Source organism: Rousettus aegyptiacus, unplaced genomic scaffold (genome assembly GCF_014176215.1).
Source record: "Rousettus aegyptiacus isolate mRouAeg1 unplaced genomic scaffold, mRouAeg1.p scaffold_m13_p_8, whole genome shotgun sequence".
Taxonomy (NCBI): Eukaryota; Metazoa; Chordata; class Mammalia; order Chiroptera; family Pteropodidae; genus Rousettus; species Rousettus aegyptiacus.
In genome coordinates this window covers 95,698,274-95,986,631 of record NW_023416311.1, presented here as the reverse complement: position 1 = coordinate 95,986,631, position 288,358 = coordinate 95,698,274, and the positions used below count along the sequence as shown (strand labels likewise).

The 288,358-nt window shown below is 33.7% G+C and overlaps 5 pseudogenes; all 5 read left to right on the top strand.

Moving 5' to 3' along the window:
- Positions 1 to 25,136: 25,136 nt before the first annotated feature.
- LOC118607383 lies at positions 25,137 to 25,255 on the top strand (annotated as a pseudogene).
- A 23,110-nt stretch (positions 25,256 to 48,365) lies between these two features.
- On the top strand, positions 48,366 to 48,484 carry LOC118607558 (annotated as a pseudogene).
- A 37,192-nt stretch (positions 48,485 to 85,676) lies between these two features.
- On the top strand, positions 85,677 to 91,363 carry LOC107507247 (annotated as a pseudogene).
- Positions 91,363 to 202,747, top strand: LOC107507246 (annotated as a pseudogene).
- Positions 202,748 to 215,072: 12,325 nt separating this feature from the next.
- On the top strand, positions 215,073 to 215,191 carry LOC118607023 (annotated as a pseudogene).
- The last annotated feature ends 73,167 nt before the right edge of the window (positions 215,192 to 288,358 follow it).

The following is a 288,358-nucleotide window of genomic DNA, read 5'->3' as shown; positions in this document are numbered from 1 at the left end:
TCCTAGCCAGATGCAGACATAAAACTATACACTAAAGGCCTATTTACCTCAGTTCCCTTTCCCAGCACAATATGTCTGGCATGCAAGAAAAATTACGAGAAATACTAAAAGACAAGAAAAACCACAGCCTGAAGAGACAAACCAGGTAACAGAATCAAACTCAGAATAGGCAGACATATTGAAGTTATCGAACTGGAAATTTAAAATAACTATGATCAATAGGGTTCTAATTAAAAAAAAAAATTGTACAAGATGCAACAACAAATAGATAATGTAAGCAGAGAGAAGGGAACTTAAGCAAGAATCAAAAGGAAAAGCAGAAATCAAAATCACTGTAACAGAAAAGAATGCCTTTCACGAGCTCATCAGTACACTTGATACAACTGAAGAAAGAATTGCTAAGCATAAAGATATGTTAACAGAAACTCCAATCTGAGATGCATGGAGAAAAAAATGTGATAAAGACTGAACAAAATAGCTAAGAACTATGGGACAGTTACCGAACATGTTGTGTATGTCTTTGTTGGGAATATCAGTAGAAGAAAGAAAAGAAGCAGAAATAAGGTGAAGTGAAAATGGCTAAGAATCTTTCCAAAATAATGACAGACACCAACCATAGACCAAGGACCCGGAGAATTCTAAGTGGAATAAATAAAAAGAAGTTACCTCAGCATATCATGTTCAAACTTTTGAAAATCAAAAACAAAGAGAAATTCTTGAAACATACACAGAAAAACACCTTATGTATGAAGTTAGAAGTACAAGATTTATAGTAGAGTTGTCATCATAAACAATGCAAGCAAAAAGAGAAGGGAGTAAAAAAAAAAATCAAATGTTGAAAGAAAGAAATAACCAGCCTAGAATTCTGTATCGAGGGAAATTATTCTTCAAAAGTAAAGGAGAAATAAATTTTCTCAAACTAATAACAACTGAGGAAATTTATCACCAGTAAACATGACTTTCAAAAAAAATTTAAAGAAAGAAAATTATGTAGCTCAAGAATTGAGATCTACATAAAAAAAGGGCTTAGAGAAGGAATAAATGAAGGTAAAATAAAATCTTTTTTTTATTCATAGTTGATTTAACAGATAACTGTTCAAACTAATAATAGCAACAATATATTGGGTGATCACTGCTTCGTAATAAATGAAATGAATGGCAGCAATGTTATAAAAGAGGAATGAATTTGAAATCTTCTATTATAAGACACATACACTACCCATATAATGTTACAGTCTCATTTGAAAGTGGACTTGAAATAGTTCTAAATGCATGTTGCAAGCTTTAGGGAAAGCACTAAAATTATTTTTGAAAAGAAGTATAACTGATTTGGTAAGAAATCATATAAAATGCCTATTAAACCAAAGAAGGCAGAAAAAGAGAGAAAGATTTAAAAAAGGGTAAAAAGAACAAAGAAATCAGTACAGAAAGGAAAGGGATTAATCCAACTACATAAATAATAACTTTAAATGTGAATAGATTAAATGCAACCATTAAAAAAAAGAGAAAATAACAGAGTGGACAAAAAATGCACAAGAACTGATTATATGTTGCTTACAAAAAGCTGATTTTAATTGGGAAGACACAGAAGATTATAAGTAAAGAAAGAAAAATATACCATACTAACAATAATGAAGAGAAACTTGGAGTAACTATTAATTTCAAGGAAAGCTGACTTCAGTCAAAGAAATTAATCAGGGATAAAGAGGAGCATTACATAACGATAAACGGGTCAATTTTCTAAGAAGACTTAACAATCCTTAACGTGTACATGCCTAAGCACCAAAATATGTGAGGCAAAAAGTGATAGAGTAGCAAGATGAAAAAAACACCTCTATTACTATAATTGAGGACTTCAACAGACTTCTCTCAGTAACTGACAGATCCTGCTGACTGAAAACCAGGAAGGATATAGTTGAACTGAAGCACCACCAAACAACTGGATCTACTCGACATTTATAGAATACTCGTCAAACAACAGAATATATGTTCTTCTTAAGCTCACCTGGAACATTCACCAAGATAGATCACATTCAGGGACATGAAACACACCTCAACATATTTAAAATAACTGAAATCGTCCCAAATATTCTCTCATAACGTAATGGAACTAAACCAGGGATCAATAACAGAAAGCGACTGGAAAGTTCCAATTCTGGAAATTAAACAACACAACTGTAAAAATCAAATGGATGAAAGAAGAAATGCCTAGAGACATTAAAAAAAATAACTTAATGAAAATGAAAATATAACTTATCAAAACTGTGAGATGCAGAGTAGCATGGAATTTATAGCATGGAATGCATGTATTAAAGAAGAAGAAAGATCTAAAGGCAGAAATGTGAGTTTTAACCTTAGGATACTGGATAAAGAAGAGCAATATAAACCTAAATAAAGAAAAGAACAACTTCAAGCAGAACAATAAAATTTAAAATAAGAAATAGAGAAAAATCAATAAAGAAAATGAGAAAAATCAATAAAACCAAAAGGGTAGTTCTTTGAAAACAGGAATATAATTGATAAATTTCTAGTCAGGCTAAGAATAAAAAGAGAGAAGTTACCAATATTAGAAATGACAAAGAGACTATCATTTAAGAAGGTAACAGAATAATATGTGCAACTTTTTGATCACGAAATTGATAATTTGAATGAAATAGACTAATACTTGAAAGACAAAACCTACCAAAAGTCTGAATAGGCCTGTATCTATTATAGAAATTCAAAACATAATTGTTCTTCTAGAAGAGAAAGTACTAGGTCCACATTTTTTCATGGTGAACTCTACCAAACATTTAAGAAAACCGATCTCAAATCTTTTTAATCTCCTCCAGAAAATAGAAACTCATATTAAAGGAAATATTTGGTTATCTGTCTTTATGCTAGAATGAAATTCTATGAGGGCAAGAAGTCAGTTTTATTCAGAGATTTATTTCTAAATCCTAGAAAAGTGTGTGGCATGTAGATGCAATGTTAAAAATTGCCAAACATTTCTGGGAAAATAGAAAATTAACATACGTTCATTTTTTAAATGTAATGCTACCAGCTTTTGTTGTTTGTTTATATGAACAAAAACCATGGCAACAAAATATTGCCTTCATAGGGCTCAAATTACAGTAACTCATAATTATTCCTTCTCATTTCTGAAGATCCTTTCAACTTTATCATTTTTAATATTTTAATAGAATAAGTTGATCTCAATAAAGTACAGTCTTATTACGTTGAGCTCTTAAGAATATGATGGATACTCCATTTTGTAGTTGTGAACATTTTCATTAAAATAAATACTTATTTAACCGACATTTTAATGTCTGTTGGAATAAATTGAAAATGTGATACAAAACCACTTACAAAGCTGTTTTAGGAACTAAAAATCTGTTTTCATTTTGGTTTTATTCATCCAGAAAAGTTAATTTTCTGTTCTGATTGAAGTGGTGTGTGAAACAGTGATTATAAATAAACTGAATTTCATAAGCCAAATGGACCTGCAATTCTTGTTCAAGTTAAGTATATTTGTGGTACGTACTATACGCGCATGCGCGCGCGCGCACACACACACACACACACACACACACACACACACACAAAATAGTGAAATAGTGCAGGGCACAGAGTATAGGTTCTTTATCAAAATGGAAAAGTTGCAAATACATATATGTACATGTTTATATATATTTACAGAAAATAGCAATGAAAAGGTAGAGTGTGGTTATACACTGAATTATGATTCCCCCTCTCCAAATCCATATGTTGAAGTCCTAAATCCCCAATGTGACTGTATTGGGAAAAAGGGCTTTTAAGGAAGCAATTAAGTTTAACTGAGGTTACAAGGGCAGGGCCCTCACTCAATAGCAAGCCAAGGACAGAGATGTGATGGAGAAACCAAACCTGTTGACATTTTGACTGGGGACTTCCAGCCTCCAGAACTGTAGAAAAACAAATTTCTATTGTTTAAGTCACCCAGTCTGTGGTACTTTGTTGTGTGATTTTTGTTATTTAGTTATGGCAGTCCTAGCTGAATTATTTAATTGTCTAACCCGAAAAGCACAAGAAAGAAATCCTGTACACAGAACTTGTTGAATAACAGCATATGTAAAAAGTTTTTTCAAATACTTAGTAGTTTTAGGGTTCGTGCACGTGTGCATTCTTAAAAGTACAGCTCATGCAATACTACATCTATATATTTATACTGAGTAACTTAAAATCAGAAGTATGTATGTTTTTTTTTCTGTTTTGTATAGTTAAAAATGAATAGAAATTGATTTATAGGTGTTACATAAACGAGACAAAGATGGCCCCTGTACATTGTGGCCCCTATATTATTTACTCCTTCACAAGTGTAGACTGTTAGCTCAAAAGCCTGCCTGTGCTAAACTCAAATTCTCACATAACAAACTGCTTTAAAAATAGCTCAAATAAACATATTCTTAGGCATTGAAAGATCAGCCTGCTGTGCATACCCCATGAAACTGCCTCCAGTATCTGCTAACCATCAATAAGATAAACCGGGGGGCCATAAGAGATCCCAAACTACTGCTGGCTTTGAGGTCTCAGAGCCAGAAACTCCCCAAGTTGCTACTGAGTGACATCATCTAGGCATTTAAGCTTCCTCTCCAATTCTTTCCCCCAGTAGTTCCTTTGCCTTCTTCCCTTTCTGGATGGTTGACTTCTACTACAGTGTCTCCTTGCTCTGAGGGATTTCCCCTCACCAGGAACCCGTCCAAGTGCTGCCCAAATGAAGTTCTCTGTGTTTTACTGCCACCTACTGGCAAATATCTTGTCCTTGCTCAGGCCCTGAAACCCTCAATTCAATGCAATGGGTATGAATATCTTAATTGGATACAGGCTTGTAATCAAGCTTAGAAATGCATACCAATTTTATAGACACCAAATATTAGAAGTGGCAAATCTCTTATAAAGTATAGCTATTCTCATAAGAGTGTTAGGAATAAAGCTTGAAATACAGCAAGTACTTAATAATATTTAGCAAATATTAATATTCTTGGCAATCTAGACTCAAAATGTGATGACCGATTATGTTCACCTTCTAACACTCTGCCAATCATAACTTACTCAGCAAACATATTTTGGGTACCCTCCAGTTACTGCACGGTAGGACTTTTCCACATTCGCTCCTCTTAGTTTCAATAGTGTTTTACATGGAACTTCACTGTTATGTAAGTAGACTTTTCTGTCCAGTTTAGTAAATATGGATCATAAATCACTTGAGATTGTTCTATAATCACTGTAAAAACTGATATAGATGAATTAAATAAAATTAAAGTAATTAAGTTTAGATTATACGAGAAGATGATTTTAGGACCATTAATAAATGCCTGTGTTTTCCTCCCATGTTGTTTCCTTTTGGGATCATGTTCACTTTTCCTTTTAGTTTCTAAGGTACTGAATAAAATTGTTTCTTTGACTCTTCAATTTTTATCAAAATTTGTCTAGTAAGTTTATTTATTTGTAATTTATGTATTTAAAACATCAAAATCTAAGAGTATGAGTGTGTTCATACCTTAAACCCCTTTGGATATGAGAGGTAATATAACGGACACATGGATTCCAATTGTGTCAACAACTTGTGTCCAGAAATTTGTAAATTTTAACTCAGATGACAGAAATTCATATTAAAAGCTCATAATAGTTAACACTGCTGTATGATATATAGGAAAGTTGTTCAGAGAGTAAATCTTAAGAGGTCTCATCACAAAGAAAACAATTTTTTTCTTCTTTTCTTTTTATTATATATATGAGATTATGGGAGTTAGCTGAACCTACTGTGGTAATCATTTCACACTATAAGTAAATCAAACCATTATGCTGTGTGCCTTAAACTTATACAGTGATGTATGCCAATTAAAAAAATAAGCAGAGGTCTTAAAAATTTATAAATATTTTATATATACACTATAACTGACTGTAAAATTTTCCCGCAAAGCTGACATAAAAATATAGTAATATAAAAGAGCTTCCACATGGCAATATTAATTTACTTTTTACTATCTCTCTTCAAATAATTAAGCCGTTGAAGAAAAACTTTGTAAAACAACTTGAATGTCTTTTAAAAAATAAAACTTTTTGTTAGAAAGTCCTTTATACTTAGATTGCATCTTATTCAGATGGAGAAATTAATAATTAATGATTAAGTAATTAGAAGGCTAAAAATCTTCAGATTTTGGAGGTTTTACTCAATTGCAGTGGTTAAAAAGAAAGTATGCAAACAAGATGAATTGTAGCATTACAAAGGCCAAGTAAGGGAAAAAAATCTATGTGATCTGAACTTGGTAATATATCAGATACACTACAAAAGCACATTCCATGGAAGAAAAATTTGGTAACTTGGACTTCACTCAAATAAAAAAATTTTATCTTGTAGAAGAAACTTTTAAAGAAGCAGAAAGAAAAACTTAATAGACAAAATATTTGGATATCTCATCAAAAAGACATAAAGATGGCCAATAAACAGATGAAAATACACTGAAAATCATGTTATTAGGAAATTGCAAATTAAAACAGCAAAAGATACTACTACACCACTATTAGAATGGCTAAAATCCAAAAGTTTAACAATATAAATTTCTGGCAAGGATACATAGCAAAAGAAACTCTCATTAATGATGAGAATGCAAAATAGTTCACCCATTTTGTAAGACAACTTGGCAGTTTCTTACAAAGCTAAACATACTCTTACCATACAATCCAGTAGTTATTTATGCTCCTAGGTATTTACCCAACTTATTTATGTATTCACAAAAAAACCTGGTGGCTTCAGGTCTCCTGTTCTATACAAGGAGTTTGGAAGTTGCCAGTCTCTCCCCAAAACAAGTAAAAAGCTGAACAAATTGAAAAATCAACAACTCTTCTTAAATCCTTAAGAGAGGGGAGGACACAGCGCAAACTGCAGTCCCTAAGATTGGAGAGTTAAACAAAGATGAATACAGGGAGTTATGACTTACCAGAGCAGAGACTCAGGAACAGAACCAGTGATGAAGAGATGAACCTGAACTGTAATTGTGGACAACTCTACCAATTAAAAACTCCAGGAAGACCCAGTGACTGGAGGCTCTGAAATTTTTGTGAGTTCTATCTCCAGGAGTTCAATCAGATGTTCACAGCAAATATCAGAGAAAAATCCGCTCATGCCTCCAGCATCAGGACAGAAAAAGGAGTCATTCTGAAATACGCCAGAGCACTCTGTTCTTCTTTATAAGGCCTGCCTTCAGGAGAAACTAATTAACCAGAGCCTAATTGGCTAGGTAATTATTAAAGCCTAATTCACCTGAGAGAAGGTAAATACCCAACTCTACCTTTCCCCTAGGAGAAGGAAAATACAAGAATACGTCAGTTACAGACAACTATAAAAAAGCAAGGAACACAAAGTGAGTCTTAAATTTTTTGCTGGTGGAGGGTATTGCCTTCGATTTGTAAAAAATGTAACACCTGTAAAGACCATAAGGTGAAGTGCAATAAAATGGAGCATGTCTAACCCACTCTAGCCTTCCACGTGGAAGAGGGGGTGGGGGAACAGAAAACAATTGTGAAGTTCACAGCCCGGAGGCATAGGCTCACTAAAAACAGACCTAATCATCAGAGAACACTTCCCCTCCCCCACACCTGGTCACCACATTTCTAAAGACATAGATAGCAGTTACTTGTTCATGTCTGGCTATCAAGGAAAAATTACAATGCATAGTAAAAGGCAAAAAAAAAAAAAAAACCAAAAAACCCCAAAAACAAACAAACAAACAAAAACCAAACAAACAAACAAACAAAAAAAAAGCAAAAAATCCCTCACAATTTGAAGAGACAGAGGAAGTACCAGAACTGGACATGGCAGGAACGTGGGAATTATCATACCAGGATTTTAAAAGAACTATGATTAATAAGCTAAGGACTCTAAATGAATAGAGTAGACAGCATGCAAAAACAGATGAACAATGTAAACAGAGACATGGAAACCTAAGAACCAAAAAGAAACACTAGAGATCAAAAAGACTGTAACAGAAATAATGTTTTTGATGGGATTATAAGTAGACTAGACACAGCTGAGGAAAGAATCTCTGAGCTTGTGGATATTTCAATATAAACCTTCAAAACTGAAAATCAGAGGACAAAAACTGGGGAAAAAAAAAAGATAAAAGAAAAACAGAACAGAATCTCCAAGGACCGTGGGGTGACTACAAGATGTGTAACATCATGTATGAGAATACAAGAAAGAAAGGAACAGAAGAAATATTTAAAATCATAATGGCTGAGAATTACCACTAAATTAACACCAAACACCAAATCACAGATCCAGAAAGCTCAGAGAATATCAAGAAGGATAAAATGCTAAAAGACTACATGTAGTCATATCATTTTCAAACTGTATAAAATCAAAGATGATAAAAAAAATCCTGAAAAAAACCTGTTTGCAAATATTTACAACAACTTTATTCATAAATGTCAAAAACCAGATGTGACCGGTAGTTCCTTTAACGCATGTGGACAAACAAGTGTAGCTCATCCAAATGAATGACGTTATTCAGCAATAAAAAGAAAAGTGGTACCAAACCACGAAAAGATAGGGATGGATGGTAAATGCATATTGCTAGTTGGAAGAAGGTGGTCTAAAAAAAAAAAAAGAATGATGAAAAATTGTATGATACTCCGAGAAAAGAAAAACTGCAGAGATGATAAAAACAATTCAGTGGTTGCCAGCTTTTTGGGGATAGAGAAGTGTTACACAGGTAAAGTACAGAGGAGTGTTTAGGGCACTGAAACCGCTTTGTATGCTATTGTAGTGGCGGATACATGATACTGTATATTTGTCCAAACCCATAGAGATTTACAGCACAAAGGGTAAACCTTCATGTATACAATTATTTTAAAAATCATTTAGCAGGTCAAGAGAATCCCACAATGTAGGGGGTTGGGGGGAAAACCTTTTGATCAAAGTAACTTTAGAAATAAGTGGGGCCTGAAAAATGAAATCCAAATAAACTATACATAATCGCTGTAAAAAAAAATAATGAACATATCCTGTTAACAGAAAATAACAGTATATTTACTAGAATTAAAGCATAATATCACTGATATTCCCAGCCTCTGACTACACTGACACTCAATGAGTCACCCTGGATTATCACATCTGCTGCCTTTGCAATCTGAGAAACATCAGTGTCTCAAGCAGATGTTTAAGATTTTTCTGAAGACTTCACACACACTGATCTCAGGGACAAATATTCCTAAAATGGAATTTGAAAAATGTATTAAAACTGTGTAGGATATGCACTTCGGTGCTGTCTGTACTCAAGTTGCAGATCCTCTTAAGACTCAAAATGTACAATTATTACAGCTGACGGATCAAGCAGATGTGCTGGTAGAACGAGTACAGAGCAGAGAAAAACGGAAGAACCCTGCAGAGGTCTGTGGGAACCCAGCTCCTATTCATTACAACCAATGGCAAATATAGAGAAAACAGAGAGTGACAAAGGTTGCAAAGATATTCAGTTTTCCCCGGTGTGTGCTGATTGTCAGTCTCTCTCTTCTGCCATTCATTCCCCCCACACAACATGAGTCACAAATTTTATCAATAAATGTTTTCATTCTATACATTTAACTGATTCTAATAGACCACTAAATCCAGTTTTTGAGTTCACAGCTTGTCATCATTTGTCTACCAAAGAATATGTAATAAGATACTCTGTATTTTTTGTACGTAAACTAAGAAGATGAATGTTATGGTCCACTGACTGATCAGGTACATAAATCCACAGACCCAGATGAAAGCTGTGGATATTCAATACCAGATTTAGATTTTATTTTAAAAAATGTTAATGATAAAGGTTTATAAGTTAAATATTATAAAGTTAAGTATACATTATAGTGAATCAACTGCATAAATTAGCAATATGCACAATGCAATTTATGCTTGGATCCTAATTATCTAGAATTTGTTATGTTTATAGATTTATACAAACATTTTCAGTTTTTCTGCCTGAATAAAGTTAAATTAAATAAACTCATAATAAAAAGTCCTATAATTTATAATTGTAAAGAGCTTTCTCAGTAGGCAGAGAGAAGGAAAGTGACTCATCTTTTATTTTCTTACATGCATATAAGAAAATCACTTAATTTTGACATGCCTCAGTATTAAAATCAGTATACATTGTAACCCATAATTTTCATCCTAGATGATCAGACTTTAATAGAAGTTACAGAAATTACAATAAAATAGATTTATGGTACTCCAAAAAAATATCAAGTTTGGACTGTATAAGAAAAGAAAGCCTATGTCTTACCCCTATGTCTGCTTCAGAAAGACTTAGTAGATTTCCAAAAATGCTTCATCACTAAACCTACACAGATGCAAGTCTGTCAATATCCTTTAATAGCGATCGCCTTTAATCACTGCTTCAGATATTGCCAAATTATTATATATAATGAAAAATTTTTAATTGTACAATTATTAATCTAATAATGTAATATCGAGCAGGATGGATTAAATTACGCTGTGACAATTGACAATCACAGAGTCTACTTGGCACAACACAACTGAAATGCATTTTTGGTCAATTAAACGTGTTTTTTTGTGGTACTCTGGGGTTTTCTGTTTAAAACTGTCACTCAGGAATCGAGGGTGATAGAGACTCAATCTTGACACATATTTCCACAACCATTGCATGGCAAGTTGTACCTGGATTTCCGAATTTCTAACTGGAAACATTATAATACTCTGTTCACATTTCATTCACCAAAGCAAGTCACATGACAATGCATAATTTAAAGATAATGGAAGAGGAATAGATCTGGAATGATTTGCAATACCAATCATAACTGCTATAATTATTGAGTTCTCGGCAGGCAATTCATAAGCATACTTATGTTAAATTTAGTCTAGACATTAGCCTCCACTGAGTGCCAAAAGGAAAGATGGAGCTCTTGAAAATCAAAATTTTTACATGATAAAGATGATGGTCAGCAAATTACACAGGACTGGCCAGTAACTTTTCCTATAAAGTTTTATTGGAATCACCTATGCCCATTCATTTATGTATTTTTCATGGCTGCTTTTTAATACTACAACAGAAGAGCTATAAGTTGCAACAAATTCCATATAGCCTGCAAAGCTATAATATTTACTGTGGTATTTTAAAGAAAAAGTTTGCTAACTTCTGGTATAACTGCATACATGACAGATGAGAAAGATTTTATTTTTTATTCTTTATTTTTCCTTTCGGTAGTGCTTGTTTCTGGTGTAACACTAGGCATGTAAAATTCAAAGAGAAGTCTACATTACTGATTTAGTGTGAAAAGCATTGATCCATGTTTCACGTCAGAAATTACTGAGAAAAGTAGAGTTTGTAACTGAAAGGATAAATATAAAGCCAGGCATGCCAATGTTTCTTTTTGCAAACATAGTCTTTTTATATACGCTTGATGTATTTTTAATTTTTAATTTTATTTCATTTTTCCTATTGTGGCAAAATATACACAATACCAAATCCACCGTTCTCACTGTTTCTAAGTATATAGCTCTGTGGCCCCAAGCACACTCACACTGCTGTGCAATCATCACCACAATCTATCTCCAGAACCTCTCCATCTTCCCCAGCTGAGATGCAGTACTCGTTAAAAACCGTATCCCAATGGCCCCCTCCCCAAAGCCCTTAATAACTATTACTCCATCATCTCTATAAAACTAACCACTCTAGGTAGTCCTACACAAGTGGAATCATACAATATTTATCCGTCACTGGCCTACTTTGTCTAGCATAACATCTTCAAGGTTCGTCAATGCTATAACATGTGTCAGGATTTCCTTCCCTTTCAAGTCTGAACAATAGTCTGTAGTATGCACACAGCACATTCAGTTTATCGTCTTATCATGGTTTCCTGCACCCCCTGGCTACTGTGAAAATACTGCCATGAACATGGGTGACAGTATCTGTTCAAGTTGCCACTCCCATATCTTTTGGGTACATAACCAGAAGCAGAACTGATAGATCACAGGGGAATTCCATATACGATATTTGAGGACTAAACATACTGTCCTCCAGAGGCACCACACCATTTCATATCCCCATCAGCAATGCACAAGACTCCAACCTCCCGATATCTTTACCAACACCTCTCATTTTGTTTTGTTTTGTTTTGTTTTGACAACAGCCATCCCAAGGGTATGAAGTGGCATACCATCATGGTCTTGGTATGAATTTCCCCAAAGATTAGTGATGTTTAACATTCTCTCATATGTTCATTGGCTACCCATATAGTCTCCCTGGTGAAATATCCACTCAAGTTCTCTATACTTAGGTTGCCTGTATTTTTATTGCTGAGATCTAGGAGATCTTTATATATTCTGGTTATCAATCCCTTATTATATATGTAATTTACAAATATTTTTCCTTGTTGGTGGCTTATATTTTCACTCTGTTAATAAGTGTCTTTTGATAAACAAAAGTTTTTATTTTGATAGTCAATCTTATCTAATTTTTCTCTTGTTGCCTATGCTTGGAGTCATAGTCAATAAAACACTGTCAAATCCAATATCATGAAATTTTTCCCCTAGTTTTCTTCTAACAGTTTTATAGTTTTAGCCCTTACATTTTGGTCTCTGATCCATTTTCAGTTAATTTTTGTGTATAATGTTAAGTAAAGGTCCAAATTCTCTCTCTCTCTCTCTCTCTCTCTCTCTCTCTCTCTCTCTCTCTCTCACATGTAGGTATCTAGTTTTCTCAAAACCATTTTTTGAAAAAAAAATCGTCCTTTCCCATTGAATGGTCTTGGCATCCTTGTCAAAAATAGTTGACTATATATGTGAGGACTGATTTCTGTGCTTTCTATTGTATTACACCGACCTTTATGTCAATGTCACACTGTTTTAATATTCCAAAGGTTTATAGTAAGTTTTGAAATGAGGAAGTGCGAGACCTTCAACTCTGTTCTTTTTCAAGATTATTTTACAAATGAGGTCCCTTTAAATTCCATATAAATTTCTGAAAAAAAAGATTGAGGTTTTAATCAGGATTGCATTGAATCTAGAGTTTGCTCTGGACAGTGTTGACATTTTAACAATATTAAATTTTCCAGCAATAAACATAGCGTGTCTTTCCATTTATATGTTTCTTCTTTAATTTGTTTCTTTAATTTCAGTATACATTTTTCCTCTTTGGTCGAGTTCATTCCTAAGTATTTTATTCTTTTTGATGATATTATAAATTAAATGACTTTTCTAATTTCCCTTTTGATTGTTAAGTTTCAGCATACAAAAATGCACTTAATTTCCATACATTAAATTTTTTAGTCTCTAACTTTGCTGAATTAATTCATTCTGTTACTTTCTTTTTTTATGAAATAATTGGGGTTTTTTACATATACATAATATCATGTCACCTGTGAACAGAGATAACCTTATTTTATCCCTTCCAATTTAGATCCTTTTAATTTTTATTCTCTATTTGCTCTGATTGACTTCCAGTACTATGTTGAATAGATGTGGTCAAAGAGCATCATTTTTTTGTTCTTGATGTTGAAGGAAATGATTTCAGTCTTTGGTCATTGACTATGAAGTTAGGTGTAGGTTTTTCATTTATGGCCTTTATTATGTTGAGGTAATTTTCTTTTCTTCCTAGCTTTTGGAGTGTTATTTTTATGAAAAGGTGTTAAATTTTGTCAAATATTCTTTTTGGCATAAATTAAGATGATCATGGGTCTTTTGTCCCCTTCCTTCTGTTAATTTCATATATCTATTACATTGATTGTCATATGCTGAACTATCCCTGAATTCCAGAAATAAATCCCACTTGGTCATGCTGTAAGTAGATAGAACGTTTATGGGAAAAATTATAAATAACTTTAAATTATGAAAATTTTCAAATATTCACAGAAGATCAGTAACTTTAGAATTCTTTATGCAGTTTTAACAAATAGATGTTTTAAATCTATCTCCTAACATTCATTCTTTAAACCAAGCAACTTTAAAGTTAGCATGAATTTCAAAAACAGTAATAGAAACATTTCTTACATAAACACAGTAACTGTATGCTACACATTTAATGGTTTATTAATACTATGCAATATTCAATCTATCATTAATTTCCCCTATTTCCCTAAAAAAAGGTATTTTTACAGATTTTGTTTAAATCAGAATAAAAAATCATGCAAAATCATCCATCCTAATTTTTTTGGTTTTCCATTCCATTAAAATTTTTAAAAACTTGGACTATTTTACAGTATACACTACATTTTGGATTTTACTGATTGCTTCCTTATGGAGTAGTTTAACTTTTTCCTCTGTTCTCTATAGTTTCTGAACATTTAAATTAGACATAAAGATTTGAATATACTGAAACACAAAAATTCTGGCAAGAATACTGTGTAGATAATTTTGAGCGGCTGTATTGTATAACCTGGGGAAACATGTTATGCTTGTTTGTCTCAATTCTAGTGATTCTAAACAGGAATTACGTCCAAATAATGCAAGGCCTGAAGCTTTTATAATTTGAAGCCTCCTCCTCAACAGAATATGTACAAAATTATTTTTTTTTTTTAAAGTTACAAACATAAGTATTCGGTTGGAAATAGTAAAGAAATCACATTTGAAAATTCCTGAGGTGTGGAAGTGGCATTGCAAATAAAGAAACTTGAAGCTCAGCTTAGTTACCTTCATGGCAATTGTTTCTGATACTAAGGTCAATTAATGCATTCCAGTGCTCACTTAACTCCTTCGCTATAATACTTCCCATTAGCATGCCACCTTAACACCATAGTACTAGCCATCAAGATTGCTGCATAAATCAGCTATTTCAACAGATTGAAAAAAAAAAAAATGATGCTACTTAAATTTAATCATTTGTTCTCCATTTATGGGGTAGAATCCATTTTTAAGAACAGTGCAATTCCTACCAGGAAAACAGTAATATGTGTATTTTTTTTTACCTTATCTATTTTCAGAGTAATGAGTTGATGTTTTAGGAAACTCTAATGATTTAATTATTTTGATGTATTATCTTTTTCTTCTTCCTGTGAATATCTTTATAAACTCATATTATCAACATGGAAAAATTTTTAATCAATTTTTTTTTTAATTTTCTAACCAGCTTATCATTGCCCTATATGTTCCCGTTTAAGCTAACTCTTGTGTCCTTTTGACATGTCCTTGTTTTGAGCAGCTAATTTTTTTCTGGTGTTATAGTGTGTGTCAGATTCATCTTGTACATTTTGTGCCCCAAACACAGAATCAGTCATCTTTCTAAGGCAAATCCCAGGCCTCTTAATTGGGTGAATTATATTAAAGACAATAACCTAGGCATTGAGACAACTATTATATCGTGGTAAAAAGTGGCATCTCCTGTTTCTTTACAAAAATTACATTATAAATTATATCACACCGAAACAAGTAATATGACTGCTTACGATCCACTCTGATATTATTATGTTGTTAAGTACAATTTGGATGTATTTTTGTTTTGAATCACAATACTTGCATTTCTAACCAGATACCTAACTCACTGTTTTATTTTAAACAGCTATGGATTAATACATTGGTTTATAAACTCATACGTCTTCTATAATATAGTTACGAAAAGAAAAATACCTTCTGAGCTCACTAACTCTACATAAATGATGTGTGGTGATACATCCAAATTATATGTATATGTCCCTGCCTAGTATTTCATACACAATTCAATCTCTACTCATGGCTGAATAGATATCATTATCATGGCTCAGCAGCAAGTTGCTGTTTCCTTATTTCCAATGACAACTCCAAAACAAGAGACGATCAAAGATATTTCTGCACATAAATCTTGTAGCATTTCCCCAAAAATCTCCCCCTCTGTGGCTGCATTGTTCAGAGTTTACCAGTATCTATTATTAAAGAATTTCCTCAATTATAAATTCAGAGAAATATAAATTTTACTTTGTTGGTAAACATAAAAAGGATTCTCCTGAGTAATCATTTCCGAGGTCACATTCAGTATTCCCCATTCTGCCCTTCATCGCCATGCCTGTTCCTCAAATGAGTAAGCTACTGTCCTGGGGACCTGTGGTGGCGGCACAGGTGCACGGCTTCGGTTTCGCACACAGTAATTACTTCTACTTAGAATCTGTGGCATTGGACAGTGAGTGCCTGTCATGTCTGTCACCTAGCTTGCCCTTAATTGGAAAAAATGATGGATCGATAGACAGGAGGCAGCAAGATGGACAGAAAGATGGAAGGCAGCAAATAAAAACAGCAGTGCACAGATTAAAATATATGTTAAGCTTTGCAAACACTGCAAGAGGCCAGACAGCTTGAAAGATGCTTACGTTCAGTTTACAGATTTATGACTTGCTCTCTCCAATATTCATGAACATGGAGAGTATTGCCTAAGGCATGATACGGTGGCAAAACATTAAAATTGACAATAATTGCCTAACACATGAATGGCATAATTATAGACTGTTGGCCATTTTATCCATTGAATTCAAGATATATTTACTACTCTTAAATGTATCTGTATATACATAAATGCATTTATCTGAAACAAAGGTCAGTTGGCTACAAGATTTTAAAAATCTTTTTATCTCTTAACTAATGGTCTGTTTTTCCCCTTTCATTTTGTTTACAGCATGTAAATTACAGTTTTTTTCTTGATTCAACAGATTCTTGACTAATTGGCTGTCAGTTCCATTGTAAATACTATATTCAATAAGCCACAATTACAAATCCTTAAGAGTCCTCTTACTATTGAAAGGAAGATGAACACAAACAAACAAATGACATTATATTTTGCAAAACCAAGATTATTGGTTATATTCAGATGGTACAAACAACTAATGTCATTTTAGTTACCTCCATATATGTTTTATAGATCAGGGAAAATAATCTGTTGTTCCAGTTCCTTGAAGACGAGTAAATATTTTTTACTTTTAAAGAAAAAACAAAGAAAAATGATACAATTCATATAGATTATATATCTCTTTCCAGGTAGACTGTATTCAGACTGTTTTCTTCTCACCATAGTCAATTTCTTGAATGAACTATCTGCGTATGCTTTTCCAAACCATCACCCAAACAACTATTCAACAAACACAGTGTTGCTAAATCTAAGGAGAACTTCACTGTAATATCTTACCAGAAATCTCAGAACATACTCTTCTTTGGTCTGTAGCACATTGCAGGCTTTGGGTTTCCCTCTTCCAATCTGCAGAATTGTAGTAATAAATACTTTTACTTCCTAGTAGTGGTGTGTTTCTCTCTCCCCCCGCAACCCCCCTTTTTCCCCTCCCTTTCTCTCTCCCTCACCCTTCTTAAACACATATGTTAAGATTCTGTGGATTTTGTTAATTTTTCCAGAAAAAAAACCAAACTTTTTTTCTGTTAATTGTATTTACATTGAATTTTTCATTTTATCTATTTCTACTCTTATTGTATATTATTATTTTTTATTGCCTAGGGACAGTTATACCATATACTGTATTGTTTTGGCTTAATGCAGTTGTTTTTCAACTAAATTAAAAGCAGGGGAAAATGTAGAAATAATTACAATTTCTGTGTTTTTAAAAATTCCTTCCTGTACATATGCTTTCTAATAAGTGTCATTTCCCTTCATGCTGAAGAACATTCTTTAGCACGTCCTTTAACACAGTTCTACTGACAAAAAAGTCTCTCAGCATCCATGTTTCTGAATGTGTCTTTAATTTATCCTCATTACGAATGGATACTTTCTCCATCGATAGCTTGCTGAGTTTTGTCTGTTAGTTATTTTAAGCTATTTTACATGTTAAACTCTAGAAGATTTCCACCTAACTATTCTTTCAAAAGAATTTTTGTGGCTAGTGGTGCTTGACACTCTGACCAACCAGCAACATCCTCGCCTTAGACAAGGACCTGGAGGTCCCCTGCAAAATCACAGAGGGAACAATGCTTGAATGTAGATCACAAAGAAAATTGTGTTTCTACTACATCCGATCAGACTCCACTGAAGGGACTAAAGGTAGGGAGCCTGGAGGTAAGACCTTGGCTCTTAGAGACATCCTCATCTGCCGCCTTCCCCATGGGCTGTGTCCTGGAGCCTGGTTTCCATGAGGTACATTGTAGAAGTTGAGCTGATTTTCAGAAAACTTCTGCCTAGGAGAAGTTTTGCTAGGTCCACCCTCCAGCCCTGACCAATTTTGTCAGCACTGGACAGTTCCCTCCTTCTTATAACTTATTTGTACACAGCTTCTCATCACAATCAATAAACAGTTCCCAGTTTATAAACAAACAAACAAAACTAACAAGTAAAAAAAAAAACACAAAACTTTTCACATTGGCATTAAGGGCATAACATAACTCTAAAAATTGATTTCAAATTGGAATCACATTTAATTTTTAATATTATTTTGGAAAAAAATGACATTTTTATGTTTCTATAAAACAGTATATGTTCCTTTCCTTTCTCCTGGTCTTGTTTTATGTCCTTAAATAAAACTGTATTGCTTTCTTCATAAAAGTCAGGTACTTTTTCTTTAAGTTTATTCCAAAGTCTTATAGCTTTTCTACTGTGTTGAGTGGATTCTTAAAATCCTATTACTACTTATAATAGAAAAGACCTAGTTATAAATTATTTTTTGCATCCATTCAATTTCCTTAGATTCCTTATTATATTTTTAGGACTTTATTGGAATCTCTTAGTTTTTTGCGGGTATAAAACTCATATCATCAAAAAATTATTTTATATCATTTTTATATTTCTTGTTATCTTATTGATTATAATAAAACTTTTAAATACTACTACATAATAACGTGGAAGATATTCCTCTTTGTCTTAATCCTTAATGATTGAGGCATAATTGACAAGTAAAAATTATATGTATTTAAGGTGAACAACTTGATATTTTGATATATGTAAATATTATAAATAATCATCACTATCAAGTATTTAATATATCTACCACCTCACATAATCACATAATAACCATTTTCCTGTGTGTGTGTGTGTGTGTGTGTGTGCATGTATGTGAGTGATAAGAACACTTAAAATTTACCCTTAGCAAATTTCAAATATATAATATAGTATTGTTAACTACAGTCACACTGCTGTACATTAGATCTCCAGAAACTATTCATCTTGTATAATGGAGACTATGCACCCTTTAACCAAGAATTCCTCATTTCCCTCTCTCACCCTGACCTGGAAACTACCATTCTACCCTCTGCTTCTATGAGTTTGGCTATTTTAGGTTCCATGTGTGCAATAACACTGCACAATATTTCTTTCTGTGTCTGACTTTTTACTTAATATAATAATGCTCTGGATGCTTATCCATGTTTTTGCAAATGTCAGAATTTTCTTCTTTTTTTAAGGCTGAATAATATATATTTATATATAATTACATTATCTGTATTCATTATTCTGTCAACAGACATTTAAGTTGTTTTCGTGTCTTAGATTTGGAAATAATACTGCAATAAACATAGGAATTTAGATTTCTTTGGGATACCAATTTCATTTCTTCTTATATACTAAGAAGTAGAATTGCTAGAACAGAAGGTACTTCTATTTTTAAAATTTTTTGAGGAACCTCCTTAATGTTTTCCATAATGGCTATATGAATTTACATTCCTACCAACAGCGTACAAGGGTTCCTTTTTCTCCCTATCTTCACCAAAATTTGTTATTTTTTGTCATTTTTTATAGTCACTTTATTGATTTTTATTGTTACCAGTGCTTCGTTCAAGCATTTTAACTCTTTTTTTTATCTCTTTTTAAATCCTTTTTAAAGATTTTTTTATTAGTTTCAAGTATACAGTACATCAGTTAGACATTATATAGCTTATGAAATGATCCCCCTGATTATCTTCTCTCTGGCTCTACATATAAACATTATTTTTTTTGTCATTTTGATAATAGTCATCTTAAGAGGTATGAGGTGATATCTAATTGCAGTTTGAGTTTCTCTGATGACTAGTAATGTTGAGTACCTTTTTCATGTACCCTTTGGCCGGTTTTATATCTTCTTTTGAAAAGTGTCTATTCTGGCCCTTTGTCCTTTTTTTTTTTTTAAATTGCTTTATTTGTGGAGTTTTTTCTACTGAATTATATGAGATCCTAATTTATTTCATCAATGTTTTTAGTTTGTAATTTTCAATGTACAAGTGTCTCACCTCTTCAGTTGTTTATTCCTAAGTAATTTATTCTTTTTGTTACTAATGTGACTGTTTTTTTTTTCCTTTAATTTCTATTTGAATAGTTGTCTTGTATAGAAATAAATGTGACTATTTTTTTCTTTATTTCTATTCAGGTATAATTGACATACAATATATTACTTTCAGGAGTATAGCATAATAATTCAATATTTGTATATATTAAAAAATGATCACCACAATGATTCCAGTTAACATTCATCACCATACGTTCTTTTTTGGATAGCTCAATATTTTTGTATAGAAATAAGTGTGACTGATTTTTTCCTTTATTTCCAAATCGATTATAAATCAAATCAAGATTATTATTTTATAAGAAAATCATTTATTATGTTTTCAAATTTATTGAAATAGACTTTCAGAAAATACTTTACAGTAAATTTTCAATTCATCTGTGGAGTTTTGTTTCTTTTATTTACTTAGAGACTATGTCTATTTTCATTTTACAATGGCAGATTTCTGTACCTGTAGAGATCTTATCACCTCAAAGCCTGAAATATTTACTTTCTGGCCCTTTACAGAAGATGTTTGCTGACCTCTGTTATAAAGGCTATATAGAAACTCTGTTATTACTTCACTGTATTTATTTTAATTTCTTCTCTTAAAAATTTCCAATAAACCAAAATACATCAGCACATAAAGCTATGTTGTTTGTTCTGCACTCCAATTGTTACACCTCATTTCATTCTTTTTTTTTTTTTAATTAAACAATTGATTTGTTTCTTACAATCATTCTTCCACCTTTCTTATTGAATTGTACTCATAGGAAACCTGGGTGTCCTTTGGGTATATTCTCCACCTATATACTCCCGATTGTTATTTATAAGTTTATTAAATGAATAATATTGAGTTATACTATGTTTTGGTAACTAAGAATAATATTGTGTGAAACTTTAATTCCCTATATCAGGATTTTTTCATTATGTAAAGTTAACAAATCTTCAAATGGTACATAGTTACATTCTTAATATAATACAGTATTTTGCACATTTGTGTTCTTTCCTATTTCTTCATCTGTATCCCATGTACTTTCTTGTTTCTTCTAAGCATAATACCTTTCTTCTAATTTCTCTAGTGCAGAAAGCTCTTTCCCACATTTAGACATCCGCATAGGATGTTCTCCTGAAAAGCCCACTCTCTTCCACTGTTTCCTCAAACTTCAGGATAAGCATTAGTTCCTCAGAAAGAATTTTTCTTAATGCAAAACACATTTGCCCTCTTGCTTCTATTCTCTTACAAAATACTACATATTTGTTAGATAGTATTTATCACAAAAATATGTCATCATGAGATTTATTTTGTTTTTCTCCTCACTACAGTGTAAGCTCCATGATGACAGAAAACATATTCCATAACAAATAGCCAGTACTAAATACATATGCATGTTGCTTAAGATAAGCTTTCAAATAATTGTTTATAAATAATACTGATTTTATATAAAAATATTTAGAGAATAATTACAATAGAAAAAGACAATAAAAATGTAAGTATAAAATTTGAGCAAAGATGGAATAAATTAAAGTTCATACAGAAGATTCAATTCCAGTCACTTATTACATTTAGTATTTTAGAAGAAATATGTAAGAGCACGACTATCTTCAAGCATAAGAATGTTATATTATTTTGGTAATCATTATTCTCCGAGCACACAACCCTCCCTACTGACACAACCAAATGAAACACAATATTCTCTCATGAGCTCTCCAGTCATTGAAATACCTAGTATAATGTTTTGATTTTCAAGTAAACTTAAAGTCACATGGCTAAGTATTTGAATATCCAAAAATGGGATCAAACATGTACAGAACATTCTGTTTTCCACGGGGCAGCAGAGAGGTGACAGAATGGAGCAGTGAAAAGCACTTAGTTTTCTGTAAGAATGGACCACAGAAATGCTTATGTTTGGGACAATGGTGGATATTCCCAGGAAATTGTTGAGTACAGAATCTTTTCATAAGCACCCTCGAGGTTTCTCACAGGGAATAAATGAAGAATATGATTATATTATTCAGAATGTTTTTGGCTTAATTATTAGGAAATCTTATAGACACCTGCTAAAATAATAAGAACTTGAACTGTTTCAAAGAACTAAAAATTAGAGATTCCTAAGCTCACTGAATACTTAACTCAGTGAAGTCATCGGAGTCATCGGTTTTATCTGTCTATGACTCTGCTGTCCTCAAGTTTGGCTTTGTGCTAAGACTAACTGCCCTCAGGGTCGCAAGGTGACTGGTAGTAGCAATCAGTGTTAGAGGCTTGCTCCTATGCTTAGGTTCTTTGACGAAGAGCAAGAGGCATTCTCAGAAGCCTTTGGCAGACATCTCAACTCTCAATTCTGAATAAACTCATGTACATGATCTGATCAATTATGACAGGTAGAAAGATAAAGATTGTGACTGATGTGGACCAAACAGAGCCTCTTAGACTCTACTAAGTTCTATAACCATCTTAGAATGGGGTGAATATGCTGTCTCCTTTATCAGTCACAGGATGCTTTACAGGAGGTGCTTGGGAGAGGTTTTTGTTCTAATCATATTTCTCCCAAACTCTTAAACTTTTATATTATTTTCCTGACAAGCTTAGCTTTTCTAAATCCTCTAGTCCCCTGAATACTCAACTTTCAATGGTTTTGATTATAATTCATAAGTGAGGATGGCCCCTCTTAACAGATGTACTTTTCTATTTCAAATTAGTCACCTACAGACAAAAGTTTCCTCTATATTTTAAGATGTTATATAATAAAATAGAAAAGAGTGAACCTGGTCTAATGTCAAAAATTTTCCCAACTCAGTTTCATGATGACTCAGCCATCAACAGAAGTTAAAATACTATTTAAATAGTTTATCGGATTAGGGATACCTGTAAGTTGAAAGGCTATGACTGGTGGTAAAATAGTACAGTTACATAAGAACTTAGGGAACGTTTCTTTTCTTGTGTTGGGTTATCTTATTTTTAAAAAGTATATTTTGAATCACAGTTTCAGTTTGTAGTTGAGTAGATAGGTAATGGTGATAGATAAATGATAGAAAAAGAGAGATAACATGGAAAAGATAAGAAAAAAGAAAAGAAGAAATGGAGAGGTGGAGAAAGTGGTAAAGAAAGGTAGGGAGGAAGAAAGGAAAGAGCTCTAGACAGGGAAGGAAGAGGGAGAAGAGAAAAAGGAAGGGCTATGCGGAAGGGTAGGGAAGAAAAGGATCTCTATTATCAATCACCTCCTGATGAGTGTCCTAATTATGGATATTCACAATCTATAATACTTCATTTCATATTTATTTAAAGGAATATCTTCTGCGTCAATGTTTCACTCTGGTGAATTACAAAAAAATGCAAAGAAATGTGGGAGTTAAATGTAATACATATTAATATATTACATTTATATATATATATAATGAACATATTAATGGTATAGCATATAATGGACATATTAATGGTACAGAACTTTTGTTTCCATGAGTACTATTAACATCCAGTAGATAGAACATCTGTCACTAATTTGCTCACTGTCTAGTATTTCTGAAATTCCAATTATTCATATCTCCCACTTCATAACTGCCTACTTAGTGCTTATTTAACACTCTTAGATGGTCCTAAGATTCTGAACCATGAGTAGAATACTTAAAAATTTTGTAGGTATATGTTTGGAGAATAATGGCATGCAAAACTTTATACTCCTGACCAGGATAAGACTGAACAGTCATTTGTAAATTCCCCAGTGAGTACAGGGAGGGTAGAAATGTTGTTGTTGTTACACATATATTTAATCACAATATATTTTATGACAACCAAAGTAAATGCTCTCTGAGGCACACAGACAGGAGTCAGAAAAGAAAGTGATGAGAACACATGCTCTGGAATAGATGGGAAGCTCTACCTCTGAAAATATATGTTCGATGAGCTCAGTTTTCTCTTATTTAAAAAAGGAGGCCCATAGTTCTGCTTGTTTTCCTTGGGAGGATTAAGATTGTTCATGTATAGCTTTAGGACAGTGCCCATTACAGAATATGCATTCCATAAATGTAGGCCATTATATTAGCAGTGGTACAACGGGGTTGATGATGTGGACATTAGACTCCTAGTGTATTTCATAGTGCAGATTCTGAATTCTGAGTATATTTCAAAAGAAACTCTTATTTTTCAATTGCTCTGAGCTAGAAACAACAGGAACTCTCAAGTAATCTTTTTTTTCCGGCAAGGGTAGAGAAGCAGTCTCCAAGGTAACTAAAATCCCAAACTATATCAGAATTTAGAAATAGAAATCTATATTTTAAATTTCACTAAGAAGCAGAAGGGTCAGTTTGCAGCTTAGGAGCAATATACTCTATTCACCAAATCTCAATGTTAATAAACAATTATTACCGACTTCATACTAACAGCAATGCTACTCAATTTAAATAAAATTCAAGTCCTTCAGCACTGTTCCATGTTTATATTGGGAAGTTTTGATATCTTAAATTAAATATCCAACTCAGTGCATTTTTCTTTCATAATTTAATGAATAACCCTACATTGACAATTATAAAATAGTGCACTGTGCAATAACATTTGATAATATTTACCACTACATTAAGACATAGTTGGACTATTGAGAATATAATTTCCAGTTAAATGAAACAGTTGTATTTTCTGGTTCTCTTATCTTAATTATTTTATAACATATTCAGCTGTGGTAAATGCATAATTTTGTATATTAAGAATATGAAAATTAGTTTTCTCTATCTTCCTTTTTATAATCTCTGAAATAAAGCTTTAATGGCCAACGTGTTGCTTACACAGTTCTATCATGGGTTTGGGTCTGTACATGCTCATGGCATATTATAATGCAAAGTCCATTTCGGGTGTTTCTCTAAAAGTCTCAGATCAACAATACCTGAAGCTTTCTGCGTAGCTCTCAAATTAGTCATACTGAATTTATAATTTCTTTTTTCTAATTTCAGAGTAGTTTCTTATTTTCCAACTATTTTTTTAAAGTACGTTCTTTGTCTATGGCCATGCCACCTTGAATAAGCCCAATCCTGTCTGATCTCGGAAGCTAAGCAGGGTCGGGCCTGGTTAGTGCTTGGATGGGAGACCACCTAGGAAGACTAAGTGCTGTAGACATAAAAAAAATAAATAAATAAGGAATTGTAAGATGACAAGGTCCTTGCAATCTGTGAGGTCAACCAGTGGTTGCCTCACCTAAAAATAAATAAAGAAATAAAAATAAAGTGCACTCTTCAACTCGATAATTGCCCAAGCATGATTTCTGCTAGCAACCAACATACCAGAGTATAGAGCAATGTGCTGAAATCAAGTGACAGTCATTCTTTGTGTTAAAATATGCAAATTTCTGATTACAAATTTGATGTTACTCAAACATCATCAAGTTATGCCACAATATTACCTATAAACAAATATATACTATTGGCAATAGATATTTTTGACATAAATTCAAATATCAGCTTTGAAAAATTAAGAAAACTGAATTTTATCTTCCACAGGATCTATAGTCATGCACTGAGTAAAATATATACTTGCTTAAAATTATCTTTATAAAATATTCACTAAAACCAATAGAGAAAAAGACATCAACGCTTTGACTTCTTTTAAGGTATAAAGCTATAATCAGCTAAGCTATCAGTTTGTTCCTTAACTATAAAATTCAAAAGCAACAAACGAAGACTCCATTGTGGCTACAATTACAGTATTGGCAACAATTGGAATATGAAGTTTTATGAGAATGTCTTTTTTGTCACGATTGACAGGTTGATGTATAAATAGATAGAGACTGTAAAATTTATCAAGCTTTTGTTAATTGCTCATAATGTTGCAGTATTATTCTTTCTTTGCATTTGTAAACAGTATATTTTATGGAAAGGAGATAATGAAGTAAATTTTCCACTTGATTTTAAGAAAGTTTGTATGGTTGATCAAAATAGCCTTAAGATGTAGACCATAACTGCTAAAGGAGTCCATCTTTTTCATTAAACATAAATACATCCTTTAAAAAAAAAGTCATCTTTTTATCTGCACTTACTTAATACATCATAAATAAGACATCAATAGTTCATTAACCAACAAGAGACTGACTGACAGGCAATAATGGCTGGAAAGCAGTAGGGGCAGGTCTGAACAACTAATCACATCTAAGTGATGAAAAGTGTAATTTTATTTTTAAATATAATTTAGTTCTCAGATAAATATTGCCATCATTTACTAGTACTTTGGGCCAGATATTTTTAAATCATAAATTGCCTTTTATCTTCCTTCCATGTTAAAAAGTTAAGATGGCTTGTACACATGAAACAGAAAGATTAAAAATATAAAGAAAACCAATCATTTCGGGAACGGGTGCCTATTTTTCTTTCTACATTACAGTATTTGTGATTAAATTTTATTAAAAATTAGCACCCTTTAAAGGTTTATACATAGAATAATTTTTAATAAATCTTCAAAGGAGAAGACAACTCTGTGTCATACAAACTATTTGAGAACATAGAAAATGTTTGCCAGCTCATTCTATGAGGATATCATTTTTGTGATATCCAAATAAGTCAGATACCAACACACACATACACACACACGCTGTGTAAGGCAATTTCACTTATAAAACCAGATTAAAAGATTCTAGATAAAACATTAGAAAATAAATTCCACCAGTGTTGTGAAGAATTAATTCAACATAACCAATTAGGATTAATCATAGAAATTTGAGGGTAATTAATACTAGCAAATATATTAACATAATGCACATATTAACAGGTTAAAAAGTAAAACCAGAAGGCCAGTAAATAGGGCTAGAGGTAAACATACTTATTTTGATTAAAGTCAATTTTTAAAGTAGAAAACATTACAATTATCGTTGAAAAATTCAATGTTCTAGGTAGAAGAATAAGAAAAGCAACAAAAGATAATACTTATTATCTAAAAATGTAAAAAGAAAAAAATGATACAGTATTAGAATTAAAGTTCAGTTAAGATCTAAGTTCACAAATTCTTAGCTTGCCTATATTCTAGCAAAATCTATTCCAAGGATAATTTTAAATATTTTTTAAAAAGCATATTGCATGCCATTAACAATTATAAAATAGGAATAATCTAATAGAATAGGTACATTAAGTATCAAATATCACTATAAAAATTAATTCAACATAACCAATATGTATGCTGGGAAGCATACATAAAAATATACAAAGATACATACGATGTTCCCAAATTAAACAAATATTCATATTATAGAAATATCAAGGTTTAGAAAAATGTTACTTAATATAACTAAAATTCTTAAAGGCTTTTTTGAAGTTCATCAAATTGATAAGTTCATTTGGAGGCAAAATAAAATATTTTCATCAAAAATATGATGAAAATTTTTAAAAAGTTGAAAATAAAATAGAAATAAAGTAGTATATCAATGCACATTAGTTGGAATAGAATAGAGCCTTGAAACATTTAATGTGTATGAGGAAAGAAGTTATAGTCAAAATACTTTTAGAATAATGACTAATGATTGAGAAAACAAAACAAACAAAACAATTATGAAGTTAATAAGTTAATAAGCTCAGAAAAAAATAATCCCACATAAATAATACAATAAACATATATAGCAATATATGAAAGTATACATCAATCAGTATCATACTTTTTGAGCGAGATTGAGGAAATCTTTCAAAAGCAAATTAGAAAACATCAGTTATTAAGAAATAGATATAATGAAGTTTAAAAATAGATAAAACAATATATATAATGGGCATAATCTTAATAATTAGAATAAGATACCTTAGAAAATACAAAAAAGAAAACAACCAAATTAAAATGGACAAATGATAAGGTCAGAAGAAAGGCACAGTAAGTAAAAACAAACTAATTCTCCCTAAGGAGAGTGAGATAAAGCATTAGATATGAATGAGTGGTTATCCACATATTATTTTCACCTATATAAACAGGCACAAAATTTTATGAGGAATGTTATGATATTTTCTGAAATTTAAGATTCAGTATAATAATTTTAGTTATAAAATCCCATGTTACAGAATTATACATGTGAAAAAAGACATATATACAGTATATATATTGCACTTTTATTTTTAAATGACCGAATATGAAATCAACCTTCCTACTCATGAATATGAGAATAGTTAAATAAAATATGGTCAAAATAATAGTAGTTCCACATATTCTGTCATGATAATATATTCAAGCTTTAAAATATCAATTAATTTGGTGAAAAAGCATCAAATATATGTCATGCTTGTTGTTAAATTAATTACTAGGAATTTTATGTTTTTGTCGAATGGATTGTATTTATCTGATACATTCTTACATTATGGCAATGTTAAAAAAGCTCTTTATTATGGCAATGGGCGACTCACTGAAACCTCTTATATGTAAGAATAACTGCATTCCTCTCCCCAAATTGATCAGATAAAATATTATAAAGATACCATCAAAAATTTAGAAAATAATATTTGGCCCCTCTTTCCTTTACTTAGAACTTCCATTTCTATGCCTGTTACTACCATGGCTTATATGTTCAAAGATTAATAAAAGCAGAGTAATCACTGATCACATTTCTTTGTTCTTTAATGAGCAAATCTCTATTTCTCTATTGTAGAATAAACTTAAAATCAGCTGGAATTTTTCACTCTCCACCATGCCAAAGATACCATCGTTAAAAAAACTTTTATTTATAAATGTATAGTAACTTTATGAAAAAATACTTTTGTCCAGACTAAGTGGAAATTTTATTTTCATACTAAATCTCTTGTACATACTAATATTGAACTGTATTTACAGTCCTAAAGTATATTTGCTCAATAATGGAAAATAATTATCATTGAAACTGAATTTTGATTGTTATTCTGAAATTTAGTTTTAGCAGTGGAATTTGGCAAGAATTTTCTTTATATATATCATTTGTATCAAAGCTATATCAGGTTCTTAAAGTAAAAGGAAATTGCCTGATTTTTCAGACTTTCATAACATGAAACATTTGATTCTTTTTATAAATGTAATAACAACATATGTACCACATTACGTTCTAAATTCTCAAAAGTTCTAATATCAAAATACATTGTACCGAAGGGTTTTGAGTAAGAGGTTGTAAAAGCATATTCTCTTGAATTCCTTTACTCTAGAGTTCCTTTCCTCTTACTACGTCTCTCTCCCTCCTACCTTCTTTCATTTTTTTTTCTTAATTATAATTGCCAAGAGTTTAGTTTGTAGTTTTATTTTGATATATTTAACAAAACTCCTGTTTTCTAATTCATTTGATTTAGTTTCACTTTTGCATATTGTGTATCTTTACCCCCCTGGGCTTGTTTTATTAATTTCTTTTAAACTTTAAAATGAATTTTGACATGTTTTGTTAAAAGGTAGCACAATATTCTGGCACTGTTTTTAATTCATTATCTGAATTCTATCCATCATACTCTATTTGCACATATAGTTTATTATATGTTACTAATTTTTGAAACCTTATAAGTTAAAGTAAATAATTTGGAATGGAAAGATATGTAAATAAAAAAGACAAGTGTATATTAATATTATATATATGTATAGGTTGAGCATTTGCAGAAAATATGTTCATTCTATTTTACTATCACTTTACATTTCAGCACGCCCCACAATAAATTGTCATTAGTATCCTCACTTTATAATGTAAAGCACTTATTTTGTGTGGAGGTGGATTTAAAACCTCTTCTTCAGAATTTAGAAAATATACATAGAATAGATCCAATTTTGTCTTCGTACTTTAATAAAACCATTTTTTGTTGTGCTCCCTCAACTGTTTAAGAATTAAAACCTAGCCTCCATTATAATAATACCCCTCTGGGAATTAGTTTGATTAATGTGCACTTTTATTTTATTCATGAAAGCCTATATGTGACCAAAATTATAAAATCTACATATCTTACCAATATTTACTAAAGATGGAAATTAAGCAAAGTAATAAAAACTTATTCCTCAAAGAGACATAACAGGTTAAAGACCTCTTTAAATAAGACCTTATTAAATAAAATCTAGCTTAACTTCTTAAAATATGAGCTTATTAAAAATATAATGTTTTAATCAAAACAATTTCTTTATAGACACAGCTTAATAATTTTTGTATTTTATCTTTCAGTATATTTAGGAAACATCTGTCTTAGTAAATTTATAAAAAGAACTTGTGTTGTGTTAACATGACACTGAATCTCAAGTGTACTAACTAAATAAATAAGGTTATTTTATATGTGGATATGAAACAGTTGAGCAGCAAAATTCTGAGCTTTTGATTTTAGATGCGGCAGTGGAAACAGGATGTTTGACAGTGACAAAATGGAACAACTTATAAAAATAACAAATATAATCATAAAATAAAAGAAAAACAAACAAAAATATTATGGTTCAGGCCATTTTTATTTGAGTGCATGGGTGTGTCATTTTTTTGTCAAATGTCAGAAAGTTTCTTAAAACTATTCTCATATAAAAATTCAAAAAAATTTTTATAGAAGGGCATATCCAGATCCTTATATACAGAAGACATTTTAAGAAATGCACCAACACTGAGTGTAAGAAAATTTTTTTTCTGTTTTATAAAATAGTGAATAGGAACAGAAATAGGTAGATCGATAAACATAGACATAACAAAATATGTATATTTGCAATAGAAAGCCTCAACCTTTAAAGTTTGAAATTGAAGCAAATTCAAATAAAGGGTTTGCGAATTAGCAAAATCTGTGTATCAACTCTGAATAATTCATATTATAGGCAAAATTTCATTGAGAAAATATTTGGGCCATACTTACCTATAAATCAGCAAGGGACATAAAAGCACATGAAGAAAAACCTTAAAACATGATCTGAACTAGAAGAGTCTGTACATGAACCACAATACTCAAAGTTTTATAGTTTATCAGAAACCAATAACATGAAAATGTAAGCCCATTGTTCATTGTTTTCCCTTCAGTACCTAGAATGTCATTTGGTACATAATAACTTAATAAATATTTGATGAATGAATAAAGACAAAATTCTAGTTATACTTATACTAACTGAGACTTTAAAAGATTATATGGATAAACCATAGATAGATAGATAGATATAGATAGATGATAGATAGATGATAGATGATAGATAGATAGAGAGATAGATAGATAGATAGATAATAGATGGATAGATGATAGGTGGGTGGGTGGGTGGGTAGATGGATGGATGGGTGAGTGAGTGGGTGGGTGGGTGGGTAGATGGATGGATGGCCAGAGAACAAGAAAATTTAATCACTGATAACATTTTACAAACTTCTCAAATCATATGAAGTTCTTTCTAAAGTTCCATATTTAAGAAATATCTTCATATAGTATTGAGAAAATTTGTGGAATTAAATTGATCAAACGACATTTGCAGAGTCAAAATGTAAGTAACATTCATACTGAATCGTATGGGTATTATTCCAATTTAGGCAATATTCCAGGATTATATGTTCTGGAACCATAACTATAGACAATAGTTAATATAGAATAAGCAATGCTTATTTTTTTTATTAATAAGGAGCTAATATTAGTAAAACTTATTTAAGATGCTCTGTGAGAAAAAAAATCCCAAATAAGAACTTTTCTATGATCTATCAACAAATCATAGAAATATTATACTGTAGTTTATATCAGTAAGGAGCCATTTCCAAAGTAATAAAAAGTAACAAATGAACAAAAATTATCTTTATTTCCAAAATAAGAAGTTAAATATAAGAAATTATACAGTTGTAGCTTTCTCAATTTACTGATAGTTATGTCAGTCTTGGTCATTTATTTTGAGATTGTCTGGCTAGGCATATACAGATTACAGATTTCTAGTGCTGAATTGCTCTTTTTATCATGTCATAACTTATTTCACCCCTACTAATATTTGATTTTGGTTTGATTTTTCTGATTAGCAAACCTTTTAAAGAAAGTATTTGCTGTGTACATCTTTTTGTAACTATTTAGAGATAATTACAGAATTACAGCCAGGATAGTGTTACCTACCTGTCAGTGCTACCTACAATGACTGCGAAGGGAGACAAGGGAAACTTTTGGGTTCTAATAATATTCTATTTCTTCATCTGAATGCTGTTTATGTGTGTTCGCTGTGTGAAAATTCATTGAGCTTCACATTGAGAATTTATGTACCTCCATTAATTTTCCTAAAACAAAAAAATACATGTTAGTTATTTCTTCTGATGTGTGTCGGTAAATGTTTCAAGTTATTTCTGGTTGCGTTCCATGTTATCAAACAGTTGTCCAATTGCTTTTTAAAATACATTTATTGGGGTGACACTGGTTAATAAAACTGTGTAAGTTTCAAATGTACAATTCTATAATATATCATATGTATATGGCATTGTGTGCTCAGCACCCAAAGTCAAATTTCTTTCCATCGCCATGTATTTGACCTTTACTCTTATCTACCCCCCCTTTTCCCTGTGGTACCCACTAAACTGTTGTTGGTGCCCATGAGTCTCTGTTTGTCTTGTTCATTGATTGCTTTTGGTTTTATATCCCACATGTGAATAAAATCATATGGTCCAATTGTTCTTTAGCAGTGAGCTTTAGGTTTGAAGACAGATGGCTTTGAGTTTAAGGCTCTGTAGAATTGCTATCATTTGCCTTCTCTTTTTGCCTCAAGGAACTGCCACAGTTTTAACATCTCAGTGCCTTGGTCTAGCCCCCATTGAAAACGCTCCTCTCCTGAGGTTAGTAATACACATCTAGGAAATAACTGCAGTACTGACACTGTGTGGCTTCTGTAATGAGCTCGATTGTTTGGAGAACTGCCTTTAAGATGGGATGGTGTGAGTTAAGTGTTGAGGCATTCCTAATTAGGTATCCATAACAAGACAAGAACTACTCTTCAATCCAAGCATAGCTAGTCCTCTTACATGTTAGAGAGGAGGGGTTATTCCTAAATGATTATTTATGATGTCCTTTCTTGTCTAGAAATGGTCAAGAGAAAGTCTGATCATTTTATTAGTGTGTACAACACATAAAATTGTATAGAACACATTCACTTTCAAATTCTGACTGGTATGTTGCTTTAAGAGCAGACACTTAAATGCCACTTACAATGTAACAGATATGAAAATAAGCAGTTTATATATATATATATATGTATATATGTATATGTGTGTGTGTGTATATATATACATATATATATAATTTAATGACCACAAAAAGTCTATGAATTAACATTATTATTACCCTCATATAACAGGAAAGGACTAAGTCACAAATATATGAGGTAAAATGCCCAAAGAATCAACAGTGTCTCCTTTTTTATTTCACATCGGTTTTCAGCTCTTCCCACCTATAGTCCCATTCAACTAGCAATTAATTCTTTTGAGGCTATCCTTTTATTCAAGAATGTCAATGGTGAGATAATAAAAAAAAAAAAGTAAGTTTCAACCAAATTCACACCAAACTATGGTAGCACATCAAAAGTGTAATTTAAGTGCTCAAAGATGTCTACAATCTATCAAACGGATGAGAGGTGACTATATATAACAAATGACAAACCACATTTTTCCAGTTCTCGTTCCCAGTTCCTAATGCACAACTTTAGGAACCTCTATGAAACTGTTATTCCAGGTATATCTGGGAGTTCTCATAAACTCACAAAGGTTCAAACATAATTTTATTCCGCCAAACTGCAAATGTTAATCATACAAAGGCTAAATGTATGGAGAGGGGGCATTTTCTTAGGCACTGGGATTTTTGAAATAAAGAAATAGGTCAGGATGCTTCAGAAAACAGTAGTAGTAGCAGTAGTAGTCATAATAATAATAATAGTAATAATAAATAGCAGCAAAAATAATATAATAGCAATATTGAGGAGGAGAAGGAGGAGCAGCAAGCGGGGAAGGGAGAAATCCTCCCTCCGCTCAGCACTCTTGTTACACCCTTTACACTCTTATCTCACTGTACTTTATGATAACACTAATGGAGGAGAACTATTCATACCTGCTTTTAATGGATCCAGAACAAGGGACTTGGGGAAATTTACTGACTTGTTCAAGAACCCACATGCAGTCAATTGTAGACTTGACATTTGATTGATACTTATTTAGTATTGGAATCCATTTACTTAGAACGCTTTTCTTTATATTTCATGTCGTATATACTCAAGAGGTTCTCAAAGCAGAGCTATTTATGAGCTAATATTCAGTATTAGAATAACTTTTTCTTGCATATGAACTATTACAACTCCAATAATCAGTATTCAACTGAAGCTATTTTTTAAAACTTTATCATCGGGTCAAGGAAACTACTGAGGACTTGTTACTTTTAGCTGAAATGGCTGATGGCTCCCCAATATTTCTCTCCCTTTCCGTATCATAATATTAGAACTCCTGAATTAAGTTGGGCCATTGCTGACCTATTTGGCTTCTCTGAAAAGCAAATGACAAGGTGAATTCTCCATGCCAAAGATTTATTGGAGAATATGCCCATGAAAGATAAAGAGGAGAGTTAATAAAGACAAATGGGCAGAGAGAGCTTTGAGATGGAGATTCAGGTCTGACATCCATAAAATGAAAAGGGAGGGAAGGAACATTGAGTAGGAAGAGCTTCAGACTGCAGTGCAGGTCTAAGAAATATTTGCCCAGGGTGAGAGATAACCCCAGACCAAAGGCTGTCTGTCAGAAAAGTCCTGTGTTGGGCAGAAATGGCCTGGCTCCATGAACCCTCAATGCTAAGTCATTCACTAGAAACAGCAGGGGGCGAGCACAGCCTCAGTCTGAACACCGTGGTGGTTCCCAAAGGTATGGCTGGTGGAGACCATCAGCTAACAACATTACTCTCTTGAAGAGAAATTAAAGTGGTACATTATCAAGGCTGGCATAACCACCCAGCCATCTGTGACTTGTGACTCTAAATATGCCCATATAACTAAAATTTAACTAGTTGCACATGAGCTAAAGTGATATGAGCAATACTTGTTCTTACACTTTAACCCCTTCCTCCATCCTCAGCTTGCACCGTGTTCACAGGAGCAAGTCATCGCCAATGATGCAAGGGATATTGAACAAACAGGAGCCACAGTCCCTGGATAACTAAGAAAAGCCATCAGATCAGCCCATTATTGGAGAAAAAAGAAATTTCTATGCCCATTAAACAAATGTCATTATAGCTTTCTCTGATACACAGCTGAATTTTAACCTACCACCTGATACAGTCATATTTAGAGATGAAACAGAGAAATTCTGCTGTGGTACAAACACTAAGGGTAAATTAGATAAAGGGATGTTTTAAAATAAGTTAGGTCTATAGAAAAACACTGTGACAATACAAACATGATTTAACATTGGGCCAGACGTTGGTTATTTTGATGGAAAAATAAAGTTAAAGACTTTATCAAGATGAAACCAGCAGGATTTGCTGACATGATGGGAGAGAAGGAAAATTAATGAAGAGTTCAAGATCTTGAAATTGTTGATAGTGTGAGTGATGATACCATTAAAAAAAACAGGAAGCATGAAGATGGATCAGGACTACTGGGAGGACGATGATGAGTTTGGTTTTTGTTGAATTAGATTGAATTGCTGATGAAACATTTCAACTTGGTTGCCCCATGTAAGTATAAGATTGAGTCTGTTCAGCAAGTGAAACAGATTCTTTATGAGCATAATATCTTTCCTCTAAATTTTCTTAAAACCATTAGAGAAAGTTATTATGCATGTGAAATAAAGTCATAATGCAGTATTTAGGGTTCCCATTTGTAATGAATGACTTTTTTAGTTTTGTTTTGTTTTTCATTTACCACATATGGAAAATATCTTTGGTTAGAGAAATGATCCTTCTTTGTATTTTGTACATTTTCTAGTTTAACCATTTTAAACCAAGTACCATAGTGACTTATGCACTATTCCATACAATATCTATATCCAGAGATAACTAAATACTTTACACCTCATCCTCATCTACTTGCCTTTTAGAAATACAGAAAAAATTATACATTAGACACAAATTCTATATTCTTCCCTCTTAATTCTTACCTTTGACATAAACTATTCAGGAACTTCTAAACTCTCTCTACATATATGCAAATTAAAATCCAGATTACTTTGCATCAAAAGCTATAAAAACTTTTGATGCAAGTTAATTTGTATTTTAAGTTATAAAATTGCACTCATTTTTTTTTTACATTCTGATTTTATACCACAAGGTTATATAAAGGTAAATTTCACAATGGCTTTTATATTTATGGATTTGAACATTTCACTGGTTGAAAACAAAAACTGAGCATCTGTGCTCATTTTTAACCTCATTATCCTTTTTATTATTATTTTTTTTATCTTTGTTGTTCTCAATGTTGTTGTGATTTTTACCACAGGTGCAAATAAATAGGTGTGGATCTAGCCAATTCTTTTGGGTGATTGATCTCTGGATTTCCTGACAGCTCACAACATATCTAGTAATTAAGCCATTCAGACATGGAGATTGCATTATCTCAAATTGCCTGGAATGATAACGATTTATCAATCTTGCTGCAAGAAGTCCATCTTTGTCTTAAAGTGATCACTTTTCCCTATGTTAAGTTGCTTTGTCTAACAGAATGAGTCTAGAAGTCCTTCATCTACTGTCTTTTCCTATACCTTTCATTTTTATTCTCTTTGGTCATTAAGCAGCTGAAAGAAAAAGACAATTTTTTTCTGCTTGCATTGTTTATCTTACTCTCTTATCAGTGCAACAGAGGGCCAGATTGTATAATCTGATACAAAAGCACAAGACAAGTTACACAATCAGATTTCAGAGTGCCTCAACCAAATGTATACCTGCTCTATACTACTGAGTTTTCCAAGAGACATTTAATTAAGAAAGTAACGATATAAAAATTAAAACACTAAATATCAGAGAGGTTAGTTTCCAATCTTATATGATCCTACTGAATCTTTAATAAAAAAATCAACATTATATATTTCCCAGATCCAGGAACAGGGGAAAAAACAAAATTACAAATTACTACCATATGTCAGTATGAATTGCTTCTCTTACTTTACTCTTGTTTTAAGTCCAATATAATTGACAGTAATGTCAATCACAAATTGACATGACACAATTACACACATATTTCACACTGCACACTGGGACATTGACAGATGGGAAAGAAATGACAAAGGCCTCGGAAAACTGTAATCTAAAAAAAGACAAGTTACAGTTTATCATGAACCGAGTTTCATTCCATAAGGTAGAGTATAAATGGTTAATTGTATGTGTTAATTTGACTGGAATAATGTGATGCTAAATAGCTGGTAAAACATTTCTGAGTGAGTCTGCGAGGATGCTTCCGGAAAATATTAGAATTTAAAACGGGAGACTGAGTAAAGATCACCTTGATTAATGCAGGTAGACATCACCAATCTGATAAGTGACTAAATAGAACACAAAGGCAGAGGAACGGACAATTTGCTCACTTTGTTTGAGCTGGGATACCCATCTTCTCATGCCCTCAGACAATGGCACTCTGATCCGTGGGCCTTCGGACTTGGTCCAGGACTTACACCATCAGCCCTCCTCACAATTCTCCAGCCTTTGGACCGGGACCAGAGCTTTTATCACTAGCTCCCCTGGTTCTCTGGCCTTTGGGCAGGGACTAAATTACTCCACTGGCTTCCCTGCAGCTTGCAGACAGCACATGAGACTTGGCCTCCATAATCGCATGAGCCAATTCCTGTAATAAATCTCCTCTTATGTGTCTAATGTATCCTATTGGTTCTGCTTCTCTGGAGAACCCTGACTAACACTGAGGGCTTTTCAAGGGAATCTTAAAACGAATGTGTTAAGGTAACTCAAGAGCTTTCTGACATTGAAAAGCTGTGAAAAGGAGATGAAGGCAGCAAAGGATACTGAGAAGAGACATATAATATTAGAGTGAAAATTGGAACGTGTGCTCTCAGAAGAAACAACTAAAAAGCTGCAAGTCCTTGCTGGGGAGAGAGACTTGAGTGGGTGGTGGAGACAGTGCACACAGGACAGATCTTTTATGTTTTAAGCAGTGTAGTACTAATGCTTTATGTAAAAATTATGTGAATTTGTTATTTACATTTAAAAATAATTTTTACAAATTCACTTTTCAAATATGTATTTTCTTGCTATTTTCAACCCATAAAGTGAAAATTACAGAAAAAAAATGTATATCAGTATTGCTTAAAAGATCCGTAAGAAAATACAATATTTTTCATGTTTGATATTGGCAGATCTGGTTTAAAATTAATTGTGGCTGTTTATAAATATACACTAATTAATGCACACTAATTAAGCATCATTATATTTAAAATAATCTCCTTATAACACTATTTTTTCTCCATGGTGACAAAGATCACTTTATTCTTTATTTTATGGCACACACACACACGTGCATGCGCGCGCGTGCGCACACACACACTTCCTTGGTATCAGACTTTAGTCTTGCTTCTCATTTCTTGTTCTTATATTTTGTTTTCTCTTCACTCTTATATTCCCCATGAAATGTCAACAATGAACAAGCGATGTGATCCTACCAACTAAACTCAACAGAAAGACAAAACAAAATAAAACATAAAATAAACAACTGTTGTCATCGCATATCTATTTTGCCCACTTTTTAAGCTCAAGCTGCCTTATCTGTTACAGAAAAAAAAGTTATTTAGAAATTCCCCCAATTGCAATACAGTAGGACAAGAACTATTTTTGGATCATAAAGCAATAGTGGAATTTCAAACAGCACAAAGTATTGCTAGAATCCATATCACGACAGTCAATAACTAAGAGGCATATCTAATTAAATCATAAAATATAGTAGTTATCTTCATAGCATCAGAAAGATCAAATTGATTGAATCAAAATTAAACACGTCTGGTTTCCTATTTGTCTTTCTAAAGAGGGTTTAAACCCAGACCTCCTCAAGGGTTCTAGGAGGCAATTAGGTGGCAGAACGCTCACCTTGGTGCAATTCAGTGTCACTAGTTTTTTTTTTTTTTTTTCTTTTTTAACTCTGGCAGTTAGACTTGAGGGCATGCTGTTCCACAGCAGGTGGGAGTTTTAATGCTCAGTCAGCTTGTCACAATGGATGGATCCAGAGAAAGCAGTCTCTCTGAGGGATATTTAATGTGAGAAAAGTCATGGTTGTAAGGCCTGTAATTGTCATAGGTGAGGGAGAAGAAAGCTAATGTATAGAGTTAAATCAAAATGAGCTGGATACTAGGCTGAGGCACTCATATTGAAATATATTTACACTTTTTCAATTTTGTTTGTGTTTCTAAACTTTACTTATAATCTTACTCTATTATACATGCACTTTTATCTATCACTTTTCTTCCAAGAAATATAGAATGCCATATCATCACTCATCAAAATAGACTTGGAAGACACAAAAAGTTATTGCCATTCTCCTTTTGCAGATAAAAAAGAAAATTGAAGGGAAGGCTAAGTGATTTTTCCTCCTAGATCTCTCCAAGAAGTCATTGGTAAAATCAAGAAGAGTTTTAAGGTCCCTTGGGACCGATATTCACAAGTGTGAGATGAAACTGTGAGATAACAACATAAACAGAATTCAAATAAGCTGTCAATGATGTCCACATTTCTCTTGCTCCCTGCCAGGAACAAAGAAACAAAATAAGCAGACACTATCAAAATGTGCCCTTTTATATTTATACTAGTACTTTTTTAAAACTGCAAGAGATAGAAATAAGTACATATTTATCTATTGTTTTTATGTAATCATATTTTTAATTACTCATTCTCAAATGTACTATTTTCTCCTAGAAATTTTCATTTCAATTCCTCTTTTTGAATATTCACTATATTATGTTCAGAATTCTATAATTCCAATGTTTTTCTGATTATGTGATAATTGCAGGGGAATTTTACTACATTGGGAAATGTACAACGGCTCAACGTGTGAACCTACATTTTACAGATATTGTTACCTTTGAAGTGAATTGACCCATTTTTTACTATCTACCTATGTATTTTTTTTTTTTTCATAAAATTACTGGACTTCTGGCTTCAGATGAGATGTGGCATTGGACTGAGTGTTGCTCCACTCTCATAAGAAGAAAAGTGCTGGGCAAATTACAAATCATCTTTTATTAAAGTCATGAAAAAGCTGATATCACAGAGCAAACAACTATCCTTAAATCGGAAGAGAGACAAGAATCTGCTGGGAGAAACAAAATCCCAACATTTGCTTTGGAATACCATATAAACCAGTAAAATAATTAAGCTAGAATGTTTAACAAATGGCTAAAGGCCAAGTGTTCAATAGTGTAATAGTGTGAAGACTCTGAAGTCTGCAGACATGTGGGAATTGAAACTTTTTGCAGGTTCTCCCCCCATGATTACCACCAGGTGCTCACAGCAAAGATGGAGATAAGTTGCTTAGCAAAGAAGAGTAGAATTCAATCAAAACTAGGATCTCTATGAAGAAATGATAAGTTTTAGAAATGGAATCAATAATACTAAAATAGAATCTTTTGATTTTAATACTCTAAAATAAAACTGACTTTTGCAGCAAATGTAACTTTTTACTTATAACTATATACATTATATTTATAGCGTTTGAAAAGTAAAAGGTTTGATTATAATGATACAAAGAATGGGAGGGGTTAATTGAAAGTATAATGTTATAAGTCTCTTACACTATCAGTGAATACATGTAGTATTATTTAAAGTTGAATTCAGTTATTTCAAAATGTATGTTGTAAACAATAACCATTAAAACACTTGGGGAAAAAAGATGGATATATTGTCATTGTAAAGAGAGTCATTGCATGATGGTCAATTCTCAAGAACAGACCAATTCTAATTACATATATAATTTACAACATAACCTTAAAATACACGAGATAAAAATGGATAGATATAAAAGAAGATAGATCCACAATTACAATTGAAGACTTCAACATCCATCTCAATAACTGAAAGACCAATTAGCCAGAAATTCAGTTCAGATATATACATGACCTGAAAAACACTGTTGACCAACTCGATCTAATTGGGAGTTCTAGAATACTCACCCAACAACAACAGAATATACATTCCTCCCTAGTGCACATGGAGCATTCAAGAAAGACTATACTCTTTAACAAGCTTTAACAAACAAAATTATGTAAATCATACAATGTGCATTCTTAAAATATAATTTAATTTAACCTAAAAATCACTGATAGAAAGAAATTCAAAAAATTCCCAAACATTTGAAAATTAAAAAAAAATCCTTCTAAACAACTTATAGATCAAAAAAAAAGTCTAAAGGGAAACTTTAATCTTGAATTAAAAAAAATAAAGACAGCATATCAAGATTTGTGGAGTACAAGTAAAGCAGTGATTAGAAGAAAATTTATAGTATTAAACTATTTTATTAGAAAAGATCCAAAATCTGTAACAAAAGTTTCTTGAGTTATTAAGAAACTTAAGGAAAGCACCTTAAACACGAAGCAAGTAAAAGCAAAGAAATAAAGATTAGAACAGAAATCTGTAAAATGAAGAAGAAAAAAATGAGAAAATCATTAAAAATAAAAGCTAGTTCTCTGAAAGGACCAATAATACATGTCTAGCCAGGATAACCCTGAATAAATATACAGTAGGCAATATATTTATGGTGAAAGGCTGATTGTTTTTCCCAATGAAGGGGGACAGAGCAAGAATGTCCCTACTTAGAATTCCTATTCAACATGATAAACGTAGAGCTAGCTATTGCAACAGGAAAGTAAACACAATGAATATGTATTGGAAAGAAAGAAGTAAAACTTAATCTTATCAAATTATAATGACATTGCTAGAATTAATGAATGAGTTGAACAAGATAAGATTCAAAATTAATATACAAATTTCTTTTTAAAAATTAATTAATTTTTATTTATTAAAATTATTGGTGTGACATTGGTTAATAATATTTCTACATGTCAACAGTGTACAATTAAAATTTGAAAGACAATAATTCAGTCTATACAAAAATCTGCACATGAATGTTTATAGCAGCTTCATTGATAATTGCCCATAATTGGAAGCAACCGAACTGCTCTTCAGTAGGTGAATGAATAAATAAACTATGGTGTATTCATAATAAACTATGAAATATAAATCAACCCTAAAAAGAAATGAGCTACCAAGCAGAAGAGATGTGGAATACATTTTACTAAAAGAAAAAATAATTTACGAGTGTGTCATACTCTATAATCCCAAGTTTATGACATTTTGGAAAGGGCAAAACTATGGAGGCAGTACAAAGAGCAGTGGCGGCCGGGGGTTCAGAGGGAGGTAGAAATGAATAGGCAGAGTACAGAGGATATTTGGGGCAGTGAAAGTATTCTGTATGGTTCTAAACTGGGGGATACATGTCATTATACATTTGTCAAAACTCATAAAATATACAACATCAAGAGTAAACCCAAGGGGAAACTATGGATTTTGGCTGCTAATATGTCAATGTTGGTTCAACTGTAACAAATGTGCCATTGTAATCCAGGATGCTGGTAGTGGAGGAGGCTCCACTTGTGTAGAAGCAGAGGGTACATGGGAACTTACTGTACTTACTGCTCCTTTTCATGCAAATCTGAAAGTGCTAGAAAAAAGTGTCTATTAATAAACATACACACACAGAAATACATATAAAGACACACAGCAACAACAATGCATTTAAAAATAACACTCCAAAAATAAGATGCTTAGATATAAACCTACCAAAATATGTAGAGAATCTATATATTGATAACTACAAAACATTAATGCAAGAAATCAATAAAACCTTAATAAATGGACTGGAAGACTCAATATTGTTAAGATGTCCACTCTCTGCAATTGTATCTATAAATACCACACAATCCAAATCCAAACTCCAGCAAGCTCTTTCTTAGGTGACAGCTTTTGCACCGGGTTGATTCTAAAATGATTATGGAAAAACAAAGAAACTAGAATGGCCAAAACTACTCTTAAAAAAAAGAAAAGAAAAACACATACATATGCATAACAAATTTGAAAGGCTCATACCTTCTGATTCCAAGATATTATAAAGCTACAGTAATTAAGATTGTTGTGATCAGGGGGATCATTTAATAAATTATATAAATTATAAACAATGTACCGTGTACTTGAAACTAATAATAAACTAAAATTTTTAAAAAATGTTAAAAAAAAAAGATCGTTGTACTAGATAAAGGATAGATAGAAACAGAATACAAGGTCCAGAAAAGGACCACACAAATATAGATTGATAATTCAGTAGAAAATTCAGTAGAGAACAAATAAATAGTCTTGTCAATGAGGTTACTAAGACATTTAGATATCCATACTGAAAAAAAAAAAACTTGATTACATATCTCATATCTTACACAAAAATTAACTCAAATAGATCATTGTCCTAAATTTTAAAATAAAACTATAAAATTTTTAGAAGAAAACATTAAAAATAATCTTCATGATGGTTAGTTTGGCAAAATATTTTTGTACATGACACTAAAATGATAATTTGTAGAAGAGAAAATGTAAATGGGACTTTATCAGAATTACAAAAATTTTGTCCTTTAATAGACAAAATTAAGGAAATAAAAATTAAAGCCACAAGCTAGAAGAAAATATTTGCAATTCAAATATCTGGTAAATAACTTATATATGAGATACAAAAAGAACACTTAAAACTAAACAAAAACAACCCAATTTAAAAATGAGCGAAACAGAATCAAAACAGAAACATCACTAAAGAATATATTCAGATGACAAACAGTAAAATATCCTCATCAACATTAGTTTTCAAAGAAATGAAAATTAAAACTACAAAGAAAGGCCACTACTACCTATTAGAATGGCAATAAAGAAAATAAACAAATAAAAACACAAATTCCTGGGAGTATGTGGGGCAAGGGGAACTCTTATCCCTTTCCACTTTGGAAAACAGTTTGATATTTTCTTATACAGGTAAACAAGGACTTACCACCATATAACTCAGAATCCCCATTTCTAAATATTTACCCAATTGAATCGGGAACATATTCACACCAAAATCTATATTATAATGTGTATAACAATGTTATTCATAGTTGCCTAAAACTAAGAGCAACACATATATACATTCACATGGACAACATTTCAATTAATTTAAAAAACAAACAAACAAACAAAAAAACTGTGGTGAACCATACAATGTAATATTGTGGAGTAATGCAAAATAAAAGAACATAACATAGATGAATCTTAAATATATTTTGCTGAATAAAAGAAGAAAGATCCCAAAAGATACATTTATATAAATTTCTGGAAAAAGCAAAACTATGAAAATAAAAAGGGGACTCATGATTAAGATGAGAGGAAGGTTAAGAGGGGTTTACTAGAAAGAAGCTGCACAATAAGACTTTTAGGGGGATCGATGTGTGTGTGTGGTAGTGTACACATGACTACAAACGTTTGTCAAAACCCATATAACTTGACACCACAAAGACTGAACATAATATATTCAATTAAAGAAGACAACCAGGATATCGGGGATCCCAGAATGTCATTCAGATAGTGACAAATGATTATACCTGTCTTACAAATGATGTAGCCTCACTGAAAGAGGCAGAGAAAAAGTTGCTGATCTCAGTAACTTTGGAAACAGTGTTAACTGGATTTTTAAAAAGGTTGAAGACAGAAGGAACAGTACATAAATACTATACTCTAATTGGTAAATTTGCTCCTCACTGGATTATGGCTTAGTCATGGTGAAACTTCTCTACATTTTAACTAGGGTTAAACAAATAAGTAAACTATAAATAATAAGAGTGAGGTTGTTTACTGCCAAAGAAAGAAGTTACAAATAAGTAAGTTCCCAGGGAAGGGTTATAATGAGCCCTTGGTGTTAGAATGGATTAGAGTCTGAGAAATGAGTATAAACACATGCTATAAATATAAATATATGTGTAAATGCATGTTTAAATACATATATATTTATATGCATATAAATACACACAGATATGCACTAGGAGAGATAAGAAAGATGTGCATGTATACATTGGTTAATAAACATACAATATATTTTCTAGTTTGGACAACTAAGATGGCCTAGAAGTAGTGACACCCCAGTAGCAATGAGCATATCTAACTCCCATATCTTAGTTTTAAAATATTTTCTAATAAAAGGAACCAGAACTTCATGAGAATTAGCTGATTCTAGGAAGGCAGCAAGATAAATGTCTGGTGCATTATTATAGTACCAAATAGGAGGAGAGTACGAAAAGAATCAGACAAAAAAAATAAATGACTTTAAAAAAATGAAAAGAAAAGAATGCGAACTGGCCACAAGGAAACAAGCACCCAATAGCCAAAGCTTGAACAATTCAATCAACAAAATAAATATGATTGTGCTGGATTATAGTCTACAAAATAAAATATATCCACGAGTCCATACTGATATAAAGGCAATAATAAATTAAGGAAGGGGGAGAAATGATTTTTCCTTATAGAATTGTAGTAAGGAAAATTGAAAAGTACCAGAACATCACAGTAATAATTGCTGTAGGCAAGATCCATGATGAATGCTGAAGTGGGAGAAACTTTGAGAAAGAGGATATTTACAGAGTCTGAAAATACCTTCTTCAAAGTATTTACAAATTGTTATGGATGTTTTACTTTGCTCACAAATTCTTTGTTAATCGTGGATTCTTCACCAGGATAATCAACATTCTTTAATGTGGGCTAAACTCAATCACTCATTTTTAATGACTAGAAAGGTAAAACTACTGATAATGGAATGTAGAGACCTGGCAGACAACACTCTAATCAAATTGAGGTGAGGAGAAGGGCGGACACTTTTGTAATATTCTTTGTAAACAGTCTCACTACTTGTGAGAAAACAGACACACCCAATTTGTGAAACATTCTATAAACTACCTGCCCAGTACTATTCAAAAATGTCAAGGCTGTCACAAACAAGGAAACGCAGGAAATTATAATGTATTGGAGAAGATAAAGGAGACATTATTGCTGAAGACAATATTGTCTCCTGGATTGGATCCAGGAAAAGAAAAAGAATGTTAGTGGGGAAAACCAGTGAAATAAAAATTATCTTCTTTTTTATAAACTTGGTAGAATTACATGTAAATGATAATTTCTTAGTTCTGATGATTGCAACGTGGTTATATAAGATGCAATATAAGTTGTGGGAAGAGCATATGGTACACTCTTAACTATTTTTCAACTGTTCTGTATATCTAAAATTATTTCAAATACATGTTTTTCAAATTAAATTGTGTTCTTGCTCCTTTACGGATTCCCTTATTCTTAATCACCATATTAATTTTCCATGCTACTAAATACTCTCCTATAAATGTATTTTTAAAAACATAGAATTACCTATTATATGGAGTTAATATAACATATTAAACAATATCTATGGCATTGAAATATGCATATTTGCATTCTTTGTTCTTATAATTTTACAATTATTTTGTCTTTACAATGCAGTTTGATTACATGTCCACATAAAATATGGTATCATGTTGCTTTGTAATTTCCTGATGTTTTTTGTTCTAAAAACTAAGACAAAAGAGGAAAACAAAATATCAGACTTAAAGATATATTAACAGATTCTGGTACTTCAGCAAGCTAACATAGGAATCTGAGGTATTAGTAGAGAAAACCTGGATTAAACCAGTAAGCACCAGAAGTAAAGCGACAAAATTCTAAAAGTAGAGGTTTTACATTCATATAGTAAATAAGCATATGTTCTGAGTTTGCCTAGGTGAGGATTTCCTGTAAAGAGTAATAAAACGCTGAAGAGGGGTACAAGTTTGTGAGTGAGAGTATCCATCTCTATTTCATGTGCTTTGCATGCCAGCAAAAATAAGCCATAAGAAAAAGATATCTCACAAAGAATCTAATAAATGCAGAGAAAACATAAATTACTGTAACTATAGTAAGCTGAACATACAACTCCCCAATCCAAAGCTTATCCATGTCTTAATTCTTGGAACCTGAAAATGCTACCCTAAATTATTTTTTTAAGGGGAGAAGGATATTTGCAGATGTGATTAATTTAAGGATGTTGAGATGAGGAGTTTATCCTGGATTATCTGGGTGGGCCCTAAATGCCATCATATGTGTACTTATAAGAGGAAAAGAGAGCAAGATTAAACACAAAAAGAGGAGAAGACAGTGTAGAGATGGAGCAGAAAGAGATTTGAAATGTTAGCTTTGAAGATTAGACTAATATACCTACAAATCGACATTCTGGAGCCACCAGAAACTGGAAGAGGCAAGGAACAGGTTCTCTCCTGGAGGTTCTGGAGAGAGCATGGCCCTGCTGACATCTTGACTGCACACATGGTACTGATTTCTGTCTTCTGCACACCAGAACTATATATAAGAGAACAAATTCTGTTTTTCTAAGCCACCAAGTTTGTGGTAATTTGTTACAGCAGCTACAGGAAACTAATACAGAAACATATTTTAAAGATAGTTGAAGTATATTTTAAAAATACTACTAATTAAAATTAAAAGTAAAACCTACTTTATCAAAAATTATTTTTCAGTTATAAGCACAAGAATTTTTGAAGGACCGATTCACTGAATTAATAAATCAATATGAAAATATATAGAAGCAATATAATAGAAGTAAATAATAAAGATAGAATTGGGTAATTATGGGTAATCATGAAGTATAAAAAATTATAACCATAAAATTTCTAAATCTGAGAACATTTTTGAGAAATCTAATATTAGCAGTAATATATAAAATATACACATAATTATATAGAAATAATATTATGTCAATAGAGTATACATAGTTAATGTATCATATAAGAAAATCCAAACAAAATAGAAATGTTAGATAGAAAGGGATAGATAACAAAGTTACAAAAGAGCAATCAAGCAATAAATTCACTGAGACCATTAAAGAGAAAATTACTTGAATTACATTGAAATTTTCCAGAGACCAGAAATTTTTTTGTTTGTGTGATAAAATACCCTATCAGATATTATACTATTCTTTAAGACTGTAACAAGAAGGAAGGCAAAAATATTGGTCACTCCTAACAGAATAAGTCACTTTTGAGTCACTGGTGTTAGTCATCTTCTAAAGGGTGGGTGTACAGGCCCTTTGAAGGCACTGAAGGCGTGCGCGCGCACACACACACACACACACACACACACACACACACACACACAAACACACACACACACACAATGTAAATAGACTATTTTTCGGGAGATTCATGAAAAGGAAAAATGTCAGAATGTGAAAGAAACACTGGAGGAAAGGGCATATTGTCTATGGCCATGTTACTCTGAACAAGTCTGATCCCATTTGATATCGAAAGCTAAACAGGGTCGGGCCTGGTTAGTACTTGGATGGGAGACCACCTAGGAAGACCAGGTGCTGCAGGCATAAAAAATAAAAAAATAAGGGATTGTAAACGGATGAGGTCCTTGCAATCTGTGAGGTCAACCAAAGGTTGCCTCGCTTAAATAAATAAATAGATAGATAGATAAACAAACAAACAAACAAACAAACAAACAAATAAATAAATAAATGGCATGTTTTCTTTCTACAGTAAATCCAAATAGAAATACTCGGTTTAGAAACAACCAAGATTAGTAGAGAACATTCCAAATAGCAGAAGTAAAGTGAGAATATTAATGGTACCCTACCCCACCACACGCACATACATCATTTTAGTCAAAAGATAGACTTCCATACTGAGTTTGATACCCAGAGACAAACACCACACTTAGGAAAATAAATCAGTCAGGTTGGAGATGATATGATGATATTCTTCATCTCAGTTTGCATCTTGCAAATCATACTACTCTCTGCCATGATTTATCTGCGTTTGTTTGTTTGTTTGTTTTTAATATACTAAGTAAATGAATGAAGATATATTCAATTATTAGTGGCATTAAATTCTCACATTGGTTTCAATTCTACCTTGTTTTAGAGACTGAAACTAGGAAGTTAAATGCTGATTCAAAAACAAATGGTAAAGGGCTTTAGAATGTAATGTTTTACATATATTATTTCAAAAGTGCCTTTTTCATTAAGAATACACTTTCATTGCCAGGTAGAAAAAAATAGAACTTTGCAATTAGTTGCAAGTCAGATTAGATGAAGATTTTGAAAACAGTTGGAATAAAATGTATGCAGAGTAATTACTGTGAAAAAAATCAATACTTATTTCCAGAAAAGGAAATGTCTCTTGTCATATCTGTTTACATTTCACTGTACTACATTGTGGTTTGAAATGACACTCAACACACAAAAAATAAGACATTTTAGAAAACAAACACAAGGCATAATATTCCAGAAACATGTTTTTCCTCAAATTGTTATTTAAGAAATAGATAAACATAGATTTTATCATTGCAACAATCTAAATCATGATATATTTTAAAAATATATCCACAAATACAAATTTAAAAGATAACATATAGTGAGAGTAATATTAAAAAAGTCTTAGATACTGCTGATATATTGAGTATTTTTCTCTATAAAACGTTTCCCACCATATTTGAAGAAATAAATTTTAACTCAACATAAAATATGTATTTAAGTTAATTTTTATAAAAATAATTAGAAATAGTGTGCACAAATTGGTGATTAGTTTGGAAAAAAGTTAGATTGATATTCAATATTCAATATGTATTGTAAATACAATTAAAAAGTTAGAAAAATTAAAAGTATAAGTGCAAACAAGGAAGAATTAGTAATGCACGTAATAAAATGGGTCATAAATATTAAAAAGACAAATGTTCAACTAAAAAAGGGCAAATAATATAAATAGGTAACTCACAGTAAAGAAACTGAAATAGCCAACATATATAGGAGGATTGAACGTATCACCTGTAATCGGAAAAATAAAAATTAAAACAAAAAAATGGGTTTTCTTAGATGGGCAATAAAATTAAAGTTAGAAAATATAAAATGTGCATTATTTAGTGGGAATGTAGAAGGAAAACCACATTACTGGACAGAAGAAAAGCTATATCAAAATTTTGTGTCAATTTAGAATACCTGGTAAAAATAAAATTATTATGCTTGTTCTACAACCAACTACTCTGTGTCTAGAAATATACACAGGCAAACTCTTATAAAAGGCCTAATGCCCATGGCCCTAATTCAAGTATATTCAATGATGTAAATTAAATAGCCTAAAAGAGTAAAATTAATAAACAAAATGCAGCAAATGCATACAAAGGAAAAAATCGAATAGTAAGAATTAAGAAGCTTGACATTATTTAAAAAGCTAAAGTGCCAAGACTTTATAGGTGAAGAATAAAACAAATGATGTACTGTATTTAAAGCACAAAGTAAACTACACATGTAATGCATGAATTCAAATGGATAACTCTGGGCTGAAAGGTTCACAGCAAGAACATGACAGTGAGAGGGAAACGGAGGTGGTGTATGGTGGAATTCAAACATACCTGTACTTCATTATTTCTTACACTGAAAACCAGTGAAATAAACCCAAATAAATACTAGCGAATACAATTCCAGGATGCAAGAACGTATGTCTCATCATTTTTGTGCTTTTCCACATTTTTAAATGCTCCCAAAATAAGGAATTAAAAAAAAATTGAAACAATAATACCTAAGAATGACTTTCTTAAAAATGCCTAGAAGGTGAGCAATGAAATCATTTAGAAATCATTTTAGAATTTGGTCTTCATAGAGAACAAACCTAATTTAAATGGTGTTAAAGTAAATCTAAACTTTTCCTTAGGAAAAAGAATTATGAATACCAATAAAATCAGCAAAATTTAGAATAATGTACACTTATCAAGCTGTATCAAGAATAATTTGAAAACTTGGACAGACTTAAAATGACTAAAGAAACTGATAATATTATCTGAAAACACGATTCCCCGCCATAGACCTGTTCTGGCCCACTCTGATGGTCTCCTTTCTTAAAGTCAACTGTGCCATATGCTACATCCTAATCATCGGAGTGACATCTACCACAACCACAGCCATGGGACACAAAGCGTGGACACCAGGGGGTGGAAGATTTCGGGAGCCCATTTAGATTTCTGTCTACCATACCTGCTATGCAAGGGAGAGAGTAATCTCATTCACGGCTTTGGCTTAGTATTTAATGATGTTCTCTATACATTCCTGATACTATTAATTAAAATATAAGTTGATTTAAAACTATTTCATTCCAACAGATCTAATTTTAATAATAAAACAATAGAAATAGTTACATGAATTTCACTAATAAAAGTTTACTTTTGTCATCTTTCATTGGTCATGTTTTTAAGATTATTTTAGAAGTTCTGATCAATGCAAAGTATATGAAAAAAAGGACTATCAATATATGAAGAAAGAAAAATACGATCACACATATAATGTAGCTCTTAATCTGAAAAAGTAAGAAAATTACCTGAGAAAATTAAAATAATTTAATAACATTATTTGCAAAATAATTATGCAAAATCAGTATTATTTATATATAAACAATGATCAGTTTATGAATATAAGGAAAGAAAATACCTTATTTATAGATGCAACAACACAAAATTAAAAATTAGTAGTTAGAAAAAAGTATTAAAAATTTTTGTTAAAAGCACAAAATTCACCTAAATAATAAAAATCTAAATTAGATATATACATTCAGTGACATACACCTATTATGGCACTCCAAATTTATCAAGTGGAATCAATTAAATTCTCCCATTTACTAAGTATATCAGATAGCACTTAAAACAGTATTAACAGGTGTAGCCACAGATTAGAATAGAAAACTCAGAAAACAAAAATAAGCTAACATGTAAATCTAGATTCTTTATCTTAAATGTTACTCACACACTCACGAAAACAAAATAACACAAATGATGGATTATAAATTAGAATTTAAATGTAGTACAATAAGAATGTATATGTGTATATCTCTGTGTGAATTTTAGAGTTCAGTTATATAATATTTGAATTTCAACTAATTGAGAAAGTTCTAAGAGCTACAAAAGAAAATTCCTGATACACTTTTAAGCCAGAGATAATTCTACTTTTAGAATTTTATATTAGAAATATAAGATACTTAAAAAACAAACTATGTACATCTTTTCATAATGGTATTTGAAACATTTTTAAAAATACGAACCATGTATATGTGATCTATTCCTTACTTGTGCTATGCCTTTAAATTTGGAAATAGTACAGACGACAAAAATCAAATTTAGAGGATTAGGTCACTAGAAAAATATTGAAAAAATATATATTTAAAAACACGTTTTGCAAAACAAATACAATTTTATGTAAATATATATGTAATCATATATGCATATAAAAATAATTTCGCTTAATTCTGTAAAAAGTAATTTTCATATTCTTTTTTGTAATATTTTGTATTCTCCAAATTTTCTACAATAAGAACTTATTTCTTTAAATATCAACCTAATACACAATAAATTGAATAATTTAAAAAATAGAGTGGAGAAAATCTGTCATTAATCCAACTTGATTTCATAGTATTACTATTCTTTACTCTTTAGGAAGTCAAGTACTTAGCCTAGAAAGAAAGCTATGCAATTACCAAATAGTTATTTCTAACTGCTGGGTAATAATGTCATTTCCTTCAATTGCAGTCACAACCTCTCCACTTTCCATTTCTTTTTGAGAAACCCAAGTAACAACTCACATCATAATCCTGATGTCTTGATTTTATGTATTCTCGGTCTCTGTTTTTCATTTGGTCTCTGCTCATTCATTGTTGCTTGGAAACTATGTTATAATATGTTCACAGGAGATGACTCTGTCAGAAAGGGCACAGAATGTGAAGATCTACATCATGCCTTCATGCTCTACACACAATGTTCATGACAATGCTATAAAACAATGTATAAGAAGACCTGTCTTCTACATGTCAGTCAACTTCTAGTAAACCTTGATGACTACTCCTTGAGTCCACATACAAAATTTCTGTGATGGAGTCTTTTACAGTTTTAATATGGTAGACTGCCCTTCACCAAAGTAGATCAAGCTACTAACACTACTGATTGTCCAATCTACTAACGGCAAAGCCCAAGGCTAGACCCCAGGTAAGATACCATCTCAGGTTTTGGGTGGAAGGTTATTTACATTGCATCTCTGCCATCAAGAAAGTGCACCCATGAGTTCTGTGAAAAACTGAATGCCAGTAGGCAATACATATGTGATCACTAAAACATGAATACTGTGGGACTCAAAATTTGTGTAATCCTTCCAGCCTAGCTGATAACAGTGGATAGTGCAACTCAGAATGATAGTGGAAGAAGAAAGAGTATTAATATTAGTTTACACGTCACCATCAGCTACAGAAATAAGAGCTGAAGTACCTATATTCTATGATGATTGTTTCTTTATTTGCTGTATTTATATGATAAGTAATGATGGATGCTAATATTTACCTATAGGTTCCAGGTTCGTAGGATTGAATTGATATGACCTATGGAAATATGACAGTGGAACTTTAAGTTTCTCCTGCATTGTGAATTTGTTCCTGATTACATCACTCCCATCTTCTCCATAGTACTTTGTGACTATGTTGTATCACTTACAGTAACTTAGATAAAACTATTCAAGTGCCTTACTTACTCTGCAAAAGTGTACATCATTAATAAGAGATTTTCTTACTCTAGTTGTATTGACTTGTAACATGTAAAAATGTGTTTTGAACATAGTAAATGTTCAAAAAATACTACTTCATATGAAATATTGCAGATGATGATACTGCAGATAAATATTTGCTAATGGAAAAATACTGGCTATGGGGAATAAACGTTATCTTTTCTGAAAGTGTTATTCTTAAAAGTGTTAACTTCTTCACTTAAAAAGATGTGATCATATGTTTCACATTTGATGGCATTTTTTCATAATATCTTTATGAAAGAGATAAAATAAATTTGATATATAAGTCTCATTGCATGTGTACAGGTACATGTACTGTCATAGTCAGTTTCATCTTAAAAAAATTTTTCAGTTGTGGTCATCTCATCTCTAAATAAACCTAAAAGAAATAGAAAAAGCCCAGCGAAGGACAATAAAAAGGATTGCAATCATGAATAATACTATAGGAGGAGACTCCAAATGAGAGGGAGATTAAAAAGACGAGGTGAATTGCTCTGAGAAGACCAAGGGGAAAAGGTGATAGAACAGAAGCATATTAAGAATAGAATAAAATAGATACACAGAAATTCTTCCCTTTTACCTTTCCTTACAATTCAAGGACAGTGCATAAAACCAGAGTGCTTGAAAGATGAAAATAGAAGTCTCCTTTCTTGGAATAAATTGTCAGGAAAAACTATGTTTCTGTCTACGCCATTCTTAATTGAGATCCTAAATATCTGTATACCTCCAATTTCTCATATTTGTATAATAAAATGTTAGATATTAAAAATCTTAAGTTAGACTAGACTAGAATCAAACAATTTTAATTTTTTTTTTTAAAAAAAGGAAACTGAGGGCCAGACAACTTGCCACCCATATGCATTCATAAACCTAATTAGTTGGTGAGCTGTTTGCAGGATTCGTATGTCAGGAATCCTCTGAGCTCTTCATGGTTACCTGTAGATTCGTCACTGCACATCATATATCTCATAGCTAGCTCATTTATTTGGGTATCTAAATACCTAAACATATACGCTAAGTGTGTCTGTACATTGTAAATACACACAAATATATTTCATACAATAAAAATGTATTTTAATAGGTTTTACTATTTATCTCTTTATTTCACGGTATTTAAGTGAATGTACCATCTAGTAGACATGAATCCACATGTAAAAATGATTTACATCAATTCATGTGTGATTGATATACATCCTAAATACTTGCAACCTAGAGTATCAGTGGAAAATATTTTAATATCACAAAATCAAAATTTTTTTATTAATTTTTTTCCCCTTTTATCCTCATTCTCTTTGTCTAACATTAAATTAAGATTGTTGTTCCTCTGGGCATACATCAGCAACTTGATTTTCCTAAGTTAGTGGTTACCATAGAAATTTTTCTATTATTTTGCAATAACAAATGAGAAATACATTTATAATAAAATCTAAATTGAAGGAAATTATAAACTGGCCTATATTTAAATATTATATATGGCCTCAGAGACAATATTAACATTCGGTGCAGATACTCCTGTCAATGGATCCTCCGAAATGCTTCTTATAAGTTTTCTTTGCCTTTCACACTCAACTACTCCTGATCTACTCCAGGTACATGTCATCACTCTCCTGAGTGCAGATCAAGTTTTTGCTACATATCTGGGTCTAGGCACTTTCCATACGCTTCTAGAACAACACATACTTAGCCTTTCACAGCAGATATCACAGTGTGTGTGTGTGTGTGTGACCATCTATTGTCGTTGCCCTGTTACTTACTTCTCCTCTTGTCAGAGGAGTTACATCTTCACCTCCCTGCTATGAAGTGCGGTCAAATTTAATGATTAATGAACATGAGCCAAAATGCTAATATGCCAGATATGAGCTGAAACTTTAAAGTGCATCCGTTTTTCTATCAGTAATCTCGCTCTGCCGTAGAGAAGCGTGTTCCAAGGAGAAGCTGCTCTTTTAAGCTAGGTTCTAGAATGGGAAAACACGTGAAGCAGAGTGATCACAGGCTGGCGGAGCTCAGTATTGCTGCAGCAGCCAAAGCCGACTTACAGCCACCAAAATGCTATGTGAAGGAGAAATAAATGCTGCTGTCGTAAGCCATTCAGATTTGTGTGCTCCTTTGTTACTGCACCAAAATTGACTGATATGAAACAACCACATTTTTGGTGAAATTGATACACTACCCTCTGTGAATTCAAAGAATACTTACTTAGTCTCACTGTTGCCAGCACAAGCATAACTCTGTGGATGTAAATATTTTTTAAAAGAGACATTCTTTTTTATTGCTCATAATAAAATGGATATTGCTATAGTAGAGAAACATTTACAATAGAATGTGATAAATGCCACATATAATTATATCCTGGTTTACATTTGTGTGGAGTCAGAGGCTCACCTAACTCTACCTAAGACAGAAATACAGAATTTAAGGAAAGATTTGCAGAACAAGTAATAACTAACCTGCATCTTGAAGGTAAACAAGGGTTCACCAAAAGGACAAGCTGAGGAAATATATTACAGCCATAGGGAAACATAGGAATGAGAGTGAAAAATGAGACATATATGACAATTGTAAATCAGTTATAGAAGACTGGGTTCTTGGTAGGTACCATACAAAAAGGTCAGTCAGACACAAATTAAAATGGACCTTTCACATCACACTAATGAGCTTGCAATTCACCCAGGAAAATGAGTAATAGCAGGATGAAAAATGGATTACAGGTCCAGGGAGAAAGAGAAAAGTGGATTGTAAAGTGCAGGTAAGAATTTGAACTAAGACACTTTCACTGGGTAATTAGAGCAATAAGTTTGAATTCGAACTAAGACACTGTCACTGGATAATTAGAGAAATAAGTTTTCTGTTTGCTCTGGAGGAGAAAGATCAGTGGGAATTTAGCTTCAATCTGAGGCACAAATGTCATTGCATCCTGATGTCACTGCAACCACCCTGGGAGGCTAACCGGAGGCCCAGCCACAATTCTCTGGTTCTTGCTGAGACACATTTCAAAATCTGCACAGCTGAGCCAAGGTCAAGGTTCAGGTGGAAAGAGTAACAGTGCAGCCTCTCCCAGTCACATTGTCCCAAGAATAACACTGGAGCTATGTCTGCATCCTGTGATCAGGATAAAGGGAAGGTGGCAGATACTTGCCAGGGGTAAGGTGAGTGGAAGGAGGTTAGGGGGAAGAAAAAGATGGGAAGAAACTTTGGATATCAACATCTTTCTTACATTTATGTTTTGTCCACATATCCAACAAATTTCCCTCATAATTTTTAACTCCACAGGGTTCATTCTAAATTTGTTTGAACCAATCAGACAATGTGAGAAAAAATAATTATATCTTGTTCTAGAAGTATGGAATTAGACAGAAGCCTTCTGTAATATCAATCATAAGGAAACAAAACATCGTAACTTAAGTTTTCTCTAAATAAGTTTGAAAAAAGGAGATGGAACATCTACAAGAATTAGGAGTAAATATTCTGCCAATGGTTTTAGTGATGAGTGGGTAATTTATCGCATAAGGAGAATGCTTTAAATTCTTCTTAAGCAGACAGACATATTCAAAAGTAATGCATATATTTTTATTTCCTATTTCACAGAAAAGCCAAAAGGAAGATATAGATGGCATCATGAAACTGTGGCAATCAGAATAACAGTAAAGTGACTCTGTCGTCTCAAAAAGAGCTCAGAGCAGCATGAAAAACAACCCAGAAGACTCTATGGATGCAGCCTTTACTACAATAACAGGCTTCCTCAGATGCCCAGGCTGCTTACAGGAAGCAGCTCAGGCACACAAACGTTTCACTCTGCTACCATCAAGTAAAAAAATCTATTTTTATCGAGTTCACCAGATCCAGGTTTATCAATAAGGGCAGTAATAATAATACTAACGATGCTGAAATTTTTACCATAGAAATTTTATTACTGCTCTGACCTTCAAGTAAAATTAAAAAATAAAAATAAATACCACATTCTTTATTTCTAAAGGAGGACAAATTCATCCTTGTTTCTGTCCATAGAAATAAAGGAATTATTTAACTTTTCTAATATTCACTTGTTTAATGGGTCAGAAAAGAGGGCTTAGAGAGAAGGTCTTGAAATCAGGAATATACAAGGGACAGAAGAGAAAAGACTTGAGAATTCACAAAGCTTAAAGTTAATTATAGGAGAAAAACTGATAGGAGAATTAAAATATAATAAAAAGAACCCAAATAGAAAGCTACAGAGATTCTTTTTCTATTTTTACTGGCTCTGATTCTTCATTCAGAATATCTGACTATATCACATTTGATAATTAGTAACATATATAATTATAGTGCATTTCATGGGAAAGCTTATTTGAATCTTAAAATTAAAAAAAAATTACTGAAAATAAATAAGTAAATAAATAGACCAATGAAGTAAACAGAGCTTACCTCCATTTGGTTTTAATGCCATTTGGAAGCAAGAGATCTGAGCTTCCCCAGAGAGATGGCTGATAAAGGCAAGAGCAGATTGATAAAAGATTTGAGACCTGAAGAATGGCTACTAGCACTTTGATTTGGGAGACAATTTTAACTCAGAACATTTGCAAGATAAATACAACATTACCTGCATAGAGCGTTGTGTATGGATGATAGCATGGCCCCAGGACCAGTATCAAAAACTTGAACATTTCTGAGGATAAAATGGAAGGGTATTATAGGTGATCACCAGAACCTCAAAACAGGAACCAAAGGAAGTATTTAATTGTAATAAATTTTATAGAGGGGTGTAAAGGGGAGGGTAAAATCTGCTCTGTTGACCCAAATTTGCTTATGTAAACAGAGTGTGGACTTTTTTAAAATAGATTTTATTCTCATAAATCAAATATGATCCGAAAAATGACGAAAAAAAAATAGATAGCAGGACCTGATAAAAAGATGAGCAAATCCATTGTAACTAGTTTTCTTTTTCTCGAGTGCGTATCTCATTTTCTGCTTCATAACCAGTGCTCTGTGATAGTGAATACCTTCTGAACTGAGTCCTTTCTTTGGTTTTGCCTGTCAATTACTTTCTATAGCAGCTACTTGTTCTCTTCCCTTCCACAGTAATATTTACGATTCATGAGTCTGGAGGTTAAGGAAGCCAGTGCTTGTCTGCGTGCCATAAATTAATGCTGTCTGTATAAAATTCATTACCCTGCTTTCACACCCTGGAATGGAATAATAATAAAAAAAATTGCTGTCATTGTCTGTGTCCTTTGCTGGCTGGGGCTGATGTGTAACAGCAGGAGCTTTAGAAAGAAACGCTGTTGGCACATGTAGAAGGCTGGCCAGCTACAGCTCTGTCCTTTTGCTTAAGGAAAAAAAAAAACGTTGTTTCCTTTATGTTGGACTGTCAAGAGAGATTTCTGCAGAATAGCTCAGCAAACAAAGTGGCACGACATGAAAACAGTTTCAGAACTAGGACTCAAGTGAAGAATTTGAGAACATCATTGATCAACAATCACAGGAGAAGGGTCTTTTTTAATGATCTGTCTTTGAATAAACTTGCTAATCATGAAAATCTCTGCCCTTACTTCCGCTTGTTAGAAGTATGACAGGATGTATTTAAACAGCCACAAAGCTCTGCATAAATCATATAAATCAAAGCATATCTATGAATATTGTATTGCAATATTCAGGATTAAATGCACAGTTGTGTTTAAACTGGATGGTCATTTAAAAATGTTAATGTCATTTACAAAATAATTTCCAGAAATTATAGTTATAAAAACCTAACTTACATGTTTTTAGATCCTTATAAATTACAAAGTGCTTTTTCATTTGATCCTAAAAATAGGCATGAGGAATGACATCACAATCCCACTTTGTTCTCTAGGAACAAAGTGAGAATCCGAGAGGTTAAGAGTTCTGCCCAAAGTCACAAAACCAGTAAGGGGTAGTGTAGACACAAGAATCTCAGCCCCTCCTTAAGACATTTTTTCTGTACATCAATATGTCCAAGAGTTTTGATATATTTACATGAAAATCTAGAATTATTCTGTAGGGGGAAGGGGTAGAAGTGGATATCTGTTGTGCTCACAGAAAGACTTGTGTGTACAACCATCCTAACCTCTTCCTTTCTGTCTCAGACCTTAACTCAGCTGTATTCGCTCCCCATTCCATCCTTAAAGTACAGAGAAGTCTCTGGTACACAAAGTTGTACAAGCAGATTTCCACTTCCCTGTGCTACTTGAAAGGAGCTTGGAAGTTGCTACTCCAGCCTAACAACAAGCAAGGATGAACAGACTGGCAGAACAACAGCTCTTCTTGGATCCATGAAGGCGTGGAGATAGGACAAACCACTGACCTCAATACTGGAGAGAGGAGACAGGAAAATGCAGGGAGCTGTGGCTTCCTGGGGCAGAGACCCCCACTTAGCAGAAACTGCTGTGGGAACCAGTGCTGGGCAGGAAAACCTAAACTGTAATTGATGAAATATTAGAGTGGCAGTGTGGGCAAGTCTGAGGTGGTCCCAGTCACAGGAGACCCCATAAAAAAATGAGATGTACCTCCAGAAGCTCAACTAGGTTCCTACTATAAACATCTGAGCAAAATCCCACGTGCTTCTGGCAGGGAAAGACAAAGGAACCATTATGAAATATTCAGAAGACTCTGTTCTTCTTAACAAGGCCTGCCCTCAGAGGCAACTAGCTAACCAGAGACTAAAGGGCTGGGCTATTAACAGAGCATAACTGACCCTGGGGAAAGAGCATTACCCAAGTCCAGCCCACTCCAGCCCTCCTAAGAGGGGAGAAAAATAACTGGGAAACAACCTCAGTCCAAAGCACAGGCTAACTAAAAGACAGAGACCTCATGACAGTGCTGTAAAAGTCTTCCCCTCCCCCACACCTCACCACCACACGACTAAAGGCCTAGTGAGAGTTTCTTTTACTCAATACATCATGCCTGGCTATTAAAAACATTAACAAAAAATGCTTAAAGGCAAAAAACAAATTTTGAAGAGACAAAGCATTGGAACTGGATATGGCAGAGATGCTGGAATTATCAAACCAGGAAATTTCAACAACTGCGATGAATAAGCTTAGGGCTCTAATAGATAAAGTAGATAGTATGTGAGAACAGATGAGCAATATAAGCAGAGAGATGGAAATCCAAAGCAACAACCAATAAAAATTTCTAGAGACCAAAAACACTATGTCAGAAATTAAGGATGCCTTTGACAGACTTATTAGCAGACTGGACACGGCTGAAGAAAGTACCTCTGAGCTGAAGGAGATCTCAATATAAACCTATATAACTAAAAAGCGAACAGAACAAAGACTGGAAAAAAAAGATCAGAATATCCAAGGGCTGTGGGACTACAATAGGTGTAACATATACAAGACTCTCAGAAAGAAAAGAGTAAGGATCAGAGGAAATGTGTGAAACAATAATGACTGAGAATTTCCCCCAAATTAAGGTCAGAAACTAAATCACAAATCCAGGAAGCTAAAAGAAGAAGACGAATGCCAAAATTAAAAAAAAAAAAAATACACCTAAGCATATCATTTTCAAACTATAGAAAATCAAAGATAAGAACAATTTTAAAAGAAGAGAGAGAAAAAAAAATCACCTTACCTACAGAGAAACAAAAATAAGGGTCACATGTGATTTCTCCTCAGAAACCATGCAAGCAAAAAAAGAATGAAATAAAAAAATTTAAAGTGTTGGTAGGAAAAAACCACCAGCCTAAAAGTTGTATAATATATAATTGCTAAAATAATTTAGCTGAACAGACCTTTAAACAACAAGACATTTAAAACCATTGCTTCCTGAAAAATAGTGAAATTCTATATATCTCAGGGGACTATTGAATTATTTATTCAGTTTCCAGGTCCCAAGGAAGCATACCCCACCCCTTCTGTACCAACACCTACCCATGAGAGTGAAAAATCAAAGAAAACATGTTCAGAGTCAAACCACAAGTTTGGGACAGGCCTTTCTGGGGTCTCAAAATGATCAACTCAGTAATTGTTGCTTCCTGAGTGTTAAAAATGTTGATAAAAGAGATTTAAAGAGATGATGGGGGCAATGCAAAGGAACGATCTTTTTATCTTTCATTAGAGTCTCACATGAGGGCTCTGATCCCCAAAAATGTTTGAGTGTCTATTCACAAATAAAGCAACTAAGGTTTCCAATTAAAGTTTCAAATCCAGGAGAAATCCATATCTCTTCATTTGTATTCCAATTTTTTTTTTTTAACGTGAGATGGTTAATATTTTAGCAGTTTTCCATAAATCTTTAGTGATATTTATTTTCACTTACAAATCACAAACAAGTGAAGATTTCTATGTTATATTTGGGCTAGACACCTAATAATATGTGAACCTTAATAAGATCAGATGAGAATGGATTCTTTTAAATTTATGGTGTCAAAAAAACCCAAATTCTATGGTTCACCTTTTAACCCACATTACATTTCTCTATAATATCATGGTATGTATGAGTGTGTGTGTGTGTGTGTGTGTGTGTGTGTGTATGTGTGTAGTGATAAAGGACCTTGCACAATGAATCTGTTAAAATATGTATTCACTTAATTATCATTAATGACTAGTCTTAAAATTTCTATTTCATATTACAGAAGATGAGTAGTTTAACATAGTATGTTAAGCCATCAAATACATCTTATGCAATTTACAGTAATTATTTTTCCTGAAAGTCTAATTTTCATGATCTTAAAACCACATAGTGGGTGTTGTTAGATAGAATATTGGTATGTTATAGCCCTTTGATTCACCCATTCCATCACTCCTGAAATATATAAATGTGACCATAATGTCAATACATTCCAAATATCACAAAAAATCTGAAAATATCCTACGGGTTGTAAATAATAATATGGGAACATAGCTGAAATGAATAATAAACTATTGTTTCATCTTCGAACTTGTTTTTGCTGTTCCTTCTTACTGGAATAATTTCTCTCTTTCATGAATTTCCTATCAACTCCTTAGACACATTTTACGTCATTTCTCCTAGAAAGTATTTTTTAATTGTTTTGTACAAAATTATTCTCTTAGAACTTGAGAGCACCAGCTCACAGTATTTCAAAACATAATCAGCCACTAGAGTAAGATGTGTAAGAGGAAAATCTGCATCCTATTTATCTTTTCATCTTTCACCTAACATATCTTCAAATAGTCGATGCTAAATGAATATTTTTAAAATAAATCTAAGGAAGGAAAGTGAAAGAAGTCTTTTCTTTTTTCAGCATGAATTATGTATTGAGCCCCATGGTAGGCAGCAAAGATATGCAGATTTTGCCCTCAATTGTTGGTAGGCTGTTGCCAAGGTTCTTATTATTCAGGCATCTCTGGGTTATACCTTTCCTCGTCTTAAAATCTCTTTCTGAAGATTTGGGAGAATAGTTGAAAATAATATTTATTGAGTTTCTTTTTTAGGCCAACTCCATACATGTTACTCCCTTAATCCCATACGCAGCAGGGATATACTGTCTATATATACCAACTCCTCTTCTGGGCACCCTACTCTCTCCCTAGTCACAAGCCATATGGCCCAATATGAATGTAATGTTTTCCATTTGAATCCTCCCTTCCTACTCTCTCTTTTTAAAGGCCTCATCGTCAATACCTTTTCTGACAATGGAAGATCTAGTTGCCAAGTAGAAATGATATTTTTCACTCCATCTCTTTCAACATCTCTATCTCATATCACTCCTGCTTACCTCTGCTATGTCCATTTTATAAGTCAACACACGGCTATTTCTTTTGTGTTTATTTAGCTAGTGTTTTCTGACTACTTATTGTAAACTGGATGCCTTATTACAGATTCTATACATTGCTGTAATTTAACAAAACTGTATTAAGGAAATTTGTTTTTATCCTAAATATTGTCTATATTCTACAGGAATAGAAACTGAGGCTCAGAGAAGTTAAATAATTTGCCCAGAGTGAAACAACTGGTGATCAAAGGAATTGAGATTCTAACTCAAATATGCTATCTGATCCCAACCACTCTATTCATATCCTTAACCAAAGGATTATGACCACTCCTTCTCTTCTCTTTGAATAGGGTGGTTCTCCTTTGTGAATTTAAATTTGATAAATCCATGGTTTATTATAATAATGATAATAATGTTTTATATACTTTCTCCACATTCTCTCTCACACTTATGCTGAATGACTGCTGAAATTTGAGAACACCTCTCCAGCTCCAGCCACTTTCTCTGAGAACTCTCCATCACCTGAGGTCTCTGCTTAAGAAACACATATGGCCTCCATCTACATACAAATGGCTCTGCTATTTAGCCACAGATGATTTAATAAGGGATGAAAAGTTGACCTAGCCCTTGTAAATGAGTATCTTCCAAAAATTTGTTTCTGTGGTGATATAAGTGATTTAGACATAAGAGTGATATAGAGCCATGAGCATCAAAGAGACAGAGAGAGAGAGAAACTCAGTTCCTGCATTACTAGATCGTGTACAAAGTCATTTAATACTATTCCTTGGTTGCTGAGAGGTAAACCTATGAATTGTTCTTTATGTTTCAGCTGGTTTTAGTGGTCTTTGTACTTGACAGGTAACAATCACTATGAGAAACATAATTTTGTTGCAGGTATCAGACACTCAGAAGTGAGACTACATAGAGCAGAATATGGTTTTCCCAGTGTTGGGGCATAAACCTTAACTGCCAATAAAGTACAAATTAACTAATTAATCTGTTCCCTGATATTTTTAGGAACATTGAACTTATGTTACATGAAGTTGATGCTTTATGGGAAGCAAATACAACTGTACCTTAATGCATAAAAAAAAAAAAGAGGAAAATGTACTCTGCTGTCAAACTTAAACAAAAATGAAAATATGAACTCCTTGAGGTCAACCAAGGGTTGCCTCACCTAAAAAAAAAAAAAAAAAAAAGAAAGAAAGAAAATATGAACTCCGTACCCTATTGGAGAAAAGACACTTGACTTGATGTAATTCTTTGCTAGAAATCAATTATTTCCCATTCTATACTATGGTGTGTCTTATTGTTTGACCTACATTTATAAAGTCTATTTATTGCCACATAGAAACATCTGGTAAATGAAATGTGAAAAAATAAAAATAAATTATGAAAAAAATTACATAAATGGAGCCATTCCAAAATGAAATCTAGCCGCCATCCCAGAAGAATTGTCTTCCACATCTTGTTCCTCCTACCTTAGGAAAATCTGAACTGGGCAAAATAACCTTTGGACTGGGCCAACATTGTATCCCAAAAAACTTTTGTAAAGTTAATAGGAAAGCAGACATCCTGATTACAAGGATTGAAAATTATATTCTTTAGAATTAGCATTACATGTATAGATTAAGAATAACTTAGCTTATTTACAACTATAGAAATTCCTTTCTTCTATTTATGTAATTATTTCTTTTCCCCTTTCTTATAAATACCCCTTGCCTTCACCTCATAATTGGAATACTATTTGGGCTTCTGCCTGAATCACTGTATCCTGAAAGCTATTTTTTTGAACTCAAACAAACACTTGTTACCTCTCACTTTGGCTCTTTATATTTAAGGTTAATAGACATATAAGAGAACATCAGGGGACTGTAGAAATACAACTACCTGGATTTTTCTAATGTGCATCCTGCGTGGAAGCTTCCTGTAGCTATGTCCCTTCATAAAGCCTAATTAGTGTTGCTATGTGACAGGAGACATGGGGAGATAAGCTGAAACATATTATGGAAGAAAAGGTCCCTGCAGCCCCACTCCCAAGGAACACTATACCCTCAACCTAGAAGAGGCATGGGGGAGGACCACATGGTTGCTAAGCAATGAAGCTTTCCATTTTGATTATCTTAGAATAAGAACTGCAAATCAGTGAAGTTGGAGACAGATTCATGGGGTGAGCTGTCTAGGGGAAAAAAAAAAAAAACTGAAATAGAGTCCATGGAATGACCAAGGGTAAAAATTAAGCTGAAATGAAACAACATTCTCATTCATTTATATTCTCTCTCTCTCTCTCTGCCTCTCTCGTTTAGCACACATGGACATGTATTTGAATTGTACCAAAACAAAGCATCTCAGCTCCTCAGGTAACCAAAAATTCTGAAGACAATTACAATTAAGTGGACATTCATACCTTCACGGCCCCTCTCCGGTATTCCCCTCAGAGAAGCTCTGAAATACCAGACGAATGACCCACAAAGCAGTCAGATTTGCTCAACGGGAACATGCTCTCTTGCAGAACACAGACAGTTCTCTGATCTGATGATCAGGCAAGTTGCTGCCCCAGAGATCTCTCACTGGCCCTACCAATTTTCAGTTCTACGGCTTTGAGAATGTTACCTTGCCTCTCTGTGATTGATACTCCTCGCCTTTAAAATAAGGAAATGAATAGCATCTCCCACATGAGGTATTTGTAAACATTGAATGAGTTAACAGTCCTTTGAAGAGTACATGGAGAAAAAGTTAGCTCTTATGGGCTTTCTCTTACAAATGAGGAAACAAAGCATGGAGGTTTGAAATAACACGCATAGTTATACAGACTGGAAATTAAGAACAGGAGATCTGATTCCAAAAATTCTTTCCTTGATAACTTTTCATAATCATATAATCCTATTATGTTTCATTTTATATCATAAATGATTACTTTTTCTTTCAGCTCAAAGCTTACAGGATAATGAGAGGAGCACCTGGTCTGGCTTGAGGATCAGTGGAAGGAAAGCAGCAGCTAGAGATACCTGGCATTATTAATTTACTCACTCTCAATAATAGGCAGTTAGGTTGCTGTCAGTTAGAGTATAATGATCAATGTTGTTATACACATTATCATATGTGTACATGTATGTGTGTGGATGAATGAGTGTATGCACACATGCATTTGTTGAGTATATGCCTAGAAGGCTATATTTCTAAGCATATCTCGAAAATATGTATCTTCAGCTTTAACAGATGACAGTTTTTCAAAATAATTGTTCCAATTTATACTCCTACTAAATTCCGCAGTTCCAGTAGTTCCACATCCTCAGCAATATTTGGAATTTTCTGTCTTTTTTTCCTTTTGGTCCCTTTTGTGCTACTCTACTGCTGCTGCTGCTGCTAGTATCAATCTGCCCCAATCAAAAGAATTTAAATTTCCTTACATGACTAAGACCCTGATGGATCAAGGAGGACTAATTACCTTTCTTCTTATGACTGAAAATCTCTCCTCCTGTTTGTTTTATCTATCAAAGCAAGCAATCTTTCCAAATCTTCAAAAATCACAATGTAGAAGAAATAAACATTATATATTTGACACCACTTAGTACAGCTGTTGTTGTACTTTGAATATAAAAACTGATTTTGACAGAACAAAATTTTACTCTTAGTTCTGAGGGGAATTATTTTTTCATGTGATGAATTATAGATTTAGAGTTTCTGACTTACCTGCTCTTGAAATATTGTTCGCATTATATTTATATTCCTAGCTTTCCTCACACTATCTTGCGGAATAGGTACAGTGCCTGTTAAAGAAGCATGCACTTATACTGACACTTTAATTGGTTTACTCAAATATGAGAGGTTTATTTTTATAGACAATTGAATTACTTCATATCAGTAAACATTGACTCGATTTACAAGAACTCTGCCACTTACAGAAACAAAATCAAATAACAGATAATAATTAAAAATCTAAGCTGCTTCTCTTTCATATGTATGTGTATTATATGTCAGATGAGAATGTGATGCCCTGAACCACAAAAATACAATAACATATGAAATCTCCCATCATTGCCCACTGGACTTGCTCCCCATTTTGAGACTATCTAGGGGCTCCACCCTGTCATCTCATCATCATAAAAACTCAGGTGTGCTCCAAAAGAAGCTCCTTAGGGGTGACGAAAGGCACTGCTATCACTCAGGAAATTCCAAGGATTTTAGGAGGCTTGTGTGAGGGCCCCAAAACAAAGATTAAGTATATTTTTATTAGATCAAAGTCATATAAAATATTATCATTTTATTATGTCGCAATCAATACTCAATGTCATCAGCCATTAGTGTTAACTTCGACAAAAATAAAGGGGAGAATTCCAAAGTGACTTCATGTTTCCTTAGCAAATGTGTTTTTTATTTCCTAACGTATCTGTAATTTCATACTCAGATCCCAATGTTCACTAAGTGTCTGAATTTCTCCAATGATTTTTTAATTTGCTTTGATATTTAAGTTTTTATTCTTCTCCAAATGAATATTGGCCAAGTTGTTACCTTATATGTGACATCTCCATACCTCAGGGATCTTTCTCAAAGCCTCTCTAAGCAGTTTTAGTGACCTAATCTCTCTGACTGGGACACCTAGTATTTCTTAACTGCAAAAAAGTCATAGCAGATAACCAAAAAGTATTATTAACACCACCTTTCCTTCCCCCAGAGAAATAATCGCTCTCTTGTTTTCTTATTGATTATCTTCCTGTTTTTCTTTATAATTTTTTTTAAACGCCTGCAGCACCTGGTATTCCTAGGTGGTCTCCCATCCAAGGACTAACCAGGACCAGGACTGGCCCTGCTTAGCTTGCCGGATCAGACAAGATCGGGCGTGTTCCGGGTGGCATGGCTGTAAATTATAATTTTTTTCATTTGTATATTTTTACCATGCATCATTTGTGTGTGTGTGTGTGTGTGTGTGTGTGTGTGTGTATCTTTATGCACACAATAATACAAATGGGCAATGCAGGAAGAGTTGTTGGAAGATGGAAAAATGAAAATCTATGTAACGCAGTGTTAAATATTTGATTAAAATACTTTAGAAGACAGATGACATACAAATGAATATCTAGTATCAGGAGAAGAATGTGCAGAGTATTAGTGGCCTGGTAATGATTTCAGTTGGCTACATTTGACAAAACTTTACCTGAAAGGGATGAGTGTAGAAATGAATTTGCTGGTTTGAAGTAAAAAATAGAATAAAGAAGGTCCAGTTATTCAAGGATGTATATGTTTGAAATAAGCAACTAAGAAAAGATACAAGTCACGAAGTCTTTGAACTATAAATGCCATTGAAACTGAGCTTTGAAATAAAGATCGAATCTAGTGTATGTCCCTGGGTGGAATCGAATGGTACCTAATAAATCCTTTCATTTAAAAAAAAAAAAAAAAAAAAAAAGGAAAGAAACTCAAGGAAAATGAATTTAGAGACCTTCACCTTGTAATATATATGTAAACATATGGCTTTTGTAATTTTTCTTTCAATCTCATGAAGATAAAGACAAATGTCATTTTAGTTTTGATTTGCATTCCCATGATTGCCAGGGAGATTGACAAACCTTTTATATTTACAGGCCATTTGATCATTATTTCTGTAAAATTAATTTTAATTTCTTTCGTCCATTTTTTGTATTCGATTTCTTAATGATTTATAGTAATTCTGTTTATATTCAGTTTACTTGTCTTTTGTCAGGTCATGAGTTACAAATATCTCCTATTAAGTGTTGTTTTTTCACTCTCATTAACATTATCTTATTATAGATTTAGGACTAAAGTTCTAAAGTTTCATATCATCTCCTCCCCTAAGGAATTATCAATTGTCCCACCACAATTTATGGAAAAGCCCATTATTTTCCCAGTGATGCACAACAACCAGCGGCATCTCCCATGCTCTTCTGCAATGTGCCCTGGCCTCTTCCCCATCACAGAGAGTCTGTTTTTGCTCCCTTTTGAATCTTAGCTGGTCCTCTGAGCTGTTCTAACAACAAAATGAGGTGAGATATCACACTTTTTAATCCTGAAGTTGGGCCTTAAGAGATCTGCAAATTCCATCTTCATTTGGGAATACACTTTCTTGCAAAACAGCCTCCCCACCACCAAGTACCTACATGAAGAGGCTTATATGAAGATAAACCAGGCTCTCTGCTGACTGCCTCAGCTGAGATAGCGGCCACCATGAAGTGAAAACTTCAAGCCAAGTGAGTGAAGATATTTTGGATTTTCCAGTCATTCTTACAGCTCCATTTATACCATGTGAACCAGAAGAATGAGATCAACTTACAGATTTATGAGCAAATAAAGTTCATATTGGTTTAAAGCACTAAATATTGAAGTAGATTTTAATGCAGTAATAAATAATTGAAACAGTCTCCAATCAAATATATGATTAGTGTCAGTTTCTTCCTGGCCTCTTGATTCTGTACCATTGTTCACTTCTTCAGTATCTGTTTCACTGCATATTTTACTTACCCTCAATATTAATCTCGATATATTTTTAGGTATCCTTATGCTTCTTCTAGAATGGATATTTTTGGCGTTGTCTCCTTGACATGAATCTTATCAGAGTATCAAGTCACTTAAAGTGAATGGTGTTTTAGTAGGGACTGCTTGTTAATGCTATATCTGTAGATAAATTTAAAGATTGAGATCTATGATTTTGATCTATCTCCATTTAGTTAAGTCTTAGTTCATATTTTTAAATAGAATTTTTATAATTCTTTCTATAAATGCCTTATCGATCATTTATTTAAATTTATTCCTAGACACTTTATACTATCAATGCTATTTCAAATATAATTTGTCTTTTTATTTTCTGTTGTTGAAATATAGAAATGCAATTTGGTTTCCTTTGTATTCTGAATTTATACTTGCCCCTCTAAATAACTTAATATTTTATTTCTAGCCTCTTTGAAATTTTATATTAAAATTATATATTAAAACCATTTATTTTCCTTGTCTTAATAAGTGAATAGTACCATCATTATTGTGTTGAAAGAAGTGGGAACAATAAGCATCCTTACCTCGCTCTCCATCACAAGAGGAACATTTTAGATGTTTCACCATAAAGTATGTTTGTTGCAGGACCCTTTGCAGATACTTTCGACACCTTACACTTGATTTCAGTTATTGACAAGTCCCATATTATTCCTGATAAATGATTCCGTATTTGAGGTAAAGCCACGTACCATTCCAATGATATTAATACATATTTAATAACAAATAAGTAAATGTTTTAAAATCAATTAAACAAAATTAAATAAGAATGTTTTCCTTTCAAGATAATGAATCCAAATATATTTGTTTCTGAATTCTCTCATTATCAATATTATAGTATAAATTTAGAAATGTAAATACATACATTGATAATAGTAATGACAAAATAATATGGGATGGAATGTCATCTTCGATCTAGAAAGTTTTGTGAGTTACTAAAAAGCATAAGTTGACTAGTATCTTATAATAAAGAGACAAGCCCAAGAAATGAAGCCACATAAATGAATATGCAAATACATAGCAGTTTCTCTGAGTCACAGAAATGACACTATAACATTAATTATAGTAATTAATTGTGAAGCTATTTTAATTATTACATTAATTATAGAGTTACTGTATTATTATTAAGATGAACTAAGCCAGTCTGTCCTCACCTTACCTCTCTACAAATAGAAAGGTCTTGGGGAAGGAGCATCTGTCCCTAAGTATTTTTTCTCTGGACAAAACTAGAAAATATCAAAAAAGTTGATTATGCTGGTATGAGCTCAGGATCCTACTATATGATAAAATTGTAAAAACTGCTATGATTTTAATCCTTCACAATAAGCATGAAGAAGGGTCGCGCGCGCGCGCGCACACACACATCTACCTCAAATGTAATAAAGGCAACGCTTTCCAAAGGGTTATACATTAAATTGTTCACATAGAGAAAAGGCATATTTTCTTGATATAGATTTTTGAAGTCTCCCAAAGCAGGTACTCATTATTTATCCACAAACCAGTACTGGTTCCCAGTGCACTGATCTATTGTACTGATTCTGTAAATTAGAATCACTGGGATAACTATAAAATATGCCAGTGCTTAGGACCTACCACTAGGGATTCTGAATCAAATGGTAGAGTGAGGCCTGAGAATCACTATTTTGCAGATGATTTAAAGGTACTTCCAAGATTGAGAATCATTGCACAGTAACTATTCAGAAGACTTTACTTTTCTCTATGAACTTTGTTGTATATTCACTAATATACTCATGCTGCCTGAGGACCAGCCACTGACCTTGCTTCTGAGGCTCAAGAAGTAATTCTGAGGCTGCTCAGATTTGGCAAATGCCTTCCTCTGTTTATTATCACACCATGGTAGCCTTTCTCAGTGGTGTAAAAAAAATGAAATAAATAGAGCTATTCCAAAATGGAGTCAGAGTCTGTGGTCATGCTACCCCAAACAAGTACAATCCCGTCTGATCTTGGAAGCTAAGCAGGTTCAGGCCACCTAGGAAGATCAGGTGCTGCGGGCATAAAAAATAAACAAATAAACAAACAAACAAATAAATAAGGGCTTGTAAGCTAACAAGTTCCTTGCAATCTGTGAGGTCCACCAAGGGTTACCTTGCCTAAAAAATTTAAAATAATAATTTTTAAAAAAATAAACAAAAAATGGAGTTAGAGTGACTATCCCAGAGAAATTGCCTTGTATGTCTTGCTTCCCTCCCCCACCCAAATAGCTGAACTGGGCAAAATAACCTTTGCAATGAGCAAACCAACACTGTATTCCAAACTATTAGCTATTTTGTAAAGGTAATTGGAAAGCAGATATCCTGACAATGTGGACTGAAAATTAAGGACATTCTTTAGAATTAGCACCATCACATATAGTAATGGATAACTTAGCTTATTAGCACCTATAGAAATTCCTACCTTACCTTATTAGCATCAGTAGAAATTACTTCCTCTGGTCATGTAATTATTTCCCTTTCCTTTCTCATAAATATCCTTTGCCTTCATCCTCTAGTTTGAAAACTATTCAGGTGTCTGCCTGAATGTGCTTCCAAAATTGCAATTCTTTTTATCTCAAATAAATGCTTGTTGCCTCTTCCTCTGTCTTTCATTTTTAGGTTAACAGTGGTAATGAACAAAACCATGCAGTTCTCAGAACACTGAGTTCATAAGATTGTGTGAAATATAATATTCCTGCTGAGTTTAAGGGCCCTGGGATTACCTAAAGGACTGAAGGGGGGCCTGTTTTGAGCACCATAGAAATTATAAAAATTAGGCATTATTGACTCCTCTTTCTTCATCCATCAACTTCCAAACTTTTAACATGAAATTGCATCACATCTTGATCTAAATATCAGTGAAGGATAGTGGATTTAAATAGATCAGAGACTTGTAAACAGCTGGGGTCTGAATTCAAGCCTGCACTTAAGGTAAATTCTGGACCATACATTCAACTATTTTAATACAAGGCTGATATTTTATAAACTCCATTTATTTGTATCTCTCTAAGCCAAGTCAGACTTCTATTTCAGGAAATAATCTATTTTGGCCAAACAGCTTCAAAATGTACACTTTAAAGCACATGTGCTGCCATCTAAATAAATAATTCTTTATTCATTAATATTAAAGGAAAAACAATGTCGCAAAACACTCGCCAAGAAGAATAGCCAAGAAGAGAAGGACCAAACAAAATTCAAAAAAAAAAATTGAAATTTTAAGGGAAAAAAAAAGACATTTGAAAAAAAATAGACAAAAGTCCAGATTTTGCTAACTGTCCTAGAAAAATAGCACAGTTAACAAAACATGGACTCCGTGTAGATAGAAACAAAGAGTCAAATAAAAGCTTCTATTTAATATGCGTTTAAATATAAATATATGAAAACAACCTAAATGAATGTCAAATTTGAAAGGATTCCACTAATTGTAATATATCAAACACAAAATACTATGTAGCAATTAGAAAAAATGAGAACGATATACTCATAATGCCATGAAAAGTATTAAAAATAGTTTGAGTGTGAGAAAATAAATCATAAGGAAAACATAAAAAAGATGCCTATTTACGTGAAACAAAGCAAAATATATAATTTCCAGAAATCTAGACTACATTTTTATTAGATGCTATTTAATAAAATATTCATCAAGATATGCTTAATTGAATAATTCTAAATACATTTATTAAAAATGGACGTATTTCCTATGTGATTTTAATAATTGTAAGTTAAATGTCAAAGTATGAACATGAAACACCACTAGTAACATGAAGCGCAACCTCTGGAAACCATGGCTATCACATAGCTATTGCGCTACTGTTTTTCAATATCGATTTAATCCTTCCTTGTATATTACTAATTTTAACAATTGTTTTCATTTTTCACACATACGCCCTCAACACTTGGTTCATGTTCAATCTCAGCGAAAGTTTCTATTAAGTTTCCACACGTACTTGTCTGTCCTCTCACTTGTGTCATGGGCACAGTGAAAGTATGTTCATATTCGTCTTGGGGATTTGCACAGCGCAGTGCACATTGTTCGATACTTGCTGAATGACTGAATGAAAGTATTCAGTAAACGAATCCATGTGTGCGCCTGCATTGCTGAAAATCTGTACAAAACATTCTGTAATCTTTAAATATAAAAGGTAATTATGGCATGTTTACCACTAAGATATATAAAAAAGGTGATGCTACTTGTATCTCTCTCAATCTAATTCTACTGATAAAATGTTTCTAAGTACAATAACAATAAGAGTTAATTAAAATTATTACAAGTCCATGACATATATTACATAAATAGTAAATTCACGTGTAGAGATATTTAAGTATTATCTTAATAAGTTTTCTTTACAATGCCATTACATTTTTAACTCTAAAACAAATCAACTTAAGCCTTCAGGAATCTTCTTTTTTTAGTCTTTTAATTTATTTATATTTTTATTTTAGCTTTATTGAGGCATAATTGACAAATAAAATTGATAGATATATATATGAATCTTGTCTCCTTTTTGATTTTTCTATAATAGCAGGCAGAGCTTCGATTTTTTTGTTGTTGTTGTCCTTTTAAATTTCCATCATGTTCAACCTGTTGCCTTTGAATTCATGGTGTAAATCCTAAAATTAAGGAACAATATCATATGCTGTCTTGACATCTTGTGAAATGGGGATGATGTGGAATGGCCTAACCACATAATTCCCCTGCCTTCTCTGCTCCCCTAGCCAAACAAACCTCCTTGTTGAGTGAGTGAGGCCAATTCCTGTTTATACCTGAGTAGCATTTTTCAGTTACCTGACAGCCAGTGGAATTATTCAAACAAGTCAATCACATCCTCCCATGGGTGTCAGGGGCCACCTATTTCTCTTGCTATTACAAAGACTGCCTCTCAGAGGCCCTGGTGGTTCACTATGTTTCTGGGTGTAGCTCCCTATGGCCCTGCGCGGTGTCCTCCTCTCCCTGCCTGTGAGGATATGGTATGCAGCTAAAAACCTGCTGACAATCTCACCTGTCCAGTATCGAGTGTAGTGTGCCAGCCATCTCTATAACCCTACAAACCCAAGGTAAGAAGACCTCCCTAACCAATGGGGTGACTAGAAGATAATTAACACAGAATTTCCTTTTTAAACTCAGACCTTATATACATAAATTTTGTCATTATCTATCCTCGGCAACAAGCAAGTAAACTAGTGTGATGAGTACTTTAAAGTAATCTAATTAGTATCTATAAATTTAAGATGTTACTTGTATAAAATAAGAAAAATCCTCAGTGGAAAAAAGCAAATTCCTAGGGTCTAGCAATATAAGAAAATATGGTAAAAAACTGAATAATGAAATAGTAACTGCTGAGCATCTGAAAGATGATATCCAGAAAAGTTCAGTAGACAAAGAACAAGACACGAAATGACAAAAAAAGTTGGAAACTAGAGAGGGTCAAATCCAACAAGGTCTACATTTTCAGTATGTTTTCAAAAGAGAAAAATTGAGAAAATAAAGAAGTGAAAATAAAATGTGAAAAATGATCTAATCTACGAACAGAAAACAAAGTAGAAGTCCATTAATTAGAAAATATTTGAAAATGTGCTAAAAATAAATGTACTGTATCTAGTCTATGAGATAGTTAGTACACATAAGTTAGAACTAAAACCAAGTATTTGAAGATGTCAAGTTGTATCCTTCAGTTTATTAAAAGAGGATGAGATTCAAAGTACTATATAAAAAAAATGACCTTAGATTTGTAAACCTGTGAGGAAAAACCCCTATATGCATATAAATTGTGTACACATTTACATACGAGGAACATGGAAAAAATATGGTCATATATACACCAGGACACTGAGTTTGGTTAATAGAAGGATTAGGAGGGAAGGTTGTAACTTCAGCTGACTACCTATACCAGGCAAGTAATGAGTGTGGGAACTAAGTTGGACATAAGAAGATAAAATAAATCATGTGTGTATATGTCACATTTTCTTTATCCAGTCATCCACTGATGGACATTTAGGTTGCTTCTACATCTTGGCTATTGTGAGTAATGACGCAATGAACATAATAGCGCAGATACTTCAAGATCCAATTTTAATTCTTTAGGATACATATCCAGAAGTGGGATTGCTGGACAATATGGTTGTATATCTACTGTTGTCCTTCGCAGTTGTACCATTTTACATTATGCAAAGTGATATAGGCCACATATAGAAGGACAAATAATGCATGAGTCTATTTAAATGAGGTATCTGGAGTAGACAAACTCATAATATCAGAAAATAGAATCATGGTTTCTAGGGGACGGGGAAGAGGAAAATGAGTACTGCTCTTCAATGGATATAAAGTTTCAATTATGAGAGATGAAAAAGTTCTAGATATTTGCTATACGACTTGCGATTATAGATAAAACTACTATATTGTAAACTTAAAATTTTGCGAAGAGGTAGACATTATGTTCTGCGTTTTTTACACCACTAAATAAATAAATAAATAAATAAATAAATAAATAAATAGATAGATAGATAGATAAATAAATAAGCAAGCAAGCAAGCAAGCAAGCAAGTGGTGGCTCTTAGGAAGAGTGCTTAATGTGCCTAGAGGCATTGATACACATTTTAAAATTCTGAGATGATCACATAAAACCTTCCAGGAAGACATCTGAACCAGCATGATTAGTTAATACATTTATTTAAAATTTTTAATTAAGTTTATTGGGATAAAATTGGTTAATATGATTATATAATTTTCAGGTGTACACTATCATTTGACATTTGCATATCATATTGTGTGTTTACCACCCAAAGTCCAGTTTCCTTCAGCTACCATATATTTGATCCTCTTTACCCTCCCCCTAAACCCTATATTTGACCCCCATATACATCCCCTTCCTCCCCCACTCCATTAGTAACCACTAGTATAGTCCTCTGATAACCACTAATCTATAGTCCATGTCCATGAGTCTCTGTTTGTTTGTCCTGTTTGTTTCTTGCTTTCAAGTTGATATCCTACATATAAGTGATATCATGTGATTTTCAACTTTTTATGACTGGCTTATTTCGCTTAGCATGATTATCTTGAGGTCTATTCATGTTGTTGCAAATGGCAATATTTCATCTCTTCTTATGGCTGAGTAATATTTCATTGTATATATGTACCACAGCTTCTTTAGCCAATCATCTATCGTAGGATACTTTGCTTCCCTGTCCTGGCCACTGTGAATAATACTGCTATGAACATCAATGTGCAAATATTTTTTTGGATATGGGTTTTCAAGTCTTTGGGGTAAATATCCAGTAGAGGGATTGCTGGTTAATACATTTTTAAAAACATTTCCTGTCATTAGTAACTGCTTTTATAGCTACTATTATTAGGAATCATAAGGAAACTTTGTTTTACAAAATGCTGACTACCTGTTCTCAGAATGTGGCTTCTGTTCTATGTTATGTTTTAAGTTTCTCTACTAGAGTCCAACTTATTTATCTGTTTTTTGTTTGTTTTCTAAAAAACAAACTCTCCACCAGCTATGAACAGGATGGGTAGGCAGTTTGTCTTTCTTGTCCTTGTTAAGTTTGATATCAAAGTTTCTTGTATTTATAAAATGAATTGGAAATCATTCCTTCTGTTCCTGTTTTCTAGAAGACTTTAATTACATGTCCTTGAGTAAATGTATTGACCTAAAGGTATTTATAATAAACTCTTAATCATTTTAATGTCTGTAGTTGTATGACATTCTTCTTTCTCGTTATTGGCTATTTTCCCTGTTTTCTTTCTTTGGTTTCTATTATCAGCACTGTTACCTTTGCTAGCTTTTAAAGAAACAGTTTTGGGTGCTTTGGTTTTTCACAATAAATCTTAGTTTAGTTTCATTTTATTTTTTGGGTGCTTTGGTTTTTCACAATAAATCTTAGTTTAGTTTCATTTTATTTTTGTCTTGTGGGATTTATATATTTTTCATCAATTTCAATTCTTCTCTACAGTTTTCTTCTTCCTAATTGCTTGAGGATATTCTCCTGTTGTATATCAAATTTCCTAATTTTGAAGACTTAGCTCATTAATTTTGACACCGTCTTCTTTTCCAAATATACATAATATGCTAAATATATCTCAATTACCACTTAGTAGCATCCTTCAAAAGTCATGTAGGCCTTCCATTAATATTTAGTTTAAATATTTTCTAATGTACATTATTTCTTCTATGATTTGTTATTTATTTAGGAGTATGTATTTAAAGTTATCAAATATGTTTTTCCAGTATATTTTGTTACTAATTTAATTTAACTGCATTGTAGTCAGGAAATTAAATAACGATATACATAAACTCTTTGAGGTGACATTTCTGGTCACATAAAGACAGTTTTTATTAGTAATCCAGACATTTTTTCAAAACACTATGTATTCTCTAGATGTTGAATGCAATGTTTTTATGGGTCTATTAAATGATGTTTGTTAATTATGTAATTAACATATTTATATCTTTAATAATTTTAATCTGTATGATTTACTAACAAAATGCTAAAATTTCATATCAAATAGCAACAGCAAATAAGCAAAATTTTCATTCTACTTCTTTAAAAATCTGTTATATTTTTAGGATTGCTTTGAGATACAGGTTTAAGGGTCACTTTACATGTTTAGATTCCTTTGGTGTAAGCACATTAATCTGTAATAATGCTTTTGTCATTAGGTATCTTTTAACTTTATAAATAATATACTTGTTCTGTTTAGAAAAATGTTTGCCCTTAAATAGAAAAAGTATTCATTTTAATCTGAAAAATTAATACATATTTATTGTAATCGACATATTTGAACTTTTCTATGCTAATATGTAGCTTCTATTCATCCCTCTTTCTCTCTTTATTGCTCTCGCTTTCTCTCTCTCCTTCCCTCCCTCCTATATCTTCCCCCTTTTCTTTGAGCTTGTTTTGTTTTGTTTTTATTCCCTCATTCCACTTCTCTCTCTACTGTTTGGTAATTATTCCATGGCAATTTTTTTAAATAATAACCTATCTACATTATAACAAATAGTTACTTAACAAAGTTCAAAGTTAATACATTGGTATCAATCCTTCATTAGAATATTACTAACCTTAGAACACTTCAACTCCAATTAGATCATACCCAGGCATAAAACAAAATTCTTAATGTTTTATTTTCAGTCTTATTTTCCATCTCAAATTAGACATTACCATTAATCCTGAATTAAATGTTTATCAATACATATATATATACACACACACACACACACACACTTCTAATATTTTAGTTTTTAATTTTATTTTATATTACAGATTTTCTGTCTTGGATTTTTTGTTTGTTTTATATTTTTAAGTAAAATACATTCGTTGTAATTCTACTTGATGTAGAATTTTGTGGTAACATCTCTGTGTTTATCATAAAAAAAGCTCTTTATTTCAGCTTGTTTCTTCAAAGAAAGTAAGTTGAAAGCATCCCTCAACACATTAATAACATCTTTCTACTGTTTTCTTGCTGTTGATAGGTCATCAAACAGTCTAATTTTCATTGATTAGTAGGTGATCTCTTTTCTCTGACTTTTTAAAGCTCTTGTCTCTTTCTTTGCAGTTCTATTGATTTACTATTATTCGTCTAGGTGCGGCTTTCTTTTTTCTTACCTTACTTATGATCCATTGGACTTCCTGAATCTGAGGTTGCTGCCTTACACATATTCTGGACAATTATATCTATTGTTTGGATTTTCCTATACCACATTTTTCTCTGTGATATCTTAACTCTTACTGATATGTCAGTTCTCTATCTCCATCACTTCCCTGTTTCTCCACTTAAAATTATCAACCTATTCCCATTGAATTTTGATTAATATATTTAAAAATCATTTTGTTCTGTTTAACATACTCTTTTATGAGCTAGGTTTTGAAACATATAGCATTTACAAACTTTAATTTTTATCCTGTAGATCTGTGCATATTAATTTCCATATTTCTGCTTGTGTTTTTGGTTATTTAGCCTGGCTGGCCAGCTGCATGCACATAGGCCTGTGGTCAAGTTCTGGTCTCCTCCACCGTTTATTATTCTGGAGTCCAGGAAGAAGTGACAATAACCACTTAAGAGATGGCTTTCTCATGTGTACAGGAACTAAATTTGGCTTATGTGTATGGCCAAATTTTGCACACATTTTTAAAGCTTCTTTTGGGTCACATCTGCTAATATTCATTAGCCAAGACAAGTCACATAGCCAAGGCAACATTAACAAGGAGGGCAGAACACAGGGTTAATAAATGGAAATAATAATCCAATTCAGAACACTCTTTAATCATTCAGCTGAATTTCGATTTTAATGTTTATATTTTTCACTGCTAGAAACTGTATTTTGTTCTTCTTCATATCAGCTTGATCATTCTCTGTTTCTTTCCTTCTGATATTTTCAAGCTTCTCTTTGATTCGAAACTATTAAACAGATTACTTTTATTGCATGTCATAATTCTAATATTTTAACTCACAAATATCATTCTGTTTGCTTTTGTTTCTGATAATTCTCACTAATGTTTTTTTTTTTTTCTTTGTGCTCCTTTTCATAAAAATCATTTTTCTGAGTGGTTTCTCCTCCTTGGAATTTTATTTCCATTTAAGGCTAAGCTTGGATTTAATTTCCTCATGAGAAAATTTACATTTGATACTGATTCTTGTCTACAGACAAATTTTTCTCTACAAATTTTTCTCATGAGGGTTTTCACAGCAGTAGTATGAATTTGGAATACAAACCCACATATGGGCTCACTTATAATTCTTAATTCTCTGAGGAGAATTTATCTCCCCATCCTGTCTTTGATAATTTTAAGGCAGATGAATCTTAGCACCCACTTTTGCATGGTGGGGATAATTTCTTGTTCACCTCTACACATACGATGCAGTCCTTTGTAGCCCTAGCTTTATGCAGAATGTCTGTATCTCTCATCACCTGCAGTCCCGAGTTTTATCTCCTATCCCACAATCCTGTGCACTGATTAAATGGTAGTTTCTGGTCTCCAGGGTTCAGTTAGAAAGTAGGTTAAAAGTCACCTTATGCTCTGATACCTCTGTGGTTCCTGATTTCAGTTTAGTTTTGGTCCCTGCAATTCTCTAAATTTATGATTTATGACAAGCTACTGATATATTGTGAGTTCGTGTATGTTTACATATTTATCTAGGTCCATTTTTACCTATATGTAAAAATCTGGCAATTTAGTTGTTTTAATTCAGAGGATTGTTCACTGTATATCATCTGCAGCAATAAATGTAAGTTCACATTTTAACGATCTAACCTTGGTACAAATTTCTCAAGCTTGCTTCCCACAAAGAACTTTCTTTTACTAAGAACTTGCATATGGGGCTGGCTTCACTTAGGAAAACTATGCCACTGGTTTTGACTTGAGAGTTCTGTTTGCCCATTTTGTCTGGGAATCGGTTCAGTTTTATAATTATCATCTTATTATATAATACGCCTAGTGCTCTCACTCACTCTCTAGGACATCGGTAAAAGTGCAGACTATTGCCTGTCTGACTTTTTACTGGCACATCAGTGCAGCCACCTCTGTTCACGGAGCACAGCGCCGCAGGAAGGCTGGCCTGGATTCAATTCATATCTGTGCTGCCTACTAGTCAGGTGGTATGCAACCACACATAGTGCTGGATATTATGTTTTTATTAACCTATAATTTATAACAGCTCTGGCCTTTGTCTAGCTTCCATCTCTCCCTCCTTCTCTCTCTCTGTCTCTCTGTCTCTGTCTCTGTCTCTCTCTCTCTCTCTCTCTCACACACACACACACACACACACCCCTTGTTAAGGCAAGAAGCATAAGGAAATAACTTTTGTAATTTTTCTTCTACTCCAAAATCCTCTTCACAAAGGTAGTAGAAAAAGAAAATATTTTTATTGTAGAATAAGCACTAAATCAGAATGTGATGTACAGTGCAGACCATCTTCCCTTAAGATACTACAAAGCCAAAAATAAATTCTACCCTTTCATACAGTCAAGCAGGTATGTATAACCCATTACATACATGTTCTCAAGATAAACATAAACAATTAGTCCTGTGAAAGATAACAAACAGAGCCACTTCAAAATGTAGTCAGAGCTGCCATTTTAGAGGAATTGCTTTGCGTGCCTTACTTCTCAAACATTTGGAACTTTGAAACTGGACAAAATAAACTTTGGACTGGGCCAAAAATAGCACTATATTCTAAACAACTGTTTGTTGTGACTATAAGACTGAAAATTATAGACAGTCTTTAGAATTAGTATCACTATGCCTGCTTACCTGCACTTATAGAAATTCCTCCCTTAGTTTATTAACACCCATAGAAATTCCTTCCTTCTATTCATGTAATCAATCATTCCCTTCCTTTTCTCGTATATACTCCTTGCCTTCATCTCCTAATCAGAACTATTTAAGTTTCAGCTTGAATCACTGCGTATCCAATAATTATTCTTTTGGATTTCAAATAAACATTTACTTTCTCTTACTTTGCCCTTTTATTTTTGGGTTAACAGTCCTCCTGTAAGAGGGCTTGACAATAGTACTGTTCAGCCGTGCCACACAAACACTTCACCCTGGATTGGCCTGGTAATTAGACTTCCCATTTGTGTTAATTGGCTTTATCTACAGGATAAATAAACTCCCATTTTTATGAAAGGAATAAGTTCTGCTTGGAGCCAGGCTACCCCACCCAAAAATTAAGCTCCTATTCACACGGAAATTATGAGAGAGGAATACTATCTCCTATGATGTTTATATTGCAGAGATGGCTCCTGGGCCCTTGAGAAAAAATGTTCTTGGGATCAAAAGTCCTAACTTGCTTTCAAAGAATTCTTATACTTTTGGAGTATAAGAGTGAAGAGAATGCTTAAGAATACAAGTTTTTTAAAGTAAATGATCTAAGAAAAAGGGGTGTCTCTCCTTTTAGTTTTAACAGGGAAATTTAAGTCTCTTATTTTAAATTTTTATTTCTCCCTAAAAAGTGGTAATTGTTAAAAATATAAGGTGGCTTAAAATAGCATTTATTTATTTAATTTATTGCATTTTCTTGTAACATCTGTTTAATCATTAAATTCTTTGAAAAAAAGTGACAGAAACTTCATAGTATTGAATTTATTTTTGTGGAGGTATCAAGTCCTGAGATACTAATTCAGGTTTTTGTTGTGGTTAGTGCAATTTTCCCCCAATTTTTGTATCACTCATTTCTTTTGCTTTCTGGTTTTAATCTTTTTAACCCTTTCTTATTTGCATGAAAATAGACCATCTCTAGGCTCAGGCCCACAGTGTCCTCACGGCAAGGCTAGTACAAGAAATGGAAGAGGAAGGACAGAAGAGGCAATTTAGAGCCAAGTAAATTTTCAGTTAGAAGCTGTAAAGACAAAAATGTTTTTGATTTAGTAAAACTATGGATTTTTAAAAGCCAGAGGCTGACAGACTCAGAGAGTCAAGTTTATCCAAAAGAAAGAGTTTGAAAACAGAACACTATAGAGAGAGCAGACTACTCTGGTCTCAGAAATTGTTTCATCTTCTCCTAGCTGCGGGCAGGGAGAGAGGAAGAGAGAGGAAAAAAAGAGAGAGAGAAGGGAGAGGAGGAAAGGGAGAACAGGAGAACTAGCTTTTGTGGATAAAAAAGGGGTTCTACAGAAACTATCCTCACAGGGTGAAATGATCATAAATTCCTAGCTGGGCATGTCATGGTGGATGGTCACATCCCAGGCATATAACTTCTTTAGTAAAAAGGTTCATCTTTGCCTTAAGCCCCATCCACCATTTCTGTGCCTCTAGTTTAACATACCTTTGAAATGCCTCTTTTCAGACCCTTCAGAAGCCAGACCACCCTCAAGACATGGCACAATCTTATTAACTATCCTTTTATCAGTCCCTACCTTGCTTTCATTTAACCTTCATTAGGTTCCTTCCTTAATTACAAACGCATAAAAAAAGTTGCAAACTATCCTCCTGAGAAGCATTTTTCTCAGTCTGTTGAGATCTTGCTTCCAGAGGTATCCTTTCAGTTATTTGACTCAAATAACTTTCTATTAAAATTCTCTACAGGTTCTTATGGTAACACTTTGAATACTGAACTGAAGGTTAAACTCTTTAGAACGTGGCCCATTGTCTTTTCTTACACAGATGACAGATGGTTGAATAGCATGGCGATGTCATAAAGACGACTAATGATTTGAAACAAACAAACAACAACAACAAAAAACAAGCAGGTGCCAAAAAAAAAAAAAAAAAAATCTAGGCTAGATCTAAGAGAACATGAGCATTTCTTATGTAAACCTGAAGTAGGCAGCCACCTTATGGAAAAATTGTCTAATATTCTAGATCACCCTGTCAGTTCATCAGGTCCAGAACAGAAAGCCATACAACTACTTGTTCCCAAACACGACCACTTCTGTGAGTCTCCTGAGAGCAAGAAAGGTAGACGGGCAAAGAAGTAGGAATGAAAAGATCTACTACACTTTCAACATTCAGAAGTTAAGAACCAACTCGCCTTTTCAGTATTAGCAGTGTTTCCCCAAGTGTGTGCTAGAAACCCCTCGAGTTCCCTGAGACAATCTCAGGGGGTCTGCAAGATTAACCTATTTTATAATAATCATAAATTATTGTCTTTTTCATTCTCGTTCTTCTCATGACTGTAGAGATTTCAAGAAGCTACATGATGTGTGATATCAACATCCTATTGAATCGAGCTGTTCTACTAAACCAGGCCTATGCAGTGCCCACTATGTACATATGGCCACTGAGCTCTCGAACTGTGACTAGTCCTGAGATGACGTGTAAGTGTAAAACACTTACTGGATTTCAGAAATTTTATATGAAAAAGAATGTAAAATATCTTAATAATTGTTTATATTAATTGCCTGTTGAATTAAGAATAGTTTGTGTATCTTGGGAAAATAAAATACATTAAAATGAATGTCATGTGTTCCTATTTCTTTCTTTCAAATGTGACTGCAGAACGTTTTTAAATTGTATACAGGGCTAAAGAGAAAAACCACAGGCCCAAAATGGTATCACTCATGCTAAAGCCCATGATACCAAACCTAAACTTAACCCCTTACCTAACTGCAGTTTCGACCTTCCTTAGAAATTTAATCTTAATCAACAAGTCTGGGATATTCTGGTAAATACCAATGAGTTACTGTGTCACATGGGCCCTCTCCATATCCGGCCTCCCCCCAGGAAAAAGAGGCAATCTGCATGATAAAACTCTTGTAGTTCCCTCCCTCCAAATAAAGATGGCCTAGTCTAAAAATAATCTTTTTATTTTGCTAATAACTGCCAGTCTTTTTATTTTGCCCATAACTCTTCTTATGTGCAATCCTTCCATTTCATATAATTCTTTGGAGAGGTGGATTCATGAATCCCTTAATAAAGTTAATTAGATCTTAAAATCTACTTGGTTGACTTTTGTTCTTTAACAGTATCTGAGCACTAATTTCTATTGAAGAGTACTGAGAGCCAGCCATTAAAGAAATTTGAAAAAAAAAAAGTAAACCTATGTCACTTCTGTAATGGTTAATTTTGTGTGTCTATTTGACTGGGCTAATGGATATCCAGATAGCTGGTAAAATGTTATTAGTGTGTTTGTCTCTAAGGATGTTTTGGGAAGAGATTACCATTTGAACAGGAAGACTGAGTAAAGATCAACACCACCAACGTAGACTCTAATCATCCAATCCATAGAGGGCTTATATAGAACAAAAAGGCAGGGTAAGTATGAATTTACTCTCTGCGCCAGCTGGGACATTCATGTTCTACCCTAGGATACTAGGCTTTGTTGCAAAGGTTCTCGGACCTACAGACTCAGAATGTGACCTACACTATGGGTTTCTCTGGTTCTCAGGCCTTAGGTTTGGAGGACTACACCACTGGTTTTCCCAGGGTGCCGACATGCTCACAGGGAATCCTGGGACTTCTCGGCCTTCATAATCCTGTAAGCCAACCCCTCACAATAAATATTGTTCTACATACAAATATTTATCTTACTGGTTCTATTTCCTCTGGAGAAAGCTAATAAAACTTTTAATTTTTTGTTTTGTAAAATACAGTTATGTTTCTTAAAAATTATGTTATTCATGTAAACATGTAATGAAGTTTTCTGTGATTTTAAAATGAATATTTTGAAAATGTCTCAGTTTCAATTTTAATACAATGTGCATTGGTAGATGTAATGTACATAAACAACGGCTCTTTTGGATTCTCAATAATTTCTAAAAGTGTAAAGAGATCCTGAGACTAAAAACATTTGAAATCACTCTAAGGCAGTGACTCTTGAAACTGTCAGTAAATCAATATCATCATCGTGTGTTGCTTACTATGTCTCAGGCACTGTACTAGATAGAGGACTATGCATATTAGTTTATTCTTCCAAAACTTCATTTAGTGATATGTGCTGGCTATCCAAAGTTGAGCCCACCTCAACTTTGTTCAAAAAAGGGATACATCCATGCTACTTTAAGAAGGCTGTTTACAGATTACTGTCTCCATTTTAAAAATAAGCAATTCGTAGTTCAAGAAATTTAGAAACTTGTTTAAAATCTCTTAACTCCTAAAATAGAAAAAACTAACTGGAACCTAGGATGGTATAATTCAATGACTATACATTTCACACTTAAATTCCATGATAAGCTACCTCCAACAGGCATATGCAAACTAAAATGTTTGGATACAAGAAGAGTCAGATGTCATTGTCTCTGCCTAAATCATTTCTTTAAGTAAATATGGTACACGAGATTCCTTTTAACCATGAATTAGTCCTCAAAATAATTCTTCCCAATTTTTGTAGATTTTCCATATTGTTATTCTCAGAACCCTCTTCCAGGTTGTAGACAGTACACTTCTTTTATCCTCATATGGCACAAAGAGTGAGAAAGCTCTCTGGGGTCTTTTTCATAAGGGCACTAATCCCATTCCTGAGAGCTCCCAAGGGCACTACCTCTAAATACCATCACCTTTGGGTGTTAGGATTTCAACATGGGAGTTCTGATGGGATACAAACATTTGGTTGGTAACAATAACTGTGTCCATAAGTTAAAGTAACATCTCTCATGTGATATGTGATACGATACCCAGAGAGTCCACGCAGTTGGTTTTCAACTGACATTGAAGATGATGGAAATAATTTAAACAGTTAAAAACAAACAAACTTCAGTATAGTCATCCTTATTTGAAGAAAATGTGTTGTCAGGCCTATGACAGCATTGCTATCATGTGTGAAACTTTTAATGGAACTGCAGAAATACTTAATGAGAAAGTGACAAGAACTTTATATACATATTTTTAAAAGTATTTTTGAATTTAGAGTAGATGAAATGTGAAAAATTTAAATTATCTCCAGACACTTTTGATTCTGCCAATTATCTGTATGATGCTACTCATGCATATGCAACAATAATAGATTGACAAATTTTCAAACATTCTCAATAGGAAACAAAAGCTTAACAAGCTGGAATTTATGTAGCCTGTCAAGAGACACTGAACAGTATTAGCTGGAAGTAACGAATTTCTGGAAAGAAGTAAAATATTTAAAGTTCCACCGAATAAGTTTATCAACACTTAAGTCAGTAGTTAGCTGATACCTATTTTAAATTTAAAGTGATATTTTGAATAATTTTACTTGCATCAATTATATAAAAAATTATTGAATTAGTTATTTTATTCATATCCAGAAATGTTGAAAATCATGATTAATATCTAAAACAAATAATAATTAAATAACTATTTTGTTACATTCCAGAATAATCATAAATATTTGAAAGTTTAAAAATATTTCATAAAAGGCAGAAAAATGAGAGCCAGGAAGAGGCTTTAGAAAGAGTTCTTAACAACCCAATAATTCCAATAGTACATATTTTCCTAATATTTTTCAAAATAACGTCATGTTAATAATGATTTCTAAAAATTAAAAATAAACTATTTGAATTTATGCTTTTATAAAGATGTTGCAGCAAAAATATTCACAGCCTTTATTTAAATAGAATAACTCACTAAATTAAGCAAGAACCATCTATTTACAAGAATGCCACAGACTTGAAATCAGTATATTCTCAGAGCTCCCAACTTGAGATAATCAAGTCAAAGCTTTACATCCACATAGATTATGACACATAAAAAAAAAAAACTATTTTGAATTTTTTATCTGAGACGTTATTCCCAGTATTGATCCTTGCACTCAGAGCTACTAAAAATACTGCTTCGTTCTGACCAAAGACCATAAGTACCAATAAAATATCTTCTGTTTTTGGTCCCATGCAACAAATTTTCACAGCGATCTGTGATGGGGGAGTCACAGCTCTGGCCTGTCACTGGAGGATATGCAATTTTTGTATGGAGTCCAACACCTCTGAATGGAAAAATCTAGCACAGCTGGGAGATAAAATTGCTTTCTTAATTACATCTGCACTGTAATAGTTTATCCTTTGGTTAAGAACTAATTACATTGTACACTTTAAAATGTATTGCTCTGACCACCAATATATATGCTACTGATAAAATTTGTATTATTTGTCACTAGAACATAATTTGTAATGGTTTAATGGAAACTGGATTCCTACTTTTACAAATAAAGCAGAAGCTTTTCACCATAATCTACTTTGCTGTTATATTGAAATAGGAAAACCGGGGGGATATTGTAATTATATACTGTGTTGGTGAGTGTATGAGGAAAAATGCATTAGATATACGTTCTCACAAAGTGCATTTGGTGACAACTCATTTTTTTTTTTAAAGGAAAAGAACCAATTTTCACACACACACACACACACACGCACACACGAAAAAAAGAAAGCCACTGAAGCTTATATTCTCCCTTACTCATTAACATTTCATGTGTTTATGGAGAAAGATAATTTATTTCAGTGGGCGTGTAAAGCTAAACTGAACATACAATCCTTCATTTATTCATTCTTTCAATTACTATGTATGTATAAAGTATGGCATTCCAAAACTTTTGCTAGGAAAGTGTCAGGAAGAATAAGTTGCCTAGAGGACTGAATGTCTAGAGTAGTTTAAAATTCATTAATATTGGCCTGAAATTTGACTTAAAATGTATATTTTTATTGTCTTTATAATGCAGTAGAAAGATTCTAGGTTGGCACCCATACTCTTCCCTCCAAATATTCACTTTTTCATGTGATCCTCCCACCCTTGAGTGTGGGCAGGACCTGTTACTCACTGCTAACAATATGGTAAAGGTGATCAGACATTATATAAAATGGTGTTTTGACATCAGGCTTGCTCTAGAGACTCTCCTTCCTTCTTGATGAAGTTAACTGCTCTTATGAGAAGTTCAAATAGCAAAAATCTGCAGCCGAAAGAAACTCGAGTACCCTCTCGGAACTGAGGACAAGCACTAGGAGTTGAGAGTGGACACTAGGCAACAGCCAACAGAAAGCCGAGGCCTCAGTTCTACGCAGCAAGGCAGTGAATTCTGCCAACAACCGGCGTGAGGAGGAGGCAGATCTGTCTCTGATGAGAGGCTTCTCCTGAGCACAGCCTCTCAGAGGATCCAGTTAATCCATGCCGAGACCCTTCGACAACAGAACTGTGAGATAACTAGTGTGTCGTTTTAAACCACCAAATTTGTGGTAATTTGTTACACAGCAAAACATAACTATTACATGAAATTTCTTAGATTTTTTCCCCCATGTGTTAGCCAGTTAGGCAGCCATAAGCAACAGGAGAAAAGGCCCAGCTCTGTAACCATAAGAATGGTAACAACGATGGCCCAACCCGAAGGCCTCCCCAAGGACTTCCCAGACAACAAACAATTTTTTGATTAACAATATCCCTACATCCTAAAATACAAGGAAATGAATGACCATAACACAGAAACCAGTTTAGGCTGGCCACAAAGGCTTGCCCAGCGAGGAGTACACTGACCTTCTTTTCACCTCATCTTCGTTAAATCATCATTATACTATTGTACATATGCCCGGAAGTTCACGAATCTAACTGTAACAGGCGACTGTCAATCAAAATGGCTTCACACGCCAATCAGCTAGCATCACCTTTGTAACCTCCCATCATGGCCCAGATATAAGACAGGCCTCCCACCTCTATGAGGCTACAGCCCTATCTCCTGTAGCCCTTTTCTCTCTTGAAACATATTTCAATAAATCTTACTTATCTTAAACACCTTACCTGTAATTCTTTACTGTGTCGGAGGAAAGGCCTGAGGCCCCCCAGTGCCACCTGGGCAATGGTGGATTTAGATGGGCCCCAAAGGTAACACATGCATATGTTACTGAATTGATATTACATTTTTTTAAAAAAGTCTGTAAAATACATTATCATAAAATTTTGAGAACAGAATAATCTTTCCTCCATAGGCTTTTCCAGTGAGGTGTTCTTTCTTATACATTTATTAGAGTCACTTGTTGACTTCGAAAAGATTATTAAAAATATTAGTAGTAAATATATTTTCTTGAAAACTAAGAGAGCTGGTGGCATTAACAATTGTAATAAAGTTGATTTAAGTAAGACTTGAGAGATTCTCGAATTCTCAAAAGCGCCTTTCTGTCGGTGGATGCCACAGAGCAAGCATAGTTAACGTCTCCCCACCAGTGGTCGATGTGTCTAAGTCAGAGTCTCCCAAAGAGCCTGGACAGCCACGGAAGCTCTTCATCGTAGGTCTGGGCTTTGAAATAACCGATGAGAGTCTGGGGAGCCATTCTGGGCAATGGGGAATGCGTATAGACCGGGTGGTGATGAGAGAGCCAAATGCCAAGCATCCCAGACACTTTGGGTCTGTCACATCTGCATGGTGGATGCAGTCGTGAAGGCAAGCCACACAACGCGGATGAAGAGTTGTGCAACCAAACACAGCTGTCTCAAGAGAAGATTCTCGAATACCTGGTGCGCACTTAGCTGTGAAAAAGATTGGTGTTGGTGGTATTAAAGAGGACACTGAAGAACGTCACCTAAGAGATTACTTTGAACGGAAAACTGAAGAGATTGAAATTATGACCAATCAATGCAGTGGCAAGAAGAGAGGCTTTGCTTTTGCAGCCTTTGATAATCATGACTTTGTAGACAAGACTGTCTGTCATTCAGAAATATCATACTGTGAATGGCCACAACTGTGAAGGAAGGAAAGCCCTATCTAACTAAGCAAGAGGTGGCTAGTGCTTCATCCAGTCCAAGAGGTCGAAGCAGTTCTGGAAACTTCGGTGGTGGTCGTGGAGGTGGTTTTAGTGGGAATGACAACTTTGGTTGTGGAGGAAACTTCAGTGGTCCCGGGGGCTTTGGTGGCAGCTGTGCTGGTGGAGGATATGGTGGCAGTGGGGATGGCTATCGTGGAAGCAGTTCTGGAGGCTGTGGAAGCTACGATGATTTTGGCAACTACAGCAACCAATCTTCAAATTACAGACCCATGAAAGGAGGAAGCTGTGGAGGCAGAAGCTCTGGCTCCTGTGTTGGTGGAAGAGATACTTTGCCAAACCATGAAACTGAGATGACTATGGCGGTTCCAGCAGCAGCAGTAGCTATGGCGGTGGCAGAAGGTTTTAATGACTGCCAGAAAACAAAGCTTAGCAAAAGAGGAGAGCCAGAGAAGTGACGGGGAAGCTACAGGTTACAACAGATCGTCGGACTCAGTCAAGCGCAGTGGTGGCAGGGCCCGGCTGCTACAAAGACATGTTTTAGACAGCACTCGTGTGCACATGGGCACGAAACTTGAGGACTGTATTTGTGACTAAGTGTATAACAGGGTATTTTAGTTTCTGTTCTGCAGAAAGGGTAAAGCATTCCAACAAAGGGTTTTGATGTAGATTTATTTTTTGCACCCATGCTGTTGATTGCTAAATGCAATAGTCTGATCACGGTGCTGAATAACTGTATCTTAAAAAAAAAACTCTCAAAAGCCTCCAAAGTTATATTTATTAAGAGTTTTAAATTTCAATTGTATAATTAAGCTTGACATTTAATAAGAAATCTCAAAAGTGGTACCTCTGAGTATATAGAAATTTAAATGCACGTAACCATTTAGCTTACATTATGTATGTCCTAGCATTTTTTGCCTTCTTCTTACTCCACTAATTCCCTAAATAAGAAACCTGAATTCCTAAATTATAATGTGTCTTAACTTTTTTAAATAATGCTTTTTATCTCTTTATCCAACTTTAAAGCCAAAAAGTTTTAAGAACCTAATGCTTTGCTATTTTCATTAATACAGTCTTCAATTTAACAATATTTTATGAATGGATACTAGTATTCATGTAACATATACAGCAAAATTTCTGAAATAACTAATTTCCAAAAAACTTAGATAAATTATTTGACACAGGATTATTTGATGTGTAACTGAGCATAGAAATATATAATAGTAACTTACATTTCTCTAACAGTTTAGCTTTCATAAAACACTCTTAAGTCCCTAAAATTCTGCATGTGAGGCCTCTGTAAAATAAATATATTTATCACAATCTTCACTTTAGTTATGTCAGGATTCGGATACAGTAGGAAGAAGAAGGGAAAACGTGTAGTAAGCATCTATGAGAAGCTTGGTACAGTGCTATACACTACACACTCTGAATAAACAGAAAAAAGGAATCATCCAAGTCACATTGTAGAGGAAAAAAAGAGGTTCTATTGAAAGAAAACTCACATGTGATCTGATCTTAAATTCCTAACTGGGCAGGTCAAAGTGGGCAGTTATGCTGATATATAACTGGTTTAGGAAAAGGTATATCTTTGCCTCAAGCAAGTCTTGTCCATTGTTTCTGTGCCTCACACCTTTGAAATGCCCCTTATGAAATGCCCCCTTTTAAACCCCTAAAGAGAGCACTTCACTAAACTGTAATCCTAACTCCACATGACCACCCCCAAGAGAGTACATAATCTTAACTATTCTGTAATCCTACCCTGCTTCCTTTCCTCCCACCTTCTTGTAATCTTTCTTACATTCCCTCCTTAATTTCAAATGCATTAAAGAAACTGCAAACTGTTGTCCTAAGATTTTATATCAGTCTGTTGAGATCTTGCTTCCAAGTGTATCTTCTTTTGGGCTCAAATAAATTTTTATAAAAATTCTCTACAGGTTGGGGCCTTCTTACACCAACATCATGAATAATGAATATTTGATTGATATAAGTCTCAAATCTGTGTTTTTCCCATCCTTTCCCTGCACAGTTCAAACTGGCCATCTTGCCCCATGCTATTTATTGACCCAAAGAACCTGTCAATATTGTAATTAGCTGAAATGTATCATGGGGAGGAAAACTTTTCCCTACTTCACTTCCATGTTCTTCAGTTGGGCTAATAATTAAATTGACATAAAACAGATTAACAGGAGGAAATCAAATTTAATTTCCTACAATAGGAACTCATAGAAATCTGTGACCAGAGAAATGAAGGAAACAGGCAGCTTTCACACCTTTTAGACAAGAAATAATATATTTGTGAAGAATTAACAAGACAAAGGGATTTGGGCTTGGTGTAGTAAATCAATGAAGTGACAAAGTTGGTTATACAGCCTTCTGGGCTCTGAATTCCCTATCTGTAGAGAACACAAGAATTGGGAATGTTTTGAACTTTATAAAATGGATTTGACTGGGAGCCATAATAGTAATGTCAACTGGTAAACAATCAAAATCACCTAATGGGAACAACTTTAGGGTGTGACTGGATGGCCCCAAACCACAGAAAAGTCAGTCAAGGCTGCAGTTTGTAAGCCAGGACTGCAGGAGCTGATAAGCCACAGGATTTCACCCTGTATGAACCTAGAAGCTGAACACCTCACACAGAAGATGCTCAAGGCTGACCAGAGAGCATCAGGAACCAGTATGCTGAGATCCAAAGACTCTAACCTTCTGCCTGTTATAGTCGCTGGCCTGAGGTTGTCAACATAGCTCGCTTTGGAGACGCTAAGGACTTCCATCTCCTCACACCATTGCGTAAGTCTGGGCACCTTCCCTCTCTGTGTGTTGTGTGTTAACCTGCATGCGTATCTGATTGGTTTATCTGAGAAAGTTCCACTCAATAAATCTGGTACTGTGGAAAGACACAACCATAACCAAGGGTATTACTTTGGCAGCCACCTTCCTTGCTCACAACACTATCTGTGACCATAAGGATGTCTTCTGCCCTCCAGATGCAGGGAGGGTACCCTTAACATGGGAGATTTATTTCCTGCTTTCTGTGGGGACAAAGGAGGTCAGAGAATCCTTCTTGCAGTGGCTGTTTCTTAAGTAACTCTAATTTAGAATAATCAATATGCCAAGTGGCATATTTTGAGGCAGCCTGCCTTGAACTCTAACAGTATAAATGATCTATTATATGTACTGTGGAATGCTGAAAAAGTAAAAAAGTCATGAGGCATACTCATGTTCTTCTAGAAATATATGATTAATCTGGAGAGACATAAGATACACATAAATAAATTAGTGAGCCTTTCACCTTTTCTCTAAGTCTAGACTTACATGTATAGCCTTCTGCCATACTATTGTACAAAATGCTTCTTTCACACTGTAAAAAATGTGTTTTGTCTTTCTCAACAATGTTGGACAGTACTATGGCTATGGAATATAACTTTAAAATATCATTCTAGGACATCTTTCTCAAAATAACCCAGAATGGCATTCAGAAAATTTATTTAAAAATATATATATATATATATTTATGTACTCACCAATAATTACGTTTAATTAATGTACTTAGATATTAATAAATGTGAATTATAGGAATGTGGTTGAGGAAGAATTAACTTCTAGAATGCATAATTAATGTTAATAGCATAATTTTTAATTAAGAATACAAAGGAAAGAAAGAGAAGTTATTTGGGAGCTAGAAATGCAAAATTAAACTCATTTAGAAAATGTAGTAGGTGAGTAAGCCTGGGTGTCTGACCTTGAGTCATCACAACATAGGAGAAAGAGTCAAACATATAGATAATTTAAATATAGTTATATTATTTTTTAGATAAAATAAGAGGTATTACAGAAAATACTTAGTATCCATCCTAGAGGTCTGGGAAAGATTTCCAGAAGAACTTTAGTACTCAGGCTGTAAAGATACATAAGATTTATTCAGGCAACTAAGGTGTGAAGCAGGTGTCTGACAGAGTGTCTATAAGAAAAAGTGACACATAAAGAAAATTATCTGTTGTATATGGGAAACTGAGGAATTCTATATTACCAGAATATAAATTTCCAGAGGGAAGAAAAACAATATGATGTTGAAGGAAGAGAAGGCTAAACCATGAAAGGGATATTTGATTGGCTAAATTCTATAAAAATATATAGAATCATTGATTGTATTTAAATAAAGGATTAATAAAGTCAAATTTTTCTTTCATAGTTATCATTCCAGTTGTTGAATAGAAAGCATATTAAACACAGGAAAAACTAGATAATAAAAATATTAGCTACTATTTATATATATTATTTTATTTAACACAAAAATATCTCCTTTTTCTGTGATTATTAACTCCATTTTACAAATAATAGAATATAGGCAATCGACTTGTCCAAGTTCATTAGTGCAGGCAGAATTTATATCCAGATTTATTCTGCCTTCACACATAGCCTTTACTCTAAACCCTCTGCTAGACTTTCCCATAAAGTCAGGAAATACAGGGGAATTTATTGTAATACTTATTGACCTAAAAACAAAAAGCAAAATGAGAGGCAATAAACATTTATTTAAGATAAAAATAACTGCAATTCAGTAAGCACAGCCTCAGGCAGAGACCCAAATTGTGTCCTGATTACAGGGTGAGGACAAGGGTTTTTTAAGAGAAAAGGAAGGAAATATTTGCATGAATACATGAAAGAAGTTCTATTGGTGCTAACAGGTGGGTTACTTCGCTGGTGACTGATCCTATTTTCAGAGAGTCCACTATCATCAGTCCTTGTAGTCAGGATGTCTGCTTTCCTGTTAGCTTTCATACAGTTGCTTCTAAGACAATGTTGATTTGGCCCAGTCCAAATGTTACTTTTCCAAGTTCGAACATTCCAAAGGTTCAAGGAGTGAGTCAGTCAAGGCAGTTCTTCTGGAATGGCTACTCTGACTCCTTTTAAAATGGCTCCACTTATATCAGCTTTTCATATGCCCAAGGGAAATGATAACACCCTGGATATGGGCATAGACTATGGATGGAAAAGGAGAGAAACAGCTGAGGAACACCGGGGAGTTAAAATCCTAAGGAGACTGAGAAGATTCTGGGATGGTCCTGGTTACCGGGCCAAATAACTAGTAAGGTGCTAAGTAATGACATTAATGGAAATAAGGAACATTGGGAGGAGAGATGGAGGCAGGGAAAATGCTGAGTCATGGCTGCAAGTCATTTTGAAGCCTATCACAACATCAAAAAGATGTATGCAGGAAGCTGTAGAACATCAAAGGCATGCTCGATTAAAAAAAAAAAAAACAAACAAAAAAGAAAAACGGTAAGTGAATATTCTCTAGACTTCCTGGCCTTCACTGAAACCTGTCTCTACGCAACCTAGAGGTCAAGTTATTATCTTTACTCTCCACTGTCACTTTAAGAACACGCTATTCTTCTTGTTTTGTATTTTTATTTATTTATTTAAGTTTAAAAGATATGCTATTCTGTTGGGGGACCTGGAATCCTGTTATCTCACCATCCATTGGTAGAAAACTTTCATACATAGCTTATGACTTCCCCAGTATCCAACCTTCCCAGGACTCTATTATCCTATGTAATTTCACTTTTTAGTAAAATTTCATTTGAAATTGAATAAATTTACAATTTATTCAAAAGTTAATTATGGAGAAACTAAAATAGATCACAAACTATTATTCTAGTAAGTCTGGAATATCGTAGTTAGGAAGATAAAAAGTGGGACTTTATCTGAAGAATAATTGATGGCAATTAAAAGCCTTTGAAGAGAAGTTACCTGAACACTTGATCAGACCTGTACTTAAATATAATCGCTCTTCCCGAGATGTAGAAAGTGGATGAAAGCAAGTTGTGTTAGGGAAAAAAAGACAGTTCTAGGAAAGGCCAAATGGATTTGTGACCTCTGGTGAAGAACACCACCCCGCTGGTGGAATCATTGAGGAATGAGGGCCTAAAGGCTATTGTTTTATTTTTGTTTTATATTAATGATAGAAAACATACTCATTTTCCCTATTTAGGAAAATTTTCTACTTACTCCTTCCCATACGAACAATAGATTAGGTATTGTCTTCTACTTAAGGATGGTATATTAAAATAAAAAGAGAAATAAACATTATGTAGATTGGTGATACAAAGAAACATTACTAGTAGCTATCTAGTCAAGTAAGTTATCCTTGCTTGATAATATACATCAACCAAACCCATGCCCTCAGAAGATTCAGACCTAATGGCTTTAATAATATAAAATATCATGAAAGATTTTCAAGGCAAGAGAGAGGATAAGGACAAGACCCTTAGTATGTAATGTTTAAAACCACAATAATATGTTTCTCTTTACAAAGCCAAGCAGTTCTAAAGAATGACAAATAGTGCCACATAGCAGTTGCAGCTTACAAATGAAAACACAGCTTTTAAAATACATATACACTTTACAAAGGCCTATTGGTTATAAATCAGTCTCTTCAGAAACACCTATGAATCACAGACAGAAGGATCCTGCTGTATCTGGGCATGTTTATCACACAGAGAGCATTCTTCTATGAAGTACAGAGAAATTAGAATCTTAAAAGTCTATGGCCTGGATTCAAGAATTCTTCCCTTTACAAAGTTAGAGAATTTAGAAAATTTATTTAATCTCAAATTAATTTAATTAGGGATAACTGCAGTTTAACAAATAAAAACAAAACAGAACGAAATGGAGGATTCCAGCCCCCTAGAGCTTTAATTACCACTTGTGCTGAGCTAGTGAACAGTATGGGATCAGGCCTTTGTGCTACTGTTCAGACAGCCAGGCTGACCAAAGAGCTGTCATTTTCAAAATACGGCTCCCTGATTCCTTTGAAAGTTATCTCTATTCCAGCCAGAAGGGGGAAAAAATCATGGAAAAAGGCTTATGTGATAGTTATGTAAATCAGGACTGGAAATAGCACACACTACATCTATGTAATACACCTATGTGCAAATTCCATAGATCCAATTCCGTACTGTGGACACAATGAACTTTACAGGAAATTAGGAAAAGTAGTTGGAAAACTAAACTAAACGAAGCAAACAAATAAGGTATGAATTTGAGTAAACTGCTATTACTCTCTGCCACTCTACACCAGATTCATTTTTCTCACATGTAAATTTGGAAAAGTAATTCCCCATCGGGACATTGTGAGCATCAAACTCAGTTAATCTACCTAAGAGTTTGGTACTTTGTAGGTGCCAAATTGTAGTTATTTTTCCACTGGTGTGTCCTTAAATATACAAATGAGGAAGGACCAGGGTTTGAGTGCTGCCCCTAATTTCCTTCCCAACTCTATATCACAGAAGCTGCAAAAAGAGGTTTTTAATCACTAGAAACAAAAACAATAGAAATGCTTGTAAAATTGTGGTTCTAATTATGCAAGATCCTCAGATTGTATTCTAAGCATATTTCAATAGAAGTACTTTTGGGCTCTGTTTAGTTTCTAAAGTAGAACACCTAAGGGTAACATGAAAAGATGTTTGCAGGCTGAATGAATTCATTCTTCCAAATTTCAGGAGAAGCAAGGCCTGTGTGTCACATTAAATTTATCTTTATAGGGATCTTAAGTTTTCAGACTCATTGCTTTTAGTTCCATAGAATCACATCATCATTTTAGTTACTTAGCTATTTTATAGTTACAAAAGAAGCTTGTCCACATGGATAACTGAAACCTAGTCATATAGGATACATCTTCAGCCAGTGAAAATTTGGCATACTATTCTATGGTTTGGTAGACTTGACTAAAGTACATTTTCTAAATTGCAACAGTTAGGCTCATTGCCTATGGTTACACTAAAATATAGTATCATCTAATGCAATTATTTTAAAACAATCATAAAAAATGATCATTAATAAAAATTCATATTATAATAATATATAGCAAAAAAATCTGTAACTTAAAAAATATAGGATTTGGCAGCTAAAACCAAATTCTTCTACAAAATTTATAGAACTTCTAAAAATAAACATTCATTTTGAACAAAGAGAAGCTCTGCAATCATTAGGTGATATATTTTAGGAAGAAAAACACTAGGCCTGTATTGCTTCCCTATATTTTATCATCAGATTTATGTTTTTTGAGAGAGTAGTATTAAGGTTTGAAAAGGACATTAAATTTGGTAGGTTCACTTTGACAGGATAACCCAAGTTTTTATATAGTGAGGTATACTCAATGCACATGTGAAACTGCTCTTGCTCATAATTTGTTTAGACAGTTGTAGAACTGAACACTTTCAGGCACCTACCATCCAAAATTAAATCAGAGACCATTGAGCAAATAGACTTATGCCAGAAATTGATGAAAATTAAATGAATAAATCATGTTTTATAAAATAATCATTTGGGCCTTAAGTTGAACAAAAATGTTTTTTATCATTTCCTTGGAAATGACATTTATTTCAAATTGTTGAATGTACTCCCTTACCCCAATTTAAACCTTACATACAAATAACTGTCAGTGTATTAGTCAGTATCAGTTAGGAAAACAGAATCCAGTCTAGGTACACAAAGGAAGAAAATTTTAATAGACTCAGATGCAAATACAACTGTTTTAAGGGATGGAGGAATAAAGAAGATAATGAAAGGCTTCTTCTACTAGATACCTAGGAGTTAGTGAGTACTATAAAACCCACGATACTGCTCGTGATGATCACAGCTCCATCTACACTAAGGAAGAGTTTTAGATAAGATACCCGAAGACCCTGGAAAATTTTTATGTCTGCTGAATGCCAACATTGCCAAAAGTGCAGTATTACGGCTAACACTTTCCTTGCACCTTACAAATATCATTTTGGCATAATATGACTCAGAAACCCTCTGTAGTATTAGATAAGTATACAATCATACTGTTATTCTAATTAAAAAATATTTAATCCATCTATAATTTGTCAATAAATGCTAAGCTATATGGCTCTACTTTGATATGCCTTCTACCGAACAATAGCCAAATTTTCCACATATCATTTTAAAATTTTTTTAATAATTAGTTTCCTCCCAAATATTTATGATGCATTCATTTCGACATATTGTTTTTTCTAATTGTGTATTGGATATATTTCTGAGCTGTCTGTTTGGGTCCATTATTATGTGTACTATAAATTTATATGCAAATAATAGACCATTAAAATTATTGCAGCCCATAAGGAAATCCAAGGAAAGTCTCTTTAAATGTTGTTTCACCCCATTTTTCTGTTTTATTTTTCAAGGGGACGCATCTTTAAGCCTTTATTTAAACTATAATAAATGTTTAGTATTTTTAATAGGTTCTCAGTTGTTTCTCTTATATAGATGGGAAATTGTGCCTCTTCTTTTAAAATGGTCACATCTCACTTTGGTGTCTTACTGCATTTTTTATAACTTACTAAAACAAGTTTTATATTTAGTATAAAAGTAAAAATGCTCAAGGAGTATAATTTACATTAGAACTAAAATGCCTGCTTTTAAAAACATGTATAAAAATATTGTATTTTACTTATTTTAAAACTAAGGAAAAATGAAATGTGTACCCCAATTCAATAGAAACTTTATTTCTCTATTTTCTCTAATATTTTATAATTTATAGTTAAATACACATTTCAAGTTAAATTATCCAAAGTCTCTGAGTAGTAAAATTAATGGTGTAATATAAAAATATTCCATATCTAAAAGCAATATTAATTAATTACTTACAGTTTCTTTTAAATTAATTTTTTATAATTTCATGTGTTAGGGTAATTCTCAAGACTATTACAGCCATGCTCATCTACAAATATACAACCAAACCATGGAGAAAAAATATAAACAGCTCTAGTCATCATCCCCATATTTCCATGTTTTAAACAATTAAATTTACTGTTCTGTGACATGATATTTAGCTAATAAATTCCTGAATATTTACAGAGCGTTTGGACATCTTTGATTTTGATGATATAATAGCAGAGAAAAATACAGTAACTCTAAATTGTACATACAACCTTGAAGAATAATACCTTTAATTCATCTGCATAAAACTTTGGTAATTAATGTAATTTGAAATTTAAAGGCAGACTTTCATTTCACTAAAGTAATATAAATTGTCATAAATAAGTTAATGTAATTAAATGCAGTGCTCTCATTTATATTAACCCCAAAGTGTAATAACTAGTATTTCAAATATATTTATTAAACCTTATATTTGTAATTTAAATTATTATTTTATTGTTAGTTTAATCTTCTTTGAATTTTGATAAGTATGGGCCCTATATATTTCAATGAAAGAACGTAAAATATGCTATTAAAATGTCTATTCTGATTGCAATCCATTTAATAATTCATTTATATTTTCTTAACTTCCTATTTTGAAATAATTATAGACTCACAGGAATTGGAAACATAGTCACCCTACTCCCCCTGATGATAACACATTATATTACATAGGTTCAGTTTCAAAATCTGGCAACTGATATTGGTCAAATGGAATAATCTAGAGGCTTAATTTAGAGTTCACCAATTTAGACATGCACTCGTGTGTGTGTGTGTGTGTGTGTGTGTGTGTGTGTGTAGTTCCATGCCTTTTATCACATTTATAGATTAATATAATCACCACCATCAAGCAAGATACTACACTCTTTCTTCACTACTGCTATCCTTTTAAAACTACTCTGACCACCATATTAGTCCTTGGCAACCATTAATCTGTTCCTGATCTACAGTTTTGTAAATTCGAGAATACTACATGAAAGAAACTGTATAGCATATAAATATTTCAGATTTTTTTTAAAAAATACATTTTTTTATTTAGCACAACGCCCCATATATTCAGCCAACCAAATTTTGAGTATACCAATAGTTTGTTTCTTCTATGGGGACCTGAGATCCTAACCAAAAAGTAAACTGGAATCATGATGTAATTCAAATCCCAGGTAGCTCCTGAATAGAAAGCTATTTTGTTTTTAAATTTTACTAGCTATTGTAGAATTTATTAAATATGCACCTTTTATTTAAAATACACAGAACAACACTGAATTTATCTTCAGTGTTCTTAAACCAAAATATATCCAGACCTGTATATGTAACATAGTTTATGTCAATTTTCTTTTAACGTGTTTATTATGTGGGAAAATGAAATCAGTTTTATAAAAATAGCATCTGCTTTTAAAAGCTATGCTTCATGATTTCTAAAACAAACCCTTGGGAGAAAATCTAAATGCATATGACCAGGAGGGAAATCAGCCTGTATTTAATATTTATATTGGATGCCAGTTTACATTATCATTGACTCTTATGAAAACTGATGCAGAAATTCTAATTCTAAAAAGGGTTGACTTTTTTGAGATGCCATACATTTCACTCTTAAAAAATAATAGCTCTGAAAATGAACTATCATGAATAAAAAGTAAAAAGATCTGTCCATTAAATCCAATGAACCATAAAATGAGTCATCGCAGTTCATTAGATGTCTTTGGTGCCAGACACTTCCACCACAAGAGAAATTTGAGTGTCAATAGACTTCCTGCTTTAAAGCAGTCACTAGTTTACCATGAAAATCTCTGAGTTTGCTGCTTAACATCCGGAGCTCGGTTTTACTCAATGTGGTAAGCAGCCTACAAGGCAGCCCCCAATGATCCCTGTGTCCTAATGCTCATATATTCCTATATTCTACCAAGGGTGTTGGTCTCCGAGACTGATAGCAGAAGTGTTGGTATGCCACGTGACTCTGAAGATAAGATCGTAAAAGACTGCAGCTTCTGCTTGGGTGCTTTCTCCCCGCCTCTATTGCTCTCTGACATTAGTCACTCTTGTAGAAGCCAGCTGACATATCGTGAGGTCATTCAGGGAGTCTATGAGGAGGTTTATGTGACAAGAAACTAAAGTCCCCAGCCAGCAGCAGCCAGTGAGAAATGGCAGCCTGCCAATGAGCACGTAAGTGAGCTTGGAAGAAGCTTCTCCAAGGCCTGGCTCATCACCTGAATGCGACATCATGAGGGACCCTGAGCTAGCGCCAACCAGTTAGCTGCCCTCAGATTCATGACCCACGCGAATTATTTTATATATATAGTTTGAAACTGCTAAACTGGAGAGTAATTTGTTATGAAACAACAGGTAACTGCTACATAGCTGATACATAGTTAATAAAGAAATTTGTACTGCAAGTGGAATGTCCCAATAGCAAACCCTAAGATGTAGAAGTGACTTTGGAAATGGCAATGGGCTGAGAGGTAAAAAGGCTGTAGGATTCTAAGGAAAGACATAGCGAAAACGTTAGGCTTTAACACACTAGTCATAGAGTTTGGGGCTTTGATGAGGTACTGGTGAAGATTTAAAAGAAAGTGAGACAGTCTTGTCAGAAACAAGAGGAAAGGAGACCGGCATTATCAAGAACTTTGGGCAGCCTTATTTTCAATAGTAGTGTGGAAGGTGGAACATTTACCTAAAGGACTAAAAGATCCGGAGAAGACCGCCAAGCAGAGTGTTGATAGTCTCCCTTTGTCCTTCTTGCTGCTTATAGTAAAATTTAAGAGGAGAGTGATAAACTAAAGGAGTTACTATTACACTAGAAAGAGCTGGGACTTGCTGGTTTCGAAGATTCTCAGTCTCTTCAAATGGCTAACAATGCTGAAATCAAGAAATGTTTCCAAATCAATCATATCCAGGGAACTCACAGAAAAGCATGATCTAGAGATGAAGCTGAGAGTCTGACCGTGAAATCTTTGAAGACATCAGAAATATCAAAAGCGTTGCCTCCAAGCACTGTTCAGCCTGACAAAAGGCTCTCTAAAGGAGTTAAGGGTGTGCCTGAAACGTCTGCTCAACAATTGAAATTGAAACTGGTGAAATATTATTTTGAAGAGTCAATAAGAGAACAGCAGGGAAACCTTTTGGCTAGTCTCAAGGTCTCCTGATAACCTTAAATATCCATCTTATAATTTCAGCAAAGAATATAATACAGCCCTACACAAATAGCTATGAACGCAAAATCTAGATTCAAATGATTCCTTAGTACATTGTAAAGGAACACATCAGGCTCTTACCACGTTTATTTTACGAGCCACTAACTTGTCTCCGTCCTTCTTTCATCTTCTGGTCTCTCCTACCCAAATCTATGCACAACAATTTTGCCATTAAGTTCTTCTAAAAAATTTACACAGATCATATCACTCTTCCACTCAAAACCCTGTAACCCTCTCCATTTCGCACAGAGTAAAAGCCACGTTTCTATTAATTGCCTAAAATCTCTACATAACCTGGCTCTGTAACCCTCTGAGCTCCTCTCCTATTGTTATTTCCTACTCGAAGAAGAATATGTTCAACTGGAAATTTAGTAAGAACATTAAAGAAAGATAAGAAAAATGACAATGAAATAATGAGGGGAGTAAAACAATCAGGGAAAATATACTTGAGACAAAGATGAGTGAAGGAGACGCAAAAATATTCAGCGCATGTACCTCCTGTCAGTAGTTCAACTTCTCACGAGCCCTATTCCGGTTAAAAGCATATATGTTGAACTTCTTGCATGATTTTTAATAAACAATTCTTAAATATAAATGGACAACCAAGGATATCCAGATACTAGATAAAAGACTTCATCAGAAAGGACAGAAATCAAAATAATGAAAGGACAGAGAGAAGAAAACTTAAGAAAAAGAGTTATATTTTGAGATCAAGATATTATGTTTAAAAATCAAGTATAAGAGCCTATGTAAAATGAAAAATAAATGTGCGATAAAAAGCTCTTAGTGTACAAATATACTATTTCGAATTAAAACAAAATTGTAGAATTAAATGATTTTTAAAATCCTCTCAAATGACAAGATGGAAAATGAGAGGAGATAGAAAATGAGATGACATAATCAGAAAATGCGATATCTGAGAAGAAATGTGATAAAGAAAAATTAATAAAAGTAGAATTAGAAGATTATAAAATACAAAAATAAGCCATGGAAGAAAATTTTCCACAGATATGAAATAAGTCTCCAGATTCACAGGGTCAATCTGGTACTTAGCCTAATTTAAAAAGTGACCTCCATCAAAATATATGCTAATAAAATATCAGAATGCAATCAGCAAAACAAACAAACAAAACAAACCTCTTTAAAGTGTGAGAGAATATAAATTACCTATCAACAGAAATCTGAAGAGAATCAAATTGCTCAATAGGAACTCTATGTATGTTTATAGTCAGTGAAGCAAGGCCTTTAGAATTCCAAGGAAAAAATAAATGCAACATAAAAGGATTCAAAATGTTAACTCCCTTACATCATTCTTAGGCCACTATTGTAGAATTAGCTTAAACAACACATAAAACAGGAGCAATCTGAGAAATCGTTAGACATGGGATTCAGGAGATCTGAAATCTAAACTAGGAGAGAAAGCAAGCAAGCCCCAGTATAGCAGCTGTGGGTATAGAATGTGAAAGCAATTCAAAGAGTCTAGAGAGATGGGTGGGCAATGTTTCCCAGGAAAAAAATAGAAACTTGTAATTAATGTCATTTGTTTGGAATTTTTGAAAATATATTGATAAATATTGAAATATTTGGGAAAGTGACATTATTTTCTTTTCAAACTATGTGAATGATAAAGGAGGTACCTTTTAACTGTAGGGAAAATTCAAAGAAATTATTCTAAATTTGTTGATTGTGTTTTAATAATTTTCTATGTTACAGTAGATTACAAAACAGATACAAAACTTTGCAGCAACCCACAACAGACAATGGAGTCTGCGTTCTTTCCCACATTGACTCTGGTCTTAAGCATGTGACTTGCTTTGTTCACTGGGACAAAAGAGCCAAGATTATCAAGCAGGCCTGGAAGAACCATCGAGCTGTTCCAAGAAACAACTGTCAACCTGTGAAATTGTGAACTATGTAGATAATTGTTGTTTTAAGCTTCTAAGTTCAGGGGTGGTCTCTTTTGCAGCAAAAGAGCTAATACAAATGTTTTATTGACTCTTGGACGCTAAAAATTTTAGACACTTAGTGCATTAATACAACTTCCAAGCCCTGAAGTAACTATTCCTATTCCTGTAAGAACTAAGCTGATTCTCTTCATATAACTTCAACTCCTCCCAGATTTTGAAAACTTTTTTGGTTGAGAATTTACTAGATTTTAAAGATGGAGTGAGTGGGTAAAGGTAATCATAGTTTCTAATGTTTTATTTAAGAAGTTCTGGTTACTGGATATGTGAAGTCACTTTGGCAGGAAAACTAATATTTCATGTATTAATTTCTTTGGACTTTCTGTATCTGGACATAAAAATTTACAAGGATAGTTAATCTTCAAATTTAATTATCCTGGGGGTTTAAAAATAAAATATGTTTAATACTTAAAATGTTGGCAAAGGGATACTATTATGTGAGTGTCTGTTCGCTGGAGTATCATAAAGTCGATCTCTTTACCAGTTGCCAGTTGCCTTTCCCCGTGAATGCAGACCTAACAGGCAGGCCTGCTTAGGGCCTGCATTACCCATGACTGGCGACTAATCTATCTAGGTTGGGGGCTGAGTTAAAAGGCCTATTATCACCTTTTTTTCTTTTTTTTTTTGCCTGCAATTTAACATTTATTGACAACAAATTTAATCCTTTGACTTCCATCTCACATTTATCTGCCATATTCCCCATTTGTTTCAGAATTTCGGTAGCATATTGATCATGGTAATCTAAAACTAACCAAACACACACACACACACACACACACACACACCCCACTCATGCTACATATTCATGCAAACTGGCAAGACATATCAGCTCTTTATAGTAATTTAGGACTCAAGATGACTAAGGTTCCATGATCTTGTAATTTTGTCTTCTAAATATCAAAGTTTCTTTAATATCATCCGAAGGCAAGAGATTGCTTGAGGGCCAAGCACCAGCAGTCACGATTTGGCTTTAAAGTGACAGATAATTTACACTCCCATTTTATCAGCCAGAATAGTCACATGGTTATAAACTAATTTCGAAGTGGTGAGGAAAAATTCATCACCTCATTCTCAAGGGCTTTTTCCTTAAAAGATCTTTCTTCTGTATCCTATTAAGTTTTGCCAAATCTTCCAAGTCTTTAGCAGGCACTGACTGCAAAGAGGCAAGTCTGTGGAACAGGATTTAAGTAATGTCTTCTTTACTCTTGTCCACTGGGATGGACACCCGCTAGCTCAGGCTGGGACACTTGCTGAGACCCGCCGGCAGCATGCAGTCCCCTTGTGGCATACCGGTATCACGGTCCGGGTGGTGGTGAGTAATAAGCAATCTCCAGGCCCCCTGAATCTGGAATGTGTTAAGGTGAACTCAGAGTGGCCAGCAGGTTCCTATCTCATTCCTCTTCAGTGACCTGGGACAAGGGGACCCGACGACTCCACGAAGCCTGCCTCCACTTCACCGTGGGAACTTCATAATCTCGGCAGTGGCTGAGGTGATAAAGATGGTATATCATCTTGATGTTTCCCCCTGTCTTTCTGTGCCCTTCTGCCATCTTTCGTGTCCTCTGTTTTAAGTCCCAGCAGTTCTAGGTGTGCCTTAGACTCTATGGCTCAGGGAACTCCAAAAGCATAATGTATGTTCGTCTCATTGTTAGCAGTCACACTGGTTGACACACTCCGTCAGACAAGGCCCTGTCTCTTCCAGAACTGCTTTTAGTGATGATTAGGGCCACCTTAGATGACTCTCAGGGAATCTGGCTTTTCTGTTTGCATCTCAGATACCGTGCATGAGTGCCTGGACTGTTTTATTGTCTGCGGGGTCACTAAACTCCAAGAGGAAGGGGAGCTCCTACTGCTAATACGTACGTGGAACTCACTGTAGCATAACACTAGTGTAGAAATAGCTTAAAAAATTGAAAACACTTTCTTTAGGCTGTAAATCTATGTCCTATAGTTGTTTAAAACAGTAATTGGGTGTCTCAGTGCATTGTTAGTGTAAAAATCAGATAAATTCATCATTAGAAAGTAATTTGTACGAAAATGTACAAATTCTGCTTCTTATAGGGCATTCCAAATGCATTTTTAATATACAATATTTATGTTTTAAAGCAACAAAACAATCTCTGGAAGAAATCTTGAAATGTGTTAAACCACTATGCATATCCACAATTTAACTGACATTAAGTTAATGTATATATTTCTAAGATAATAGAAAAGATGTTTAGAAATTTTTTTCTCGTTGAGTTATACAGGACTGTTGCACTATTTTTGGCATTCGAAATTGTATAACATATCAAAATGATACTAAGACTACATCAGAAAGGTTAAGGTAACAAAAGTAGAGTAGAGAGAGAAAAAAAGAGAGAGAGAGGGAGGGAGGGAGGAAGAGGGTGGGCAAACACATATGCAGGAGAGAGGGAGGAAGAGAGGGAAGAGAAGAAACCAGAAAAAGGAAGAGGGAATGAGGGAGAAGTTCATAGGGGAAGATTTTTAAAAATTAGCTTTACTTTATTATAGTCCCCTGATCAAGGGATTGGATCCATTATCATCATTTCACCAAGGAAGTTCAGGAAAGTAATTGTTTGCTCCACTTGGTATTTATTAAAGAGGAAAGAAAGTGATCCCACTCTACTGTCAGCAAAAATTTAATTGTAGTAAGGCATTGAAGCTTAGAAGCATTCATTTTCCTTGGTTAAGTTATCTTCAAACTTGTAAGGGAAATAATCTGAATTTGTGGGAAGTCGCTGAATGCCTATAAAATAAGACTATTTGATTTGTCACAGAGACAGTTCTCATCTTGAATATGATTGCATTTCTTTATGTTTTCATCAGTAAATCTTGAAACTAGTCCATGTTTCAAAGAACTGTGAAGCTGAGCTTTTGGCGACTATAAATCGGTTATGTAGAATATGGTCCTCATGATTGCACTGTCAGTTTGATTTAAAAATATCTGACATGTGCTAGTGGACCCTTTCCACGTAAATAGAAACTATAGAAAATTTTAATAGAACCCCAAAGGGTAAACAGAAAGAGATATGTTTACCTATTTCTGACCCCTATTTATGCACAAACACCCACACACAAACACACAAGAACATATACAAACGCGAATACACACATATGAAAAATACCTTGTTTTCCGGCTCAATTAAAATCTGGCCACAAAATCAATGGTTTACTTAAGTGAGAAGAGTGACTCCTGATTTAGGTGTGTTTGTTGGCTGACAAACTAGGTCATCCAAACTAATTTTCAAAAAATCTGCATTAGTTTTTCCTGAGGCTGCCATAATATAAACAGGGTATGGCTTAAAACAACAGATTCATTCTCTTACAGTTCTTGATGCTAGAAGTCCAAAATCGAGGTGTCATTAGAATCATGCTTCTTCTCAGACTAGGTAAAATCCTTCTTTGTCCCCTTAGCTATCGGCAGTGATCATCAATCCTTGCCATTCCTAAGCTTGCAGCCACATCTCTCCAGTCTCTGACTCTGCCATCACATGGCATTCTCCCATCACATGTCTGTGTTCACACTGTCCTCTATCTGTGCACACCTGCCTTCTCTTCTTCTAAGAATGCCTATCATATTGGATGATTAAGGGCTCATCCCAGTCTAGTATGACCTCATCTCAAGTAATTACATCTACAATAACCCTAACTTTACATAAGGTTATATTCTAGAGTTCTGGGGGTTAGGACTTCAATATACCTTTTTAGGGGACACAATTTTACCAATAACAGTAAATGAAGTCACTTATCAAACAAACAAAATTATTGCCATTTCTGTTATCCTATTAGTCTAAAACCTATTAGAAACCTTTAAGCCTTCTTTTTGGTATTTGTTTCAACTACTAGTGAAAATAATGTAGATTGTTGTGAAATTTTTAAAAAATATATGTTATAATAAAGAAGGTTACAATCACCCACAGAGATTTACTAATCACAATAATGACATTTTCGTGCTGGTATGAAAGCATAGACACTTCCATTCTGTATTTACAACTATGCATTTTTTACGACTGGACAGTATTCTTTCTACTAGCTGTATTCACAATATACATCCAGCTGTATGGTCATATATTTAAATATATTTTTATTAATATATATTCATTTTGTTTCCAAATACATACCACTTCATAAACCCTTTTGCAGTAAGTTGCGCTTACAATCTTTATCCACATTTAAAATCGTCTCCTTTTTTTCTCATCTCTCGGGGCTTTCCTTCTCCATCTCTGATATCTAAGATTATGAAGTTCTTTCGGTTTCGTGCTGTTGTTTCCATTTCGCATTTTACACACGCTGTCCCTCCCCTCTGCCTAAAACGCGTTCCTGGACGCGTCCTAGTGCTCTCTTTCTAATCCTTCAGGCCCCTGTGTGGGTACCACGTTGCAGACAGGCCTTTTCTGACTCCTTGCAAAACAGTGTCTTGACTCCTTGTACTGTAATGAAATCCATACCACAGTTGCTTCCCTTTTTTTTGTTTTTAATGCTGTGAAGACAGGGTTTCTGACTTTCTTATCTACCCAGCATTCCCTAGCGGATGTAATGTATTTTTAATGATGTTCAATGAATGTTCCCCAGTACTCCCTATTTTGGAAATTTCGCCATCATAACTCCAGTTTCCAAACCTGAATCTATAAACTCTTAAATTTTACCCTCTTTCCCAGTAAATCTACATTATCACAATATCTTAATTGATTTACTCTAGTACTAGCTAAAATAATATCCACTCTCCACACCTGTACTTTTGCAACCCCTTCTCAATTTAATCAGGTGGTCTTTTCAAAAGGTTATTCAAATCATGCAATTCTACTGTTTAAATATTCAGTGGCTTCCACTGATTTCAAGACATAGAGAAAATTCTTTGCCTTACCTCCGAGTTCTCTCTGTGGCTCCTGGCTTCCCGCCCGGCCTAACGCCATCATTGCCTTCTTTGCTTTGCCCTCTTCCAAGCGTGTGGGCCTTCTTTGCAATCCCCCAACCTTTCATGTTGTCTTCTGCCATAAGTGCTTTCTTTGCACATGCTGTTCCCTCTGCTAGGAATGATTCTACCTGCTCTAGTTCTCCACTATATATTTCTAACTCACTCTTAAAATACCAGTTCTAAGGTCACATATGCAGAGAAAGCCTCTCTGACTTTGCTGACTTCACCAGAGGCCAGTATGTTTGCCCTTAAAGCATATTGTAATTTTCCTGTAATAGAACAGCATTTATCATATATTTATACACACACACTCATATATATATACATACTGTCATACATATGTGTATGTATACATGTGTACACACACACACACACACACACACACACACACACACACACGCTTATTCGACTAGTATCTGATTCGCCTCCCAATAGTCAGGTGTAAGGCCGGTTCTGAGAGACAGGAGAAATGACACTCGACTAGGCAGAGAGGAGATGAGTCTCTTCTGAAACTTTTGCCAGGAAACAAACTCCTCATCTCTGTCCTCAGTTGAGTGTCATATCTTTCATCTCCCAACACTGACCTTGTTTATTTCTCCCTCATTGAACCTTTTAGAACACATGAAGTTTGGCAGTGGACTATGTCTGTGAGGAGGAGGAATAAATACATCTGTGGGCTTCTGGGAGACTGACAACTTCTGAATTCAGCATTGTAAAATAAAATCTAGTACTTAATAACTCCTTTCCACAAGGAATTCAAACAAAAATACAAAAAGTTTTGGCTTACATCTAGGAAACAGTAGTCGAAATAATTTTTATTTAAAAGAAAAAATATATATTTTGGAGACGTGCCTTTTATATCATTGATTTTTGATTTATGACATATAAATACTCATGGAAAAAAATTAAAAAGGTACAAAATGTCAAACCAATAAAAATAAATTGTCCTCACACCATTATCCCCAAATACCCCAAAGGCAGCAACCAATACTAATTGTTTGTATAAACAGCTTTCCAGAGATATAAGAGTTCTTATCATCAGGAGAGACATTTTACAGAAATCGGTATGGTCTTGCCAGAATCTTGGCTTTATAAACAGAGGCACCAGACTTTAATATTAAAATACATAAAGAATCACATATCTCTATTGCCTGTCACTCGGTTCAGCCAACCATTATCGGCATTGCCATTCCCCTTCATCACTGTTTCTTTGGTATTATTTTATAAGCCATTTGAGGATTCTACTTAGAAATCAGCATTATTGGTTCCATTCATTGTTACTTTTAAACCTTCTGTTTTCCAGCTTCCGATATTTTGCTGATGTATGATATATTCCTCTACTGTCCCTGCCTTGCTAACTTTATGATTCACTTTCTTTTTAATCCCGTTTTCCTTAATCACTTTAATAAAGTTTCAGAGAGAATGACTTTATATGCACATATGCAATTCGTAAGTTTAACCTAGAATCTCTCATGGCTTTTAAACTCCTACAGTAGGACGACTAAAAAATTTTCCTGTAAATGAACAGGTAGCAAATAATTTAGGCTTTTTTAGCCAGTTAGACTCGCAGCACAACTACTCAATCTTGCCTTTAGGTTACAAAAGCAGCCGTACACAATATATAAAGAAATAAGCACAACTGTGTTCTAACAAAACTTTGTCAATAAAAACAGGTAGTGGGCAGGATTTGGCCAGTGAACCATAGATTATCAACCTCTACTTTAAAGCTTAAAAAAGGAATCACTAATTATCTTAATATTTTTCCCTACATCTTTCTTCTTCAATAGACTCTTACATTGTATGAAGGCAAGGACTGTACTAACACACACACACACACACACGCACATACACCCCACCATTTTAGTATTTGGAACTAGCACAATTCATGATGTGCAATCAGCATATAATATCTCCATCTCATTCTTCTTTTACATTGAGGTGATTCTTTTGTTTAGTTTGAAAACAGACTCCATTTTGTAATTAAACCTTCACTCAGCAGGTGAGGAATTTTAGCCGGGTAAGGTGGGATAGGTAACTTCTTTCAAAATTGAGACCCTCTTCCCCTTGCAGCCTACTGTAGTTTTCTCTATCTCTCTGAGGTTGATGCGTAAAGATGCAGGAGAAAGAAAGGAAGTAGAACTTTCTTACTAACTAGACCTGTTGTAAGACAGTGTTGCACTCTCTGGGCCTGACTGGGATCAAAGCTGACCCTCTGCCCTGTGAGTGCTTTCATGGTGTTCTTCAGAGGATCCCCCACTGTGTGTGCCCTTCTGACAACTCCCAGGAGTAAAAGGCAATTGCGCCTTCAGCTTCTGCCACAGTATTGGTGAACACACAGCTTCTAGCTGAAAAGATATATAGGAAAGTGGTTTATGAGTCATGACATGACTTCTCAACATTGCTTTTTAAGGGATGCATCTTTGCCTGAAGCTTCATTTTGAAATCTTATTTTCTATTTAATCTGGTGTGTCAGTTGAAATTTCCAACTTAACTCCCAATTACAAGCATGCATACACACATACCCGTATAGCACATACACACACAACTAATTTACAGCCTAGTTTTTCCCTTTTTTTCTAGTATTTTAGTATTTAGGTTTCTGAATTATGTTGGGGTTTTTTGTTGTTGCTGTTTGTTTGTTTGGGATTGAAGAAATTTGATTTGGTCCGTACTATAACTTTAATATCATGACTCTCATGTAAGCATTCTCCACTTCTATAAATGCAGGCCACTCCTACTGCCAGCCCTCTCTCCTGACCCTGTTATTTGAGGCCACTTCAGATGACAACCCATATTCTGGTTTCTCTTGAAAAGCAGCAAGCATCCAGTTTATCACCACAGGTCAACCCCAGAAAACTCCTAGAACACATATCATGCTTTCCTAAAAACTGTTTTTACATTTGGTGAGCCCATGATATCCTACAACTCAGCAGTGTCAGCCAGGGAGAGAGACCTGTGCCCCTAGTAGGTGTAAAAGATTTCCTTACCACTTACCTCTGGGTCCAAAGAGTGGAAGAAACACCTCGGAGAGGGGAGATTGAAAAGCACGGTCCTCTCACTCTACTTCACTGAAATTATCAAAGGATGCAGTGTGTCTACCAAGGAATCTTCTAGAAGTACGTAATGAGATTGACTAGCACAGGCTCCATTTTGTCATCTTTTGCACATTTCTGAGCAGCAAAATAGCCATTGAAACCTAAGAATTGGATTATTTTTTTTGTTTACATATGAACTACTAAAATCAAATGTGAATTCTTAAAATTCGAACTTTCCTCCTTAAAATGCAATTGACCTAGGGAGCTTACCTTCTAGGATTTAATACTGTGGAAGATAATTGGAAGATCATTAGAGGATAATTCTGAGGCCAACTGGCTTTTGTCTCTTTACATACGCACTTAGTTAACTGTAATCTTTGATTCTTCTGGGATTTTTCCAAATAAAAATTTCATCTACATATCTAGGTCGCGACGTGTTTTCATAATTTACGGAATATAATGAATCTTTAACAAGATAAATATGGAAATAATAAAGAAAAAATGAGAAAGGTTCAAACATTACAAACAGATGAAAATGGAAGTCTGCTTTCCAGTCTTTCCCAACCATCCCGACATTGCTCTCTGTAAGCAGTGTCAACAGGCTTTCTCAACCTGTCACTCTTGACCTTTGGACTAGCCAACTCTTTTTGTGCAAAACTGTCCTGTGCATTCCAGGATGGTTTGCGGGATCCCCTAACCCCTACCAAACATATGCCAGTGGCTCACTCATCTCTCTCAAGATGTGAAAATCAAAAATAGTTCCAGACATTTCCAAATGTCCCCTGGGGACAAAATTTGCTCCCTAGTTAAGAATTAGTATTCTAGGGGGTATCAATTTTATGAGTTCTATTTTTTTAAGATCATAAAGTGATTCCTTTCAGAACTAGAACATGTACTTCTACCTCTTTTTCAGACGTATCAACCTCCATTTCCCATTACTGTATTCTCCTTCCTGTATTTCATTGTTATCACTTTTAGTAATAGTCCTACATTTTAAAGCTTATATAACTCTTTCTTGATTCATTTTATGTAGCATCCATGAGGCACGCCTACATTCCCTTCACCTTTCCTGTTTCACGTCTAAATTTCTTTCTACAGTATTTCTCCTGCATTAGTTTATTTTTAATAACATTTCAGTGTTTGGGGTACAAAAAATTACAAAGAACATATTTAAAATGTCTTAGAAATTGCCATCCATGTAACTGCTATTGATATAAAGAAATGAATATACATGGCTAGAAAATCAAACAGCACAGATTAAATATATAAACGGAAGTAAAAACCTTCATCTCTACAATAGTTCTGTCTCTTCTCACAGGAGAACCAGGTCACCCTGTATAAAAAATTTAACACGGCCGAAGCAAACAGATAAAACAGAACATATATAGAAGAAAATACAATGAAATTTCTGTTGCTTGAAAGAGGGGTCCCAACACTAAGGCCAGGCGAATTACGAAGTCCTAAAATCCTGTTATATTATTGTTTTGTTTTGTTTTGTTTTTTCACTTTCTGGCTAGGACATCTTAGCTATCTCTATGAGGTACATCAGACTACTTGCGGCTCATATAGGCATAGAGCAGAGGGATTTATGAAAAGGTTTGGATAGTTTCCTTCTCACTCAGTCTTCACAGGAAACCCCTTGTGAAAGCAGTAGAGAGCCTGCAACAGGGACTTTGTGGCAGGACCCGGTGTGCTTTTAAGTGGAAGCTCTCAGGCATTGTCCTCCAGGCTTTCCGCCTTCAAGTTGCTTCAGGGCACATCTATATTTACACAAGGCCTCAAAGTACAGGTGTGCTCTGTATCCCCTAAGGCCTCGTGTAAACAGCAACCATTTTCCTAAAAGGGAATAGCTATGTCCTAAAAGGCCTAACTTTTTGAGTTTCTATCATGACTCTTTTATTTGAATGAGGCACAGGATCCACAAAAATCCTGAAATTCTACCAAATTCTTCAAGTAGTTTTGGATCTGCAGGTTCTCCATGGTAGAATGCCAAAAGTAGCTGCACCTCATACCAGATCCATTATGGGTTCTCATCTTCACTTTGCTTCTATTGCCCAGGCAACCAAGCATACACATTGACTCAAACGAACGTATTAAACATTACTGAGCTATTTTATTGAAGGAGTAACAAGATCAATCAACTTGTCTTTAACTAAAGAGAGAATGACTTGTCATGGTCTTAACATCCCATGCCCTCGAACTTCACTGAGATAGTGGAATATGCTCTTTTCATAGAATCGGCCTTTTGTTCTCTAGTACACATGTGAATTAACACTGCGTTTATGACAGCTGCTAACGTTCGTTGTCCAACAAATATAGGTGGGATCTATTTATAAACAGTGGGGTCCTGTGAGATGTCAAGATGATTAAGATCCCTGATCATTCAACTGAGGTGCAGAAATGGAGAGGCGACTTATTCCAGTGGTGGGAATTTGCCACTGATATTAATTCTGCCGCTAACCTCTGTGACTTCTATTTTTCCATTTCACTGATACAAGGAAGTCCATATGAAATAAAGTTCTCCTGAGTACGCCCAGCTAAGAGACCAAGCAATCAGTAAAGCATTTCATCATGCTGGTACTTTCCACACACATATATGGGTCAAACATATGCTGAAAAAGACTTTGGAGTACTTTAAAGTGATGCCCCTTGAGGGTGAGACTCTACACACAAAAGATGCTCAATTCCCTAGTTATTTAGGTTATTGTTATTATTATTTTTGTATTTACCAGAGACTATCTGGCCCCTCAATTTACTCTAAATAGAGTGAATAATTAGTCCCAGTTTTATGAAGCAGCCAGACAAAACGGAAGCATAATACTCATTTTTCATATAAGCATTCCAAATGCAGATGCTCTCATATAGGAAATCATATTACCAGATTCAGACAATTTTAAAATATTTTTTCAGAATTTTTGTTGTTGGTTGGTTGGTTTTGCTCACATATACTCAAAATCCCTATACAATGTAGCTTTTTAGTACTTTATTCTTTTCTTAAGTTCTATTCTAGCTGGTATTTGACTTTGAGGATGTGGTAGAATTTGATTCTAGTTGTTGCTACAGCGTCAGTGAGAGATGGAACATGAAGACAATATTAGCTTGCTGTTTTGAGGAACTACTTTTACAAAGATTAACCACTTAAACAAGAACGGTACAGCTTAAGACGAGGGTTACTAGCTTCCTTGGGGGAATAGAGAGTTATTTTGGTGGAGAAAAAGTATTCCAGAAATAACAGCTTTTTTTCAGAGCATGGAATCAGAAAACCACGAAGTTGTGATGGAGACAATCAATTTGTCTGGGGAGCACTATGTGAATAGGAGTAGAGCACTAGTAAATTGAAAATACAGATGTAGACTTTTCTTAGAGACTTCGAATAACATTTGCATTTTAGTTAGTACATTCAGCTTTTTAACAGGACTGTGCCTGGAATAGTATTGTTTGATAGGGAAATTAATTTGACAAGAATGTGTAGGATGGATTAGAAAAGTAGAGAATCCAGATAGGAACTCCAATTAGGTAACTAAAACAATGGTGCTGATGAAAGGTAATGAGATTTTAACAGAAATAATTGCAGAAGGAGTGGAGAAGGATGGAGAGTTAAAACTGATTTCTGGTCTCTTGACTATATAGATAGATGCAATTGATAGGCACCTGACCTCTAAATGCTAGAAATGTTACTTTATATTAATCTCCTTAATACAGCATATTTACCAGAAAGCTTTCCTTAAACCTCACATGGGAATAAGAATTATATATGTAGCCAAGATGTTCGCCTAGGTCAAGAGATAGCAGGGATGAATGTGGAAAAGCACATGGGTTAAAGAAGCACGTAGACTATACAAAAAGAGGCTTATCAAGAGCTTCTCAAATTTATAGGGACAACATAATCACATGGAGAATTTTTAAAACTACAAATACAGATGACTGCATCTTACTCTAGATATTCAGATTTAACAATTCTGAAGTGGTTTCATGACGTGGTCATATTTGTAAAGATCTACATGTGATTAGGATGCATTGTCAAGACTTCACTAATGTACAAGTGAGCATCAGCTAATGAAGAGTCCCAGTGGAGCACACACATGCATCAGGCCTGTTTGGCAACCTGCTTTTCAAATGATGATCTGTCCCTACGAGTCTGCTCTGTTCCTACATGCGAGTCTGTACCATAATGTTTACTCTGTTTCTCCTGATTACCACTATACTCTGACAGCTTGAACTTCATGTTTATGTATACATCTTGATAACCCAGTCCTGAACTTCTGAACTGATAACATTAACTTCATAGCAAAATATCTAATTAACCCAAGATTCTTTCCTCTGTTATCAGAAATCTCAAGTTTAGTAACTTGATGACTTATTTAAAACTGTTTTGATAGAACACTGAAGATTACCTCAACTATAGTTAATTCAGAAGAAATTCAAGTTTCTAGCTTATTTACCAAAAGTTTCACCAGCTAAATTGAATTTTTGCAGCCTAATTTTTTTGTTGCTACTGTTTATTTGGTTGGTTTTTGTTTGTTTGTTTGTTTGTTCTTTGCAAAAGACCATTTATAAATCTATGTGTTCTTGGTGTGACAGTATATATATTTATGTATTCTTTCTCTATCCTTCACCCTGCCCCCAAATACACACACACACACACACACACACACAGCTCTTAAATTTTACTCTGGAATAATTAATTCACCTTGCATGGGCTTGCAATATCTTTCCAGAGAATGGTTTATGCTTTTGAACTCACCATTAATCTCACCAGGTCAAGTTATAGCAGAACTGCTTTACTGGAGAAATGGCAAAAGGTAAAATTTACCTTTTTCATTGTAATAAATTAACTTGATTTTCTCTCTGATTTTTTTTTTCTTTCAGCTTGATCTTGGAAAAACTATTGTTTTACCTTACATAGCAGTTGCCGAACAATGCCCATGAACTAGCTCTATCAAGGATGTATGTTTTCTTTGACTAGAGAAATATTTAATAGTATTTAAATTAGAAAGTTTTTAGATATAGCATGCAATCTCCAATTCAACAGAATTCTTAATTTTATATTACTTTTCACCTGTACCTCCATATATGTATGTTTCTGGCCTTATCTTTATAAAATTTGAACTTGAAACATGTGATTTAAAACCAGGTTTAAATATAAATCATAAACAAATCCAGGTATAACTTACATACAATAAAATCAACTTTATGGGTATAGTTTCTTGAATTTGATAAATAAATATATCTATGTAATTGCCACCACAATCAAGATACAGAATATTTCTATTACCCTGAAAAATTTCCTTGTGCCCTTTATTCTAAAATTTAAAATAAACACAATCATGGACTATGTGTTATTCTACAAGTTTCTTTGGATCACCATCATTCTTTTTCTTTTGAGATGGATCCATGTTTTTCTGTCAATAGTTCATTCCTCTACATTGCTGAGAAATAACTGCATCATAGGGATATACCAATCGATTCACAAGTTGATGGATGCTTTGCTTCCAGTTTTTAGTTATTATGAATAAAACTGTTCTGAACATTTCTGTTAAGTCTTTATGTTGATATTTGTATTTATTTCTCTTGGGTCCCATAGGCAATAGCCTTGCTGTCCCCATCATTTTCAAATGGTTCCCTACTCTATCATTTAATTTGAGTTCATTTCAATCGACACATCTCGAGAAACTATTACGTATCAGACAATCTAGTAGATTCTAGGTATATAAAACATACAAGTCAAAATTCTTGACATAGGAAACAAATTTATGAGAATAATGCAAGTTTTCAAAATTACCAAATGGCATGATATTTTCTAAAGAACACTTAAAATGATTATTTGAGAAGAGGAATAAATTTTTCTAAAAAGGAAAGGTCAACGTAGCTAACATAAGAATGTAAGAAATTCTAACTGGTACCAATATCAGGAAGAATAAAAAAATAACACATTATCTTTTGGCAACAGCAATTAAACAAGTAGGTGAGGATGCGAACTCTAAGTGGAGAAGAGACAGGCAGTAAGTTTAGACATGCTGACAGAACTTTTGAATCTTATTTAGAGAGAGAGATCCAGGAAAATATTTTACACAGGGGATTTAAAAAAATCAGAGTTTTGTTTCAGAAAGTTCGCACTGGCATCAGTATAACAGTATGATTTGGAGAAAGCTGAAGGTAGAAGACGATGTGTTACAAGAATTGAGGCAGCGTCAGGACTGACGGACTGATTACATGTATGGAAGAGCAGAACCCCTAAATCTTTTACTGCGGAGAACTAATCAGATGGAAAAGTTTTTAATAAAGATTTAAAATTACCAAGCAATTGGTATATAAAAATAAATTACCATCTTCTTATATTCTCATGGAGTTTCACGTTTGTGTGGTACATTTGGATGGTTACATCCAGGAGAAATTTGGTTGTACAGCCCTGAACCTCAGTAGAAGGCTCTAGACTACAAAGGTCGATTTTTGATTCACAAGAGTGTGTGTGCTAAACCTGTGGGTGCCAGTTATTTAATCCCCATGTGTGGGTGTGTGTGGGTGTGTATGTAAAGATGACAAAATTAATAACAAGAGAAGCCTGGTGAGAGCAGAAAGGAAACAAGGGAGTTGCAATGCACTGAACACGGACGTGCCTCCAAAATTCAAATGTTGAAATCTAAACCCCCAATGGGATGGTATTAGGGGGTGGGGCTTTTGGGAGGTCATTAGGACAGAACCCAGAGAGCTCTTCCTTCCACAATGTGAGGACAGAGAGAAAAGACAACCATCTGTGAACTAGGAAGGAGGCTCTTATCAGACACCAATTTTCTACTGCCTTGATCTTGGACTGCCTAGCCTCTGGAAATGTGAGAGCAATTTTTGTTACTTATAAGCCACCTATTTTATGGTATTCTGTTACAGCAACCCAAAAAGGCTAAGCCAGAAGTGGATTTCAGGAAAGAAAATGAAAGGAGAAGTAGAGAAAAATATGGTCATCCATGAGAGGCAGCACAGAAGACATGGTAAGTTTTCAGGACAAGGAGGTGGTCTGAATGGCCAGCTCGTTAATGATGTTAATGAATTTTTAAAATATGACAATTAGGGAATTATTATTATTGGATCTATAAAGAGGTTTAAAAGAATAGCACGAACTGAAGGCAAGAATGCACTGCACTGACAAATGTGCTAAGAGCAACGTGGATACACTAAACACAAGTGGTCATATTAAAAATATGTGGCCACTAGTTCAGTAAACACAGGATCATCAGAAGATCTTTAAAATAGAAGGTACTTAAATATTGTATTGTGAGGGACAAAATGAATAATAACGAGAGGAAGCAACTGACTGAACTAAGATAAAGTGTGTTGTAATGCAAGCAGTTGGTGAAATTAAATTTGAATACGATAAAGGTTACTTATTTCTCTTAGACATGTATTTCTCAAAGTGTTCCCCAAACAGTATCGGCATATCCTCAGAAGTTTTTAGAAGTAAAAATTTCTAAGCCCTACTCTAGACCTACTGAATAAGAAAGTCTGGTCTTGAAGCCCAACATTCTGTGTTTTAAAAAAACATTCTGTGCTTTAAAAAAAACTTTGCTAGACAATAAAGTTTGAAAATAAACACTGGATTCACGAAAAAAGGACAAAATTTGTGAGACTGTAGAGATTACAATAGGAATAGAGGGTGACAGGTATAATAAACTCAAAAGAAATTGTGCTTACTAGCCTGAATGACATCTGTGAATTTGAAGATGAAGCCAAGGAAAGATAAGATATAAACCCTTAGAGAGAAGTGATGAAATTCTTCAGTATCCACTCCCTGTAATAGAAGATGAATCTAGCTGCTGATGGGACATAAAAAAGGATTGCTAATAGTCCCTGAGTGTCCTGCTGTGACTTCGAAATGGCATCCTTCTTCACAGTTATATGATTTTTCTACAGTACTTTTAGATGACTTTTGGCAAGGGAGCAAAATAGGGGCCTTTTCTTGGGAAACGTGCCAAAGAAATGCAGACACTTTGATGCTGCACTGACGATTGTGCCTTCTCTTCGTGACCATCTAAATTCTAGTTATCTTCAAAAATATGACAATTCCTGTTCTAACCTTCTGTTTCACGATATGGACTAATTTATATGGGTAGTGAGATCACATGGATTGTAGAATCGAGTTGTGAGACAGACTAATTGTAAAGCATGTGGTTTTCTTTGATAAATCGCTTGTAGCTGTAAGAACTCGTGGCAATGCTTGTTAATGGTGCTGTGTTATCTCTCCACTCCAGAGCCACTGACGTGTCTCCACTGAAACTGCGTGCTATAGTCTTATTTACTTCATTAAATACCACATGCAGCTGGACTTCTTTGGGGATATGTTTATTTCCTGCAGGAAAGGCTATGAAAATAAAACGTTTAGACATTATACTGTATTTTAGGACTGTCTATTAAGAAGTAGACAACATTTTCTTACCTCTGAAATTATCTGCATCTTTCCTTATTTAATAAATCACTAGATTCAACTTACCTCCCCAAATCAAATTTCTTCTAGAGATGTAACAGAAGTGTTTCAATAATAAACATTCTTCATTTTCTCCTGACATGTGGTTCAACTAACAATTTTGGAGACTTATTCATCCTACACTTTACTAGGCAAGAAAGGTTATAAAGTTGAATTTCATATAAGCAAAGTTCTAAAATGGCTAAATCCTACTACTCTGCAGAACCAGATAGTAGGACCCATGAAAAATGCATATTTCCTCTGGTAGTTTATGTCTCTTGTTGTTATTGTTGCAATTTGTACGGCCGGTCTTACAAATTGAGAAGAAAAAAGAATAATTGCAATCCTTTAGTCGATATATTGTGCATATTCCAGCCATTATACTCAATCAAGAAAATATTTAGTGACAAAATGATGACTGGTTAGTAGAATGTCACTTCACTTAAAATAGGTAAATTAAGCAGCATGTAGTTAGAGCCCATATTGGATTTCTATATTTTCCAAACTGACATTTAAATGACATTTTCAGCATGAAAGGTAATGATTTTTTATAACAATCATATTATGATGATGATTGCTTCCACATTCGATATTTCAATTTACACATGGGCAATATGAAAGAGTCCACAGTAAGTTATAGTCTCTCCACATCTAAGGTAGTTCCAGGGGCTAAATTATTCATAAGGAACTTATCACCAGGTGAGAAAATGGGCTTATTTTCAAAAACCAATATTTAGATCACTTAGCAGACATTAAAAACAGAGAAAGAGAAATAACAACTTCGCATACGTATGAAAACAACAAACAAATGCTACAGAGTATGATTAAGTTAATAACTGATTTTGAAGGAAGAAAGGAAAAATAACGCAAAGCCAAACAAATTAGCAGGTAGTTTGATAGTTTAGTAAGTTGAATATAAAACAGTCAGTGCTTCTGGCTGCTTTTCTTCCCCATAAAACTTTAAAAAAATATTTCCTGTATTTACTATCTATTTAAGTGTCCTATTTAGATGTGAGCTTGAATTTAAAAGTATTATGGAGAAAAAGGAAGTGTAATGTTAATAGTTTGAGTTAATTCAGAAAAGAAATGCTATTAAAAAAATCTTACTATGGATTTTCATTGTCACAAATCATTCAGTTTTATAGGAAAAACATAATATTGCACAGGCAAGGAAAGACTATTAATGTTACTTTGTATTTTCTTAATTTCCCTGTGTTGATAGTTGCTGAGACAAAAAATAATCAGTTAAATCTATCTACTTTCTAATCATTACATGTGTTTGGTTTTGTATTTTTCATTTTAGGCAATATCTTTAATGCCTTTGTATCTTAATCCAGTAGTTCAGCTTGCATCAGGGAAAAAAAGTTAAAGTCGATTAAACTATATTCAATGAACTATAATGAAATGTTATTACATTACAAGCTCTTTGTTAGGCTCTAGGGTTTTGAATTTAATAAAAAAGTATGGCTTTCAGGGTGTTCACAAAAGGGTGGGGAGAGATAAGCCTATGAAGAGTGAATGATGTCAAGCCTAACAAGCTTATTGATATGGATGCAGAGCAAAGTAAAGGGGATTCTGGATTGAGGAGCAGGTAATAGTTGAAAAGTTCAAGAAAGAGTTCACAGGGAAGTTGATAAGAAGCCCCTTTTTCCTCAGGATAAGTTATACAGCCTTAAAAAGGTTTTAAGAATCCTTTTAATGACCTGGAAATTACAAACATTTTTACAATTCCCTCCATCACTTTTCAGATATATATTCCTGTGTATGTATGGGTGTGTGTGTGTGTGTGTGGTGTATTTACGAATTTTGTGTCAGATACTACACAAGAAACTGAAAATAGCAAGATACATACTATTTCCTTATTTATGGACTTTTAATCTAGTGAGTGGTGTCCAATTGGAGATACATATGTTCCATATTTAAATATGGAATATATTTAAATATGGTGTGGGAAAAGATCTTAGAATTTTAAATGTATCTGTTTTAATGAAAACAGAAAGAAATGAAAGGCGCATCTTGACAGTAATGCCTTATGTAAGGCCTAATCCAGGTTATGCTTTTAATGTACTCTGCCTTTATTATTCTGGGAAGTCGGAATCCAAAATGAAAAGTGAAGTATGCTGCTGTTGCTCGGTTGTATATTTTTAGTATGTCTGTGCCCAATTAAGTCAAATTTTGAACCATTTTTTTTTTCAAATTTAACCTAAAGTTTAGCCACTAAACCAACACGAAATTAAAGCGTCTTACAGATTCTAGTTAAGAGACTGCGTCTTGATGAAAATATGTATTATGCAAACACAAGAGAACTAAAAGATGACCGAACTGACCATTTTCCCATTGTATAAGTAACCTTGTTATCAACCCCAGAGTAATCTATTCCTTTAAGGTAAACATGATGCCATAACAATAAGTAAGGAACTGCTTCTCCAAAGTAACTTGTGCTAAGAAGAGTACAGTGAACAAACAAATACTTAGAGATGTTCCAGATTTTAACTGAATTTTGTTACTGTTGCAAACCGGCTTCTTAGCAAATGCTGAGTTTAGGATCTAGGAGGGCAGCACCTTTGAAATGAAGTCAGTGTAGCAGGATTGGTTGAAGAGAGAAGTCAAACTGTGATTCAGGCCCCACGAAGCCTTGGCCAATGTCTCAGTCTGCTTGAGCCACTAAAACAGATTACCATAGACTGGGTGACTTATAAACGACAGAAATTGACTTCTCGTGGTTCTGAAGTGAAAGATCAGGGTGCCAGCATAGTCAGGTTCTCACTGTAGTCTTACATGGCAGAAAGGACAAGAGAGCCCTTTGGGGTCTCTTTTATAATGGCACTGATGCCATTCATGAGGGCTCTGCTCTGCCTTCATTATCAAAGGCCCCACTTCCTAATACCATCGCAGTGGAGATCAGGATTTCAATATATGCATTTTGGGGAGATACAACATTCAGTCCAAAACAGCCCACCCCATGAGCGATAATTTTGCTCAGGAGTGATAATTTTTCATCAGAATTGTCCTATGCCTGGCCAAGATGTCTGGATCATAATAGTCCAATCTTGCTCAGTTATCAAATGCAGGCTGCATCAAGGAGAGTATGACAGATTCTGTAACTGGGGCAGATCTTAAAGGGTCACAGCTGTTTTGAATTTAGCTTTTTAAAAAAGATATATCCTCCTATCCAGTTTATAAAATCCCTTGACCTTTGAAGTTAGAAATGCAGTACCACCTAGAAGAGACATATAGCCCTCAACACAAGCAAAGTCGACCATATGACTGAAGTCTATGAAATCTATGAATCTATGAAATGAATGTCTGTGTAACTGAAAATCTTTGGAACCTTACTAAGGCTTTATCTAGAGGTAAGAAAAGAAGTAGCCCACCTAGAATTTTCTAAATAAGAATAACAATAAATAAATAAATAAAATTTCAAGTATCAAGTCTGCTTTATTAATATAATATTTATATGTTTGCTCATCCATTTGTCCTCATAGGACTACAAATACTATAAGGCCAAAAACTAAATTTTGTTGTTATTTTTGTCCAAATCTAGCAGTATACTTTACATATGGTATGTGCTTAGTAACTAAACTTTCAACAAATAAATATGAAAAGGAGGCAAGTTCACAGAATATAGAAGAGTAGCCACATGTCAACTAATCCCTACTACTAAAACTTTGCTAAGTGAAAATAAAGAAGAAAAAAAAGTACAAATCCATATGTACTAAGAGAAAGGAGTATAAGGTAACAGCGATACAATAATATTTTAAGACACAAACCTCGTGGATTAGTGAAACCAGACTAGCAAACCAAGGAGTGAAAATCTAGTGCTGAATGAGAGAAATAGACTAGACACAAACTGTTCTACGTGAGAGAAATTTACATAAACTGGTGGCATCACTGAAATGACCATTCTGATTAATGCTGGTGTTTGAGTGTGGGTGACAGTGGCTGAGAAACTCCTGGGGTCCAGTTGGACCTCCACACTTTCAAGGGCTTGCTAGGAAGTCATGCGATTCTGTGGCGCGGCTCCAAGAAATAACCCCTCTTGTCTCTGGCATGGTGAGTAGAGCAATCATCATGAAACGTGACCAGCGCCTTTTCCCAAACCGTAGTGGGGAGGGGTACTCTCCAGGGAGAAGGGCTTCGCCACAGAGCAATTTGGAAATCTTACCTCAGCTGCGAGAAGGGAACTCCTCTCCACACGGCACGGATCCTGTCATTCTATCTCATTTAAAGGGGAGAAAATAATAACGGCAAATAGGAGACAGGACTTAAAGAAAATAGATGGGAATGTTGTTGCTGAAGAAGGGAATAAGGTACGGGGTGGGGGGGGGGGATACAGGTGGAGAAGCCATATGAGTAAAGAAATACTGTTTAAAGATAGCAGAACCTAGAGAGAGGGCCATTAAAAGATTGGGACTTAATCCTAATGCAGAATGCTCTCTCTACCTCACATTTCATCACAAAGGCTTCAGTCTCAAAACACTGGGTTACATTTGTTAATGAAAAAAAATTTAACCAAATAAAGATGCAACTGGCTGTACTGAACGTTTCGTGAATTAGGCAACATCTACTAAATAACACGGTGATCTGAAGAGAGGTTGTATAAAACGGAAGGTTTTAATAGGTAGAAACTGGGAGGAATAAGAAAACTATTAGAAAAATAAAGAAAGGATTATTTCAGGCAAGGTCTCCCTCCCTCAGGGGTGATGGTTCTTATCATACAGAATACCTCATTAACACATTTCAGGAAAGGTCAGGCTGACTGATTTAAAATTCCATTTCCGGGAGTAGCTGTAACAGCAGTTAGGTTAGGTTTTAAGTCTTGGGCTCGGCAAAAGTGACTCCACTTGGGCATGTTGCTTCTTCTTAACTCGTCTGAAAAAGGGGGAAAAAATTAACTTTTATGGAGGAGTTCTCAAAGTCAAGAGGGAAGATGGAGAATAAGGACACTAAGAACATTAGAAGCCTAATACCTATATCTCCAACAACGATCTCGAACGAGCATTAAACAGTGAAAACCCTAGTCAGATTGACAGACATCATCACGTTCAGGGCCTGTTTACCTCACTTTCTATTGTCCCATATAACGTGTATGGATTTTAACGAAAACTTACAAAGCATGATAAAAGGCAAGAAAAAATATTCTGAGGAGACAAAGGTCATCATAAAAATCAGATTCAGATAAGACAGATTTTAGAATTATCAGGGAAGTTAAAGTAACCAAAATTAGTTTAAAAGTATATATTGTAACTCGAAGAAAACCACTAATTTTTTAAAAAGTATAATTGACAAGCTCAGAGAAAACAGGAAATGTAATTACATTAACTGCTTAAGGGATACAAGGCAAAAAAAAAAAAGGGAAAGAAAGAAAAAAAAACAAAGGTAACTAATAGAAAACAGTTTAGAATTTGGTAGATTATAATCCAACTATATCAACAATCACTAAAATGTAAATGTCCTAAATACACAAAATAAGATATTATCAGAGTGGATTAAAAAATGTAAGGACAAACATTCTATCTACAAGTCACTCAATTTAAAATAAAGACTCAGGTTAAAAGTTAAAGCCTGCAGAAAGATATACCATGCTAACACTAATAAAAAAAGAAAGCTTAAGTAGCTATATTACTTAAGATAGCAGATTTCATAACAAGGAAATCTATCAAAGATAAAAGGGTCACTCTTACATAAAAATCAATGGTTCAAATTTCCAACAAAAATAAAAATTTTAATGTGTATGTCCCAAAAAGAGCATAAAATTACATGGGACAAAGTGATGAAATTGATAATAGCGATAGAAAAATCTACTAAAATAGTTGGAGACATCACCACCTCTCTATCAGTAACTTATAGATGAAGCAGGTAGAAAATTAGGAGAAATACAGATGACATAAAATAAACCATTAATCAGTTTGATCTAATTGATATTTATAGAATACTCCATTTAACAGCAGGAAATAAGCCTTATTTTTAAACTCACATAGACCACTCAACACGATTGAATGAATTCTGAATTACAGAATACTCCTTAAACATTTACAAGAATATAAACCCTGTTAAGCACATTCTCAAACTACATGGAATTAAACTATAAATCAGGAATAAAAAGGTTGCTGGAATTTTCCCCAAAGTATCTGGAAAATAAATAGCATGATTCTAAATAATCAATGGGTCAAAAAAAAAAAAAAAGAGGTCTCAAGAGAAATTTAAAAATTCTTTGAATTAAATGAAAATGAAAACACAATTTATCTAAACTTGTGGGATAATGTGAAACCAATAATTAGAGGGAAATGTATAGCATTAGTTGAATATGCATTCATTTTTGACCTTCATTCTTAAAGTTTCCTAAATTATAAGAGGAAGAGTGATAGGGACACATTTTGTTATAATTTTGGGGTCTTGTTTCTAGTTCCCAAAATAGCTCATGAGAGATAAAAGTAAAAGGGGTATCCTATGTTATTCATAACATATCCCTTTCAATAACAGTTTGTGTTAATAAGGTGACTTTTAGAGAACCCCAAAGAATGGAGGGTGGTTACCAGGGAAATCAACCATGTGATTAGAGGGTTGGAACTTTTCAGCCACACTAAAGGCCTCTGCAAATGGAAGTGAGGCTGCAGATTGAGCTCATTCACCAATAGCCAACGATTTAATCAATCATGCCCATGGACAAAGCCTCCAAAAAGCCCCAAACAATTCAAAAAGCTCCTGGGTTGGTGAACACATGGTGGTGCTGGGAGGGAGGCACACCTGACCAGGGTGTGGAAGCTCCGCACTGGACCCCACACCTTGGCCTATGAATCTCTTCCATCTGGATGATCCTATGCTGTATCCCTTTATAATAAACTGGTAATCTAGTACAGGGGTCCACAACCCCCGGGCCATGGACCAGTACCAATCCGTGGCCTGTTAGGAACTGGGTCGCACAGCAGGAGGTGAGCAGCAGTAGAGACAGCTACACTTCATCTGTATTTGCATCTGTATTTGTATCTGAGTAGATGCATTAAGACATGAAAAAATATAGAGATTGGAAAAGAAGAAATAAACATGTTATTCAAACACGACAGGATTGTCTACATAGGAAACCCCAAAGGGTCTACAATAATCATATGGCACTAATAAACAAATATGCAAAGGTGTTAGGGTATAAGGCCAGCACATGAGCATCCACTTACAAATCAATCACTTTCAATATACCAGCAATAAACAACTGGAATTTGAAATTAAAAAAAAAAAATACTACCTACGAAAGCACTGAAAAAGAAGTTGTTATAAATATAATGAAATATTTATGTAGGTATAAATATAATATTTATGAGATCTGTATGTTAAAAACTATAAAAACAGTAATAAAACAAAAGATCTAAATGGAGATATACTCTATGTTTATGAATTGGAGAACTCAATACTGTTAAGATTTTTTTTTTTAATATTATTAGTTTCAAGTATACAGTACATTGGTTAGACATTTATATAGTTTAAGAAACAATCCCCCAGATCACTCTCTCTCCTCTGGCTCTACATCTACCTATTACCTTACTGATGAATACTGTGAAGATTTTAATTCTTCCCAATTTGATCAAGATATTCACCACAATGCAAATCGATGTCTTACCTATTTAGTAGAGATATTGATGAACTGAGAGTGATAACCAGTTATCCTCTATGTCCACAATAGAATGAGAATAGGATTACTTAATTTCAATAAATAAGACCATGAAGCTAGCTTCCTCATTATTGGACTTTATGAAAGTGAATACAGTAGTGTTTTACTTGTTGACACAAAACAGTAGAATGAATCAACTAAATTCCCTAACAGTACTTCCTTTTTAAAAGTAATGGTTTGCAGCCTCACTGACTCTCTGGATTGAAGTGTTATTCTATCAGTTAATATTTAAACATGAAAACATTTCACCAGGGGTGAGGAGGAATAAATAAAATGTTGTAAAAAATAATAAATAGAAGTTTAAAAAAAAGAAAATATTTCAACTGTAGCAGTATTCAGATATTTTTTTGAAGTTTATTAAAATACTGATTTATTCTGACAAACTATGGAAAAGTTCTAGAAAATTTCAAGAAAAAATGATAGGGCATTGTCATCGACAAAAAAAAAAGTAATTAAAATTTGGAAACTCCATCTTTCATTCTCCATGTATGGACCATGCCTGTCTAACACTGTCAGACATTTGACTGTGTTAGGAAATTAGACGGGAAAGTAAAATTTAGCTATTTTATAAGTATATGTGTTAACTGGATGTCTTGGTACCAAGTCTCTTCAGAACTCTTTATTGACTTCTTTTAATAAGTTTTAATAACAGGTATTCCAAAATCAATTTCCTGTAAGTTTTTCACCATCCTTAAAATGGATACTGCCTAATTAATCTAATTTTGCTCCAGATTGCATGTACTATAAATGAAGTGTCTGATGTTCAGCAATATCACTTTGATAACTGCATAAACTTAATATTTCATCATTAATAAATTTTAAAAATGCCATTGCACTATGGAAATTTTGAGAATAAGTGAAGAAAAATAGTTACCCATGGGCCCACAATCTGGAACAATTACCATTAATATTTTGATATATTACTTTTTAGATGTTTTCCTAAGCATAGTTGTTTTATAATTCTTACTTGCTTTATAGCCAATACTGTACTGGAAGTAAGAATATGAACTCAGAGTCAGAGCAGCTTTGAACACAGATTCAACTATTTATTTTATTCCTCAGTTTTTTAGTGCTGTAAAATAGGCATCAAAAATGTAGAAAATTTTAAACTCAGAGGGCTGTAGTAAAAACTAAATAAGATAATGTATATAGCAAAAGTTTTGGCACAGGAATTCTTGCCAAGTTAGTGCATAATTATGTAAGCATAATACATTTGTGGGTTTAATCCTGTAGCCTTCTTTTTCTACTTCACATTGTAAACATAACTTTTCCATGTTGCAGAAATTTCTCAAACATTAATGTTATGATAGATACTATTTGAAGTTTATATAAGCATTAAAATATATTTAAATGTTTAAATTATTTTAATATTCATTAGTAAAAACAACTGTAATAAATAATAAATTTCTCTGAATCCTGAATCACAAATAAGCAAATTTGAATAGTTTTTTATAATGCTTAAATGTTTGTTAAAAGTAAATAAAAATTGACAAAATAATCAAAGCTCTTTATTTTGTTCCTTTTCTTCTCTGCTTCCCTCAGTAGAGGCAAGCAATTTGTGTACATTTTATATATGCATGTATGTATGCACACTACATACATATGTACTTGCTAGTATTACATAGTACTATTTTTAAAATTTATATAGATATTACCATACTGTATGTAACATTGATTTTTTCCATCAACATGATGCGTGCAGTCCTATCTACATTAATACATATGAATTCAGCTCATTTATTTTAAATAGTATGCAGTACTTTATCACATAAATATACCACTATTCCCCATACTGTTTAACCTTTTGGTTAATCTCATATTTTTTCTAATGCAATAATGGTAAACAAAATATAATTTCAATTCTGGTGAACATGCGCTAAAGTTTCTCTCAGAGACACACACACACACGAAGGGGAGGGGAGAGAGAAAGAAAGAGGGAGAGAGGGAGGGAGATCGAACTGATGAAGGAATTTCCGTCACTACCCATGTAGCTGATTGCTAAATTTTCTTTACAACCTCGTGTAAGTTAACTGCATTTTTAATCGATTTGTGAGGCCACCTATATTGATTGCTTATTATATATGATTTATAATATATTGATTATTAACTATCATTTATATGTGACATACCCTATCTCAGACAGTGGTTTTTTTTTTTTTTCACATTGTTTAATTGATCAGCCATACAGAATTATTTAATTTTGCATGGTCAAATGTATCATTCTTTTTCTTTAAGATTTCTATTTTTGTCTGATTCAAAAGATTCTTTACAGTAGAGAGGTTATAAAGACATTCTGTTATATTCCCTTCCAGTGATTTTAAATTTTCTATATTTTGTTATATCATTTATCTGGAGTATATTTTTATGAATCAAGGTAAATACCCAATTTGTGGTTTTCCATATCATAATTCATTTGCCTATATCATTAGCAACCACTTTATTTCTTTGCTTATTTCTTAATTACTATAATTCTATTAGTATTCGTAACAAGTAGTAACAGTTCCCATTATTTTTTTCTTTATTTAATTTATTCTTCTAAATTGTCAAGTCCTGGACATATCCATTTACAGATATATCCATTTACAGTTCTGGAGGTGAGAAGTCGGAAGTCACTCAAGAGAGTCTGGTTCTTTCTGGAGACTGAGGTGAGAATCTATTTGCCTGCCCTTTTCAACTTCTAGTGGTCCCCTGTATTCCTTGGTTATGATTCAGATTATGGCGCAAATATAATGGAATTTATATAAATTTATTTGGACGAGAATTATATTTCTCCAAACAATGTCTCCTTATTCATTTAATGCGTTAATCTGAATAAGGGCCTCCAAATATTGCCTACGTCCTTATCTCGGGGACCTGTGACCATTACCTTATACGGCAAAAGTTTGCAGACGTGATTAGATCTGAACTCGCTGAGGAGATTATCATGAATTATGTGGGCATATGGCCCTTATTGTAAAAGCAATTCAGAAGGAGTCAAATTCGGAGGAAAAGGCCGGGTGATGGTGGAAATGGAGATGGAGCGATATGCTTTGACAATGGAGTAAGAGACCACAAGCCAAGGAACACTTGGCCACTAGGAGCTGAAAGGGGCAAGGAAACAGGACTGTCAATAGATATACCTGTATTATTTTAATGACACTACAAGTCTGTGGTAATTGGTGCCAGTAGCAATATTTTCGGAAATGAATATACCATCCTATAGTATTATTAGTACTCTCTTTTGATTAGCTTTCTTGTTTGATTTAGCTTTCTGTAGTTTTAGATATAACATTTAGCATTGGTTTGTTTTATATGTAAATCAAGTAAACAGCAAGAGCTGAGTTTTAAATAAGCCTTAATAGGCCCTTTCTCTGAGTGCGTGTTTGCATATGTCCCTGGTTATGGTCACTATACCCAACTGCCACTTCACCCCTAGTCTTATAAATTCCTTGGTGAGAGTAAAGTTATCTGATCTCGGATGACATAATTAAGGTCATAGACCTTTTCACTGAACCAGTGAAAACCTAAGCATAAGTCCTATTTTGTGGCCTCCTTCTCCTTCCTCCTACCTTATTATTGACATAGTTTTTATAGAAGTGGCACTTCCAGTTATAAAATGAATAAGTCATGGGAAGTAACAAACAACATAGAGAATATAGTCGACTATACTGTGTTAACTTTGTGTGGTGATGGAAGGGAACTAACTAGACTTTTCATTGTGATCACTTCATAATGTGTATAAATATCAAATCACTGTATTGTACACCTAAACTAATATAATATTGTTAAGTCAGTTAGATCTCAATTTTAAAAAGGCAGCAACTCCAGGAAGCTGTCAGAGTTTGTCTCTACATTTTAAGGCAGTATACAACATTGCTCCAGATCCTGATATAAAATGATTGGCCTTAGCCCTCAGTGACATAATGGAAATTTTGGTCATAAGTTACCATAATGAAGTCAAACTTCTCCAAGGTTCTTGCTGAAAATCATGAGTCTCGCAAGATTACCCCCCCCAAATAACACTGCGAGGTTAAGTTTCTTCTTCTAGATTATAGATAAATTTGTCTTTTTTTGAGCATGGTTATGAATTTTATTATACATACTTTAATATTTACTTATTATTGTTCATGTTACTTAAAGCTCCAAAGAATTAAAGTATGTGCTCATCAATTATCTTTATTAGAATATAACAGGTATCTCTGTGTGTGTGTGTGTGTGTGTGTATTTCCATTTGGTGGGGTTATTTTCTCAGGCTAATTTCCAGAAATGGAATTATTCATTATGAGAGTATGTACTTTCTTAATTTTCTTGATATCACTGACAAATTTCTATCCGAAATGGTTAACATTTCATTTTGTATTGCTGTTTTCAAAGGCACTGTTTATTTTAAACTAAAAGTACTATAAAAGGCTGAAAAATATTTTAATACCATTTTTACCTGACATAGCCATAAAACCTGCTCTCATTCATGATGTTTTAAAACATCCCAAGTGTAATATATTTATGCATTTTATCCCATGCTCCAGAAGTGTTGTGCTTTTGAAACTCAAGAAATAATTCGTTTTTTTTTTTTTCTGTCAGAATCAACACTGTAAACTGAATTATCTTTCAGTCAGAAAGTCTGCACTAGAAAGAATAACTTCCGAAGATCAGAGCTGAATGAGTCACGGGTGCGATGCAGATGAACTGAATCTCCTTGAAGATATTTGTAGAAACTCACTATTAAACAAAGGAATATAGAATTCTCACACAGCTGTTTGTATAGGAAATAGAACTCAAACACAGTTAAATATACACTCAGGAAAATAAATACAAAATGAAGGGAAATTATAAAAACTAATATACATATTTTCATGCTATAAAAGTACCTAACTCAAAAATATATGAAAAATTACCATTTATAGTAAAGTTAAAAGACCAAACATACAGTATTGGGAAGTGGTTTGCTTTTGGCCAGGGGTTATTTCTCATCAGATTATGTATTTGGTTAAGAAATAAAAATAAAATGTGTTTAATCAATCAGTTACTTTATAAATATGACAAGCTAACTTGCTTTTATACCCTGTATTTACTAATGTTTTCAATGACATGTTAACATAAGCAAAAGCCTTCCTGAAATTTTGCCAAGACATTTAGTGATAAATAGCATGAGTGAGTTACAATCAAAGAAATTCCACACTTTCTTAGCATGTATTTTTCTGATAATTGCTGAAACCTTGACTGAAATACTGAACCCGATCTTGTAGAAGCATGAAATTGTTAATGTGTGTCTTAAGTTTTAAGTAAAGTAGTATGCTAGGGACATGAGAGGAGAAGAGGAAAAAAAGCAAGAGTCTCCCGGTTGATCTCAGATTAACTGGTTCCACCAAATCAGGGAATCTGGAAGCTGACAGGGAGATGAGAGCATCATTTAGCAGGAAGAACGTTCTCAGAAGGGCAAGCATGCTTTGGACCTCGGGACACAAATATTCCTTGACTACTCCGCCTAGAATTACAGAGTCCAAACGATCAATTTTGGCAGCTTTTTTTTTTTTTTCTTCCCTCTATCTTAGAAGATGTTGGTTTTACAGAAACAATTTTGATGATGTGATTGACATAAAGACAACAATAGACAAAAAGTCTGGATGTGAGTTCCTTTAGAGCAGGTAAAGGCAAAATAATTTTTGAGTTTATGTAAAGGTAAAATATTTTCTGAAAGACACTGCAGGCCTACTAGCCAGGAACAAGTTTTACTATTATTGAAATTCTAAGAAGTAACCCAGTTTAAGCTATTATTCCATATCTTTCAATTGATAAATTTATCTATTCTTACTTGAGGGCAGGGTATTTAAATCATTTTGATTTCTCTTAACACCTCTGCAGACTCTGGCTACCTGTTTGTATGTCTGCTGGCTGCAGATAATTTCAGAATATTTTTAAGGATTACTCTAAAAATTTGAATGAATCATTTGCCTATTTTCCATCTTTCAGAGGAGTGGGCGTCTAGCTTGCCGGAATTCTATTTCTGCAGGCAGTGTTTCCATCAGTGAGAAGCTAAAGGTTTTTTTTTTTTTTTTTTAAATGACATAATCTAGTCTTATCAAAAGTACACAACAGGGTCATTGGTATCGGCAGTTGATATTTTGAGAAAGAAGACATTTTAGATATCGCTAAGCAGAGATATATTATTTTTTTCTCTGTTTTTAGATCTCTTGATTTTCTTTTGTTTTTTTTAATTTTTTTTTTTTTTTTTAATGATAAATTGAGATAGGTAGGCACTTTTGCTTTAAGAGGTAGCCTTGCTCTTTGCGGTACTCTGGAAAGAAAGTTTGGAAGCATCTAATCAGGCTCTCTTCATATTTAAGTTTTACATTAAAAGGTCCTAAAGAGTTTCCAAACATATACACATTCCAATCCTGCTATTCTTCATAGGAGAGCATTAAGAGTGAGAAATTTGCCCAGATATCAACAGAGGATACATTTTCTTGCTGTTAACTACACAATAGACATGAGCGTAAGTGGCTGGTTCAAGATTCAGGTTCCTCTAACCACCCGCCCCCCTCTAAATTTCAATATAGTAAATGGTACTATAAGAACTTGAAAGAGTCCATGTACTCTGCAAAGGCCTATCTTATTCTTGTCTATACTTTTACCAAAATAGTCTGGTTTTTAATATTAATATAACCGAGAGACATTATAAGTAAATAAGAAGCACTAGAAGTTTTTGGAATATAGTTTCAGATAATAACCTTGCTTCTTTAATATTATCAGTCCAGTTTATTAAATAAATAGTTTTAAATAATAGTTGTCTATTATGGACACACCAAAAGAGATATTTTACTTTTATAGTTTAACCTGTGTCAGACAGTCTCCTATGAAATCTAAAAGTTAATGTTATAAAAAATCATAAGGCGGGTTCTATTATTATCATTATTTCCATTTTAAAGATGTTAAAAATGAGAAATAGAGAGATTAATTGCCTCTTCCATGGTAACAGAATTAATAAAATGAGTTGTGACTTGAAGGCAATCTTGTTACAGAATACTTTTTTTGATCACTGAACAATAGAAGATGGATATTACACAGTTTTCACACCTCGGAAAAATTCTAATCGATTGATGACAAAGTTTAGGTATGAGATGATTTTTCTCATGACAGATGTCTTAGTTTATCATTATATTTTGTTACATCACTATTCATTATCTCTGTCCATTCCAGAATCACAGACTCTGGACCAGATGTTATCCCAGACAGATACAACCATTAAATGCATCTTCTTACTAATCCCGTGTTTTCTTTTACTAAGCTTATTAAGTAATCTCATGGTTACTATTTCCTTTCTATTTATTTTTATTTTTTTTTATGAACATACTTCAGGCTGCAGATTAAGTCTCCCATTTGCTCTCAGGGTTATAGTGTAAAAAATAAAAATAAATATTATTAAACATTGCTATTTATTCTGATTTTCTTTCAAGTGCATTCTCACATATATTATTGCATAACTATATATTCATTCAAGCATATCTCATGAATCTTTTAATTTTGGAGTTCAGAATTGGACATAATCTTTAGTCTAGCTGTCCTTAGACCAAGGACAAGAGAGAGACTGAATCTGGTTTTCTACACACAGTGAAAATATTTACTGACACAAATATTTGATTACTTTTCTAGCAACACAGTGTTTTGCCAAACTTGTTTTTATTATGTTAACTGCATATGTTTGCCTAAGCTTATTACTAACACTGATCAGTTTTCATTTCATATTTATGCAATTTGAGAAGTTCTTCCAAAATTATATATTCATGTCTACATGTACTGAACTCTATCTTTCAGGATTTTTAATAAGTTGGATTATTTAACAATAGCATTTTTGAACATGTCTTATCCCAAAGAATGAAACAATGAAATTTCCACAAATGTATTATAATGGCCTGAGAATCTGCTTTATTGGTAGTATTAAAGGTTAAAGGGGCTTTGGAATGCTATCTAAAAATACTAGCTATAAAATCAGAGTAAATTAGTTAAGACAGAATTCACATTTTAAATACACAAATACTCTATTTCAGTAAGAAATAATTTTATATTATAATATAAATCAGTACATTGTAGTATGAAGATTTTCTAATATTCTGGAATAATAATCATATAATTAGCTGTGTAGCTTTATAAAACTTGTCTAACCTAAGTAAATTAAGATATTGGGCTAAATAACCCCTAAGATAATTTTATATTTTATTTTATCAATGCCAGTCTATGCATATAATGTCTAGGTATATACATAAAATATAATTTCCTAAACCATTATTCTATTTAAGCTATTCTTCATAATGCCAGCTTGTACACAAACTATATAGCTGAGTGAATTGGATATCACGTGGCATTTGTGTGGTAAGTCAAACCATCATGGAGCCACTCAGGGATTTCACACTATTGTCTCACCATATTCGATACCAGAAAACAGAACTGGATTAAACCCAAACCATGAAATTAAGTATTGTTTCTAAATTTATCTTACTTCAATATCTGTCATCTGCCACTTGATGATTTTTTATTATCCTTCTTCTAATTTTGATACTATCTTCCAGACAAGATGCCCTTCTGAGTTGATGTATACACTCCTGTTTCCTATCCTCCGTGGTATTGCATTTGAAACAAAATATATGACTTAAGAAGTTCTGCCTACTTTTTCTGTTTCAACACCTCTTTTACACTGTCTCAGCGCATTCCGTTCTAAGCAAAATACTCGTTTTTCCTCTTCAATCTCTGTCTCTCAGACTGAGATACACTATATTTACATTTGTTGTGATGATTATATGACTAGAGTAATTGAAAACATGTCTGCCGTATATGTGACATGCAACTGTTAAGAGAAAAAATTTTAAAGCTGAAATTTAAGTAAAATGGCATACCCCTTTCTAATGGTGGACGTTATTAGAGATCTTGTCATCATATAACAAGTGATGGATTTCTTTTCAGTCCTCTCTGGTGGACAGTGAGCTCATCAAGAGCTGGTCCTGTGCCTCATTCATTTCCATACAGTCAATGCTTCACATAATGGCGGCAATGGAGTTTAGCGTTTTCAAGTAGCAAATAAAACCCAGTTGAGCTATATCAAATTTTATTCAGCTGAATTGCTTGCCAATAAGTTTTGTGCAAAATTTCTAAAACTGAGAGAAGAGTAATTACTGCTGCCAAACCTTTTCCTTTTCAGCTTAATTCAATTTCATATCAAACTGGTTTTCTTCTGTTAGTAGAACTGTGATATGCTGGAGTACCTGAGATACTGATTCGTATTTAGGTATATAATATTGCTAAATAAATTAAATCAAGAGTTGATAGTTGTTCTGTAAAGAGCCCGATAGTATTTTTGGCTTTGGGGACCATACAGCTTCTGTTGCAACTACTAACTCTGCTGCTGCAGTGAGAAATGAGCCACAGACAAAATGTAGATACATGAGTGTGACTATTTTCCAATCACACTTTATTAATAAAAATAGGCGGCGGGCCTGATTCGGCCCATGAACCATAGTTTGCTGACCCCTGGATTAAATCAATAAAATTGTCCACACTAAATGTTGAGACTTCACTGGATGGAATGTTAGGTCAGTTGGCATATCATTAAGGTACGCAAGTGCTTGATTCTCATTTGTTATACTCCTTTATAAAGTAAGCAGTTTGGATTAAATCAATTTTCTGAAAACTTTTTTTAAGATACATTAATAAGAATTATGTGATTAATACATTTGGAATGTGTAGTAATATCCATTAATATGCTCATTTACTTTATAATTATTTAAGCAGAAATACAGTGTACAATTTCTCCCAAACCCATTTGACAGGAAAATTTTCCAAGGACTATCTCATGGGGATAGTACTTAGGGAACATATTTTGGAAAATACCGACAAATATAAATTATCCCTTTAAGTTCTGACTTTCCACTTATAAAATTTAAACAATTCTGTTTTCATAATATAGCGCCTCCACTATAAGGCATAATGATGGCCACTGTCTCAACAGGGAAGATGAGACTATTTCTATATGGAGCTTCTTATGACCAAAAGGTCTACTCTCATTTTGGCCTCGGAATCTGACCTGTTTTCAACCATTTCTGGTGGGGCAGGGAGAATTCTGGCTTTCATTCTAATTTATTATAATATTTCCTCTTTGTTATCCCCTCTGAAAAGAGACTATAATTATTTTCATATATTCATTTTTCTCTTTTTTCTTTTAGTCTGAATTCCCAAGTTTTACTTGGAGAAATAAGCCCTGAATTGGAGATTACATTTGCAGCCCCCCACTGCAGCCAGCCTTGAACTTCTGCTTAAATTCTGGAAATATGATGCTGGCTTCTTCCAGGTCAGCCTCTTTGAATGGAAACTGCTTTTCCCCCATATCGTCTACCTCTTGTGGGCTGACAAGTGGACATGGTTGTTGCGAGCTCTCTCTGGTCATGTTATGAGCAGACTGTGGCAGCAGATGCTGGAACAACAATGTTGGGATGCCTACCTCATCTTATGGAGCACAGAAGCCTATCTCCTTGGCAGTCCTATCTCGTTGGCAGTCCTCATAGGTCACGCTTAACATAAAAGAGAAATAAATTTCTATCTTATTTACGCCACTGGCATTTGGTATCTTGAAGTAGTTAAATAAATATCCTTAATAATATATTTATTTCAAAAGTGGCAAGAGTTGTTTCTGCTTCTGCTTTATAATCCACTGTGCTGACTCTTGACTACGACTCAGATCTACCCCTCAAAATGGTGTATAACCCTAAACTATACATTTTCGTTTAAACCGGTAATGACCTGGCATTACAACTGGAAGACCTCAGATAGAACCGAACTAGAGGGAAAGATTTGAACTACCTATATGGAAACATAAAGTCACCGATTAGGTCCTAGAGGCAGAAGCAGAGATCTTCTTCTTCTTCTTCTGTGTTTTTTCAGATGGTAGCACATGTATTTTATTACCTGCATGTTCTCTGGTAGAAAGTGCTTCTCTTTCATCAACCGCTTTGGGTTATTTACTTACAGGATTAACAAAAGGGGGCTATCTTTGAATAAACATGTGTGAGTGTGTTTCTGTGTATGTGCAATTGGCTGCACAGCAATTTTCTGAATTAGCTACTATTTTCAATTATCCACGCTTCTGTAGCCTTTCATCAGCACGGATAATCAAGTGTTGAGTTCAGTTAACAAACATTAATGTCTGGGAGGCATTAATAAAGCTTGCAAAATGCCTTACTAAGTATTATTTTTATGTTGAATGGAATTAAGTAGAAAGATTACTACACATGTTAAAGAAATATAGGGCAATTTGATTATGGCTCCCTGTAGATATAACTTTTTATATGAGCAATAACAATAAAATCTTAGGTGAAACATTATAATTTTTTACCGCAGTAAATAGTCTATCTGAAGGCCGTTACTTGAATTAATAAAATTTAAAAGCTGTATTTTATTATAATGAAGATTCATTCATATAATTACTTATCTGAATAAAACTTTATATTCAATACAGGACATAGGCATTTCATAGGCTATCATGAATAAAAGTTTTTTTTTTTTTAAACCTCTGATTCTAGCTTGATCGTATCCCTTTGCTTCCAATTTTATAAACTAATCTACTATGCACACTTTGGAAATTTTATTGCTTTTTATTTTTTTTAAAAATCTAAATGCCATATTAAAAATTTTAAAAACCAACTCAATTATAGATGCATAAGTTCATTTTGGGATATATGTATTATGGGTTGGGAAATGTCATCACATCCTTCATCATCACATTTTCTGTCTTCCTGTGGTGAACACCTGTGGCTTGCTGGCAATGTGTTTACTTCTCAGGACTATTAAGCACTCTATATTTTTAGAGTGGATCAACTCAGAGTTATTTAACACAGGTGTTTCTATAATTATGATATATTGGGAAATCTACAGTGCTCAATAGCTTGCGGGTTCCCACTTTTAGCTGGGTGATAAAATGTGTCCCTTATGCCATGCGGTTTTATTGAAGCACTAACAGAAAGGTAAGCATAAGTTTGCTTAATTGACTCTCAATAAACTAAACAGATATTTCTTTTTAAATATTTCACATTTTTTAGATGTATAGAATCATTTTTAAGTTGATTATTTTCACATGATAAATGAAGTTATCTCAAAAATCTAAAATATCAGATAGTACATTTGAAGACTATACAAAAATAAATAAATAAATAAATAAATAAATAAATAAATAAATAAATAAATAAATAAAGACTATGCCAGTTGTATTACATTTATAGAATTTTTGGAGCCCATTTACTTTACTTACTATTACATTTATATAAATATTGAATACATTTATATACATGCCATACAAATTTAATTTTTAAGTTTCAAAATATAAGGGATACTTTTATATCATATGTTATATAAAACATAATATACACATGTGTGCGTTTAACTTTAAGGCAGTGTGTATATAGTGACAAGTTATCTTCAGGAAAATGATGAATCACAGGAAAATTCCCTTAATTTGACTTTAGAAAACTGTGTTTTAAAGCTGTTAGAACTCCTCCATGGTCTACATTGAATTTTACATTCTGGCCAACAGACATATTTTAATGTGTCACTGTCTTTCTCACTGAAACATGAATTTATAGGGAGCTTGTTTGTATTCAATAGCATCTTAACCTCATCTTCACTTTCATAACTAGTGCTACCTCACCCCATCCCAGTTACTCTGAAATGGAGGTGAAGGGGCTTGCTCAAATAACAAGGGAGATGAACAGAGAACAGCAGGAGCCTAAGCAACCTCAAGGGTATGCATGTTATTTGCTCACAATGGACCTGCTCTTGGGGCTGTGGCAAGTGTTTCTGAAACAGTGACTGTTTCACTGAGGTTTGCACCCCTCCTGCCTAAAGAAGTCGCTTGATACATAGTAAGCACCTAATAAATACTATCAAGCCCTCCACTGGCTTCTTGAGACTTTCTAACACTCTGTCTTCATAACGGTTTCCAAAACATAGCCATTCCTGTGGCTACTGTTGCTGCTGACAATTGTGTCCACACTAACAGGTGAGAACATTATTCAGAGAAAAAAAATAAATACATTGTAGATATTGGACAGTAGTACTGAGCAAATGAGTAGGAAGCACAGTAACTTCTTAAACATTTGATGGACAAATAACATAAAACAGGACTTAACCATAAAATTAATACAGTAGTCCTTTTGCCCTCCTCTTATCCTCCCCCACGAAAAATTCCACAGCTTTGATGAGCGGTTAGTATTTCTGTAGTTCTAATATTGTAATAGCAGGTTTGGATTTTTCTTGCATTCACGGGCTAACATGAGTCTGAAAAGAGAATGCTATTTATTTTGACACCAATTTTTGCTTTTTTTGGTATTTCCTTCTACCATGACTTTGGATGACATTTAACTTTATAAATGAGATTTAGCTTCGATTTTTCAGAAAAAAAAATTGTTTGTATGAATGAACTAAAATAAAGAAATAAAAAGCAGATGCTCCCTCAGCTTTACTGCGGAACACAGTAAGCCTCAGAGGCCAACATGAAGAAGTGAGGATTACGCTCCTTATTCAGTGTTCAACTCCCTTGCTGGAAATGTCCTCAGCCTCGCATCCTTTGTCTTTGCCTATCAAACGGTACTTGAGTAAAAACGTGTATCAGTCCTTTACAATTTTAAGTGATTGTGGGAAATAAATATGCCTCCCAAGGAACTGCATTTTGAGTCTTATCTTTGAAAAATGAAACAAGTTGTCTTCCATTAAGGAGGCTTCAGTTGAGCAACTTTGGGGGAGGGGCAGTTTTTAAAGATCTTTAAGAGAAGCCTTTGAAGGAAGTAGAAAAACATTGCCCTAGGGGGAAAAAAGTTTTTTAAAAATGTACGAGAAAAAAAAATGCTTTAAGAATCAGTACTAGAGTACTAATGTCTCTTTGCAACAAATGTCAAGGCCAGGTCCATTTATGCTTTCCTTTTCTATCTACCTCTGGCCATTGCACTCCATAGAGCATACTGCTTATTCATTTCAGACTAATATAGTTCCCCAAGTGTCACTGCAGACTTTCAAATATTTCTTTCTGCTATTGTTTCTGCTTATAACAGATGTCTCCTGAGAGTCCTGAGGAACTACTGTGCATTTTCAAAATTCAATTTAAACGTTCCTTTCACTTACCTTATCTCTGCATTAAATCCTTTTCCCCATCAAACTCTTCCCTCATTAAGCTTCTTTTAACCCTCCACATATGTACCTCCATTTGAACACTTACCAGTGTTCTTATAACTCTTCATTTGCTTCCCAACACATCAACAACTTGAAGCAAGTAGCCATATATTCTTTGCCTTTGTTTCTCAAGGACCAGAAAAAAATGGTATTACTAAAGTTTCTAAAGACATGATAGATATTTTGCAATGTTTTTGTCTTTGGGGGGTTTTCTTCAGTTTGTCAACTTTAATAAATTATTTTTCTACCACTTTTTTAAAGAAAAACTTTAATAAATACTTGTTAATGCCTAAACTTAGAATGAGTTTGTCTTATGAACCTGGAAATGTCTATAATTCTTCCCTTTGGTCTACCTTCTCTGGCAATTTTAATATGTTCTACCAAAGATATCTCTATTAAAATTAAAGTTGAAAATAGAAGCAATTATTTAGGTTATTTAGTCAAATATCCTAATTTGGGTAAATTTATTTGAATGGCTTGAGTAAAAGCAGAAGTGTCCTATTTTCTAAATAATCTCTATATTTTTTTTTCAATTTGCTTCGCTTCTCAACTGTAATTTTTTTCTTACTTCTTCAATTCCACTCTAGGACTTTGTAGAATTAATTGTTATTACCAACTTAACAATAGCTATTGTTTTTTGTCTTGAATATTAGAAAATTAATAAAAGGGCATGAATTTAAGCTACATATGCAAGTTTATTTAAGAATCTATGTGCTGTCAAAACATACATCTGGCCCTTAATCACTGTTGTGACAATAGAAGCTGTCTGTTTTGCAGAAAAAAAAGAGATTAAGGTTCAGATGTGAACTTTAAGAGGGAAAAGAATATTTAAGTATCATAGTTCATTATGCAATAGGAAAAACATTATCTCTTAAGCACAAAGTAGTACATACTTATATGTCCTGACTCATTCTGTGTCAAAATTTTGTTTCTCTTTCTTAAATCAAACCATAAATACCAAGTACACCTCATCTTCTAAATTATAATAATAACGCAAAATCTTATAGGGATAATCAAAATCTGTGGATTCCTGTGCATCAAATGTATTTTAAGGATTTTCAGTACATGAACTACCTTATTCTCACAAGTACGTAGTTAAAAATCTCTTACAGTTCGGGGACTTGAGATCTAGTAAAGGAAGTAACTGCTTGAGATAACACATCTGGTTAGTGACAGAGCTAACATTTAAATCCAGAGAGCTAGATATAGATTCTCTGCTTTTCGATGAAATAGCATACTTCATCCAACACTATACAGGTGATGTTGTTTGATCCTGGAGCTACATTTTTACTAATCTCAATATATGTTAACATTTGATGTTAACATCGAACCAAATGCTTTTGTATATACATCATTAATGGTGAACTTAACAGATGGTCATAAATGAAATTTGACTGCAAAAATTCCTAAAATGGTGTCTTCTTCTTGACTAATTTAACTGCAGGAATAATTAAAGCAGTTTGGTTTTTCTCTCTTAGAATACTATTGAATGATTTATTGCTATACACCATTTTTTTTAGTGTGAAAAGTTTTCTAATGTATGTGATGAGTTGGGCCTAGGGAAAAAAAATCTCCTTTAAACTACATTTTTGGAATCGACTGAGTATGATAGAAGGTTCAAAGAGAAGTACCGTCTCCATTGGGATCACATATCTTCTGATTTAAGCAGTACTCCTGGCTACCTTGGTCAGTTTATTCTCAGGATGAATTAAGGGGTGGGAAAGCTTTTATCAGGAGATACAAACAGGGAGAAGATAAACAGAAATCCATTTTCAAGCCAAAATGATACCCATTGTTTTTGGCTCATTGCTGGATTATGTACTTTCCTGAAATGAGAAAGGAAACTACATTATCCCAAAAAATATTATGTGAATTTTAAGAAGGGGGGGGGCCCTTTCAGAGGTAGAATACAATTTTAGATTCGTATTTGTAAGTGTCAAAGAATTAGCAGCCTGCTTTCAAATAGAGGTTAAGAATATCCAGACACTATTAAAATTCAAGAACATCAACTCCAAATCTGCAGTTTTGTACTGTTTCTCCAATGGTCCACACCCTTGAGCTTTGTCAAACTTAAGTTCCTTACTATAACATTCAAGCTTGATAATCGGGTTACTGTAAACAGAATGATAAAGTGTTTTTTTTAAAAATAAATTCAATATTTTTCTAAAATAATACCTTATTTTGAAATATTAAGGGTAAAATAAAAAGTAAAACAGTAACAGAAATATATAAAAATATTCGATTTGGTTATGATTTTTAATTTTCATGCTTTAAAGCTTAATATTTAATCAACAGAATGATCCTTTTAAAATATAAATGTGCCTATGTTGCTTTTCTTCAAAAGACTACAATGATTTCCCATTAAACTCAGAATTAAACTAAGATTTTTACGAAGATTCAAGGGAGAATTTTGGAAAACTTTCAAAGTACTTTGGTTATTCCACAGATTGTGACGCAATGTTATTTAGTATAGCCAAGACAGTAAAACATGCTGAAATTCAACAACAATGTCACGCAACAAAGTCTCGCCCTGCATGTTTCAATATTTTTGGGGGGTCTGGACTTGACCCTCACACCATTTTAAATTTAAATGTAATTTACTTTCCCATTTATGAGAATACAAAAATCAAGTAGGCAAATCAGGTGAAATTAGGGCTATGTTTTGACCAGCATTTTGCCAAGCACTGTTCGCTTTTTGAACAATCACACTGCCATAACCAAAAGTGTCTTCAGTGTTGTATTGCCAGTTCAGGTTACACCAGCGGTAGGGCCAACAGTCGCTGTAATTCTACAAACAAGAGCAGGCATCTGGCAGCTTTATTGTGACATAAAGAGTAATTGTGCATTTGCATTGAAATGAGTGTTTTTATGTTACTTTATTTTTATTTTTCCTTCATCTCACTTAGAAGACATTACATTATCTTTAAAAACACTATGCATACATATGTTAAATAATCTATGATTTTCGTCCAAAGATAGCAACTTAAAAATATATTGTAGAGGAGAAATTAAAATTTTTTTTTTTACTCTATCCTCCTAATTTCTCTGGCTGGGGCCTAATGAATTAGACTGACGAAAGACAGATTAACAAGAGGAAAAACAAAAGCAGAGTTCATTACGTGCAGTGTGAACACATACAGGAGAAACTCAGTGACCAATAACTAAAAAGGGGGTGGGGGTTAGAAATATGGCTTATATAACATCTTAATAAAGAACAATAACTGTGTGGAAAAGTGACAAGACAAAAGAAACATTTTAGATTTCCAAGGTCACAAACTGTGACAAGGTAAATGTATGGAGGAAACTAATAGAGTAAGGTTTGTTTGTGAAAGTCCATTTTGGCACCATCTTCATCATGGCTATAAAACTTCCCTAAAAAGGGGATTTATGGCATTCATATGTCAAAGGTTTCTGTTTTTAGTCAGATGAAAAAATCTCTGGAAACATTTATGCAGCTGCTGAATCTCAAATGTCTTCAGTTCAAAGTAAGTGGTATATTTTGGGGTGTCATATTTTGATCCCCTGTAACATATATGTATACATACAAACATACACACACCCACACACACACCCCTATTAACCGTAGGCAAAGGTACTCAGTTCAATAAGATCAGGAAGCACCGCACCACACCTTCTACCCCTGGCCACGTCTATGATTTAAACCTCCAGTCACTCTTATTAGTCACTCAGCTCCACACACATTGGCCTTGTACATCGTGAACATGTGTCTACATGCTCCTAACCCAGGGCTTTGCACTTACTGTTCTGTCTACTTGGAGTGCTGGTCCCTTAAACATTCATACACTTATTTCCTCCCTTTCTTCAGGTTTTTGTTCAAAAGTCACTTTATCATAGAGGACCACTTTGTCAGTTCTATCTAAAAATAAAAACTCTGCCACTATATCCTCTAGACCCTATCACTATTGTACACCATGTCATATACTTTTTTGAGCTTATTTGATTATTTTTGTCTATTTCTTCCCATTAAATATCAATTTCCTAAAAACCCAGAGATTTAACTTATCTATATTCATGTGCTTCTTCTTGGTTTTATACATCTGACCCTTTTCTTTTCTAAAGCCACATGTCATGGAAGTACGAAAAAGAATAGTGATGAGGAGAGTTTGGGATTAACATTTCCCAAATGTTTTGCTTTTAGGGGGAAAATAGATTTACATCTGGTGTAAAGGACAATCAAAGATCTACTATAAATGTGACTCGAAATATCATCTGAGTGAATGCACAATCAGCAAAGTATTTAAAGCACAAATTACAAGGGCAGGGAAGCACCTTTGGTACAGATGCTGATAGAGACCTTTTAATGGCTCTATAGAAAAACAAGGTGACATTCGTTTTATTGAAAAGAAATATATTAACCTCAGTATTTTTAAAACGCAGACAAATCATAGAACGTGGAGGCAAGAGTTATCGCATCTCTTCATACTAAAAGACTGTTGAGAAATAAGTACTTTCTTGAAATTATAATGAAAAGCAGAGCGTTGTTAAATTTTATGAAGAATATGAGAGAAAGATAATAGTGAGGATATAACTCTTCGTCTAAAGCGAAGAACTAAGAAGTCAGATATCAAGGACAGTACATACATAAACGTTAGAAATCAATGAATTATTTTAGCATGTGTGAACCATATGTGTTAATGGGCACACTCTATGTTTTTGAGGGAACACGTCTGATATTCATACTACATGCTCATATCATCAAGGAATAATCTTTAGTTATTCATGGATATCTGGAAGACCTTGAGAAATACAAACCAATGGTACATTTATAGGAGAAGGGGGGGAGGAGGAAGAAAGCAAAGAAGGGAAGGAGGGAGGAAAGGAAGAAAGGAAGAAAAAAGAACAGAGGCCAAATCATTTAAAATACTCTATAACTTTTAGCCTGGAAAACTCATATTCATTCTTTTGACAAAGTAAAAATACATCTTCTTTCAGAAGTTTTCCATCACAAAGCATTGTTTATTCCCTGCTCTCCTGTGCTACCACAGTATCTTGTTAAAATTACTGTAGTACATAGATTCTTGCACAAAAACGGTAATTATATAATACACTGTTATTTAAATTTATTCTAGATCAGATGCTAGGGAATGAAGAATGAGATTTTTAATGATGTAAATCATGGATTTATAATAAACTTAATTTGAGTTTCTGCTTTACTTGAGAGGTTTCAGAATATTACTCAACTAACAACAAGGCAGTATGATTGAAAAATATTTATAGAATGGAATATCAGTTAATTTCTATGATGATGTTAAAGGATGAGGTAAATACAAGTATCAAAAGCGTATGATCTATTGCTTTGTTTACATACTTTTGTTATGGGTTCATAACACATTTGTAACAGCAAAATAGAAAATAAAAATACTGGTTTTAAGCTAACAGATAACCAATTTAACTTCTTTATTATTATTATTATTATTATTATTATTATGCCTGAAATAAACCTCATGGCAAGAAAAAAATTTTGTATCTTGTCATATTTACACAAAATATTCAAACAAGACGTCATAGCTGCTCTTAGAGTGTAAAAACACTGCTTGACCAATAAAAATCTTAAATATCTTACCTTGCAAAGAGCAGTACAGACACAGCAAAGCTCATTAACAACTGATTTCCATTTATACATGAAGTTGTTCAATTGCTGGTTGCTAATGATGAAATATGATATTGGTATATCATCAAAATATGTGCATTTCTTGCATGAGACCTATTTTAAAGAACCTCTTCTATATCTTTGGCAAGGAAGATGTGAAAATCATTACAGGACATTTGCTCCTGTCCAAAAAGTCCATGCTTAGAAGCATTCCTGGGTTCAAATAGCCTATAACATGAATTTTACTTTTGGTTTACAGGATTAATCCACAAAAAATACTATCACTTTTTATTAATCCAATAATTTTGTGGCCGTATTGACAATAATAACCCTTCTTGCCAACGTAGCCTCGCTGGTAATGGCACATGCAGTTAGGTATATGGGTCAGGGTCAGAATCTTGCTAAAGAGAGAGATTTATGTTAACTGTGGACAAATGTCTCCCTGGACTTTTTGAGCAGGACCAAATGTCCACTGATCACTAAAAATGATGGGAGTACAGTGGAAGCAGAAATGCAGTAAAAAATTCAGATAATTTTGTTTTCTTGAATACCATTTAAATGGCACCATTGCCAAATTTATACACCTAAGGTTAAGCACTCTGGTGATTTTGTAAAGCAGCAAGTGGAGCAAACATAAAAGAAATCAAAGACAAAATACAACAGAAAATGACAGCCTTAAATCTGCTTAAGAACATATTCAGAAGGCCTCTTCGAACAGTGTATAAGCTTCACTTCTCAGATTGCTTAAATGAAACCGCATCCCACCAGGAGGATAGCTACAAATCCATACATTAAAGAGAAGATAAGATGTAATCTTAGACATTCACTATTAAAGAGGGGGAAAAAAGTACTTGCTTTTCCTCTGATCTCAGCTGAAAATGAACAACTACATAATATTTCAAATGTGTACCACAGGTCAACAACAAACATCTTGCAGGTGACAGTGCGGAGATCGCTATTCTTCATTCTATTAAGATTTTAACACCTAAATATTAAAATGTTTAAAAGTTAAGTTGTAATAATGAAGGTTTGTTAAAATGTCAAAATTATCCTTAGAAAGAGAATTTTTGTGATAGTGATGTTTGCCTTTACATTCATCTTCAGTCAGAAAACAGAATTTGAATAATAAATCCAAAAGAAATAGAAGAAATAGAAGCCATACACAACCCTGCCAAAGGGTTGCCTCTCATTTTTACAGTGTAGAAAACTAAATTAGCTCATTTAAGAAAAGTTTTATGTTTTCTCACATAACCTGGAGGTTCAATGACTCTTTTTGATGTATCCAAATGCAGATTTATTTTTGTCACCCATTGCCCCTTTAAAATATACTTAGGTAATTGTCAGGACTTTTCTGTTCACTCTGAGATAAAATCTTTTCTACAGATATTTTACATTGCTATTACAGACACAATTTGGTAATCAGAATGTTTAGTCCAAGATATTAATCACAACTCTGAACTTTGATTTAATAGCATATTTTTACCGCTACATTAACCAGCTTGTTTCAGGCTGGAAGTCTTTCAGGATTAAAATTATGGGTATAGTTGGCTTTTCTATTTATTCACCTAAGCTTCTCTCATAAGCAACTGTCTCCCACTCTCTTTTCTAAATGCTGTTTTCAAGGTAAAGATGGTTCTTATTTTAACCATCATACAGTCCAGGGGCCTGACTTATTTTCGGAGGGTTTCTTTCTTGAGTTCTGAGGTTCCCTGCTTGCCCCCTCTCTCCTGCCTTTCTCTTGACTTTTATTCTAGGTGGAGTCTTTTTGTTGTTGTTATTGTTTTGGTGTGTGTGTGTGCGTGTTTTGCTACTTTTTGGGAGCTCTGAATTAGCACTTTTAGCTTCTTGCTGCTGTGTTCCCTCCCTGACTCCAGGTGGCGCTATTGGACAGAAGTCAGAGCAGCCTGCTCTCTGTACAGTTCACATTGGCTAGGAGAGAACCCTACAGGTGTCCATTGTTAGAACACGACCAGGGAGTGTATGTAGGTTGACTCCAAAATAGCCTCATTCTCCAAAGATTCACTAAGTCTTTTTTTTTTTTTTTTGCAAGAGTTCCAAGGTGGGAGTGAGATCCTAGTCAGCTCTCCCTCCCAAATGAAAGCATCGCGTGTTATGCTCTCCATAGATCCCTGCGAGAGTTTGCACCCCACAAAAATGTTCAAGTAGAGGGAGGGAGAAGGGAAAGGAAAGAAAACTACATCACATTTAAATCCAAATGTATCTCCCCAATAGCTTCTCCCCCCAGATCCTCTCTCTATTGTCTCTCCTCTGACATACTTGAGGTGAGATAATTCAAAAAACTAAGATAAATTTATTTTTATTAAATTTTTTTTTTTTTGTAGATTCTACAAATGGTGATTCATCCTTGGAATTTCATATCTATTATACCTTAGAGTCAGGTACAAAATCTTGAACTTAATAAGCTGTTATACTTTAAAAAGTCTTAATTAAATAATAGTAAAATGGCACTGGTTTCAGAAGGCATCTTGGTTATTCATACATCCGGATGCACTTCTAAGAAGCATTTGAGCAAGAAAATGCCAGGAGATTAAAGGAAGAAGGAAAGATTCAGACATAGACCAGAGGAGACCACTAGTTTCTAAAACTTAGGATCCCAGAATACATCTTTCATTGAAAGAGAGCAATTCTGATTGTATATAAAATAGATTCCTGCAGGATTTGTTCATTTATTTCTTAAATTCATAAAAATAAACATGACTATCTTGTAACAAGCTATGTGCAGTGAGCTACAATGCTGTGCAAGAATACCCAACATTAGTTTTACTTTACACAAGTAGTTACAATACCTTTGTAATGAGAAGTTCATATCGTATCTTCCAAGCTTTTTTTATTAAAATTAAGAGAGGGAGAGGGAGACAGAGAAGGAGGAGGAGGAGAAGAGGAGCAATTTTCAGAACCTTCAGGAATATATGGCTCCCTGGGAGACACTGATTTAGGCTTTGTGATTCTTTGATCTAAAGTACAAAGTTTAAATTTGTTTATAAAACAGTATTTAATTTTATATTAGGCTACAGAATCACATATTCCTATTTAGTTTTATTTATTGTTTTTAAATATTTGAGATATATATATATAATTCATGTGTCATATATATTTTATGTGTGTATATATATGAGACACACGAATTATGAAGCATGAACGAGTACCTGAGAACCTACAATTTAAGAACTACAAAATGACTATAACTCTGTAAGTCTCTACATCTAATACTTTCCTTACTCAGGATTCCTAATCCCTGATGGCTCGCCTCCCTGTCCAAAAGTGATAATATTCTGAATTTTGAACTTATCATCCTTTGTCTTTTAATTTATATTTTTATCACGTTTACTTTTAAACAATATAGAATTTGCCTCTCTTTATTCTTAATTTTTTAAAAAATGGCATCAAAATGTATATAGCATTCACTTGTTGCTGGCTCACATTCATTTTTCTACCTTTTACCTTTTTGTACGGTTCAAAGTTAATTTATGTTTATTTCTTGAAATGTAACAATGAAGTCCTTGAGGGTCTAAATCTGTTGTTACTTTCCTACCCCCGTAAATTTTCATGTGCTTGTGTGTATGTGTATATATATTAATATTTGATTGTAAGCTTATTATTTAGTAATTAGTAATTTGTGGAAACCTGGGGCCTAAATTAATAATGCTTTCTCTCAATGAATTTTCATCTCCCTCTGGTAGGATCAAGGGTGCGCCACCAATGTAGGCCCATTTCATGGCCCATGGTCTTATATCTCCTACTAGAAATGACAATCACCTCTCCACCCCACAGAGAACCCTAATATCCCATAACCGTAGTGCTATTTTGGCCAGTGAGTGTTTTCTATAGTGTGTTCCATGCCCCCTCAAATTCGTAAGACATATTTAATGCAGAATTTAGTTCTTCAGTAGTAAGCTTCCAAAAGTATCTTGTCAGGAAATGTGCTAGAAGCAGGTACCATAACTGGCCATTCGAATTGCACCTGGTTATTTTTTTAATCATATTTTCGTAACAATGAAATTTCTTTCAAGAAATCAAGAAATTTCATACAACCAAAAAACAGAGAACAAAAAATCATGAGATTATAATAAATTACCTATTTTGCACTTAATGATATTTATTTTAAAGTGCATTACAAAAATATAAATCAAGTAAATTTTATATATATATACATATATATACTATTTTAATATAGTTATGTATTTCTTCAAATTACTGAGTTTCTTCGTGCTCTTTTAACCTTTTTTGGGTGTGTTGGAGGGGGTAACTGGGAGCAAAAAAGAAAGCTTTTTATTTTAGTTTTCATGTTCTTTCGTGTGGTCACATAAATCTGCACAGCAGATTGGTGATAGCACATGAATTTAAATTAATAATATATGACAAATATATTAGTTTACTTGGAAAGATTCCATTTCCAAAAATTAAGGTATTTTCTCATCAATCGCTTTTGCCCTGCTACTTTAATTGCAGGTATTTGAAAAAGTCAAGTCATTAGCAGCAGAACTGTTTTGACAAACATTGATACCTAAACTAAGTCTGATCGATCTAGTTTCTCAGGCTAAGAATGTATGATTAGGACAAGCTTCATATGGTTTAGTCATGGAATGAAAGACAGGAGACATGAGAGCTATGTAGGGGCTACCTTTTACCAACCGTGAAGAGAAGAGAGCAGAGAAGACTCACCTAGAGAGAAGAAAGACTAAAGCGGCAGAAGTAAAAGATAAAAAAGATGAAAATGTGATTGGAACTGCTTTTTATGGCACGGCGCCGACACTTTCCTTAGTACCTCCTGTCGTTGTGTCCCATAAGATGCTACTATGCCCTTAAAGTATATTTTGTTGCTGTCTTGTCCTTTCGTTCTTGAATTTATTCTGTTACTTCCAACCAGCGCCCAAACTAATTTTAATTTAAGCTTTGGATAAAAGCACAGAAAATGATTTTTTCTCGACTAGCAAAATGCTTACCAGGTCTACTATATAACTCTGGGCACATTACTTAAACTATCTTATGTAAAATATAAACAATAATATCTGTACTTCTTGTGTCAATTAAGTAAATTAATACCTATAAAATGCTTAAAACAGTGCTTTCACACAGTAAGCACTATGTGTGTTGACTCTTATCCGTATCAGCCCCGTTTGGGAAAAATTTTTAATTTGTCGATTCCATACTATATGTCACATGTTAATGTAGCAGGAAGCAATAGTGTCCAATTGATTACTGTACTAGTTTCTTTTTTTTCTGGAGTTGGTTAACAGTGCTTCTTTAAGAAAGGAGTGTGGGATAAAGTAGAACTTTTTAAATAATTACGTCTGACAGATGTAAAAACTATTCAAAAAATTTAAAGTAAATCTTTTAAGAAATGTTTTGTCACATTTGAGGCTGATGTTTCTAATATGTACCACATTCTCATTCTGGAACTAAACCAAATAACTCTCAATACTTACAATGTTGAAAAGTAATAATCTTTAAATAGGTCACAATTCCTCTCCCTGCTCTTACGTTCAAAACCACCTGCTGCTTTAATATAAATAGACATTTAAAAAGAAAAGAGTTCACTATTAATGAAACATGTAGTCAAGGTCATAGTAATTTCTTGTCTGCAGTGAAGTACTTCCTTTAGAGTCTTAGCCTTCTCTTGAAGAACTAATGTGTTCAGCTTTAAATAATAAACTAAACTGGTCTCTCTCATGTCAAAATGTAGGCCAGGTGGCCAGAAAGATAACATGACAACTTTAGGAAGGAATTTCTTGCTCCTTCATACCTTATGAACTAATCCTTTCATTCCTCTTCGAATGCTGGCAGGCAAAGCAAGAACATTCTTCTGAGAGCATAGGAGAAAAAAAGAACATTCCACTGCATTTCGGCAAATCCATGAGTGAATATAGCCATATATTTCTGAAACCAAACCAAAGTGCTGTCTCTATTCTTTTTTGGAAAGGCTAAGGAAAAAAAAATACATACACACATATCTATATATACACATATATGTATATATATGTAACTATATAGTTATATAATTTCTCCTGAATAAGCAATATGAACAATGGATCATGGGACTCAGTTGCTAAGCTGTTATGTGAAAAAATGGGAAACTATATGATGCTTATCACAATTTAAATAAAATTTAAAATTACCCAGAAAACTATTAAAGATATAAAGTAGATTCATGTCATGTATGAAGCTAACATTTTTTTCCTCCAAAGGAACTTGCTTGGGGTTTGTGAAATTGACATCAGTTGCTATCTGCAGACTTGTCACACTTGTAACATTCTCTAATGGGGCCTCATGAAATATTCCTCCTTTGTAAAATACATTGTCTGAAAAGTGCAACACCTATGGTCATAGGTGTTCAAGTCGTACCTTGGACTATGAATCTGCAAGAAGACTCCTTGGAAACTGGGGATCATATTAGTTTTCCACAGCTGTTTAACAAATTACCACAAATGTAGTGGCCTAAAACAAGGCATGTTCATTATCTCACGGTTCTGCAGGACAGACGTGTGATATAGGTTTTACCTAGCTAACATCAAGGGGATGGTAAGGGCTGTGTCCTTTTCTGGAATCTCTAAGGCAGAAGCTGGCTTCCTTGACTTTTCCAGCTTATAGAGTTCACCCTGAAACCTTGGCTTAAGGCGCCTTTCTCCAACTTCAAAAAGGCGGGTTGAATCCTCCTTACATTGCATCAACCTGACTTCCTCTTCTGCCTTTCTTTTCCACCTTTAAGTGGTAACACTGGGCCCACTCATATAATCTATAACAATCTTGTTATGTTAAGGTCAGCTGTTCAGCAAATTTAGTTTCATCTGCAATCTTAATTGCCTTTTGCCATGTAACAGACCATATTTACTTGTACTTGGGGTTAGGAAGTAGATATGCTGAAAGTGGGGAAATATATTATTCTGTTTACCACAGGGACAATATTTACTTTCCATGTTGTTTAAGTTGAACTGCTCAATGCTAATTTTCATAGAAAGGATCAATTTAATAACTGTCTCCTTTTGTTGAAAAGTTACACTTATGGATATATAATAGAACCATTACTTGATATTCAGGTAACAAACTGGTTACTGTCAATGAAAAGAGAGTAATTATTGGAAAAACTATCTCTTTCATTTAAAGTGAAATGAGTAACAAACTGTGGATGCAATTTATTCTATTTATTGAAAATCACAACTTGTTTAGGAATATCTAGGCAATAAGAGTTAGAGGTGGCATTCTAACCCACATGGCCTGGCTCCACATCCTGAACTATTGAGTGGTATTGTCCTGCTTTCTAACTTGGGTCACATGCAAATCTTTTCCCTCTTAAAAAGAAGATGCATTACAGTTTGCATTGTTGAGTTTTGAGTAGTTATTCTGCAGATACACACACATACATATGCGAGCTATGCTATATTATATATGATATATATATGATATATAACATGTAACATACATGCATTATTCATCTAATCACTATATTTTCAATCTCAAAAAATACAGACTTTACGCCTTCCAAATGTATAGCACATAGCTTTTCACAGTTGAGAGAGAATAAAAGTCAGTTGAGGCTGGCTTGGTATTTCTACTGGACTTGGTTGGATATGTATGCTTGCTATCGGTCTTAGTTTAATACTTCGGAGAGAGTACAAGCTCAATATGACCACAGATGACTTTCCCACTGCCCTGTAACAAATTATCATAAATTTTGCAGTGTAAAACACCATTTATTTTACAGTTTCCAGGTCAAGAGTCCAGACATGGGTTAGCTGGGTCCCCTGCTCAGGGTCTCCCCAGGCTGAAATTTAGGCATTGGCAAGGACTGCAATCACATTTCAGATTTGGAGTCCTTTTCCAAATTCATTGATTGCTGGCAGAATTCATTTCTTTGTAATTTTATAGGACGGAGGCCCTCAGCTCCGAGAGGCCACCCATTGTTTTCTCTGCATGGTCTTCACAGCATGGCAGTCAATTTTCTCAGGGCTAACAGGGGACTATCTTCCTGATGCTTCGCTTTCTTTTAAATAGCTCATGTAGGTCAGGTTTACTCAGGATAATCTCCCTCCTGATTAAGTCACAGTGAACTACTTGATAATCTAAATGCAGGAATGACATCCCATCATATTCATAGGTTCAGTAAACTCAAGACGAGGGGATAACATAGGGTATATATGTCGGGGGCAGGAAATCTGGGGTGCCGTAGAATCCTGTCTACCACAGATCATTTTCCCAAATTTGATACAAACATTATCAACCTCTCTTCTTCCAGATTAGGAAAGGCTTTAACTCTTAAAAATCAGCAATCTGATGGATGTAGTTTTAATATCAAGATGAATGCTTTCCATGTACATTTCAAATATAAAATGCTATTCTGATGCTTTTACACTTAAATGCCTTCATTCCTATTCTATCCCAAACTGTCGTTTGAGAACTTGAATATGAAAAATAAATATTTGGATCTATTTTTTAATTATTTGTGGTAAATATTTTAATGCTGAACTTTTAAATACTATTGTAACACTTTAATATATTTAATTTATTAAAAATGGAGACTTCTGTTTAAAAAGCAAAGAAACTGACCTACATTAATGAAAAATAAACACAACAGCTTAAGTATGATATAAAACTTCTAGGAATTAAGGGATTGGAAGTATCTTACTGAATGAAAGATATTCATGCTTTATATAAGATAGTTAAATTACCATAGGTGCCTCAAAAATATCAGTTAAATCTAATTGCTTTTTGGTAGTCTGAGAGTCAGAAACAGGGTCAGTTTAGCGTAAGTAATAAAAAAATATATTGTCATATTTCATATTTTTGGTGTCTAGTCCTCAAAAATATTTTCCCATGGTGAATAAATTCCTTCTCCAACTGTTAATCTTATGCTCACTTTCTAGATGCCAGTGGGAGATTCTATACAGCAGGAAATATTTTTTAGCTTAATGGCAGGAACCAAAATAATATTAGCTGAAATGTAGAACTGCCTCTCCCACTGGGACTGGGAGGCCAAGCAGGGGAGCCTTATGTATTTTAGCATCTCCTGTGATAATTTTTAGAAATTGGTGTGTCACATTACAAATTTCACCTGGTGGCAATCTACTGACATATGGCCACAGCAGATGCTCAGCTACAACTTGACCTGGAACTGAAAGTTCATTGTAAGGATAAGCAACGTTAGCACTCCTCTAAACAGCAGGTCATTTGACTAAAATACATATCTACTTCTTATTCATAGAAGATAATTGTGGCATTTTGAATATGCATGTTGTTTATAACCACAAAGCTTAAATAACACTGTTTACATAAGGTAATTGATCTCCATGAAACAAAATTAATTCTCACATTTAATTATCTGTCTATAAGCTAGTTCTCTAATATTCGGGATATCATTTTTCAAGACACAATGTAATAAATGGTGTTTATATTCTCAGTTAGTCTGCTTTCTTCATAGACTTATAGTTTAAAACAATGCGAGTTAATGATAGTATAGTTAAGTATATAATAGTTGTTATTCTAGCACAGTTAATTGCTATAAAATAAAACAAACTACTAGCAAAAGTACTTATAATCAAGTTAATTAGATTAATAGAAGAACTTGTGATTGCTCCCTTGACTTCTAAATATAAATGATACTAGGTTTTATTAAATGTTATTTCACTTCAAGTCATATACTTTGCATTTCTTATAAGGTATATATTGCACTGTTCATAATTTACATGTCTCAGCTTTGATTAGGATAAAATTCTATCTCCCAAGTAAAATGCAGAGAAACCCTTATTTATTATGTCTAGCATAGCCCTGTTATGTAATATGTATTCTTTCTGGTTATCCACTGTCATAGGTGCTTGAGATCCTTAATCCTGTTCACCTGTATTCTCTTATCAATTATTTCCTAACATGTTTAAATGTGTGTGTGTGTGTGTGTGTGTGTGTGTGTGTGTGTGTGTACTCTTTGCAACTACTTTTGTTGATTTTTGTTTTTTGCTCACTTTCTCCCTGTAGTAGGAGTCTTCCATGTCAGTTGTCTATTGTTGAGGAGTCAGACATGTCAGGAATTATTGGTTTAAAATAAAAAGTTATGATTTGTCATGTTCTTGTGGGTTGACTGCACTTAGCTGGTTGGTTCTTATATGACATCATTCATGTCATGTGGTTGTCCTCAGATAGTAATGGATAGTCAGACTTCATACAAAATGATTTTATTCCAATTCTTTGCTATTTGTTTTCTATTTGTCTCATTTTTCTCTCTTCCTTTCCTGTTTTCATTAAGTACTTTTAGCATAATTTTCATTAAGTATTTTTAGCATAATTTTTTAAAATTGTTGTAGGAATTACAAGATATTTTTTATTCTTTTCACAATCTACTATCGGTAAATATTACCACACTTCAGGTATAGTGTAGATCTTAAAACATCAAGCCTCACTTTAAATCCCCACCCATACCTTTTTCTCTTATCATACATGTTCTATTTCTCTGATAAATCTTAAAATTCATTGTTATTATTTTCTTTTAAGCAGTCATTTTTTTTTCAAAGAAATTTAAAGAGAAAATATCCTTTTATATTTATATGCATATTCACCATTTCCATTTGATAATTTATGTGGAGCTGAGTTTTAGTTTGCTATAAATTTCTTTGGACATCATAACTTCTTTCAAGTATATCTTGTGACACAGCTCTCTTAGTGGTAAATCTCTCAGCACCAGTTTATCCAAATATTTCTTTACTCCTCTCTCCACATTTTTGAAGAATGTTTTCAATAAATACAGAATTCTGATCTTCAGTAATCTACTACTAAGCTCATCTAGTGAATTCTTTATTTCAGATATTGACTTTCTGATCAAATTTTTATTTGATATATTTTTAATATTTTTCCCTATCTCTTCTCTCTTTGTCTTTTTTCCCTTACTCTGTTTACCAAATTTACAACAGCCATTTAAAATCACTTGATGCTAATTTCAACAACTTTGCATCTCTAGTTGTATTTCTTTAGACTACTTTTTTCCTGGTTATGGGTCTCATTACAAATTTTATTGTATACTGGACATTCTAAATGTTATAATGTTGAGAACAAATTTTATTGTATTCCTTTAAACATTCCTAAGTTTTTTTGTTTTGTTTTGTTTTGTTTTTTGGAGGGGGGGATGGTGGTGGTGAGGCAGTTTATTTACTAATGGGTCAGCTTTATTTTTTAGATACTTGTTTTTAAGTGAATTAAGATAGGCTATAAGACCTCTCATTAGAGTCAACTTAATCCTTAGGCATGGCCTTTCGAGGGATTAACTGAATTCCTGTTGTATGCAAATAGGCCTCTTGGCTACCTGTTTGATATTCTTACATATCCCAGTATACTGTCCAGTTTTCACTGTCCCAAGGTAATTTTTATCTCAGATTCATGGAGACTTAGAATTCATATTCACCATATATAATACAGTCAAGAACTTAAGGAGACTCCTACATAAATTTGTGGACTTTCTTTTCTGTTCAGCGCCCTCTCCTCTGGTATTTTGCCACTCAAATCCCAGCCAACCTTAGAGCCATGAATTCCAGTCTCAACCTTCTCAAGGCTTCTCTGCTCAGGCCTGGCACCACTTAGCTACGCCACTGAAGCTTGAAAAGGGCCTCCAGTCAAAGTGCTAGAACCGCCTGAGCGACTTTCTTTTTCTCAGATAACACATAATAATGTGCTTACATCCAGCTTATGTCCAACATCTGAAAAGTTTGTTGGTATAGACTTTTTTTTTTTTTTTAAGCAGGCGAGCTAGTTTGGTGGCAATTACTGCATCACAGCCAATAAGTAGAAATATCATAGTGATAAATTGAGACAAATTTTGTGATTTCTAATTGAGAGAACTCAGTTTTAGAAAATTTAAATATTTCGTCCATGGTTCTAAGTCATCATTGAAACAAAGTTACACATCCCAGTGGGTTTATTGCTCAAGTGAGCCACTGAAGCTCCTGCTTCAATTAAATATGCCTAAATCAGCTTCTCGGACTTATAATAAAGCACTGGTGACAAAAGTTATGCCCTTTAATTCAGTGAATTGGATATGAAAGACCCGTTAGATATGGTACCTCAGTGATGCAACATATTTTTTGAGGTCAATATGCCTATAAAATGTTAGGTATGTGTTTACAATGAAAACACCTTTTAGAGTAAGTGTATACCTAATTCAATCACTCCTGATTTCAGTATCATACCTAGATTCATAATGCTATAAACACAATTAAATAATCAGAGAAAAGAGAAAAAATACACACTACTATAGCTTTAAGCATATCAGATAAGCCTGTTAGACTATCACTTGTATCTGTTGTCATTATTATAGAAATCATCAAACATTTTAGATGGGAAAGGAATGGAAAATGGAATAGGACGAGGCAAGTACTCTGAGGTTGAACTACGATATATACAGACACATTCGATGCATACTAAATTGCTAGACTGAAAAACAGACAAATGTCATTCAGACTACTGGAATACGTCTAATAGGCATGTCAATTATAGTCCCAGATGAAGAGACAAATGAAATAGACAAATACATGCTTATAGATAGTCACTGAAGATGCAATCCTAAAGACACATACTGTGATCCTGCCACATGCTTCACTGCTATATACAGTATATGTACATATACTGAAATATTCTGAGAAAAGCTAAGATCTTTATAGAAAGTTAATTCATTTATAGTTTATCATTGTATGTCTACTCTACAAGGAAGAGGTATAAAGAATATAGGATAGGCTTCAGACATGGAGGAAGCTATATGTGAGTGGGTAAGAGGAAAATATTTTCCTCACTTTGAATCTTGGGTCCACATCTTTTTAGCTGGGAATCAACCAGTTATTTAATATCTCTAAGTCTCTCATTTAAAAATAGGTATTTGGGTGGTGAACACAAAATTCAATGTATATATGATGTATTATTGAACTATACACTTGAAATCTATCTAATTTTATTAACCAATGTCACCCTGATGAATTAAATAAAATAAAAATAAAAGTGTGTTTAATAATTGCTATAAAACCTATTTTAATATAACACCTAAGGTTATATACTATGTATAAAGTACTTAGAGAATATAGGACACATACAAATCATTTATTAAATATATATTTTAGCATATCTTATAAACATATCATCTATGAACAAATTATTACTTTTAAAGTTGATTCTAGTATAAATCATAATTACCATGTTAAAACCATATATTCCAAGGAATGACCACCCTAATAGTTATATACATTTTATGACTTTATCTATATGAGGCAATATTTATTTTTATAGCTGTCTTAGTTATAATGATGATATACACAATAAGTTTCCACCTTCTGGAAAGCCACATACTTTTTTCAAATATTACCATTTAGAGCATGTTATCTGAAAATATTTTAAAAGCAACTTATGATGTTGATACCAGTTACCCATCTTTTCAAAAAGAATATTTAATCATTTCTAAGACTGAATTAAAAAGATAAGGACAGCAATAGAAGCCTCTTATCAGCCTCCAAAATGTCACTGCTACAGAAAATACCTTCTATTAACTCCACAATTTCTAAACCTAGTGAGGTTCTGGGAGGTGACTCAAAGAGAATATTCCCATGTTTCCAAATTGAAGAGGGGTTGAATACAAGAATAGAAGGAAAGAAAAAAACAAAACCCTCTCCTGGATGAATGTACAAAGCCCTCCTGTGTTTCAAATTGTAGTAAACTGAAGTGATAGAGCAAGTTGAGTATACACCTGTGGGAGGTGAGAAACAACAACATTTGTAAAGCAAATATGGATGTGATAAAAAAGCAGTGAGATGCCTAATGCGATCAAAATACCAATGTCATTGTTTCAAAAAAAGGATCTTGTTTCTATCAAATTAAGAAGCATAATTTCAGAGTAAGTACAGAAATTAAATTTTTAAAAGGGCCAGCTGAGCCCAGTACCCACATACTATAACCACTTGATAAAATCATTTTGACTGACTTGGACATAGAGAATAGAAGTATTACACTACACAAAATATAAAGATTTAGGGGGTAAAACTGAAATGACCATCCTAAGAAAAGTGAACATTTTCCTTCTGACTGTTTCCTATTTCTTTTACCTAACATTTAGATGTTTACATTTCTCAAAATGTTTTAATTCTCACTCTCTCTCTCTCCCCTACCACCGACACACATAGAAACACACACATTCTGACCACTTACAAAAATTCCTGTTGCGGGGCAGGAAACAGGGACTATTTTAATTTCTATTTTATAGAATACAAAACTGAAATTCAAATAGATGAAAGATTTGGCCTGTTTTCATAAAACAGTAATCAATAGAGCATGAGCAAAAACCAGCCCTCTAAATTTACGTTTCGTTTTTTCCATTACCACGGAATAGGGAGATGTTATAGAATTCACTGCCCTTCTCTATCCCATTATTTCATGTCCACAATACCATGTGGCTCACAGAGAAGATAAATTTTGCTAATGAGACATCTTATGTAAGTTGTCGGAACTTCCACAGCTAACTATGAAGTCAAGTCAATAACACCCACTGGTGCATTTAGTATGAAAGATCAGTTTTCTCAAAGGACTTGGAGTTTCTATGAAAAAAAAAAAATCCTGAAGGAGGCAATACTTTGCAAGGCAGACAGCTCTTAATTCCACATGTAGCTTTATCTTACCCTCAAATTCACGTATAATGAACTAACATGGAGATTCCCGCATCATGATTTTGACTGTGAGGTCCTCACATTGCAGCCAACTCATAGTTTTATATTTTGTACTAATTTAAAAGAATCTTGTAGAATGTTATAAATAAAACACTATGGGCAAATAATTACCTTCGAAAATATTTTTTCCTTTGGTATACAGTATCTCACCATCTAATGTGTAGTGTTCACATGGAGGGTGTGGTGAGTGAAGAGAAACTCCCCAAATGACAATGCCAGGTATTTTCAGGATGTATACACCTTTAAAAAATGCAATTTTGGTGACAATTCACCTAATATAAATGTGCATAGTTTTCTCAATGGACTAGGAGTTATCTAATCACTTCCTCAAGTTATCTTTCTGTTGGTAATTGCTTTTTAGCACTGTGGTTTTTTAATATTCTTCACCTTCGACTCAGAGCAGAAAGAAGAAGGTACTGAGGCAAGGACCTGGGACAGTTTTTAACGTGCCTAAACATATAGTTCTGAAAATCCTTGATTAAAAAAAATAATAAATAAAAATAAAAAACCCAACTTTTAGAATGGCTACACTTAAAAATATTGCTAATATCAATGGAGCACCTGTGTTTTTACGCTCCAAAGTTGAATTACTGGGGGAGGGGGGAGGAAATAAAGCAGGCAATACCTACATGCAGGAGAAGGTAGGGGACTGTTCAATAAATGCACAACTATAGTTTCAAAATCCCCAAAATTGCCTATGCACGTTGTAATGAGAGCACATTCTTTCTCTGTGGATTCTGGCAGGCAGGTAAAATAAATGACCACGAAATAATGATGTGCTTAAAGGAGACAGGTATTTCAGAGAAAAAAAAAAAGCACATCTAGAATAGAGAACAAGTTAGGAAACACAGAGGTAGTGGAGGATGGAGCTGACTGGCGTCGGATGGACTTCTACGGAATCTTAGTTCTTTAATTTGGGTAAGTTCCAAAAAGCAGTCTTTCTATGGTGCAGAGCAAATAGTTACATACCATTTACCTAAGCACAGTGAGCAGATGAAAAAGATTCCACAGGCTTATAAGACCAAAGTGGTCTTTTTTCAACACAAAGCCTCCAGTGACAGCCAGTGTTGTTTGCTTTCTGAGAATTGCAGGAGGTTAAATGAATCAGACGGTTAATGGAAATTTTTCCAGAGGCAGAAACTTCCAGGGAGAACCTCAACCAAAGATGAAAAAATTCCACCTCCAGAATCTATTAAAACAGCTTAATCTAAATTATTATCCTTCAAACTTTGTAAAAGTAGTTTTGTACAAAATCAGAAAATATGAAGCCGCTCACTAATTCAGGCTGTATCCTTGAGGAAAAGTTTCTTTACCTGACTAACGTCAGGACTTGACACTGGGTCCACAATGAGCTGGGGAATCAATATCACATTAGCTACACTTTTGAATAAGTGATTGTGTATTTACAAAGCATACTTATAACCTGTTTAAATAATCCTTACTCCTAACTCTCCTAATGGTACAGCTATACTAATTATACTATAACAGTCAATAAAGACATATGGTCTCATATAATGCCACAGCTATGGCACTGGAAATTAACAGCCTAGAATTCTCCAATCAATATACTGAAATCTTATTTCATCTTTCTGTCTAGTACAGGTTAATAATTTAATGACCTCTTTAGGAGCTTTCCAGTATTGTAATCTCTCTAAATAAGTATTTGTAAGAAGATTATTCATATAGATTATCAAGACTATTCAGGTTGCCTAATATTTGCCAGTGTCTTAGTAAGAGCAAAGAGCTACTTCCTTTATATTTAAATGAGACTATTTCAGAAGTAGAAAATATTTTTAGAAGCTGCTTCTTAACCAGTTAACAATATAAAATTAGTGTCTAATTGAAATGTTTAACATTTAGATTCACAACCAGTAATAGGTAAGTTTCATTTCAACTTGCCATACTAGATCTACTTTAAGTTCTTTGTTTACCACATACAATAATAAAATTCGAAGTGGAGCTGAAGAACTATAAATGAATTTAAGAATATCTTACTACCTAAATTAGTTCCAAGTAGCAATATTTTTTCAAGCATGTGATTTGTAGGAAAAGAGAACACAATTCTCAGCCTCACTAACCCCATTCTAAACTGGAAACGAAAGTCTCTCACTTCTATTTATCTGTTACAAGGCTTGCAGGGGCGGTGGGGGGCAACTAAGTATTCATTAGTTGACTTCTCACATTTGACTAAGATAAAATTTGATCAAACAATTTTAAAAAATAAGTCAAGAATCTAGAAAGAAAGATCCATGTCTCCAGGTATAATTCTCATAGCCTGCAGTCAATGCCTGTATCCCCTGAAAACTATGCTGAGGTGAAATGTAATCACCGAATGCAGAAGCGAAACTGGAATGCCTAAAGACAATTTGTAACTATAACCTAAGGTATTACACTGTCCCACATTTCAGTACAAAAAATACTTTACTGTACAGTGATACGAAAAGGGATGGAGAAAAATCATATTTAAGAACCATATTGGTCTCGGACTAAGACAACGAAATTGGTCTGCCCACAGACTAGATGGCTTAAACAACGGAAATTTATTTTCTCATAGTTCTGGAGGCTAGAAGTCCAAGATCAAGGTGCCGGAATGGTCAGTTTCTGGTGAGAACTTCCTTCCTATCTTGTGGGGAAGCTGCCATCTCACCGTGTCCTCATGTGATTTCTTCTTTGGGCACTGGGTAAGGGAAGGCAGGTAGGGAGGAAGGGAGAGAGGGAGACAGGGAGAAGGAAAGGAGGAGTAGGAGAAAAGGAGGGGGGAGAGGGGTAGAAGGGTAGATGCGGAGAGGGAGAGAAAAATGAGGGAAAAGAGGGACACAACAGTCTGTCCATAACAGGAAGTACATGATTTTGATGTAGAGGGATCAGTGCACCTGCTGGGGAGAAGGGAAAAGATGGCTGTCTTGAATTATGGAGCTTGTCTCTGAATATCATGAAATACCTAAGTATTTATGCTGCATTTAGTGGAAGTGGCCTAATCTAAGAAAATAATATTCCCTATAGATTAAAGTCTCATTTAAGACTACATTAAAGATAAAATAAGTGCAGCTCACTGTAACTGTACAAATGTTAGAAAGTTTCCAAATAACCTCCCACTTTAGTCTGTCAAGTCAGCTCATATTAATATATATTTTTTATCTGACTTTTGGACCACTTTTTTTTCTAACATTGTGAAATGAATAATTGAGTCACTGAGTTAAGTCAAAATAATTCAAAATGTGAATGTAATATTTTCTAATAAAGAGAATGACTAAATTTGTACCATGGCCTTCATTTCTTACTTTGCATAAAGAACTTAAGGCAGTCATGATATTTTATATTAAACAGAATGATTTCACCTGCGACATTTAAAGACAGTTTATGAGAACCATGTAAACATTGACCCAGAGTGGTCACTTTGAGATAGCACATATGGATACTCTCTACCAGTGATATAAAAAAAGGAGATATAGCACAAGCTGGAGTTAAAGAACTTATTGTTTGAGATATTCTGGTTAATTGTAAAATCTTGTAAATAAACAAGTGATCTATATCTTATATTGCTAATTATATTAATGAGAATACTAATAAATCCACTCTATAAATGGATTGAGCTAGAATGTTACAGGTTTTAAATTACGTGCAAGGTTTTAATATAGGTATTTCATCTCTCTGTATATGAATTTTCTTATATAAAACTGAGACTGACCATTTTAGCTACCTCATAGAATCAGTGTGATAAATAAATGAGAGAATACATTTAAAGTGATCAGAACAATGCTTAGTACATAGGAAGTCAATGTTAGATACCATGATCATGTCCATGATGATCACCATTCCCATCACCAACTCCATCTCCATCACCACCACCACCACCACCACCACCACCACCACCACCATCATCATCATCATCATCATCATCATCATCATCATCATCATCACCTTCACCACCAAATATTAACAGGTGATTTATTTGTTTTTGGCTATGAAGTATTTCCACTGGATATATATCACAGGCTGATAAGAAAAGAACAGAGGCAAACATAATAGGAAAATAATTCTTTCTGTCATGTGGAGACCAAATGGTATCACACTTTGTTGCATCAAAAAAGATTTCACAGTAATTCAAAGAGAAGACTATTATAAATAAGACTGTTGAGTCATCTCTTGGCACAGGTAGTATTGAAGAGTCATTCCCACTCTCCCATTATTCGATTAAAAATATTAAGTGTTGGAATTTATGCCTAGTCTTTAGTCTACATGTATTTGTGCATTATTAACATTAAAATGGTAGCATTTAACCCTGAAAATTCAATGAGAAATTTACTTTAAAGGTGGAGCTATTTACCATATAAGAAATATCTCAACAATAGGAGAATCGTTTATCAAGAAAGAAGTGCTCTCCTTCCTGCCCTGTACCCTGAGGGAAAAAAAAAATGCTTTTTTCTACAAATATGTGAAATCTTTCCTTTACCGTGAAGGACTGCATTTTGAGGGAGATTTTTCCTTGCTCTAAAGAAAATGCCTTAGAACCATTATTTCCAGCAAACACATTAGAAAAGATGAATTCGATCATTTACACGGCAGTAACGTGATAACGACAGTTCTACAACCAGAGTCCATATTTATCTACAGCTATTGAAGACGATGGCTTTTATTTCAGGTTCACAGTATGTCTTTTTTTTTTTTCTGGCTAGATGCACAGCTCTCTAATTTAACTATTTTGAATGTCTGTCTGTCCCCGTGATTGATAGCTTCATAAAAGCACTGGATTGTCAATGAGCCTAAAGTTCTCTGGCAAGAACTCAAGTTTTTACTGGCACACTAAGTGTATCTTAGAAGTCTCATGAGGCTCTATCAGTTCAATATATTACAGAAATATTACAGCATCTTCATATGAGCTATAAATATATATATTTTTTATCATTCAGGATGCCAACAGTGTTTAGTAGAATAAATATCAAAATAAAATTAAAAAAAAAAAGCAAAACTGCAAAAGCAGTAAGAAAAATCTCAAGTATATATCTGTCTTTACCTTTAGGAGCTTACTCTTATGAACACAGGGAAATTTTAAGTGTTTTTTTCTAATTCCATAAAAATAAAAGTTAACAGATCTGAGCTACTGTCAGTCTGAATCCAATCTATACCCAGAAAAATAATACAGAGCAGGTGTACCATACATCTATTCCCCCTTAAAACTCTTCAGATACTAGGTTAATTAAAGTAAACATTATTCTAGTCTTACTTTATAAATCCTTAGTGTACTGTTGAATTTTAATAAATATTTAATAATATTAGAAACCAACGGAGTGACAAAGTCATTTTCCTTTTATAGATACAGCTTTTTAACTGAAGTTAAGAAATTTTATCTATAAAGGCCAAATGTACTATAACTAGAATATTCAGAACCCATAATCTCTGAGAGACCTCCAAAGCAGTATCTGCATTAGCATTTAAATGGAGTAATATTTTTTGAAACCAGTACCTCTGCTGAAATAATATGGTAGATTAACACAAAACAATCTGTTGAGCTATGATGTGACATTTTTCAATAAAATACATAAACTGCTTCTAAAAATTGCCCAGAATAGATTTAATCCATTTCTTTTATTTAATTTTAATTCCAACTAAATTTTCTATTTTTCACTCTAGGAAAATTCCTTCAAAGCTCTTCTCAATTTGAACTAGTAAAACTGACATGTATATGTACTTCTATGTAAGACTGCATATGTATGTAGCTATAAATAAATCTACACAATCCTTTTAACTAAAGTTCCTATTATTCGAGAAAGGAGGATTAAAGACTAAAATTAGATATGTCTTTGACAATGAACTTCAAGCTTTTTATAGGAAACTAACATGGATTTTTTGTTTTTATTTTGTATTTTTTTTTTTTTTGCACAAGTGTTATTCAAAAGTCCTATCTATGAAATCTCTTCCCTAGCTGTTCTACTTAGCTAGAATTGCATAATTTTAATTGGAGATATACACTAGGGTTTGGGTTGTCTTTTGCATATTATGTTTACTAGGAAGTAAAGAAAAATTCCTTTATGGCTGAGCAAGGAAAGGAAAGGGAACTTGGGTGAGCGCGCACGTGTGTGTGTGTGTGTGTGTGTGCGCGCGCGTGTGTACACACATCCAAAAGAAAGTGTGTCATCTTTTTTTGTCTATACACCCTTATGTTTTCCTCCTTTGTCTAATGTATAATTCTATGTCTTGAAACAAATATTTTTAAATAAAAAATTTCATAATACTTAAATTTCTAGGAATTAAATAGGTTAAACATGTAGGAAAATGGATAAGGCTAATTATTGAATTTATTTGTTTCAAGTAAAAAGTAAACTCTCCAAAGTAGAAAGCATATAAATATCTTAAGTGATCTACTTTTGAAGAAATATAAAAATTCCAAGGCTATATTATTCAAACAGTAGGCTAGGACAATCGATTTGTCTCATGCTATTACCAGAGTTTATATTTGTTCAGAGTGAGATGTATTCAGAATCAGATGAGGTTGTCTGTTGGACATTAGATGTGAATTTTAAACTATGCTCATATGGACTGAATACAAATAGAGAAGTAGCTTTAATTTTCCTATTATCTTTGATATCACTTAGCTATCTATATAATATATCATTTAGAAGTTTATTTTTAGTTCAGCGTTTTTGAAAATGCAAAAGTGTTTCAATTTAAAGTACTGTGGAGAATTTTAGCACAGCATTAGAATATTTGTTACAACTGCAACAAAAATAATAAAAACTTAGGAATAAACTTAATGAAGCACTGAAAACATAACCTAAGTACTGAAAACTATAAGACATTATTAAAAGAAATCAAAGAAGACACAAAGAAATGGAAAGATATTCTGAGTTCATGAACTATGTAGATTTAAAGCAATATGTAGATTTAATGCAAGCTCCATTAAAATCCCAATGGAATTTTTTGAAAGAAATAGAACAAAAGTCATATTTGTATGCAACCACAAAAGACCCCAAATAGCCAAAGTAATCCTGAGAAAAAGAACAAAGTTGAAGGCATCATACTTCTTAACTTCAAATTCTACTACAAAGCAACAATAATCAAAACAGCATGAAAAAAACAGACATATAGGCCAATGGAACAGAACTGAGAGCCCAGAAATAAACTCTTGTAAATATGGGCAAATAATTTTTGACAAAGGAGCCGAAAATATACAATAGAGGAAAGAAAACTTCTTCAATAAATGGTGCTGGAAAAGTTGGAAAGCCTTCAGCAAAAGAATGAAACTGGAGTGCTATTTGTCACCATGCACAAAAATTAACTCAAAATAGATCAAATACCTAAATATAAGTTCAAAACAATATAATGCATAGAAGAAAACATAGGTACTAAACTTATGGACCTTGGTCTTTTATGACTTTGTCTTTGAAGACAAGGGAAATAAAGGCAAAAGTAAGTGAATAGAACTATAATAAACTAAAAAGCTTCTGCGCATAAAAATAAACCATCAACGAAACAAAAAAGTAACCAAATAGGAGAAGATATTTGCAAACGACACCTCTGATAAAGGATTAATATCAAAAATATACAAAGTTTCATACAACTCAACAACAACAAAAACAAACAATTCAGTTAAAAAATGGGCAGACGACCTAACAGACACTTAGCCCAAGAAGATATACAAATGGTCAACAGATATATGAAAAGAAGTTCAATTTCACTAGCTATTAGGGAAATGCAAACGAAAACCACCTGTTAGAATGGCTATTATCAACAAGAAAAGTAATAAGTGCTGGAGAGGTTCCTCATACACTGCTGGTGGGAATGTAAACTGGTACAGCCACTATGGAAAACAGTTTGGAGGTCCCCTAAAATATTAATAGTTACCATATGACCCAGCAATCCCTCTTCTGGGTAGCTACCCAAAAAAATTGAAAATATTTATTCATAAATGTACACTTCTGGTTTGTTGCAGCATTATTCGCAAGACACAGAAACAACCAAAATTACTTTTGATAAGTGACAGTTTAAAGATGTGGTACATATATATAATGGAATATGAGCCAAAAGAAAAGATGAAATACTGCCCTTTGAGACAACATGGATCCAGAGAACATCATGCCAAGCAAAATAAGCCAGACAGAAAAAGTCAAGAACCATAATTTTACTCCTATGTGAGATATAAAACAAAGCAACAAATGAACAAGATAAACAAAAACTCATAGACACAGTCAAGAATATAGTGGTTACCAGAGGGAAAGGTGGGTGGGAAGAGGTAGAAGAAAGTAAAGGGGGTCAAATACATGGGGATGGAAGGAACCTTGACTTTAGGTGGTGAACACACAATGCAACAGATAATGTATTGGAACCTATTTAATTTTAGTAATCAAGGTTTCCCCAATAAATTTAATAAAATTAAAAAATGAATATTTGTTGTTCTATCTTCAAAATCGCAAAACAAAGCTTAATTTCAACACTGCATTCTCTAAGATTATCACCTTAAATTAGTCATAAAAACGACTTCTTGTTTTGCTGTATTTTATTTTTTAAAGCACTTTATCCTGATGCTTACTTCCTAATCCAAAAGTTGTACTTCTGCTAAATTCAGAAGAGCCTTTTGCTACACAATGTGTACAATTGAACGACATCAAGTAATGACCCCTGGTCTGTTGCCTAAGGATAAATTACTGTTGGTTCAGTAGATTACACTTACTCATTCTAACAGTTTAACACAGAAGATTATGCATGTTATGGGGTATCTTAATTATTTAAATGTTTTAGGAACTACATATAGACACATGATCAAAATGCACAAACTTAACAACATTAAGAACACAACTCATGTTAAAAAATATTGTGCCTAGATCCTTGCAGTGTCAAAGTATTTAAATAAAATGGCCAGTAGGCTGAAGTGACTATGACTTAGTTGCCTACATAAGCAAAACCTAACCCAGAGTCAACCCTATATATGTGTTTATAGCCAAGAAAATGAAATTTAAGAACCAATCAGAAATATTAAGAGGACACCTCACTTGATGTGGATAAACTGGAAATACTGGATATGATTTGTGTACACTAAATGATGGAACTCTGTATTGTCATGCTGTTACTCTTCGGGCAAAAGTGAGGGCATTCATTTATGTAGGAAGAGATGAAATGTGATATTCCGAAACCAAGATGGAAGAGATGCCCAGTTGAGTCACTTGACCCTCATTAAACTATGATATTAACAAGAAATAGTTCTAAGCCACTGAGCTTTTGTGGGTTTTATTACAGCAATTATCATGAATTATCCTTATTAAGACACACAGAAAAAAAATAACTGATGGCAGTATTTTTTAAATGGTGTTTAGGGCAAAATAACCCTTTTTGAGAAGGATGACTGAACAATGTGTAATTATTGTAAATTCTGAATATTGAGAGACTTAGAATTCTCTGCACCTAGTGATACAGACTCTAATTAGAGGGTGTGGTCAGCCAAGACCATGGTGATGTGCACATGAACAGTGTGAGACACAAGACAATAAGCAGCACAAGAAAAGAAATTCAAACCCAAAGAGAACAGAAAAAGCCAGTGCGGAGTTTTAAAATGCCATAATTAGGAGAAAATTTAAAATTAGTATTTAAACCCCTACCATTATCATTTACATTTTTGTGCATATGTAAATAATTTATTTTAAATATTTTTCCAGGTCTTACTATTATGGAATTTTTTGCATTAATTTATAGAAAAAAATTGATGTACATTGCATTTAATAGTATGACTTCTACTATTCTCTATTTTAACAGTTTCATTGACTTCATCATTAAGAGGTATTCGAAATATTATCAACCATTATCCGGTACACCATATCTGACATTTATAGTTGGGATAATAATGGCAAATTAGGCAAACCAATGGAAAACAATACTGTGCATGGTCTAGGATAAGAAAGATCATGGCTCACTGCACATTATACTCCAGGAGGTTTAAAGATTATTTAGAGAAATAATATATCATTGGTGTAGAATCAGTCTTATGACTATCACACTTTCACCAGTTATAATTACTTTAAAAAGTGTTATGGGAATAACACTAGGTATATCACAGATATAAATCATTTCTTTAGAAGTAAATTTCTCATGTTTTTGCTTTGTATTGTTTCTTTCAGTGAAACACCAAAATGCCTTAGCAGTGTTAAAATGAATAGTTTGTTCCTATATAAAATATGCTTAACAGGAAGTAAAACACAGGCACAATTTTTTTACTTCTCTGGTTTCTTTTCTAGTAGCATCAAGCTGATCAAGAGCAGCTCTATTTTTCATCCATGATGATAACATCATTCTTTGACATTGTCTCATCCACAAACTCACATGATCATCCAGGCTGCATGCTGTAAATGTGTTACCAAATCTTCCTTGGGAACATTTGGAATACCTTGGTTTTATGGTCTGAGAAAACACACAAGAGCAGAAAACACACAAAGCCACACATAGTATCAGAACTGAGGTCAATATCACTGGGCTAATATGTCAATGAAAGTGGAAGCTAACTCAGGCTTCTGTTCCTTCTGTCTTTATAAACAAACCATTTCTTAAGGTCATGACTCTGTTTCCGTATGTTTGGGGTGGGAATTCAGTGAGGGTAGGCAAAAAACCAGTTCATTGTTACTATCTTTAGAGAACTAGGAAAACAGAAAATTAAGTTAAATATTAAAAGTAATTAACAACAAAATTACTGCTTTCAACTCTGAGATCATTCTTTCTATGTAATTTGAACAGTTTATAGACAAAATCGCCTAGCTAAAAATGCAGCTTTGGATATTTTGATTCCACTGTTGAGTCATAGTGATCAAATTTTCATTGTTTGGAACCAGGGAATTTGTGCCCACCACCATAATTTATGAAGTATAAAATTGAGGCATGATTTTACTTTGCATTTTTTTCCCTCAAGTAATGCAACATCCTCCAAAGATGTTATTCCTCATTCCTTATCACTTTGTCTTCTTTGCAAAGGAGTCTAATGCTCAAAAAGGGAAAATGTCAATGAGTCACTGACCCTCTCCATTCCACTGCCCGTTACGGATGTCTCTGTAACTGTGAGGGGGCTGAAGTGACTGTAGAAGTTAGATCCCTGCAGGTGATTGCCAGGTATTTGCAGTCTTCGTTCAGCAGTGTATGTATTACCCAGTTACCGTATTGGTTTAATACTAATTTGACTAGAAGACAATCCTGGACTTGAGAAATGAAAGTTTTAAAACTTAAAACTTTAAATACAAAAGCATAATTTTATCAGAAGTTTTGTTTTTTCGATTAGCCTAAGGGTTAGAAGAAAATGGATAAATGAGTTTCTGACTGTTGATGATTTAATGTACCATCTGGTTGAATGAAAAAAATTCACAGTACTTTAAAGCATATAAAACGCTGCTTCTTTTTTGAAAATCCTATCTAATAGCTGTTACATAAGTATCTATCAATATAACTCACGTAACGCATGAGGCTAGGAATGGGGTCTTGTGTGCCTCACTGTCATATTTCCAATAAGGAAATTAATGATATGAAGCAAATGCCTAATAAATAAATGCCATTTAAATTTTATAGGTACACCAAAATTAACTCAAAATGGATTAAGGACCTGAATATAAAACCTAAAACAATAAAATGCATAGAAGAAAACATAGGAACTAAACTCAAGAACCTTGGACTTAAAGAAGGTTTTATGAATTTGACCTCAAAGGCTAGGAAAGTAAAAGCAAAAATAAATGAATAGGACTACATCAAACTAAAAAGCTTCTGCTCAGTAAAAGAAATTGTCAACAAGGTTAAGAGACAACCATCCAAATGGGAAAATATATTTACAAGCAACATCTCTGATACGGGTCTAATATCCGAGACATATAAAGAACTCAGACAACCCAATGACAATAATGTAAAAAACAAATAGTCCAATCAAAAAATGGGAAGAGAACCTGAACAGATACTTCTCCCTAGAAGATATACAAATGGCCAACAAATATATGAAAAGATGCTCAGCATCACTAGTTAATAGGGGAATGCAAATCAAAATCACAATGAGATACCATCTCACACCTGTTAGAATGGCTATAATCAGCAGGATAACTAATAACAAGTGTTGGAGAGGATGCAAAGAAAAAGGAACCCTCATCCACTGCTGGTGGGACTGCAAATTGGTACAGCCACTATGGAAAACAGTATGAATGTTCCTCAAAAAAACTAAGAATTGATCTACCATATGATCCCTTTACTGGGTATTTACCCCAAAGACTTGAAAACACATATCCAAAAAGATATTTGCATACCGATATTCATAGCAGCATTATTCACAGTAGCCTGGACATGGAAGCAATCAAAGTGTCCTATGATAGATGATTGGATAAGAAGCTGTGGTACATATATACAATGGAATGTTACTCAGCCATAAGAAGTGATGAAATACTGCCATTTGTGACAACATGGATGGACCTCGAGATAATCATGCTAAGCAAAATAAGCCAGACAGAAAAAGTTGAAAATCACATGATATTTATATATGCGATATATATCTAAAAACAACAAATGAACAGGACAAACAAACAGAGACTCATGGACATGGACAATAGACTAGTGGTTACAAGAGGTTAGGGAAAGGGAGGGGGGAGGTAGATGGGGTTAAGGCGAGTCAAATATGTGGTGACAGAAAGAAATCTAACTATGAGAGGTGAACATACAGTGTAAATATATATATGCCTTACTGTTAAAGTGTATAGCTGAAACATTGAATTTTGTTAACCGGTCACCATAAAAAAATTAACTAATTAATATAAATAAATAAATAAATAAATTTTACATGGTTCGATGGATAATATGAAAGAGTAATGCGCTCAGATTTTTATAAATTCAGTGTTGTATAGTATCCTTTCACAAACTAGTCATAAGAAAATACCTTTTCTGGTCATCAAGTTTCTTATAAAATAAGAGTTCAACTTCTAAAGCAGCTTTAGCACTAAAGAAGTAAAGTTCTGGCTTCTTTTCACTTTCGAATATGTGGTTGATAATGATATGAGTCCTCTGGTCTAACTGCTGGCTCGCACATCAGACAGATAGTCTTCCTCTCCTCCTCTTGCCCTGATACCTGTCAGTAAACATGTGTCTGGTATCAATATATGAGTTTTTAACAGGCTCATCCTTCCTCTACAGAAGCCACAGAAGTTGGACTGATAATTTTCTCTTTTCCTGGACATTAAAGAGTTATTAAAATAGCACTTGTTCGTTGAAAAGAGAAACTTTTTTTTTTTTTTCAATTTAGGAGAATTAACCAAATGGAACAGAAGTAAAGAAGGGTTCGTTAGGGATATGTCCCCAAAACTAATAGTATGTAGGCTACTTGAAGATATGATAAAGTGTATTTTCTGCCGTAAGAAAAGAAGTATATTCTTCCAAATAATGTGGAGTTTATTGATCCACAGTTCAGGTCTATGTTATTTCTTTTTTTACCATGAAGAGAGTTTATATAAACTAACCTTATAATAAACTAATTTCATATTCCTTATGCCACTACACTTAAGTGAAACTTGATATTTAGTAAGATGTTTCACATGCTAAAGTGATTTTTACTTCATGGTACATGCTGCAAACATGTGCATTAAAAAAAATACTGTTTTAGTTAATTCTCTTCAATTCTCTTCATTTTGTTGCTATTTATACACAGGAAGATACCAAAAAAAAAATGTTTAAGAGTACACGCTTTGAAATTAAACACATTGTTTACACACTTACTTTTTCTTTACATGTATTATAACAAGCCAATTTCTAAAATTTGACAAATAATGTGAAATGAACCCCTGTCTAAGTCTCCCTTTATGGATGCTTCTTTTATTTAATTTCTTATCAGCTTGACATTTCATCACGAAACATACAAGATTCATTTAAGACAATCAGAATTATGAGGTCAAGATAGTGTACATTTTGGTCCAAGAGGAAAATGCATTTTTTCTCTAATTCTCATCTGATAATCTTTAATTTTTTAAAAATTGCTTAGCCTGTTTAATATTTTTAAAAGTCGCAATATTAAATTTAACTCGAAGAGAGCTTTTACATTTTCTTAGATGCCCCCCCCCCAATTTTATGTGGCATATTAGGAATATTTTGGTTTCATCCCATTATACTTAAAATGCAATGTCAGACAAGGTTGCAACTCTGTATTGGGAGACTAGAATCATAAATTATAATCTGGCTCTACCAAATGTTATTTGTCTTATTACTTGCTTTCATCTTCTGATTATAAAATTATGAATTGCAACTATTCCTCTAAGACCTCTTCAATCTTAACAATAAATAAATATAAATATATGCATCATGGATTTACTGTGCTTCAGATCCTTTGCTAGAACAGGAAAAAGAGGAAATATACAATCTTTTTTTTTTTTTTCCCAAATGGACTTTAAAATTGATTAGGAAGGATGTATGCTGAGTGTAGATCGGAAGTGGGGGTAGTCAACCATCTCCAGTTAACAACTGGTTTCAAAGAGTAACCCTGAATCAGAAATACACTTTACAGGAGTCTTTTTATAGTCTCCTTTAACTGCTCCCCATTTTACTAGTACTCTCTTTCTCATCTATCATGCTCTAGTGATCTCCTCCCCACCCTACCCACCACCACTACCTGAACACACCAAGCTTACTCCGGCCTTTGGTCTTTTTTATTTTTGGTCTTTCTTCTGACTGGCTTGTTCTTCTACTGGCTCTTTTTTAAATAACATATTTATTTTTTAAAATCAAAGAACACATGTACCTAATTTATAAATCAAATGTCTTAAAATGATTATAATAAAACAAAATGAGCTTTCAGAGGCAATGCACTTGCTGTTTTAAATGCAGTTTCTTTCTGTTTTAACTCTACGTGTAACATTAAGAAAACTGAGTTAAAGAAGTACTCCATGATATGAAAATCAACAATCAGAGAAAGAACTAGAACAACAGGCAGTATCCAGTAAGGTACTTGGCTCTAACAAAGCCTTCCACGTCTTTTTTGGCTGATGACCTCTGATGATTTTTAGTGGGCAGCAGCTTAGGGTTTGGTTTGCCACTCTTTGGTGAAAGCCATGGTCTTTAGACTGGGTCAAGTTCATTTTTATTTAGCCAGAAAACCATCTGGTTATAAATATCAGAATGAGGACCCTTAGATCGGCAATGTGGAGCCGAAGAACCTTGGTTCACTTGGGTGATTTTAATTAGCAAATAAAACCTCATAAAACACCTATTTTTTTACCTAGAAAATTAACTCAATCATTCTTTAAGTAATTTTGAATGGAGGTTATATTAGTTTTTTTTTTTGAAAATAGAAAAATAAAAGACTTAACAAATTCATATCTTATCCTGAAATTGATTCGAAAGCATAATTCAAAAATTACTTTATAAACACCAGGAAATAGATCCTCCCAGATAACTTTAAATTACCACCTAATTATAAGTTACATCTCCTAAATATAATTTATAGAAAAGATTGCAAAGATTTCTCATTTTGTTCAAAGTACTATGTTTTATGTTATTCATTTCCCCATTTTATTATTTAGAGGTATTCCACTGCTATATAGTGCATTTATTAGCCTCTCACTTTCCATAATAACAACTTTTGTCCAGCCAAATGATTTTAAGTTCCTTGGAATTATAGAAAAGTTCGATTTTCTTTCTCTACAGAGTGACTTGCTTAGAGTTTATGTCACAATAAATGTTATATTTATAGGCTAAAAAGAAGTGATAGAGAAAAATAAATTTGGTTGTTATTTACTCGAACCCAAATTTTTCATAATCATTGAAATATATTAAAATACTAATAATTTACACCATTAGTCATTCCATGCACATTACCACTAAAAGTATTAATTTTCTCTAGAATAAAACTCTTCATTCTTCAACAGAAGAGGTGTGGGTAGTAAACTCCAACCAGAATTGAACTTGACAAATCCACACCATTCCCCTAGCAGTAGATATATAATCTGATTAGTTCTGACACCAAAACCTTTTTAGTAATCTTAAGTATGATGTCGCATGCAAGTTATTGTTTAATAATCATACAGAAGGTTAAGTAGAAAAAAGTAGATTAGTGTTTTTGGATACCCGCAGTATATCATCAGCAATATTTCTGACAAATAAAAGTCATTAGTTTGCCAAAAATTTTTAATGAAATCATGATTAATAAATGCCTCTCAAAGGTCTTTATCAAAGTCAGGCATTTGGGTGATAAATGTAAACATGCAGACCCTGCTTTGCCAAAAGCTGTGTGTTTCACTTACACAGCTTCACTGATTGATCTGTCCATTATTCTAATGCATAATTTATCACATCAAGGGGGACAATTCATTACGTGCCTAGTATAACTAGGGAGTTCTAAACAGCAAAATCTTCAGGAGACTTAACAGGTTGCCTAGGTACTGAAATTCTTTTTTCCTTATAGAAATTTGAAAACATTAACAAAAATAGTATTTACTCAAACATAACAAAATATCAAATTTGTAATTTTAATTTACTTGATAGCATGTGGAGACATTCTTTCCTCAGGTAACATTTCTATTGCCCTCAGTGGTTTCATTCCTTATGAGAGGTCCATCTGTTGCTAAACTCGAATCAGTCAGAAATGGGACGGTGCCCCAATCCCTGTTAAATTAGAATTCTGTAACTATATTGCTTGAACCATAAACAGCAGTATGTACTATTACTTAAAAGCTCATTGAATTAAATTATAGATTATGGCATCTCTCTATATTTAAAACATGAGACGTTGAATAGTATAGTATGTTTGGTTTCAGATCATTCATTCTTTGATGCAGTCATCTTCATGACTCAATTCTACTGCTATATTTTGATGTAATCTAGAACTCAACAAATGAATTGAACAGATCCTATGAATACCTTATTAGGAAAAATACATGCTTTTGTTGAAGATAAAAACTGTAATGATGGATGGGATATTCTTCTGAGTTTCTGCTGTGTACTTGATTTTTAGAAAGCTAAGAATTTGAATATATCCTTCAGATTAAACAGAGAAGGCAGTCAGTACTACAGAAATGCCTTTACATTTTTAGACAGAAAGTGAGAACAGATGACTGAGCATACTGATTAGTTGATAGTACCAAATTTAATGCCTCCACAGCACACAATCACTTAACTGTACTTTCTTCTCATCAGTAGAATCATAAATTAGGTACTCTTTAAAGGATCAACTGTTTGATATTGTTTTCTAAAGGATATTGTAAAAAACAAGTGATTTAAAATGGAATATTTTTATTTGAAGACAGTATCTAATTTAGATAAGTAAAGTTATTAGAAATTATACCGGAAGACAGCACATTGCAGGTTTCCATCCACAAGATTTCTTTTATCTTTGAGTGGCAGAATAATCAAAAGACCATAATTGAGCAATATTCACAACATTAAAATCATTCTTTTTTTCTACTTCTAACATAATTTTATATCCTGTTCCAAAACTGTTCTATCACCTTTGATTCTGCATTTAGTAAATTTAGTGGCTATTTTGGCATCAGAGAGACATAGAATCAAAGCATTTTTGAGGCTTCTAAAAATGATTTATAAATCCTATCCTAATGCCTAAAATCTGAATTTTTCTTTGGTTAAATGTTTGCTATTACAACTGCATTACTTTACATTTCAAACAGATCACTGCACTCATTATGTGATTAGGGATTGTCAGTGTGGCCAGTGAAAATTCTAAATATTTCATATATTTTAACTTAGTATAGTTAAATTATATCTTTATTTGTTTCTAGAGATGGTATCAGATGTCAGAGACGGCATTTATTTAGTTTTTCAATTCAAGTAAGTAGTACTGTTCTTGCTTTTTTAGCTCAACGGCCTGTGCCTTCTTCCTAGACTGCGGTGCCATAGCACTTGTGCTTCAGAAAGGAGTTATTTGAACCTTCTCATAGGTCTTTGTTGGCTGAGTCTCTAAATGATTCTGTAAATTGTTTTAGGTGTGAGAGAAAAGAACTTGTGACACCTGCAACTTCCTCCTTCCATGATGTTTTATGAACAGAATGTTTGCGCCTTCCTCCCATGCCCCAAATTCATATGTTAAAAATCTAATCCCAATGTGAAAGCTTTTGGAGGTGGGGCCTTAAGAAGATAATTAGGTCATAAGAATGGAGACCTCGTGAATAGGATCAGTGGCCTTATAAGCAGTAAAAGAGCTAGCTTTCTGCCATGTAAAGACACAGCTAGAAGATAGTTGTCGGCAATAAGGAAGAGAATTTTCACTAGACACCAATCAACCTGCACCCTGATCTTGGAATTCCCACCCTTCAGAGCTATGGAGAATAAATTTCTATTGTTGATAAGTCACTTCATTAATTTTGTTTTTTTGTATGACAGCCCAAGCTAAGACAATATTTGTTGAATTTTAAACAAATGGGAATCAATTTGATATTCCTGGAATTCAAGTCTTTAAAAGTACTCTAATTTTTAAAAATATCTTTGTCCATTTTTAATCGACAAATACTTTCAATATGAATCAATCACATTATTTATTATGTAATAAAATATTTCTGAACAGAACAAAGATATATAGGTAATCAAGATATTTGTCATCAAAGACAGTGTAGTAGAGTGGAAAGAGGGCACTAAGATGTCAGATCCATAGGTTAAAGTCTTGTCTTGCTCTCTAACTGAGCAGCCTTGAGTAATGACCTACTCTCTCTAAACTCCAGTGTCCCGTAAAATGAAAGGTTAATTTTACCACCAAGGTAACTTTTAAAATTGCTGATGTACATATATATATATATATAAATGATGAACTTAACCTTCAAGTAACAGCTGAAATAATGGATCTGTATCCAAAATCCATAGAATATTAGTCTTTTCTTTACCTTCTAAAAGAACTAAAATACAATTTTAAAAACAAATAGAAGAAATTAAAGACTAGAAATAGTTCTTTCTTTATACTTACTGTGCTAACAATAACCAGAAAGCAATGAGGACAGTTGATAAATCTTATTGATTTTCTTCTCCAAATACATTAGGCAGATTCTGTTCATCCACTCTCTTAAATGGATATGAATATGAATTCCCAGAGGTATTTTTAACAAGATTTCAGGGAAAGGTTTCCATATCACTGCACTAACAGGATTTGCATGTAGTTGACAGCTGTGGCACATAAATAAAATTTTATTGATGTGTTAAACACATGCCATTTACACAAAATATAGCAAAGTTAATGTTTATTTTAGATGGAATAGAAAATAAGAAACATTTTTCCTGAACCAAATGTTAGTATTTCTAACAAAATACTCATTTGTTCGATTTTGTTTTATTTTTTTTATGTAGCTTTGCAACAGCAGCAAGAAAATTAATGTGAAATTTCAGTCATGAAATAGGTGCTTTTATATATGTCTCTAAAATAGATTACATGGATGGGTAGTTTAAAGTTTAAGTGGGAAACTAAACAGAATATGAGAAGACCTGAATACTAGTCCTGAGTCTGTTATTAAATAACTGTATTTTTTATGTGAATTGAATACTCTTTTTTCCACTGTTGGGTTCCTTATTGTCAAAAATAAGTTGGCCCCTGCCAACTATAAAACTCTATACTGCCATCATAATTTAAAACTGAACAGAATCACCCTGCCAAGGAAGACTAATTTACATGGGAAATAGCTTAACACAGGGAACATCTTGTTCACAAAATGTTCATATATTTGTTGCCATCCCCCATTTGCTTTTCAGCAATTTAGTCAAACATGATTCATGCACTTATCTAAAATGTTATGATCAGCAAATTTTATAAAGCAAAACAAAACAACAACAGCAACACCCAGAAACACTCTTCAATGAACTGCTCATGAAAGCAAAACAAATGTCCATATTTCTGACGGGCCAATAGTATGATGTAGTTCACACATCGAATGAAGTACTTTCATAAAATGAGCTCAATAAGCTATCAGATTGCTAAAGAAATTTCCTGAGTTAACCCTGGGAAGATTAGATGCTGATAGGCCAAGAGGAAATTCATTTCCAAAATAAGGAAAAATTCTTTTGATACTGACAATTATTATGTTGTATCAAAGACCAGCCTTCAATACATCATGAACTGGGGATGTGATGTTAGCAGTAGTTAGCTCTGTCATGAAGTACCACACACATGAACTGGTGATGGAAGCAGGGGCTATGTTGATAGTACTTATATTGCTCCTAAGCTGGTCTGCAATTGCAGTTTGGAAAAAGTGATGCTGAAAGAGTTCTACCCAGAATGCAAAGATACAGATATAGGTAGAAATGAGTTGGTAAGAAATTTGGCTTTTGATTCTCAATTACACATGACATATCTCTTTCCTATTAAAATAGTGACATGGACAATTTTATATCTGCATATTTTACATTTAAATAAAACCAGTTTCATCATCTGCAGTGGTGTTTCCTAAACACTACAAGTGATACATCCTATTACTTGAAGTTTAGAAAGAAGATAAAGTGATCACTACACTTAATGGAACAGACATCATAAGTTCTTATAGTCTTTTCTAGTAAATCCATATAAAATACAGTAGATATATTGCTAAAATCTTTGCATGACCTAATGAGTGGAAAGTCTTTATTTTTTGCTCACATATTTGGGACAGTTTGTTCGATGGACCAAGAAATGCTGATTTCAAAAGTAACATCATTGAAAGGTTTGTTAAAAAGATAAGTATTCCTTTGCAGTTTTCACCAGTGTCTCCTCCTTGTCAATCACTGACAAAAATGGGTGTATATATGTGACAATCACTACTACACTGACATTTTCAGTGTTACATTTAGAATTTGCCCCACACAACCAGTGAGTAAGTTTAAGAATAACTATCAGGCTCACTTATTATATAAGTATCTGCCCATTACTTGTATATGCTGTATTTTATACGTGGAAACTTCACACTTGCATGACAAATCTTGCCTTTTATAAAAAGCATAAAGAAAAGTTTCAAAAGTATGGCCACAACAGGGGTTATTGCAATATTTGCATTGCAGACACAGGGAGGAATGCCTAACAGAGTTGAAATTAACCTTGTTCCAGTATAGCATTGATCTTCTTTGACTGTTTTGAGTATTATATCTTGTTGCTTTAGAATTACATAATCTGGAGTAACATATTTTATGATAAAGGAATCTAGAAGCTATGTAAGAAAAATAACTTATTTGCATATATGTAGTAATTAGTAAAATATGAGGTAAATATATTATTTCATTTATTAATTACCAAAGAAGGGTGAGATAATAACATAGGTTTTGATCTCTATTTCACAGATTAGGAATATCATGCTTTACAGGATTATGATCATAAGATCTAATATCTGTTAATTAGTGGAGACAAACATTTATACTTGCATTTCTCTCCACTCCTCCTCTATTCTCCATGTCCATTAGCACACTAAAATCACCTCGAGTGCTCTACATTTGTAAATGCACAGCCCCTATCCTAGGCTAATTAAATTTGAATCTCTGGAGGAGAGACATAGGGATTAAGATGTATTTAAAGTTTTAAAGGTAGTTCTTATATTAGCAACAGAGTTAAGAACTACTGCTTTATACCAAGCATTCCGATTCCAAATTGTTTTCTTTCTATTCTCCCACAATACCTAATAAACAATACCTAAACATGAAATAGGCCATAAAATATAACAAATGACCAACCTTTGACAGAGGATAGCATAATGGTTAACATTACAAAATTTAGAGCTAGACAATCCAGATATGAATCTACAGAATGTAAGAAAATATTTACAAATCATAGATCAAATAAGGGGTTAATATCAAAAATATTTTAAAAACTCATACAACTCTATGACAAAAAAAAATCCATTTAAAAAATGGGCTGAGACACTAAATAGGTATTTTTCCAAATAAGATATCTAAATGGCCAATGAGTAATGAAAAGATGCTCACCATCACTAATCATCAGGGAAATGCAAATCAAAACCACAATATATTAACTCAGACCTGTTAGAACAGCTATAATCAAAAAGTCAAGAGATAAAAAGTATTGTTGAGGACCTAGAGAAAAGAGAACTGTTGGTGGGAATATATATTGGCTCGGCCACTATGGAAAACAATATGAATGTTCCACAAAAAATTAAAAAGAGAACTACCACATAATCCAGCAATTGTACTTCTGGGTACACTCAAAGGAAATGAAAACAGGATATCGAAATCAAAGATATATCTGCGCTCCCATGTTTACTGTGGCATTATTTACAACAGCCAAGATGTAGAAATGACTTAAGTTTCCAACATATGAATAGATAAAGAAGATGTCATCTATGTGTACACTGGATTATTCAGCCAAGTCACACCAAAGACAAATTTACATGACATCACTTATATGTGGAAACTAAACAAAAAAGTCAAAGCATAGAAACAGAGTAGAAAAGTGGTTGCCAAAGGCTGGTGGGGATGGGGAATGGTAGAGAAAATAGAGAGGCTGGTAAAAAACTACAAACTTTTAGCTATGAGATAACTAATATCTGAAGATCTAATGTATAACATGGTGACTATAGTTGATATTATTATATTGTATAATTGAAATCTTCTGAAAGTAGAACTTAAATATTCTCACGTGTGTGTGTGTATGTGTGTGGTGATGGATGTGTTAACTAACTAAATTGGAGGAATCCTTTGCGATATATAGGTATATCAAATCATCATGATGAACACTTTAAATATCTTACAAATCTAGTTTTTAGTTATACCTTAATAAAGCTGAAAAAATTAATCTTTAAAAAACAAACAAAGGAAGAGGTTAATATTTCCAGGGCTGCTTGTAAAATGCTAGGTTCTGATTTATTTTTCACTTTATAATTGCACTATTCGGCAGGATTACCACTCCTCATTTCTACATATACAATTGTAATAAAAATTAAGAAATGAATAAACTGTCTATTAGCTATGGACAAAGGGAGGCTAAACAAATTAATAGGTAATATTAAGCAATGGCATCAGAATTCTACAACATCAAATATGTATGTATATGCATGTGTGTGCATGAAAGAGTAATAAGAAAATAGCATAGATGAGAGAATTCAACAGTCATCTAATCGGAATTCCAGAAATAAAAGAGGAAAACAGTAATGGCAATATTTGGAAAGAATATTACTTAGAAATTCCCTGAATTATAGAAAAGCACAAGTCTTCACATTTGAAACAAACTCTAGTGAGCAGGATAAATATAAATCAATTGTTGCCTTCAGAAATCACAACAAAATTTCATAACACTAAAAATAAAAATATAGAATATATAATACCTGCAAATAAATGACTTTAGAAAGTTTTCTAAAGAAACTAAAATGATAATTTTAAAGTGTAGAAGAAAATGGTGGTTAGTTCAGGATTTTATACTTAGCTAGTCTATCTTTCATATATAAAGCCAAATTAATGATACTTGAAGATACATAAAATCTAAAACCTTAAAATACATGATCTCTCATTTAAAGAACTATAAACAAATATACTTCAGCTGGAAGAAAAGTAAACCCAAAAGAAAAGCATATTAAACAATTTAAAAAGTAACACTGAATTTAATAAATATGTAAATTGAATGAACCATTTCTAAGAAACATAAAAAACTAAACAAAAATAAATACTTCTAATTATGGTGCTCCTCTTTAGCTACGTAAAGACAATGATAACGCTAACAGTCTACGTAATGAGAATAGGTTTGGTAAGAGAGAAAAGTATATACAGATGATTAATAAATTATTCAAATACACCAAGATAGAGATATAGTATATATTTCAGTAATGGCAACAATAATAGTAAAGAGACAATGCATTTCATAATTAGAGTTAAATCTACAAGGTTTAACAACAAAAAGATATACTAGAATTAATTTTAGTATTTATTTAAAAACCATTAATTTGCTAAAGTATTACATTGAAACATCATTACTTTTCAATTCTTTTTTCCCTTTATATTGATAGATTTTAGTTACAGTATATTTCTGTTTTATATTTCCATTCAAATGTCTTACAGTGATAAAATGTATTTTTTACCAAAAGAAGCTTATTATTGAAGTGTGATGAGGAAATATGATTCCTATGTGCCAAGGAATGTGATGGCAAAAACAAACATAATTTGTTATTAGAAGCAATTCTTTCCAAATAGAAGCCTTTCAGTTCTAGAAAGTATTTGTTTTATTCTTAGGGGGTTGTGCACCCCATAGAGAATGAATGCATAAAGAATGTAACCTTTCTTGGGCCTCTGTTTTAATCATACACTTGTCTAATCTTCATTTTATTCCTTGGAGGCATTAGTCATCCTTAAAGAATGCCTTATTGTAATAAAAAAATATACATTGATTTGATGTGTTGATTTTGGAGATATTTTTGTTGAGCGTATTGTACTCAAGCATAATGTAAGTGGAGCACATTGTAATTATATTTATATTGTGAACACTGAAAGTGAACAGAAGCCACAGAATTGCAATCCATAGGTTTTGCAGACATCGCACACATTTATTATCACTTCATTAAAATGTGTGTGTGTATATATATGTATGTATATATATGTAGACAAACACACACATATATACATACATAGGGGCAAAAATATTCCAGGTAAAGCAGGCTAGAATATATGAAAAGAACTAATGCTACTCATGACAGTAATTTTTTATATCAAATATATAAAAATATTTAACTTATATCCCTATCCCCAATATTTCTATGAAACTTATATAAAATATCCATACTTCCAAAGGTAAAACAGTTGGTGGAAGCAGCTGGCAGAGTTAGTATCATCCCACACAAATTGATCTAATAGTTACAGAAAAAAACGTACAAAAAAGAGCAGAATATTCCTTCTTATCAATCTCACATGAAGTTAGATAACATTCCTTGCCATAAAAATACTTTAACAAAAAAAAAAAAAATAGAAATCAGATGAACTAAGTGCCTAGAAAACAATGACTTCAACTAGAAATCAATAATGGACAGATATCTAAAAATTACCAAATATTTGTAGATTAAATATTATACTTTAAAATAAACATAGGTATTAGAAAGGAAGACATGTATAAAAACAATAACCTAAGCTTTACATTAGAAATAAAAGCAAAAAAAGCCTAAAATGAGAAAAAGAAACAATAAAAATTAGAGCAGAACTTAACAAAACTGAAAAAAATAAAGAAAATAAACAAATCCAAAAGTTTTTTAAAAATAAAACATTGATAAAATTGATAAACCTCTAGCCAGACTAATCAAGTAAGAAAATAGAGAAGACAAAAATCACGAATATCAGAAATGAAAAATGGTTTATTATTATAAATACATGAAAATTAAAAGCTTAATAAAGGAATATTATAGGTAAATTTATGCATACAAATTTGAAAATGGACCAATTACAAAAACTCACACAAGAATAGATAATATTTAAATAAGTTTATTTCAAAACAGTCTACAAAAACTAAAATGAATGAATGCAGATACTTTAATTATTTTGCTTTAAAAAATATGTAAGTTTTGCCACAAATAAAATGTAATTTTTAAAGGTCCAGGACATTAATTTTAAGAAATATAGAGAAAAAATTTAAAATATGATATGATATACTACTGAAGCTTACAAAAAAATTTGTCAGTTTTTGTTTTTTAAATATAGCTTTCAATTTGGCATTTAAAATGTTCGTCCTTACATGAAAAGACCTGTAAATTTGTTTTCCACTCCTAACCTATTTTCTAACATGAAAATTTCCCTGACTTCTACATTTGAATTTTAAAATATTTTCCAACACTAAAAGATTCAATATATGTACAATTATTAAAATACATTAGTATTTCAAATAATATTTTTTAGCATAGTAAAGTGTGTGTGTGTAAGTGTGTGTGTGTGTGCACGCGTGCGCGCACATGTGTGTGTGTTTTGGTAGAATACATATTTTGCCCACAGATTCTATGAATTACTCATAGTTTTGAAATGTCTTAACTTACAGAATAAAGAAATGGGATTTTGTGTAACAACTTCTTTAAACGGTAAAAATTGTGGATTTCCTCCACATTTCATTAGAAAAAATAGTTTAGCTATGGATTATTACTTTATTCCATTTGATTTACTCCATTTAATCCAAAAGGCATGAAATAAAATCTCTCTCACATACTAAATGTTTGAGTGTGTGTGTGTGTGTGTGTGTGTACATGTGCGCACACGTGCAGCCTTTGGGGCACTGGCACAACTTGTAAACTTTCCCTTGATACCATGTATGTAAAGGCGTATTAATATAATGAAACAACAGAAATGCATAAAAAGAGTACTGATCAGTATGATTTTTTGAAAGTAATACATAGATAGACTATCTGAAAGTTACGGATACTGCTTCCCTACCTAAAGAGGAGATCAATACTGTAGCTTTTGTTTTTGACACTGCTTTCTAAGAAGGCAGAAAATGAGGACTGATGCTCTTAAAATCCAAGCAGAACTACCTCATAACCTCTCAGCATGGACCAGCAACAACTGTTGTCCCAGCCTATTTTAAAATGGTCTCAGTCGACTTTACAATGCACTGCATTTGAAAGAAGCAAATTTATCTTTGGACACCTCTGCAAATTAGATAATCTCTCCCAAATCCTCAGCTGGATTACCTTTCCTTTTGTCTCTCACCCCCTTAACTATGCTTCTGGGCTGCATTAAAAAAAAAAAAAAAGAAAAGAAAAAAAGCTAACCTTTTGTGACTTGCTGTCCAGAGCAGTCTATCGTATCTTCATAACTGTCTTCAGAATGTTTTCCAAAATGTCCAAATCTATAAAAAGGTTAAGACAGAAAGTAGGTATATGAAGTATGTTATAAATTCTAAAATGGCAAAACTGTTTTTTAATTAAGGAATTTGAAGATGATAAATAATGTTTTGGTTTGTTCATGTTGGAAATACTGCTCTTTAAGAATGGTGACTGAGATTACTAATAATCTGTAGTCTTGTTAAAGTCTCATGTGCGCATGTGTGTTTTTATTAGAGGTTTTTATTAATATAATACAAGGTATCAATTTGCATATTGTGTATATATACATCCATGTTTACTGTCAAATAAAATAGCTTTTGCTTTATTTTTATAAAATAATAAGTATATACAACAAAATAGTTGGCATATTTTAAAATGATAAAAAAATTATCTATTGTATTTGTTAGATAATAAAGTTGTTATATGTTACCCAACATATAAGTAATGTTTATTTTTCATAAAACTTAATGAAAAAATTACATCTGAAGTACTTAAGCTTTTTTCTTTCTGTTTCTAAATTTGTCTGGGTTATTCTTGGATCTTTGCTCATAGATAGGTAGATAGATAGACATTAGGTAGAGTTTGAAATATAAAACAACTTGGCAAATTTCTCTATTTTTCTTGACCTTATTTACCTGTAATTTAGGTGAATAATATCTACAATAATTTATTAGATGGCCATTCTTCTTCCCAACTTTAAAACTTTGTTAGAGACAAGCTGCATATTTTGAACAGAAATAAAAAGTTGAATGAAGATATAAAAATAAAAATTTTGGTATGACCAGTTTTACTAAACACTATGGATTAATTTTGACTTTCACACCATAAACTTTATATCTGAACTGAGAAATTCATTGTGTTGCAGGTTAAGCAACATTAAATTTTAAAACACCGCCATGGTTTCATCCTATGAGCATTTGAGAAACTTTTATATTTTAGCCCAGTTGCATATTTAATGGGCTATACTCTGCTAGGCAGCAGCAGTATTATGAAACTTCTGAATAATTGAGGTCTATGAGAATGACATACAGGAATGTTATTAGGATTTTTCATTTTTTATTACAGTCAATTAGACACTGATATGCTAATAACTTTGGAGATTATGCATTTATCTGCTTAAGAGAGCAGGCGGGAAGAAAAATGATGTGTTCTAAGCCATAGAATATAGTAGCATAGAAATAATCGCAGGCAAAATTTCAAAGATTTTGTTTACTCAGCAGATTAAGAGAACTCTGGTGACAAGAGGGACAAATGTTTTAGCTGTTATTCACCAAGCCTTTTAAATAGCATTAATCCATACAACATTTAAATTACTCGTCCTAATAAATCTGTATCTTTCTGATAAATTATGCCTGCTCAGGCCAAGTACAAAAACATTTCAAGGAATTCTGCAGTGCCATTAGGGTCCCACTCCCTAGGACTGTAATTGTAGTTTGAAAAAAACTATGCATTAGTACTGGGAAATGTGCTAATGAATCAGGTAACCCATGGACATGTTCCAGGTTCGTACAAACAATTAGCTTTTATTTATCAGACCTTATCCCTCAGGTCACATTATGATTTAGCTATTGAAGTACTGTCCTCTCTCTCTTACAAAATCAGTTCCACATGATTTGGATGTCTGGATCTTACAGTGTGTTTTCCTGCTTTCCGAGTTGAGTTCCTTGTTATCGCTTCAACTCTTGCTTGACAAGGCTGACTCACCCATCCACTCATATCTATCACATCTTTGTGAGCCCAAAAAAAAAAGTCACACATGAGATAGAGGTGTTAGCTAAAGCTACAGTTGGTTTCTTCTGAGGCCTATCTTCTTAGCTTGCAGATGGTTGCCTTTTCAATGTTGATAAGATGGAGAGATGAATGTCTGTTAACAAGTAGCATTAAAAAAGAAAGGTAGTAATATTGAATTTTAGAATTTCCCAGTGAAGACTCTCTTCAACAATCCTTTACAGTATCAAAAACTGCTATTGTTCAATAAGAGCTCATGAAAATTTCTTACCTAGTACCTTCTATCACTGTCGCTTAGACATGATTTTCTTATATAATACTCAGGGCAATCATATGAAATGTCTATTATTATTGCCCTAATTTCACATATTTAAAAATGAGATTTAGAAAGTCTAGGCAACATTCCCAACAGTGTATGACTAATAAATGGAAATCTGAGTCTGCTAGTCCTCAGGAACAATGTCTTTATCTGCAGATACAGCTTCCCATATACATACAACTACATAAACTAGTAACTGGTAATATACATCATGTTTAATGTATTTTAATGTAGCATTTATTCACTACGATGAGAATTATTTTTCTATGGCTGGAACCATCTAATTTGCATCTGTACATGTAAAAATATAAAATATCAGTATATGTTGCCCTTAATTAAAATAAGATGTGCTTAAGTTCCAGAGACTTTGCACTGTATCATGAGTCTAATGCTACCTAGAATACAGTGCTACCCTTCAGCTAATCTTGAAGGAAAATTTTAGTAGAGTAGAAAAATTATGAATGATTAAGCACTTGTCTACTCATTTTTCCATCCCTATTATTTCCTTACAGTAAAGCTATCTGATGAAAGATCTAAAAGAGCACATCTGTCGGAGGAAAAAGAAAATAGATTACTGACCCTAAGCAATTTAATCGCAAATGTGTTTCTGGAAGAACCTATCCTTCTCTTTGGTTTCATGAATGGTTGAGATTTTACATTTTGGGTTATGGAAACAATTGTGCTGGTTGATGAAAAAGTGCCTGCTGCTCTTCACTTCAACTGGCAGTAACTGAAAGGACTTCTTACAAGTTCTTTTTTCTTTTGCAATTTTAAACGTTTAGCTCACCTACTGGTAGCACTCTGAAGAGAGATACCAGCTATTAATTTTACCAGGTAAAATTATTGATATGTAGTAAGTGAGTAAAAACTGAAGATTTCACTAATGACCGTAGAATAGGACCAAATAAAAACAAAATATTTTCTTCGTTCATGCTTATCACCCATTAAATTTCCTTTTTGTTTGGTTTGGTTTCAATATCATTCAAAAGGAAAACTCCCCTTGGCTTCTTGAGTGTGATTTATAACAAACACCAAGTTCAAAATTAGTTTTTTGTTGAAATTTATCTGAGAGTCAAGTCCCCTTAGGAAATTACTACCCTCACTTGAACCTGCACGGTCTGCAGCAGATGAATTATGGCTCAAAGAATGGCATTCATTAAGGGAAAGTTAAGAAGGATTGGGGAAATCAAGGAGGTGGCAAGAACAAAATTCTGATTTAATTTGTTCAGCCAATTTCTAAAAGGACTGAGTTCTCTCATCCACAACATGAAATGCATTTGTTTGGGGGGAAAAAAATAAGTAAAAAGAAACATCATCCTTTAACAGCCACATGCATTCTCTAGTTCCCGTAGGAGAAAGTGAGCAGGCTACTCTAGAGAACTTAATTCAATGGCTTTCATACTCTTTTCAAATGCCAGATTTTAGAATGTAGTTCAAAATAAAACAAGATATGGATAAAGCGGAAACAGGAGACAAATTAAATCATCAAGAAGGACTGCCCCCTCAAAGTTTATCTCTAGTTATATAATTTATATCTAAGAAACTAATTTTTATAGCAGTAGAGTGTTTAGACTTTGTTTTGTTCTTTTGACAGAGGTGAACAGTGCTTGAACAGTGCTTAAAGTATTGCTAATCTAGAAAGCATTTAACCATAATATATTTTTTAAAATCTTTACAATAAACTAATTCTAATGAAAATATAGAAAAAAAATTCATCATAAAATAATGAGTGGAATAAGATCAACAATGTATGAAGAGATTATTACTGATTCAGTGGATAAAGGCTTTGATGGTTTCTTTTATTTTTTTTCCATGCCATTGTTGTATGTGGGTTTGTAATAGTAGCCTGATACTGAGGTTGTCACAGCTCTCAGGTTTCCTGGAATCGGTACTACCTCACGGATAGGCATAAAGAGCTTGCGGCTGGTTTAAGGCCAGAGTTCCCTTACGATGGAAAAGAATTCCCAGTGGCTACTTGACAGCAATCATGTTTTCACCAGTTAAAACAACTATCCTTATCTGAAGAAATTTATATACTTTTCAATCACTTTTCTTCATACATATTTTAAATAGGAAAGAGGATTGTAAAACTTTAATGAATTACAGTTTCTCTAGTCACACTAAGATTTCTCCTTCAAAGTCCTATTTGAGATATATTTAGTCCTTGCATCTCACTGCACCCATATCTCACTGCACCTACAAATTTTCCTTGAGATGAAAAATTGGCCAAAGAAAGCAAATCTTGGACTATAAGAATGCAGGATTTGAGACAATGCTTAAAAGAGAAATAAAATTGTTTTCTTTGAGTCTCCTGTTCAAAAAGAGAGAGAGGGGCTCCTCATTCTGTCTAACCTGCATCAGGGTTCATTTCAGTTTTCCTTTCAGACATTGAGATTGCAGTGGCCAGAGATTTCAAGATTGCTTTACTTTGCTTTGGAAGGACTAGAAGGTTGAGTGTGGGTAATACGTGAGAATCCTACTCTCAAAAATCTGAAGCCAGAATTACTTTCATTATACTTTCTCAAATAGAAGGCAAATATATAAATTCAAGGCCTGTTGATTTATGAACTTTCTAAGCTTTGCCATTGCCCCATCTCTTAATTGTTTTTATCTTCTGTTTCTCCCTAGCAATTTGCCTTAAGACTCCTTATAAGAAATCTGTCAGAGAAAGACAAATGTACTATCTTACTTAAGTGGATCTAAAAGCATTGAACTCACGGAAACAGAGAGCAGAGTGGTGATTGCCAAGGGTTGAGGGGTTGGAGAGACAGGAAGATATTGGTTTAGGGTATAAACTTTCAGTTTAAAGATGAATGAGTTCCAAGGATCTAAGGTATAGCATGGTAATTACAGTTAACAATACTGCACTGTACACTTGAAAATTGCTATGAGAGTAGAGCTTTTACGGTCTCACCATAATGAAAACAACAACAATAAAGGTAATTATGTGAGGTGAAGGATGTGCTAGCTGACCTTATTGTGGTAAACATCTTGCAATGTATCCGTGCATCACATTTTATACCTTAAACTCACATAATTATCTCACGTCTTAAACTCAAGTCAATTATCTCTCAAATAAACTGGAATAAAAGAAAGAGAACTGCCCAGGTGCTTGTCTTTGGGAGAGCAATGAGTGAGGATTCAATCTGGCATCCAGTTCAGTTTGTAAAGGGGAGACAGATCTCCAGGTGAATTTATCAGTGATGGGGGCTTCTGGGATATAAAGGAAGAAGTCTGCATAAAAGACCCAAAATTAGGGGATAAAAGGAAAATCTACGGAGATAATTTAAACTGGAGATGGGGCACTGTGACTCAGTAGTTACAAGATACTCTCGAGGAGGATTAAGGTGACAGTTAAAGTGACAAAACTTTGGAGTGTATATTTAATGTCAAGGCATTAGAATATACTTATTCTGCATCAGCTTTCACCTATATCAGTTTGATCCTTAGGAAAGAAAAATAGGTCCTAAGCTGTTAAACTTTCTCCAAACATTAGAAATTTTTATTTCAAAATTTCATAAAATCTAAGAATTTTTGAAATCCTGAAGTTGAGAAGCAGCCTCTGCTATATTTTTGTCCAGAGTACAATCACCTAGATTCCATCCAGAGCCTTTTTCTCATCTCCCTCCTCAGACCTTCTACCGGGGTAATCTTTTAAGATCTTCAGTGGTCAGTGACTTCAACAGCCTGTAAGGCTGATGAACTGAAAATTTGTTGCCAGGTTGTTCCCTTTGTATACAACTTCCTCTTTGGCAACTCCAGTCTCCTACAATAAAACGCATCTAAAACTAAACTGGTTTTGTTAAACACTCACCTGTCACCATCTTTACCCACCATACAATACCATCTGCCATGCAGATGTATGCAAACACAATTAGAGGTCATCTCCCAACAATATATCAAGGGGAAATATGTTATTTATTCTCTCTCCTGCAACTAACACTGTGCCAAGCCTATAACAGGAATTCATTAAATGATGAAGTACTAAGTGTATGGAAGAAGAGAGATTGAGGAAGATGTCCCATATTGTACAGTGATGGGAATAGAGTGAAATCTACGTTAAAGAAGATAAATCACATGAGTTAGAGTCTTTGGTGCATTTAAATAGGCAAAACATATGTGTGCACAGAGGGACAATCATGTGAAGCTGAGAACAGACTCTTCTCTTCGGCCCTCAAGAAAAAAAAAAAATAATAACTTTGATCTTGGACTTCTAGCCTCTAGAAATGTGAGAAAATAAATTTTGGTTGTTTAAGCCAGCCTGTAGTATTTTGTTAGAGCAGCCCTCGCAGACTAATGTAGACTTTAGTGCATGATATTAGAAAATGCAGATAAGCTGTATGTAGCAGATAGTATTTCTAGAGTAGAAAATTAACTTTATAAAACAAAGAAATCTGGGTCTTCTACCTGAGTAGGATAGAGCTCACTTTTGAACTTATGCATAATCCCAAAGAGGAAAAACTATTTGACGAGGGGTTGCTGTTTCCCAAGATTTAAATGCAATTATAATAAAATCATGTTTGTTTGCACTAGAGTTAGATGTTTAAACAAGTCGATAAATTTTGGGAAACACAGGAAGATGCTTTGTTTCATTTTATTGCCACATTAATTGTAGCACTGACAGAATGACAAAGTGATAGCCTTAGAGACCATAAAAATCATTTCATTCACAAAATGGGTGTTTTATGAGTAAGTGCTCTGCAGATTGCTCCTCTGTCAAGGGGGCTGCTCAGGGCTCAGCAGATGGGCACGGGAGTTTGAAAACATCTGTTCACGCTCTCTCCTTTTGTCAGTCCGGAACCCACTGAAGATAAAGGTTTTCATATAATAATGTTATCTGCCTACCAAGACCATGTTATATCTGGCAAGGGCCAGAAATTAGGGGTAGTTTTGATAAATATAATTAAAATAGTGTCAAGGTGTGAAAACGTTTTGACTAAATAATAGAGGTGATATTCTATAAGAGAGTAGTAAGTGCAAGGTCATTAACTGACTGATGTTTGTACTTATTAAAGTAACTCACAAGCCAAAGCACATTTCACTGAAGAAATGAATTTGGATAAGGAAAAAAAAAATTGCATTTATTCCAAACCCTACAATATAAGTTTGTCTTATAAAAATAAGTTTAAAAACAGAAGCACAAAAACTTACACAGAATTAAACGTCTTTTAAAGCCAGGCTTTCACTGGGATATGCTTTTGGGGACCAAAACCAATTGAACTGAAAATATTAAGCACCTGTTTGGCTAATGGGAAATAGGTGCTAGGGCTGGCACCAGTAGAAATAATATTTAGGGGCTTCGAAAATTTAAAACAAAAAGGTCAAAAGAGTAATATAAGAAAGCATTTATAAACTATACCTGAGTGGTCCACCCAGTCAGATGCATAGGTATTCAGGTAAAGTATTGTGGAGAAGAAAGCCCGTTAGGTGAATTTTGAGGGACAGGTTGTGACAAGAAGATAGGAAATAGGTATTCATGAGAAAGTAATGTTAAACAAAAAAAGAATAGGATCAGAATTCCACGGCTGGGTTCAGATATACTTGGATAGACTAGTCTAGTGGTTTTCAATCTTTTAAAAGATATCTACTAGAATATATTTTGTTACACATCATTTTCTTCTCATATTTACAGAAAAATTACAAAATAAAGTTCTGTGTCTTCTTTATGCCTTACTCACATTCACCAGTTATTGACAGTATTCCTGTCTAACATCCTCCCATTCTCCCTTGCTCTCTCTGTGTGTACAGGGCTGTCTCCTGTGTCCTTTTAACATATCTCCATGATTCTTAAAGTACTTCTTTAATGTATGGCACGATGGCATAGATCAGGCTTGCATTTCACTTTTTCTGGGTCAGCCCCATTATCGGCTACATTCCCTGTTTTTTTTTTTTTTTTTTCCTGGACAATGGTTCTTAGAAAACAAAATTGAGCAATAGGTATATTCAGAGCTTCCATGCCTTCTCAGTGAATAGAACTCAGAAATGAGTTTATATCTATTAAAATGATGAGCTCCTATAGATGTTTCTAATTTTAACCAACACTTCAGATGCCTTCAAATATTGTTTTTCTTTTTAACATTTTTAACTACCTTCCAAAGGCATGAGAAATCTAGTCCTCATTAACCTCAATATATTAAACATTTGCTCAAGGTTAGCACAGAAGATAATTTCAAAACTGGTAACCTATACCACTAAATTTTTTTAAAAAAATTCAAGCCAACTAACTGGAGTTCGATACTTGTTTACCATTCCTTTTTTGTTTCTTTGACATAAAATTTAATTAGAGTGAAATAAACAAAGCTTAAATGTAAAATGTAATGAGTTTTAACAAATGCGTGCACTGTTAAAACACAGAACATTTCCATCATCTCAGAAAGTTAGCATGTGGTTGTTTTCAATTCATACCTTCACCCTCCACAGAGGTAAACATTATTATGATTTTTTCCTCATGGAATGTTTATCCCTGTTCTAAAATATATTATAAATGAAATAATACAACATATAATTTTTTTTTTTATATTTGGTTTATTTGGCAATACATTTGTGAGATACATCTATTTTTTGTTTTTAGTTTATTTTAGTGATGAGTAGTAGGTTTGTTATATGAATTTACACAAACTATGCATTTTCCTATTACTAGACACCGGGGCCACTTCTAGTTTTTGACTCCTGTATAAAGCAGGTCTGGACATTCTTGTGTAAGACAATTTGTAAACATGGGATTTCACTGATCTTTGGTAATACATAGGGAAGAATTTCAGGGATATATGTATAGCTTCATAATAAGCTACTAAACTCTTTTTTCAAAGTGGATACATTATTTACATTATCACCAGCATGTATGGAGAGATCTAGTTGTTCCATATCCTGGCCAACATTTGTTGTTGACTTAAATTTTAGTCATTCTAGTGAGTGTACATAAATTTGGCTTTAATTTATGTTTTCCTGATGAATCATGTTGAATTTTTTCTCATGTTTATGGGACACCTGTACATCTTGGTGACCAAGATTTTGCCCATTTTTGTTAGACTATCTTTTTATTGTTGAGTTGTAAGAGGCTTTACATTATTTTTTATGCAGGTCTTTTGACAGTTATAGGTTTTACCTGCACATTTTGTTAATATTCCAATTTTGATGAAGTTTATGTTTTCTTTTTCTCTTATTATTCCTATGTTCTAAGAAATTTTTGGCTACATCAGGTCACATAGAAAATCCGCTTTTGTTTTTTCTAAACTTTTAGAGTTTTAGCTTTTGCATTTAAATTTTGCCCCATCTCAAATTAACATTTTTGTATGCTATTAGGTGGGATTAAGGTTTATTCCACATGTGTATCCAGTTGTTGGTTTAAATCATTGGTTGAAATGCTTTGGCTTCTTTGTCAAATTAAAGTAAATGAACTTATAAGTGTTTGTCTCTTCCTGGATTCTTTCTGTTCCACTGACCTATTTTTCCTATTCTCATGCTAGCAGCACCCTATCTTGATTATGTAGTTTTATAATGTGAACTTTCTCAACTTTTACATATCTAAATGTGTCTTCTTTTCACTTTTATTAAGGATATGTCCTGGTCTCTTATGTTGGTTTTCCTGCCCCCACCTTTTAATGAGAAGATAATTGTTCTTCATATTGCTCCTCTTTGTGTAATATGTCTTTTTTTCTATAATTTCAAGATTTCCCCTTTAGCCTCGGTTTTCTGTACTTTGATAATATGGTTTTCATTTTACTTATCCTTTCTGCAGTTCACCGAGCTGCTTTAACCTATAAGTTTATGCTTTTCACCAAATTCTGGGAATTATTGGCATTAACTTTTTCAGCTGTGTTTCTGTCCCTTTCAGTTTTCTCAATCTGTATTTGAAAGACATATACACTATACTGTTTGATACTATCACATAGGTCATAGAGTCTGTTATTTTTCTCACTTTCTTTTTCATTTTTTACTTCTGTCTTTGATTTTCAGATTAGCTCATTTATTTTGACCTTTTTTTCAAAAGCTCCAGGATTGTTATAACCTAGTGAATCATGTTGAGCTTCTTATTTCTATTTCTTCCCTTTGCAAACAGTCTTACAAGTTTTATATTAAATATGTTTGGTGGTCTAAAAATTAAAAAAAAAAAAAACATTTCAGGGTGGGGGGAAGGGGAGTCCCTCCGCCAGGGCCCCAGGTTTCCTCTGGAAACTTTTAGGTGGTACTTAACTATTTTAACATCTCAAGAATAAGGTAGAAGACTAAGGACAACACTAAATCCAAGATGAAGAGAAGAGGCACAGGAGAGGAAGGGCCCGCTGTACCACGAGCGGCTACTCACCTTGTTTGTCATCGCTGTCCTGATGAACCGGATCAGAACCAGCAGGGCCAACATTTCTTGGACAGAGATGCTGGCCAAGGCGAGGTGCAGAGTGTGCAGCTGGTGCCCAGGAGTGACGTGAGGGAAGTCTACCTGCACCCGGGAGCCACGGTGTTCCGGCGACCCGCGCTGGCCTTAATGTAGCGAATGAATGCAGGTTGCAAATATGGGCACATTTGAAAAGAAGCTTCCAGCAGCCGAAGATAAATTGTATATCGCAGGCAAGGTCAGGAACCCAGTTTCCGATAAAGTCTAAGGGATTCTTCGGAGATGCCTTCTCTGCCTTGGGGATGACAGCAATAAATATGACCATTCTGCGGCTGTTTTCTGTTCGGCTGGAATGACAGGAAGGGAAAGAGCATTCAGTGCTTTCAATCAGCCTAAAATAGCTCAGTTCACAGCTGTAGATGATGCAAGATGAAGGGAGGCGTCAGTTTGAAAGACGTAGTGGAAGGCATGAAGCCCAACTGGTAGTCAGACTCTGTGGATCATCTGAAGAGTTCGGTGCTCCCTTCGGCCTGGTGCCAAAGTTCTAGGCCGCTGCGCTCGTCCCACTCCGCCCGCTTAAAAGACGCTACTATCGGGTACAGCAGGGTCAGAGGTCCTGGTGTCCGCTCTGTCCGTAGTCCGCCTGGAGATCGTAGGGCCCCCAAGGTCTGCGCGACGTGCGTGCATGCGCAGCCTCTCCACGGAAGCCCCGCCCCAGCTCCCACCTGTTCTGCACTGATGAGGTAACTGCCGCTGATAAGAAGCTCTCCACAACCATGTCCGGCTTCTCCAGCATGGAGGAGGAGCAGATGCTCGACTGACTTCTGGTGGAAATACATGCAATAGGTACATCATGTTGTCATCTTGGTGACATTTTGGACAATGTTCTGCAGAAGCAAGGCGGGCCGGACTCACACATCTCCAATGAATTTCCCATGCTGCAGGAAAAGCAGGAGATTTTTCTAGCAGCACCAGAAAGGCCTGAAGTCAACTTAGGCCAGCAGCTTTTATTTGCAGCACCTGGTAGAACTGACGCCTGAGTTCAGTGGTGCGATGCCACTCACATCTTTAAGATGGCCAGGATGTATGCTGCATGTGAAGGCTGAACTTGGAGTCTGTCGTGGCCGTGGAGCGTGTCGTTGCTCCAAAGAGCAAGGCCCTGTTAGAGGAAGAGCAGAAGGTCATTGCGTTTCATGAGTCAGGTGCGCTTTGGTCAGCTGGTTGCTGGAGCATACTGAGGCTGAAATGAAGGCCTCCATCACTCCGGGGACAAACGCAGCCTGGACTATGCTCAAATGGTTCCTGAGAGTCTAGCACTTCTTCATCTAGGAGCACAATTAGCACATGTGCCTGGCCCTCGGGGGACACGTGCGGGAGATGGGCTGTGTGTGACCATTTCCTTCCATAGTTACTTCCAGGGCTCAGGACGACCTGGGGAAGGTCACCTGCACCTACCACTCTAGAGTGTGTGCGGGTGGGAGAAATAGCAGCTGGGGGCCTGAACTTGCCAGGGCTTCCTTGCCTCCCCGCTCTATCAATTTTACCACCTAACAGGTTCCAGGACTCAATGTCCTCTAGAAAAGAGAAGTGATAAAAGTGAGGGACACTAGGGCCTTTCTCCTCACCAGTGCTGAGAGTTAATTTACACAGGCCATCCTCTTGATCTGTTCTGGGTCCAGGAAGCAGGGAAGAATAGCTCTTGGTACTAAGGCCTTGACTCTGTGGTTGCCCATTGGGCCTCCCTGCTGCCTGACTCTCCAGGGACTCAGTCCTAGACCTGGTTTCCCTTGATAGTAGACGGGCATAGTCCTGCACCTGTTGAGGTTCCCCATCACAGGTGCCAGAAAGCGAATTATCTTAATGTCTTCAATGTATTGGCCTAGCCATGAGAGATTCCTTGCCCTGATCCCCAAACTCAGGGAAATTGATCTCAAGTTTTTATTTCTAATTTTGTCTGAAATAAATTCTTATAAATAAATAAGCATAAAAACAACAACAAAAAATTGTTACCACTATCTATGCTTATTCCTATCACCACAAAGTGAAAAATATTTTTATTGTATGAATTGTAAATTCTTAAGTATTTATTTTACCTTTTGGAGGAAGAAGGAAAGGCAGGGGAAATTTTTTTGGAGGTTTTAACTGACATGGAGGGGGGAAAATGATAAAAATTATTAAAAACTCGATCCTATTGTTTAATTATATGATTGGCACTGGTAAAGCCAGGGTAAGGACTTTATTTTAAGATCAGGAGTTTAGATATAGACGTATTATGTTAAAATAAGAAAAGCCATCTGTTTGCAAGTAGCCATAGACACATGGATTTATTGCATTTATTCATGAGTGAAGAAAGCAAAGGTGAAAACTGAGAATACATAAAGATGTTTAATGAGTAAGAGAAAGAAATAGAACCCTTTCAAGAAAGTCAAGGAAAATGTGGGCTTGGAAGCTATTAGTTTGTGATCTGTGATTTCCTGATATTTTTGCTGGCTGATCATAGAAATTTGGAAGATGGGGAGTTAAGGCAAGAAAAAAGCATTAGGACAGAAAGGTAGTGATTGTGAGATAGTAATTCTTAGTGGCATTTAAAAGAAAGAGTATGATTTGAAGATAAAACGGCAGTGGCAGGGTTAAATGGTTATCTCTGTGTTGATTGTTCATCAGTTTGACGAAATTAAAATTTACAAAGGGGTGAGAACCGAAGCATAGAGGTCTCGGGTTGGGCTAGAACTAAAAACATATGTGGAGAAATTGCCTTTTGGCAGCAATGCAAACGTCTTTTGGCCTGAGGCTGGAGAGTAGGAAGAAGGAGCTAGGAAAACAGAGAACGAGGACAGACATCACTTCGGATAACTTTGATTTCTCAATAGGCATGTTGATTCACCAGCTGGATTATGATTAGTGAATATAAAACTGAGAAAAGTGGAGTTATGGAACAAGTATTGTGGAAGTATAGCCATAGATGAACTAAAGTATTATCAAAATCTTTTAGGATATAGTAGATCTCATTCAAGTATCTTTCACATACTAAGAGCTCAAAATGTTCATATAGTCTATGATTTTTATGAAATAAGCATTCTGTATACTAAGAACAAAACTAGACCAGATAAAGAATTATCCATATGAAGAAAGCTGTCCTAAAGGAGAGCAGATTTCCAACTTTTTTCTTCCTCCTGACTTCATAGTTATGATTTTGAACACAGGTTTACACATAATTTCGTCAGTATCAGTTATTATGCAAAGTGAATTTTCAAACCGTTTCATTTGAGGGTTTTCTATAATTCCCCTACACATTTATTTTTTACCTTTATTGATTATGAGCTTATAATTAAGGTCCAAATGTATACAGCATAGGAGATAAACAAAGTTTAAACAAAGCACCAATCCGGTAAAGTGTTCCTTTAAGTCTAACATGCATAGATAGAGAATACTAATGTATCATATTATGCATTCTAGGAATGATGAACAATATACGTAAGTAAAAAAAAATCAGTATCAACAATCTGTATAATTAAACTATTGTATAAATTGAATCCTTCAGAATTTCTTTAAGTAGAGGTGTTATAAACACTTGGTTGCGACAGGGCACCATTCTTGATACCATCCTCTCTATCAGCTCACACAAATATTCCCCAGGATTGATGTCAAGTTAAATGTACAGAAATGATTTTTCATTCCCTTGAATATGTAAAGCTGAATGTATGCAATATATGCAAAATATTTCTTATATCTAAAGGGATATGACCTTCTGAGTGTAACAGGAAACATGGATGAGCACTGCACAGCCATGAAGAGATGGGATTTACCTTCCATTTCTTGAGAACAAAGACCCAGTGATTCCAATTTGAAGGATCAAGTGGAAAACTTTAGACTTGAAAAACAAAAAATAAGAACTTAGCTGATGTTGTTGACATTATTCACATTAATTACTGGAATCATAGCTGAGAACCTCGACTAGTTCACTCGTGCAACTCTGGACTTGAATTACATATTCATATATTTTGATATTAAAAAGCAAAAAATATAAAAATTCTATTTTTCTAACTTTAATCTCTTTCTTTAATTACATTTCTTATAAAATTTCCTCCTTTATATGCCAATTTTTTTCTGAAAAAAATCTGCTATAGCATACATCATGTTTTTCTCTTTTCCTGAATTTCCTTTTATTTTTCTTTTCCTTTTTCTTTCTTTCTACCTTCCTTTTACTTCTTTTTTTCTCTTAAAGGATCATATTTTCCCCTTTAAATATATATTCTTTACATTTTTTTCTTCACAGCATTGTCTCTTTTCCCATGTTAGCATGCTGGTTTTATTATCTTAATTTCACATAAATCCTTATCTGATGTATTAGGTGTTCTTTGGCAATTTATATTAATAAGGGAGGTGCTAAAAATCAGCTATCCCCTTCACTACACACAAGACCAACCTCCACATCACTGACAGACTGGGCAGGACCAAATGATAATATCAGAAAATCTTTGGATTATATTTGCTTTCCAGAAAGTAATAACTTCATCATTGTATCATGATATATAAATTTGTCTGTTAGACTCCAAAAGGCATTATGTCTTGGCTTACTCCTTTTTGCTCTGCCATTATCATGAGAAAATATATCTCAGGTAATCATGATCCTAGAATGTGGAATAGACTTGAACCCAACCCATAGCTGTCAAGTAGCTGATCTGCGTTGAGCTCAGTATATCCAGAGCTGCCCACACACATACGAGTGAGAAAGAAATTCTCTGAATAAGCTACTCTGTGTTCAGGTTTTCAGTAATAGCTGACAAATTCCTAATGTATAAATACATTACATTATAATTTATAGTGGGAAGCAAAGCCATTTATTGAAATTAGGCAAATATTCTAACAAATTTTAATTTTATATATAACATTTATATACAATTATAGTATATAAATACACATTGTTATTGTTTCATCCTAATAATTTTGTCTGTTACCTTTCTAGATATTGAACTGGAGAATGGGTGCTGGGAATCAAACCACTTAGATCGAATCATCTTAACACCTTTCCTTTTCATAGAATTAAGAAAGGCCAGGCAATGTGGTTCCTAATTTTTTTCAATGGATAAAAAATGAAGGTAATAAAAAAGGAATGTATTTTCTTTGGTTATTGCTCAAAATTAAGGTTTTGCAGATTTTGTCTGCCTTATAAACCTTTAGGTGGTAGTCTCTTAGTTCAGTATAAATTTGCACAATTATAATAAAATATACAATGCAAAACTAGTGCTAAAAGGTTAGAAATAACATGACTGAATAAGTACAAAAATAAAAGAAGATAGGAGGCCTTTTTTCTCTCTTTATAAGTCTATATTTAGGGTGGCATAATTCAGCTACATAACTCATTTCTTTTGATATGAATTTACCTATTCGAGACTCACAAATGGATTTCTCCAAAAGACTCAACTGATTTACATGATGCATTCAGAGTTCAGTTCAGGATCAATGCTTTTATTACTGGAGAGGCTCTTTCACTTTCTGGAAGTAATAGTTCCTGGAATGTTAAAACATTTCACATTTGATATTGGTAGTAAACTAGAATTTATGACCTATCCAACTGGGCACTGAGAGCCCCATTTTCTCTGTCCAGCTGCCTGTTGTCCTGACCAGAAAGAATAAGTTTTCACTACTTAGCCAAGTTACATCTGAAACAGTTGCCAGAGTTTAGGAAGCACTTATGTAGCTTTCCTCAGTTTCACACACAAAGAATGAGAGGGTAACATTTACTATGAATAAATCAATAAGAGTGATGTACTAGAAATGCAGTTTGAAAAGGGCAGAAGCCTTCTAAAAGCTTTGGAAGCTAACTTTTAACTTGAGAGAGAGGGTTGAAAGTTGAAATTCACATAGTGGGATTATAACCATTATCTTTTTTCATGTGTACAAAAGAACTATAAGTCACTGGGATTTATGGCTACACTAAGAACTTTTCCAAGAGATGAAAAAGCATAATAATTGTTCTTTAGTGCTTCAAGACATTTTGTTTATTCTGTAAAAAAAAAGCTATTTATTTTATGCGGTATCCATGGATTGGTATGGAATTCAAATAAACCTGAATATATGACAATGATTGTAACAGAGCTACGAGAGTAGAACCATTCTTTATATTTTAAAATGTCATTCTGTATAGAATAGACTTCCTTTAATAAACTCAAGGAATAAAAAGATATTTCTATCCAACAACATTTTATTTTCTGATTAATAATCACAAGATGTATTTTGGTGTGGATATTTATGAAATGACAATTTATGACAATGATATTATTTGGTTTACAGTCTTTATCTATGGTGGGGAGTACTGGAATTCTGACTTCAAAAACATTTTTGGGAATATAATATTTGTATTTTTCATAGTGGTTAGCAACTGCAGAACACAAAATAACACCTGTAAAGTATTTTTGTAGTGTTTTATAAACAAATAATGATCTATATCTAAAAGCAATGATATAGTGACGCTGCAGATAATAGAGCTAATCCACTAAAAAAAAAAAAAAAAGAAAAAGAAAAAGAAAAGTCATGTTCAGAAGAAAGAGAATGTAGAGATACTTGTTGGTAAGGCTTAATACAGCTCCCAGAAAAGTTTATTCTTGTGGCTAACTTTGCAAAAATTCTTTAAAAGATAGGCAAACAGCATTTGACTTCAGTCTTTTTAATTCCTTAAGCAGTTAAAAGGTTTATTTGAGGTCTCTCTATTTGTTTGGCAGATTGATTTTAGTCACAAGATAATTCTACAGGTTTGTTCTTTGTTTTATTTTCTGGTTTCTTCTATACAAAAGGGATAATAGTAACAGTTAATAAAACAACATTTAAAAGTCAAGAGATTTTTTTTGTCGCCTTTTGAAATTATTTTTTTAATTGCTCACATACTATATTTAAAACATTATTTGGGATTCTGGAGAGATCCAACAAGTGGGGTGGCTGTGGAGAGAATGATACAGGATGAAAGTATGGCCTCTGTCTTCTGAGAATCTTACAGCATGATGGAAGAATCAGACAAGTGCACACATCAGTTGAGAGTAATTAAAATAGAGGACCACAGAGTATGGATTGAGAATAGAGAAAAGCTAGTTTTTATGTTGACATTTTGAATGCATTCATATGGCACAGGTAATTCTCCTATACCTTAAGAAAACAAAGATTTAACTGGCTATGATAAGATGAAATAAGTAGAAACCAATGTTTGTGTTTGCTAACAGCTATTTGTTCGGAGGAGAGGAAGACAGGTGACTGGGGAAAAAGATTCATATTATACTTCCATCAAGAAAAACTTCATAACATTTCCAATTAAGAATCTTTGTTCTACCAGCAGTTCCTTTTCTCTGCTACATAATTTATCTGCCTTCTTTTCTCACTTAAAGAGCTGCTAAATTTTTTCTGTGTTCTTGTAAACAGTTTGGTTTTCACTCTCAGCTGGCATGTCTAGTTCAGCAGCAGAAACCTGGTGATTAGTGGAACAAGATTTTCTAATGTGTGCTCTTTGGGGCCTTCTGATCCTCAAGAACACATCCCAAGCATTTTATTAATATATTCACTCCAACGAATAAGCCTCCCCAAGGTACACATTTGCTGCTAGAATTCAAAGATCTTCTTAATTTGGTTACATAAATATTAAAAATCTCTGTCATTCAAATTCTTGTGGGGGGACGTAGTTTTCTGCTAGTTAGAAACTTCCTAGCACATTGCGCCCTACATGTGAAACTTATTCGTATGACGATTGTTTGGTAACCCAAGATCTCAGAAATGAAATGACAATCTCTCTCCCTCGCCACTCCTCTCTTCTCTCTCAATTTCTCTCTCTGTCTCTAAAACCAAAAATTTTTTCTAGCTGTTGAAGATAGTGAGAATCCAGATTAAAAACAGTTAGCTCACTAAATAGTCTTTAGAGAAAGAATGATAGTGAAGAAAACAGTGACAGAGAGATTGGAGGAATAAAGGGTGGGTAGCTGGCACCTATTTAAAATCTACCACACTTCATGAGCTGACTAGATACCAGGGTCAATAAGGATGAGTTCCCAGTTTAGTTCATTGGGACAATCATTGAGAGGGCTTACATTCACTATAGAACATATTATTGAGAGGAGGATCATTCAGAGAGGTTGGATGATCTAAATTTATTATTAGAAAAGCTGTGTTTGAGGTAATGGGATAATCTGCAAGTCCTCGTTAAGCAGAGAGTTTGATATATTGGTTCTCAGGTTAGAGCAGACTTCAGGCTATGTATTTACATTTGGAGTTCCCTTAGTTTGATAATAAGTGAAAGAAGGCAAATGGGTATATGGTCCCATGGAATGGACCATTAATATTTAGAAAAGAAAATTCTCCATGGAGATCTAGGGAACAACATTTAAAGGGCGGCTGTAAGAGGGAAAGGGTATAAGATTAAATAAAATAAATAAAAGTAAATTAAAGTAAAATAAACTAGATTTAGAATATATTGCCAGAATAATAGGAGAACCAGAGACATGCTTTTCAAGAAATTTGTGAGAAAATCTTTTCAAGAAGTGGGGACTATCCAGTGGAGAGAGAGGCTACGGAGAAATTAAGGAAAATCAGAACCAAAGTTGACTTTGCAGTTGAGAAAATCCCAGAGACTTACTGAGACAAGTTCTAAGAGAGGCTTGATAAGATAAAGCCAAATGAGTTGAAATGAGCTGAGTGGTGATGCATAATGAGAAGGACAATGGGAGGTAGATTACTCTTCTAATGAATCTGTGAAAGGAAGACGGAGACATAGTAATAGAGAAAGATAGAGTCTGAAGTGTGAGTGGGGTGATGGGTGGAATACGATTCTTGAAGGTTTAAGAAAGCTAAAATAATAATTTAGGTTTATAAGTTTATGTTTAAAAATTATAACATATGCAATGGAGAAATAAGATATTTATCACTACTTAACCGATGTTAAGTATCTATATGTTATTTCTCTGTGACTAAAATCACAGAAGTCTATAAAAACCGAAGCTAATTCTTTCATTGCTAATTTGAAATTCCTAAAATGCAAGTGAAGAGGAATTCCCATGAAATCATAATAGTTAAATTTGAGAACTGTATAATTATATATTATTAATGTTCTCCAATAGTATTTTCTAGTATGAGGTATGTGAGCGTGTGTGCACATGTGTGTGAATCTGTGTATGTCTTTGTGCCCTTGATATATGCATCGCTTTGCCTTTTGAATACAAGAAATTGTATCCCATCACCCCCTGCTTTGGTGTGCTGAGTTCTGATTTTGTACTTAAATGGCCACAGCACAGAAGTGCAGAAGGTACCCTCTTTGCTGTCTAAAGCCAGGAAATGCGAGCTTAAACGTCATCTGAATTAGGTAAGCATGCAGGATTCTATTTCTTTTCATTTGACATGTATTTTCTCATTTTAAATGCCCAATTACTGTGATTTTATGGAAGATGATCCTAATAGTTGTATGAAATATAAAATTAGTTGAAAAACATTTTCATTCAGCACTCATTTTTGGAAAACAAAATGGTGATACAGGTGCACTTAAGTTTATATAGGAAGACTTTAATCCATGCAACATTTTTATCATTTCTTCTACTATAGAAGCAACTAAAACAATTCATGGATATATTTTATTATGTTTATTTGGCTTTGCTCTACTTTATCAGAGTATATTTTGTCGGTGTTACTCCAGTATCCATACCATCTTCCAAATTCACTCAAGAATGATCTAGATACTCATTTTAAGTGTATCGATTTGAAGTTTTGTCTGGAGAGCAGAAATGTTACCTACTTTCTTAAAAATGAATTAAGTACAGTAACTGCCATGTCTCCATGCTCCACAGAACAATAAGGATTCAGAGAAGTGTGCCCTTTGTGAAAGAGCTGCTCTCTGATGCTTAAAAAAAAAAAAAAAAAAAAAAGTAAGACCATTAGAAACTTTGTTTTCTTTTTCTCAGTAGCAAGGCATTATTTTGCCCCTTGCTTTATTTGTCACTATAATAGCAATGCTCATTCTATTGCTCTATATGGAGCTATCTGGACCAATAAAAGGAAATATTTAAAATGTAGTAACACAGTTATGGCTTTTACTGTTAAGCATCATAAGTCTGTCAAAACCAAATCCAATACTTTTATCCCTCACACGTGATCTCAGAAGTACAAACTACTGTTCATGATGACAAGGAAGAAACTTGGATTCAGTGTCCCAAGTCTGAGTTATAGTGGTACTGAACCAAACATAGGAAACAGAGGTGCGAATCTGAAGTAAGAGGGATCTGTATTCAAATTCACTTACTGTGTGACGAGACAATGTTCTTATCTTCTCTAAACCACCACATCATCTTTTTCTGAATCATCGCAACAGTTACTTCATGGATCTCTCTGCCATCACCTTTGCCTGCCTACAGCACGTTCTCTATACAGTAACAAGGATAATCCTTTAAAAACACATAGATAAGTTCATGTCAGCCCTCCACTTAATGGTACCAATGAGGCTACAGGTTTCCATACTGCTTTCATCTCTGACCTCGTCTGCTATTACTGTCTCCCATGTTCGTTCCACTTCAGACACATTGACTTCTAGGGAGGTCTGCACATATCGGGCAAGTTCTCACCTTAGCGCTCTTCTACTGGTGATTCCTCTGTCCAGGGTTATTTTTTTTTCCTCACCTCATTAAATTTCTTTCTCAAAAGTCACCTTTTCTTTGAAACTAAACCTAACTATACTATAAAAAATTATCTTACCCACTTACCTGCTTCATATTTTTCACAGCCCTAACCACCTTTTACTTTACTATATAAATTAGTCATTTTAATTCTGTTTATTGTATGTCTTTTCACAACAGAATATGAATAACACAAAAGTAGGCATTTTTGTGTCTTTTGTTCACTTTTGTTTTCCAATGCCTAATACGAGGCCTGGCACACAGTAAGCATTCCATAAATATCTGATAACTGAATGAATGAGCATGAGTTGTCTAACTACAAAAATTCAGACGATAGTTTTATTTATCAGTAAAAACACATGTTGAAAATTAGTTAAAATAAGCTGCATTTAGCCCAGCACTAGGCACACAGAGGATGTAATGGTGGCATTTATTATGCTGCTATCAATGCTACTGTCATCAATGAAAGATTCATAGGCAGTGTTTGAGAAAATGAACTGGCAAGCTGCTACCCAATTCACATACACATGTACAAATACACATATACACACTTCATGCACACTCACACAATCTTTGAAAGGCATGATAAGACTTGTAGTGTAATATGACTCATTCTGGTATTTTGCCAGACCCTGGCAAACAGAAGGTCACTTAACGATTACATACCTGTGAAGTGGCAACTCGAAGATGTCAGGCACAATGTCATATCAGGAAGCAGCCCTATGAGGAGAACCAAACTCCAAAATCAGAAGCATTTCAAGATAAATCACAATCAACCCCTCTCTCTCTCTCTCTCTCTCTCAGTCACACACACACACACACACACACACACACGCCCTAACAGCATCAGTGAGACATTTTCATACATCTAAGAGGGCAATATATTTTGGAAAAACTAGTATCTTCCCTTTAGAAGCATATTGTGGAGTACCCGCGAGAGTATTTTTCAGGATGCATCTTACATCTCCATTCATTTATTGGGTCATCCATTATAGAATTCCTGATGTTTTTTTTTTTTTTTTTCATTTGGGGGATTATAGTCACTGATGTATCTGCTGCTTAAGAAAAATATGTTTGTATTATAAAAGAAAGTATGATAAAGTTGTAGAAGAAATGACCATGTTATTTTTTTCGTTACTAGACTATGTAAGCATTTAATTATTTAATTCAAAAAGATTAATTTTACTTTCATTTAAGTATAGAAGATCCATTAATGACATAGAATGAAGTTTTCATTTGGTTAATTACTTGAATGAGGGTCATTCATATCTATTATCGGAAGCAGATAGCTGAAGCTTTTAAGTCATGAACATAAATTTATTCTCTATGCATATAAATCAGTTTGGAGAGTCAGGGTTAAGTTCTGGGATGTATCAAAATGGAAAGAAATACAGATGCCATACAGAACATGCCAGGAGAATAGCTCCTCCATATAAAGAATGTTATTTATATATTCAAATATTTAACGTTTTCGTCAATGTTTCCTAGTTCTGGATTTTCTTTAAAACCAAAAGGTAACTGTCTTTTGTTTCCTCTTTTATTAAATATAAATTTTTCTCTACTGTAGTCATTACATTCACAACGTCTCCTTAACAGTTTTTGTGACATTTAAAGGCTTCTAAGTTTGCTTTAACTCAACTAAAAAGGAAATGTAGTCATTAATTATAATACCGGCCCAAATACTTTCCACACACATCTCCTTTCAGTGCAATCTTTCCTTTTCCTCTAAGGGAGATCTGAATGGTAAAGGAGAACGAACTTGATTTCCACAAGAAATTTTAAATTGAGCATATTATGGAAATTTTGAATCTCAGTGACTCCCAGGCTAAGTTTTGTAATGAAGTCATTTAAAAATTGTGTCAGAAATTTTTCTAATATAAAATATCAGTTAGCTTTAATATAGATTTTATACATATGCACACACAGGAAACAAACACATACAAAATGCTCATTTTTTTTTTTCACTTTTGCATACAGACCTTTTGGAAATAATATGTAAAGATATGAAAAAAGAGACCGACCTTTTAAAAAATATATTTACTGGGGTAATATCAGCAAGATGGTAAGATAGGAAGCCTCAACTCCCCTTTATCTCATGAACACGCCAATTCAATAATACTTTGTAAACAAACCTCATTTGTGAGAAATCCAGAAACTAGTTTAAGGCACCTGCACACTGAGTGAGTGTAAAACCAGCCACGTCAAAACTGATAGGGAAATTCAAGCTACCCTCTTGTCATAATCTTCGCCATCGCCCCCCCCACCCCCACCCAGCACAGTGCCCTACAATCAGTACAACCCCCTCTCCTCCACCCAGATTTCAGATTCTCCTTGGGGAGAGAAGAAGGTACACCGTGTGTCCAATGCCCCGACTTTTCCCAGGGCTACCAAGAGGACTGACTTGTTTAGCATGTCTCAGAATGCTGAGGAAACATGGAATACTGTATCTACGTGGGGTCAATGAGAACGGAGATGGTGCTTTGGGCTGGCAGTCACCACAGCCATTCCCTCTAATGAGGCACAGAACTAGCAGTTGAAAAACCCTAGCTTCAAGCTTTTCCCAGGGAAGAGAAAGAGTTGTGCTGAAAATACCTGAGTATTGCCTGAGGAACTGGCTTTAGTCACTGCTGCCATAGAGTGCTCACAGATCTCAGCATACTGAGGGGGGTTTGGACTAGCAGAACAGCTGGAGAATATTTGGCAGGGCTGGTTGCTGAGGCTCTGCTCTAGTACAAGACTAATCTATAAAGACTGGGAGACGTGGCCATTTTGTCTAATTCACAGACAACTATATAGAGAGTCAAAAAATTTAAGAAACAGGGAAATATTTTTCAAACAATTAAATAAAATAAAGTTTCAGAAAATGGTCCTAATGAAATGGAGATATATCATTTACCTAACAGAGGATCCAAAAAGGCTCTCATAAGGATGCTTACCAAGGTCACAAGACAATGCGTGGACAAAGAATACCAACAAAATGATAAAAAAAATTTGTGACAGTAGTCTACAACCATGCCACCCTGAACAAGCCCAATCCCATCTGATCTCGGAAGCTAAGCAGTATCGGGTCTGGTTAGTTCTTGGATGAGAGACCACTAAGGAAGACCAGGTGCTGTAGGCATAAAAAATAAAAAATAAGGGATTGCAAGCTGACAAGCTCCTTGCAATCTGTGAGGTCAACCAAGGGTTGCCTTGCCTAAGGAAAAACTAAATAAATAATAAGCATCTAAATCAGAAACAATATAAGAAAACTACCTTTGTTAGCAGATGGCATGATTTTACACGTAGAAAACCCTAAAGACCACACACACACACACACACACACACACACACACACACACATACTGACAAAACACTCTTAAAACTAATTTAAAAATCAATAAGGTGGCAGGATAAAAATTCAAAATACAAAAATCACTTGTGTTTCTAGCAGTGAACTTTCTGAAAAGAAAATTAAGAAAACAATCTCATTTGCAATAGCGATAAAATAAAATACTTAAGAATAAATAACTAAGGATATAAAAGACCAGTACACTGAAAATGACAAATATTTGATGAAAGGAATTAAATAAGATACCAGAAAATGTAAAGACATCCCTGGTTCACTGATTAGAAAACAATATTGTTATAACATCTCTACTACTCTTAGCTATCTATGGATTAAATGCAATCACTATCAAAATCTCAATGGCATTTTTTACAGAAATAGAAAAAAATAATTTTAAAACTCACATCACAACACAAAAGACCTGAGTATTCAAAGCAATTTTTAGGAACAACAAAGCTAAAGGCATCTCATTCTTGATTTTAAAATACATTACAAAGGAATAGTCCTTCAAACAGTAAGTTATTGGCATAAAGATAGACACACAGAGCAGTGGAACAAAATAGAGAGCCCAAAAATAAATCTACGCATTTATAGTCAATTGTTCTTTAACAAGGATTTCCAGGATACACAATCGGGAAAAGATAATCTCTTTAACAAAAGATGTTGGAAAAATTGGATATCCACGTTCAAAATAATGACCTTGGATCCATATTGTACCATACACAAAAATTAACTCAAAATAAACTAAAGACTTAAACATAAGCCCTAAAACTATAAAATTATCAGAAAAAAAAAAAACCATAGGGGAAATGCTTTATGACATGGGTCTTGGCAATGTTCTCGGATATGGCACCAAAGGCACAGGCAACAAAAGCAAAAACAAACAAGCAGGAGTCCATCAAACTAAGAAGCTTCTGCACTTCAAAGGAAACTATCAACAGAGTGAAAAGGCAAACTATGGAATGAAAGAAAATATTTGCAAACCATATATCGGGTACAGAGTTAATTTCCAAAATATATAAGGAACTTTTACAACTCAATAGAAAACAAAAACTAATATCCCAATTTATAATGGACTAAAGATGAAAAGAGAAATTGAGGAATCTTAAATGAATATTACTAAGTGAGAAAAAGCCAATCTGAAAAGGCTACAAACTATATGATTCCAACTATAGACATTCTGGAAAAGGCAAAATTATGGAGAAAATAAAAGGATCAGTTGTTGCTGGAGGTGGCGGGGGGTGGGATATACAAATAGAACACTGAGGATTTTTAGGGCAGTTAAAATACTCTGTATGGTATTATAATAATGGATACGTGTTATTAACATTTATCTAAATCTACAGAATACACAACACCAAGAGGGAATACTAAGATAAACTATAGACTTTAGGTGATTAACATGTGTTGATGTAGCTTCATCCTTGGTTAAAAAAAAAAAAAAAAAGTACTATTTTGGTGAGTGATGTTAACAAAGGAGGAAGCTATGCATGTGTGGGTCAAAGGGTATATGGGAAATCTCTGCACCTTCTCAATTTTGTTGTACACCTAATACTTTTCTTAAAAAAAAAAAAAGTCTTAAAAATGTGCTAACAATTTAAATAGACATTTTTTTCAAAGAAGACGTGGAGTATGTGAAAAGATGCTCGATATTACTAATCATAAGGGAAATGTAAATCAAAACCACAATGAGATACTACCCCATACCTCTTAGGGAGGCTACTATAAAACAAAGAAAGAAAGGACAACAAATGTTGGCAAGAAAGCGGAGAAAGGGGAACAGACCCTTGTATACTGTTAGTGGGAATGTAAAATGGTACAACTACTGTAAGAAATAGTATGGAGAAACTCCATACTATTTCTCCATACTATTAAAAATAGAACTATTATATAATGCAGCAATCTCACTTATAAATATTTATGCAAAATAATTAAATCAGGATCTCAAAGAAATATTAGCACCTCAATGTTTATTGCAGCACTATTCATAATAACTAAGACATGGAAATAACCTAAATGTTTACCAACAGATGAATGGATCAAAAAACTGTGGTCGTATATCTAGTGAAATATACTTTAGCCTTAAAAAAAGAAATCCTGCACTAAGTAACGGCATAAATGAATTTTTAAAACATCATGCTAAGCAAAATAAGCCGGTCACAGAAGAACAAATACTGCATGATTCCACTTCTATGAGATATATAAAATAATCAAAATCATAGAATCATAGAGTAGGATGGTAGTTTCCAGGGGCTGGGGAGGAGGAGGAAATGCTAATGTTAGTCGATGTTCATAAAGTTCCAATTATGCAAGATTACCATGTTATAAATACCTGCTGTGCAACAGTGTGCTTATAGTTTACCGTACTATGTGCTTAAAAATTTGAGAGGGTTAATATCATGTTAAGTGTTCTTACCACAATAAAGTAAAATTTGAAAAAGTTCTTGCTGAAATATTTGTGTAAATTATTCTCTTTGAAATGGTCTATAAAAGTATATAAAGCAATAAAGTCTTCTCTATTAGTTGCTGATTCTTAGGGTTGTTACAGCATTTTTATTCTCAACTGGAACATAACAAAAAGTTTCTGCTTTCATTTCCCTTCTGAAAAGTGATACTGCTCAACGAGTTTCAATAGCACCTTTATCATTTTAATGCCCTCTTCAAAGTTTTACAATGACTTTTTCATTGACTATCAAAAAAGCATAATTTTCTTCTCCTGTAATTCAGAAATATCTCTAATGTCTTAAAATCTGTCCTGACTACAGCAGGATCATCCACCAAACCACTGGACACTCAACTTGAGCCCATCAAAAAGGAAAGGAAGATGAGAGCAGAACTAAAATCAGGAATACCTATAATTAAACACGAGTTTCTCAAAGACAAATTGTATTTTCCCTAACTCTGAGGATCACAGTGAGGGAGGTCGTGATCTGTGTCAGTGGCAATAGCCAGTGGCGTCTGGCCTAGGGAGTGGTGGGTAGGGTATGTGAATAAGTGTCACTAGACATGATGAAAGGAGAAGGACATGGCAGAGATGGATGACAGCCAGAAAATGGGGGTAGGAGTAGAGGTTCCATTAGAGGTGAGAAGATTCTTTCTAGGGCTTAGTAAGGGGCAGGATCCAACCCAAGGAGGTCCTCGTATAGCAGGCAGTAGGGACATTCAGTGTTATTTGGAGATGGTGGAATGGAGCACTGGAGATGCCAAGTTCGATGGACTGAGACTCCTCTGTGATTGCAATTAATAAGTTCAGCTTAGGGAACATGGGGATGCCCAGCATTTAGTCAATGAATCCTTCAAACTGGTATCCTTAATTACCTCTTACATAAAGACCACTACCTCACTGCCAGGTATAAGGTTCTCCTGATTTGCTCAGAGTGGATAGGATTAAGAATATTCATCAGTGATTGATGAAGAAAGTAATACTACCTGCAGCAAATTTCTGCTTTTGTGCTCCTATAATCAGGCTAAAATCAGGGATCCAGGGAGGGGATTTTAGCAGTTATTAAGGCGAATAAGCTCTTTTAAAAACCTAGGAATACATCTTTCTTTTAGTAAACGGGATTATTCAGGTGAGTAAATTGCTCTTCATCATATGAGGATTTTGACCCTACCTACATTTTGGCAGATCTATTGGTGAGAATTGTATACGTTGTTGAAAGAACGGTCAGTCACATGCTTCATTCCTTCTGATTAAAACTAAGAAAGGCAAATTAAAAATTAAACAAAAAAAATTCCCAGCCTTAGAATTCAATCAAATTCTACTATAATCACCATGTCAAAAGTGCTGTGTGTGACCCTGAAGGAGTAACCACAAAGAGTTTGTTGTGCTTTGTTTTGGTTTTGGGTTTTATTAAACTCTTTGTCAAGCTAAAGAGAAGAGAGGGGCAGTAAGCACTTTTCTGCATAATTAAATCATTTTTTTTTCTGATTCTACGGAAAATGAAAATATCTTACAAAATGTAGGACAGAAAATAATTCTCTTCTGAGTAAGGGTTTTAACTTTTGGGCTCAGCATCTAATTCCTATGGGCATTTTCCAAGCAAGTAATAAAAATAAACTGGGTGTAAGAGAATCTCATTGCCAAACCATAATTACTATTTCTATTTCATTAAATAAATATATAAACATATTACTTTACACAACTGTACATGGGAATTATATTTTAAACTGGAAATCTTAAATAAAAACAATTGAGAATAAAAATACCTAGTACTTATATTTTAATTCTATAACACTTTATTAATAGCAGAAAACCTAATTTTATTTTTAATGACTAACATGTTAAAGTCAGATCTTTTATTTTATGCTGTACATAAAGTATTTGAATCTCTTATCTAGTGGCGGCGATGTATACTTTGAAGCTTAACATTTTTTTAAAAAAGCTCTTTATATAATAGAGTTATTTGAGGACTTGAGATAAAACTCTGAACAGTATTTTTTTAGGTTGTTTTAGAATCCTGGAAACCCAATTTAATCATATGTAGTTGTCTGAGTTCTTTCTCTATTATCACAGTAAATATCATTTGTAATATTTCATTTACCTAACCAATATGTATCAAGAAAGTCAAACTAATCAATGTTATTTTATTATTTCATAAACTGTTTGTGAAATTCAGACTTCAATTCTGTGCTTAAAAAATGTAGTTCAGGTGATTCATCCATTCACCAAAGCAATGCTGAATACATAATTTTTGTGAACATTATTTTACGCAGTCACTGAAGGTATCTTATGAAGATGAAAAAGTTCCTGCTCTCATAAAACTTAAATTCTAATAAAGAAACAAAAATTAAAAGTGAGAGTAATAAAGGAAAGCCTTTTTAAGGAGGTAATTATTAGGCTGATGAGTGAATGACAAAAAAGAGCTGGTTATATGAATAGTTAAAAGAAAAGAATTCTAGTCTGAAGAGACACTACATTTGTTTCTAGATATATTGTTAGAAGAGGAAAAACCAAAATTGCATAATGAGTTTCTCAACTTACAATAACACCAGGAAAGACTGAATCACATCAGAGAACTATGGAAAGTGTTTATAAACGTAATTTCAAACACAGAATTCAGTTCACTCTTTGCTAGTGAATCAAAGTGGGACTTCCCTTTTAATAACATTATTATGATAAAAGCTTAAGAAAATTCCCAAATGCTGCTTAAGATATCTAGTTCTGGCATACAGTAATTTCCCATATACTTTATTATTGCCATTTTTTCTTAAGCAAATTGTGCTAAGTTTTCACTAGTGAATAATCAGAAAACCAAAGCTTAAAATTAAGTAATTCTTTTAACTTGTGGTTAATTCCTTTGTCTCCATTGGTAGGCTATATCAATTTAGCCAAATGAGGCAAAATGAAGTTCTAATTGAATTTCAATATTGACCCGTACTTTTGTTTTTCTGGAGAAAGTAATAGAATATATCACAATTACCTGGCTATTTGCAGAAAGTCACTCAATGTTTGCTACATGTGTTTGTCAATAGGCACTAAATGCCTAGTGAGATACCTCTGTTTAGTCTGCTGAAGAGTCCTGCTTCCTTCGGATGATAGACTTCCCTATCTTTAGATAAAGGATAGGAGGTAATGTGAGTGATGTTTAGATATTGTTTAGAACTGAACTGAAATGCTGCCCCTCTAGAAACTTCTCTAGAAAGTGGTATTTTGCTGAGCATCAATATTCATCCTACTGATGTTCACTGAGACATGATTATAGAAAGACCCAGAACTTGTAAGTTGCACTAATTAAAGAAAATATAATGGTGCTAGGAGTGACATCACTCCTAGAAAAGTAAAAAGAGAGTTTTACAAGGGGTGGGTAAAAATTTCCATTTGGAAAATTTTAATGAGTTCCTGTTCAGATAGATATAAACCAAAGGCCTGGGAACCAATTAGAATCTGGGGGATAATCCTTGAATTAACCACTATGATAAGGTTACTTATTTTTTAAAATTATTATATGTAAAAATGTTTATGCATATGTGAAGTTTAGAGAATACACATCATAGAATACTATCACCCATTCTTGTGATCCATCAACCAAATATAATCTCCTCCTTATTTAAAGGATAAAATTATTTTACTAGTGTGTTTAGTTGGGAGGCAGCGTGACATAATGGTGCTGGGTTCTGGAGTTGGCCGATTGGTCTTAAAATTGTGTTTATTCATTTATTGATTATGTGACTTCAAGCAAGTTATCTAAATTCTCCATAGCTCAGTTTTTCAAATCTTAAAATTAGAATTATAATAGCACTTACCTGTTAGGGCTGTTAGAAAGATTTTACAATGTTAAATATGTAATGTGTTTAAAAGATACCTAGTATATAGTAAGCATTCCATACATATTAGTCATTATTATTATTATTATTATTAGCATTAATAAGATGTCACAGATGTTGGTAGATGCAGGTGTAAGTCAAGTAGCAAAACGAGAGTGGAGAAAGTAGTTAGTATTCTTTGAGAAGTGGTGGCAAAAGGCAATAGAGACATTAGACAGTAATTAAAATGATGCCTAAGGTCAAAGGTCCTAGGGAGAGTTCTGATGTGCTTAGGGAAAATCACCTTTACAAAGGATATGGAAAAAAGAGAGAAAGCTATACAGAAAATACCTCAGAAAACCCAGTGTGATAAAGAGGAGATCAACCTGGGCACAAGAAGGATTTAACCACTAACATTTCAAGATAGGAATTTTGAATTCTATAAATATATTTTGAATTCTATAAATATATATAAGAAGGTGAGAATATGAGGAATTCTCATATGGTGGCCACATTTTCATTTTTCAGAGAAAGAATGACAGTTATTATAAAACAAAATAATAGAGTTTCATGCTAAATCTTGAGTAAGACAATAAAAATTTAGAATTATGTTAAACGGCAATGAAAGAGATGACTAAGGAAAATTAAAATAGTGACTGTACATTGAGATCACAACTATGGTTATAGTTCATTAGTTTCAAATAACAACAGTCTGAAAGTTAGACTGTAATCTAACAGAATGCATTTTTCCTTGTCTAGGATTAGAGGATCAGATTGAAATAGTGATGTGGGGCTTGCGACATAGAAAGACAGGAGAGAAATATAAGCATCTTCAGGAATTAGGGTGTTCTTGGCAAAAGGAGTTGAAATGAACAGAGGAAATAGACAACAGAACAAGAAGGCTGATGAATTTAAGATCATTTGAAGAAATTGGTAATCTAGGTCTATGTGTTGTTGAATTGTGGGTTCATGTTAATGACAAAATGGAAAGTTAGGTTTGTGTGTTAAAAGAATTCTATCATGAAGTATACATTTTCTGAAAGAAGTATTTGGATTAGTAATAATAAAGATCCAAGTTGTAGTCCCAGACAAAACTATCCGAAGTTATTATGTAACCCTGGTGTAAATCTTCACTTCTTTAAAAATAACTTTTTCTCTTCTCTTTCTTCTTGATTCAAACTGGCCTGGGGCTCTCATGAGCCCTTTTTCCGAATAATGGTTATATATAAGAGACAACAATTATTGACATTAAGGAAGGTCAGACATTTTTTAGCCTTTCTGGTTGTTCGTTTTGTTATTTCTACTTACAAGAGTAATGCATTATTAGGGTTTTATCTAAAGGATACAAGTGACGCATAAGTTTATGAATGTCTCCATTCATCCTACCCATCCCTTCAATAGTCTCTCTAGAGACAATTACGGCTAACAATTTTATAAATTCATCCTTAGTGGTACAGTACTGTTTATATTCTCTTATAATTTAATTATTATTTTTTCTTAACAATTAGAATTCACTGCCCTACTTCATATTTTTAAAATTACTATAGAGTATCTCAAGTGTACCATAATCTAGTATTAACTGCTTTTCTAATTATATTAATCTGCATTCAGTTAGTGAAACAGAAGCATTCTATAATCCAGATATAGGGTTTATATAGAAAGCCCTGGGATGGATGGCATGAGGAGCCAGAGAAACTAGGGCGGTAGGTTATGGAAGGAGACACCGAAGATCTCAGCCCGAAGCACTGATGGGGAACTGCTGCTCTGTTCAAGGGCGTCTGTGAGCGGTTCCACTAAATATGTCAGGTGGCAGCAGCCCGGCAAGTGGCTCTCAGGCACGGACACCGAGAAACTGCTCTAAATCTTTCATTTCCCTCGTCATCTAGGTACAATGGAGTCATGTGAAAAAATATTCTGACTCTCCTCTGCCTTCCAAATGTTTCTAGGGTAACTCCACGTGGGAAACACTATCCCAGGCCGAAAGGGAAGAGAAACCTGGAAGCTTCTCCTTAGCAATGCAGAGGCGACTTTAAAAGAGTGGTGGGGCAGTGACAAGTTGACGACAGGAAATATATCGAACTAATGATGGGAAATTAGGCTGTTTGCAATCTGTGATACTATAAAAACAGCAAAAATGAAATTGCATATTCACCTTAAAAGAAACCTTGGAAAAAATCTTTATGACTTACAACATCCTCCGGCCAGCGGTCACTAGGAGCACACCAGTAGTTCAATGGAGTTGGGTTTATTGCTTCATTGGATAACACACTACAGAAAAACACAGGGCATTTCAGTAAAAGCATGTTAGAAGACGCTCAATATATGTTTTGGATTTGTGCCAGGTAATTTGGGGGAGGATTTAGGAAAACATGGTTTCGCTCTGGGTTGGGTGCTGTTATAGCACAGGGACAATGATAAGATCGGGTATCTTAATAAGCTTTATCCATAAGGCATGCCAGTGGACCAGGGCTGTTATTGTTGAAATTGATAATAAAGTGGCATTATTTATATTAGCTAGGAAAAGTAGATATTTGTTCGTATTCCCAGTTTGGACAATGTTCTTTTCTCATTCATGAATTCCTTCATCAGCGTCCAGGGTGCTCTTGTCTGATGTTCGATTTCACAGAACTAGGGAAGAATAGGAGTGGTCAGATAATTCTGTTGTCATTATTGCTTCTATGTCTCTGAACCAAGAGAAGTCATAGTCACACCTTTTAAATATCCTGGACTTTGAACTAGAGACTCTACATGGATGTGACAGAGGTGTCAATTTTTAAAGAAAGGGTTTGGTGAATTCTATTTTGTGGAAAGAAGATGGCCATTTTGAGTCATTCTATACAAAGTTAAATTATTTACCTCTCTTCTTATTTACATCAGATTTTTTGTCTTCAGCGACAATTTTATTTTCTTTCGTATAAGTATTGGCTGCAACCAACTCCTGAGAATGTGTTTTGCTTTCCAAATTCCTTGTTAGGTTTATTCTCAGTTATTCATGTTTTGTTCCCCATGGTGAATTGTAGTTATTTTATTCACCATCTTTTTAAAAGTATGGTGACTAATAAGTAAAAAAAGCTAATTTATTTTTACTGAGATAAAATATTTATAACATAAAATTTATCATTCTGACTATTTTCAAGAGTACAGTCCTGTGACACTAAATACATTCATTTTATTGTGCAACTGTCAACACTATCCACTTTGAGAAGTTTTTCATCTCTCCCAAATGAAATTGTTTCCATTAAACTTTAACTCCCCATTGCCACCTCCTCATAGCCCCTGACAACCACCATTCTACTGTTTTTATGAATTTGATTATCCTAAGTACCTCTCATAAATGGTATCATACAATACTTGTCCTTCTGTGATTGGCTTATTTCACTTAACACTATGTCTTCAAAGTTTAACCATGTTGCAGCATGTGCAGAATTTCTTTCCTTTTTAAGGATGAATATTATTCCATTGTTACCTACATTTTTTTTTTCTTTTACCCATTCACCCATCAGTGGGTACTTGGGTTGCTTCTTCATTTTGGCTACTGCAAATAATAATGCTATGAACACGGGTGTATAAATATCTGTTCAAGTCTATGATTTCGATTCTTTTAGTTATATACCAAGAAGTAGCACTGGATCACATGGTAATTCTGGGTTTTATTTTTTGAGGAATCACTATACCATTTTCCACAGTGACTGTATCACTTTATATTTGTCAGCAACGCATAAGGCTTCCGAGTTTTCCACCTCCTCTCCAACACTTGTTCTTTTCTGTTTCGTTTTGTTTCGTTTTGGTTGGTTTGGTTTTATAAAAGCCTGAAGTTTCCAGACGGTATCTAGACTGATTGCAAGAGGTGGTAAAGATTAAGTAGTCTTATGCACTTTTATGCTGGTGGTTGTGGGAGGAGGGTTCATTAATTTTTTACTTTCTGAGTAAGAAATCTATCTAGACAGGGGACTTATTCCTCTACGTACATATATAATATTTCAATAGTTAAGTAATATTTGAATACACACAGTGAACAAAAATGTAATCACTGAAAATTACAGAGAAAAAGTAAAAAAATGGATTATCATTGACACAACACCAATCTGTCTTGCCACAGTAATTCTACTTCCCTTCAGAGCTAACAACACCAGTTTGTGGTATATCCTTCCAGAGTTTTGAAAATGCATTTTAGTAATTTACATATACATAAACAGATGTTGATTTAACTTGCTTTTTTTACATACATGGAATCATACTATGCATATAGTTCAGGAAGTTTCTCTAGTGTATCTCTAATTTATGTTTCATTATACAGTTAAACTTATTTATATATTCTCTTCTTGATGGACATATAGTTTCAAACTTTATAATTTTATACATGAGTGCTATGTATATTCAATGTACTGAAGGATTATTTAGTTCTGCCTTTCAGCAACATTTTGAAAAAAAGATTTTTAAAAAGTTTGGGAAAGTGTATGTCCACATTTCTTTTACCATGATACTGGTTTCTTTATCTCATTGTGAGAGGTTCTTTTTAACTGGCTATTTTGAATCTTCTTATCTGTGTTCCAGGCCATAGAAAGGAGAAGCATAGAGTGGTAGGCAAAAGAATGCATTTTAAAGACTATAAAGGAACTGTAACTTTCAAGGAACCCTGGGAAATGTAGTCCTTGACCGATCACAACTTTCAGGTATACTCTAAGAAGGGAATTGTATTTTGGAAATGTATTAGTTTCCTACTGCTGCTGTAACTAATACCATAAACCAGGTGGCTAAAAACAGAAATTTATTGTTTCACAGTTCTGGAGGCTAGAAGTCCAAAATCAAACTGTTAGCACGGCCACATTCCCTCTGAAACCTGTATGAAAGAATGCTTCCTTGCCTCTTCTTAGCTTCTGGTGGTGGCCATCAATCTTTAGTAATCCTCGGCTTGTACATGTATAATTTTAATTTCTGCCTTCATCTTCACATGACGTCTTCCTATGTATCTCTGTCTTCACATGGCCATCTTTTTATACAGACACCAACCTTACAGGATGAAGCCCACACTCACTCCAATACAACCTAATCTTAACTAGGAGCATTTTCAACAACCCTATTTCTAAATAAGATCACATTCTGAAGTACTGAGCATTAGGACTTCAACAAGTCTTTTTTTGAGGGAGACAATCCAACCAATTACACAAAGGGAATATGGAGAGAAGACATACTCACAGTAGATTATAATCTTTCCTAATGCCCTAATAAGACCAAAGGAAGCATAGACTACTGACTATGCTTTTTTTTTTTTAAATTAAAAGCAGGTTTCAAGTTTTGAAGTAGAGAGAAAATATATAGTTGAAAATAAATTAGGGAAAATAACCAACTCTTTTTTAAATATGATGTGGTACTTACCCAATAACTTAGTGATAAAATAATAAATGTATTTATTAAAATATGGATTCTGAAAACAGCATTTCTCACACCGTACTTATTCTGATATGTTCCATATTAAAAATCAATATGCATTTATTAATTTACACTAAATTCTCAAGGGTAATAGATTATTTAATTAGAAATGGTTCTGCTTTTCATTCATTGAGATAATTAGGACAATCTGACACATAAAAATAAATTGATAAATCATCAAAACTTTTCTTGTCAAGCTAATAATTTAATTAACTTTTATTTGCTCAGTTTGGGAGGCAATTGTCTTACTTTCCTTTGGCTGAAAAGGTTTCTTTTCTATACGAGGATATTTTAAAGTTTGATCTGAGAAGCTTAAAAAAAAAAACAGTTGTGCCTTGTCAAATATTAAGAAGAAAAGATGAGAAGTGATTCATTTTAAGTCAGTAACACCAGTGACAATGAGCTGTGAAAGGTTTTATTTTTATAATAGAACTAATTCAAGAAGTAACTATGGAAAAGTTGAAACCCCATGAGCTTGTAAAGCATATTGCTGTAATTATCTCTGCTTTCTCCTTCTTTCACAGAAATGAAATAACTTCAAACAAAACTATTTAAAAAAGAGACAAAGCCCTGACATATAATACTCTCAAACCCAGGAAAAGTCAGTTATTTTAATGAATATAAAATAAAGTCTAATGAAATGAATGACATTGAGTAGCGTGAGCATAATTTCCTTTTTTCCATCTTTTAGGAAAATGTCTTAATGCTTCATTTTAAAAAATAATCTAAAAATAAAACAAGTTTTTAGAATGGTAACTGGCATTGTTAGTAAATTGCAGATTTTTGTTCCCACATACGAAAGTTATTTCTGCTTGTTCTATAGGGAAAACTTGTTTTATTAATATAATGTAATAAAAATACAATAATTATTTTCAATATTTTGCTTGTAATCTTTCAAAAGTTAAGTTTTAAGAGTAATTGAAATAGTCTTCAAATGACATTCTGTTCCAGAATAATTACCAGTAATTGCTATAAAATATTTGTCAACTTGCTTGAAGCAATAAAAACATCTACAAGTAAAGCAAATAATATGAGGATAAAGGAGGATAATTGATGATTAAATTACATATACATTTTTTATTAGGTTTATTGAACTATAAGTATATGTAATAATATTCCCTTATTTGACTAGTTTTATTTATTTATCTTTATATTTTTATTATTTTACCTTTTTTGACTAGTTTTATGCTTTGAAATCATATACAATCATATATTTATCACCATTTGTCAAGATATAGAAAACATCCATTACCCAAAAAGGTTTCCTCATATGACCATTTTGCAGTCATTCCCTCCTGCTTTGTCTAGCCTGGTGCCACCAATGGTGAGTTTCCTACCTACACACATTTGCCTTTTCTGGGATAGCATATGAATGTAATTAAATAGAATGTAGCTTTTTGAGTTAGGCTTATTTCATTTGAGATTCATCCATGCTAAAGCACTGTCAGCGGTTCATTCTTTTTTCATTGTCATTCTAGGATTATACCACAGTTTGTTTATTCATTTACCAGATGAAAAACATTTGGATTGCCTCCAGTTTTTGGTCATTAGGAATAAACATTCATACACAGGTTTTTGTGTGAATATAAATTTCAATTCTTTAGGTAGCTAACTGTGAATGGTAATATAAATATATGTTTAGCTTTATAAGAAATTGCCAATCTGTTTTTCAAAATGGCTGTGACACCAAGAATGTATGTGAATTCCAGTTGGTCCATGTTCTGTGCCAGAATTTATAATTGCCATTTTAATTTACATTTTTGCCATTCTACTAGGTTTATATAAAAGGACATATCCTTTTAAAAATAAAAAGTAGCAAGAACAAATTAATCATTAAAATGGGGCTATTTAGATGAGCATAAAGAATAATGTCTGGAAAAGTAACTATCTTGTGTTCTTCCAAAAAATAAAGCTAGTCTTCTCTGGAATAAATTCATAGATATTCTCATTATTCATAGTAAAGTAGCAATTCAAGATATTTTATCATTACATGAACTGACAAATTTAGTTGTCAGGGTATTGGAACAAATTGGAGCATCTAAGCCAGTGGGTATCTCAACAGCTATCTAAATGCACCCATTCAGAAACTGGACATCTGCCTAAAACAATAACTTATTTTTCTTTTTCAAGTGGGGAAATTTAATGAGAATCCAATTTTACTTTTCTGAATTAAATTTCCATAGACAAGTTAAAGAAAATTAAATTAAAAAGAAGTTCATTCATTTCTTAAGCACTGTAACATTTGGATCAAGAAATGAATACTTTTATCCATATAGTTAGGTTTAAATTATAAACAAAATTATTACAAGTTTTGAACTTCAATGTTGAGTCAACAAACAAACAAATATCTCTAGAGTCTAAGGTAAATAAAAGTTAGCCTGATCTATAGCTGTGTTTCTAATACAATTAATAAGCAGAGGGCAACTCTTCTGAAGACCATTGTCTAATTCTAATTTTTGGCAAAGTTTTATCATCTTAATGTTATCAATGACATAGTCACTCTCATATCATGATTTTATCCATTTAGCATATAGTCCATGAACATAGCATTCATAGAGATAGCATCAGCAATTAAAAGATGGTGAGCTACTATCTCAAGGTTTCTATTCTAGAAATTCAGGAATCTGGAAATTTGCAAAGACCCCCAGCAACCTAGTGATTATATTTTCTTAATGTTTAGATTTTTATTACATTCACGAAAATTAATTAATTAATCAAAGAAAAGAAAAAGCTATAAATAAAGCACAATATTGGGGAAACGCACTTGATAAAGAGCTTCAATTAGACTCACTAGCTGTTCTTCTTGGGTTTCACTGCTATATGAGTTTTTCACTAAAATTGTGTAGACATTTTTGAAATAAATAATAATAACAAGAAAAATAATAATAGAGTGTGATCAACTTTTAAGGACAGTTCTACTTCATGGTTTCTTTGGTTAATTTCTACATAACTAAAAATATATTTACTATATATAAAATATATATTCAAAAATTTTAAAAATAATTAATTTAATTTGTTTAATTATTTAATCTAAATTGACAGAAATATTTAAATGAATTTATTACTGAAGACTATTTTCCAATTTCAAGTTATTCTATTTATTCCTTTCCTATTCAAAGGGATATACAGAAATGGGTTTTGTCACTGGACTTTTTCTTCCTTTCCCTGTTGCATGATTATAAGATAAAACTATATCAGCATTATAATGAAATCATTAGAAAAATGTTTCCTTGAAAGTTACTAAATAGATTGTTCATGCAAAAATATTCAATGAAAAATTGGTTGAATTTCCATATTTTTATCCTCTAAGTATCTTCTTAATGAAGGAGATTTTGACTGTCATTTTATTGTTCCAGACAGGCTTAAGTTTACTAAAGACATGGTGGCATATTTTTATGTTTTAAGACTAAATTTAATGTGCTAGAATATAACCAGGGCATAAAGACAAGGGATGTTGATAACCATTAAGCTCAACCAAGTTAATTAGGATAAACTGGGATGCAAGAAGTTAATTTTGTTAGATAATATATTGCACTTAAATTATGTATTTAAGAGATGTGGTACTAACTTCAACCCAATCATTTATTATTGTAAAAGTTCTAGTTATTCCCATATGTAGAATTTGAATTTGTTTATTCTTTTGATGATTTAAAAAAAAAGGTATAAGATTCAAAAATTATATTTTGATACATAAAACTGCAGGTTTATACCTCTGTTTGTAAGTTAGATAAGCTAACAAAACAAGAGAGACCTATAAAGTCTCAGAAATAAACCTTTACCCCAATCAATATATACCTTAGGAGACAAATGGAAAATTGATTATAGTTATTAAGGACAAATTAGAAATAATTAACATCCAAAAATAGAATACCAGCTTTCAATGGGTATTCAATAATATTGTGTTGAATATGTTTTATTATTTCTCTATTAAATCTGAACTGAATTATGTAGCCACGTATTTAGTTTATAGAATTAAGACTGAATTTAAAGTTAACTATAAAGCAAGTATCCCCTGAGTCCTTCATCTATAAATTAACTATCTGAGATATATTACCATAGGAAAATTTTTCTCCATAAGCAACAATGACTTATATTAGCTTGATTTATGTTTTGCTAAAATGGCTAATGTGGTATGCAGAAATGGTTAAGGTCTAAAAAGAGAAACTGATATTGAATTAATATATTTTAACTCTTTTATCTTGTAATTATAGAATGTGTGGTTAGAAAGGTTAAATTAGTGAACCGATATTTATTGGATTGTACAAGAATGAACATAATAATTTTAAGCTAGATCTGATCTTGAAAACTGTTCCGCCAGCATATAGCTACAGGACATAGGACAAGTTACTCAGACCATATATTTCATCCTAAAATTATGGGTTCTTTTGAGTGTAAACCCAGGCATTAATATTAAATATGCCAGAACAACAGACAGAGACTGAGACTATGCCAGCAAAGCTGGAAATTAATGATTATCTCACTTATAACTTCCCAGTTTTACTTTCTCCACCTGGTATAGTCACCATCTATTGGTTTGCCTAATCAGAAAAATTTTTGGAAATAAATCTGCTTCTAGAGGCTCTACCTATTTCAGATCTTCTACTTGCCATGGTAGATATTACAGGGTTTAGAAATGTCAAAATAAAAATAGATTATTTACGGTTGGAGGTCTATAGTACCATCATGAAAGAGAAAATCTTTGGTGTCTGAAAGCTCAGAGATGGCTTTTAGTCAAATACACAGCTCAGTGCCTTTTCTGCCAGTAGCTGTAGACACAATGAAGATCGTGATCAGAATCTCATGAATTTTAGCAAACTGAAGAATCTGAAATTTCTGATGCCCATAATTAGAGTACTGTTTAGGAAATTGCAACAGGGATAACAGAGCAGATTAATTAGAAAGCCTGATCCTTCTGACTATTCATTCACCCATATCTCTTGCTAATGGTGTCTCAGTTGAATTGATTCTGACCCTCGATGTGGACGTTGTGGAAAATATTCATGAAGAAACAGCATTTGTTCTTCCTGTTACCAGTTTCTGTTACTTATTTCAGAATAGATATTTAAAGTTGCACTGTTAACTTACTTGGGCGGGATGAATTACCATACTAGTAGCCAGTAGGGTGAGTACTAACCACAGACATCGACTGCCTGAGAAGATGGAGTGAGACATCCTGGGAAACTCAGATACTGCCAGTACTGAGTTTATAAAATAGATTTTGAAGACCAAAATCACCTGGTGTATCTACCGCAGCCTGGCTCCAAATAACTGGCTATGGAGACTTCAAAGCTGTTTTTTTACAAATAGCTAGTGTAGCCCTGGCAGAAGAATGTAGCCTGGTAGGTGACTTGTTGACATAGCCTTTCCTCTCAGCAGACATGTGCAACATTGGGTCAGGAGTCTGTGTCCCAACGCCAACCATTCCATATGCCATGAATGACAGTTACCATGAACTATGTTCAGGTGGCACCCTCACAGCCTCTTTTTGCTTTTGTTTAAATGATAAGAGGGTCCCTACTCCTCTCAAGACAGAGATTTGTACTCAGGTTGAGTAAACTTTCAATTATGTGTTCTCCAGTTTTCACTTCTCTCTCCTACATCATTCATTTATCTCTGCCAATTGGAAAATACACTTTGCCTTGTAACTATAACCTGTTCTAGTGCTTATTATTATTTTAAACAAAGATAGATAGGTTTTTCTTAACCCTAAATTCCCTTGCAGTCTTTGTTGCTCTTTGCTCTGCTATTTCTATGATGGTTTATCTGCAGATGTTTTCCCATTTTTACTTGCATTCTTTCTCCAAAGCCCTTCATCATTTCTCACCTGAACAACTACTACATACTCCTTATTTTCTCTTTACTAGCCCAAATTTCTGTTTGACAAACCATCCAGTGATCTAAATATTTTTTAATTAATTTTTTGGGTGACCTTGGTTTTATATATATAAAATCTAAAATTATATAGATTTCTAGCCTCAATGAAATGTAAACTCTCGTGTCTGCACACTTTCAGTAAAGTCTATCATACACTCAAAAAATGTCTTCGGTGAGTGGTTTGCACTGAAAACTAAGGAAAAGCGCCAAGTCTTTTGGGTGATTGTAGTATAGCACATGGTGAGTGAGGCTATTTCTAAACCGATCCCCTTTACCCTTTTCTACCTCCCTCCTTCTACCCCTTTTCCTCTGGTAATGATATCTATGCTTATATGTTTTTGTTTGTTTGTCTTGTTCATTTGTTGCTTTCAATTTTATATCCCAGAAATGACTGAAATCATATGGTTCTCAACTTTTTCTGTCTGATTTATTTCACTTAGCATGACAATCTCAAGAGCTATCCATATTGTCATAAATGTCAGTATTTCATCTTATGGCTCCCCTACAATTGTTCCAATCAACAGTTTTCCACTAAGCTTTTAATGTACATCAAGATTTTTTTTTGTGATTGAAATCCATTTCCTTCATCAGTGTCTTCCTTTCTCATAATTCCCAGATACAATGATATTTTATCCATAAACCTGACAAATTGTTCTAATATAAGAATGTTGCACTTGCTCCTCCCTATACTTAAACTTCTCTTCATAACTCAGCATCACTCTCTTTCACCACTTAGATCTCAGATCATATTTCCTCTGAAAGAACTTTGTTGATCACTTGAAAATACTACCCATCAGCAGTTTCCCTCTATCATATTACCTGTTTCATTTATTTATGCCATTTGCCACTGTCTGGAATTACGATGTGTTTATTGTCTACTTTAACAGTATACTTTCTCCTATGGCATCAGCTCCAAAGGGAGACGAGAGAGCACTTATTTATTGTTAACAATTGTCCCCTAAGTGTTTAGAACAGTGCCTGACATCTTACAGATGCCAATCGGTATTTGTTTGAAGAATTCATTTTTATGTGTAAATGTCTGGTAAATATTATGCATTTACATTAAGGTCACACCTGAAGAAATCTGGCTAAGTTGGATATCTTTGGGGAATTTTATTTTATTTTTTTGGTCCAAAATTAAACAATAGGAAAGAAGATCTTTTAATTTGTTAACAATTTATTAGCATTATGGGTTAGTCAAGTGACTTCTCTCTAAAACCTACAAAACATATTTTACACACTTTATAACAAGAAATCTCCTAGGAAACCAAATAAAACTATCAAAATAATTCAAGAAAACAAGGCTACTCTTCCTCGTCATCGTCCACACCCTTTGCCTTCACTTTGATGACACACTGCCCATTCTGTTCACCTAAACCCTAACACATTCTTATGTTGTGAGATTAAATACGTTTTTATTTATTTACTTATTTAATTTTTTATTATTATGGGGACATTGGTTAACAAAATCAAGTAAATTTCAAGTGTACAATTCAACAGTAAGACATATATATATATATTGTATTGTGTGTTTACCACCCATACTTAGAGTTTTTTGGTCACCACATATTGACCCCTTTTACATACATTTATTTTTAGGAAGGACAGACTTGTTCCAAGATGAAGAGTGGTGCAGGTATATTTTCTTGGCTGCAGACTTTTGTAGATTGGTTTTTAAATGAATTTTTGAACATCATGGATAAAGATAATCAAACCCTCCAAATAAGTATGGATCCTTTGGAGATATACTAAATATTTCACTTAGGGCAATCTCATAAATCCAGAAATGTCATTTTAATGAAAGGAAAGAGAAGCATTTAACTCTAAAGTTGATATGTGAATCAGTGCCAACGCTAACATTTTGGGGGAATTTAACTGAAATTGAATTCAGGAGGTTGAGTGCAGCGGAGGAGTCACAATGCCTGAAGTTAGCCATTTGGAATTACACTGAAAACAAATAAAAACAAACCTAATGGCTGTTAAATAGCTAGTTTCACAGGGAGAAGAAATAATATTATCAAACAATAACAGCTTTTAACAGAGGATAATTTATAATAAAAAATGTCACTTTGTTATTTCCAAAGTACTGAGAGAGATGAATGAACTATTAGTAATAAAATATTTCCATTTTTAAGTACCTAGGGAAAATAATTTGAACTTTTGAGCATGGAAGTTTTAAAATTGAATTTATTAACTGTAATGGAAACAAATGATTTAATATTCTGCTTTCACTTGCCATCAAGTGTTGTAATACAAAGTGAAAACAATAGTATAGGAAGTGATGGATATGATTCAGGGATCAATAAAGACAGGGGTTAATTTAATATTGGGCTATCCATCATGTATGTTAACAAACTTATACTGTAGATGCCAACTAATTGACAAAGGAAATATTGAGCATTTAACTGTTTCAATATTCTTTTTAAGTTATTATCTTGAATTAATAACACCGACATTCGAATTTACCAAGGAAAAGTTGTATCTCTGGCCCTCTACATAATGAATATATGGATGGGTGTTACACATTAGTCGACTCCACAGAGGGAAAGAGTTGATATCCTAGAATATCAATATTTACTATAGCAGTGTTTGGTGGTTCGGCACTTATGACAGATGCTGTAAATATGTGTATATAAAGTTTATCGGAAGAGAATTTTAAAAATTCAAATATAAAAGTATTTTGTTTAACTTGCTTATGGAAGTGGGAGGGAAGAAAGATAACATCAAATGACTAGACATCATACTCTTGTGCCTGGCAAGACACGTTAGGCCTGTTATCTCACTGACTTTTCTTCACAACCATGTGCATTATATTTTACAGCCATTTCATGGTTGATAAGAAGTTAAAACCATCTATGTAATTTGTCAGAAGCTACTTTTCTGGCTAATGCCCCAGCTTTGGTTTCTATGAGATTCCTCCTAAGTGAAAGACACACAGTGCAGCGTCCATGCAATCAGTGGTCTCATTCTGGGGCCGGAGGGGAGAGAAGGGACAAATAGCGAGTAAGGACAGGACTAAGTCACTACCCAGCGGGACCAGGTAGCAAGACATCTCAAGCTCAAAATCTCTTTCTCTTTAACTCAAATCATCCAAACAAGCTACCTTCTAGAAAGGAAATTATACAAGGAACCCTGTGTTTCAAATGCCTGGTGTATAATTTGCCATGACACCTATGGTAAGGCAAAGAGCATGGTCTCCCACATGAGACATCATTTGTTTAAATCTTTTTTAAAAAATCAGGTCTTAAAAAATCTGTCACTTCACCCTTCTCAGAATTTTGCAAGTGTTGCCTCCTTTATCTTTAATACACTGGTAAGAATTAGGGAATACTGTTTGTTTTTTTTTTTTTTTTTTTACCATGTGATGAATGTAGCACACAGTTCCTTAATCTGAGGCCTTGGTCTCTTCATCTGTAAAATGAGAACAATACTGTTCTCGAAGTGTTGGAGGGATAAAAGAGTGAACCTGTTTAATGAACCTGGCATGTAGTATTTGCACGATAAATGTTATTTCCTTTCTATCTTCTCCAATTACGTCTGTTTATATAAAACACAGCAAATATAAAACTGTGGTCTTTTCATGGCAATGCAAATCTCTTTGATAGCTGAGAAATAGTCACCCCAGCTGCATAGACACTTGAACTCCCTTTGATCTCTGAGATACAGACTGAGTAGAATAATCTGGTTGTACTAACATTGTAACAAAAACAAGGACTTTTCTTCACCAAAAACGTCCATAAAGCTGCAATTACCATCAGAAGCATTACATTAAACTAGATGGTTAAATAGCAAACATAAATCACAGGCAGATTACTTAGGGCTTCTAATGTAGGCACTTATACCTCCCATTAGCATACCATGATGAAAATGGCTTATACATATAGAGAAAACAAATGCATCTATATCGATCCTATTAGTTCGATACCCTATTGATTTTTACTGTTACACATATGGTACTTGATGAGTAATTCGCTCCATTATTACTAAACATGTGTTGAGTTACTAAAGATGTCATTATTATGCAAATTGAATGCCAAGACACTGAAGAAGCATTTTAGTATGTTTGTCTTTCTCTTCGGATTCAATCTCTTTGCAGGATTTTCTACTTAGTTAGACTAAGTTTGATGATGGGAAGCTGCTTTTAAACAGATTTATGCCCAATAGAAAACTATTGCTCTTTAGGTTACATTGTGGCCAAATGGGAAAAAAACAAACAAACAAACAAAAACCTGTTTCTAGCTAAGGTTATAATTCAAATTCAACTTGTGAATCTGTCCTTTGGAGAATTGGTGGATTTTAATATCTAATATACTGCCAAGTAGAAGAACTGTAGATATCAATGGTGTAAACTACCTGATACATACTTTCGATAGCCAAATATCTGACTTTTAGGATTACATTACCTTGTAAATATCTGACAGTAGTAGTATGTTAAAGCAAAACTTTCTTACGATATTCATTTCCAGTTCCAGAAGCACATACAATATATGCACAGGAAATGCATTACGGTCTTCATCGAAATTGTGTATTCTAACCCCTGATTTCTCCTATCTGAGTGGCTACCAATTGACACTTATTAACTCACAACCCCCCTCTTATTTAATACATTCCATTGTCCCAATGCCTTTCTGCTTCCGAAGTTTCTCCTCAGCTATTAGCACAATGATTGCACTATCATTTATTTTTTCAAATTAGTTTTGCATTTTGGGCTTTCCCTGTAGTTACAATTGCAATTTGACTTTTTCCTAGGCTACAACTTTTTTGGCATGAAAGTGTAGATCCATAAATACATATATATGTGCACATACAAGGTACACTTGGTTTATCTGGCTCTTTGGTTACAATCTTCTAAAGATGATAATTGAAATGCTATTTAGTCAATTATTTTTAGGGCATCATTTATAGAACTAACGAATTCACTGGGGGCTTTCTTTTCCAGAAGGAAACAATTAAGAAAACACAATTTTTTGCCATAATGTATTTTACTGTGATGTATATAAAGCATATTCTTTATATACACACATATACACACAGAGACACCCCAAAATAAAGCTTATTTAGATATAAAGCAATTTCTTTAACGCAGACCTATTCATGTAAACCACACCACAGAATAATATTACTTAAATAGTTCACACTTCTAATTGCAGTCTGTTCACAAGGTAATCAATTACTTGAAAATTTAGCCACATAAAAATAGCCCAGTAGTTCAAGCAGTCTTATCAGTAATGAACTGAGTTTGAAATCAAGAAGGGTGGGAAGTACAAGGTAGGTGAAAGGTTTAGTTTTTCCTAATGGAGTTACTTAATTAAAGAAAAAAGAGACTTAAGCCTGCGATCATTTATTCCAGGTGCTTTGTCTTTCAATGACAGGTGAGTAGAAGGGTTTAATACTCTGCTTGCTTATTGATTGCTTCACCTCAAGGCTTCCACCTGGGATGTGTAACTACAACCATGTTTTTATAGGCTGCAAAAAAGCAGCACAATCATCTGTAAGTACAGAGAGTTGTCTTTTGTTATTTCACTTCTCTCCCACCCCCCTGCGATATCTGTTGTGATGACAAACTTGTGAGGTATTCAATTACTTGACAATTTTTTTAAACAGCAGCATGGACTTGAAGAATAAAAAAGAAACTACATTAAAAAATGTTAATTGAACTGCAAAAAGTGGTAATGGAAATGTTTATAAAGAGTATGCTTTTAAAACAATCATGGTAAAAATTTGTGAATATCATTGAAGTCAGTAGTATGGTGTTAACCCACAAACATAATATGCAAATATGTATAGCATATGTTGATTCAAAGTACTAATTTCAATTTTATCTTAGCATAATTTATATACAATGAAATATACCTATTTGGAAAGTACAGTTCAATGCCTTTTGGCAAAGTACATAGCTATATAACTCCCACCCTAATTAAGATGTAAACTATTTCACACACCCCAGAATATTGTTCTTGCCTCTTTGTAGTTAATTGTCTTAACATCCATGATGTGAGGCAATTTGGGTCTGATTTTTTTTGTCCCTATAGATTAGTTTGGGGTTTTCTTCCCCCTATAATTTAATGTAAATGGAATCACATTTTATTTGTTTACTCTCTGGATTCTTTTCTTTCGATAATGTTTTGAGGTATGTCCACATTTTTTGTATGCATCAGTAGCTTGTTACATATTATTGCTGAGAAATATACTATTGTATTTATGGGCCATAATTTGTTTATTAAGTCACAGGTGATGGACACTTGGTTCGAATTTAAGGATGTTATGAGACATAAACTATTATAGACATCTATCTACATGTTTTAATTTTTTTTTTAGATAACTAATTATGGATTGAAGTGAGTTGCTGAGACATATGAAAAGTGCACGTTATAGTAAAATGCCAAACTGTTTTCTAAAGTGATGTACAATTTGGCATTTCTACAAGCCAAGTATGAGTGTGTATGTTCTTCAAAATTCACTTCATCACTTAGTTTTATCAACTTATTTTCTTTTAGCCTTTGTGGTAGGTCTGTAGTGGTATCTCACTATGGTTTCAATTAACATTTCCCTGATGACTAATGAGGTAGACAGTGTTTTTATGTGCTTATTAGCCATTCAAATATATATTCCTCCTAGTTCTGAATTACCTTTTCATTTTCTTAATTTTCATGTGGTCCATTTTTATCAATTTTCTTAATTTACAATTGTGCTTTTCGATCCAACTTAAAAAAATATTTGCCAATCCCAAGGTCACAAATATTATTTCTTATGCATTTTTTCTAGAAATTTTAAGGATTTAGGTTTTATGTTTAAGTCTATGTTCTATTTCTAAGTAAATTCCCATATGCTTTGAGGTAAAGGTGGAGGTTATTTTTTTCATATTCATATCAAATTATCTAGCACTATCTATTTTAAAATTTTAAACTCTCTCTGAAAAAATTATATATAATGGATCTATTTCTAGACTAATTTTTCCATTGCTCTTCATGTCTTATGCCAATACTACTCTGTCTTGATTCCTGTAGCTTTATATATCTTGAAATAAGGTAGTATAAATCTTCCTACTTTGTTCTTCATTTAAAATTCATATTTTTCAGTCTAGGATTTCTCTATAATTGTATATGTTGTATTCCACTTATCTCATCTTTATGTTTATCTTTTATTTCAAATTCTTAAGTATACTTATATAGCTGTATTAAATTCCTTGTCCAGAGACCACATTTCTATGCTGTTGTACAATGTCTGAAAACTTTTGGTTCAGGAATCTTGTCCCATTATTTTTAAGTTCTTTATAGCAGACAAGTTTACCCAAGTTACTTTCTCAAGAAGACATATCTATTTCTATCTATATCTACATTGCAGTATAGACATAATATATAGCTATAGATATATAGACAGATGCTGATACAGATATAGATAAAATAAAAATATTCTTTCTCTTCATATTGCAGAGTTAAGTGATTGCCCATTATACTATGATAAAACTTTTTCATTTTATCAATATATATTTTTAAAAGAACATATTTTAATGGGAATTTAAGAAATTAAATTGAAACAATGAATCCAATTAATGAGTAAATCACCACTGACACATGTAAGATGCCCATACATACCACCAGTCCATTCATAGAAATACCTATACCACTGGCTGCCTACAGGGGAATAACAGGCAAAATTCTTTGTGTGCTAACTTTACTTTCATCCATGTTTGTACTCAAGAAATAATATAATTAGAAACAATTACATGGGATATTTGGTACAACTCAATAGGATATACCTGCATGCCTAATCATGAAAGTTGGTAACTTTATCTGAAAGGGTACTGTTAGCTAAACAAATAAAAGAACTTTAAAAATATAATTTTTGACAAATACGAGTTAAAATTATACAGAAGAAAATACTGAATAACTGTGCAATTCGTTAGAATCAAATGGTGAGTCCTCTCGTTCCTCTATGTCCCTCTATTAGGATGAGGTTTTATTGCACATTGGAAGAAAACACAGTATTTGCATGGCTAAAACAGAATATGAACTATCTCAAAAAATAAATTTGGAATTAGGTATCTTGGACATTATATAAACTTGCCACTATCTTCAGGGATTCTAGTTCCTTCCTTCCTGCTCTAGAATCCTCAAGGACAGCCCTTGGTTCAGGATGGTTGCTAGAACTACAGCCATTACCACAAACTTCTAGGCAGCAGAGTGGAAGATTAATGTCATTTTATAAAGATTTCCTGAAAGCCTTTCTCATCACATTTCCTGATATTTCACTGTCAACGTTAGTACACAATCACAATGCATCTGTGTCAATTTAATTTTTTCACTTTATTATATATATTTTTTCTCTTCAAGAGAGCACATAATCTAATAGAAAATATGTATAAATTTGCAATGCTGATTTTATGGCATAGGTCAGAAATGTTAACAGATTTATAAATACAACACTATTATAATCTGGAGAAATCCAGTGAAGCACATTGAAGTGGATGTAAGTTCATAAGGGTCTTGAAGAATGGAAACTCAGGAATTTCGTCATTCAGTATTCTTAAACAATAGTTCAGGAACAATAGAGTGAAATCTAATCTAGATGAGATCAGTAGGCAGTTTAATAAAGACTGCATTCTTGTTACAGGAAATCAGGAGGCTTTTAAAATCTTTTACTTATTTTATGGTTATAACGGCTACAGTAAATTTCATTCTATGAGCAAACCTGACTTTTTTTTAACTAAAAAATAAATAAATAAACATATACCAGTTATAAGTGACCATGTTTTGAAGTGTTACTACTATTTAGGAAATTGCAAATAAAGGAAAATCATTTCTATAATACCTCTCAAAATTCAGTTAGGTGCCAGTAAGGGGTAGGTACTTGTTATGAAATAGAATCCAGAAGAAACTGGGAACTGCAGGTGTTAGTCATAGTTTTAATTGCACTGCTATATGGGTCAATGCATGAAGGAATGCCTCTAACTCCATGTTTGATAGGAAGCTTATGGCAGTTGTTTCAATAAAGCACTAAAGTATCACAATATATGACACATCCAAAAATAAAAGATGAATCCTTTGCTTTCCACCTGTTTCTTCATATCCTGTATTCTTTTCCTTCCAGGGTGTTTTGTCTTTTATGTTAGGAGCCCATGTAACAATGTCACTGCCAATTAGAGCATGTTGACATACTCGATATCCAATTTAGTTAATGCTAGGTCAGCCTGGGAAATGCAGAAGCACTACTATGAATGCAGCAAAGCAGGCTATGTGTGACTACTGAGGAATACCTTCTAATTCCCAGGACATTTGTTAAACAATTCTAATGCCAGAATACCAGCAAGAGAACTCTAACAATCAGTGTCACAATAAAATATATGAGTAACAGATTGTTTTGCGAATTAATGGGTTAAAACATACTGCCTTTGTTTCTCTCTCTGAAATGGATTCTTTCCACAGTTAAAGATTTACAAAGAGAATGACAATTGACATTACATAGTATTATTCGAATAATCATTATAGTCATCATTTTTTTTGACACAGTGCAATATTTAAGCTTTGTCTGGAGCACAGTTTAATTTATCTGATGTCTATCAATTTTCAGAAGAACTAACTTGTTAGTGGAGTTAGTTAACAAACATATAATAAAACATAATGATGCGTGCTTCCAATGAAAATCATCAAGAAAATTGTACAGTTCAACCCAAATATTAATATTTGCATATGTTGATTAAAAAGTGGGTGGCTTTTTTGCTTTTAATAATTTTGTTACAAACTATATCTTATTTATACACATTTCAATTTTTAGGTAAAGTCATGTCTGTAAATTAACATTTCTTATAATTACTATTGAATCGATAAGAAAATTATGTTATAATATTTTCATTCTTAAATATAAAATGTTATATCATTCTACAAAATGACTTGTTTCAAACTGTGGATTTATCCTTAATATTTCTAAACTTATGATGTTATTTTAAAATTTGAGTTGCAACAATATACCAGGCATATTACTAGGCTATCAGAGCCAAGGATATCACTGAAAGTTACTGAGATTTTGTGGCACACTGTCTCCTAGAAAGTGATTTGATACTTACAAATGGAATGGGAGGTATATTTGACTCAATGCTTGGTGACAATATCAAAAACACTAAAAACCCAAAATGTTTAAAATTTGTTTTTCAGTAAATTTTATTTTAGAACAATTCTGAATTTACAAAAAATTACAAAAATGGAATAGAAAATTCCCATATACCAGCATCTAGCTTCCTGTGTTTAACATCTTTCATTGGTATGGTACATATTTTACAATTAGAAAACAAAATTGATACATTATTATTATTTACTAAAGCCAAAATCTTATGCAGATTTCCTCAGTTTTTACCTAATATTCTTTTCTGCCCAATCCAGAATATATTACACTTAGTCATCATATCTTCCCAGGCTCTTCTTGTCTGTGGTAGTTTCTCACCTTTTCTTGTTTTTGATGAACGTGACATTTGGGAGAAGTATTATTTGAATATCTTGTAGAATGTCTCTTAATTGGAATTCTGCTTCCTTTTTTTTCCCCCATAATAAGATTGACTAAACTATACCATTGTTTTCCGGCCTTCAGTTAGATTTGGCTAATGTAGAAACCATGTTGGAAATCAGGAAGGGATAAGGTTGTGTATTTCCACAATTCTTTCCATGTGAGGAACTTGGCTGACAACAACCTTGAGCAGTGTATAACTCCCCTGAAGCTGTCCCTTTTTACATTTCTTAGGTTCTTGCTGCCATTCCCCCTCCTTGTTACTTCATGGACTAAAAGTAAAAGTGACTGTGTCTTCACTCTCACTGTTCCTAGATTATTTTGTTACCCTTCATGATTTCCTTACACCTCACACATATCTTTGTAAACTGTCCTTTTATTAAAGCTTTCTTTAATCATCATATGAAGGTGTGCCATGTTTTCCACTGGTACCCTGACTAGTACATTTTGAATCAAATTTAGTTTCTCCTGACATTGAAGCAGAACTAACTGCTTTTAAAATGTATTTTTATGGTACTATAATATGAGAAGTTGTTTGTTGATAATTATTACTATTCTTGGATTTGCACTATCATTTCTTTGAAGTCCTTCCACTGTCACCGAGATTTATTTATTTTTCTATTTCTTTTGTCTTTGCAACTGACTGCAATTCCAAATAATTTCATTTTACTGCATTATTTCCCCATACCCACTGTGGTTAGCTATATGCCCGTCTGCCAAGACAGACTTGATTGCTGCTATGGGTATAGTCACAGGGAACAGCCACAGTCTATCAGTTCATAACCCTCCCTTTCAGTCCCTGAGCTGCTGTATAAGAAACCCAGCTAGTCTTGTGTCCATCCTAATCATATGGGTACCTTTGTCAGTTACAGCTAAGCCCAGCCTTCCAGCCATCCTCTCCAAGCCACTAGACGCGTGAATAAAGACATTATGTAACTTACGATTGAATCCATGTGCCAGGTGAATACCACATGTGATGTCATCAATCTCATGTGATGTCACATGGTGCGGAAGAACTAATTAGTGAAGTTTTACCCAAAAACATGAGATAACAATTTTAAAAGTTGCTATTTAAAGCCCTTAGACTGGGGCAGCTTGCTATGCAGAAATAGAAAACCAAAGCAGAATCTAGTATCTAGCACTTGAAAAATGAAGGGGCTCTCTCTGACATCCTCAACCTGTGGCATTGCTTTTGGATGGAAGCCGCGGGCAGGAACCGTAAGAGCCTCAAGGGAACTGACAGTAAAAGCTGGAAAAGTGTCAAGATTTGATTAGGGCTTTCCTTCAATTTTCCAATCAATGAGGAAAAATGTTACTGGACCCTGGAGAAAAGGGGACCTCTGATATATGAGAAAAGGTTTGGTGACACTATTACCTGTAGAAAACTAGAATACTAAATAGATGTTCATTGTACAATGAGTTCAGGGTTTGGTTAGAAGGCTTTTAACAGGGTATGTTTTGACATAATTCAAGGCACACTAAAAGTGATAGCATTATTTTATTTGTGGAATTTTATTATAATGAATACTTAATAAAAATACACACATGTGGATTAAAAAAAAATAAGATTAGGAATGTGTTTTGTAACTGTTTTATAAAGCCAAGAATGTTTCATGGCTTCAGGTTGATTTGGGTAATGCTAAGCTCCTGTGACTTCATATACCTCCTTTCCTTTGTGTTGATCTTCAACTTATTTTAAATTATTTTCTAGTTAAACACTTCATTATGTCAGTTGGATATTCAAATCAGTAACCACAATTATCAAATATTTTAATTATGCATTAAGTCTAAATAATACTTTGTTACTTGTATACATTTCTAGAGTTAGTAACCACGGATGTTAATTGTAGTCTAATTATGGATTCTTGGTTGTAGGAATCACTGAAGATTTTCAAGTGCATTTTTAGGCCAGTATCCTAAGTGTGAGAAAAATAAATATGCTTAAAATTGAATTAGCTCTTCTAATAGTGAGACAGTATCTAAATCGATCTTAAAAATGTTCAATTAAGCTGAAATCTTCTTTGTCAAGTAATCAATGTGTTTACTGAATGACAAAAGTGGTGTTAAGTGCTAGTGAGACTCAAAGTTATTTGGAAGATGTAATGTGGGTCACGGAAAATTCACCAACTTGAACTTTACCATCATTAGTCAGATCCGAGGATGTGAGAGAGAAAAGAGAAACATCTGTTTGCATTTTTAAGGGATAAGAGTAAGGTAAGTAGTTGACCTCAGGAGTAAACATTGGGGAAAAAATTGGTAAAATGTGTATGAACAACAGATGGTGTCCCCTTCATTGATAGCTTTGATTCTGATTTGTGGGGGTTTGTAACATTATATTTTAGAAGCTGAATTAAAATATGGAAACCACTAAGAAATAACTGGCTGGTCATATCTAATGAAATGCGGTTTGTTCTGTTCATTGGCTCTTGCCGTTTATCTAAAATCTTAGATGCACTGGAAAATATAAGGTGTATATTATTATGGCTTAACTATCAGCTATTGTTCAGCAGTAGATAACTTATGCTTCCCCCTGTTTTACTATAGCGATCACATTAATCGTTATTTGAATTGTGAAAAACAGACACCAGACTATGAAAAGAGGGAATCCTTGAAGAAATGTCCTTGATGCTGAACAAGTCTTATACAAATGGCAACCTATTGAGCACAGAATAAATGAGGTAATTACCATTCAGTTTTACAGATAGAAAAGCTGAGTCACCAGGAGGTTAAGTGACTTGCCCAAGGTCAGAAGAAGCCATTAGCTTTATTATGGAGTTCTCCTATTTCTCTTTTATTTCTTCTCTTATATTTTATCTAGTGCAGCAAGAAGCTTTAAAAGATGATTATTCTCCACATATACAGCAGGTTCATCCTTGCAATTTGGTATTGACATAAAAACAATAAAAGCAAGTTTGGGTTTTTGTTTTGTTTTGCTTTGCTTTTTTTCCACACACAAATATATTTTCCTCTTTATTTCTATTGTTCTTGTCACTGCAGAAATTGGTTTCTTCCCTTAATGTCACTAAGACAGCAGGAATCAACTAGAATACAGGGGAGTTTTCTACATTCGTATTGAAAAGTGAAAGCCCCCCTAGAAACAAAACTCTCTTTCTCTTTCGATTACTGATCTGTATAGAAACCACTTTGTAGTATATGAATTACAGAAAAGCCAGTAAACTACAATAAAAATAATCTTGATGTTCTATTACATAAATCTACTATAGCAAATATATTTCTAAGTGGTTACTATTCTGGTTTATAATTTAGATACAATATAACAAAAACATTAATTTAGTGTAGCATACATCAGTAAATAATACTCAAATTTAATTTCTTATTGGAATTTAAAATTAGTTGGTTGTGTGTTTTAACTTGATGTAAATGACAGTTTTATATAATGTTGTGTTTATAGGTGCTGTGGGAACCAGTCTGTTCTATCACATATGAGTTCACTTCGTGGAAGAGAATGAAACTAAAGCTTTTAAATAGAAGCTGATTTTATCTATCTCCAGACAGCTGCATACATAGATATTTTCTCCCTTCTCATATGGTTGTTTACCCTAGAACATGTCAAAATTTACCTTGTTGCTATATATCCATAACTAAATACATAACTCTATAAATAAGTTCTATTTTGTGAATGTTACAAAATATGTCCATAGATATTAACTTTATACACACACACAAACACACACATACACACACATATCTCCATCAATTTGTTACTCTTGTCTTTCTCAAAAGCAGATGGCATGTCAACACATACCCAGAGGGTCTAGTCATGTATGTCAAAGGCGCACAATATTTTTATAATAACAGTAAAGTTTCTATTATAAGATTCAAATTTATGTCCAAGTAGGATAATTCCACTAACAACATTCTGGCTGCCTTGGTCAATAACCAGACTATACTATAGGTGTGGAGTAAGCATTGCTCTATAACAATAACTTGTAATTAAAGTTAAATTATCCAGCTCTTTTTCATCTTAATAACTAAAGCTTTTTCTCCATCATTGCTTGAAATACATTTTCTCTTCCCTTGACTTTGAGTTGACTCAATTCTATCCTGGTTTGCTTTCTATCTTTATGCCTACCAATTGGTTATTATTATTATTATTATTGTGTGTGTGTGTGTGTTTCATCTGCTTCTCTTCTGATTAGGGACCCTTAAATATCAGGTTCTATGTTCTGCCTTTTCCTCTTCCATCTGTCTGTCTGTCTATCTATCTATCTATCTATCTATCTATCTATCATCTATCTATCTATCTATCTATCTATTATCTATCTATCTATCTATCTATCTATCTATCTATCTATCATCTATCTATCTATCATCTTTCCATTTACTCTCTAGAAAGAGAAACAGAGAAAGAAAGAGAAAACAAATTTATTTTAAGGATTTGGCTCACACAGTTATGGAGATTGGCAAGTCCAAAATCTGAAGAGTAGGTCTATGGCCATGCCACCCTGAACAAGCCCGAAAGCTAAGCAAGTCAGTCCTGGTTGGAAGCTAAGCAGGGTCAGGCCTGGTGGGAGACCACCTAGGAAGACCAGTTGCTGTAGTCATAAAAAAAAAAAAAAAAAGTAAGGGATTGTAAACTGACAAGGTCCAAGGGCTGCCTCACCAAATAAACAAACAAAACAAACAAACAAACGAAATCTGCAAGGTAGGCTGGCAAGCTAGAGACCTAAGGAAGAGTTGCTATTTAAGTCTACAGGATGTCTACTGGCAGAATTTTCACTTCCAAAGTCAGTCTTTTTCTATTAAGGCCTTCAATTGTTTTGGATGATGCTCACTCACATTCTGAAGGGTAATCTGCTATATTCAAAGTCTATCAGTTTAAATGTTAATCTCATCGAAAAAGTGCCCTCACAGAAATATCTAGAACAATGTTTGACAAAATCAGGGTACCATGTCTAGCCAAGCTGACATGTAAATTAACCATTATACTCACTATAGCAGCCAGAAATGCTAGACATTTTCTTTCTTTTTCCCCTTAGCAGCAGGGACATGGCACAGGCCGAATCATGAGCTACATTTGGCCCAGACATTGAACTGAGAGTCACTGATGCATAATAACAGGGGTTGTGAGATACTACCTTAGACAACTGTGAGTCTTTCAGCAAGATCAAATCTCTTTTGTTTAGTTTCTCTAGGTTCAATGTGGTGGTTCAAGCTATAGCATCAACATACAAAAGGCAGTGGCCATGGTAGGATTTTGTATTTTCTTTTTTGTTTCAATCCCCAGGACTCATTCTCCAGATTTCCTGGTGAGTCTAGGAGGAGATTGTGTGTGTGCATGTGTGTGTGCGCGTGCACGCGTGCCTGCTTGCATATGTGTGTGTGCATATATATAACACATTACTATATAATATATATAATATATACATATATATCTTCTTGTTTTAATGGACTAGAACTGCTTTCTGTTACTAACAACCATGGCTTATTCTTGTAAATAAAACTGTAATAAGGCACTGAAACTGTTAGTACCAAATGCAAACTATTTAAAATTTTGTAATGTTAACCAGTTCCATTTGTAGCATGTCTCTTTCAGCTTGAATTCTGGGTTTTAGTATTAAGTTTCTTTCTCTGTCTTGAACTACCTCTCTACTATTGACTTATAGAACATGTCAAGAAGGTTTACATAAAAAGTTGAAAAGTTACTGGCCCTAGTAACCTTCAAGATAAGGTTCTTACACTAGCTCCCATTAATTTGGGCCATTTAGCACCTCTGCAATATTTACTTCTTTCCAAGAAGATTTTTTCTTACTTTTATCAAAATTTATAATACTGTATCATATTAATAATTATCACGAATTTGAGAATTTTTCATTAAAATTTATATCTCTGAGGACAGAAGCCACCAAATCATTCTTTTTATTCCCAACCCCAATGCAATGCCTAATATCTGATGCATGTTCAAGTTTTTAAAATACATTTTTGAATAAATGAAAACTGTACCACAAAAACCTTAAATGAAAGTACAAAAAAAAAAAAAGTGAAAGAGACAGAGGATGAAGACAATCAGAAAAGTATTACTGGAAAAGCTAGCTTGTACATCAGCATAAAAGTGAGTTGAATTGGGCTATGAAGACATAGTGGAAGGGGACCTTTTTCACTTTTCTCTAGAAATTTTAATCAAGTATGCATGGATAATTTATAGAATTATAATATGTCCAACATAAGCAAGTATTAGTAATATTCTTATAAAGTATAAAAATCTTCAGTATAGATAAATCACTGATAATAAAATATTTAGAACCTTCAGTTTGTACAGATTACACAAGACTTTATAATAAGCTCTTTCACTAAATCTGATCTGTAAGTCATCAGTAAAAGCGACACTGAGAAAAAGGGGAAAGATGGAAAGAAGATAGGAAAGGATGAATGGTTAGACCAGTATGCTCTGTAAGGTGAACCTCAAGTCGATTACTATTAATCTTGTTCAGTTAGGTGAGTAATTGTTTAGCTAGACTGCTTTCCTGAACTCACTACTTGCTTTAGCCATTGTTTCTATGTCTTTATTGCTTCCCATTTTGACTAATGCATTTATTTAAGGGTATCAAATAATGATGATCTTGTTCTTTTTGCTTGTGGAAAAGTGGTGTCCCTCTGTGGATTTTAGGGAGGAAGTTTACAGAAGCAAGATATGTATTAAAAAGAAAAAAAAACTAAATGCAGAATATACAAGAACAACGAAGGGGACAATGACACTGTACATGGAAAAAGTACTATGTGGCACTATAAATACAATTAAGATGTATTTATTGTCTTAGTTTAATAATGAAGTGGAAAATTATGTAATACTCATATCATTTCCTTAAATTCCATTTTCTTAGAGATATATTCAAGGTTCTAACAAGATCATTCAGAAAGGGCGAAGGGGTTTCCGAAATGCAATTGCTATAATTGGGCCACCCTTGGTCTACTTTCTGAAGGCTTTCTCCTGTTATCTTCTTCATCAGCATCTCAGGGTGATTAGATTACGATGCAAAACCTGATTTTTACTTCCTCATATCCAAGTTTCAGTGATATTCTTCACACTTCCTAACTTGGTAAAAGGAAGACTTCTCAAAATCTTAACTAATTATATATCTCCCTCTTGTTTTTTATGCTTCGGCTTTCAAACCCTGTGCTTACAGCTCCTTCATACCAACGGCTTCCAATCAGGGTGCATGCGCAGCCTTTCTTTTTGTCCACTGTGAAGTTTCCCATTCTGTCTGCCTTCGAATCTCTGCTAAAATGCAGGTAATGGTGGCTGACTCCCTTGCTATAAAAAGCTCTGAATTTACAGCCTTTGCTTTTCTCATTTGGTTGCACTTCACTTATTTCCACAGAGATATTGGGTTTTCAACTCAGGATTTTCTATCTGGTCACCTAGGAGTGATCTGCTGGGTACAAAACAGGGCTCTAAGCTAAAATGGCTTAGAACAGATAGAGGACCAATAAACCAAGTAGGTGTGGGAGGACAAAGGCTGATCTATATCCTGAGCTGTAGCTTTGATAAAATACCATCAAGGCAGACCTGATTCTTTAGATACCTCACTAATGAAATAAGGAGACTGGACTGACTACATGATCTCTCATGTACCTCAAGATCTGAAAATGCTCACCTCAATGGCCAGATTTTATAGAAAATAAATAACTCTGTATTACACATTAGAAGAAGCTGCCTCAGGAGAATGGAGGAAAAATATATTTTAAAAGCCCTACTGCAATTATCTCTAAGGAGTGCTTTCCTGACATCTATTAATAAGACATAAAGATAAAACAAATAATAAGAAAATTAATAAGACAATAAAAGGAAGACAATTACTATGCCTATAAAATGCTTAAATATAAGAAGAGGGATATCTTTTTTGTGAGAATTATGCAAGGGTCATAGGAAATATTTTATAAAATATGGATACTAAGACAATTTACGTGAAACTATTTTACCTGAATAATACCTCTTACCATGATAAGATTTGGAAGTTAGTATTTGGGATCATAGTGAAAATACACAGTCTGTGAAAATGACAGAAATAAGCAAAGTCTAGCTCCACAAAAGGGAGATATGACTTACTAGATATCACGCAAAGATAAATATGTGTATTTAATTTGATAAGTATATATATAACTCTTTTATTGAAGAGGGTCAATTCATTATGAAAAAAGCATGAATTTTTTTATTTTTGCAATAACTGTCCCATCTATGATATAGTGAACACCATGCCGCGCTCTCATTTGGCTCCATCTTTCCACTGGGGATGCTTACTTTCTTAACAATACCTCTGTTTACTTCCTCAGATTCTTAGTCACTCTTAATCATTAATCAGTCACTTTTATTATTTAGGACTTTATGAAACCTCAGTCTCATATTTGATGTAAAGCTCTTCTCTCCATAAGCTAGACCAGCGCCTCTTCTTTTCTACAGCAAGTTTTCTCCCTTATTTCCCCCATGTGCTTCCTGTTTAGACAGGGAGGTGGGACAGGCACAAGACAGGCTCCTTACTTCTACATAAGAACACAGGGCCCCTCCTGGTGGGATGTTCCTGCCATTCTAGGACATTTGTCTGTGTGATGTTTCTTTTTCACACATACACACGAAGGGAAGTCATTGATGGGATGGTCATGCCTCTTTTTTTCATGGCCACTCACTGAAAGAAATGTCAATCTATCCAACATGTAGTCATTGTCTTGGGAACTACTTTTCTCTTCAAACACTACACTCCTCTAAAAGGTGACTTCTTACCTTCTTCCCAGATATATTTTCATGTGGATTGGGGTGAGAGGGGTAGGAGTGAAAATGTTGGAAGGGTGGCTCTTAGTGAAATGATGGTCAGAATATGGTTGGCTTCAGCTGATGATATCTCTCTGAATTTAGAAGGCAGGAGATGGATCTTTTAGTCTTTTAATATAAATTTAGTCATAACTCTGGGCAGAGAAAAATAATCTTACCCCACATGTAACAATTTCTACTAACTAAAGTATATAACAATATAAAATATATGCTGACAGTGTTGTAATTGTTCAATTTAATATGTTTGTCTAAATTTTCCTGGAGATTCTATAAATTTTTGCAGCTCTACAAATGCACTTCTTACAGAGCAAGATTCATCATTGTAAAATGTAAACTGAGATGAGGATTTGGGAAGCAAGTATTTTCAGTGTTTCAAAATACCTTAAAATTAAAAACAACAAAAATGTTAGGTACCTAGAGTAAAATAATCCCTACTTTATACACATAAAAACTCATATAACTGTGCTAGAAATAAATATCAGCTTGTATTACCTATTAAATGTGTATGTCCTAGTCCACCAAATGGGGCCTAGAGGACCAAAAAAATATGATATAATTGGGAAAAATAACATACCATGTTCTTTATTATTTTTAAAAATAAAAAAATTGATGCTAAACCTTTTTTATAAATATTAATTCTTCTAAATACTAATATCACAAATACTAATATCACAAGATAAATGTTTCAAAATCAACCACTTAGATAAATAAGCTTATCTATTTAATCAGATGTTACCCATAGAAAAATCAAGGGTTCTATTATAATGTGGTACATTTTAAATACATTTTTTTCTCCGGTCACTGAAGAATGATAATTTGAATTTAGTAACCTATGCATTTGAGAAGTGAATCCCAAGCTAGCAGTAAGAAACTAATATCAGTTTTGTTAATACTTGAATACAAACATTTGTTGGAGAACTGAATCATCTTATTAATCAATTTGACTCTAACTTATCGTCCTGTACTCCCCTCCACCCAAACTAAAACAACAACAACAAAAAGCATTGGAAACGCAGACACATTAGGACATATTAGAATAATGTACAGATAATACTAGATGAGGAAATGTTTCTTTTAATTTACTTTCATGACATAAAAAGCGTTTATATAAATATTAGATATTTTTCATTTTCCAGAGTATCTAACTTAAGAATGAACAATTAAAACAATATAGTTTTTCCTAGATGTCAGTAAACAATGTTCTCTTTGAATTTATTAGTTTAACTAGTTAGATGAAGTGCTTGAAAAATACTTAACTATAAATATGTTGTTGGTTAGAATGACCAGAGCCAATAACATTTTATTGTATTTGTTGAGAAGTTAGAGAATGCCGCCATTCCCCCGAAGGCCAAGAGATCTGTATTTTGCAAGAGTTTATTCCATTAAGGGCACAAACACAAGGGTTGGAATCCAATAGCAGCACATGAAGGAAACATGCACGTGTATTAGCATAAAATGCTAATAATCTGAATTAATTTAATGGTTATCAGAATTTAAAAAACGATATAGGAGATACTAGAACCATCACTAAGAAAGAATTAGCCAGATTTCATAGCTAGTCAATTTTGTTATTGCACGATTAGAGAATGAGAGTAAGGTTAGAATAAAATATAAAATGAAAAGAAGAATTTGGTTGGGGTGATGATAAAGAATTGATCTTTGACCAAATTAGAACAGATTATTTTTAAAAGATTCAGAACCTGGGTGAGCACATTAATGCCTTGATTTACGAGAAGCATAATGTTGGCATCCAAGAAATGCTTGCTGAATGAATGTGAATTGGATTGTTTAATGAAGCAGTAAGTCATAGGATAGGATTAATATTGAGGTGTTATCAGATAGCCAGATATTATTATCTTGAGAAAAGAAAGTTTTGAAAGTGTTCCTAGACATCACTACTACGCTGTCACGTCCAGAAAGCCCACTAACACAGGTCTTAGTTTATGGAGCTAGGGAGAGGCGAGAAAGTAATGAAATTCGAATTCCTATGTTAGTGATGCTAGGTTAATCTGTGAGTTTATAGTTAACTTAGATTGCTCTCTGATTTGCTTTGTTCTTGCTGAGGCTGAGGCATTCCTTTCTCAAGCATTATTTGTCCTCAGAAGGAGACTAGGTAGCTACAGGTAAGTATTGATCCTATCACCGTAAGAACTGAGAAAATGCTGAATATGATGTGACAAGCAGGCACTGAAGTGCAAATACTGAGGAGAATCCCAAAGGATGTGGAACTGGATACAGGCAGCCATCTCAGGTGATGAATATTTAGAATTTTTAACATTTCATATAAGAGTGGATAAGACCCAAATTGTTCTCCTAAAAATGTAATAATTTAATTTAATCCAATAATTAAAGGAAAATCGAATACTCTTCAACCAAAACCAAGCTAATGCAATAATAATAGTTACCATTTATTAACTATATACTTTTCTAATAACCTATTTAATTCTCACAGAAGCCTTGTAAGGTAGAGTTGATTACTAACTCATCTAATTAAAATGAAAAATGAGAGGTTAAATGACTTTTCCCAGATCATTCAAGTTGTAACTGGCAGAAGCAGGGATCCAAACTTATGTCTGTATGTCCCTAAATCCAGTGATTTTATTTCTAAGCTATTTTGCCTTCCCACCTGGAGAAGCGACTACAGAGAATATAATTTCTGAGAAGCAGAAAAAGGATTTGCTCACGGAAAACATACCCCGGCTTGCCAAGTGATGCTTAAAATCCCCTTAACAGGGTGTTAAATTCTTTGCTTCCACAGTCTGAGATAAGGTTTAAAATAAAATGCAAATAAACTTTAGAGAGATAACATTTGGTCATAAATTCATGAAAAAAATATAAAGTCTTTTTGAGCAGATTTGTTGAGGGTATAAAGATTATGCGCCACATGGCATATAAAGGGGGCGGGGGGGACTGGGGCCAGGGAAAAAGAAGGGAACTGTGGAAGACAGGGAAGATAAATGTCCTGCATCACCCTTATTCTTATGTGAGAGTTTGTTTGAATTTTATCCTGGCATGACACTAGGCTCTTTAAGAAAATAATAACAACAAGAGAAAACAAAACAAAACAAAACACATTGTTTTTGATCAACTTTTATATTTTTGAATTCTGAAAAAAAATAAAAACAATAATCCTTAAAAGAATGTGAATATACTTAACTTCCTGCTTTGGATTACCTGAAAGCTGCCACTAAGCCATGGTGCTACCCTCTGCTTGCCACCCTCCCTGCCTCCCATATCTTTCTTAAAATCTGTGCATTCGATTGTGCTCAAGAGCCTTTTCTACCTGCCAATGTTGTCTCTGGGAAAAGGGGAAAGTTAAAAAAAATGGACATTTGGCTGCTCCTGTAATATTAGAAAATGTGCACAGCTGCCACAAATATGCTACAAGAGTAACATCTGGAAAGAGGGTTTCCCAATTGATTAAAACATTGCCATTTAGCTGCAAATGTATGTCTTTTCTTACAGCTTATCCCTTTCCCTTCTTCAATCCCCAGTTCATAACTCTAAAAAAAAATCATAACTATACCTATATTTCTTCTAAATTTGAATTCTCTTTCAGTTTGTTTGACTTGAACTTCTCATGCACTAAAGAGCCTTTAGTATTACAACTGAAATAGTTTTGATAAATTTTATAGTGCTTTCTTTTAAGATTGACTAATTAACTGAACTTATATTAAAGAACAGGGTATATTTAATAACCGAAGAAAGTAGTGAGCAATTCCTTAATACCAAACTTCAGAATTTAGTGTATGTATGAGAAATATCTATGGGAATTTAAAATAGGGTGATCTAAAGGAATGCTAGTTTATACTAACAAAACTTGAAGCATTTCCAGGTGAAGTTAATAAAGAAATCTCTAGAACTCTTTTTTTTTTTTTTTTTTTGCAAAATAAATGTCTCATTGATCAGTGTGAAAAAAACGTCACACCTCCACTATGAAGAAAAAAGTAAAATAAAAATTTCTGTTTGTGGAATTTCAAGAACTGCTTTAATTAACAGCAAATACTTTCACATGCAATTTTAACTTTGTCAATTCAAGTTATTTTATATCATTATAGAATTAATATAACAGAAAGATCCTTATTTATGATAATGGAAAGATAAAGTAGAAATAAAACCATAGAGCAGTTTATTCCAGAATGAAAGTAAAATGAAACATTAATCTCTCTCTCTCTCTCTCTCTCTCTCTCTCTCTGCCACATACACACACAGGCTAGGCTCCCTGTCATATAATTGACATAATATTAGGCTTAAATAAACACATAAAAGAGACCATAAGTCTCCCCAGAAACCACTGTGTATTGTGAGTTCACAAAGAGAGATAAAGTATGGTATATTGCCCAAACTCACTGGATTATGAAACTATTTTTCAAGGAACTAATAGTTCGACCATTTGTTGAATATTTATTATTTGCCAAGCACTGCATTAAACACTACATATCTCATTCGATCCCCTAAGAACTGTATCACGTTATGAGCAATGCCTTTTATTATTTCAGTTTGTAGAAGTGGAATCAAGTCCTGAATGATTAGGCAATTTGGCCAAGAAAATCACAGTAGAAAAATATTGAACCCCATCTCCATATTTCCACATCTCCTCTCTTGCCTACTGTGCTTCATTACCTCCAACAATATAACCTGAATCCTAGATCGATAGTATATCAACCACTGAAAGGAGTGTTCACTGATACTTGTGATCATTTTCAAGCACAAAGAAAAATCTCATGAAGGAGTTATGGATGATGGACCCCACTCAGCACATATAGCCTACTATAATTTAATCAGTAGCAATGCCTCTGTTTTCAGGTGAATAATCTTGTTATCTATATTATATAAAGAACCCTACTGTTAAATGGAAGATTAAGTTAATTGTATTCAAACGTACATAATGTTCATGTAATATAGACTATTATTAACTCTTACTTACTTTTGGACTTTTCATCCAACATCCTTTTTAATAAAAATAAAATGACTGAATGTAAGCCGGTGCTTGATATATAATGCAGGTGCCTCTATTCCCAGATCTGTATTTGGCCAAAAGAAAATGGAAAGGAGCTAAGCAGGCAAGAAGGGAAAGAGGAAGGATGGGAGATGGAAGGAGGGAAGAAAGGAGGAAGGGACCAAGAGAAGGAAGAAAAGAAACTCGAGGAAACATTTTCTTTCCTGTATTTAAAAATGATAAACGTTTATGTCAATGATCAAAGTAGCAAATATATTTTGAGTTTTATTTTTAGATTAGAATCATATCTTGATTTAAAATTTTTGTTTAAATAAATCACTAGCCTAAATTATTATTTAACGTTTCCAAAGGGTTTGCACACCCATTATACCAAGTTACTGCATTGATGGTATTGGCAATAGTCTTATAATAATGAACATTTCCATTATCTTTTACATATGTTTGAATCTCATGGTATTTTTATCGTATTTCACTAAGACTTTTTTGAGCATGATGTATTTTGTGCAGTATTGTTTCTCATTATAAAACTAAAACAATGACTGCATTATATGTAAGTATACTTTAACCCTCATAGCAGTTCATTTTTGCCATTATGCCTTAAACTCATGAGTTTTGATTTGAATTTTATGACTTGTGCAACTAAAATTTTTCAAAAAGCTTAACTTTCTCAAGGTTCCATGTTTCAATTTAATGCCAGTACAATATATTTAATTGAACTTCAAAATAGACAAAATTTCTATTGCAGCATATATGAAATGCAATGTGCATTTCTTTGTGACTGCCACAGAATTTTCAGAGATACTTGACATTGTATTTCAGTAAAAATGGCTCTCTCATTACACAAATTTCCGATTTTTAAACTAAGTAAAGGTACTTAGTTTATTGTCTTTTCCTTACTTGGATGATAGTTCAAACTGTCTATCTCCCAAAATTATCACTTTTCATAAAGTTTAATGAAGCAAGACCTACAAGATTATAGATTGTTGCACATCAGATTACTATAAGTTAGTAGAAATAAAAGAAAAGGTTTGATGATCTGGTAGCCTTCTTTTTAATTAAAATATCCTTATTTTGCGCTCAGGTTGATAATTGGATTTTTATAGGGCTGTCTTGAAATTATCAGCCTTATTTAGATTTACTTGTTTAGGTTCAGATATAAAAGGTTGCTGTAAAATATATTATATTACCTGAAGAGTTAGCATAAATTCATATTTTTAAGCAATTGTTAAGAGTTTTAGAGATTTCAGAGAATAATGTGACAAAAGTAGAAGAATCTACCATTCTGAGGTATAATTAAATTATTATTAGGGACTTTGTTATTTATAGCTTTTTGATCCTTTGTAATTAAATTATATGGTCTCATAAAGCTACCTGGTCTGAATTCATAAGAAATTAGCAAGAAAAGTAAATTATTGTTCCTTTATTAATTATTTTAAGGTGCTTATATTTGCCCTAGGACCAGATTCCTAACAAAGACTTTCTTAAATTACTCACTAGTCTTTAATTCTTGTCCACATTAATTTACACTTGATAAGAACTTGAACTTTAATAGTCTTTATCTTAAATTGTTATTGGATGGTATATAAATTGCTATTTATTCTTTCTTGACCAAGTTATTGATCATTTATTATTAACGTAATTGATAGCTGAATTTGGTTTATGCTCTGTGGCATTATATTATTCTAATATGGCCCCCTAGTGTACCTGCCCTCTGTCATTTCCTAACCTTAAGTGTGAGTAGGATTTGCGAACATGAGGGGCTATCACTCTGATGATTATGTTAAGTTATATGGCAGAAAGAATTATTGTCTCTAATCAGTTGACTTTGAACTAACTGAAAGGGATATTATGCTGGGTAGGTAAAAGGAGTAAGAGAGATTTTCATGCCAGACTTAAGAAGCAAGATGCCATGTTTTGGAGAGGCTCATATGGCAGAGAATGGCAGGCAGCCTCTAGCAGCTAAGAACAGCCCCTGTTGACAGCCAGCAAGATAGTGGTTACTTCATTCCTACAAACACAAGGAAAGGAATTCTGCCAAAAACTCATGAACTTTGAAGAGATCCCTTAGCTCTAGTGAGATCAAAGACCTGGCAAAAACTTTGATTTCGGTCAGTCATGCCCTGAGCAGAAGACCCAGTTAAAAAAGTGCTTAGAATTCCAACTTATAGAACTATGAGATAATAAAACCTGCAAAAATGTGTGGTAATGTGTCATTCAACAACGGAACACAAACACAACTCTCTGCTTATTTGAGGGGGGATCTGTCATTATTTTTAGTCTTGGTGAAACTTTAAAAATTCAATAAAGGATTGTACGAGGAGTGTTATGTGGGAAATTGCATACGATCTTAGCAGACATACCAGAAAGTGTCCACTAAAGGCAGAATGTCCTTGCTCTGAGAGAGTCTTGCCAGTCACCACCCAAACTTTATTTAATGGGTTATTTTAGGACATGCAGGAAATTAAAACAGATCCTGATTAGATTCTAACCTGATTCTACTTTCTTTAAAGATACTAAGCAGCATTACTCTTAAAAAGTTTCCTCCTCAAAGACTGATGCTTAGAATTATAGAAGGAAAACAAGAAACAGAGAAAACAGTGAGAAAACCTTAATGACAGAGGTCTACGTTGAACTGGTGTCACTGCGGTGGTGGCTTCAGATTAGAGCAGGAGGCACCACTATGGCAGGATAAGACAAAGAATGGAGGTCTGCTGTCTCATCCGCCACCCCCACTTCAGACCATGAATGTTCACCAACCACCCACCTGTCTCGTCTCCGCCATCTCAGCCCCGCCCCCATCACTGGCTTTGGGCAAATAGTGCCAACCACATTCTGCCAGACAGTGACTGAATGATCTGGTCTGTGCGTCCTCATAAATAAAATTGGGACATCACTGAACTACAATTTAAGTAGCAGAGAAAAATGGGTGGGGCTCAGTTAACTCTAGGTAAAGGTGTTTACTGATATCTTCCAAACTATAACGACTCTTGAATTAAAGTCCATAGTGAAGTCCTTCCTAAAGCCATTTCTTTATTGAGGGGAAAGGATGAAGTCTTGATTTGAGGAATTAAAGTGGGGAATCACGATGTTCTCTTTGGTGCCTGAGGCTTCTTAAGTTGAGCCCAGTATAAAACTTACAGGTAACAGGTATGGAGATCTGGTCTTTTCCCCATATGCACTGACTGACAAGTAGCCAATGATACCAAAGGATTTCCTGCATTGTCTCATCTAATCCTTCGATTTGGCAAGCAAAGTTAGGGAGGTTATGATGTCCATATTACACAAGAGGAAACTAAGACTCAAAGTGGTTAAAGAGCTCACCTGCTACAGTGCAAAAATGTGAACCTAGGCTGATTTACTCCACCACCTGGACTTTTAAACTTTACCTGCTATGCTGCTAATGATACTGTTTATAAACTGAAGCATACCAGAAAAGACAGTGAAATTTTGGAGGGGTATAAAATGACTTCTGTTTAGTCATCTGAGTTTTGGATTTCTGTGTAGCATTCATTCGCAGATTTCTAAAAAGCAATGTTAGAGGAATAAATATGTTCTGATGGGTGATATCAGAAAAGTTAGTGCTGGTTGCTAAGATTTGAGAATTTCCAAGTGGTAATTCCAAGAATGCAGAGTTTAAGTACATGAGAAGTTCATAGAGGAAACTGAGAAAGATTGGCATTTCAGTGACTAGTGGAGAGGAACAAAGAACTGAGACTGGAAGAAAAGTGAAAGGATAAATAGAAAAACTAGAATGGTGTTACCAAGAATGTAAAAATCTTTAAAAAAGAAGAATTTTTAGCACTGAAAATGCCATACAACGACCAAGGGAAATCAGTACTTAAGGATGACCTTTGGGTTTGGCACTTACAAGGACACTGACAACTTCAGAAAGAGCAGTTTGGAAGGAGTTAGCGGGGGCCGATACCTCTGTGCTAATGAGGTTTTAGAAGGTGAAAAAGTTTGTGAATGTGAAGGAGAAGTGATAATATCATTCTAGAGGAAAATGGAGTTAAAGAAGAGCTTTGTTTTAATGAAAAAGAGTTAGGTGTGTCTTCATAGTGAGCGAAAGCATGAATAGAGAAGGTAAGACTAAATATACAGAGAGGAGAGATAATTGATGAAGAAAACTCCTGAAGAAAAACTAGGATGTGGATCCTGAACACACACAGGACTGATCATTGACAGGATGAGCAAAACATGATAGAGACTTGAAGTAAGCCACAGGGTAGATAGCAATAGGTTTTTAGATCGAGGGTAAGACATCTGAAGGATTCTCACACAATAATCCCCATTTATCTGTGAAATATAAAGCCATTTTTCCCCCCACTGAGAGAGCAAAGAGATATGCAGGAATGGGACAGAAACCTTGTGAAAAATGATAAAGATGTGGAATAACATCTTAAGGGACGAAGAAGAAAAGAAGTTGTAGGTCAGGGACATAAAAGTGTTGGCAAATACTTCTTTACCGGGGCATGGAGGCTGCCTGCAGAAACTGAAGAGGACATGCTATGTTGAATAAAGCTTTAGGACTAGCCAAAGTTGAGACTTGCAGGTGAAACTTTTTGGAGAGGGAGAAGCTACATGCAGACTAATCCCAAGGGATGTGAGGCTTGGGAGTGAGTTGCAGAAGTAGAATAGTAGTAGTGAAGGTTTTAAAGTCAAGAATGCAGTGGACGTTGAGGCTTTATTAAGAAATGATCATCTGAACTGACGCTGCAACCTTTCAGGAATATAACATGTCTTGAGTTAAAGATCGAGTTGCCAAAGACCTGGTGAAATCTAGTTTTCTAGTAGAGAATGATGCAGCAGGATTTCACAAGGCTAGAGGAAAGATATTTTTGCACGGAGGTGGAAGAATATTATTTTTGGATTTGGCACTTTGATCCCCACTGCCTCACAGGGCCTCTTGATATTTTAGGGAGGAATATTTATTGTCATTTTATTGGAGGTTGTCTTAAGATAAAGGCTAGGTGATGAATTATAAAATCTAAAACGTCAGTGGGAAAGGACAAGCTTATAGGGCCACATCGACTATGGTGGCCTGGGAATGGTGACAAGAGTATGATTTCTTGGGCTGATCTCAAAGGAAACTTTCTCCACCTCAGAGACTTTTCTGAGGAGTGGTTCTCAACATAGGCACGAATACAGAATTCTAAACTACTCTATTTAAAACACTTTTAGAATTTTATTGTGGTTTATTTTTCAGTATCTAAATTTAAATTTTGAGATAATGCTCATCTCAGCAACTTAATATCTATAGCCAACATACATAAATTATAACATAAAAGCCTATACAGCTATTTATTGGGCAGGGAAATCTAATAGGTGGAAAAAAACCAGAATAGAGTGATTATAAATTACATATTTGTGCACAAGAACTTAAGTTGTGCAAAATATGCTCTTCCATCAGCAAAACTCATAGCATTTATAGATCAGTAAAACATCTTTGAACATTCTTCAGATATTTGGCTTAGCAGAAACTTGAAAAAGCACTTAGTCATGTATTTTTGTGCTGGATAGTAAAGCCTATGAATACTCAACGAGGCAAATTTAATCTTCATTTTTTGTATCATCTATGTCAGCCCCCATCCATGCTGAATTTGTAGAAAATATTACCATTTCAATCATACACTTATTTAAGAGGAAAGATTATGGGATCTCAAGGCTGTGAGAGATGTTAAAGGTCAGAAGCTCATCACAGGACTGTGTAGAGCCATTGTCACAATGACCCCCAGTTCTCTAATGGAACTCTAGTCCTAATGTTGCTTGTGTGAACTATCGGGATGGGTGACATTTAGCTCTACTGCTTCGTCACAGTCAGCCATGAGGTGAAGTTGTGTTAGGATCATTTCTGTAGTAATGAGAAAGTCTGAGCGTGTTATTGGTTGAACTGTGTCTCCCCACTCCTGAAATTCACATATTCCGATCCTAACCCCCAGTACCTCAGAATGTGACCATATTTGGAAATAGGTTCTTAAAGGGGTAATTAAGTTAAAATGAGGTCATTAAAGCAGGCCCTAATCTAATATGCCTAGGGTCCTTACTAGAAGAAAAAAATTAGGACAGAGACATGCGGGGAGAAAAGAGCATGTAGACACACAGAGAGAAGACAAGCCAAGGACTGAGGCCTCAGAGGAAACTGACCCCGCCATACCTTGATCTGAGAATTGTGAAAAAATAAATTTCTGTTGTTTAAGACAATGTCTGTGGTACTTTTTTTTTTTTTTATGGCAGCCTTAGCAAACCAGTACAGGAACTACAAAGCAAACGACTCCTAATAAGCCAGTATTCTCTTTGCAGATCCAATTTTCAAGACTATTTCTGCCTTGCCAGTGACAGCCCAGTTGTCTTTACACAGAAGATTGATACAAACAGTTCAAATAGAGAAATCAAGGCTACTAAAGGATCTCTGTGTCTCTTCAAATCCTTTTTGTACTATTTTTTGCCCCTCATATTTCAGAAGGAGTGTTTCAAAAACAAGCTTAGCATTCCCTGGGGCGAAAAGGGTGGGAAAAAGAAAGAATTTAAATTACCTGCTAATGAGTAAAACTCCTTGGTGTATAAAGCTAAACTTTAAGTTACTAATTCAAAGATTTTCTGTTTAATGTATGATTTCAGAATACACTTCAATTTAGTGTTTAGGGCATTAGGAAAACTCAGACGCACAGCTTGAATGCATTCTAATTATAAAATTAAAAGATGGGATGTTGAACTACTTAGTATGCCACTTACAGACTTTCAAACAATAATGAGTGTTTCAAAATAAGCAGCAATCTTGTAAAATGTGAAGGGATGATAGTTATGGTTATGGTGAATATGAACGAATGTGATTTTCTTATCTGAAAAGCATTGTATAGAATGAGAACACACCAAATGTTTGTCTGCAAATGTCAACCATATAGTAAATCTCAATAGTCTTTTAACGGATTACAAAACAGGTAGAAAATGACAGCAGTAAAACAAATAGTTCGCATCGGTAATTTTTAAATGAGGAAAACATTCCTGTAGGTAAACAGTAACTTTTTCTACTCTCTGTTACTGTACGATGTGGCAAAAGTCCTCCTATACCACCACACAGTTAAACTGTGAGGAATTTAATAATGTGGTCCTGAGGTAAGAGGGGATGTCCACTTACCTCAGGACCAGATACGAGGAGTAAAACTGGTTTGTTAGTGTTCCTAACTAGTGATCCATGTGCCACTAATAAATAGCAAATTACATCTGTTAAGTGAGAAAAGTATATGCATTTTTCAGTTGAAAAACATAAGTTGGTAAGATGTTTTCTGATGCTATTAGTTCTCAACTACGTCCCTGAATCCAAATAAAGTAGGCTATTTAATTGGATGGTCAATGAAGGAGGGCAACAAATAGTCTAAGACAACAGGAAGGATAGGAAAATTGGACAAATTGTGGCCCTCTTTCTATTGACTTCAAGGATTAATCAAAAACTATGATGAAAATGTACATGTAATTTTCAAAGTTTATTCTTTTGCTTAAAAACTATTTTATATTTTGGCTGAGTAAATCAAGAATTGGTTATGAGATATCTCAAAAGACTACTTCAAATAGGTTGACGGTTAATATTGACATTATGATGTACTATGAATATATTTTATTCTTTTCAAAATATATTCTAATATTTATGACTGTCTTTACAGTAGATTTATTGTACCTAGCTAATATCAGTTTTGTTTCAAAAACATGATTTTCATTTTATTTTTCTTTACAACTTATTGTTCAAGATGAAATATTAGTTTTAAAAAACTGACTCAATAAATAGGGATACTGATTTAGTGCCTCTCTTTTCAAAAGCTCACTGAAACGTCATATGTCAGTAGGATTTTGCTAAACTCTCATCTACTTCCTAGGCTGAGGTTTTTTAAAACACTTCCCAAGGCCTCGGTTCACATTAAGCTAGAAATATAGAAGATGATGGCTTTTGTTAAGATAAAAAAAAAATGCAACACCAATTCTTTCATCATTAACAAAATAAAGGCAACATTAACAACAAAAGTAGAGTTGATCTGAACAATATAGATACATAATTTATCTGTATAGATTGGTTCAAGTTTTGTTGGACAGCTTTTCTTCACTCACTTCATTCCTCAAATTCCCCAGTGTCACTTCTAAAGGAACTGAAGCTATTTCTTCTTCTGACTCTTTGAAGGGAAAATCAAATAAGCCTTACTGATGAAGAGCTTGACTTAGAGTTGAGAGGAAGAAGTAGACCCCAGGGGGAAAGGAAAAATGTTAAAAAAATTTGAAAAGACTATGTATTCTGAATTAAAGGAAGAATGAGGGGACACAGAGAGAGGGAACTCCTTGATGTCACAGGTAAATAACTCAGTGTTGACTGATAGGGACTGATAGGTGCACTGAAAGAAGATATTAAAAACAAACAAGCAAACAAAACTTCTGTACTCATCCTCTAAATCCCACGTATAGATTTAATTATATGATGTTTTTCTCTCATGAAAATAAACTTGCAACATCAATTAGGCAACGAGGAGTTATACAGAGTACAAATATAAAAAAGAACCTGATATCAGAGTTGAAAAACAAGAAGCCATAGCCACAAGAAATAAGGACAGAGAATGATTTCTGGATGCTGTAAGACATGTTGAAATAGATTGGTGATAATTCCCACCAGGGCTAAGGAATCCACAATCACTTACGAAAATGAAAAATCATAAGAAGTGCTTGTCTATCAGAATCCACAAATAATTACAACCAGAAACAAAAGGACTGGAGACAAGAAAAGACTGTGTGCCGACTTAATATACAGAACATCAGAACCATCCACTCTCTTGCCCTATAGTTATCTGAGCAGAGTGGACCTAGGACCAGACCAGCAAAGGAGTGACTCCAGAAACAGCACAGCACTGGATGAGGCAGTAAACTACCTCATCTAGAAGACTCAGTAATAAGAGGGTTAGTTCCTACAATCGGAATTGCATTTATTACAAATACAGGAAGGAACGTCATTCCTGTTTAGACTAATGAGTAATACTTACTAAATTAAATGTTTTAAAATTAATTTTAAAATATGAAATTGATTTTAAACTAGGAACAACCAGTTATTTCCAAACATCTGAAGAAAATAAGCATCAAAAAAGAATTCCAGAGCATCTGAGATCTTGCTTCCTGGCATACGTTGTGAAATTGGCTCAATTAAACTCATAAAAATTCTCTGGGGGGGGGGGGGGGTGGGGGGGGGAGAAAGAAGAAGAAGAAAAGAATTCTACCTAATCGTTTTATAAAGAAATATTTAAAGATTAAAATTGGTAAAATCAATATGAAAAGAAATATTGGAGAGTTATAACAATTTCATCTCTTGAAAAGCATAGGTTTCTTAAAAAAATATGTAAATGTTCCAGGAAAAAGATGATTAGCCAAGCAGAATTAAATAAAATGTTATTTGAAGATCATCATTAAAATGGCTGGGGATAAAACGAGGACATTAGAAATCTTTAATACAAAATTTGAAAAGAAGACATGGAATTAATGCTACCTACAACCTTTTTCTCATTATTGGTCATGTGAGAAATATACGGTAATTTTATTTACCAACTATTAAGTACTAATCATAATTCTAGAGAGTTTATGTGCATTTTCATGAAGATTTAGAGATTTAGAAAGACTAATAATTAACTTTAAGTCATTTGGATGAGATTGAGTCTCCATCCTGTCTCTCAGAAATCTAAAATATAAAGGTTAAAGTATTTTAACCTGAATCAGGTATAAATTCTGGGTTTCTCAATGCATAAAACCATCACAGGTCCAAATAAGCATACTGTACTCTAATGAAGTACAATTATTTAATATTTGCAGTAAAATTCTCAAGGAAGAGGACCTCAGTCTCTTAAACAAATAAATGTAATACACTAACATACATTTCGAAATGAATTTTAACTGTTGTTTTATGGTAACTTGATATCTTCTATAACTGTATTTGTCAGAACTGGGAATATAATGAATCATACAAATAAGACGGCATCTATTCTTTTGGTAATGATTATATAACTTCTATTACTATCAGTGGTAATTTTGGTCATACGTTCTTTATGAAAAACCTTTGTTTAACAAGTTATTTATGCAGTATTCAACATGATTTGGACTTTGAAAATGATAATCTTACTATTCTTTCCTTTTCTTATAAGTTATATCTTTTGTTGGTTTTGTGGCCACTAGAGTGAGTGTATAAATGTATTTTATATATTTAAGTTTTCTTAATGATATAATTTTGTTTCATTATCTTAACTTCTCATTGAATTTCTTCATTATCTTTTTTATTAAATGACAAGAAGTTAGCTTTAAGATAGGCAATTTTTTTTTAATAGGGAGAGGAGAGAATTAAAAAGTTAGATCATAAAGACCCAACACATTAAGAACACTAATAAATATGTTATTTTTCATAGATATTCAGTCATTTTTAACTCATTTACAAAGCAGTGAAGGTCCAATGAGAAAAAAGGATATTGCTTTCCTGGTTTTCCTCTGTTCATTAAAATGAATTTTTAATATAAAAATTAGACAAAAAATAACAAAAATTAAAATTAAAACAAGGATTCAATTTAAAAAATCAGAATAGTTTTAGAAACTAGAGAACACAACGTCTACTCTGAAACGTGAAAAACTGTGGATTTTTCTCAAAAGAGTTATTGGCTAAATCACAGCACTAGTATTAAGTATATCTATTTGTTCTAAGTGCCAATGCTGCTATGTCATTTTCCCACTTAAAAAGTGTGAGAATATGCATTTGTTCTGAAAGGACTCAGACTTTAAAGAGAGATGCAAATGAAATTAATGATTTTGAAATAATATACAAAATAATTTTATATTTTTAAATCACATGATAAACATCCTGAAAGGCAGGCATGTAGACATATTACTTCACAGAAGACAAAGCAAAGATGCAGTGAGAAACCAAGAGAACCAGTTGGTTAGTTAGGATTAGCTAACAGGGCTTATATTCATTCTAACTCATCCAGAAGCACTGGAGCTTTTGTACAAAAATTAAAAAACTATGCCAGAAATTTTCTTTTGGAAGAAAAAAGAAAGAAAACTAAATAAACCGATTGCAGATAGTAGAACATTTATGCCTTGGTAGACTGGATGAGTGAATCTCTCCTGTATAATAGAAATCTTGTCAGTCAACTTTGCTTGGACACAAGCCTAACAGGCCATAAATGCCAGAGCAGGGCAGAGTAAGTGGGGGAAACTGTTATCGATAGTCTTAACAAGCTCTGAGCAATTGATTTGTGTAGAAAATGCAATGAAACCTGGCTGACCAGAGCCCAGTTGACATCAGAATGAAGTCTGATTGTGAGGATCTCCCTTGGCCAACTGAATCGATCAAGTTTTTAAACTCCCTTTGGTTTAGATCCCATAATAAAGATACTACCATTACTTCTCCACATATATTAAAAGCAAAGTCCATGGGGGTGGGGGAACCTTAGTTGGTAAAAATAATCATGCAATTATTTTTTAATATATGTACAAATAACAATACATGTTTTTTCCTTAAATGTTTCTGAAAAAAATTTGTCCTACACCCAATTCTATGGAAAAGGCCTAAAATTAGTGAAAGCATTTTCCTATGGTCTTCATTTCCTATTTTGTCATTAAAATTCCGTAAAACTTCATAAATTATTTTTAAATTATTTAGAACATGTTAAGAAATGTTTTCACTAACTTTAAATTGAATTCTATTTAAGTTGACTGACTTTTTGAAAAAAGCTGTTTTGGATATACCATTTTTATGTACATTCCTAATAAAATTCTGCTATAAATTCCAGAGTTATTACACAAAATGAACATATGAACAAAGTAACTACAAATTCTTCCAACTTGATTTTGCTGACTCATTAGCATTACTGGTGGCTGAATTCCCACAAGGAAGAATGTCATTCAGAGCAGTTTTCCATACAGGCTCAGAATAGTTCATCTTAATTAGGCTTTTCTACTGAAAACTAAAATTTAGTAATATTCATATGGTGGACTTTTAGTAAGCTTGGTAAAAACCAAACATTAAATATGTCTATTATAGCATTAAAATTATGTATTTTGTAGCAACAAATAGTAAAACCATCAGAAAGTAGGTCTGCACAGCTAATCTAAAAGATGAAAATACTACTTTAGTTTCTTATCCTTAGGTCAATTCACTTTCTCGTATTCCACATTTGACATTATGTTCTTTAATTTGATCTGCTGGGTTTGTAGCATCTTTAAATGGTTAAAAGAACAACGGAACAGAGTTTATTGTGTCTGTCTGTGTACCATTGCTTTTTGTATCATCATCACTTTTCTTAAATTTGTTTTTCTTATTTAGATTTAAACTTGGTTATTTATTTGTTCACAGTACCAATATAGGAACTGACACAGGTAAAATTTAATAAATCTTTCTTCAAGAAATAAATAAATAATACATCTAAAAAAATGTCATATATAGTTGTATATCTATTTCAGTCTCAAAAGTGTGAACTACACTGAGGACAGAGTACATGGCATTTGAACTTTTTTTCAGTGCAGGTACCTAGGGTTTGACATGCTAAAAGCTCTTAAATATTTGTTGAAGGAACAAATAACTGAATAACTAAATTAGTATGTGATATCTATCTATTGTCTACAAAAATAGCACAAATATTTCACAAAATTATATTGTGTAAAAAAATTACCTGGACTCTATTAGGACAATAAATCTATTATCTAACTTCAGTTTAAAATTTTTTCTTCTTCTTTAAGATCTCATTTATAAAACAGGTTTCAAGTATAGTGAAATATTTTTCTAATGGTCCTCTTAAAAAGTTTTAAAAAGAACTTTTTAATCTATTCAAGAATTTCATGAAGAATTCAATTGTTCAGAAGTAGTATTTGTACAATGATAAGATATAAAACAGTTGAGCCGTGCACATGAACATGTGAGACCACTTTAGAACAGACTTCACGAACTTGGTGAACCTTTTCAACAAATCAATTCTTGAAACCTTTGCTTTGTTGTAGCAAGGGGGATTTTCACCATGTGTTATTAAGAACTTCGCAGAGACTAATGGAATCAAATATACGAAGAAGCGCTGTTCACTTCACGACTGAATGAGGCTTGGCCCTTTCTTGAGAAAAGCTTACTTAATTCAAACCAATGGACAAAACATAACTGTAAAACAATGAACTCTAGGTTGCGGGCTACTCAAAAAAATGAAGCAGGTGGGGGAGGGGAGTATTTGTTCCCAGAGTAACTTCAAGAATCATGAGTTCTTTCTGAACTAGTGCGAATAACTAACTGCAAATAGATGTTTCTGTGGTCTGTGAATGATAACATCTGAGTGGTTTTCAAATTCCCAAGAAAATAGTCACTAGATCTTTAGCATACATCAAAACACGACCAGAGCTAAAGAAAAATAAAAAGGCCAGGATGTACAAAAGCAGGAGAAAAGGAATGCATTGCTAAGAAAAGATAATAAAAAAATAAAGAATAACAATACACACTGAGTACTTAATTAATGTTTTCCCCCAATGTTCCTTCACATCAATTTTGTTGCTAACTGGTTTAGTTTATGGCATCGACCACAATTTTTAACATAATTGATTATGATAATATGAGACATAGTAGAGAGCCTTTCTATAGACTCACTATCACAAAAATTCTAAAATTCCTAATATAACTTATTTTACATGCTTGATAGCATCAAAAAAATGTATCAATTTGATATTAGGCATCACCAGAAAGGAAGAATTCTGACTAAGGAAGCATCTGTAAGGTTTTTGTTTTGTTTTTACTTACCCGATATGCCCCCTCTAGACACAAATATTTTGTCTCTATCATAATCCCTGAATTAGCCAGCTACCAAATAAAGCTGGCAGTATTTATTTGAACCCTATCGTGAACTCTATCTATCTATCTATCTATCTATCTATCTATCTATCTATCATCTATCGTGATAAAGAACTAGTTAAATATACCAACAAACAAAATACTATATGTATATAAATGCAATTTGTTACACTGGTAAACTAGCGTAATATACGGATTTGGGAATTCACATAGAATTTGTTCTGTATCTTTAGTGACTGACAGTAATGTGATTGTCAAAGATTGTGTAATAGACAGTAAGTGAAAAAGTTATGACATAGTAATTTACTTATGAAAGATACATTTTATTATACTTTTTTTTTCCCATTTTTTAAGGCTGGGTTTGTCACAGAGTGAGACTGTGAACCCAGACATCTGAATTCAATGAAGCCACATTTAAAAAATTCATACAGCACATACAAAATGAGGCAATGAAATCAACTGGAAACCCAGAAACTTTGAGGTCACATAATTAGCTTCCCTCCCACTGGAGGAAATTCCAAAGTATCTTCTGTCGATGTGCTCACAATCCCAGCTGGACAGCTTGAGACATGAGCTGATGACTGAATAAAGTGCCCTTTCTCTAGAGGAAGGCCAGACAGCTGGCAGGGTCACTGTGCCTTTGACATCAAACTCAAGAAGACCTCCTTTCTTTTCTTTTCAAATTTGATCCATGTGCCTTTGAACCAACTATTATATTAAGATCAATGACTGTGTATTTCATAACAGCCAGGAAAAGACAATAATAAACAATAAATTAAATAAAGTTCCCTTCTGTTAACAAATCAGAATTCCTACCTAGTAGGATTAATTTTAATCTTTAGAAAAGAGGAATGTAATCTATTAAGATTTCTTTTTTTAAAATGCTTTCAGCAATTGCTTAACTATTATTTGATTCTGTGACCAAAGAAATGATTTTATAAGCAAATGTTAAATTCTTTGCACAATTATTCAGAATTCCTGTTTTACATGCAGAATTCCTCTAATTGTTGCTAAAGAGTGTAGCCTCCTCTAATTCACTCAGAAAAGAAAATGACTTCTGCTTTATGTGCATAACTTTGTGACACTTGAGCACATTCTTTGCTGCCTATGCTTTTCATTTTGATATAAAAATGAGAGTCAGATTTTAAATTTCTTTTATTTCAGAGGAATAATATAAATTCATGTAGGGCCTTAGCTGAAACCAAACCTATCCATGAACATAAATACGGTTATTACCTGTGTAACATTATGAATATAATTACTGATTGCCACGGCTTTACAATTTTGAAAAGAGAATGATTCCAAAACTTTTCGAATTTTAAACCATTTGGAAAAATGAGGAGTCTGAGAGAGAGGGGAGGAGGCATCTGAAAAAATGCAAAGGAAACGGCCTGCTGAAATAATCATTTTGGCCGGTTTAAACTGCTCTCTTGCCGCATGCTGCCCAGTGCTCTCCAGCTAACATGTTTTCCCATAGCTACCTCCCCCACCTCAAGGACTCTCCAGCCCACATCTGTTGATTCATAGCTTGCTATCCAACTAATGTTCTTATCTCTGTAGCTGTGTAGGAATAACGAGACTGTGTAAAACTGCTTGTTATGTTACAATTAGAGCTCAACCTTTGGATAGGAATCTGCTGAGCAGGTCCAGTCTCTCTGTTCAAGAATCCTATAATGGTGCTGCTAAAGCCAAGGTCATGGGTTCTACAAAACAAATGACCTGTAAGACTAGTGGTCTGGAAATTCCTCCCCCTTGCAGCCTCCCACCCGAAGCTCCCCCTCCCATCCTGAGTCATGAGGCACACGTGAAACCTCAGACAAAGGAATCACACGCCCCTTGCGTGGACACTGCAAAGGTATATAAGCTGTAAGAAATCTAACCAAGGAGAGATCTTGCTTTGGGTCTGTTGAATGCCTCACATCTCCAATGGCATTAAATTCTCCTTCCTCTAACAAAGTTGTTTGAGCGTCTAATTTCCTTTGTTGGGTGTCGCTTTCTGCAACATGAGAGTTACATAAAGGTGCACTTTTTCCAGGTTAGTAAATAAAAAACAAAAACTAAAGTGATTTAATTATCACCAATATGTCATAAAAGAAATATCGAAAAATTAAAAAAACCAATTTCAGTACAATGACAATTTTTCCTATTATAAAGACTTAATTTTTAAGAAACACTTTATATCATCTTCCTTGTTTCTCTAGCTTTGATGGAAACTTTATCACCATTCAGCATTTTCCTAAAACAGTTAGGAATTTGGGAACCACAGTCTTGGCTTCCCATGTCGTCAGGATATGAATAGGAAATACTTCATGCATATGAATTCTTAAACATATACATGTGTTGACTAGCATCATTTACTGAATTTAATTATTGTACAGGAGCTGTTTTTATATTCTGTCATAACAAACTTTTGGAAAATTAAGCAAGAATTGTTTAATAGTATTTGCTTTTTCATTTTTGGGAAAACTTTGCATGACATTATTGTTTAATAGGATTAACATAAATTTAACAAAATTACTCAGAGTAACTGCTCTTAATGATTCATTAGGTAAGTAAATCCAAAGAAAAATAATTGGAGATTTGTAATTTATAGTAAGATATAGAATTGAAAGTATTTACTCAGTGCAACTGCTTCATTAGATGGACATATTGAGAAGACATGACCAAAACTTCATCTTTTTTATACCTCATGAGCAACCACTTCCATTATTTTCTTATGGATACTCTCAATGTTCTTTTGCAGATATAAGCAAAATGTATGTTACATATTTTTTATATTGACCATCCACAAAACTAGAAACTATAGACCTTATGTGCCTTTTATTTACTTAATAAAAATACCTTAAAGATATTTCTGTATCAGTACATAGACAATAACTTCATTCTACCTCTTTTCGACATTGAATGAAGTGTAACAACGAGCCTAGAGAGGGTATAGTTTTACATATTTACGCAAATGAAGTCATCAATTTGATTTTATCATCTGACATCATGTACGTTGGAAGTCTTTATTTAACAGTTAAATGTTCACATTTATTTTATGTATTTATCAGTTCAGGCAGAATGTTTTTAAAATATTATGGTAGAAAGATAGAAAGAGTTCCAATTTGCTTGTTGTTAAAGGTGAAAAACAATTATTCATAATACTGTTGCTCGGCATTTCCTGTAAATCCCTATTAAATGTATTTTGGAAGCAGCGACACAGGAACTCTGCAGCTTGTGCCAGTAATGATGAGCAGCCACAGACATGCTATAGTAAAAGACATACTATATAGTAACTAAATGTTTTAAAATCCTAAGTGTCATTTTATTTAGACTAATGATTTTACATTTACTCAGAACATACGCCCTATTTGCAAAGCAATTTCACACTTATACCAATGTTTCACATTAACAGTCCAGAAAAGACGGCGTGGACTCCTAACTGACACCGTCATCGCTCACTGTTCAGGAGTTTAGGCTGTCTGATGTAGCTCAGCTGTATTCCAGGAAAGTCACAGACAGGCTGTAGAACGGGAGGGAAAATGTGTATTCCCTCAGCTCCAATTGTCTGATTTGTAAAATGGGTATCTACTTCATAATACTGTTGCCATATTTGTATGATAAATGTTTTTTAAAAAACCTAGAAAATAATATACATTAAAAAGAAACAATATGATGATTATGATGATGATGACGATGATGAAAGTTGGCCCCAATGGGAGCAAAAATATTAACAGAAATAGTCAAAACAGTAACTAAATTCTGTATGAGGTTCAATTCTCTTTTTGAAACTGGCATTAAAATAAATTGAACTTAACCCTTAAACTTATGTCCAATTAAGATAAAAGTCTATTTCTAGCATATGTTTTTAATAAAGAGAAATATTTTATTAAATATTTTAGTGATATTTCTCAATATCATTAAAAATGTTTACTTTGTAAAAGATTAATTTTAATAATGTTACTGATGCTAACTGACAGGGTTGTTAAATTTTTATGATATAAAAGTAACTTAAAATGAATAAGATATACATTTATAAGTGTAATCAATCATTCATAAAAATCATACACATATTAGATATGTGTTTACATATGTGAGTGTGTAAAACTGTAGTTCTGAGAGTGAAGACAATATGTAACAAAGATCTGAATATAACAATGTGCGTTTGTTAGATACCTTGGCAAAGCAAAATATTTATTTTAGTTCTCGCATCTTTAATATGCTATGGTGTACCACAACTGTTATGAACCTTAATGTAGTTTTGTAAATGTGCATCCAAGAGCATATGCCAAAATGCTTAGAAGCGTATTGTACTTTTTATTTATATTTTGTAGCCATGGACTTAGGTATTAATCGCATATATCCAGGAAAAATATTTATTTGCTTTTATCGTTTTGCAAGAAAAAATTAATAATAATAATAATAATGTCCCTTACTCTGTTCCTCTTTTATTTGATCCTTCTCATTATACAACTTATAAATCTCATGTCAAACTTTCTTCCAAAATCCCTATGTATAACTTTGCCAATTATTATAATTACAATATCCACCCAATTTATCTTCATTCTAACTCATAATCTTGACCTAATAAAATTACATTGTTTGCGCACATGTCATAAGACTTGTTTGATAGGATTAGGGTTGTCATTACAGTCATTTTTTAAAGGGAAAGGAGTTGCTATCTGGCAGAACTAGCTTAGAATCTCTCTTCCATTTACTATTTGAGGGATCCTATTCAAGCTATTTCAGTTACTGGATCTTGGAATCCTCATTTGTAGAGTGGGGGGATTTTGTCTCAACTCATATCACTGTTGTACAGATTCAATAAGATGATGCACATTAAGCTCTCCACAGAGCTCCTGAAACAGACTAGGCATTTGATACACAGTAATTATTACAATTACAGGCATATCTCAGAGATATTGCAGATTTAGTTTCATACTACCACAATAAAGGGAATATTGCAATAGAACAAGCCACATATATATATATATATTTGATTTCTCAGTACATATAAAATTGTGTTTATACTATACTGTAGTCTACTAAGTGTGCAATAGTATTGTGTCTAAAAAAGAAAACAATGTTTATACCTTAATTAAAAAATACTTTGTTGTTAGAAATACTAACCACTTGAGTCTTTATTGAGTTGTTACCTTTTTTTGCTGGTGGAGGGAAGGTCCTGCCTCAATACCGATGGCTGCTGACTGATCAGGGTGATGGTCGCTAAAATTAAAGTGTCCATAGGGATTTCTTAAAATGAGACAATGAAGTTTGCTGCATTAATTGACTCTTTCTTTCACAAATAATGTCTCTGTAACATGTGATGCTATTTGAGGCATTTTATCCACAGCAGAACTTCTTTCAAAGTTTGAGTCCATCCTCTCAAACCCGGATGCTTCCTTATCAACTAGCTTCGTATAATATTCTAAATACTTTGTTGTCATTTCAACAATGTTCACAGTATCTTCAGCAGTAGATTCCACCTCAAAAAACCCCTCTCTTTGCTCATCCATAACAACTCCTCAACCATTACATTTTTGTCATGAGATTGCAGCAATTCAGTCACATCTTCAGGCTCCACTTCTAAGTCTAGTTATTTTGCTATTTCTACCACATTCAGTTACTTCTTCCACTTAAATCTTAAATTCTTCAAAGTCATCCATGAGAGTTGGAATAAATTTCTTCCCAACATTTGTTATTGTTAATGTTTCAACCTCTTCCCATGAATCATGTTCTTTAATGGCATCTAGAATGGTGAATGCTTTCCTGAAAATTTTCAATTCACTTTGCCAAGATTCATCAGAAGAATCCCTATCTGTGGCAGCTACAGCCTTATGAAATATATTTCTCAAATAATAAGACTTGAAAGTCACAATTACTCTTTGATCCATGGGCTAAAGAACGGATGTTGTATTAGAAGGCATAAAAACAACATTAATTTCATACATCTCCATCAGAGCTCTTGGATGACCATGTGCATTGTCAATGAGCAGTAATATTTTGAAAGGACTCTTTTACTTAAAATATTCAGTAAACACTGTTGTAAACAGATGTGCTGTCACCAAGCTTTGTTTTTAATTTATACAGCCCAGGCAGAGTAGTTTTAGCAATATTCTTAAGGGCCCTAGGATTTTCAGAATGATAAATGAGCATTGGCTTCAACTTAAAGTCATCATCTTCATTAGCTCCTAACAAGAGAGGAAGCCTGTCCTTTGAAGCTTTGAAGCAAGTCATTGATTTCTCCTCCTAGCTATGAAAGTCCTACGGGGTGTGTTCTTCCAATATAAGACCGTTTAGTTTACATTGAAAATCTTTTGTTTAGTGTAGCCACCTCCATTAATTAGCTTAGCTAAATCTTCTAGATAACTTACTGTAGCTTCTACATCAACACTTGCTGCTTCATCTTGTACTTATATGTTGTGGAGACAGTTACTTTCCTTAAAGTTCCTGAACCAACTTCCACTAGCCTCGAACTTTTCTTCTGCAGCTTCCTCACTTCTCTCAGCCTTCGTAGAATTGAAGAGAGTTAGGACTTTGCTCTAGATAAGGATTTGCTTTAAGAAAATACTATGGGTGGTTTGATCTTTTATCCAGACCACTAAAATTTTCTCCATATCAGCAATAAGACAGTTTGGCTATTCTATCACTTGTGTGTTTGCTGGAGTCACAATTTAATTTCCTTCAATAATTTTTCCTTTGCATTCACAAGTTGGCTAACTGTTTTGTGCCACAGACAGCTTTCGGTCTGTCTCAGTTTTCAACATGCCTTCCTCACTGAGCTTAATCATTTCTAGCTTTGGATTTAAAGTGAGAGATGTTCAACTTGTCCTTTCACTTGGACAAGTAGAGCCTATTGTAAGGTTATTAATTGGCTCAACTTCAATATTGTTGTGTCTCAGGGAACAGGGAGGACCAAGGAGGGGGAGGAAGACAGGGGAATGGCCAATTGGTAGAGTAGTCAGAACACACACATTTATTGATTGTTTGCCACCTTACATGGTTGTGATTTGTGGCATCTTAAAACAATTACAATCATAAAATAAATGATCACTGATTACAGATGATCATAAAAAATACAATAATAATAAAAAACGTTTTAAATATTGCAAGAATTATCAGCATGTGACACAGAGACACAAAGTGAGCAAATACTGTTTAAAAATGGTGCCGATAGACTTGCTTGACACAGGATTACAACGAATCTTCAATTTGTAAAAAATCTGTGAAGCACAATAAAGCAAAGTACAATAAAATGAGATGTGTCTATATTCATACTTATTTTCTTTCTATATTCGCAATTATTTTCTGAAGCCATGGCATTCCTCAATTATTGATGTGGGACTAATCTGTCTTGTGAGGCTAGAAGGCTCCCTTTAGAAATGACCTAAGTAGAAAAGATGCAGAATGAGTGCAGAGGAAGCAATAAGAGGGGAACATTGGAAATTTACATTGGGAATATTTTATTATGTGTCATACAGCCAGAAGCATTGAAAATTCAAGTAAATACTCTCTATGAAAATTACTATACAGAGCTTTTAAAATGGGTTTATTTTTGTTAACTTTTGATAGGTATCTGTTGAATTCTATTTTTATCAGATATTTTGCTCAGAGCATTATGAAATGAAGCACCTTATTCATAGTATTTCTCCCTAGAATTGATTAAGTGGTTTGTATTGGGTCTACTCTGAATAGTATTTGAATCAATAGAATCCCATCATTTACATATCTACTTTGAGTTCATATCTCAGTGGAGAGTTAGCCCATTATATATGCTTGTTTTGTCATTGATTACAACCAAAAACTAAAAACTAAATACATGAGCTACCTGAGAATTCTGAAAAGTTAAGAATAGAAGGCACATTGGGGTGGAAAGTCAATTCTTAAAGAACAAGTACCATCGTGTGATTTTTCTGTTCTTTCCTTAATAGGGCTCAGCTTTGACTTCAAGGTACCAGAACCTTAGAAATGCTTGCAATGTCAGGCAATAAAAGCTCTGAGAGAAACCATCTCTTTCTGACCGGAAGTCCGGATAATAGGGCCTCTGCGAGACACTGAGCGTAGGGCAGGAGGAAGTCCTTGTTTCCCTTATACCTTCACCTGGCACCACACGAAACTCCCTAGTGTCAAAGTCCCACCACTGCTGTGTCAGGGACGGTGGCAGTGCAGCCACGCGACACTTGAATTCTTTCTATCTAACGCAGGAAAAGGGGATCCTGAGGTCAGAAGTGCATGGCGAGACATTTTTTGTAATTTTTTTCCTACTTTTCTCTTTCTGTCTCCCCTTAAAAGGGAAATTAGTTATATGAATGCCCATAATCACACAAGGGAATAATACCTTGAGATAAATCAATGTTTGTGACCAATGTCGCTAGGAAAAGAGGCCTCTGCGATCTGGAGAGTCTAAAGAGGAAGGAATGAGGAACTTGAAAATAGGACCTGTGAGGGTCTGCACCTGAGCTGAGGCCTCAGGCTACTGAGCTGCACATGAATTAATTGAACAAATAACTTCTAACATATATGTCAGAGGCTTTGAGAACTGGATACAGTATAAACTACCACTCGAGTCTGCCCCCAAAGAGCGATATCCTTGGCCATAAAACAAACCTTATTTAGATCATTTAAATAATATAAAGTATGCCATCTAACAATAACAGAACTAAGCTGGAAATCAAATATTCAAACATATCTTGAAAACAAATATTTGGAAATTAATGTACCCCTATATGATCTATGGATAAAATAGTAATCCTCAAGGAATACCAGAAAATACTTTAAACTAAAAGAATATGAAAATATATCATAATTTGTGGAATTTTTGATTAAAGGGTGCTTATATGAAAATACATACCTGCAAATTCTTATATTAGAAATGAAGAAATTTCTCAAATAAAGAACCTAAGATTTCACCTTGAGAAACTAGTAAAAGAAGAGTACATTCAATTCAAATCCAGCAGAAGGAAAAATATTAATGAAGAGCAGAAATCAAGAAAACTAAAAACAAAAAGAATAAACAAAAATTCATAGAATAAAAAACTGCTTAAGTAGCAAGTCATGGCCTTTGGCATCAAGACTGACAAAGCAAACAAGGAAGGAGTAAACATCTGTTGAATAAAATGACTTCAAGGGGCACAGAGAGAATTAAAGTGGTGGTGGACTTATGCCTTTCAGTAGGGTAGTAAGGAGGAACTCTCACTGACTATCACCTTTAAGTTGACATTTGCAGAATCTCACCACAGAGAGAGTTCATGCAAGAAAAAGAAGGTCAACTGAAATGGGGATGGAATGGAGAACGCAACAAATATAGTTTCTGAAGCAGCGGAGAGAGCAGTTTATACAGGAATTAGCGGGTATTAAATAACATGGATCGCGGTTGACGCTATGAGAATCATTCATTCACTTTTTTATTCAAGAAATAGTCATTGGGTGCTACTACTTGTTTTAGGTGCTGGGATTAGAGTAGTTAGAAAAAGTTCAAAGCAATTGCTCTCATGGAGTTTTCAAACTTATGGGGAAACATGGTTAACAAATAAATAATAGGTATGTTATTTTTCCAATGGTGCTATGGATAAGGTGAAGTAAATTAAAGACAGAGAGAGAGTGTGAAGAAAGGGCGAATAGTGTTATTTCAGGGTAAGTGGTAAGGAAAGGCCTTTTAATAAGCTAAACTTTGAGAAAAGATCAGAAAGAAGAGGAGTTAACCATAAAGAAAACTGGCTGAGAAAGATTCAAGGCAGAGGAAACAGCAAGTGTCTTGTGGTCAGAAAATGTATTTGAGAAGCAACAAGGAGTTGAGTAGAGCTGGAGGAGAGAGAACCAGAGATAAGGGAAGTGAACAGCCAGTCCACAGAGCGCCAACCAAACGGGCTGTGCTGACGGTGGCTTCTACTGCTACTGCAGGATTTCTGGTGGATTTGAGATAAAACCTGAGTTACATTTTAAAACTCTCTTTCTGGCTGCTAGGTGGAGAATAGATTAGTGGTGCGTGGAGGTGGAGGAATGTGAGGGAGAAGAAAACCATATTGGAGTGGGTTCGATGAGAAATAGAAGTGAAGACAACTAGTTTAAACAACTTTTTAAAATTATTTTGCTGTAAAGGGAAGGGGAGAAATGGAACAGTGTCTAGAGCCACATGTGGTATAAAGGGGAAGTTTTTATTTTTATTTTTTTTTTCAGATGGAAAATTTGAAATGTGTACCCTTGGGGAAATGATCCACAGATCTGGGAATACCCATGATGCAGAATGTGGGGAGGGAAAGGATTACTGTAGTTCAGAGGCCAAGGGCCGTCAAGCGTGGAGGGCTTGGCTGGAAATACAGGTCTGGGGAGTGTATGCCTGGGGAAGGGGAGAAGGCGGATGTAAGTGGTTCGTCTGATAGGATACAGGGAGCTCATGGAATGTCTTTCTGATCGTTTCTGTGTACGTTGTGTTTTTCCCTATAGAATTAGAAATAAGTTCACCTGTTGAAGTGAAAGTGCATGTAGGAGATTCTGAAGAACTGAGGTAAGGGGTAATAATTTTGTTTAGAAAAATAGAACATTTAGTAGAGAAACACAGTATATATGTGGTTGCGGGTATACAGAAGGGGCTCTGAAATCCATATTCCTAGTTGCACCCTGGCTCTGCCACTTAGTGAGTGTTTGGCCCTGGGCTAATTACTTACAATTTCTACTCTTCAGTTTCTTAACCTTTAAAATGGGGAGGAAAACAGTACATACATTATGGGGTTCTCTGATGGTTAAATGAGTGACCGTCCTCCCCCCTGCCTCCCCTCCTCCTGCCCCCACACACACTTTTAGGATAGTTCCTGATATATATGATGAGCTCAACAGTTACTTAATATCATTATAGTAAAGTTTTATTGTAATAATGCTTATTATTTCTGTAACACATACATTTTTTATGTTCTAAAGTCCTTCCAAACTGTATTTGATTTGTTTTGAACTCCTGGAAAAAGTGGAAGCAAATTAGTCAGTGTTCTCCAGAGATCCAGGAAAAAGTTAATTATGCAGTCTCAAGTCTGAAGGCAATCTAGAGGTAGAATTCCTTTTTCCTCAGGGGAGTTTGGTTTTGTTGTTAGACCTTCAACTGATTAGATGAGGCCCACCTATGCTCTATATGGTAATCTGCTTTATCCACAGTCTACTAACTAAAATTTTAATAAAATCTAAAAAAAAAACCTTTAGAATGATGTTTGACCGAAAATTAGTCAGTTTAACACATACAATTAATCATCACATGATGTAACCAGAAAGGTTAGAATCTCAGTCTGCCAGTTCTTAGTTTTTTATTCTTTTCTCTATTACATATTCTAGAAAGATAAATAAGAGTACTTGGTATGCAAATTTTGGCTTTCTTATCACTTCACAGAAATACTAGCAAATTTTCACTTTGACAAAAATTTAATAAAACTATCAAAAGTCATTGTAGCTGTGGAAAAGATGTGGAAATTAAAACAAATAAATGATACATAAATAAGTATTAACATGGAACTGCTACTTTGTATCATAAAATCCCCACCTCAAACATAAGAATTTTAATATTTTGAGTTCCATATTATAGACAAGGAAGAGATTATGATATATGCTCTAGGGCACACATAGTAAGTCTGGGATTCAAATTCAGAACTCTGTGATTTCGGAGTCTAAGCTCTTTTTCATTTTGAAATACTCTGCCTCCTGGTATAACTTGAAAACAAGACACAGGGTTGAGTTCAGGCTCTCTCGCTAGCTAACCATGCTACTTGGCATATCCCTTAACTGAAATAAGTCTCAATTTCCTTCTTTATCAGTGATAAAAATAACATCTGTCCATCATATCAAGCAAGACTTTTTTGAGGTCCACATGAGAAAAATGTATGGAAAAGTTCTTTTAAACTTAAAATAAGTCTTCATATATAAGTTCTTTATTATAAGAAAGAAGATTAGCATTTCCTCTGGTATATAATGTTCTAATAAATTATTTTTAAAAATGGAGTTACATCGGTACTGTTGATATTGGAAACCCACATAATTTAAAAAATAGAAGGTTTTGCAATTTTCACTGATTATTGTTATCTCTATCATATTTAAAAAAGTAAAAGTAAAAATTAATTTAAGGTAAGAAATGTTGACCACTTGATAACAATTTAAGTTTCCATTCAGTAAATTGCAACATTGCATTTAGTCTCCAAGAAAAATACTAACAAAATATATTTTAATTTTAAAAGCATGTTTCCAGCTGGATGCTTCTACTCTGCTGACACACACCTGCCACATCATGCCGGAAGCATAACTGGACTTTTATGATTAATAGATACATCTCACAATAATTTCTGTGGGATGGGCCTTCAGGGCCCCAGTCATTTGGGATTTATTTAACTTCAGTTCTGTGACAGGCCAGCAAGAGCTAGAGATATAAAGCAGCTAAAATGACAAGATTGAACAACTCAAGATTTTTAAAAAAGTAATGTTCATTTCCTCTAAATACAATAAATATCTCAGATACTGTTCTTTATATTAATTTGACTTTAATAGTGAAATCCAAGAAGTACTAAATTAACAAAATCATTCAATAGTAGAAAGTACAGGAACATTCTATTATTTGTGGTTGATGATACTCTGTAGTCAAAACTTTTGTCTATGTGAAGAAAATCAATTATTAGATGTAATAATCTTATTTTAATTATCTTTCTTAAAATATAATTTAGTCTTTTTATATATTTTTAGCACTGTAAAAATAAAAAGTATGTAATATATATTATAATCTCTATGTTTCCTTTTCTATATTTTACTAATAAAAATTATATTTCATTTTTTCTATTATACGTTAAACAATATTAAACTGTATGCAGTTCCTACACAAACACACATGCACACACTTTCATACAGAGTGAAGAAACTACAGTGTGATTTAGTTTGGATAAGTGGGTAAACTCCAACCATCTAATTAATTTGGCTTCTTTTACGTTATAAATTTGTATTTTTTTTTTGGTCACTTACTCTTCATTATTTAAGGAGGAAAAATCTTATAAGAATGTGAGTGACTTTCTACACCTACAAAACTTTTCTTGGTATTCTTTTATTTATGCTATTCCCCTCCCTACACAGAGTGTTTTACATACTTTCAAGCTTCTATGTTCCATCTATCTGATTTTGTTTTGTTTGTAGTATATTGTACTATTCTTTTTGTTTTAATTTGTATTTTTAATTAATTTTTTTATTTTGGGTAGATATGCAAATAAAGAGTCCTATCAAATTTCTACTAGCTCTTACCTTACAAAATACATGCATTTTTTTTTTTAATGGCTAGGTTACATTAAATTTTGTTATTACATATTCACCTCACTTCATGTCTTGAGATAATTGGTGAGTCCTGACCTCCAGGACTTCTCTTTTCCACATTGGTTCTGAAATCTAGTTTTTGTTTTATTTTGTTTTCTTCTCCTCCAGTGACCCATGCCCATCTCTCTCTCTCTCTCTCTCTCTCTCTCTCTCTCTCTCTCTCTCTCACACACACACACACACACACACACACATTTTTTTTCTATATGAAAGGACTATAAAGTCTCAGTTCAAGGAGAGAGAGGGTTTATAGGTAGTTATAGAGGATACTAGTAGAACACATTCACATTCTTGTAGTGCTAAAACTCTTCACTTTTCATGATATGTTTTTTCCGACTTTTTAAATGGTTCTGTAACCAATTTAAAAGTAATCTTTAATTTCAGGCCCATATAATGATTCTTCTATAAGGATATTCAAGGCACATTTATAAAATGCAAATCACATTAATCTTCATCTGTTCTTTCATTAATTTAATTTTAATCTAATGTTTGTCAAGCAACTGTAACAGGTGATTGAGGTACAAAACTGAATTAAACATGTGGACTTAATTAAATAGTGGACTTAAGGGCTAATGGTTTAAGGATGGATTCAAGAACATATATGGAGCCTCAAAAAATGAGAGCAATGATAAATACCAATCTTTCTTTCCTCATTAAATAGATCAGTGAGTATTGATTGAGTAATTAGGATATGTCAGGCAATGTGCTGGTAAAGAACTTGAAATTTAAGAAAAATATAAACATAGTTCCTACTTCTAGGAGCAAACAGTCCAGTAGGGAAGATAAACATAAAGAGACCACTGGAATGCAATTCAGGAAATTCAATGATGTAAATTTATTGATTAATTAACCAATTTCATAACATGAATGGCTTACTTTTTATAAAGAATGGGTTTAGAGGCAAAGAGATGTTTGCATTAGAAAAATAAGTAAAGTGTTATTCCACCAGCGAGTAAAATGGTTAATAGATATTGGGGTAAACAGGAAAAAAGCAATAAAGAAATGTAGATTACATTTCGAAGTGTAGGAGGAAAAGGGTGGGAAGCAGATAGAGGGGGGAGAAGTGAGTTAAATAAAGTGATATTTATTTTGCAGGTGACAGTCTTAATAAACCAAGAAATTGTTGTAGAAAAAAATTCCTTGATTTCAAACCCATCTTTGTCAATGTCTAGGTGTGCGACCCTCAGCTTGTTACATAGGCACAGTTTTAATTTTAGAGTGGGAAGAAAAATCTCTCCTCTTCGGTTGTTGGGAAGAATAATTAAGAGAAAGTAAAACATTTGACATGATTATTGACTCTAGTAAGATCTCAGGAGCAGACAGAATAATAAAGAACTTAATGACGATAATGATGAAGTATTTATTCTTTGCACTTTCAAAACCTTCTAATGGCCTTCAGTATTCACTTAATACGTCTTAAAGTTTAGTTTGTTTTTTATCCCTATTTCTTGACACCCCTTCTTAACCTTCTCCATTTCCACTGACCCACGGGAGTTTTTCTGGACATGACAAGACCATTTGTGACAAGATATCCTTAATCACGCAGTTGCTTTTATCTGAACATGTCCTTCCCAATTTTGGCAAAACTCGCACCATTCACTTTGAATTCAACTTGGTTTTCAATAACTATGAAGTCCTTCTGGAGTCCCTCTACCCTTGTTGGAACGCATCATCTCTGTGTTCTTCCCTCATAGCACTCTAGACACTTTCTTACAATCCCTACGTGATTTCATTCCACTGTTTTGCTTAACTAACTATCTCCCCAATTATCACTACCTTAAGGATAACCTAACCATCAAGATTCACTTTATGTTGCAGCCTAGGTACTCAGCACAGTATCTAGTACATAGTAGGACTAGACGTCTAATTTTAATAAAGAGCTTTGTGTAGATTTCTGCAGTTACAATTACAGATATGAATAAAAAAAAAAGAAACTTAATGCATGAAGTCGACATAATGCAGGAGGAAGGCCAAAAGGAACCTGAGAAGTTGCAGCAAATACAGGAATAGAGGACAAAGAATTTTCAGTAACAGTAAACATATCATCTCTCATGATGACTTCATGCATGTCTAATCCATCACTTTATGTAAATTCTAAATCTTAAATATGTCACTAATATTTTTCATTCCACTCTGCCTCTGCATTCATTCTATCTGGATTGTTGCAATATCTTTCTACTGTATTTCCCAGCTGTCAATCTCATTTGTCACCGAAAAACTATATCTCCAAATACAAACTAGGATGAATTTTATTAAACATGTATCCTTCTTAAGCCATGTCATTCTCCTGATTCAAGCCCATCAATGTCCCTATAAATGGTGTCCAGGTGAGTAAAAACAAAATCTACCAGGGCCCACATGGCCTTTGTTCACCTCTCTAATTCCACCTTGCAATGTTCCCTATCCTATGTGGTAAATACTACCATCATGAAATATAAATTCTATAGTTCTTCCTACGTGTAACTTCTTCTTGACATATAGGCCTTAGCATGAATAATTTCTCTTCAGAGACAGTTTTCCTGAGCACCTCTTAGGATTGATTTTGGCTACATATAACCAATGCAAAACAAAACCAAATACGTAAAGCTATGACTAAATAAAAATGAGCTTCTCACATAATATAAGTAGGCAGGGTAGGATTGAGGTGGTAGCTAGTTTTGTTTTTCACTTGATCATCTGAATGGATGGGAGCGGTTGCATTTTAAAGGTTATCTCGTAGTAAAGAGGGCATAGCTCCTACTGAGTTAACTCTCTGAGAGCAGCTTCTTCCAAAGCCCCACACAACAATTATAAGTATTTTTCACTGGCCTGACCTTAATCTCATGACAAAGTAAATTGGTAAATATAATTTTTAAACTTGGCAATTAAGTGAGAGGCCTTTAATGAAAGAAGAAATTAAAAATAGATGTAGGTCAGCAGCTGGCGGTCTTTGCCACAATTTTTTATCTAAATCATCACCATTTCCCATCTTGTACAACTACTCATCTCTTACTGTCTTATTTCATTTCTTATGCAGAACCTATTCATCCATGAAGTTATTGCATTGAATTTTTTATTATCTGATAATCTTAAAACACCACCACCACCACCACCACGAGCACATACCATGAAGCCAGGGCCTCTCCACTTAATCAGTATGTATCCCTAGTGCCTAGGACATTACTTACATTTAGTAAGTCTCAATTCCTATTGTATAAATAAATAACTAAACTGAAAAAACATGTTAGATAATCTATACCTGAGACATTAAATGTCTGTTTGAATTATTTTTGTTGCTTTTTAAAATTTATATAAACTTAAAGTTTTTAATTCCCTATAATGCCTTAATTTTTCTAACTAATTTTTCTTAGAAATCCTCCAAAAAAAAAAAACCTTCTCATTATTTGTTACAGAAAGAATGTTTAGTTCCCATAAATCAGCATACATTTTATTCATCAGCATTTGGCATCTGAAAAGAAAAAAGCCTGTTAATTTATTTGAGAGTTACTGAAATCCTATTCTGCCAAATTTGGATAATAAAAAAAAATATGACATTGCATAATTGATGGAGGGGAGGAAAAATTTCATCACAGGGAGAGTGGCATTGTTGCTGGGAGTCAATATTAACTATAAATGGGGACTTGAGTTCTGTCATGACCTCAGCACTCTGCCATCATTCTCTTGACCAACAGAAACTTTCTCCTCATTGGGGTAATAGGATTTCCAACAGTTCTTGAAGTTGATATTTTAAAACTTTTGCCTCTTATTTGGCAAAAAAAAAAAAAAAAAAAAATCAAGTCAAATATTCGGTGACAGAAGAAAATCTAACTTTGGGTGGTGAACACACAATGAAATATATACATACATGACAGATTGTTGAACTGTATATACACTTGGAACTTATTAGAACTTACTTGATTTTATCAATAATGTCGACCACAATCATTTTAATAAATAAATAAACATTAAAATAAAAAATAAAATCAAGGAAATGTTAATCACTCATACCAGGGTCATGTAAAAATAAGAGGGTTGTCCAGAACTCATATGATG